The following is a 288,358-nucleotide window of genomic DNA, read 5'->3' as shown; positions in this document are numbered from 1 at the left end:
CTAGATGTGAGGGACGGTTGGCTGTGGGTAGTCCCTGGACGGGGGGCTACAGACTGTAGCAGCTGGGTGCTGGGGGCAGTTGCTGGGTGCTGTTGGGGGGCTTGTGCATAGAGGACAGTCCCTGGGTGGGGGACTGGATGCTGGAGGGGACATTCCCTGTGGGGAGTCCTGTTCTGCCCTGGTCAGGGTACCCTGTCTCTGCAGGACAGCACCATGTGCCAGCCCAGCGTTGGAGGATCTGGATGCTAGGGGGGACAGTCCCATGGGGTTGGGTGATGGGGGGCATTCCCTGGTTGGAGGGCAGTCTGGAGAGGGACTGAGGGGCAGTCCCTGGGTGCAAGGCCTGGGTGAAGGGGGACAGTCCTTGGCTTGGGGGCTGGGTAGATGAGGGCAGTCCTTAGCTTGGGGAGGCAGGACTCCCCATCTTTGTAGGCAGGGTCTACAGCCACATTCTCTCTGGGCTCTCAGCCCAGCTGTGCTGCCAGTTGCAGCGCAGAAGTGAAGGCGGCAATATACCATGCCCTGCCACTCTTACAGTAAATTAATTAATTTTCATAGTTAATGTTTTGACTTATTTTGCTACTTTAAAATGCTCTTCATAGACATTTGCCAGTGTTGAAATTAAGAGTACTATATTGATCTGAATTGTAATGCTATCATATAACAAATACTAACCCTTATTTTTTGTAGATGTACAGAAAGTATATTTATTGTGTGGATGCAGCTCACATAACACATAGAGAGCTGCATATGTGGCCCACAATGGTACAAAGGTTGAGAACCCTGCTCTAGGCATATATTTCTTGACAGTATAATAAGAAAAATACATCTATCGTCTCAATTTCCTTATTGCAATATAAGGCCAGATTCTGGCATGCTTACTTACGTTGTGTAGCACCTTACTCCATGAGTTGTCCCTTTGGCTTCAAGTATAATTCAACATAGTTAAGGACATCAGAAACTGGCTGAAAATGGATAATTATTTTAGTTGTTAGTCATATGACTGTACATGGCTAACATAAGATGGCTTAAATCAAGATTTGATTTTCTTTCTAAAAGATAAGCTCGAGCTCAACCTCCAGTTATGGGCTTAATGCAGGAACTACTGGGTGAAATTCTAGGCCTTGTGTTATGAAGGAAGTCAGACTAGATGATAATAATGATCCCTTCTGGACTTAAAACCTAGAAATCTCTTCAGATCTCATAAACCGATCAGGATTGGGCCTGATCAGTACTAGACAGGAGACCATTCAGGGCGCTCCATGGTGCTGTAGGAAGTGCTGTTGGTGATTCACTAAGGGACACTCTTCTTCCTGAGTCTGAAACCAAGCCAGTGCTCCAGCATGGTGACACAAAGGGCTTGTCTACACTTACCAAGGGATCAATGTGCGGCAATTGATGCATTGGCAGTCAATTTAGCTGGTCTAGTGAAGACCTGCTAAATCAACAGCCCATCGCTCTCCCATCGACTCCTGTATTCCACCTGAACGAGAAACATAAGGGGAGTCTATGGGAGAGCATCTCCCATCAACATCGCATCGTGTGGACCCCACAGTAAGTAGATCTAAGTTATTCACGTAGCTAAAGTTGCGTAACTTAGCTCGATCTCCCCGCGAGTGTAGACAAGGCCTGAGGCATTGTTCTCCTGGATGTTGCTATCTTTTGGCTCATCTTTGGATGAGATGTAAAACAGAAATCATTTTTAGTTCACTAAAGATACTTTTTCTAGGTGTCTGGGGCTTAACCCTGGTATTCTAACCAAATTCCTAATTGAATGACTACATTGTGCCTACCTGTATTTCACCTGAATTTCAGTTAGCTATCCTGTGCTTCTCTTTTCCTCTCCTAAACTGCTGTGTAGTATAATATTGCTGGATAATGTGATTCTCATATGTAGCTTTAAAGTGCTCTGGAATCCTTGGATAAAGGTTTCCCGCTGCTACCTAAGAACCCAACCTTTTGAGGCTGTGAAACGTTTTAGTGAAACATCTCACATATATTGCTGAGTCCAGCTCTATGTTTTAATTATTTTAGTGTCATTGCATAAATCACTGTCTCCTGTCCTTTCACTGTGTTTGTTGCTGTTCTCCGAACTCTAGTCAGTTTGTCTACATGTTTCAGGGAATCAGGGATAAAAGCCATGACTACTGAAGTTAACAGCACAATGACCAATGACTCCAATAGAGCCAGGGTTTCACCTGAGGTGCCTAGAAGGAAAGATGGTATTTCAGGTTCTAACTTGCCTATGTATTACATTGGAAGTATTGCCTGCCTGCTGAGATCCATGGTATATGTCCAACTCCATATGATTTATTCTGCTGCCAGATCATCACTAACGACCTGATCCCACATCCACTGAAATGAATGGAAAAACTCCACGGACCTAACTGGAGCTGGACTAGGCCCAGAATCCCTTACAGAATTACTGTTTTCTAGGTTTCTATCCCTTCCTGCTCCCCACCATATCCATTTCTGACTATTTCCCCCAGATGCATTATCCCCTAGCTGATTCTCATTTTGTTATATCCTGTCCCTATTTCTAAAAATAATACAATACTACAGTGAGATAGCCAGCCAAGTAATTAAGACACCAAGCCAGGAAATCAAATTAACTGGCCAGAGCCCTAAGGAACTCTGAATGTCAGGCCACTGAGAGACTGCACACAACAGATGGTAACTGTCTAAGTCCTTCAATTTCATTGTTTGGTGACATAATATTGAAATAAATGCCTGACACACACAGTGTTCAAATACACTGTTAATTCAACACTTTGTCCATCATCAGCCAATTATTTCAATACCCAGCAGTGCTGACTGACAGGCCACTTGATCAGTCTGAATAGTCTCTTCACATTCATATGTCTGAAATTTTTGTGCAGGATACCAAGATAGAAAGAAAAATGGGTGTCATCAATGAAATTAAACATTTCAGAAATAAAGAAAAATAGAATTTACAGGTTTAAACATTCAAGTCTTCTCCTAAAGACTCATCTCCTCCACAGTGCCCACAAGCATACTCTATTCTGCGCTTCCTAGTGTGTCTTGTCATCTCAGTTTTGGGGCTAAGATTGGACAAATTTTTTCTGTCAAAAGAGTTTTTTTTAATTTGGTATTTACTAGGGCAGGCAGAACATTTTCTAGACACATAGGAGGACAGAGGAATTGGAGAGGGAGTGTGGTTCGTTCCATTTAGGTAAGGCACAACACCAGATTGTGCAAAGGAGGGAACAACTTGCCTTACAAAAGATTTTTTTCTTTCTGATGGAAGATAGAAGAGATTCCTGGTGCATGCAGTACAAACTGGTGGCCATGCTGGAGAAATGTGGTCTGGAAATACAAATTACAAAAACTATGTCACATCTGAAAAATTGAAGACCCATTGGACAACCACCTTCAGAAATCATTGCCACAGATGTCACAAGGGGAAGGATTGACAGTAAGGGAACTGGAGTGAAAGTAGAAACTGAAGAAGCCAATTGATGATTTGTGACCAAGAGGGGAAAGAGGGCCAGGAGGCATTCAACCTGGCTAACCAAATTGAATTGTTATCTAATACTCAGTGAGTCAACAAAAAGGATCCTGTTTGGAAAAATGGAACAGAAAACATACTTGATTACCATTGTTGCAGTGGGAAGCAAGCAGCTACCAAGAGAGGTTCTTAGAATCATAGCATGTCAGGGTTGGAAGGGACCTCAGGAGATCTAGTCCAACCCCCTGCTCAAAGCAGGACCAATCTCCAATTTTTAGCCCAGATCCCTAAATGCCCCCCGAAGGATTAAACTCGCAACTCTGGATTTAAGTAGGCCAATGCTCAAACCACTGAGCTATCCCTCCCCCCCTTCAACCAGCCTAAGAAGGGAAGCAGTTATCTTTGGCAGATTTCTATTAGGAAGGGAGGACATAGAATTCAGCAAAGGGACACAAAGACAACAGGAAAATGTGCTGTTTGCCTGGAGTGAAAATACAAGAATGGGAATGATACATATTGGAACCAATGACATGATATCATATGGAACTACATATATTATAGAAGACTTCAGGTATCTTGAAAGAGAACTAAAAAAATAGGAAAGTCTAATCTTCTTGAAGATCCTTTAAGTCCCATGAGCGAGAGAAGGCAGAAAATACTGGAGGTATGTGGTAGCTGGTGTGAAGCTGAAAATTTTGGGGAACATTCGGCCACATTCTAGTTGGAGACATATGCTGGACATTTGGGAGACATATGCTGGAGCTCTTATGCCACCAGAAGAAAGATATCACTAAAGAGTTTAAAAATTATAAATGATAATTTTGTAATATAAAAGGTCATGCCACAACATAGGTAACTGTTTGGGCCCTCATTATGATGGATAAAGATGAATTAATCACTGGACTAGAAGCTGGTAGTTTTCTAGCGACCAGTGATTATAACTTAATTACATTCAATATGAGCAAACGGAGGACAGCCCAACCAGTAATACATGTACTAGTAATATGTATAGTTGGTGTTCCAAAAGGGATAATTTCTCAAAGGTAAGGAAAATTATGAGTGAACTTGACTGGTAAGAAAGATTTAGACATAAAAATGTGAATGAAAATTGGAAGTTCTTTAAGAAGAGTTTATTAGATGGCCAAAAAAACAAGGATTCCCCAATGAAGAAAGAGGACAACTTTGGTTAAAAGCTTACGCTGAAGTGAAGGAGTAATTAGAAATAAAAAGTAATATATAACAAATGGAAAAAGGGAACTAGATAGTAATTGATATAACTGAAAAATTATGATGTGTAGAAAACTGATAAGGGAAGCTAAAGAAAAAGTTCCACGACTGGCAGGGCTAAGGACAATAAGGAGGAGATTTTTAAGTATTTAAGAACAACAGAAATCATAGCAATGGTGTAGGGCCATTATTACGTAGAGGTTGTAAAATTGTTAATGTTGCAGGAAAGGCAGTATTCAATAAATACTTCAAAGAAGTAAGCTGATGTATTCCTATCTCATGAGGATGATGAAACATTTTCAAGTCCATTAGTAAATGACTACTATATTAGACAACATCTACCAGGGATAAACACTTTCAATCAGCAGGCCCAAATAACTTGTACCCTAGAAGATTTTCTGAGGAGATCTCTGGCCTGCTAATGTTAATTTTTAATAAAATTTGGAATACCAGGAAAATTCCAGAATACTGGAAGAGTGCTAATGTTGTGCATATATTCAAAGAGGGCAACAAGCAGGATGACCTGGGTAACTATAGAATGGTTAGCTTGATATCAGTCCTGGGCAAAATAATGGAAAAGCTGATACAGGACTCAGTTAATGAAGAATTAAAGTATAGAAATATAATTGATGCCCATCACCATAATTTTATGCAAAACAGGTCTTGTCAAATAAACCTGATTTTATTCTTTGATGAGGTTATAGGTTTGGTTAGTAAAGGTAACTGCATAAATGTAAAACAATTAGACTTTTGTTAGGCATTTTACTAAGCATCTGATGACATTCTAATTAAAAAAAACTAGCACTGTATAATATCAATAATGCATATATTAAGTGGATTAAGAACAAGCTAACTGGCATATCAAGAGTAGTCATCAATAGAGAATCATCATGAAATGGGGTGTTTCTGGTGGGGTGCCACAAAGATCAGTGCATAGCCCAATGCTATTCATTTTTATCTGGAAGTAACTATAAAATCACTACTGCTAAAATTTGTGGATGACTCTAAGATTGGCCTAATGGTAAATAATGAAAAAGACAGAAAAGCCATGATCTGGATCTCTTTGTAACATGGGCCCATTTAAACAAAATGTATTTTATACAGCCAAATGCAAAGTCATATATCTAGGATCAAGGAATGCAGGTCATACCTTCAGAATGGAGGACTGTATTTTGGGAAGGTTACAGTAGAAAAGCATCTTAACATGAGTTCCCACTGTGATGCTGTGGGAGAATGGACTAATGTGAATCTTAGATATAGAAAAAAAAAGGGAGTAATGAATTAGGATGAGGAGGTGATTTTGCCTCTGTACATCACAATGGTGAAATTGATATTGGAACACTGCACACAGTTCTGGTGTCCACATATTTAAAAGGATGTTGAAAAATTAGAGATGTTGCCAAAATGAAGGCTGGAGAAAATATTTCAGTGAGAGACTTAAAGAGGCCAATCTGTTTAGCGTACTGAAAAGAAGATTGACAGGTGACTTGATTGCACTGTATCAGTACCTTCACGGGGAGAAAATATCAGATAATAAAGGGCTCTTTAATTTAGTGGAGAAAGGCATAACAAGAATCAATGGCTGGAAGCTGAAGCCAGACAACTTCTAATTAGAAACAAGTCACATATTTTTAACAATAAGGGTATAAAACAATGACAAGGAAAGTGGTGGATTCTCCATCTCCTGATGTCTTCAGATCAAAGCTAGGTGCCTTTTTGGAAGATGATTTAGCCAAACACGAGTTATGGGGATCAATACAGGGCTAACTGGGTGAAACTGAATGGCTTGTGATATACAGGAAGTTTAGATGAGTTAATGTCTTTCTGGCCTTAAACTCTATGTATCTATGAAATGGCTATCATGATGAAAAATTATGCCATTTGTGACGCCAACAATAGAGGATCCAGGATCTGCTTTCATGAACTGATATATATTAACCCAAGAAATGGCCTTGATTTGTGTATTCTGTTCTTTTTTTTGTCAGATTCTTGCACTCTGCCCATCCCCATTGAATCTGAGCATTTCCAGAAGTACATTACATAAAGTTACTGGGATCTGTCACGTGTGGTTCTCTCACTCTTTCTTCCTTCCTTTCCATGGGGAGAAAGTTGTGTGTGATTCTTTTTTTTAAGTGTATCATTGTCTCATAGACTCATAGAGTCATAGAAATTAAGGTCAGAAGGGACCAATCTAGTCTGACCTCCTGCACAATGCAGGCCACAGAATTTCACCCACCCACTCCTGCAATAAACCTCTCACCTATGTCTGAGCTATTGAAGTCCTCAAATCATGGTTTAAAGACTTGAAGGTGCAGAGAATCGTCCAGCAAGTGACCCATGTCCCATGCTACAGAGGAAGGCGAAAACTCCCCAGGGCCTCTTCCAATCTGCCCTGGAGGAAAATTCCTTCCCAACCCCAAATATGGTGATCAGCTGAACCCTGAGCCTGTGGGCAAGATTCACCAGCCAGATACCCAGGAAATAATTCTTTGTAGTAACTCAGAGCCCACCCCATCTAACATCCCATCACAGGCCATTGGGCCTATTTACCATGAATAGTTAAAGATCAATTAATTGCCAAAATCATGTTATCCCATCATACCATCTTCTCCATAAATTTATTGAGCTTAATCTTGAAGCCAGATAGGTAAACCAATGTCCTTCAATAGCTTAAACAATTTTTGCTCTCTTCTATCGATTACCTAAGTACTCCGCATCTGTTTTCTATCATTTACTATAATAATGGATGTAATATTTTAAACTTCACATTAAAACCAACCAATAAAATAAAATAAAAATAAAATAAGCACATAACATTTTTAAACTTGGGATTTCAAATTCTTAAATTATTTCCTTCTTATTTTCAGCCTTAATACTTACATATATCCCCAGCAAGTTAATCGAAAGGTAAACTTCATAATTGGGTATAATTTGCCACCAATCCTTTGCTATGTGCTGCACTGCCATCTGCTGGAGAAGAGGTGGAAAGTGTTATATTGCCATTTAAAAGCTTTATTTTCAGTACTGTCTCCCTATTTAGAGGCCAAAACCTGATGCTTACACAGGTAAAATACCCCCCCCCCCACACACACACATCAGTGAGAGATTTGTACGAATAAGGAAAGAGTAAGCATGGTAGGATTTGGTTGTGTGCGTTTATACAGTGCTGCCTTTCTGAGGGGGTCTTTAATATACACTTCCTTTTCTAATATGAAGCTACAACGGTCCAGCTCCCCATACACTTCTGGCTTATCTAAATTTTCTCTTTATAGCAAACAAACCATTTACCCCAGGAATGCAATTCTGAAGAAAGGGATACCTATTTTATCAGTGATGGTGCAGGACTTATGTATCATTGCATTCAAGCCTGAACCCACACTTTCCAAGTTTTCAGATCCAAGCTTTTGCTTTGATCCATTACACAGATCAGGCTAAGGGTGAAGAGCAGATCCAGGGAGTTGGAATTGGTTCAAACAGAGTTTATTGAAAAGACAGATGTATTTGGGAACATGCTTCTTTTGAAACTAACTGAAGTAAATGGGGGCAGGATGTCACCTTCAATGTACTGACAAACTGACTCAACCCCATCCTTTGGGTGTCCCTAAACTGGGACCGTATCACTTGATAACTGTCCTATTCTATTCATTCCCACTGAAGCGCATGGCATGACCACTGATGGAGGACAGGATACTGGGCTAGATGGACCATTTATCTGACATAATGATAAAACTTTCATTCATGGGCATGTCTAATTCATCCCTTTTGCTGTGAACAATTAAATGGAAAAGTCTTTGCTTGTTGTTGTAATGTTGTAATCCCTACTGGTTGCTCATTAGTAAACCAAAGAACATGGCTATAAAAAGATCAATCTTTAAAGCTCAAATTGCTGTTTTACTGCTGTCCATCCACTTGACTGTAGTAGTGCTCTTGTATTTCCTGCACAGCCAAAAGATTAAGTACTTTGGAGGCCACCCTGACAGATTTCCAATAGCACCATGTTTGCTGTCTTTTTGATCATTTGGAACACTTTTAACAGTGATGGTGACTAATGATTGGACCAAACTGTGATGGATTTGGAGCTCCTCTGTAATAATTTCTGAATGCTGTGCATTGACCTGGTTATTCAGATGTCTACTGTAGGAATATTTTGGTTTAGTTTAATAGGAGGCTGTTAGGAAAAGTAAGCACAGAAAGAAAGAATGACAAGTTTAGCCACTTCTGCACAAACACTTTAGGGTTGTTAACAGACAGTTCTAGGACAGGAGAAGGTCTAGGATGACCAAAGATTTAAAAAAAAAATAACGATAACAAAATATATAAAAGGGACTCTCTCTCTCAAGTGGGGAGGTTAGTTGTTCAGGGAGCCAGGATGAGACACCAACTGTGGTGTTTGAAGATATTAGGCCTGCCTAGGTAACCATAATGGGATTGTAAGTCTTTACGTAAGATGGACATGCATGTAGACTTGTTTTAAAATGCTTTTTCTCTAATGTTTTGCAAAACAAACAACACTTTGGTTTAAGAAACATGTCTGATCACTTCGCTCAGCACTGGTCACAGAGTCCCAAAGGGAAGAACTTCAGGTGCCAGACCCAGTCAGACCTGCAGGGTAATAACATGGATATACAGCATACTGAAGCCCAGGGTCCAGGCTAAGAATGGGAGAATTGGGGAACTCTGGCAGGATAGGTAAAGGCATGAGGCCTGGCACCTGAGATCAGAAAGGGGACTGAGATGCACAGCTAGCTGTGTAACAATAACACAAACTACCAAGTGGTAGATTCACTATTTCTTGAAGTCTTCAAATCAAGATTGGATGCCTTTCTAGAAGATATGCTCTAGCCAAACATAAGTTATTGGGGTCAATACCAGAGCAACCAGATGAAATTCTATGACCTCTGTATTATACAGGAAGTCAGATCAGATGATCTAATAATCTTTTCTGGCCTTAAAATCTATAAATATCTTTCTATGACCATCTGTGCTGCCGCTGTTTTATTTGTCTTTTCACTTCCCACATGATTTTCCAATCTATACTTTGGAATCTGTCCATTCCATTATTTTAATGTCTAAAGATAATATCTACAAACAATGTACTATACCTTGCTGGTAATTTTCTGTATTTCTTCTGTTGTTATTTTATATATGAAACCAAAAAAACCCAAGAGTCTCTTCTGCCTGATCCTGCAATGGAGTTGTGAGCCTGGGCTGATGGCCTTATAGTTAGGCCCATACCAAAGTCATAGTCCATTTTGGTCAATTTCAGGGTCATAGGATTTTAAAATCGTAAATGTCATGATTTCAGATATTTAAATATGAAATTTCACAGTGTTGTAATTGTAGGGGTCCTGACCCAAAAAGGAGTTGTTGGAGGGTCACAAGGTTATTGTAGTGGGGTTGTGGTACTGCTACACTTACTTCTGCGCTGCTGCTGACAGCAGCGCTGCCTTCAGAGCTGCGCAGCCAGAGAACAGCAGCTGCTGGCTAGGAGCCCAGCTGTGAAGGCAGAGCTGGTATGGTATTGCCACCCTTACTTCTGTGCTGCTGCCTTCAGAGCTGGACCCTTAGTCAGCAGCTGCCACTCACCAGCCACCCACCTCTGAAGGCAGCAGTGGAGAAGTAAGGGTGGCATGGTATGATGTTGCCATCCTTAATTCGGTGCTACTGCTGGTGGGGCGCTGCCTTCAGAGTTGGACATCTGGTCAACAGCTGCCGCTCTCCAGCCACTCAGCTCCGAAGACAGCGCAGAAGTAAGGATGGCAATACCACAACCCCCCTAAAATAACCTTAGAACCCCCTTTTGGGTCAGGAACCCCAGTTTGAGAAATGCAGGTCTCCCTGTGAAATCTGTACAAAAAAGACCAGATTTCACAGTGGGAGACCCAGATTTCATGGTCCATGACGTGTTTTTCATGGCTGTGAATTTGGTAAGGTCCTACTTATAGTGGAAATGAGTCATGGATAAGTCACTGTCAGCATGACAGCTTCATGCAGGGACAGATGGGATATGACAGTGGAGTGCAAGAGAGAATATCTTTGTAATAAAATAGATATACACAGAGAAAGATTAGAATGTATTTAAATCATGTGAAAGATAAATAGCAGTTAGGCCACCATGGACATTAACAAATCATTATATATAAAAGAAAACTCATCTTTATTTTATATTTTTATAAAATAATAAAGGGGAAGGTATATATATATATCTATATAGATATAGATATATAAAGCTTTCTGCTTCCTTAGCCTGTAGGATTGATATTTTCAAGCTTTCCTCAGTAACAATGAAGGCAAGAAACCACTTTTTAAAAAAAATTAAAAGTGAAATTCTCAGGCAATATCATCTCCAATATTTATTCAAACTGGAATGTGGCCAGGACACTTGGGTTAACAAGACCTACTCTTGCAAAAAGTGCATGCGATCATTTGTGATTACATGTAATCAGAACCTTATTTTTACTTCTCAGCCAAATGATCCATGGAGAGAGTTACATTTGGAATTGTTCCCCAGTGCAACTCCCTCTCTAGCTATATCTGATGTGCCAGGCCATGGGGAACAAGATCTATTGCTATATCTTATGTATTTCCAGGTGATTAAATCAGCATTGGTTTGGATTCGTTATTGAGTCTGTTGGCTTCCTGCCACATTAATTATAACCGCAGTCCTGTGTTTGATGTGTCTGTATACCATGGCATGGGGTATCTTTAAAAAGTAGGATCTGTCTTAATTCTTCTTTTTAATGTATTGTAATTGGGAGTAGTAGGCATGGACAGTCTGTGGAATTCAAAACTTTTACAAAGCTCTGGAATTCTGGGGGTCATAGAACTAGTTCAAGCTCGCATACAATTTTACTAGTAATTTGACCCCTTTTCTCCCCACTTCTGCCAAGAATGATTTGTTTTAAAAATAAAACAAGTTTTCTTAGAAACATTAGAAACTTTTGCTCAGTATGGAGGATCGAATCACCCGCATTCTCTCTAAAAACTAGACAGGCACAAGTGAATACCACATAGGGTATGTTTGTATTACAATCTCTGGGTGTGACTGCGGCTTCTGTAGACTACCCAAGCTAGCTTTAATCTAGCTAATTTGGGCCCCAGGGCAATGAAACTGTGGCAGCACACCTGGAATTTTGGGTAAAAATTACCTTGGGTAGTTACTCAGGTGGCTGACATTTGTTTTCGCATGGCTTCACTGCTCTAGTACTTGAGTTAGCTAAATTGAACCTAGCTCAGGTATGTCCACACAAGCTGCAGTTACACACTATGACAGCAGTGTAGACATACCCATACAAAGTGATGGTCTACACTTGTTCACTATAAGTGTTTTCTTTCTCCTTCTCTACTTCTCTTTTTTTTCAAATTTTCCCTCTAGCTGTTTTGCATTTTGCTACTTTTTTCACTATCTATTTCCACTGGAATTATTCTTCTTCACAATAGAACATGAACTTGAAAACCTTACCATAGTATAAAATTGAGAATTCAATTTGCCCATTCCTAGTTCCTAATGATACAAGTCCTTGCAGAGATTCAGATACTGAACCCTCTGATGGCCGAGGGGAATCCTGTCAAACTCCAGCTAAGGCAGACACTTAGCCGTATGCCTTGTTATTCATCCATTCCTCACCATTATGCTTGGATGTACTGCCTCTGAAAGGCAACAGACCACACCAATAGAAATTGTCAGGATATTTTTAGTAAAAGTAACAGACAGGTCACAGACTTCTATGAATTTTTCTTTATTGCCCATGATCTATCTGTGACTTTTATTAAAAATATCCATGACAAAATCTTAGCCTTACTGATAATTACTCTCTGAGTATAGTTTTCTGATCAGTAGTGTGCATACCTTAGGCTATATTTCCCTAGTGTGCTTAAGAGAAAGTCATCTCAAAAACTTTACTAAAGTCAAGATACATCACACTTACTAAATAAAGAAAAGGAGTAGTGTGGCACCTTAGAGAAGGCATTTAGGCACTTGTGGCCTTTTCTTTTTTGCGGATACAGACTAACGCGGCTGCTACTCTGAAACCTATCACACTTACTGCTTCCCCCTCCCTGCCCCCCCATCTACCACAGGGTTTGTTGCCTTATCAAAAGAGGATATTAGGTTAGTTGGACATGATTTTTTCTTGACAAATCCATGTTGACTGTTTCTTATCATCTTATTATCTTCCAGGTGCTTACACATTGTTTGATTATTTGATCCATTATCTTTCTATGTACAGAAGTTAAGCTGACTGGTCTATAATAATTCTCTTCTAATCAAGCCTGCTCATTCAGTTTGGTCATCTTCTGTACATTGATCCTGGATATGACATCAGTGCACTGATGGACAGTTTCTCCATGTTTATGGACAAAGCCAAACATCCATGCTATAGATCACCTAAAACACTGTTGATCATGGAGTGCTACTATTGTGATGCCTGCCATCTTGGCCAACACACTGGGAATTGCACTGGGAACCTCCAACGCTAAAAGCATGAGCTCCTACAACTTGAGCTACAGAGCCAAGGTTGTCTATCTGTGGGTATGACAGACTCAGAGCCTCACTCACTACATATTCACCAGTAGGTTACAGTATCATATCTGCAGGACCAGGCTGTTGAGAGTAGAATCAGGTTGATTTCACTGATATCCCTCAGAGAGCTCCCAGAGGGCTGACATAGGCAGTTGCTATGGGCTAGGTCACAGAAAGAGAGAGGTGATGCTGATTTGTAGGGCAAAGGTTTTTGAAGAACTATCAGAAACATGTCCTGAACTTTCAACTGAAGGCAGTGCCCAACCTTGGTATCTGACTTAATTCAGGAGTCTCTCTTTCAAAGACCCATACTGCAAAGACCCATACTGCATTGAGCTCTTGGATGAGAAGAGGCCAGGGTCTGAAAAAATGTCCTTTGGGCTCCGTCTAGACCTGTAAGCCTCTTTAAAGCTATTGTTTTATCCGCTATCATTTATTTTTGTACTGATGCTTTATGATGATTCTAATTTCATTATGCTGGGTTGTGATAGTCTTGCTCGCAATGAGTAGTACTTTACTCCAAAAGTAGTCCCATTGACTTTAGTGGAACTATCTGTGTTGTAAGGCATTTATTCGCATGACTAAAGATATCACAAGCTGGCCCAATGTAATTTACCTTGTTGTACCCTACCAATATAATACCCTTGTTGTATTTGAATTTACAAGTACAATTCTTAAGGTTATTCCTGGAAATTAGAGGCCAAATTCACTATCTCTGGGAATCATCTAAAAGAAGCCATGGAAAGGACCCCTGCTCTACAAAGGGGTTGTCATGTTTAATGTGGTGCTTCTTCAATTGATGCAGGATGTGTCAGTCTATCCAGTGTTTTATGGGTACCTGTGTGGTCTCACAAGGTATTGAGGGATACCATGAATCAGTGGACAAATATGTCTAATAAATGATCCAATATTCACATATTCAATACTCCTTTGATTCTTTTACTTAGAAAGCTGGGCCCAGGTAAGAGTCAGCCAAATTCAACTACCAGGCTAGCACTATTGCCTGGAATTCTAGTGTAAGTACATTGGGAAAAATTAAGTGACTTTTCTTACAGGGTAAGAGAAAATTGGTTCTTTTAAGCTCTATTTAACCCACTGTCCCAAAGTGTTTCCACATGAACAGGCAGACTTTAAGTTCTAATGACCCACAGTTTGGGGCCTTAAATGCCCACAGGTCCTGCAGGAAGGGAGTGACTTATTTTCTACAGGAATTCTATGGTATTGAATGGAATTCATCCTGTTGGGCAGAAGGAATTTAAAGGATCCAGTACTTTGAATTAAGTTAGACCAGTGTATCTGTAAATAAATTAATTGGACCTGAATGTGATGATCTGCTTTTTTTATCAGATGGAGGACCGGGAGGGATTGAAAATCAATAATAGTAATTAGAAGGCAGGCAAAAATAGAGATGTGAGACCTACAGAGACTGAACGTTAGGATGCAGAGAGAGCCAAAATCAGGCTTGTATTGGCTTTTTGCTTTATAATTTTCAATTTGCAAAGCAAATCGTGTCTGTGTTTCTATCAGCTCTGTTTTCTCTCTCCATCACTCAGCCAAATAGAAAAACTGAAGAGCCGAGTTAATCTGCAGTAAATCAGAAATGATGCATTGCCATTCTTGTATATGATGCTGTGGGGACACATAGGTAGACAATCCATGAAAAATGCAGAGCTCAATCTGAATCCCATTATAATCATTGGGAGCCTTCCTACTTACTTGAGAGGAAGGGCGGTTCATTCGTTATGATGGCAGTTTGGAGACCTAGAACCTTGGAGACCTGGTTTAATTCCTCTGTGACCTTGGGCAAGTCACTTTGCCAGTTTGTGGCTCAGATCCCAACTATCAAATATGGATAATGGCACATCCCTACCTCATAGGTAAAGTGTTAGGATCAAAACAGTAAAGAACATGAAGTGCTCTGATAGTACAGTAATGGGAGCTGTACATTTACCATAGAGTTAAAGGGAGTTAGAGCAGCCCATTATTATATTACTCAGATAATAGACAGACACAAAAAGAACTGGTGAGGAAGAGAAGTGATTTTGAATGTTTAGCAGTTTGAAATGCTGCTGCTTTTTTACCAGGTGGTGGTTTTATTTGTTTTTAAAATGTTGTTAAAGAACTCAAGGCCAAGAGCTTTAAAAAAGGGGCTCGGTTTTTGCATGTCCTGCACAAATGGTCAGCACCTTCTGAAAATCAGGCCCCTTTTAATAGATTCATAGATTCCAGGGCCAGAAGGGACCACGGTGATCATGTAGCCTGACTTCATGTACACCACAGGCCATAGAACTTCCCCAAAATAATTCTTAGAGAAGATCTTGTAGAAAACCAATTCCCCACCCAAGTCTCGAATGTGAAAAGTGGAAAGAGAGTGCTGCCACTGAACCATCAGTGCTCATAAGGTATCTTAAATTTAAGATTGTCTCATGCTAGGTGCCTAAAACCAGAAGCATTCAAAATCACTAGTCACTTTTGAAAAACTTGGTGGAGACTGGTGCCTCCCCATATTGGAGGCAGGGGCAGCAGCTAAAGGGGAGGACACATGACCTCCCTATTTGCCTCCTCCCCGCCCTGCCTCCAGCCTGGGGCCCCCACACTCTCCCCATCACATGTTACCTACAGGAGGAGAGGGGCTCTGTCTCCCCACTATGCCAGCTCCCCTGGCACATTTGGCTGTTTTTCCTGGAAGCCAGACCCGGGCAGGGAGCGGGATGAGAGAATGCCTGGCTGCAGTGGTGGTGGCGGGCTGCCTCCTGCCTGGACTTGTCTTCTGGGATGGGGGCCGAGTGAGCCAGAGCCCTCCTCTCCCTCCGGCATGCTCTATGTGCAGCAGCAGCTGCCTCGGAGAGAGGCTGGCTGGGGAATGGGGCAGCGGCAGCCCACTCCCCACCCAAGCTCAGCTTCTGGCACAGGGGCCGACTCCAAGCATGCCCAAGGAGTGGGGGCACTCTGGCTCACTCGGCTGCTGTCCCCATAGACTGAGCTTGGGCGGATGGTAGCCTGCTGTGGCCGCAGCCAGGCGCTCTGCCAAGCAGCAGCTGTGCTGCACCAGGCAGCTTTCGGGCAGTGTCCTAGCATGGCTGGAAGAGGCTCTGGTCCCGCCCCTACCAGCCCCCACATGGGCCAGCTGCCTGGGGCAGGGGGTACTTGACCCTCCATGCTGCCCCCCGACGAGTAGGGTTGCCAACTGTCTAATCGCACAAACCCAAACACCCTTGCCCTGTCCCTTCCCTGAGGCCACACTCCCACTCCACCCCTTCTCTGAGGCCCCAACCCCAACTCACTCCATCCTCCCTGCCTCCGTTGCTCGCTCTCCCCCACCCTCACTCACTGTCACTGGCTAAGCCAGAGGGTTGGGGTCAGGAGGGTGTGTGGGCTCTGGGCTGGGTGGTGGGGTTGAGGAGTTTGGAGTATGGGAGGGGGCTCTGGGCTGAGCCTGGGGCAGGGAGTTGGGGTGCAGCTCTGGGAGGGAGTTTTGGTGTTGGAGGGGGTCAGGAGTGGGGCAGGGGTTGGGGCGCAGGAGAGGGTTCGGGGTAAGGGTTCAGAGTAAGGGTTCGGGATGGGCGGCACTTACCTCAGGCGGCTCCTGGAAATGACTGGCATGACTGGCTCTGTGGCTCTGCGTGCTGCCCCTGCCTGCAGGCACCACCCCCACAGGTCCCATTGTCCATGATTACTGGCAATGGGAGCTGCTGAGTCTGCACTCAGGGCAGGGGCAGCGCAAAGAGACCCCTGGCTGTCCCTGTGCCTAGGAGCCAGAGGGACATGTCGGTTACTTCCAGGAGCTGCGCGGAGCAAGGGCAGGTAGGGAGCCTGCCTTAGCCCTGATATGCAACTGACCAGACTTTTAGTGGCCTATTAAAATCTCCAGTACTGGTTTCAGTAGCCATAGGGAGATTGATTTCAATTCGGGGAGACTCCCAACCAATCCAGGAAGGTTGGCAACCCTACTGACAAGTCACTTCTGGATGGAGTTATTTAACATTTTCTAACACTAGCAGGCAAGGAATGGAGGTTAACAGAATAATACAAGAGCAACAAGCCTGTACAGATGAATTTTAACCAGGTCCTTGAAGGAGAAGTGGCTAAGGAATGGTTAAATTGTGTTCCCACTGTATTTGCTAAGATGCTCTGCGAACACATGATATGACCTATTTACACTGTGAACCTGAGTCTAGTAAAAGGAGAAACAATGAGGAGTCCTTGTGACACTTTAGAGGCTAACAATTGTATTTGGGCGTAAGCTTTTGTGGGCTAAAACCCACTTCATCAGATGTGGGGTTTTTTTAGCCCCCGAAACTTATGCCCAAATAAATGTGTTAGTCTGTAAAGTGCCACAAGGACTCCTCATTGTTTTTGCTGATACAGACTAACACGGCTACCTCTCTGAAACCTGTCACCGTACAAGGTAGTAAAAAGAGAAATGCTTAGGAACATGGGCATTGGTAATATTAATGCCGAATTATCACACTTTGTGTAAGAATGTTATATGCAGGAACAATGTTCAGGTACAGAATGGTGTCTGCTATTCATTTTTCTTACAGCCTTTTGTAATTTATTATGGTTGGCAATAGACCCAGGTAAAATGCAATGTTAATATGGGGAATCTTTTTACTTAGGTCAAATCCCCACAAATTTCAACTGGAATTTGCCCTAATAAGGAGTTCAAGATCAGGTCCATTCATTTCCATTGTATGTGGATATGCAAGCATCTCTCCAAGTACCACCATCATTCCATGAATTAACCTTCTTCCCCTCCACCCTCTTACACACACACACACACACTTCATAGACATATCTGCTTTATTGTTGATTCTCATTCATTTTACTCCCTTCTGCATTTTGCATTAACTACCCTTTCTCCTATGCCCAGAGCATGAATAAGGATGTACCATTACATGTGCATGTCAGAAAATCCATTGCGGGGTGAGTTTGCAGTGCACTTGGCTGTTGCCCTTTCATCTCGAATAACCTAATCCTTGGGGCAGCTTCAGGCACTTGTTCCTTTTTCACTATCTCTTTCATGTCCATTACATTAATCATGGTCATCTCTGTGGTGATTCATCCTCAAGCGCCAAAGGGGAGGAGCTGAGCACCAGAAGGTTCCAGTGGGGAGAAAGAAAGGGCACTGAAAGCAGAGAAACCTGTCATACACTGAGCATCCACTATAGAATTGCTCTGCCCCCAGGTGGAGCCAATATCTTGGTTGCTTCCATTAAAGCACAGTCTAGCTGCTTTCTTTTTCTCATGCCAACCCCACTTGCATTTAGCTGGAAGAGCAGCATAAGCTGGAATCACACAGGTCTCAGAAAGCTACCAAAGGGTCTCTGCTAACCTCCAGCATGGATCTCTCTGTGGACTGGGAATAGGATGGTGGGGAAACAGAGTTCACTGACGGAGGGGGTAAACTGTTAGAGGAAAGGGAGCAAAATAACAGAATAGGACAGAGAAAAAATAACAGAAAAAAATGGTGAAATGGTGGCAACTATTCTGGGGATAGGTAGGGTGCAGGAAGAGACTGGAAGATTGGAACCCTTTTCAATAGAATATCAGCTACAATCAATGAAGGGTTGGAGTAACCAATTTTTCCCAAGAATAGACATGTTAATTCCTGATCTGACCACCTGATGTCACTAGTGTACCACAGATGACTGATATTCAGGCGGGTGAATTCAGGAAAGGCTTTGCAGGTTGTACAGACTGCTGCTATAATGTTCTCTGGTTTCTGTGAAGTGCTGCATTGTCCATAGGAACCCTCTATATAGGGAACAATAGACTTGATTTTCAGATACTTTTGCACACACCATCATGAACCTACATATGACACTGCCAAGATGATTGCACACACTTGTTGGATAACTAAGAAAAGGAGTACTTGTGGCACCTTAGAGACTAACAAATTTATTTGAGCATAAGCTTTCGTGAGCTACAGCTCACTTCATCGGTTGCATCTGATGAAGTGAGCTGTAGCTCACGAAAGCTTGTGCTCAAATAAATTTGTTAGTCTCTAAGGTGCACAAGTACTCCTTTTCTTTTTTTGCGAATACAGACTAACACAGCTGCTACTCTGAAACTTGTTGGATAACTGTGAGCACAGATACCGAAAATGAGTAACTATGTGATCTTATTACTGTAACCCTTTGCCCACTTTCTTTCTCCATTTACACACACATTACCTGATTGATAACACTTGTTCAATACTGAAGAAAAAGATACTCACCAATATTCATTTGGGCTCTGACCAACTATTTGGTTTGACCTTATCTGTCCCCTTTATCAGTCATTGTTGCAAACAGGAATGTAAATGGGATTTTCTTCATGCTAATATTTGGAGAATAGCTGTTCTCTGTGGGTGAAATTCACACTCAGAATACATCCAGCACAAGATCTGTGCACCAAGTCTTGTTTTGAGATCATGCACAAGAGTAAATTTTACCCATCATGATTGGCAGAGACTCTGGGGCGTTTTTGCCTTCCTGTGCAGCATGGGGCACAGGTCACTTGCAGCTTTAAACTTCCGTAAATGATGGATTCTCTGTAATTCGAAGTCTTTTTGAGGACTTCAGTAACTCAGAAAGACGATATGGGTCTATTATTGGAGTGGGTGGTTGAAGTTCTGTGGCCTGCAATGTGCAGGAGGTCAACTAGATGATCATGATGGTCCCTTCTAGCCTTAAAGTCTATGAGTCTGTCTCCTCTGCCTGAAAGTAAATTTTGTGCATAAGAACTGCATGTGACCTCTCCATTTTATACAACACAAAGAAGAAAATATATTATTTCAACACATTTGAATGCTTTCATATAATGATGCAAATATTAAAGTTTGATTATGTAATTTATGCTAATTATGCTAATACATATATGCTGTTGGCACATACACACTATTTTGTTTTCTTAATATGACTGGCAAAATGCCAAGAACAGATCAATGGCAGAGTGCCAGCTGTGTGCCCTATATGATTGTATCTCAGTCTCTCTAATTAAATGAAGGGCTGCTCGATAAATCATCCAGTGACAACATTTGTTTTAAGTCAAATCCTCTGTTGGATGAGTCCATGAGAGTGATTTTTCATGTTTTCTTGCCTTAAGAATAGATCTTTGTCAGTTGGTGTTGCCCATAAATGAGCATTGGATTATAAACCAAATGGTTGCACATGGGAGAAATCTATACCATGATACATAATCAGATTCTATAACTGCTTGGAGATAGTTTCCCACCTAAACTGTTTTCTGTTCAGAACCCAATTTTCTGTCAAAATGGAATTTTTCAAGCAGTCTGCTTTCCATGGCAAATTTTAGATTTTTTGTCAAAAAACAAAATCCAGACACCTGAAAGCCAAACAGCTTTCAGCTGAAAGCCAAACATTTTGATCTGGAAATGTTACCATAGTGCTTCCTTGGAGCTGTAGTTCTGGTCCCATGTGTAAGGGACCAGGGCACAGGTGGTCTGGCATAGTGGTCACAGCTGGACTGAGGTCTGCCCACCAGGGCCAGCAGTGGCAGGCAGAAGTTGGATGAATCACAAAAGCCAGGTTCTATAAGCATGAGTCAGGGTCAGAGTCAGGCTGAGGTCAGGGATTGTACTAGTCTGAAACCAGAAAGCAAGACCCAGAGTCAGAGATAGGCTGGAGATCAGAGGCAGTACCAGTTTATGCAGTTACCCAGACAACTTCCTGGTACAATCCCTAAAGATTAAATAGGGTGCTTGGCTAGTCAAAGGGTTGCAGCATACCGTCACTCTGGGTCTCTTGGGGGGCACTTCCTGTGGCACCTCCTTTCCATAGTGCTCCCTGTCTATATCTCTGCTTGGCCTTCTGGTGGCACTGAGGGACTATCAATTCCCCCAGGCTCTGCAGACCTGGGTTCTAGTCCCTGGTTCTTTACACATCACACTCCCATTCTGTTCTGTGGGCAACACTTGCCAGCTCAACTACTACTTTCCTAATTCACTGTGACCATAGTACTCCTATGATGCAGCTCAGCAAGATCATGAAATATATACATTGGGTAGAATAGCCAGCTCCCAGAAGAGAATAGGAGCATGAGCCACTGAGCCTTCATCTCCTGGGAGGTTCTGGGGCTAACATTTCTGAATAGAAATTTTCAGCCAAAATTTTTGTTTTTTCACCAAAAAGTCAACATTTTTCATGGAATAAACAAATACCAGTGCCAATAGTTAGTTTGGAGTACGTACCCTTCACAGAAAGCACAGAATAATCTGAGGGGTAGAAGTTTTTAAGGGTTGTGAAAATATTTGTTTATTTCTCAATAAAGCGGGTGATGAGCCAAATCACGCTGTATGAATCATCTCACAGCAGTGACTAGTATGTAGCTGTGTCTAGCTCTAAAGAACCTCTATGCCCTTTTCCTGCACACAGGAGGAAGTTTACAAGGGATGGGTGCAGGGTCTGTATTATAGGTTTTCTGAGCACACATGAGACTCATGGGGGAGTTTCTGGCACATCATCTCTCCACAAGACGCCAATCCTCCTTATTTTTTAAAAACAAAAAATAAAAGCAGATGTCATTGGATAGTTAGCAAACCTTCCAACATTTCCTTATTAAGCTTAATCAAATACAAATCAACAGGAAAGATGTCCTAGATTGTTTTATAAGAAAAGAAAAGGAAAGAAAAGAAAAGAACAAAGATGAATAATGAAAACCCAATATACCTAAATTTAAGCTACATAAAAAAGCTAGAAGTGTAAAAGAATGAAGGCAGAGGACCAGCAGCAGAGTGGGGGATTCCTCGTTTATTGCACTGAGTGCAACATGTATTGATATCTGTCTTGGTGGGCAATTGGCATATGTGTGCATGCAGTGCAAACAATGCATGGCCTTCAGGGCATGTCTACACTACAGAATTAAGTCAACTTAAATTAGGTTGACCTACAGCCACGACAGTAATTAAATCAGCTCTTACTATCCACACTATGCTTCTTCTGTCAGCGGTGAACATCCTCACCAGAAACACTTGCACTGACTTAAGTGGGATAGTGTGGGGCACTGACAGCCCGGAGCCCTGCTGCTAAGGGTGACAGCCCAGAGATCCAGGCTGTCAGCCCCAGCAGCAGGGCTCTGTTTGTCAGCCGCCAGGGGTTGACAGCCAGAATAGTCAATGCAATGTCTACACTGACACAGTGTCGACCTAACTACATCAACTTAAGCACTAAGCCTCTCATGGAGGTGGAGTTATTAAGTCAGTGTTGTGGGCAACTTACATCGGCAGGAGCAACATTGTGGTGTAGATGCTTACATTGTTAGGTTGACGTAAGCTGCCTTACACTGACCTAACTCTATAATGTAGACCAGGCCTCAGAGACAGAGTATGGGCTCTTGTGGGCTGAGAGGCTGAACTGGAGTTGCTAAGGGAGACAGAGAGGTATATATGGTAGACTTTTAGGGACATAGTAGAGCACTCCTAGCTCCTGTCTGACAGGTCCTGTGCTATTGAGGAAGATGAAACTCTCGGGGCAGGAGATCTTCAAGTTGGAGTGGAGAGAAATGATCCTTTAGTTGGGACCCATCTTCCAGATGATGCCATGATATCCTCTCACACTCAGGATATCCCTCCAGGGGCGAGGAAAAGACAGGAGATAGTAGTGGGGGATTTGATTATTAAAAATATAGATAGCTGGGTTTGTGAGGACTGGAAGAACCTCCTGGTGAATTGCTTGCTGGGGCAAAGGTAGTAGATTTAATGAGACATCTAGATAGTCTTATATGTAGTATTGGGGAGGAACCAGTGGTCATGGTACATGTAGTGACATAGGGAAAACTAGGAGAGAGATTTTGGAGGCCAAATTTAGGCTGCTAGGTAAGAGATTAAAGTCCAGGAATCCATAGTAGCAGTCTCTGAAGTGCTTCCATTTCCATGTGCAGGCCCAGCAAGACAGTCAGAAATGGAGGGTCTCAATGCCTGGATGAGACAATTTGCAGGGAGGAGGGATTTAGGTATATTAGGAACTGGGGAAACTTTTAGAGAAGAAGGAGCTTACACAGGAGGAATGGGTTCCACCTTAACCAAAATGGAATCAGACTGCTGTCATAAAATCTAAAAAGTTGTAGAGGATTTTTTAAATTAATGGCTAGGGGAAAGCTGACAGATGTGGAGGTACACACAGTTTGGGCGGACACATCACTTAGATGGATTTATTAAAGGGGAACCCTATATCCTAGTACAGAGGACAGGAAAGAAGTTGGTAAGGTACAGGTAGGAGCTAGTGAGGAGCAGTCGAGTGTTTAAATGGCACTTGAAATGCCAGCAACTACATACTGACAACATATATAAGTGCTTATATACAAATGCTAGATGTCTAAATACTAAGATAGATGCATTAGAATGCCTGGCATTAAATGACGATATTGATGTAACAGGCATTGTGGAAACTTGATGGAATGAGCATAATCAATGGGTCACGGTAATACCAGGGCACAAAATATATAGGAATGACAGAGTAGGTTGCACTGGTGGGGAAATGGCACTATATGTTAAAGAAGCATAGAGAGACAAGCTTCTCTCTCACCAACAGAAGTTAGTCAAATAAAAAATATTACCTCACCCACCTTCTCTCTCTAACATCCTGGGGCCAACACAGCTACAAGTACACTTCATACAAAAAAAAAAAACAAAACAATACAAAAAACAGATAAGGTAAAAATCTTAAGTGAATCCAATTGGACCATAGAATCCCTATGGATAGAAATTCCATGCTTGGATAATAAGGATGTAGCCGTAGGAATATAGAATCATAGAATCATAGAATATCAGGGTTGGAAGGGACCCCAGAAGGTCATCTAGTCCAACCCCCTGCTCAAAGCAGGACCAAGTCCCAGTTAAATCATCCTAGCCAGGGCTTTGTCAAGCCTGACCTTAAAAACCTCTAAGGAAGGAGATTCTACCACCTCCCTAGGTAACGCATTCCAGTGTTTCACCACCCTCTTAGTGAAAAAGTTTTTCCTAATATCCAATCTAAACCTCCCCCATTGCAACTTGAGACCATTACTCCTCGTTCTGTCATCTGCTACCATTGAGAACAGTCTAGAGCCATCCTCTTTGAAACCCCCTTTCAGGTAGTTGAAAGCAGCTATCAAATCCCCCCTCATTCTTCTCTTCTGCAGACTAAACAATCCCAGCTCCCTCAGCCTCTCCTCATAAGTCATGTGCTCTAGACCCCTAATCATTTTTGTTGCCCTTCGCTGTACTCTTTCCAATTTATCCACATCCTTCTTGTAGTGTGGGGCCCAAAACTGGACACAGTACTCCAGATGAGGCCTCACCAGTGTCGAATAGAGGGGAACGATCACGTCCCTCGATCTGCTCGCTATGCCCCTACTTATACATCCCAAAATGCCATTGGCCTTCTTGGCAACAAGGGCACACTGCTGACTCATATCCAGCTTCTCGTCCACTGTCACCCCTAGGTCCTTTTCCGCAGAACTGCTGCCGAGCCATTCGGTCCCTAGTCTGTAGCGGTGCATTGGATTCTTCCATCCTAAGTGCAGGACCCTGCACTTATCCTTATTGAACCTCATTAGATTTCTTTTGGCCCAATCTTCCAATTTGTCTAGGTCCTTCTGTATCCTATCCCTCCCCTCCAGCGTATCTACCACTCCTCCCAGTTTAGTATCATCCGCAAATTTGCTGAGAGTGCAATCCACACCATCCTCCAGATCATTTATGAAGATATTGAACAAAACGGGCCCCAGGACCGACCCCTGGGGCACTCCACTTGACACCGGCTGCCAACTAGACATGGAGCCATTGATCACTACCCGTTGAGCCCGACAATCTAGCCAGCTTTCTACCCACCTTATAGTGCATTCATCCAGCCCATACTTCCTTAACTTGCTGACAAGAATGCTGTGGGAGACAGTGTCAAAAGCTTTGCTAAAGTCAAGAAACAATACATCCACTGCTTTCCCTTCATCCACAGAACCAGTAATCTCATCATAAAAGGCGATTAGATTAGTCAGGCATGACCTTCCCTTGGTGAATCCATGCTGACTGTTCCTGATCACTTTCCTCTCCTCTAAGTGCTTCAGGATTGATTCTTTGAGGACCTGCTCCATGATTTTTCCAGGGACTGAGGTGAGGCTGACCGGCCTGTAGTTCCCAGGATCCTCCTTCTTCCCTTTTTTAAAGATGGGCACTACATTAGCCTTTTTCCAGTCATCCGGGACTTCCCCCGTTCGCCACGAGTTTTCAAAGATAATGGCCAAGGGCTCTGCAATCACAGCCGCCAATTCCCTCAGCACTCTCGGATGCAATTCGTCCGGCCCCATGGACTTGTGCACGTCCAGCTTTTCTAAATAGTCCCTAACCACCTCTATCTCTACAGAGGGCTGGCCATCTCTTCCCCATTTTGTGATGCCCAGCACAGCAGTCTGGGAGCTGACCTTGTTAGTGAAAACAGAGGCAAAAAAAGCATTGAGTACATTAGCTTTTTCCACATCCTCTGTCACTAGCTTGCCTCCCTCATTCAGTAAGGGGCCCACACTTTCCTTGGCTTTCTTCTTGTTGCCAACATACCTGAAGAAACCCTTCTTGTTACTCTTGACATCTCTTGCTAGCTGCAGCTCCAGGTGCGATTTGGCCCTCCTGATATCTTTCCTACATGCCCGAGCAATATTTTTATACTCTTCCCTGGTCATATGTCCAACCTTCCACTTCTTGTAAGCTTCTTTTTTATGTTTAAGATCCGCTAGGATTTCACCATTAAGCCAAGCTGGTCGCCTGGCATATTTACTATTCTTTCGACTCATCGGGATGGTTTGTCCCTGTAACCTCAACAGGGATTCCTTGAAATACAGCCAGCTCTCCTGGACTCCCTTCCCTTTCATGTTAGTCCCCCAGGGGATCCTGGCCATCTGTTCCCTGAGGGAGTCAAAGTCTGCTTTCCTGAAGTCCAGGGTCCGTATCCTGCTGCTTACCTTTCTTCCCTGCGTCAGGATCCTGAACTCAACCAACTCATGGTCACTGCCTCCCAGATTCCCATCCACTTTTGCTTCCCCCACTAATTCTACCCGGTTTGTGAGCAGCAGGTCAAGAAAAGCGCTCCCCCTAGTTGGCTCCCCTAGCACTTGCATATAGTACCAACCACCTGAATAGGCTGTTGACAGTGATTGTGAAATGCTAAGGGAAGTGGTTAAAGAGGCTACAAAACCAGAAATGTAGCAATAATGGGTGATTTCAACTATCCTCATGATGACTGGGTAAATATCTCCTGAGGGCATGATGCAGAGATAAAATTTCTAGACACCATAAATGACTATTTCTTGGAGCAGTGCTGTGAGTCCAGGAACCCACAAGGGGAGAGGCAATTTTGGTTTAGTCCTATGGGGAGCACAGGATCTGATCCACAATGTAACTATAACTGACCTGCTCAGTAGTAGTGATCATAACATAATTAAATTTGGTATCTTTCTGGGGTGGGGGGAATCCACCCCACCCTGCCACCACAGTAACATTTATCTTTTAAAAGGGGAACTACACATGAACGAACATGCTACTTAAACAGAAATTTTTAAAAAAGGAATCACAGGGTAGAATGCCTGCAAGCAGCATGGAGACTATTTAAAAATACCATGGTAGAGGTTCACATACACTGTATACCCCAAATAAAAAAAGACAGGAGGGGGACCAAAAGAATGCCACATGGTTAAACATCAGAGTAATGGAGGTTGTTAGAGGCAAAAAGGCATCCTTTAAAATCTGAAAGTTAAATCCTAATGAGGAAAGTAGGAAGGAGCACAAACTGGCCAGTAAAATGTAAAGGTATAACTAGGCTGGTCAAAAAAGAATTTGAGAAGCAACTTGCTAATGATCCTAAAACTAACAGTATTTTTTCTTAAGTACATCAGAAGCAGGAAGCCTGCCAAATAGGCAGTAGGGCCACTAGATGATGAAAATGTTAAAGGAGCACTCAAGAAAATCAAGATCATTGCAGAGAAGCTAAATTAATTATTTGCACTGGTCTTCACTGCAAAAGATATGGGGGAGATACCCACATCAAAGTTATCCTTTTTGGGAAACAAATCTGAAGTACCATCCCAAATTGATGTGTCAGTAGAATAGGTTTTAGAACAAACTGATAAACTAAACAGTAATAAATCATCAGGACCAGATGGTATTCACCCAAGAGTTCTGAAGAAACTCATATATGAAATTGTAGAACTACTAACTGTACTGTGTAAGCTAAAATTGAAATCAACCTCTGTACCAGATGACTGGAAGGTAGCTGATGTAACCCTGATTTTTAAATAGGACTCCAGAGGAGATCCTGACAATTTCACATAGGTAAGTGTAACTTCAGTACCAGGGAAATTGGTAGAAACTACAGTAAAGAACAGAATTATCAGACACATAGATTAACACCATTTGCTGGGGAAGAGTCAACACAGCTTTTGTAAAGGGAAATCATGCCTCAAAAATTTATCTGAATTCTTTGAGGGAGTCAACAAGCATGTGAACAAGGGTAATCCATCTGATAGTGCACTTGGATTTTCAGATAGCTTGTGACAAGGGCCCTCAATAAAGGCTCTTAAGGAAACAGTAGCCATGGAATAGGAGGGAAGGTCTTCTCATGGATCAGTAGCTGGTTGAAAGATAGGAAACAAAGGGTAGGAGTAAATGGTCAATTTTCTGAATGTAGAGAGATAAACAGTGGGTTTCCCCAAGGATCTGTACTGGGACCAGCGCTGTTCAAAATATTCATTAATGATCTGGAAAAGGGGGTGAACAGTGAAGTGGCAAAGTTTGCAGACAATATCAATTATTTAAGATAGTTAAGTCCAAAGCAGACTGAAAAGAGTTACAGAGGGATCTCTCAACATTGGGTGACTGGGCAACAAAATGGCAATTGAAATTCAACATTGATAAGTACAGAGTAATGCATATTGGTAAAAAAATAATCCCAACTATACATATACAATCCCAACTATACATAAATAATCCCAACTATACATACATAGAACTGGATGGGTTCTATATATATGAGCTGTTACCTCCAAAGAAAGAAATCTTGGAGTCACCATGGATAGTTCTCTGAAAATGTCCACTCTTTTTAATGGTGGTAGCAGTTGAAAAGGCTAACAGTATTTTAAGAAATATTAGGAAAAGGAAAGAAAATAAGACAGACAATATCATATAGCCATTATATAAATCTATTGTGCACCCACACTTTGAATACTGTGTCAAGCTGCCTGTTCTCAAATAGGATATAGTGGAACTAGAAAAGGTTCTGAGAAAGGCAGTAAAGATAATCAAGTTTTTAAAACGGTTTCCACACAAGGACAGATTTCAAAGATTAGGGTTGTTCATCTTAGAAAAGAGATGTCTAAGGGAGGTCTATAAAATCATGATTGGTCTGGAAAAAGTGAACAAAGAAATTAATTTACCCTTTCACTCAGTACAAAAACTGGAGGTCACGGGATGAAATTAATAGGCAGAGATTTAATACAAACAAGAGGAAGTATTTTTTCACACAGTGTACAGCTAACCTGTGGAACTCATTGCCATCTTCTTAGAGAATGTGCTACGTGCCTCAGGTGTCACATGATTAGTATTCATCATCGAATTTGATCCGCTGGGTGGATCATTAGCTTCCCCAGCTTGGGCTGGGTACTGACAGGGAGTGCCAAGTGAATGCTGATCCATGCCTCCCACTCATTACCATGAGATGTTGTGATGGCCAAAATTATAACTGGGTTCAAAAGAGAACTGGATAAGTTCATGGAGAATAGGTTTGTCAATGGCTACTAGCCAAGATGCTCAGGGATGCAACCATATACTCAGGGTGAAACTAAACATCTGACTAGTAGGAGCCTGGAGTGGAAGACAAGGGTGGATGTCTCTATAAGTGCCTGGTTCTGTCCACTCCTTTTGAAGCTTTGGTACAGCCACCATCAGAAACAGGATACTGGGTAAAATGGACCATGGTCTGACCCAGTATGGCAGCTCTCATATTCTTAGAACAAGGTTGTTTTCTCATTTAGAAAGGAAGTTGCCAGTATTACTAACAACTAAACAGACATGAAAGGAGAGAACATAGTAAACAAAACTGGTGTTAAAAGTGAATTGAGCCAGAAAAGATATAAACTACGTATATAGTTATTTGCCACAACAGTTTTTAGTTCTGGTTTTGTCAAGTCTTTGTGATAATAATTTCACAGGAATATTACTTTGGTTCAGCCCAGTGTCAGGACAATTTTGGTATAATTGATTTGCAGCTAACATATGCCATCTACTGGCTTTTTAATATGCTTTTTATTTTTATTTCCTTGATATCAAGTGTTAGCTTAGCACTGAATTGCACTATCATTTAAAAAATACTTACAGGTAAAAAGAAAGCTCTCAACTAGCATAAATTGTTATAGCTCCATTGACTTCAGTGAAGCTGCATCAATGTACATCAGCTAAAGAATGAGCCCATAATATTTTGTGATATTAAATTAGTTACAGAACACACATTACCAATAAGAGGAAATTATATGCTGACACAAAGCAGATTGTTAAGGCTGGATTGCTTTTACTGAATGAAGAATCTTCTATATATAACCTGGAGAACTATAGGTCTAGGAGCTTTTGCTGGTCCAGGGGTCCCTCAATGGGGAGAACGATCATTTTAACCTCTCCTTTGATAACCTCTGGTGAACAAAGTAGCATTCTTATTAGGGACAAGTAAATATTATTGTGTGGTGGTATAATAATGGTGTGGTCTAGCGGATGGGGAACTGGACTAGGCATTGGAAGACATAGCTTTGTATTGGACCTGTTGTCTGAACTTGGACAAATCATTACACCTCTTTGGGTGTAATGATTCCCCTTCTGCCGTTTGGCTGTCTTATCTGTTTAGAATGTAAGTTCTTAGGGGAAGAGATCATCTTTGAGCTTTTATAGTACCTCGCACAGATGGATCTCATTTTCAGTTGGGGACTCTAGGTGCTCCTTAAATAAAAATGATACCCATTACCATATGACATTCGGGGTATCTCACACACATTGTTTTGTCTGAAGTGCTTATAAACCTAGCTCAAGTTTACAGACCAGTATTTCCTTGTAATTTAAACCTTAAGGAGTCAGATCCCCAGCAGCTGTAAATCAATTTAGCACCATTGGTTTCAGTGGGGCTAATATGACTTGCACAAGCTGGAGATCTGGCACAATATTATATCAAAGGTGAATTGATTTAAAAACTAACAATCATGAAAAAAAAGCTTTCCTCGCTAAAGAGAAACCAGTGAGCGCTGTGTATTTGGGTTGGGCCATTACTCACCAAAAGCTAGGCTACCACATAGATATAGCTTGAATGTGGTTTCTACATCCTATATATGTTCTTCAGTAGAAGTTTTGTCTTTGTCCCCCTCTCTTTCTCCCTGTAATTGTTTTACATAAGCTCACAGGACAGAGGACTGGAAGGGACCTTCTGGGTCTTTCAGTCCAGACCCCTGCTAGCACAGGCAACTCTGTCATATAATCCTATTCATAAATTGAACAAGCTTCACATTCTCTATTTTTCACCCATTTGTGGACTTGCCTAAGCAGACTACAACCCCTACCACATTGGAATTGGAGTCCAAATCTCACACACACAACATATTGACTGGGTTCCATGTTGAGTAAAATGAGTTTGCCCATTGCTACTCTGGTTATTGTGAGCAGAAGAGAAGGGGTTGTAAGTGAAATGACTTTGAGGTTTGTTCTTCCTGCCCAATCTAATGAATTATTTTAGACTCACCATGAAGAGTGAATGGGGTGAAAGATGAAGTTCATGAGCTGGTTCACTGCAACTCATGGTATGTTAACTGCAAAGAGAAACAGATTTAGTGGGGTTTCTTGGCCTCAGTTATCCTCGGATGTCTTGCATTCTTATGTAATTAAGTTAATTTGAAAACAGAATCTCAATGTAGTACTAGATGAGGAATTGCTCAGGCAATTTCTGAGTCCCGCTCTGCTGCCACTGGCCTGAATGGGAACAAGAGCAGAGTCAATTAGCAGCCATGTGCCAGAGCATACTCTACTGTAGCCCTGAAAAAAGGCTACTGGATCTTGAATAGAAAGCACCAATCAGAGGTTCAAGTCTTGCCAATAGGTTCAATTACTGAGCTTCCATCTGCTCATTAGCTTGCCTTTCTCTAACTATCATTTATTTCCTGGCTGGCGGTGTTATAAAACCCTTCCATAGCTCCACAACACAAAGGTCCAGTCATCTGGACTGACAGAGTGGTAACTGGTGCAAAAAAAAGCATTGAACCTACTGCTAAGTGCCTTATAAGATTAACTGTACTACTGAAAAAACAAGATGGTTTCTAGCACAAAATGTTCATCTTGGAATTAGAGTTGATCAACACAGCATTGCATTCCACCTTAAACTACTAGGACTCACCTGTGAGCCACATTACTTACCCATACAAGACAGTAACAGAGATCTTAATTGCTTGGGCTGCCTGTACCATGGGTCACTGAGAGGGAGGGAGGCTGACAGGGGAAGGGAAAGAAGGAGTACATTGCATAGGGTAACTGCTCTTCTTCTGTGCAGGAGGGTAGAAAGTTAGAGAATACATCCCACCACCAAGTGCTTCCCAGCACCGCTGAGCACCATGGAAAGGGGAGTAGTCTGTGCCAGTTATGGAGCTGGTGTAGAATACTTTCTCCAGGATGGACCAAGAGGGTGAAAGAGGGTACCAGAAAGCAGCCGGTGAATGAATCACAGTCTGCTTGTTGGGCAACAAAGGACAACGTTCATGCCCTTCGTGAATAGCAAAAATGAGTGAAAATCCTGTCATGTGCAACTTTTCAACATCCTGACAGATGGTTGACTATTTGTCTCATTATTTTTTTTAAGTAGTATTTCCCAAGAATGCAATGTTTCTAAGATGGGAGTTGTCTGAATAAGAATGATAGATGCAATTCTGTATTAAATATACTAATAGTTCATGGGTTAAAAGGATAGCATAATAAACATATTTCCCTAACTTGCACTTGCATGAGTGTTTACATTCTGGACTGCAGAAGAAACAAAGTCTGATTAATGGAGCTACTCTGGTAGTTTTCACATTATCTGACCAAATGCCTTTTTCTGAACATAAATGTCATAACATAACTCAAATGTATATTTTACAAAGTTGTCGGTAAGGTTACTTGCAGTCTGTGAGTCGTTTATAATGAACTGGATTAGAGCGTCTATTCCATTTGGTTTGCATAACTCTAAAATTGATAAATTTAGGGCGTCATTGCTTTTGCCTGCCTCTCTGTACTTTCAGAATGACTGAATTTTGTACAAAGATATGACCCTACATATAACAAAATCACAAAACAAAACAGGACCCAAAACAAATTGGATAAGTAGGAGATATTGATAAATAATTGATTTTTCATATATTCAGAATATATTTCATATATTCATATAATATATTATATTCATATATATAATCAAAAAAATGATTTCAAAAGCCCTGAAAAATTCATTGGCTCTCAGAATTTGGCTCAGAAAGCACAAGATGAAACTTAAAAGTCTGGCCACAGCTGTTGATTTGGTTCAAATGTACACACTATCATACCACAGTATGACTAATGGACTAAGATGTGATGAGGCAATGCATCTGGTGAAAAAAATGAAAAGAATGTAGTTCTCAATATCATATTTAAAGAGATGTTGATTTTTGGATGAGAAGATTTAAAGGACCTGGAGGAAAGGTTGAATGGTTCCTTGAAATATTTCTGTGATCTGGGTAGGAAAACAGGGATGAAGTGGGAGTCTTTGAAAGACAGTCCTCAGAGAATTAAAAAAAAAAAGTTCATTAGCTCATTACTCAGAACAGGGATCAAAGGTGGGATTATGCAGGTAGAAGGAGATGAACAATATTTTAAAAATACTTTAAAATATGTCCATTTCTGCTCTGATGCAGAGTCAAAATGTAAAACCTCTTGGAGAAGCTTTGAAGAATGAATGGAACTGCTTTAAAAGTAACAAGTAACTGTAGTTAGTGTTTCCTTAGGCTCATGATTGGGAAAACACATTCCAGCCATCACCCCTCAGGTCTTCTGTAACAGAGGGAGGAATACCAAGGATAACATTTGTACACTCAGTTTTTGTTTTTAGGGCAAAACATGTACTTATAGTCTTCCGTGATCAATTTAAGTACTGAAATGGAATGAGAAAAGGCAATAAAACCTGGTCATCATGTGCCAGATAAAAAAATCAATCTAAAATTAAATATGAAACACATAGTTAAAGAGTATGGACTTCGAGATAGCAGATGCTTTAAATGCCTTGAACAATGGGGAAGTGCCACTGTCTGCAGTGGTGCTCAGACCATTTCAGTGGAACTATTTTAAAACCTACCTGTCACATATTTGAGTCCAACTCAATTTATCTGATCAGGGCATATCAGTTTTCAGATCCTTTCTAATATTCACTTACCTAGACCAGAGAAAGATATCTTAAATCTTATTAATTTTATTTTATCTTATCTTTAATAATGGTGTATTTGTATTTTACAGGAAAGATACAGACTGGTGCCCAGGTCAATACACATGTACATAAAGAGATGGCTAACCAGGTAAAAAAATTGAATGTGTGGATACACACTTTCTTTTGATACAGCATTGTTATATATATTGGGTCGATTGGCAATTGGTGCCACCTTCTTGTATTGACTTAGAGAATTAGGCTTCTGATGTAGCATTCATTATGACACTGTTATCTATGGCTAGGTGCACAGCAGATGCTGTATGAATTGTATTTATTGCTAGGTTTGTGGCTTGTCATTATATACGGGTATACTGTTATGGGCTGGCAGGTCAACATCCTTCCTGAGTGCCATACAAATGTTATTTGTATGTTGTAGTGTATTCATTAAAGATGAATGGCCTCCATACCACTCTTGGGATTGTCAGATCTGAATTATGATTTGCTCCATATTTTATATTTCTTGTTTTTTCTTTAGCCAATCTCAAGGGAAGTGTTTTCTTTCATGAAGCGTACAGTAATGCGTTTCCTGGGCTGGTTGTTAATATCTCAAAGAAGCAATTCCCACAGTTATAAAGGTTTGGGGGTCTCTTCACAGGTACAGAATAGCACATTTGATATTAAAATGGCATGGCAGGCTTTCTGTAAATTTGTGGGTGCGTAACAAATACTTTGTATTTGTGATCAATGGCGGTACCTATGATCAACTTCTTTATATAGGGCCTGATCCAAGTACAATGAAAAATCAGTGCTTAGGTATCTCAAATTGGGCACCAAAACTAGTGGACACTAGTAGATTTGGCCCTTAATCTCTCTGATCCAGATTCTGAAAGGTATTTACAGGATCCGGGCCTCAGTTCCACAGCTCTAAAATGGAAGTGATAATACCATCTAATCTCACAGCAGTGTTGTGAAGATAGATTTATTAATATTCATGAGACATTCAATACTATAGTAAGAGGACTTGACAAATGCCCATGAGGAAATTAATAATTTTGTACTCAGAGAAGGATTTGAGTGGTGGGCATTAAATAGGGCCTGGGGCCATACATTGTATGAGGAAGATGAAAAATAATGGTAAATAACGAATCAGTTACTGAATGAGGCAGGGGTTCTGTAGCGAAACAGTATGTGATCATGTAATTAACAACTGTATCATAATACGTATGGACAAGGGAGCTGAATTACAGTTTCACCAGCACTCTGGAGTCTGACCTTTCCTAACTTTTGAATGCCTGACTTTTCATCCTTACAATTCTTTGTAATGTAATTTCTTTGGATGTTGTCTATATTATTAGGGAAAGGTTCAAAATGAAACAAATGATATAGTAACGAGTATGTAAAACCATTTCATACTAACTGCCTTTAAGTTTTCTGGATGTTTTACACATTTTAGGCCAAATCCCTCAGCTGTGTAAATTATCATAGCTCCAAGACTTCTATGAGCTACCAGCCTGCACCCACAGAGAATCTGGCCCAGAGTCTTCCCTGAAGCAAACTCCTTTTCCAGTTATATACATGACATGGTTCTAGTGATTAAAAAGGTGGCCCTCCTCTCTCTGGTCCCAATACAGAAAAGTATCCCTATACAGGAAAGCATGCTTAAAGTTAAATACATATTTACCAGAACAGGGGCTTCTCAGTCTGCCTGGAACCACCACCCAATTATGTTAGGGACCCCTCTGCTACTAGAGGTGCTGCCTTTTGGATTAGACACAAGCCTGCTCAGGGCCCCTAAAGAACTCCACATCACAGTCCAACAGTAATTTAAACACTCCCTTCTGAGGTCCAACTTATTTAGTCCTCACACATATTGGCTCTCTCGGTCCAGCCTCAGTTCAGAGGCTTTCTCCTTGAGTCAAGAGTCCCCAGCTCTCCTTCTCAGAGTTCAGTTCAGTTCAAACTCTTTCCCTGAACGAGCCAGAGTGGCTCCCTGCCACATTCACCTGCAGCTGCTTCCTCAGGCCAGCTGCAGTTTCCCAGGTTCTATCTTTCCTGGAACTTCTAGCTGTAACTAGATGGAGCCTTACTGACTCCCACTTGAGCCCCTCTATGCCTCATACCCACTGCAGGGGTAGAGGCGCAGGGCTAACTGACCCAAGGCTTCCTCGCCGATAAAGGGGAAGGCCACCTTGTTACATAATCTGACACTTTTATCAACAGTAGGGGGATCTGAAATCTGTTCTTGGTAAATCCCAAAACTGATTCAAAATATTCTGTCCACCTGAAGTTTCCTTGCAGTTTCAACTGAAGAAGGTATTCCTCACTTCTAGCCCGAAATTAATGAACGGCTTTGCCGTATGCTGTTAAACATACCTCAGCAGAGTAGCTATACTTTATGGGAGGAAGGAGGAAACTGAGTGTAATAAATAATAATATCTATCGCTTATATAATGCTTTTAATCAGTATATCTCAAGGTTTTTGCAAAGGAGGTAAGTATCATTATCCCTATTTTACAGATGGGGAAACTGAGGCATAAGGAGGTGAAGGACACATCCAAGATTACCCAGTGGCAGAGATGGGACTAGAACCCTAGGCTCCTAAATCCCAGTACCATGTGCTAGCCATGACACAACACTGCTGAAAGGTCAGCTTAAAATGCACCCAAAATTATTTGGGGTCATTTTCAATGAAAGATGAAAAGTGATATACAAATGCAAGATAATTATCAAAGATAAAATCATAATCATACAATATATATTCTCTTTCCAGCTCACAGGCAGCATTCAAAAAATAGATGAGAAGGATAAATATACTGGCTTATATACACGTCATGCATAACAGAACTATCTGAAATACCGGGCTAATGATTTTCCAAGATAAATAAATTATCACATTTCTTTTATCATTCTTACACAGCAATATCCTTCAAAGATTGTTTTTAAAATGACATTCCTATTCCTAGCTTGCCAATGCTTGCAACACATTGAAACCATCTGTTATATTGCCAGGGGTAAGTAGTCCTCAGACTTCTTATAATTCTACATTAAAAGTATTGCAGGCGCGTCAAAAAAAAACCATGAAAGTAGAAAATTGTATGAAGGTTTGTTCACATTCTGTAATGTACAAGACTTGGCCTCTTTGCATAAATATGAGTGCATCCAGGTAGATGTACCGCTTGAATAGTGGTTCAGACACTCAAGCCCACGAGTTTTCTTAAAAGTAATAAAATGTTACAAAAATGAATTCTGTTGTTATATTTTTGGTCTGAATGATTAATTTTGATCTTTTGAGGGAAGCATCCCAATTTGTGCATGATCAGTTCAGATTTAAAATGTAACCTTAAATGGTAAAATATATATAAAAAATATAAAAATGCTGGCCTCCCTTCTGGTTTCTTTGAGGAATTCTCCTAACCTCTCCTTCATTATGGGAGATGTCATTCTGCTCCTTTTCATGTCCCTCCCCTGCCTCCCTCTCGATTCACTCAGCCCCTCACTGCATTGTCTTCTTCATATACTTTCCCTTCCATCTCCAGCCCGTCAGATCCTTCCCTGTTGTCTCCTACCTGCTTCCCACATTCTTCTACTTCTTAGTACCTTGCTCTGTCATATCATTAGCCCCAGTCCTCCTCTTCTGTCCCTATATAACCTTGTTTTCATAACCACCCCCTCAGGCCCCACCTTTTTCACCCCCCAGTGTCCCTACCTGATCTGAAGTCTGTTTACCTGCCTCTCTACCATACCTCTAAGCATACCACTGGGTTCTTTGTCCCTAGTGAGGGTACCAACCCTGGATAACATGGGAGAGTTGGGCGATGGCCTGTCAAGCCATCTCCGAAAAACATCTCTAACATCGACGTGGAGAAGAAAAGGACATAAAGCTTTGCCTGCTACTCACAATGGAACCAAATGTCAATATTCATCTAAATCTTCTACTACATGATGGTTCTTCTATAAATCAGAGATGGGGAGGTGTCTGATATAAAGACAGTACATCTCTTCTGTAGCGATGTCAGTATATAAGGATGGGATCATGGAATGTTCAATCATTGAGACCTGTCCAAAAAATGACTCGCCTGGCTGAAGAGCTGGAAAGGCTGAATGCATGGGTGTAATTTGGGGGGACAGGAGGGGCTTCCTCTCCACTCCCCAAATGCAAACCTTAGGCAGGCATGGAACGTGCCTACCCATGTTCAGCCCCACTGGCCTGACTAGAGCTTCCCCGTAAAATATAGAAGTCAAACTATGCCTATGGTTGAATGTATATATATATTTGGCATGTAGGAGATATGATGGAATTTGAAGACTGAGAGCACAGCTCTGAATTGTAGTGCTCAGACCTTTTGATTGTTATGTGCCTGTGAGACACCTAATAGGCACTCTGGTGCTGCTCTGGTTTTGCCCCTGAGGGTGCAGTCTGCACTACTGATTTGGCAGTCTTATTCTCCACCCCTGATAGCTGCCATTTTCAGTTTGAAGGTGGGATGTGTGGTAGTTATTAGTACATATACACCACGTGATGCAAGACATGATCCTGAGATTCTTTTTATGACACTAGGTGACGTATCTAGTATGTCACCCCAACTTCATATTGTCATTTTAGGATAAATGAACACAAGATTTGTCCATGATAGAACTGGATTTGAATTGGTACCGGGATCACACAGCTTACTGGAAGAGAGATCAGATAATGGCATGCATCTATAAGAATTTACATACAGACATGGATTATTTTTAATGGTTTCTGCATGTGAAATGCCATAAGTATACATTTCAATATCAATAAGGTGACAAGGCAACCTTGGATCACAGTCAAGTTTGGAAATCCTTGATTAAACTCATCCAGGATGTTCGAGGATTTAAGAGGGTTGAGCTTGCTCTGGAATCTGATCATCAACTTCTAATAGCAACAATGGTGTTCTGTTTAATAAAGTTCTGGAGGTAAATATCTACTGCATCAAAATGCTTCAACATTGATAAGCTTCATGATGAAGTGATCACTAATAGTTATGTAGTACCAATTTGCAACAAAAATTCTATATTGAATGAGCAACTGTCTACCTTGGAGGAAGAGTTGACTGTATTTCTGGAATCTATTATAAAGACTACTGGAGAACAAATGAGACTAAGAAGAATAAAAAGCAACACTGGATTACAGATGATGCCATCAACTTGTTGGAGAGAAAAAAGAGATGGATGCGCTGGAAGGTCAGAGTCATGTCAGTGAAGAGACGAGGAAACGGGCAATAAAGAAAAAGAAATGTCTTGAAGGAGCAGTCAAGAAGACCTATTGGAATCATCATATTCAACGGTGGAACAGCATGATGCAATGTATTGAGGCCTTTGAAAGTCATGCCCAGAAATGTATATTTGAGACTCTGAAGGTCCTACTTGGATATACATTCTTGTGATTTCACCAGTTAAGGATAAAAATGAAGAATACTGCCAGGATGTTGATGCACAGCTTAAGCATTGGCAAGAGTATTTTTGTGAAGTAATGAACAGATCCCCACCAAAATATAAATTACAACTTAATGCAAAAGTGAAACTAGCAAAAAACAGGCCAGTGACATTAGAGGAAGTGATGCTTATGGTCAAACAGTTACATAACGATTAAATCATCTGGTTTTGACAATAGTTCATCAGAACTGCTAAGGAATGGAGGCCAGATTTAGTTCAATGGCTTCATAGAGTGATCATAAAAGTTTGGGAAACCGGTCACATTACAGAAGATTGGACAAGGGCTGTATTATCCCTTTTTTCATAAAAGGAGAGTGATTAGCTTGCTCTAATTATAGGGGAATAATGCTGCTGTCAGTCCCAGGGAAGGTGTTTACAATCATGGTAACTCATCTGCATCTATAATTTTCTCTCCTCTTTTATGGAGCGTTTCCACCATAATTAGCATGATGATGAATTAAAAAAAAAAGAGTTTAGCTCAGTCATCCTTAACCAGTGAGGGGAGAAGAGCAGAACTTTGTGAAATCTATTAGGAATTTAACTTACCAGGGAAATATTTAGATGCTGCAATGATGGGGAGTATGGAAAATCCCACAATAGTCAGGTTTGAAGCTGAACTTTATCTCTTTATCTTTATATATGGCTGCAGCTATTGGTGTTACTAGAGGTTAACATCAGTTTGTTTTCAGTGTGTTCCCCTGAACAGCATTAGTCTTTGTCTACATTTGGCCTTGATTATATTTTCTTAGCTCAGATTAATCCATCACATCATTTATCTTACTGTTGATAAAAAAAAGACTAAAATTTCCAAGTATTTGATACTTTGTGTCTTTGACTCTTTGGGTCAGTTCTTTAAACAAAATAAATAAAAATTCTATTGGTTCAGAACAGTGCAGACTTACTAATATAAAATGACATATTCTTAGTTAGAAATCAGTGGGTCAGATCCTCTGCTGGCGTAAATTACTGTAATCCATTCAAACAACACTGATTTATGTTAGGTGAAGATCTGGTACAGAATGTTGATTGTGTAATAAAGACAGGTAAATTTTTCAGTTTGTCACTTAGGTCTTATTGTTTTTGGATGAGCTGAGTGAGAGCCAGGGTTGTCTAGTAGATAGAGATTGTAACTGGGACCCAGGCATTCTCAAATCTTAATCTCACCTCTGTCACTGACTTAGTGTGCACTCTTGGCCTAGTCCCTTCACCTTTTTCTGTGTTGCAGTTCCCCAACTGATGTGTTTTCAGTTTAAATTGGTCAGTTTTGTACAGTGCTTTAAAGGTGTAAAGGGTTATTTTTGCTTTGCTGATTTGTGGTTTGATTGACAATTTTGCATAAATGTATTTTGTTGTGTTTGTCTATAAGCACGCACCTGAACACACACACACACACACACATACATATGGATGGGGTGGTAGAAAAAGGAGCGAGGGAAAGTAATGGCTTTGTGGAGCCATCTTCTGTTGCTGTGCTGTTACTCAGGATGAAGGTAGCTAGCCATGATTTGACCCTTTCGGAGTAGGTTACGTTGTGCTGTGAACCTGTCAGATCTCACGAGTTAACTAGTGTTGAGCTGGCTCAGTAGGTGGATGTGAGGCCTCCAAGAAAGTGTGAGGGGCTACCAGTGGGATTGGCAACCTTTGGCACGTGGCCCATCAGGGAAATCCGCTGGTGGGCCAGGATAGTTTGTTTACCTGCAGTGTCTGCAGGTTCGGCTGATTGCAGCTCCCACTGGCCGCAGTTCACCGTTCCAGGCCAGTGGGGGCTGCGAGAAGCGGCGCGGGCTGAGGGATGTGCTGGCCACCCTTCCCGCAGCCCCCATTGGCCTGGAACAGCGAACTGCAGCCAGTGGGAGCTGCGATCAGCCGAACCTGTGGACACTGCAGGTAAACAAATCGGCCCAGTCACGTGCTAAAGGTTACTGATCCCTGGACTACAGGAATCAAGCAGCTGGAACTCCTGCCTATGAATCAGTTATAAACCAACATCACAGCAATATGACAGTGGGAACTGGAGGTGGAGCCTTTCAAGGTAAGGGGCCGTGCAATTAGAGGTTTCAACGCCTGACTGTTTGTGATCACATGTTGCTTTACTTAAGAACAATCAAATTAATTTGAGTGTGTTAGTCAAATACCCATTTTGGTTCTCTCAGAGCTCCTTTTTTTCCACTGATGGATCTTACCCCTGCCCCTACCCCTTACACATGTACCCCTTCTTCACATTACTCCTTGTTCTACTTTTCTCACACACGGTCCCCTTCAACACTTCACCATGGCTCCTTCACATGTCTCCCCATTCTGCATTAGGAGGACTAACATTGCTGTAGGCCTGGGTCCCACCTCCATATGAGTGTCAAGCTTCAGTGGGAACCCCACCCCCATTGACTACATCTGAGTCAGTTGCGTGAGGTACAGCTGACAGCCAGCTACTTGAATCTGAAAGATACAGTTTAGAGAGGTGGGAAGCCACTGAGCAGTCAAGATTGTACAAGCACTATTTTCCTGCAGTGCTCCCTTCCTCTAGAAGATGAGTGTAAAGAATCAGCCCATTGCCTCTTCCCCTGTGGGTTGAGGGGCTGCTATTGCTGCCTAGGAAATGTGCCTCCCCATATGTTAGGGTGACCAGATGTCCTGATTTTATAGGGACAGTCCTAATATTCGGGGCTTTTTCTTATATAGGCACCTATTACCCTCCACCCCCATCACGATTTTTCACACTTTCTATCTGGTCACCCTACCATATGTGCACCACTCCTATCCCCGTTCCACTGCCTCCTTGTTTCCATTCCATTTGGAAATTGCTGCCTGCTCCCTTCCTCAGTCAGAATTTACTAGTGCCTCTTCCTACTTCTGCGGGTGCTTCCTTTCACTTGGCCTAGCTGCGAATAGTCTTGGAACACTGGCTGGGGCAGCAATCACTCAGGATTGCTATCTACTTGCTGTTAGTGGCTATGGTTTCACAGCAGCATCAGCTGCCCCTCAGTGGAAAGTTAAATGATTCCCACCTACATATAGGGTCAAACCTTGCTTGACTTGTTCATTCAGGTGGTCTCATTGATTTGATTTGTAAAACATGTAGGGATCCATTTGCATGAGCTGCATAAGAACATAAGAATGGCCATACTGGGTCAAACCAAAGGTCCATCTAGCCCAATATCCTGTCTTACGACAGTGGCCAATGCCAGGTGCCACAGAGGGAATGAACAGAACAGGTAATCATCAAGTGATCCATCCCCTGTCACTCATTCCCAGTTTCTGGCAAACAGAGGCTAAGGACACTATCCCCGCCCATCCTGACTAATAGCCATTAATAGACCTATCCTCCATGAATTTATCTAGTTCTTTTTTGAACCATGTTATAGTCTTGGCTTTCACAACATCCTCTGACAAGGAGTTCGACAGGTTGACCATGCGTTGTGTGAAAAAATACTTCCTTTTATTTGTTTTAAACCTACTGCCTATTAATTTCATTTGGTGATCCCTAGTGATTGTGTTATGAGAAAGAGTAAATAACACTTCCTTATTTACTTTCTCCACACCGCTCATGATTTTATAGACCTCAGTCATATCCCCTCTTAGTCATCTCTTTTCCAAGCTGAAAAGACCCAGTCTAATTAATCTCTCCTGATACAGAAGCCATTCCATATCCCTAATCATTTGTGTTGCCGTTTTCTGAACCTTTTCCAATTCCAATATATCTTTTTTAAGATAGGGCAATCACATCTGCATACAGTATTCAAGATGTAGGTGTACTATGGATTTATATAGATGCAATATGATATTTTCTGTCTTGAAGGTTTTCGCAATCTACCTGGGACTTAACTGTCTTGAGTAGTTTTGCATCATCTGCAAATTTTGCCACCTCACTGTTTACCCCTTTTTCCAGATAATTTATGAATATGTTGAATAGGACTGGTCCCAGTACAGACCCCTGGGGGACACCACTATTAACCTCTCTCCATTCTGAAAACTGACCGTTTATTCCTCCCCTATATTTCCTATCTTTTAACCAGTTATCAATATATGAGAGAACCTTCCCTCTTATCCCATGGCAGCTTACTTTGCTTAAGAGCCTTTGGTGAGGGACCTTGTCAAAGGCATTCTGAAAATCTAAGTACACTATATCCACTGGATCCCCCTTGTTCACATACTTGATCCCCTCAAAGAATTCTAGTAGATTGGTTTGCATGATTGCACTTTACAAAAGACATGTTGACTCTTCCCGAACAAATTATGTTCATCTATGTGTCTGACAATTTTGTAGATAATTCAGTTGTTGCTGTAGCTTTAAAATGTAGTTCCTTTAAATTTGTAATGACAAAAGAAACTGATTTATTTTTTCCTTTTTAAAAGAAAGGTGTTTTTGAACATTTGTGACTAAGCACAGTCACTGTAGTTAAGATTCTGTTTCACTATTTAACTTTTTGTGAGAAACCATATGTGCTGTGTGTTATTGCAGAATTAGAGAGCCGGTCAAATTCTGCTCTAAGACACAAGCATGCAACTCCCATAAGTTTCAAAGGGAAGCTGAGTTAGTATCCAAGACCTTGGCCCATGGAACTGTGGCTTTAACTGATATGTGCATTTGTTAATTTCTCTTTTTACAAAAAAACTTAAAAATAACCCCCAATTTTTCACTTTTATATTTACCAAACCAGAATGGTACAAATTCCCAATGTGTTGTTTCCTCCACATAATGCATTTACCAAAATCTCAGTTTAAAGAACTGAATCCCTAACAGAGGACTTTTTAAAATATAGTATCTGAATTTTATTACGGAACTCAAAAAGAATGTACGGATTTGCAACAGGCCCTAGACAAGAAAATCACACAGAAGTTGGATGTAACATTTAAATCAGCAACTCTTTAAGATCATTTACAATATTAATAATGTTTTAATATCATTTCCCCTTCAGGAATGAATACAAAATCTCCATAAACCACATATAAGAATATTAGCAAAATCTCTCTCATTATGAACTGTAGTGCTCAGCTTGAAGAAATTTATCCATGCTGAGATACTAAAGGAAAATTAAATACATCTTTTATTTACTTTCCAAATGTAAATATTTCATGGAAAGTATGTCTCTAAAGATTGACTAAATAAATATAACATAGTTTTACAGAGAATTTCTCATAAAAACTGTATATCAAACTCCTTTAAAGACTCCGGTAACATATTGTCATACTGAGAAGTGGATCCTGCTCCCATTGAAAGGGCCCCAGCTGATACACAAATCTATGATGGAGAGAGTATGGGGTGACACAAGGCACTGCAAACCCTTGTAGCATCATTGTAGTCAGCCAAGATTGCCCCCGAGATGGAACTCTTGCCGGGAGTAGGTGTGACCTAGGGAGGCCAGGGGATCTACTGAGTCAGCACATCCCCACAAGCAGCCCCCACTTATTCAGTCAATCATTTGAGGCAGATATTATAGATCTACATATGGCTCCTGCATATGTTTCCCAAATCTCCCCACACTATCCTTTGCCATTGTCCTAGCCCCACTGATCTCAGTGGGAGCTTCCCAATGAGCATGTCTGAGAGGTGTATATTGTGACAAAGTTCCTCCTCTGCCTTGGTTGGTCCTGCGCTTATTGGCGGATTTGCTCACCTCAGAGATTCACGGTAGCCCTCAGTTTGGCCACTTTTGCTAGTGGCTCAAACCTACTGTTCACTCAGCTAACCTCATCACTGGCCAGCATGGGGAAAAGGAAGGAGAACAATCCCCGCAGTATCTGCTGGTCCACCTAGTGGGTCAGGGGACAAGCCAGGAATTGGTGGGGCCCACAGTCCAGGTCAATTCCTCCTGTATCCAATAGTGAGTTGGGGGGATGGGGGGAACCCAGGCCCACCCTCTACTCCGGGTTCCAGCCCAAGGCCCTGTGGATGACAGCTGTCTACAGTGTTTCGTGTAACACCTGTGTGACAGCTACAACTCTCTGGGCTACTTCCCCATGGCCTCCTCCCAACACCTTCTGTATCCTCACCACAGGCCCTTCCTCCTGGTGCCAGATAGCTTTTGTATTCCTCAGTCCTCCAGCAGCACACCCTCTCACTCTCAGCTCCTTGTGCACGAAACCTCACTGACTGAAGTGAGGTCCTTTTAAAACCAGGTGCCCTGATTAGCCTGCCTGTCTTAATTGATTCTAGCAGCTTCATAATTGGCTCCAGGTGTCTTAATTAGCCTGTCTGCCCTAATTGGTTCCAGCAAGTTCCTGATTGTTCTGGAACTGCCCCTGTTACCTTATCCAGGGACAAGGAACCTGCTTAACCTGGGGCTAATATATCTGCCTTCTATCACTCTCCTGTAGCCAACTGGCCTGACCCTGTCACAATATATATACACACATACACCATTAGAGTTCTGATCAGTGCCCATCACTACATATCTATGGGGCCTTCCTGATCATTTTACTGTTTGGCATGGAAATTGGTGACATAGAGCCAGGTATGTTAGTATAATTTGTTTATTTACAAAATGTGTATGATTTCCTTGAACGGGACACAACAACAAACTGCACCCAGGCCACTCCCTTTGGCACCATTGCCTTCTCCCCAGAAACAGCTCTCTCGCCCCTGTCTCTTTCCTGGGTCTCATAGCCAAAGGGAATGCTCACCATACCATAGCTGATTACACCTATAAACCCCTAATCCATTGGTTTTCAACCTTTTTGCATTTGTGGACCTCCAAAAAAGTTAGAATGGAGGTGCGGACCTCACTGAAAATCTTAGGCATAACCTGCAGACCCACTGCCCTAATCCACATTTCTTCATCAGGAGCCACATGGCCTGGCCATTAACCATCCCCCCTCTTCCCCAATACACAAAAAAGCCTCAGACTTTTAACTACAAGACAAACTCAGTGTGGGTGTGGTTACTATATGGCATTGTAATTCTTCCCATATGTGAGTTTTCTCCTGTGTGCTTATGCATAAGGCCCTACCAAATTCATGGCATTGAAGAACATGTCGCAAACTGTGAAACCAGAACTCCCATGTGAAATCTAGCTATTGGAGGGGAGGTAGAGGGGCAGGGCTGGGGCCCTCCTACCATTCACCAGGCTCCAGCTGCTAGTCTGCTGGGCTGGGGAGTGATAGGCGTTCTTCTTCCCTTGAAAAGTAATGCACATTGGAAAGCATAATCCCAACTATACATATAAAATTATGGGGTCTAAATTAGCTGTTACCACTCAAGAAAGAGATCTTGGAGTCATTATGGATAGTTCTCTGAAAACATCCACTCAATGTGCAGCGGCAGTCAAAAAAGTGAACAGAATGCTGAGAATAATTAAGAAAGAGATAGATAATAGGACAGAAAATATCATGTTGCCTCTATATAAATCCATGGTACACCCACATCTTGAATACTTTGTACAGATGTGGTCACCTTATCTCAAAAAAGATATATTGGAATTGGAAAAGGTTCAGAAAAGGCCAACACATATGATTAGGGGTATGGAACGACTTCCGTATGAGGAGAGATTCATAAGACTGGGACTTTTCAGCTTGGAAAAGAGATGACTAAGAGGGGATATGATTGATGTCTATAAAGTCATGACTGGTGTAGAGAAAGTAGATAAGGAAGTGTTGTTTACTACTTCTCATAACACAAGAACTAGGGGCCACCAAATGAAATTAATAGATAGCAGGTTTAAAACAAATAAAAGGAAGTATTTCTTCACACAATGCACAGTCAACCTGTGGAACTCCTTGCCAGAGGATGTTGTGAAAGCCAAGACCATAACAGGGTTAAAAAAAGAACTAGATAAATTCATGGATGATAGGTCCATCAGTGACTATTAGCCAGGCTGGGCAGCAATGGTGTCCCTAGCCTCTGTTTGCCAGAAGCTGGGAATTAGCGACAGGGGATGGATCACTTGATGATTATTTGTTCTGATCATTCCCTCTGGGGCACCTGGCACTGGCCTCTGTTGGAAGACAGGATACAGGGCTAGATGGACTTTTGTTCTGACCCAGTAGGGCCATACTTATGTTCTTATGCTCAGCTGCTCTCGGGGAGGTGCGGGGCTAGGCGGGGCAGGTTGGGTGTGGGGGAGATCAGACTCATCTCTAGTTATATTTTCCAGCTGCCGGAAACTCTGTGGCTGCTGCCTTCAGAGCCAAGTTCTGAAGCCAAGTTCAAACAGCAGCTTTTAGACCCCCCCACAACTCTCGTATGGGTCAGGACTAGGGTGACCATATTTCCCTATGCTGAATACGGGACACTTGGTAAAATTACTTGTATTCAAGTGAGTTCAACGGCAATCCATCAGAACTATGCAGTACAAACATTCATATTAACATCAGGTTGAGTGAGCCCCCATTAAAAAGAAATACTCCGTAATTGGATTCTTTTTATTTACCTTCTTATCTTTAAGGCTTTAGGGTTCACACAGGGCGGGGGTGACACACCCTCCCTACCCCGCTCCCATGGGGAGAGGTGACATACACACTCCTGTACACTGCTCTCACACGGGGGCGGGGGGGGTGACTGATTGACCCGACCCTCCCTGCCTGGTGCTCTCTGCCCTCCATGCCTGACTGGGCCCCTAGGATGCACCCGCCTCTCCTGGTACCTCGCACCAAGTCTTCCCAAGGCAACAAGAGTGTGTGTCGCGGGGGAAGGCATGCAGGGTCTCATACCCTCCCCCCCACCCCCAGATTTCTGCCAGGGTTCACACCAGAACATGGCCAGCAGCAGCCTTTTGGCACTGTGTGGGAGGGAAGGGATGGGAGCTGCTTCCAGCTGCAGGGAAGGAGTGTGTGGGGGGATGACCTGGCCCGTGTCTTTGCAGAGCTTATCTCCCCCACCCACTTCTCTGTGGCTGGAAGCAGCTTGTCCCTTCCTGCCTGCAGTGTCAAAAGGCAGCTAACCCCTCCAGGCTGCTACTGGCCACTGACATAACCCAGCTGTCTCCTGTCTCCCTGGCTACAGTGTGGGCAGGAAGGGGTTAAGCACCTAGGGATGCACTGTGTACCAGGGCCCAGGGAACCTGACTGCAGGGGCTTCAGCGAACCGGGCCAGAGAGGTGGCTCAGCAGGGAAGGATGCCTAGGGGACGGAGCAGACCCGGACTCTCTGGGGGCAGTACCCAGAGTGGCATGCTGGGGGGTGAAGAGGGTACTAATCCCCTACCCCAGGGGCTGCTGTGGAGCCTGCAGATTTGGGGTATGAAGTCTGGAAATCCCTTCTCTCCCCTCCACCCCCGTGCACCACTCCAGAGCTTAGCAGAGGGCTGGAGAGGCTTCCCCTTGCAAGTGCTGTGCGGGGCTTTGGCACATGCAGGACTCAGCTCCTCCTGGAAAGTGCCCCAGGATGGAGGATCTTGGGCTTTCCCGGGGTACCAGCCCAGCCAGAGGCAGTGGGGGAAGAAAGGAGTCTGCTGGCCAGGCTGTTGGTCAGCTGAGCACTCCCGACCCGGGGCTGGTTCACTGCGCCGCGCTGGGAGCAGGATGTGCCCGCCGGGGGAGAAATGGAGGAGCAGCGGGGATGGGGAGGGCAAAGGGGCAAACGCAGGGAGAAGACAGTGACAGGGGGAGCACGTAATGGGCTTATGGGTAGCAGAGGCGACACGTAACCGACCGCTGCCTGGCACTTGCCTGCACTCACCAGCCACCACAGCACACAGCCATTTGCAGCGGGAAATGGGATGGGGGGCAAAGCCATGCTAGATGAGAACTGCCACACCGCGGGGGCTGCACTGATGGACCAGCAGGGGGAGCGGCTGGCCCCACCACCAGCTTTGCACACCCATCCTCATCGTCAGCCACTGGACCCCCCCACTCACTGCTCGTGGGAGCCGGCTGCTGAGCAGGGATCCAACCAACAGCAGGATCTGCTAATACTGATGGGGGGAGACAGAAAATATGGGACAATTTGCCCACTTTTAAGAAAAAGTCGGGATACCTGCAGGAGGTCTTAAATACAGGACTGTCCCTTTAAAAACAGGATATCTGGTCACCCAACTCAGGACCCCCAGAGTTACACCACTGTGAAATTTTCAGATGTAAATGTGAAATTGATCAATTTAAAAACCCTCTGCCCATGAAATGGATCATAGATTTGATAGAGTTCTACTTGTATATCAATGACTCTTTCCCTAAAGACAAGCCATTAGCACTTCTCACCATGATAGTCAGCAGGGCTGGAACAATTTGTATAGTAAGGAAATGCTGAGAGCCATTGAATCAAATTGTAAACCCTGAGTATGATGGCAACCACTTCAAGCCTGGGGATTCTGCCGCACCCCCAGTACCTCAAGTTCCATCACCTATGATGATAGTATCTAGTGTTCTGTGGAGTCCCAGCCACAACTGAGAGCTACTCCTGGAAACCCTGAGGGAGGCTGGCAATACAAACACTGACTACCCTCTCTGGGGATGATTCCTGCAGGAGTTTAGAAGCACCAGCTTGTTCAGGGAGGTGCAGTTCTTGCTTTCCTGTGTCAGCCAGGTTGAATCTATGGTGCGTGCTTGAAGAGTCCAAGCTCCTTGACATTTCAGAAGATTTCAAACCAGGAATCTGCAGCTATCACTATCACTGGACCTTATCACTCTATGTTTATTTGAGTTCTAATGAGAATGTTACTCCAGTCTGTAAGTACGTTTTAGCTTTGCAGCAATAGAGAACACCAGTTTCTTGAAGCTCCCATGGTTTTCTTTCAGAAAGTTATTTTTAAACATCTCTAAATAGTCAGCATTGGTGCAGGAGAAAGGAACACAGTTTCATTTAGCCTTGTGCAAAATGGTGTGGTAAATGGATCAAAATCATTTAGATGGGTTGGACCAACAGATGGCAGATAACTGCCATGACCATGATAGTTCTCCTGTACCTGTTCCTCAGTTATTCCTGGACACCTGGTCCAAAGTGCAGGTAGGTCATGCAGGAGAGCAAAGGGGTATTACTCTTCCTTTGGCCCATGTGTGTCCATATAGTCCAAGTCACAGTCTCACTCACAGTAATCATTATCAACAACTAGTCAAATGGCAAGGCTGTTACTTTTTATTCAGGTGAGACTGCCACTGAAGTCAAACACTGATTTCAAAATGTGGTTTGGCTGAATAAATAATGAGTACTGACCGCTGAATGTGATCCAATCATGATTTATCATGAGCATAATTATATTAATTATATGAAAAGTTGCCAAAAAGTAACCAGTAAAGTTAATTTAGTAGGGCGCTGACTTTAACACCCTTATACTCAGTAGTACTTTACAATGAATGGCATGACTTGTGGGTAATGCAGCAACTCACAGATAAGGAGTTATTGATTGTAAGGCTGGCAAAATCAGATTAGCGAAGAAATAACTGCACTACTGACCTGAGAAAGGGCAGCTCTTACATGTGCAAATGCTAAGATTTTCAAGAGTGGCCACTGATTTTGGAAATCTTAGTTTTAAGTCTTAGCCTATTTTTTCAGAAGTCCTGAAGACATACAATTCCAATTAAAGTCAATTGGAGCTGGACTACCACTGAAAGACAGGCCTACAGGTATCTCCAGTGAGCATCCAAAATCAGTGGCCTTTTTTTGAAAGTTTTGGCCCATGGCTTCTAGCATTTCAGTTAACAATGACTTCTGAAAGAATTGCTCAAACTTTTCCATAGCAAGAGACCAACATAACAATGAAGGTTTTACTTCCTTCATATCATTATTAACCAAATATATGTGTGCGGAATAAAATACCACAGTGTCTAAACTGCATGGAAATTCTTCAGGAAGCCTGTGGAAACTTTGGTCTCCCATTCCTCCAGGCCCTGGACAAATATAATTACAAGGTGAAATATGTGCCCCTGTAAAACAACAGTTGAAAGAATGAAAAACTATTTCCCTAATGCAGACATGTAGAAAAGAAAAACAAACAAAGGAATCCAGAGCACAAGGTAAATCCATGTTCATAGTTCAAAGCCCACCTGGAAGATTTCTCTGCATAACTGCCCACAAACCTAGAATGTCATGAGTCTCCAGTTTAACAATTACACTGTAACAGACTCATTGGCCCCTTAAAATATTTGCCTTACTGGAACACATCCCTCCCAATCACTCAGTAATGGTCCAACATAAAGCGTGCTAGAAGATAAATAAGCCAAAAGGCAACATAAGATACTACCTGCAATAAAAGTGAAAGCAGCCAAAAAAAGCAATTCAAAAACCAAGAGATATCCTGTGTATTATGGAAATTTAGAAAAAGTCTCTAGGAGTAGTTCTGGCTTTATGGTCATTTTAAAAATAACTCTGGGTTCAGATGAGCAGGCATAACAGACTGCTCAGAGTAATAGGAAACCACTTGCCCTCTGTGCTTTGATTTCTTGCTATGCATATTACCATATACAATGTACTCTGCAATGTCAAAATCAGGGAGCCACTGTTTTTTTAAGACACACACACTTTAGTACTTGTCTTCCAAAGGTGCAGAAGGCAGCACAAAAGAAGATATGTGTGCCACTGAAGTCATACTTATGAATATTGTCTAGTGCCTTTCTTAAGATCTGCAGAAAGTTCAACAGTATGGACCAGCCAAATTCTGAGTTTAATGATTTAAATTCAGAGTGACTCAATGGAGTCAAACTGGATTTAAATGATCTTAACTCTAACTAAGATTCATGGATTATAGAGCCATAATAGGGGTTACTACAATCAGTTCATCTGAGCTCCTGCATAACACCTGCATTAGAATTTCACCAAGGTATTCCTGTGTTAAGGCCATATCTTGTGGTTGAGCTAGAAAACATTTTAGAGAGAGATTCAATCTTGATTAAAAGACTTCAAATGATGGCGAATACACAACATCCTGAGGAAAGTTGTTCCAATAATTAATTGCTTCACTTTCCAATCTGAATTTGTCTAGCTTTAGCTTCCAGCCATGGTTACACCTATGTCTGCTAGATTAGAGAACCCTCTTCTTCCCGTTTACCCATATGGTTACTTACAGATTGTGCTCAAGTCACTCCTTAGAAGAGATGTATGAATAATGGATTTTTCATTTCTCTGGATGTTCCAAAAATAAAACATTTTCAATTGTTTTTGGCAAACTGAAAACTAAAAAAAAAAAATCCTAATGAAAAGTAATTTTGAATTAAAAAAAACTCAAACGAGGGATTTTTTTTGCTGAATTTGACCCAAATCTGCATTATTTCATAGAAAAATTTCAGCCACAAAATTTCACCCAGCTTTATTCTTAACTTTCTCTTGTATAAACTAAATAGATTGAACTTTTTAGCCTCAGTGTCTGGAAAACCTGCCTTATAGTGAATCATTTGTGTAGATCTTTGCTGAACTCCTTTCAATTTGTCCTTTTTAAAGTGTTGATATCAGAAGTGTACATGGTATTTCAGTAATCGTCTCACTAATGCCATATACTGTGGTGGTGACATCTGCTTGCTTCTGTTTCCTATTTCCTTACTTTATGCATCCAGCAATTGCATTTGATCTCTTAATCATCACATCACATACGGTATGTCCCCAGCTCAGGTACACAGATATACACTGGCTCTGCTTGAGCTAGCATGCTAAAAATAGCAGTGTAGCTGCGGGGCTAACTGCATGAGTGCAAACCTGCCTGAACTCCTTTAGTTTGTACTCAGGCTGCTAGCCCGAGTATGTGATATTGCTTTCACTTCCCTTCCTAACCAGGAAAGTTTAACCAAACAAACTTTGTTTCATGCAGATGGCACTTAGAGTCAAAGTCCTGAACACCGCTGGCCACTAAACATCTCCTGGCACTTTTCATATGACTAGTGTTACCCATGATGTCCTAACTGATATCTAACTTGGTGATTACTTTCTGCCTACTTATTTCTCCTCGATGTATCAACTGTCACTTGTAATATTGCTGTGCACTGATAAATAATTGCTGTTCTACACATCAGCTGTGTCTGCATTTCACTGGTAGGTTAAGGGATCACGATATCTCTTACCTTCACTACTTTGATTTATGCTATCAACTCAGTTTAGAATGGCTCTATCATTTACTTTGCCTGTTCAAGAACACTTATCATTTTCCGTATATGAATATATAGAATATTGCACCTTTTGAACACATCGTTTCTCTTTCTCAAGCGTCTGTCTCCCTTTTTGGGGTGAGTGGGTGCAGTTGCACTTGAGTCTCTGAATAATGAATATGAATAATGACAATGTAAAACTTAATTATTTATCATAGAATTTAAGGGCAAAAAACACTGCTGTGATCATCTAGTCTTGCCTCCTTCGTGTCACATGCTTTTTAGGTTATAGTGGAGCTGCTGGATATTTGAGATCCAAGAATGAATATGGAGAAACCTCTTTTTATGTAAGCAAACTCTTCTCTAATTTGGTATTTGGTCTCATTAATCCAGGGTTACCTGGGGAAATATATACAAGCCATAATTAAAGCCTGCTGGTAGGCTCCCAGATCCGAACCCCACAAGAAAATTCAAACTAAAGGCAAACATAAAGCAGTGGCCCATTGCAAGCAAGTGCTGGTTTACCCTGGAGAGAATTCTGGCTACTTTGTTGCATGTGACTAAAGATTGAAAATCTACTGTTTGTTCACACAGCGGTATACTAGCCTAATAAGCCAGTTTCTCACTAGAACAAACCCATTTAATGTTATTGTTACTATTTTTATTTTAATAGGCAAGAGGTACAGCATGGAAAAATTCTTGGGCAGACTGGAGACAAATTCATTAAAAATCTGCAGTAATATTAATTGTTTGTTCCTATAGGTTGTTCAAATGACCCCCTACTTAGCAAGATTTTTGTTGCAGTTTCAAAATATTTGCATGTAATCTCTTTATTTTGTTTTCTACTTGCTAATGAAGTTGAGGTTCTTGTCCACTCCTTGCTTGTGGGCTCCTTTTGTTTTAACATTTCAGTTCTGCAGCTTGTTGGAGTTGTAATACTAGCATTGGAATGATTAAACTTGTTGTAAACTAGTACTGGACAATGAAGGAAGTGCTTGAAGACATTAAAACTGAGCAATTATTACTGAACTACCATGTAAGATGCAGGTAAGCATAGCCTTACAGCAGACTTCATTACATGATGTTCCTAATGCCACTAAGTAAATCTCTAATCCCTAAAATTGGAGGCAGTATGGTATAATGAAGGCACTAGAATGGGAGTCAGGAGGCCTAGTTCAATTCCTGACTCTGCCACAGACCTACTGTGTGAACTGGGTCTAGTCACTTCACCTCTCCATGATTCTGTTTCCTCTCACAGCCCTCCTCTGTCTTATATATTTAGACTAAGCTCTTGGGGGCTTGAACCAGTGTTTGTACGATGCCTAACACAATGGTGCATCATTATGAGTTATGGTCTCCAGATTCTACTGAAATAATGCACCTTTTGGAAAAGACAATACCTCAGAACAGTCTGATACATGCATAGAACTGTAGGCACATGGATTTAGCGTTGACGTGCGCATAAGTGTTACATATGGTGTGGTCTTAGCCTTGATGTGCTTGTGTGTATCACATACACTGTGTATTGTACTTACAATTGCTACATATGCTCATAGAAAGAAGTGCGCATTTGGAATATTTCCCTTCAATATCTATTTGGAAACTCTCTGTACACCAAAATAACAAACACACATCTGGACTAGTTCAGAGTTGCAGAAATTATCATACTGCTCAAAATGCAATTTGTTATGAACTATAAGATTCGATTAAGTAATGTGACAGTTAACTGGAAGAAAAATTAAGCCTGAACAAAATAGAAGATTATGCTGTATAGGCATGCAGCAAATGAAGTGGAAAGAAGGATTATCACAACTGAGAACCCTCCCCAAACTATAATAAAAGTACAAATACTTTGTCCCTTGGACAGTGAATCTATTTCAGATAGAAAACAGCTGGGTGAATTCAAAGAACTCAAGTGGACAGAAGAACACTGAAGATAAGTTTACTTATGAAGCATAGAGAGTACACTTACAAAGTTTGTGGGCAATACCACCCTGGGAGGGGTTGCAAGTGCTCTGGAGAATAGGATTAAAATTCAAAATGATCTGGACAAACTGGAGAAATGACCTGAAGTAAATAGGATGAAATTCAATAAGGACAAATGCAAAGTACCCCAACTTAGGCACTGGATCAGACCCATGCTCTAGTTCAGTATCCTGTCACTAAGATTAGCCAGTACCAGACGTTTCAGAGGAAAGTACAAGATACCCCACTGTAGGTAGATGTGGAATAATTTGCCTCCCATGAATGTCTCCCCCATTCTTTAAAAGTTAAGAAACTGATTTTAAACTCTGAAGCATGGAGGTTTTTTATCCCTTTCAATACTCTCTTAGCATTAGTTAAAACAACTCTGGACATTCTTGTGATACATATATGTTCAATCCCTCTGATTTTTTCTAAGAAGATATATCCAAGGCAACTCCTCTTCAATGTTATCAGTAAGCCTGTGGTTTGCTACTGACAAGGGAAAGAACATTGCACAGGGAGGAAAAAATATCAGTCAGATGTATCAAGGCCTGTTCATCCTAATTTACAAGGAGTGGGAACATAAATGTAACAGCCAGTATCAGTATATTGCTTATCATCTTCATGGCATTCCACGAAGAATCAAGGGAAATATTTTTTAATAGACTAATTAAAAAATTCTAGCTCATGATAGATGACTTTTAGTGTGTGGACTTGATTCTCCACTGCCTGATACCTTGGGTGGTCATTGATATCTGTACAAAATCAGGGTGAGACTCTTCCAGTCCAATTTGGGGGTGTTTTACAGCCTTTCCACACTGGGGTCAATAACTTCATTTGATGCATGAAAGAGGCAAATATGGCTCAGTATGCCCTAAACCTTTTCTAAAAGGATTAAAAATCAGGGGTTTTACTGTTCCCCTCACAGGGCCTTATTCTGTGACCTTGTAGGGTATGGGGCTCCCTCGCATCCCCACCAGACTCTGCTTCATGTTGTTTATAAATATCCTCCCCCAAGTTTCTATCATATGAGGGGTTCTCTAAGAGAAACAAACAAAAGAAAAGTCCTTTCCTCTCTCTTTCCCCTATGAGAGAGGAGAACCCAAGAGAAAGAAAAGAAAGGCAAAGGTGGTCTGTCTCTTAGACAGTCTTTCTGGAGTCAGCCCTTTGGGCTTAACTTATCAGCAAGTCTATAGTCTTTAATTAGGGTTTATCTCCAGCCCCTCCTCTTGGGGCATCTGCTTTACAGCTGTCCCATGCACTTTTGGAGTGGTGCAGCCTATGACTGTCTCCCTCTTGGCTGATCTATCTCTAGGGTCAGCAGTCTCTGAGGTAGAGGTGTGTCAGTCCTCTTCCTGTTCACCATCCCTTCCTGTGGCAGGTTTTCCTTTTTTTAAGCTCCCCCCTCCAGGCAGACGAAGCCTCACAGGTGCCCCTTGTTAGTTCTGGACAGACCCAGAGAACTTGTTAGTCTCCTTACCACCAGAGTGAGGATATGGCTCTTCACACACCTATACTTATTTTGAATAACACCTTGCTCCCCATATAGTGCCACTGAACCCAATGGAATGACCCACAAGGTAAGACAATACTGTATGAGCAAGGGTGGCCAAATGGTGTCTATAAATATGACCAGAAGATTAAACCAAATAGTTATGAGAAAAATTAAGAGATATAAATGGGGAGAAAGGCAGAAAAATGTCAGCCCATCCTCCCATGTATAACAGGAAAGTTATTACAGCCTGAGGCTGTGACCTTCCAACACAGCCTCTCATTCCTGGCTCCCATCTTTCAGGACCTGGTGCATCAAAGCACTCAGGCACCTGCTTAATTTTCATCCTGTGCTTAGATCCCATTTTAGTCATTAGGACTGAAGCACATAATGTAAGCACCTGAATTGGGGCCACAAGGAAGAGGGGAGGTTTCTGGAGCAGCTGAATTCTGCATAGATGGCTCCATGTCTTCTGCCAATCCTGCAACATATACATGGTCTGGAGGCTGAAGTCCATGCATTTTTTGGCAGGGAGTGCAACCTCAGCCTTCTCCTCCCAACAGAAGAGAAACAGCAACTTGTGCCATGGAGCTGCTCTATATCAATATTGAGCAATTAACCCCTCAGAGGACACTCCTCTCACATGCAACTCAGCTAGTATTTTACCTGGAGCCTGAGTGAAAATATTGGAAATTAAAGGAACCCAATATATAGCTTGTGAGAACAAATGAAAATAGATTAGACTTCCAGTTGGATTGATTAGTTATTAAGTTAATAAAATATGAAGCCTCACTGTTTTCCGTAATCTTGAGAACGATGCAATAGCTTTGGTGACAATTAAATCATTTCAGATGATGCTCCTGGTCAACACTAATAGACACAAGACAGATTATTCTGATGCGGTATCCTAAATTTCTAAACATAAAGATAAGCCTCTTAGCATATGAACCCATAACAACTCCGGATATAAATCCACTGTAGAATGAATTCCCTACTTCTCTGAAAATCAGAAGCAGCACCCTACTGCACATAAACACAGGGAGGGAATTGTGCCTAACCGTATGTCCACAGAGCAATTAAACACCTGCTGCTGGCCTGTGTCAACTGACTCGGGCTCACAGAATGGTAAAATTATGGTGTAGACATTTGGCTTGGGCTGGAGACCTCACAGGGTCCCAGAGCTTGGGCTGCAGTCAGAGTGTCTACACCACCAGAGAAGGTGTCACAAATATGCTCATTCTTACGACTGCTTAACTGCTACGGTAAATTTCTGCCTAATCTGACAACAGTATAGGTAGCTCTACATGAACTATTACAAGCAAATAAAAGATGGAAATGGACTGAAGAATGTGAGTGTGCATTTAAGGAAGCAAAGAAACAGTTGAAATCTGTCGAAGTTCTTATGCATTTTGATGCTTCACTACCATTTCAATTGACTTATGATGCTTCACCACATGGAGTGGGTGGAGATATTTCCCACATTTTTCCTAATGGCATGGAGAAACCAATTACCTTTGCACCACTAACACTCACTACTCCTGAGAAGAACTATGTGCAGATAGAATGAGAAGCTTTTATCATTTTCTTCAGAATTCAAAAGTTCCATACCTATCTGTATGGTAGATATTTTACATTGCTAATAGACCATCACTCATTACTTTCAATTTTTGGACTGAAACATGGAATTTTGTCATTAGCTGCTGCTTGTATACAAAGATGGGCATTGCTACGTCCAGCTCATTCCTGTACTATTTAATTCCCTAAAGGAACTCAGCACACCAGTGCTGATGGGCTGTTGTGCCTGCCATGCCCAAGTTCTCATTGACCCAAAGAAACTTCAGATGAAGTGTTCTATCTCAATTGGATGAACGGATTACCCATCACTACCACAGACATCAGCAGAGAAACTGCTAAGGATGAAGTACTTTCTCTTGTGAAGGGGATGGTACTACAAGGTACAGTGTTGATCAAAATAATCCCCAGTTTACATCAATTGTGTCACATCAATGTGAATAATCTGTGAATCATAGTTGCATCTTATGGGGAATGTGAGTGATCATTCTGAAATCAATTCAATCTCAGGTTTTGGAAGCTCTTTGTGAAGGTCATTTTGGCATTATATGGATGAAAGCCATAGCCCAGAGTCAGGTCTGGTGGCTGGGGATCCACAAAGACATTGAGACGAAGGCAAAGTGCTGTACCATGTGTCAGCAAATTGAGCATGATCCTGGCCCAGCTCATCAACACCCTGGGTCATGGCCTCTGACCCCTTGGATTTGTGGATTTTGCTGGACTTTTAGAAGGTTATAGAAGGTTATACGTTTTTGGTTGTAGTTGACGCCCATTCAGAATGGCCAGAAGTTTTCAGAATGACTTCTATTACAGCTACTAAGACCATTGGACATCTTTGTACCTTGTTTAGCCAATCTGGTTTACCGTTACAGTTGGTGAGTGACAAAAGACCTCAATTCTGTTTTGAAGAACGTCAGAAGTTCCTAGCTTCAAATGAAGAAAAGGAGTACTTGTGGCACCTTAGAGACTAACAAATTTATTAGAGCATAAGCTTTCGTGAGCTACAGCTCACTTAATCGGATGGAGCTGTAGCTCACGAAAGCTTATGCTCTAATAAATTTGTTAGTCTCTAAGGTGCCACAAGTACTCCTTTTCTTTTTGCGAATACAGACTAACACGGCTGCTACTCTGAAACCTAGCTTCAAATGGAAGCACATAGGCTCAGCTCCTTATCATCCTGCTACAAATGGACAAGCAGAATGCTTTGTACAAATGCTTAAGCATGCCTTAAAAGCCAACAATGCTGTTTTGAGTCATCAGCAGAAACTGGATAATTTCTTGCTTGTCTACAGAAACACACCACATGCTACTACTCAGAAGTCACATATAACTCTTTTCTTGAAGCAATCTTTTGCATGCCTGTTGGACCTGCTACATCCTGATATTGCCTCACATGTAGTCAAATCCCAAAATATGCAAATTGATTAATGACATGAGACTCGTCATCATTCTTTTCGAGTTGGAGACATAGTATGGACTTGCAACTACAGTTGTGGAGTGGAATAGGTACCTGGAGAACTTGTAAAATGCACAGGACCTATTTCATTCCTGGTAAAACTATCTTGTGGTATTTTACGGAAAACATATGTGGACCAGTTGTAATCTCAACAAGTACTGAATCCAGGGATGTTACAGGAGGACTTTCTGTTCCTCTGATCTAACCTAGTGGAAGAATCTTTGGTACCTGATCCAGTTAATTCCTTACCAGTGATTGTTCCTCTTATTTAGGATACTGCTGCACCACCATCACCAAGTTATTCCCAAAGTGTGCAAAAAACAGTTGTGCACCTGAATTTATAAATAACTTAGTTAGTGAGCTGCTATTCCAGAGCAAAATAATCCTTTTCTAGTTAAGAGTCCGTGGCAGTCTACCTGCAACTTTTAGCTAGGCTATGTTTTATATTAGTGTTTCATGTTAGCCATGTAAATGATAACAGATATGTTTGGATGATTTTTTTAAAGTAGGGTGGAGGAATGTGATGTCCTGTCCCTTTAAATGTTTGGTGGGGCTCTGTGCAAAGCCTCACTTTCATGTTAGTTTTAGTTTAACATCCAGAACAATAAAGCCGCCACAGCTGTGTGTCCATCAGCTCCCTCTGCATCTGTCTGACTATCCAGCTAGCTCCTTCTCTGCTGGCTCCAGGGCTGAGAACCTACTACCCAGTTCTCAGCTAGTAATTTAATTAAAAGAGGACATGGAGGAAGGGTGGGAGAGGGCATATTTTTCATATACCCACAGAGCTAGGAAAATAAATCTTGCATCAAAATGTTTTGACTCTTAAGGTCTTATGCAATCAAAATCCATGGTTGATTTCTGAACATTGGCACAGTTCTTACAGCAAGTTACTGATGAATTCTGATCTCTTGACTCATACAGTGGAGCTATCTGTCTTTATAATAACAATAAATAATAATAATAATAAAAACCGGAAGCAAGGCAAGTCTGGAGTCTGTGCTGGCACAAGTACATCCAAGCACCATTTACAAGCACTCCATTCACCTCATTAAGCCAATAGCTGCCAAAGAAATTGACACAGTTGGAGGGAACACAGCCCTTTCTTCTTCCGTCCAAATTTAACAGACTAAAACCAAGGTAAAAAAGAAATTTCAGACATAACAAGATAAATTGTTAACATGTACACTCATCAGATTCCAAACCCACAGATCTCCCTCACACAGCTGTGAAGAATCTGTTATTGGCTCCCAAGGCAAAGAAGGGTAGTTAGTGTGGTAGGTCTGGCTTGAGAGTCTTCACACATGCCATAGTATGCTGGGTCCGACTTGCACTATATGCAATATTAGTTACTTCAAGTCAATTAGATATATTGATATATTGCACAAAGTTCAGAAGTCATGAAATCAAATGAAGAACATTTCTAATGTATAATATACTGAGATTCAATATTACTTTTACATACTATTTATTCTGCATTGATAATGTGCTGTAACACCCCTATCCTGGTTAGTTCCTTAAGCACCAATCTCCTTACGGGTTTTGATGGACAGACCTGAGTTCTTCTGGATCTTGTGTCCAGCTCAGCGGGGTGTAACTTCCTTATTTTCTTCCCATATGAATGCATTTGGCAGTGTCTCCATTCCTCTTTCTCTAATAGGGTAGAACACTACTCTCACGGTCACTGGGGCCCACACTGATAATACCCGTTAATTCCCCCACTCAAATGATCTGATAGAGCAAGAGTAAAATTTAGTGTCCCATTGGTAGTGTATTCTGTAGAGGCCCTTAGTAATCTGTGATAATAATATCTTCAGTAGCAACAAACCAACTTGGCTGACTGGGTTTAATACAGTGCAAAAGACTCATATGTGGGATAAGATGGTAAGTCCCTCCATGGGTTTACCAGACAGCAGGTAATAAAATCACCAAACCCTCAACCCCTTGCTTGAGAGCACAGTTCAGGGAATAGGGGGTCTCCCAAACAATTTCACCACAACTTTCACCACTAAATGGTGGTGCATACACAACTCCACTAATGATCCACAGGTTCAGAGATGGATCTGGACTCCTTAGCTGAGGGGCTGATGATCGCAACTGGCAAAGATCCTCTTCATGCAGGAGTGAAGCTGTTTCTGGTCCCAAAATTTCCCCTCACTATAAAGGGATGCAGGGATCAGGTGCAGATACAATAACTCTACTGAAATCCTAACTCCCAATCTCCTCCCTTAGTGCTCAGATACACTCACAGCAGGCAGCATCCCTGAACTAGCAGCAAGAGCAGAACTTGCCCTTTAGTAACTAATGTATCTAGGGAGCTGAAGCATTAACTCAGCCTGGCTGGGTGGCGGGTTTTCTCTGCAAAACTCTACAAATTGGGAGTCACCTTGGAAAGGGAAAGGACCACTGGTGCCGATTCCGTTGGGGCTCTGGGACTGGAGCAGCCATGGGGAAAAAATAGTGGGTGCCCACCACCCACAGGCAGCCCTGTGTATCAGCACCTCCCCCCCATGCCTCCCACCCAACAGTGGCCCTGCCAATCAGCCCTTCCCCTTCCTCCCAGCACCTTCCACCCGCCGCGATCAGCTGTTTGGCGGCATGCAGGAGGGGGTGGGGGAGGGGGAGGAGTGGGGTGGGAAGAGGTGGGGGCTTGGGGGAAGCAGGGGAATGAGGGCAGGCCAGGGCAGAGCGGGGGTGGGAAGAGGTGGGGCAGGATGGGGGCTTGGGGAAGAGATGGATGGTGCGGGGGTTGAGCACCCCCTTGGGAACAGAGGAAGTTGGTGCCTATGGAAAGAACCAAGGTGAGGGCCGTTGCTTTCAGGTACCCAGAGGCCAGTTCTCAGGGGGTTTCCTGCCTTCAGAACTGGGACTCACAAGTTCACCTACGCAAGTCCTTCCCTTTCACTGCCTGGCTCTGGGCTACCCCAAAATGGCTTCTCTCTCCTCACAGTGTTCCCAGGTGGTGGGCATCTCATGTCCTTTTGGTCAGGCTAGCTCTTCTTCTTCCCAGGCTTTTAGTTGATGATCATTTGATTCTACCTCTTCCTTTTTCTGAGACACTGCTCCTTCTCTGAGCAGGCGCATAGGTGGCCATCCATGCACATTTGCTGTCCTCCTTGAGCCAGCAGGGGCCTCTATTGCTTGAAACAGTGTCTCTCTTCTCTCCCGTCTAGCAGTCTCTGAGGGCTTGTCTACAACACAAAGCTTGTGTAAATGCTCTTTTTCGGTACTTTGTTGGCACTTTTGCCGACAAAACACTTCCAGCCCCGCAGGCGGCATTTGGCAAGCTTTGTTGGCAGGAGAGTGTCGGCAAAACTTTTGTCTTTCGTGGGGGGGCTTTTTTAAGTACCCAGGAAAGACAAAAGTTTTGTCGACAGCTTCACAGTGTAGACAAGCCCTGAGTCTGCCCTTGTCTCCCCCTCCCCCTTCCTCTCAGGGACAGTGCCTCTCCTTGAGGTACTAGTGCACAGAGGCCCAGGAACCAAGGTAAGCTCCTTGGGGGTTAGATGCTGTAGAAATCTATAAGGCACAGTCTGTCTCCAGATACTTATAGCCCCACATGGCATAGACAAAACACACACAGGACACAAGATGGTAAAAGCTCAATGTGATGCTAAATAGATCATTTATTGGCATATAGAGCATTACAAATCTGCATTTTGAGCCACATTGTTTTGTAATTACTCCTGGGGGAATTCTGCGTGAAAAAATTAAAATGCTGCACCAAAAAATTAAAAATTCTGCAAAATTCCTCATATTTTATTTGTCAAACACACAATATAATCACACCAATTTCAATTATTTTGGTAATTTATTTCAAAATACCTGTGAGCAAGTATGTCTGTAACAAAAAAACAACAAAAACGATTCAAGATTTTTTTTTGATAAATGTATTCCTTGCTAGGCATATTAATACAGGACTTTGAGTAATAATTTGTTTAAATGACAATACAAAAACTTATTTCCTGCATCCCTCAGAAGCAGCACAAAGGTTTGGAAGAGTCAGGGGTAATGGAGGACCTGAGGGAGAGGGAAGGATCCTGGCAGTGAACTTGGAGGGTTGTTGGGTGCGGGTGGGAGAATTATGGAACAGGTTTTTTGGGGAGATGAGGGATTGTTAGAGAGTTGGGGAGCCTCACTTATGCAGACCCTGGCTGACCCCTAGCCTCTCCTAATCAGTCAGGCACATCTGCCTCTGTCTCCAGGTGTCTCTGCATCCTCTGCCCCATCCCCACGTGTCCAGGCACCCCACTCAGCCATTCCCCTCACATCATCCTCATATGGCCCTGTTCCCCCTCCTCCCAAGCTTCCTCACCTGGCCCCACAGGCAGGGCACTGTGAGGAAAGCAGTGTTTCTTCTTCCCCCTCAATGGCTGGCTGCCCAGCCCATGAGCTGGATGCCCTTTGTTTTGGTGCCACAGTAGACCCTGGTAGGAGAAATGTAATTGCAAAGCCTCTCCAGCAGAAAGTATTTTTTGCAGGGGAAAAAATTCTGTGGGGGAGAATGAATTCTGTGCAGTGGTGCAGAATTCCCCCAGCAGTAGCTGATGTAAATGGGGTAATAATTCCATGGAATAAATGGAATTGTACCAATTTACACCATTGATATATTGGCCCCAACTTTTTGAGTGCTGTATTTTATATTTGATCCTTTGAACTAAAATAGCTAAAATAATTATAAGGTCACAAGGTAAGTGTAAACCTCCCTCCATCTTACATGCATCTTTACAATGCAGGTGCAATGCGCCTTGTAAAAATTACATGAGACAATTAACAAGCAACATTTATTCTAGCAAGTATGGGACAAAGAGCATAGAGCCCTCATGAAGGGTGCATCTTCAGAGCTGCAAATATGAATCTCGCAGACAGATAATAACCATTATGGTATAGGTTCAACATAGTGTTGCTAAAAGGAGCCTCCCTTGTGAAAATTTACCTCAAAATGCCTGATTTAGACAAGGAAGGCAAAGAACTAGTGAGTAAGGCTAATACCTCCCACCTTTAGTCATATCAGAATCCCTTTTTTCAGGATATTTGAGCAGATACATTTTAGTCATAGTTTGTCCTAATTTGTCTGTTGGAGGACAGTGTGTCAGAATCTTTTGGACCAGAACTGCAGTTTCAAGCAGATGCTGGAAGATGGTCAGATATGCAAGTCTCTTCGCTTTGTGATCCTGTATGTTTGTGCATCTGGTATCCGTATCGAGCATTCCAGAAAAAGAATGAGGCAATTTTTTCCCAAACCCCAGGCTATTTATTTTCCTTCAGATGAGATTTCTTGCTGAGGCCTCATTTTGCTTGATAAACTCTGTGAGTTCTGTATCTTCTCTCCAGATGGCTTAATAATCACCCTTTACTATATATCCTGGGAGGAAAGAACACTCATCATTTTGCATGTATTTATTAAATATTGAGTAAGAGATGATACTGGAGGGAAAGTGATTATCTGAACAAGCTATGACCCTAATCTGTTCAATTACAGAACACATAAAAATCCTCAAATTTCTGAGGCATTAGACCAGAGGGCTCTGAACAGACCTCATTATCCTCTAGTTTTATGGAAAATATTTATATGGTGTAGCTAACTTGTAGCTCTTCACAAGTGGATTATTTTGTGTGTACCTAAAGTGTTCCATCTACTGGGTTTAAGCATCTGGTGCCCTGGGTGTCACCTGCTATGTACATCGGCCAAACTGGATAGTCCCTACATAAAAGGACAAATGGACACAAATCAGATATTAGGAATGGCAATATAGAAAAACCTGTAGGAGAACACTTCAACCTCCCTGGACTCAGGATAGCAGGTTTAAAGGTAGCCATCCTGCAGCAAAAAAACTTCAGGACCAGACTTCAAAGAGAAACTGCTGAGCTTCAGTTCATTTGCAAATTTGACACCATCAGCTCAGGATTAAACAAAGACTGTGAATGGCTAGCTGACTACAAAAGCAGTTTCTCCTCCCTTGGTGTTCACACCTCAACTGCTAGAAGAGGGCCTCATCCTTCCTGATTGAACTAACTTCGTTATCCCTAGCCTGATTCTTGCTTGCATATTTAAACCTGCCTCTGGAAATTTTCACTACATGCATCTGATGAAGTGGTTATTCACCCATGAAAGTTTATGCTCCAATACATCTGTTAATCTATCAGGAGCCACAGGACTTTTTGCCGCTCTTACAGATCCAGACTAACATGGCTACCCCTCTGATATGGGAGGGTTGTTTTTTTTAAAATCAAAATTAACTAACCGGTTGGATTTTCTCAAGTACAATGTCAGTATGAGCAGCTGTCATAAATATAAAGGGAAGGGTAACAACCTACAACCTGTATACAGTACTATAAAATCCCTCCTGGCCAGAGGCACAAAATCCTTTTACCTGTAAAGGGTTAAGAAGCTCAGGTAACCTGGCTGGCACCTGACCAAAAGGACCAATAAGGGGACAAGATGCTTTCAAATCTGGGGGAGAGGGAGAAAGGCTTTGTCTGTCTGTTCTGTGTGCTTGCCGGAGAGAGATCAAGAAAGCAAGCAATCCAATTCTATTAGAATTAGTAAGTACTAGCAAGGAAATGCATTAGTTTACTTTTGATTTGGCTTGTGATTTTCTCTGTGCTGAAAGGAAGGTGAATTCCTGGTTTTCTTTTTATAACTTTAAAGTTTTTGCTCAGAGGGAAATCCTCTGTGTTTTAAATCTGATTGTCCTGTGAAATTAGCTTCCGTTCTAATTTTACGGAGGTGCTTCTTTTACCTTTTTTCTTTCTAATAAAATTCTGTTTCTTTTAAGAGCCTGACTGATTTCCAGGGGTTTGGGTCTGTGATCACTTTGTAACCAATTGGTTAGGATATTATTCTCAAGCCTCCCCAGGAAAGGGGGTGTATGGGCTTGGGGGGATATTTTGGGGGAATAGGAACTCCAAGTGGTCCTTTCCCTGATTCTTTGTTAAATCACTTGGTGGTGGCAACATACCGTTCAAGGACAAGGTGAAATTTGTGCCTTGGGAAAGTTTTTAACCTAAGCTGGTAAAATAAGCTTAGGGGGTCTTGCATGTGGGTCCCCCATCTGTACCCCAGAGTTCAGAGTGGGGAGGGAACCCTGACAGCAGCAGTAAGGAGAAGAGGGCCACAAGGAAGGGAGCAGAAAGGTCCTTGGGCAAACTTTGCAGCACATGCTCCAGGCTTATAACACAAATTAAGGGGGCTGCACTTTGGCCAGACCCTGAGATAGTGGGAAGAGGGATGACAACAGCCTTTGGAACCATCGCTCCGGAAGACTGAGGGCTGTATAAAATGATGCACAGGCCAGGGGGTTCCCAACAGCATGACAAGGAAGGAGTGCTGCTTTTTGTGGCAAATGGTAATGGAAAAATGGGACTGGTAAATTAAATAAGCATAGACATACAATACTGTTGTCTGGGACAAAGCAATAAGCTGGTGAGATGGCACAGAGGAAGCTAATCAAATGTGATGGACATAAGAAGGATGATTGGACTCTTCATAATTAGCACAGTGCACCTACATATGAGTAATGACTGTAGTGAATGGTTAGCAATAGTGTGATATAAAGTGGAGATCAATCCATGTACAGTAACTCCTCACTTAAAGTCGTCCCGGTTAACATTGTTTCGTTGTTACATTGTTGATCAATTAGGGAACATGCTCGTTTAAAGTTGCGCAATGCTCCCTTATAAGGTTGTTTGGCAGCTGCCTGCTTTGTCCACTGTTGCAGGAAGAGCAGCCCGTTGGAGCTAGCTGGTGGGGGCTTGGAACCAGGGTGGACTGGCAGCCCCCACCACATCAGCTCCCCACTCCCCTAAGTTCCCTGTGCGGCAGCTGCCCAGTAGGCTATCAATTGCTGGCAGTTCAGCTGTCCCTCCCCCCTACTGCCATGTGCTGCTCCTGCCCTCTGCCTTGGTGCTGCTCCTGGGAGCCTCCTGATTGCTGTGCAGGGGAGGGGGAAAAAGAGGGGGGCTAATGTCAGGGTAACCCTCCCCCCTACTCCTGCCCCCCGCTTACTGCTTCTCCATATAGAGCAGGGTGGGGACAGGACAGGGCTCTGGACGGAGAGAGATTGCTGGCCGCAGCTGCTATCTCAACTTCTTAATCTTAAACTTCTTGATCTTTTTAAAAGCAATGTACTTAGAATGGTGTCAGCATACTTAAAGGGTCAATGCGCATCTCTCTCTCTCTCCCACACACAGGGTGTGTGTCTGTGTCTCTGTCTCTGTCTGCCATGCTGTCTCCCCTCTCTCCATCCCTGCTGCCTTGTAGAGTGTGAGGCTCCATTAACAACAATGTGTTAACCCTTGAGGGCTCAGCTGAATGCTAGTTCATCTTTTAGCAGTAAGGCATTCCCTGGGAAATATCTCACCCTCTGACTTCACCACCTCGAACAAGCATCACAATCATCATTGTTGTGTACAGTATTAAATTGTTTGTTTAAAACTTATACTGTGTATGTGTGTATGTGTGTGTATATATATATATGCACATAATATAGTTTTTTGTCTGGTGAAAAAAATTTCCCTGACACCTAACCCCCCCATTTACATTAATTCTTATAGGGAAATTGGATTCCCTTAACATCGTTTCACTTAAAGTCATATTTTTCAGGAACAGAACTACAACGTTAAGTGAGGAGTTACTGTATTGGCAGATACATGAAAAAAGCCTGTGTTCTATATAGAACTGGAGAGTGCACAGTGGGTCCCTGAATAACCCTAGCCAGTGTCCAGGCACTCTGCCAACTAAAAACTCAAATGAAAACAAGGGTCTGGCTACAACCTTTGGAACTAGGACTATGCATACATACAGTTACATCTATTTGTGTAGATGGCAAGAGAAAATGGGATATAAACTTTGCTAAACCTGTCTTACAACTTTTTGCTCTCCATCAGGAAGGAGCCTGGGTATCATTGAATCTGTACTAAAATAGGATTACTATTTTTTGGTTTTTATTTTTTGCACAAGAAAGAAGACAGAAAAAATATTTCAAATGTTTTAAAATTTTTCCTACCCCTGCTTTATACCCTAACTGCTTCCTTCCATCCTCTGAGAAACTCAGCACACTAGAGATTTCTTCATGCACTACTACCATTTATAAAGGTTAGGTCATCCAATCAACGAATGGAGAATGACTTGGGTGACCAATCACAAAATGAATTCCAAATATCAAATACTTAAAGGAATAAATGCTACAAGAGGTTCAGAAATCTACCTAATTTCTTATAATAGCACCCATCCCAATAGTATGGGAGCACCTCTTAAGAGGCAACAATCAAAATCAGTGGTCTAATTTTCCTCCTTACTTTCAGGATATAATCAGGCATATATTTTCTTCTCTTCTGTCTCTCTTATCTTCTCTCTCCCTTTCCTTGTTCTTGACTTCAACTCTTTTTCAATGATGGGGCACTTGTTAAGCCTTTGGAGATGCCTCATGTGAGCACTCTAGAAGAAGAGGAACCCTCACCACACGAAGCATCCTGACTACAGATACATTCATGAAAACTATTCATTGAAACAATTACAACCAAACTAATTCATATTCATTGTCATGGACAAATTGAAAAAAAAAAGATAAATATTGGAAGTTTATCGGACTATTCACTGCAAGTCACTAAGCTTAATGAAAGCAATCAATAGGGTTTCCAAATGATGTCGATGTGAGGGATTGCAGGTCCCCAAGCAGTGCTCATACCATGGCCGCACTGGCAGTTCACTGAAACCAGTGAAGAAGGAGGCTAGCAGTGCTCTAGCTTGCCAAGGGCTCCACCCATAAAACTCCTGACTGGGGGAGGTGTTCGGCCCCATGGTTCGTTGGGACACACTACATAAGCCAAAAGTAAGCACAGCAAGTTGTCCAAGCAACGAAGTGGATCCCTGCTGGCCGCCACTTCGGATCCTGACTCATGAGCTCAGCCTCCCAGCCTGTTCCTGCTTTCCTTATCTCAGATCCAGCTCTGCTCCTGGTTCCTGCTTTCTTGCCTTGCTCCAGGCCCCTGCTTCTCCACCTGACGCTTGACCCTGGCTCATTCCCTGACTCAAACTCTGGCTTTGACCCTTGGCTTGACTACTGAGTCTGTCTCCAGCTCTCACACCTAGGATGGGTTCCTGGCTCCTGACGACTAGGCCTGACTGCCTATGCTCTGGTCCTTACAACTTGCTCCAACTCTTATGGGAGGACTCAGCTGAAGATGCACCCAGTGAAGTCCCCTGTACCTCAAGGGACATTGGCACTGCATGAGCAGGTGATCTAATTCCAAGGCAGACACTGAAGCATGGTAGGCACAGAACGTGCAGCTGGTTGTCAAGAATCAGGCATTGCAGGAGCAAGTCCATGCAGACAACGTGTGCTCCAGGTCCATTCAGCAACGTTGTCACCCAAGCCTGGATCTGCTATGCCTCTGCCCGGGTGCTTTGATGGAAGCTGCTCCAAATTCTGAAGCTTCATGAATCAGTACCTCCTCTTGAACTTGTGTTGACTGCAGATTTACTCTTCACTTCCAGGGCAAGGTAGGCCTGGTAGTCACGCCTACTGACTGAGGAGTCATTAGACAGGGCCACCTGCCAGTTGGAAGCCAGCAGTCCAGTGCTGTCCAACTGGGATGCCTTCCAGTGGGCGATATCAATAATTTTTGATGACTCCACCCATGCCTGCTCTGCTGAGGCTGCTTCTCAGAAATTCCAGCAGGGGCTGGGCACCTCCACTTCCTATTCAGCTCACTTTTGCCATTTCATATCAGACACAGAATGGAATGAGGCAGCCCAGTTGTCAATTTTGGTGGGGCTTGTAGGATGAGGTCAAGGATGAACTGACCCAAGTTGTGTCCCCAGTGCATCTGGACACCTTTGCAGATCTTGTTACGCAGAGTGACAATCATCTACATGAGTGATGGGAAGAAAGAAGAAAGGCATCACAACTATGACTCCCCGCTATTGGATTCTGCTCCACCAGTTGAACCGATACAGACAGACCGGGCCTGCCAGCAACTTTCCCCTGAAGATAGAGTTCTGGTGACACCTTAACCTGTGTTACTGCTGTGGTAAGTTTTCAGAGTAGCAGCCGTGTTAGTCTGTATTCGCAAAAAGAAAAGCAGTACTTGGGGCACCTTAGAAACAAACAAATTTATTAGAGCATAAGCTTTCGTGAGCTACAACTAACTTCATTGGATGCATTTGGGGGAAAAAACAGAGGAGAGATTTATATACACACACAGAGAACATGAAACAATGGGTTTATCATACACACTGTAAGGAGAGTGATCACTTAAGATAAGCCATCACCAGCAGCAGGGGGGGGAAGGAGGAAAATCTTTCATGGTGACAAGCAAGGTAGGCTAATTCCAGCAGTTAACAAGAATATCAGAGGAACAGTGTGGGGTGTGGTGGGGGGGAGAAATAACATGGGGAAATAATTTTACTTTGTGTAATGACTCATCCATTCCCAGTCTCTATTCAAGCCTAAGTTAATTGTATCCAGTTTGCAAATTAATTCCAATTCAGCAGTCTCTCGTTGGAATCTGTTTTTGAAGCTTTTTTGTTGAAGGATAGCCACTCTTAGGTCTGTAATCAAGTGACCAGAGAGATTGAAGTGTTCTCCAACTGGTTTTTGAATGTTATAATTCTTGACGTCTGATTTGTGTCCATTCATTCTTTTACGTAGAGACTGTCCAGTTTGGCCAATGTACATGGCAGAGGGGCATTGCTGGCACATGATGGCATATATCACATTGGTAGATGCGCAGGTGAACGAGCCTCTGATAGTGTGGCTGATGTGATTAGGCCCTATGATGGTATCCCCTGAATAGATATGTGGACAGAGTTGGCAACGGGCTTTGTTGCAAGGATAGGTTCCTGGGTTAGTGGTTCTGTTGTGTGGTGTCTGGTTGCTGGTGAGTATTTGCTTCAGATTGGGGGGCTGTCTGTAAGCAAGGACTGGCCTGTCTCCCAAGATCTGTGAGAGTGATGGGTCGTCCTTCAGGATAGGTTGTAGATCCTTGATGATGCGTTGGAGAGGTTTTAGTTGGGGGCTGAAGGTGATGGCTAGTGGCGTTCTGTTATTTTCTTTGTTGGGCCTGTCCTGTAGTAGGTAGGTAGTAGGTGACTTCTGGGTACTCTTCTGGCTCTGTCAATCTGTTTCTTCACTTCAGCAGGTGGGTATTGTAGTTGTAGGAATGCATGATAGAGATCTTGTAGGTGTTTGTCTCTTTCTGAGGGGTTGGAGCAAATGCGGTTGTATCGTAGAGCTTGGCTGTAGACAATGGATCGCGTGGTGTGATCTGAGTGAAAGCTGGAGGCATGTAGGTAGGAATAGCGGTCAGTAGGTTTCCGGTATAGGGTGGTGTTTATGTGACCATCGCTTATTAGCACCATAGTGTCCAGGAAGTGGATCTCTTGTGTGGACTGGTCCAGGCTGAGGTTGATGGTGGGATGGAAATTGTTGAAATCATGGTGGAATTCCTCAAGGGCTTCTTTTCCATGGGTCCAGATGATGAAGATGTCATCAATGTAGCGCAAGTAGAGTAGGGGCATTAGGGGACGAGAGCTGAGGAAGCGTTGTTCTAAGTCAGCCATAAAAATATTGGCATACTGTGGGGCCATGCGGGTACCCATCGCAGTGCTGCTGATAATGTGATATATGCCATCATGTGCCAGCAATGCCCCTCTGCCATGTACATTGGCCAAACTGGACAGCCTCTACATAAAAGAATGAATGGACACAAATCAGATGTCAAGAATCATTACATTGAAAAACCAGTTTGAGAACACTTCAATCTCTCTGGTCACTCTATTACAGACCTAAGAGTGGCTATCCTTCAACAAAAAAGCTTCAAAAATAGACTCCAACGAGAGACTGCTGAATTGGAATTAATTTGCAAACTGGATACAATTAACTTAGGCTTGAATAGAGACTGGGAATGGATGAGTCATTACACAAAGTAAAACTATTTCCCCATGTTATTTCTCCCCCCACCCCACTCCCCACTGTTCCTCTGATATTCTTGTTAACTGCTGGAATTAGCCTACCTTGCTTTTCACCATGAAAGGTTTTCCTCCTTCCCCCCCTGCTGCTGGTGATGGCTTATCTTAAGTGATCACTCTCCTTACAGTGTGTATGATAAACCCATTGTTTCATGTTCTCTGTGTGTGTATATAAATCTCTCCTCTGTTTTTTCCACCAAATGCATCCGATGAAGTGAGCTGTATCTCACGAAAGCTTATGCTCTAATAAATTTGTTAGTCTCTAAGGTGCCACAAGTACTGCTTTTCTTTTTGCTGTGGTAAGGTGACCCATGCTATCTCCAGTTTTCCTGCAAGGAACCCAGCCCAAAGGAATCTGTGATACGATCTGTGTCAGGCTTGGTGAAGGGGGTTAGACTGGGCATCCTGACAGTGTCTCTCTGAACCCCAAACTGAGGTCCTGACTGGAATGTGTGCTGCTTCCCATTGACCAGCACTGGACCTATGAGTGCCAGTTGAGTTACAAATCTCAAGGCATTCCCCAGTGGGTCTTCATTGACTAGGGCATAGCAGATGACTTTATAAACACAGAAGCAGGCCAGGAACTACAGATTCCACTTCACCTTGAGTGGCTGTTGGAATGTGTGCTAGCTACTTATGCTACATTATCTATTCAGTCTTGTGTTTAGCTGTGACACTTTTAGTACCTTTCCCAGACCTGAAGAAGAGCTCTGTGTAGCACAAAAGCTTGTCTCTCTCCCCAACAGAAATTTGTCCAATAAAAGATATTACCTCGCCCACCTTGTCTCTCTAAATTGAGGCACTCTGACTTGAAAATGTCGGCCATCATTATTGCTAAACACTCAATTTTGATGCAACTAGGCCATTTATCCATCTACACAAAATTGGGGTGAGGTTTTCTCTCGTCAAACAACAAATGCTGGGCAATGTTGGCATTCCCTCCATGACAACTGCTCCCTTATTCAATTCAGCTCTCTCAAATGCATGCGGACTGCTGCATGCCTTCTCCATTCAGCCCCACCAGCCTGTTTCTGAAGCTACACAAAGGAAGTGCTGGCCTGAGTCATTCATCCAGAAAGCACTCAAACCTTTCAAGCCTAGTGTAAACAGAATTTCTGTAAAAGATTGAGGAGCCTAAAAGATATGCACATGTCTGAAAGTCCAAGATTCAGAAAGCAGGCTGTCATTACTGGTCAGTGCAGTAATACAGAAACTAAACACAATTAAATCATTCTGACAATCTGAATTTCATTACCATGCTGGGGAAGTATAAATATTCATTGATAATTTTTATTGCCTTTTATCCTCACAATATGCCCCTTTTATTTCTCCTGGAATTATAGCAGTAGCTAAGCTCTGATAGTTCTAATAGATCTTATGACAGAAAATCCTTTTAGCTTTTCAAACTGGAGAACTAAGCTGGGGGAGATGTTTGGTAATGTTTTCATTCATGGAGCTGGTTGTACTCTACTTGTGTGAGAATAGTATTTAGCATTTTGCTACTGTAGTAGTGCCTCTAAACAAATGTGACATTAACATCAAGATTTTGAATTGAATCCACAAAGCCAAACTGGAGATTATTCCTCCCCCACCACTCCCAATTCTTCCTGCTCTGCCTCTGAGCTTTGCAACACATATGGTGTATAAAGATCACCCACTGTTCTGCAGTGTGCTGTTCCAGAGTTCCCTCATTACCATGTTTGTTTTTCCACTGGAAACAATAGCTTCTGATTACAGAGAGGCCTGCATAGCTGTGGCATGCAAAATGAATCCTATGCCACATTGTAATGGCTAGGAAGATCTGTCATTGAACTGACAAGCTGGAAACAGCTTGTATAACTTCTGGGGCAGGGTAGCCCTAATCAAAAGCAACATCAAAAGAAGATCACTTTGGAGTAGCAGGGAATTTTGTGCAGACTTTACTCAGGCTGTGCCAACTTTGACATACTCATGTCAGAAGTGTAGGAGAAGGCAGTCTATATTCTGATATTCCCTCTAGTAGCATGTACCCTGCTTTTGCTTGAGGGTGCCATCAATCATACAATTGGGTTTTCAGTGCTTTTTACACCCACCACAATTGCCTATCCATGACACTTTCTTTACTGCCATCTGAATTTCTTTGAACTGCTAGCCCCAGCTTTTCTTCATCACTGGATATGAGATGCTTGAAACTTGTAAAGCAGCCAAAGGGAAATAAATAATGTGGTGAGCTCTTGCACTCATAAAAGAGACTGATTGATAGCACTGTTGGGCAAAAGGTCTGCAAGATATACTGATGTGTCACTCTCCTGATCTCCTTCACCCCCAGCCCTGGGCCTATAAAGGAATGGAGACTGACATTCATGAGATATTGTGTCATATTTGTTTGGTGTTTTTTTTTCCTGTAGACAAGTGTATGCTGCTGCTTTGGGATGCTGAAAAAATATCTCCCTTGTTATCTAAGTTAGCTTTGAACTACCTTCTACTCCATAAAGAAAAGGAGTACTTGTGGCACCTTAGAGACTAACAAATTTATTAGAGCATAAGCTTTTGTGAGCTACAGCTCACTTCATCGGATGCATTTGGTGGAAAAAACAGAGGAGAGATTTATATACACACACACAGAGAACATGAAACAATGGGTTTATCATACACACTGTAAGGAGAGTGATCACTTAAGATAAGCCATCACCAACAGCAGGGGGGGGAAAGGAGGAAAACCTTCCATGGTGACAAGCAGGTAGGCTAATTCCAGCAGTTAACAAGAATATCAGAAAAAAGAAAAGGAGTACTTGTGGCACCTTAGAGACTAACAAATTTATTAGAGCATAAGCTTTCGTGAGCTACAGCTCACTTCATCGGATGCATCCGATGAAGTGAGCTGTAGCTCACGAAAGCTTATGCTCTAATAAATTTGTTAGTCTCTAAGGTGCCACAAGTACTCCTTTTCTTTTTGCGAATACAGACTAACACGGCTGCTACTCTGAAACCTGTGATTATGCAAAGAATATCAGAGGAACAGTGGGGGGGGGTGGGGTGGGGGGGAGAAATACCATGGGGAAATAGTTTTACTTTGTGTAATGACTCATCCATTCCCAGTCTCTATTCAAGCCTAAGTTAATTGTATCCAGTTTGCAAATTAATTCCAATTCAGCAGTCTCTCGTTGGAGTCTGTTTTTGAAGCTTTTTTGTTGAAGTATAGCCACTCTTAGGTCTGTGATCGAGTGACCAGAGAGATTGAAGTGTTCTCCAACTGGTTTTTGAATGTTATAATTCTTGACGTCTGATTTGTGTCCATTCATTCTTTTACGTAGAGACTGTCCAGTTTGGCCAATGTACATGGCAGAGGGGCATTGCTGGCACATGATGGCATATATCACATTGGTAGATGCGCAGGTGAACGAGCCTCTGATAGTGTGGCTGATGTGATTAGGCCCTATGATGGTATCCCCTGAATAGATATGTGGACAGAGTTGGCAACGGGCTTTGTTGCAAGGATAGGTTCCTGGGTTAGTGGTTCTGTTGTGTGGTGTGTGGTTGCTGGTGAGTATTTGCTTCAGATTGAGGGGCTGTCTGTAAGCAAGGACAGGTCTATCTCCCAAGATCTGAGAGAGCGATGGCTCGTCCTTCAGGATAGGTTGTAGATCCTTGATGATGCGTTGGAGAGGTTTTAGTTGGGGGCTGAAGGTGATGGCTAGTGGCGTTCTGTTGTTTTCTTTGTTGGGCCTGTCCTGTAGTAGGTGACTTCTGGGTACTCTTCTGGCTCTGTCAATCTGTTTCTTCACTTCAGCAGGTGGGTATTGTAGTTGTAGGAATGCATGATAGAGATCTTGTAGGTGTTTGTCTCTGTCTGAGGGGTTGGAGCAAATGCGGTTATATCGTAGCGCTTGGCTGTAGACAATGGATCGAGTGGTATGATCTGGATGAAAGCTAGAGGCATGTAGGTAGGAATAGCGGTCAGTAGGTTTCCGATATAGGGTGGTGTTTATGTGACCATCGCTTATTAGCACCGTAGTGTCCAGGAAGTGGATCTCTTGTGTGGACTGGTCCAGGCTGAGGTTGATGGTGGGATGGAAATTGTTGAAATCATGGTGGAATTCCTCAAGGGCTTCTTTTCCATGGGTCCAGATGATGAAGATGTCATCAATGTAGCGCAAGTAGAGTAGGGGCATTAGGGGACGAGAGCTGAGGAAGCGTTGTTCTAAGTCAGCCATAAAAATGTTGGCATACTGTGGGGCCATGCGGGTACCCATCGCAGTGCCGCTGATTTGAAGGTATACATTGTCACCAAATGTGAAATAGTTATGGGTCAGGACAAAGTCACAAAGTTCTGCCACCAGGTTAGCCGTGACAGTATCGGGGATACTGTTCCTGACGGCTTGTAGTCCATCTTTGTGTGGAATGTTGGTGTAGAGGGCTTCTACATCCATAGTGGCTAGGATGGTGTTTTTAGGAAGATCACCAATGGACTGTAGTTTCCTCAGGAAATCGATGGTGTCTCGAAGATAGCTGGGAGTGCTGGTAACGAAGGGCCTGAGGAGGGAGTCTACATAGCCAGACAATCCTGCTGTCAGGGTGCCAATGGCTGAGATGATGGGGCGTCCAGGATTTCCAGGTTTATGGATCTTGGGTAGCAGATAGAATACCCCAGGTCGGGGCTCCAGGGGTGTGTCTGTGCGGATTTGTTCTTGTGCTTTTTCAGGGAGTTTCTTGAGCAAATGCTGTAGTTTCTTTTGGTAACTCTCAGTGGGATCAGAGGGTAATGGCTTGTAGAAAATGGTGTTGGAGAGCTGCCTAGTAGCCTCTTGTTCATACTCCGACCTATTCATGATGACGACAGCACTCCCAGCTATCTTCGAGACACCACCGATTTCCTGAGGAAACTACAGTCCATTGGTGATCTTCCTAAAAACACCATCCTAGCCACTATGGATGTAGAAGCCCTCTACACCAACATTCCACACAAAGATGGACTACAAGCCGTCAGGAACAGTATCCCCGATACTGTCACGGCTAACCTGGTGGCAGAACTTTGTGACTTTGTCCTGACCCATAACTATTTCACATTTGGTGACAATGTATACCTTCAAATCAGCGGCACTGCGATGGGTACCCGCATGGCCCCACAGTATGCCAACATTTTTATGGCTGACTTAGAACAACGCTTCCTCAGCTCTCGTCCCCTAATGCCCCTACTCTACTTGCGCTACATTGATGACATCTTCATCATCTGGACCCATGGAAAAGAAGCCCTTGAGGAATTCCACCATGATTTCAACAATTTCCATCCCACCATCAACCTCAGCCTGGACCAGTCCACACAAGAGATCCACTTCCTGGACACTACGGTGCTAATAAGCGATGGTCACATAAACACCACCCTATATCGGAAACCTACTGACCGCTATTCCTACCTACATGCCTCTAGCTTTCATCCAGATCATACCACTCGATCCATTGTCTACAGCCAAGCGCTACGATATAACCGCATTTGCTCCAACCCCTCAGACAGAGACAAACACCTACAAGATCTCTATCATGCATTCCTACAACTACAATACCCACCTGCTGAAGTGAAGAAACAGATTGACAGAGCCAGAAGAGTACCCAGAAGTCACCTACTACAGGACAGGCCCAACAAAGAAAACAACAGAACGCCACTAGCCATCATCTTCAGCCCCCAACTAAAACCTCTCCAACGCATCATCAAGGATCTACAACCTATCCTGAAGGATGAGCCATCGCTCTCTCAGATCTTGGGAGATAGACCAGTCCTTGCTTACAGACAGCCCCCCAATCTGAAGCAAATACTCACCAGCAACCACACACCACACAACAGAACCACTAACCCAGGAACCTATCCTTGCAACAAAGCCCGTTGCCAACTCTGTCCACATATCTATTCAGGGGATACCATCATAGGGCCTAATCACATCAGCCACACTATCAGAGGCTCGTTCACCTGCGCATCTACCAATGTGATATATGCCATCATGTGCCAGCAATGCCCCTCTGCCATGTACATTGGCCAAACTGGACAGTCTCTATGTAAAAGAATGAATGGACACAAATCAGACGTCAAGAATTATAACATTCAAAAACCAGTTGGAGAACACTTCAATCTCTCTGGTCACTCGATCACAGACCTAAGAGTGGCTATACTTCAACAAAAAAGCTTCAAAAACAGACTCCAACGAGAGACTGCTGAATTGGAATTAATTTGCAAACTGGATACAATTAACTTAGGCTTGAATAGAGACTGGGAATGTATGAGTCATTACACAAAGTAAAACTATTTCCCCATGGTATTTCTCCCTCCCACCCCACCCCCCACTGTTCCTCTGATATTCTTGTTAACTGCTGGAATTAGCCTACCTGCTTGTCACCATGGAAGGTTTTCCTCCTTTCCCCCCCCTGCTGTTGGTGATGGCTTATCTTAAGTGATCACTCTCCTTACAGTGTGTATGATAAACCCATTGTTTCATGTTCTCTGTGTGTGTGTATATAAATCTCTCCTCTGTTTTTTCCACCAAATGCATCCGATGAAGTGAGCTGTAGCTCACGAAAGCTTATGCTCTAATAAATTTGTTAGTCTCTAAGGTGCCACAAGTACTCCTTTTCTTTTTGCGAATACAGACTAACACGGCTGCTACTCTGAAACCTTCTACTCCATATCTGACAAGCTTATTTACAGACCCACTGCAATACCTACCACTCCTTCACCGTATATTTCTTAAGTGCCTGAAAAACTCGTATCCTCCTGGGAAGGAGTGCATAGTTAAGAAGATGACAACTTTTATAGCTTAAATACAATAGTCCATATTAGAGTGACAAGGCAATATGTTTTATTGGACCAACTTTTGTTAGTAAGAGAGACAAGCTTTCGAGCTTGTCTCTCTAGTATCCTGGGACTGACACAGCTACAATTACACTGCGTACATGGTCCATATTGACAGTGATGACTGTTTGGTGACCTATTCGACATGAGTTGGTGTTCTCAGTCCATTCCCTAGAAGTTCTCATTGTCTTCACAAAACTACTCTCTGGTAGAGTGCAAGGCCTGGGACATGGTTGGAGTCAGGCACCAGGAACTAGAGATCAGAGACTGAATTGGAAGTCCAGCCAAGACTCAGGAACTGGGAGCAGGGAAGAATCTGGGATAAAGAGGGCACGAACCAGGAGCAGGCTGGGTGCAGGAGCCAGAGTCCAAAACAGCAGCCAGCCAGAAACCCACCTAGTTACTTGGACAACTGTCCCTCCTTCTGTTTCTGGGCCTCCTTCTATGCTTAAGTAGTGCATCCAAGCCAATCAGTGGGGCCAGACATCTCCCTCAATCAGGAGCTTCTCTGCTAGCCCCCTTCTCCACTGGTCCTGGTGATCAGCCAGGTGGTGGCCATGGTCTGATTGCTGCCTGGGGACATGCTAGGGTTGCCAGTTTTGACTGGACATATTCCTGGAGGTTTCATCACATGACATAATTTTTAATTAAAGATTCCTGTAGACTCCAGTACAGGACAATCTGGAGGGCTGGCAACCCTAGGACCTACAGCCCTGGGTTCAAGACCTGTGATCCCTCACATCAACCCCCCCCCCAGGGACCTCTAGGGCAAAAGTGGTCTGGGTTTTCAGAGGTGGTCCTTGTGGGTGGTGTTCACTAGTTCAGGGGCATGGACAACCTCCACTGGGTCCCAGAAGCAGCTGGGCAGTGGGCTTCAGCTCTCAGAAAAGGGCGCCCAACAGAAGGCCTGTGTGCTAGATCTCACAATTCCAGGCTCTAGTGGCTTAAAACATCTTGGGGCTGCAGGGACACCCAGGCTGGGATTCCCTGCCTAGTAGTCCTAATCAGTGGCGGAAGTGATAGGAAGAGAGTGAGAAAAATGAGGCTGAACACACATCTTGTACTTTACAATATAAATGATTTGCAATAGACTAAAGCCCGATTTAAGTATCCTTCATGCTAGAAGGTTAGGCAAAGCATCTGGATAACAGAGAGTGTATTCAAAGGAAGGAAAACAGCTGCTGGGAGCAGAAATTACTGAGGATCCATTAGCAACATCTGGAAATGGGTCCAGAAGATGCTGGAAATAAAGACTCTTACAGCTTAAGTGAAAGCAAAAGCCATACAGGAAGCAAGTTTTGTTGTACACTGTCTGGATAATCAGCAGTACAGAGCCTGTCTTTAGGAGTCAACATTCACCAAGAGTTACACAGTGCTAAAGGAGCCACCACACACTCCCTCCCCCCCATATTTAGAATAGGAATTTACAGTTGTACAGTAACTGTTGGAAAATTTTTCACTTTTTTATGGCTACTGCTCTAAGTATTGCTGCAGTTTAATATAGCAGAACCATCAAAGTTACAGATCTATTTTACCATCTGTCTGCCAGTGCAAGAGAATTGCCTACAGAACATTTCTGAGTGTTCTGTGCAAATTTACACATCCCAAGCCACCATTCCCCTTGGAAGTCCATGTCAGGCTTAATATGTTGTCATCTACCCCACAACAGGATGGCACTAATAGATTGTAATCTACCTCACAGCAGGGTGGCACTGCAAGTGCTGTGCTGCATTAGTGCATTCTAAAAGTCTGGTCGCATGCTCTGTATACCATGAGCTTGGAGGGCATGGCTGTATCCACTTGGCTCTTTGTCTCCATTAATATTCACCCATTTTAGTAGTTAAAAGGATTAGTTGACTAGGTCTCCCAGAGATAGAGAGTGCAAATAAAGGGTTCACAATGATTTGAAAACCATGGTCAGACTAACAGTTCCCAGTAAATTAGAAGAGTATAAAGAAATAACTGTGCTCTATTGGGCTCCTTAAAGGACAAGTGCCAGTAACACTCCCTCAGCCCATCCCACTGGCAGGAAGCACATGCTAGTCCACTTGTGGGCTGCAGAGAGCTCAGAACCAAACAGAGCTGTCCTAATACTCCCAGCTTTTTTCTTGTATGCAGATGACATTGATAGCATGTTGATTAGCAAAAGTGCTGATTAAGTGTCGCTGGGCTGTTGATCAACACTCAAGCTTTAAGCTTTAAGTCTTAGAGTGCGGGCCCAATGGTATGGAAACCGTGAGATTGCACGTGAGGTTACCAGAAGCAGCTATACCAAGATGCTTCAAGTATGAACCAGTGGAATTCGGTTTACTAGGAGGATCATGAGCTTCCCTGGACTGTGCCAGATACTGACACATGGTGCAACCAGAATGCTGATTCATTGCCACCAAGTGCTTGGAAAAAACAGATGAATGCATTACACCAGGGATCTGTTCTAGCGCCAACCTTGTTCAACCTAAATATCAGTGACCTGCCATCAACCCAGTCACAGAAGTTCATCTATGCAAACAATATTTGCAGCAGGTTACAGGCTCTGATTTTTTCTGAGCTGGAGAAGACCCTGAATGACCACGCTGCAAAGCTGGCTGACTATTGCAAGATGTGGCACTTTCAGCCTAGCACCAGCAAGACAGTCCCTAGCATATTCCATCTCCACCATGCCAACACTAAGAGGAAATTAAACATCATAATGAACAGCCTGAGACTGAAGCATGAAGCATACTCAGTTTACTTAGGTGTGACCCTTGACCGAACACTGACATACAAAAGCCACCTGAGAAAGATAGTAGTGAAGATCAAGACACGCAACAACCTTCCCAGCAAACTGGCAGGTTCTTTATGGTGTGCAGATGCTCCAACCCTAAGGGGTTCAGCCTTGCCATCTCGTACTCAAAAGCAGCATACTGTGTGCCATTATGGAGCCAGTTGGAGCCAGATGTACAACTCAACTCAACAATGTGTATCATCAGTGGTGCTAGAACACTTTTAATAGTGGGGGTGCTGAAAGCCAGCCCCCTTACCCTTGCCTGCCCCCCAGCTGGGGCTGGGAGCAGGGCTGTGTCTCCAGGAGCGGGGGGACCCAGACGGGGGTGAGGAGGCTGAGGCTGGGGCCACAGCTGGGGGCAGGAGCGGGGCCAGTAGCCAGGACCTGAAGTGTGGGGCCAGCAGCTGGGATCCTGGGCACAGGGCAGCAGCCGGGACCCTGGGTGCGGGACCAGGAGCAGAGCCCTGGGAGCAGGGCCGGCAGCTGGGATCCCCTGTGGGGAGGGCCAGAACTGGAGCCCCAGACTCAGGGCCAGGAGCCCGCGGGTGGGACCAGGAGAGAAGCCCGGGCACAGGGCCATCAGCTGGGACATCTTGTGTGGAGCCAGGAGCAGAACCCACATGAAACTCGCGGGTGCTGCAGCACCCCTCATTCCCATACCTATGTGTATTATCACAAGAATTCACCAACCAACTCATCTTCCATGGCTTCCAGTTCTGAGCCATATTGCTCCCCCTTACATCAGGAGGGAGACTGCAGCCACAGCAAGAGCAACCTGCTTGTGTAACCCTTCTGCGAGCCAGGAGGGAGCCAGCAGCAACCAGGGATGGCTTCAATATCTAGGGGTTCCTTTTCAACAGTACAACACAGAAACGGCTGGAACTCCCACCCAGTAATCTGGGAAAATTACACACCTGGGTGCCTCTGAGTGGTAATACTTCCCCATTCCAAGCACAGAGTCTGAGTGTAGAAAAGAATTTTTTAATGAAAGGAGGAAAGTCACCTGACATTAATTAGGGAAAATGTAGCATGCAGGATTCATAATCATAAAGCTGTGAGCAGGACACCCTCCCCAGAGTGTGTGTCTTCTGCCTCACGTTCTTGAGTCCCACAACCAAAAGTTCCTTTTCTATGGCTCCCTCTGCTCCCTCATAATATGCCACTCACAGTGGTTGTCCTTGGTCAATGAGGACTCAGGGTTCTGAGGTGCATCTGTGTGAGTTCACTTCCCACCCAGGGAAAAAGGCACCTGGCTTACTCCACCATCTCAGCACTTGCTCTGGCTGGCCACCCTGCTAGTCGCTATTCCTCATCGCCCAGCTGCTCCCACCAGCTGATACCTCGCCTCGCCCACTGGATTGCTGCTGCCTCCAGTCACCTTCTGCTGCCACCTACCTCTCTGCTGAGACTTCTGCAGGTCAGTGATTTTCAGCTCTTAGCAGGCTGGGCAGAAACACTGCCCCACCAGAAGATATTTCAGCTCTTATTTGAGCTCTTTAACATTACAAAAGGCTCCTAATGGAGCCTATTTAGCTCTATCATTGAACAGTGGGGAGGAACAGGTTACACCAGACTGAGGAGCGGACCCTTAGGGAGAGTCCAAACCTCCTGGCTAGGGCATCCCTTCACCTCCACCTCTACCTCCACCCCCACTTACACTTGCTTTCACTGGATTCTGGCATTCAAGCCCCCGGCTTAACAAGGTCCTTTCAGATGAGGGTGACCCCCTTATTCAGAACAGGTTAAGCACAGTTCTGCTCCCCTTTACTCATACAATAAAGACAACAACATTTCACTACACCTTCATTCAGTATTAAAGTGATTTGTAACTCAACACCAGCCAAAGTTAATCAATTTGTGCAACTCCTATCTATTTGCTGGATATCTAGGCAGAGTAGGATATCTAGGCATGTAAATACAGTTTGTTCTTGAAGTCTCTCCCCATCACAACTACCTGTAAGGGGAGAACTGATTCAGATCCTGCTTCCACATGAGAAGGTATGTGCCAACTCAAGCTTGCCCTTGTTCAATGACCTTTCTAGCCCACCAACTACATGTCTTTCATCGCGACACCCACTGTGGTCATGGCTGCCATGCCAGAATGTGACAGCAGAGTGGGAAGACTGATGCTTAATATCAGCCACCAGTTTCTTATCACAAATCCTACTGCTCGCCGACCCATCTTCAAATTGCCATGTCATCAGTGGGCTCTTCTTAACTGATTCAGGACTGAGCAAGGCCTCTGTGCAGCCAACCAGCACCATTGGGGTCTTTGAGACAATCCAAGCTGCAGCTGCAGTGCAGATCAAACAATGATACACATTGTTGAAGAGTGCCCGCTAACTAAATTCAGCAGTGGGCTCTGGGAGTTCCACTTGGCCACAGAGAATGCTATTGCTTGGCTCGGTGGATACGCTAATGCTAAATAAATAAATAAATCCTCACAGCTGGGCAGGATACTCCTAGAGAAGGACAGCAAATTTCTTACTGACCTCAGGCTCTGTGTTGATGTGTCACAGCTTGTAGCTGTCAAATACTTCAAGGGCTTGCACACATTTAAAAAATGTGCTTTTGCAGAATTTGCTAAATATACATTTTATTGGACCCCATAAGTATGTCTGTATCCATGTAAGTCTATTACAGAATTCAGGATATCAAACTAAAATGTTATGCTCATATATTGGCAGCCAAATACAATCAAACTCATTGCAGCCATCACCTCCCCCAGCTGGGATTTTTCCTAAAGTTTTCCGACATCTTTGTAAGCCATTTTTGTGCTATCATTGGAAATAGAAAAGATTGGAACTTTTCATTTTTTTTAAATGTTGTAAAAACAATTTTTGAAGTTCCACCCCCATAACTCACAAACACTTTGTCTGGCTAACCTCAAACTATTATTGTTCTCTTTTCAAGTTTGGTCTCAGTCCAGAAAATTCTGCTCAAAAGGAAACTTTCTGAGAAAATTAGTTTGAGATCAAAGTTAGTCTTTTGAATAAATTTATGTAGCTGGGTTAGACAGAAATGGAAACTGCTTTTTCAATCTTCATTATGGAGACACTGCCGTGACTCCAGATAAAAATAGCATTTGAGATTATATTATCTGGGATTAAAGTTACCTAATTTTCAGGGCATAAATTGACCACCTACTGTGGGGAGGAAGAAATTCAAGCCCTAACCAATAATGTGTTATACACCTAGCTGCATTGTACTTACACTTTCTTCTGAAAGATGTAGCATTGACAATTGTCAGAAGGAGAATACAGAGTCAAAGTCATACAATTCTTTCATTATGACAGTTTGTATGCTAATACTGAGAAATATTCAGGGCCTAATTCATCATTGGTGAAAACCCTATGATTTCAATGAGTTTATGCCAATGATGAATTTAGTCCATTCACTCTGTTTCATTCCCGCTCTCTGTAAATCACATGCAAGAGGGTTGCTGCATTTATTGTCATTGGCTCACTCATAAGGAAGCTTACAAAACTCATTTAGAAGTTTGCAATTTATGATATTTCCTTTCTCTCATGATCTACCTCACTCCCACCTGTTCTATATTACGCATATGTGGGAACTTCAGTACAGACTGGAATCTGGGCAGAATTCACAAGCTGGATGGCCAGTCTAGAAGCAAAACGGGATCCCTTCCATCCATTTGTTACTTGTGTAGGAGAAATTTCCCTATTAAAGTAAGTTAAGACATTACAAAAAGAACTAGGGAGATGCTGTTTGTCAAAAGCATCACAAAAGTAACTGACACACTGAACTAATTAGCACAGTCTGTACTTATGAGACAGGCAGAATATTCCTGCAGTCTCAGCTTTCAGAATTGACTATTGTTTTCACATATCAAAGGAATCAGGTTAGATACCCAGATGGTATAAATCAATATAGATCTGTTAAAGCCCCTGGAGCTGGAACTAGGCTGATTTCCACCAGCTGAGAATCCACCCTGCTGCATAATTGTGCAAATACCAAAAATGACATACCTGTCTAACTCAACTTGTGTCTTGAGATTTTGAAGAACTGCCTCAGACATAGTTCCAAAATACTTAGGAATTCCGATGGGGTCAGCGTTTTGGATGTGCAAGGTGCCACAATCATGAATCTGTCATGGAGTAGACTAGATGGTGAATAAAAAGGTCTCAGAGAAGACAGCTCTTGAGCTCTATGCTATCTGTATTTACCTAAACAGGGGATATTCCATTTGCTCCTTTCCTTACAAAAAAAGAAAAAGAAAAAAGAAAAGTTAATTTCATTTCAAGTGGAAGAGGTAAACTCTAGGAAGGATGGAAAACCAGTCAACTTAGAAGCAAGGAAAAGGCTTTTGTAGGCAGGTACACTTTAACAATGATCATGGCTAATGGCATAGTAATTAATAGTTGTTCTTAATTTTGATATTTGTTTTCAATCTACCAATCGCTATGTAATGATATAGTGAAGGCAGCAGGAGGAGCTGAAGAACAGTGTTGCATCAGTAATTAGTCAACCTCAGATTGTATATATTACTACATTTTGGGTCCAATATGAGTTTATTGATTGTGGATGAACATAAGTTATTATATTAAATGGTATTATTATTTTCCATCATCTAAGTATTTATTTTAGTATTTTCATCGCTGGCTAGAAACTATTTCTAGACGTTGGGAATGGGCGACAGAGGATGGATCGTTTGATGATTACCTGTTCTGTTATTCTCTCTGGGGCACCTGGCATTGGTAGCTGTTGAAAGACAGGATACTGGGCTAGATGGACCTTTGGTGTGACCCAGTATGGTCCTTTTAATGCTAATAGCAAGTTGAGGCCACTGAATAAGTAGGCACTTTTATCCAGTCACGTTTCTAAATGTTCATGTAGCTTTGTGAAAGGCTGTGGAGAGTCAAAATTACAGTCATGATAAGTAACCCAGGTTACTTATTCACTAGTCAGTTACTATCATGGGAAAACAACTGCTCCACATTATACCTTGGGGGTTGCATGTAGTGCAATTTAGGACAGAATTTGGCCCATTGTTTTCAATATATTCAACATATGAATGTAAACCAGATCGTTGCACAAAATTCAGTGACAGATGTGTAAGATGCTTCTTGAACAGGTGTCTGATAATAAAAAGTATATATAACGTAAACAATTGGAATGATTGAAATTGCCACATTTGGTGGGGAATTTTTTTCCTTTTTTTGGTGGGGAGGGAAAGTTGTACTGTATTTTTCTATTTGGATTTTGAAGATCCACCTATTTTTATCCCCATTTATTTTTCACCCTATCCATGTCTAAAGGTCTCGGGACCTTATTTTGAAGAGGAGGATTTGGATTACCCTAAATGTATGGAATATGAAATATCTCAAGATAAGAATAAGATTTTCTGTTCGGTCGGTAGTTTGATATAGGGCTTGAGGTAACCCCGTCAGAGTGATGACTGTTGGTGCAGTGTGAGAGAACAGACCTAGAAATAGAGTGCAAGTTTCCTGTCATAGTGGAGTCAAAGTACATGGATAGCCCATTCTGGGTCATTTTAGAAGTATAATGTGTATGGGTCAAGCACAACAGCACACATTAAAAAAACAAGAACAGAGTCATTGAAGCAAGCAGATTCATAGTTTCTGCTGTTGTATATAATATGGCAAGATGGCCAATGTTAATATGGTGGGTCATGCACTTTTTGTTGGCAGGGGGGCTAAGATGCCACTCCTTGCCCCTGCTTTTGGGCCGCCAAGGTCCCCGTTAGCGACCCGGAAAGGTGGTAGAGGAGGGAAGCGAGGGAGAGATCTGGGTTTGCTCCTCACTCTGAGCTCCAGCCCCTCTCAACCCCTGTGGGTTCTTACCCTCTTCTCCCTTCGGGGGTAACCTTTGGTCCTTAGATGCTGGGGGAGGGAGTCTCCCTCCCAAGCTAGGGCAGGGTCTCCCTTACTTTGGTTCTCTGGTCTTTCAAATCTCACAACACATCTCCAAGCTCAAGTCCTCTCTCCTTCTTCCTTCTCCTCTGACTGCCTCAAGCAGGGGGCTTTATTAGGTTCCTGACAGGGCCTTAATTGACTACAGGTGCTTCAAGCAACCCTCCCTAGTCTACAGGGAACCATGCCTTAATTGGTCTAGGGCTTATATATTTCTCCTCTACCACTGCTCCCTGGCTCCTGGTCAACCTCCTCTGGCCCTAGCTAAAATGCCCATCTATAAAACCAGAGTGAGGAGGTTGGCCGATGGAGTCTCCTGTGATTGTGGGGCCTATTTCCGATTCTCGGTCCGTTCACGTATCTGGGCAGAGTTCCTCTGGGTGGCATCCTCTGACTCCCTTGACGCCTTTGAGGAGCAGTGGGCGCTGTCCGGGGTTCTCTGCTCGGTGTCCCCATCCGGTTCCCTTTGTTTTACCCTTTGACCACACTCCTGTCCCTGTTATTTCATTAGTTGTCCCACGGAATTTTTTGGGTATCTAGGTCCTGTGGATCCCTCTTTTAGGCTGGGGGGGATCCTTTAGCAGTGGACGGGCTTCGCCCGCCCACTTCCCGGATCCCAATAAGACCACTGCTCCCTGGCCCTTCTGTATCACAATAATCCTGTGACACAGTATTAGAAACTCACGTCTGTGAGTTCTATGGAAAAATGCCACAAGACTTCACGTACATAGTGTAGTTGTAGTCATGTTGCTCATGTTGCTCCCAGGATATTAGAGAGTCAAGATGGGTGAGGACAAAAAACCAGTCGGAGAACATTTCTATCTCTTTGGTCACTCAATTACAGACCTAAAAGTGGCAATTCTTCAACAAAAAAACTTCAAGAACAGACTCCAAGGAGAAACTGCTGAATTGGAATTAATTTGCAAACTGGATACAATTAACTTAGGCTCAAATAGAGACTGGGAGTGGATGGGTCATTACACAAGTAAAGTAAAACTATTGGTGGCTAAGCACATGGAGAAGTGCTGTTTTTGTTCCCATGCAGGGATTTGAGGGGTCCTATTCCTACCCATCCCCAAATTTTGTGGTTGTAACAATGGTGAACAACAGGACCTAAAAGGGCAGCTTCAAGTCCAGACCCAACAACCTTCTGGGCAGGAAAATCTACACATCCTTGTCCCTACAGCTGCAACTTGCCAATCAACAAGCCTTGCTGTCCAAATACGATTTCCTTAATTGGATAGTTATGTCCAGATTTGTGGGCCAGCTGCCTCAGGCCTCTTGTGAGGAGTTCTGGGTATTTGTCATAGAAAGCTGTTTACTAGCCAAGACATCCCTGCAGTACACCGTGGATGTTGCGGAGATTTCGGCCAGAGCAATGGCCTGTGCAGTCACTATGAGGAGGGCTTCCTGGCTGCAAAACTCTGGAATTGTGCCTGATGTCCAGCAAGCCATAAAGGACTTGCCTTTTGATGGCCAGACCTCATTCTTGGACAAGACCGATGACACATCACACTCTTTTAAGAACTCTAGGGCCTCCTTGTGGTCCTTGGAGGTCTACATGCCATTGACACAAAGGCATCATTATGGTACTCCGAAGCAGTAGTATCTCCCAGAGCACTCTTTTGTGCAACCCTTCCCCCTGAAACAGCAGGACTACCCCAGAAAAATGGACACATCCCACAAGAGTAAGCAGTCATGCTCGAGGTTTGGCCAGTCCACGCACCCTCCCCCGGTACCCTCTAAACACCCTTTTTGACTCCTTTGTCCACAGCACTATTCCAGTCATTGCTCCATCCTCTTCTTCTCCATGCCCCTTTGGGGACAAGCTGGCCGGCTCTTACTGTTTGAGGCTCAATGACATCTGACAACTGGGTCTTAGACACTGTCAGATTGGGTTACGCCATCCAGTTCCTCTCCATACCTCCTCCGCATCCTCCTTCTCAGTCCCTCTTCAAGGACCCCTGTCACAAGACACTGCTCATCCAGTAGATCAACTCTCTGCTGGCATTGGGAGCTGTGAAGGAAGTTCTGCCGGAACACTGGGGTCACAGCTTCTACTTCCAGTACTTGCTGATAAACAACCTTTTGTTTGGGTGAGACCCATCCTTGACCTTCGCAACCCAAACAAATGTATACATGAGGTTCTGAATGATCACTTAATGATTACCCTGCCCACTTTGTCTCAGAATGACTATTTGCTACTCTAGATCTTCAGGATGCCTGCTTTCATGTGCTGATTTTACTGAGCAAAGGACATTTCTTCATTTCATTGTATGAGAACACCACTTTCAGTATACAGTTCTCCAATTCAGCCTTTCATCCCCTCCCCCCAAGTTTTCATAAAATGTGTGGCCTTGGTTATGGCATAGCTCAGGAGGAAGGGAATCCACATCTTCCCATAACTTGATGACTGGCTACTAAGGGGAAGCATCACTACATATCAATGTGCTGGAGCTTTGGGTCATCAACAATGCATGTTGTGCCTTCTGGAACCATATCAGACACTCAGTGGTTCACATACTCACTGACAATATCACTGCAATGTACTAAGTGAACAAACAAAGGGGAGCACACTCCAGTTACTCTGCCTGGCGGTGATCAGCCTGTGGTAATTTTGCATCGAAGAGGACATCACTGTTCATTTGCCTGGGGTGCAGAATTGTCTAGCCGATCATCTCCCCCAGTAATGAGTAGGTCCTGAAGGTGAGTGTCCTCTGGGTTGTTTTCAGAATATGGAGCATTCTCACGATCAACCTATTTGCGAAGAGGGAAAACAGGAAGTGTAGTCTATTCTGCTCTCAGCCCGCGCTCCCTTTCTGACGCCTTCCACTGCAGCTGACAGTTATCTCTTCTGCATGCTTTCCCTGCTGTCCTGGTCATTCCCAAGTCATCCTCAAGCTCAAGTTGGATCAAGCCAAGCTCATCCTCATTACTCCTGCGTAGCTGAGACACTGCTGGTTCTTGGACCTTCTTGCACTGTCGCTTCAGCCTTCTATACCACTCCCTCCCCATCCAAACCTGCTCACTCAGAATCATGGCCGCACCCTCCATCCCACGCTCAGCTCCCTGTACCTTATGGTGTGGCTGTTGCATGGTTGAATGAAGAGGAAGAGCAGGACTCAATGGCTCTCCAAAAATTCCTAATTGATAGTAGGAAGTCCTTTAGTAGGATGGCCTACTTAGAGAAGTGAAAGTGGTTTTCCGTGTGGTCCTTGGCCCATGGGATCCAACCAATGTGGTTTTCTATGCAGGACATCTTGGGGTACCTACCACATGTTCAGAAATTGGGCCAGGCACTCAATTCACTGAGAGTGCATCAGGCAGCAATATTAGCATTTCACCCCCCTGTTCAGGGAAAATCAATTTCTTCCAATGCCATGGTGACAAGATTTCTAAAAGAACTTATATGTTTATATCTTTCTGTCTGAGAGTGGGTCCCCTGGTCGGTCCTACACATTGTTTTGAAGGCTCTAATGGGCCATCCATTTGAGCCCTTGATATCCTTTTGTCTTAGAAAACTGTGCCCCTTTTGTCTCAGAAAACGATGTTCCTGATAGTCATTACTTCATCAAGCAGGGTGTGTGAGTTGCAGGCTCTGAGGGTGGGGCCTTTTTACACATAGTTCTCCAAAATAACTTTATGACCACACCCAAAGTTTTTATCCAAGTGAATTCTCAGTTTAATTTGAACCAGGCAATGTATTTACCTGTGTTTTTTCCTAAGCCACATTCGTCCCTGGAGGAACAGCAGCTCTGTACTTTGGATGTCAGGCAGCATCCAGCCTTTTACCTGGATAGAACTGAACTGTTTCATGCTTCGCCTTGCCTGTTTGTATCATATGCAGACTACATGAAAGGGCAAACAATCTCTTCACAGACCATCTCTAGATGTATCACATCTTATATCAAGACTGAATATAAGAGCTTTGGCTACACCGCCTCAGTGGATATGGGCTCATTTGATGAGAGTGCAAGCAATATCAGAAAGGTTTCTCAATGATGTTTCCATATTGGACATTTACAGCGTGGCCACATGGTCATTCACACACACATTTACAGATCTTGATGCTATTACTGCATCATCTAGAGTGGAAACAAGCTTTGTAAGGGTGATCCTGTGATTCCTCTTTCACTAGACTCCAAGCACCCCCCCGTCCTGGATGGGGTACTGCTTGTGAGTCTGCATCTACTCGAAGAAAAAAAAATAGTTATTTACTGTAACTGTGGTTCTTCAAGAGGTGATACAGACAGGTATTCCACATTCCACAGACAGGTATTCCACCCACCATCCCCTCTCCATCAGAGTCTCCTCTCAGGTGCTTTTGATGCAAAGGACCTGAGGGTGATTGAGGCAGCGCTGCTTCACATAGCCAGGGGAGGGGTCACAGCCAGGAGGCGTGAGTGTCACCCCTCTAGGGGTACTGCTAAATAAAATCTCTGGCTCCAGCGTGCTGGGCACACACACAGATAAGTGGAGTATATATTTGCATCACATCTCGAAGAGCTACAGTCACAGTGAGTAATCTTTTCTTCCTATCCTTCATCTATAGTAGGCACAAACTCCTTTACCGTACAGACAGAAGTACAGCTCATTTACCCTACATATGGAAGTGTGGCATTCACTGATGACACATTCAAAACAGAGTGAGGTGATATCAAAGAAACAAAACCTTCACAAGAGATCTTAGGGTGTTGTTTGTCAGTGCTCATAGTAAACAGCAGGTTGCATGGCTGCTATTAGCAGGTCATGCTTCTGTACTAGATTTAGACTGGCCTCAAAACGGTGACTGGGCAACAAAATGGTAGATAAAATTCAGTGTTGATAAACACAAAGTGATGCACATTGGAAAACATAATCCCAACTATACATATAAAATGATGGGGTCTAATTAGCTGTTACCACTCAAGAAAGAAATCTTGGCGTCATTGTGGATAGTTCTCTGCAAACATCCACCCAGTGTGCAGTGGCAGTCAAAAAAGCAAACAGAATGTTGGGAATCATTGGGAAGGGATAGTTATTAAGACATAAAATAAATTGCCTCTATATAAATCCATGGTACGGCCACATCTTCAATACTGCGTGCAGATGTGGTCGCCCCATCTCAAAAAAGATAGAATGGAATTGAAAAAGGTACAGAAAAGGGCAACAAAAAAGATTAGGAGTATGGAACAGCTTCCATATGAGGAGAGATTAATAAAACTGGGACTTTTCAGCTTGGAAAAGAGACGTCTAAGGGGGAATATGATGGAGGTCTATAAAATCATGACTGCTATGAAGAAAGTAAATAAGGAAGTGTTATTTACTTCTTCTCATAACACAAGAACTGGGGGTCACAAAATGAAATTAATAGCAGAAGGTTTAAAACAAAAAGGAAGTATTTCTTCACAGAATACACAGTCAACCTGTGGAACTCTTTGCTAGAGGATGTTGTGAAGGTCAAGCAGGGTTCAAAAAAGAACAAGCAAGTTCATGGAGGATAGATCCAATCAGTGGCTATTAGCTAAGATGGGCAGGGATGCAAAAACATGGTTTGAAGTGTCTCTTGCCTCTGTTTGCCAGAAGCTGGGAATGGGCAGCAGGATATGAATCACTTGATGATTACCTGTTATGTTCATACCCTCTGAAGAACCTGGCATTGGCCACTGTTGGTAGACAGGATACTGGACAAATGGACCATTGGTCTGACCTAATGTGGCCGTTCTTATGCCATGTACAATGCTTCCATCATGGAGAGAGAGATACAAGAGATGTGTTTTCTTTAAGACACTTTATTGCACTGCCAGATGTTACCAGCTCCGGTAAAGTATGTCACACACATTGCCACCTAGTGGCTGATCATTATAGTATAGTTTTAGCCTTCTATCACACCATTCCAGTCACCAGTGATTGGCTTTAAAAGAGTGGATATAACCATAACAGTAAGTAGGTAAAATCATAAGTAACTCACTGAAAGCAAGGACAGTAATTGGTGCCTTTAAAAACAAATCCTGCCAGAATAGGTACCCTAGTCAAATGATGGTTGCTTCTCCAGATCTTAGAAGAAATTCCCCCCACCCCCACCCTGCTTATTAAGTATTGGAAATGCTAAAAGAGTCAATAACACTTCACCAGAAAAAAGAGCTAAGCAGAGAGGATACCCTCCCAATAGCTGTTTGGCCAGTTTAAAGTGAGTCTACAGCTCAGCCCAGTTATGAGTAGACTGATATCTACATCATAAGTTTTCAGTTGGAACATAATGTCTTGTTGAAATCAAGACTTCTTGTGGAAACATCACTTTTGCCAATTTTATTTTGAAAAAGATTGGAACATTTTAAAACAAATTTTTGTTTCAAATGTGTAGTTCCACTACAGGCTGTCAGCCAAGTTTGAACCCAGGACAGCACCACAGTACAGCGTGTTGTTTCAGACAGAGAACCAAATCTATTAGCCAGGAGCAAAATCAGCTGGCTATTCTGTGTCTCAGATTCATGGGAGATGAAGGGGAAGGCACATACACAGGCACTGAACAGTGGGCTACATTACCTCAAAAAAAACCCTAATTATGCACATTTATTTTACAGACCATCAATACTAATGCAAAATTCCCACTACAGTAAGCTAAGCTCTGGAGACATCTTCTTCTTCTTTGTCCCAAACCTGAAAGTTTCATCATTAGTAACTCAAGATAAATTGGGCTCTGAATCTTCATCTTTGCAATCCTCTTCAGTCTTCATGAATAAATTCCTAAAGCTTAATCCCAGCTCTGAAGAGAGATAGACTGTACCTTTCAAAATACTGCCTGATGAGTCTTGCTTACTTGAATACTTGTTTGCTGTTTCTGTTATATCAATCACTTTGATAAACATATGAAACTGTGCTCTCTAGGGCAAATTCTACTTTTAGCGACATTGGAATAAATGTGGAATAACTCCGGACCAGGATAGTTTGGCCATGTAGTCCAGTTCAGGCCTTCAGGCTAGGGTTTTATCAATGTCACTAATGTCAATGAAATTGAATGTTGCCATCTCTTGATTTTATTGTGATCCTTGTGTTTTTCTTAAAGTTCCAGACCCCGGAGTCATGAATTTTAGTTTTTGTTTAACGTTGGCCTCAGTGGGGTGACGTGGATAGATCATCATGCATGCTACATGGCCAAGTTGCAAAGTTTGGATCTGTATCTAAACTTCCGCAGAGCTCAGTGTTCTTTAAATCCTTGTGGTTGGATTGATTAATGAGTACATCTTCAACTGACACTGTAAGAAAGGCTGTCTTCAGCTTGGTTGAAATCAGGATGTACTACATATTTTGGGAGAAGATTTGAGATTTCCAGCCTTTATTCCAGACACATGTGGATAAGAATCTGAATGGAACCTTTTGAAACTGACAGCTCACCCCCACCACAAATCATTTCATATTTAGGATGAGAAAGTTTGCCAATTTCACATAGACTTAATTTATAAGGTAGACCCACATTTCACAATATTCAGCCCAAACCACATGATAAACAAAAGGGAAATGTTTTAATAATTTTTTTCTAAATGTACTGTCAATCTGGTTCCGCTTTTTGTGTGGCCTTGTCACAACAATCAAGAGTATGAAACCATTTACAATGGTATAGGGAAGTCGGTGATTGAGATATCTAATTATATGTCTGCTGATTAAAGTAGAAGTAGTCACTGATATCCTGATATCTAGTGGAGGATATCTGAGTGAGGTTGAAAAATATTTCTCTATGGGGAGGGGGAAGGGAGAGAAGATAATTAACCGCATTCCATTAAATAAAGCAGCATTAAAAATTATAATACTTCCTTAAAGGAAATGTGAAAAATAATTGGCAGAATGATTCACCAGACTGAGTGATTTTAGCAAAGTTAGAATAAAATTACTTGTCTCTTTAAATTAGTATTGGAAATGTCTTAAGAACTTTTTTTCCAGTTTAACTCACCTGCAATTAGCTCCCAATTGCACTTCCTATTTAACATTATTTAAGTGTTTATGTATCCCAGTGATTTAAGACTACAACATATATGTCAATTATTGCAGTATACAGTGTTGTTGGCATTGTAGACTAAGCTGTTATACAGATGTAAAGCGAAGGACCTGGTGTTGTGAATCTTCACTCTCATACAAACTATTGCTTACTCATTAGTGTAACCTTTTGGGATTACTCACATGCATGAAGGGTTAGTAGGATTGGATCCAAAGATTTAGCTGACAGACAATTTGATTACCCTTTCATCTGTAATAAACTGTATAAAGAAAGGCTTTGTCTGTTGGAAAATGTAACTAGTTTTTTCCCCCATATGACACTGATTAAATATAAGGAGTCAGAGACAATAAGATAGATAGGCGACATACAAGAATTTAAAAACAGTTTTCTAGAGTTGAACAGAATATAAATCATAGGTATCAACTACAGTTCTATTTCAGAATCTGATTTGATACAAGATATGTCTGGCTCCTGGATTGCAGAAACCACAAAAAACAATTCTGTGTCCAGACTGAATCAGGCCCTCTTCGGTTTCATTTGTATCCCAATTCTTTATTGTCACAAAAATTACCAGAGTATCTGCTGATTCCAAACAGAATTAGTCACACAGAAAAGAAGTTTCTTCTTTTCAAGGCTTTGTTAACTGGGTCCAGTGGCTGGATAAATAAACTGTCATATAGAGCCAAAGGCCTAAAGGCACAATACCCTGAGCAACATCCAAGTGTTTCTTAAAATCACAAACATACACAAATGCACTCCAAGCTGCAGTTTACCTTAGCTACTGTTACATTCAAAACCTTGTTGTTTTCAGTATCTTACAAGCTACAATGACAATCTCTAAAGCTAAAAAAGTATCCACTTCTTATGCAATTTAAACTCCCGGTGTCTTCAGTATGAGTCTTGCCTGCACAGACACTTAGAATTAGACACAGATTTTTTTCTAAAATACATGGTAAATATGAATCTGAGCATAAAGTTATATATTTACACATGCTTATACTCTCCAGTTCTAAGGTACAACACGCCAAAGGGAATACATTTATGCCAAAGTGATATGACTCCATTGAAGACATGGAGTCTGAGCATTCTACCTGCTCTCATCTGTGGGTCTGGAGAGGAGTGCAGAGTAGGTCTGAAACAGGTCATCAGACACTACACTGGTGAGGGCCATGGCAGTGTTTAGAATGGGATTCAGACCCTCAGCCTTGCAAATGGGGGGACACCTCACAGATTGGGCTGCTCATCAGGATCAGTAGCTGTACTGATCAGATCTGAGACCCAGCGGAAGGAAGCCTCAGAGGATCTAATGGGAGTTAATACCATCTTAGTAGCATCATTATGATCAACATGCCAGCATCTCTAGTAATTTTAGAGAAGAATATGACCCACACACTAAGATCTCAGCATTCCTGATGTTTACTGGGGCCCACCAAAAAGAAGGAGAAACACAAAGGTAATTACACCTGTAGAAAGATGAAAATAAAATGGTCCTGATTCTGCTCTTACTTATGCTAGAGTAAATCAGGAATGATCCCTTAGCTGATACCAGTATAAGTAAGAAGAAAAAAGTAAGGTTCAAATGTCTTCACATACTGTGTTGAGCTAGATGAACATATTGGCTGTGGATTCTGAGAAACTGAGTCTCTAAACAGAAAGTTTCAACGAGCTCAAAGCCAGGTAGTATATGTGATGTTCTCCTGGTGTTATCTGGACCAGTGATCTGCTAGGTGATTCCAATCCTTGACTCTGGGAGCCAGCCTTACCCCGCTCTGCTGTGAGAACCCCCACTCTCGGGCTGTTCATGCACAGCCTCTGGCATGTAAGCTGCTCCCAGCTACGTGAGTGAGCACTTTTGGCCAGCCGCTGCCTGGACTGTGCAACCAAATGACACTAGCCAATATCTCCAGTCCCAGACACAACCTTAGGAACCTCAGCCTTGCAGTGTCCAGCTATGCCCACTGGACGCTGCAATCTTGTATGAGTTCATCAATTTATCAAAGAAATTGATATGTACCAGGCTTGTTATCCCAACGGGAGTCTCTGACATGCTTCAAACCAAATGCACTGCTTCAGGTAGAACAAACAAACAAATTTATTAACTAGAAAAGATAGATTTTAAGCGATTATAATGCAAAGCACAAAAAGTCAGATTTGGGCAAATGAAATAAAAGCAATATGCATTTTAAGATGATCTTATCACTGTCAGTGCCCTTATAAACTTAAATGCTTCTCACCACAGGATGGCTGGTTGTCTTTCAGCCAGGCTCTCCCCTTTGATTAGCGCTTCAGATACTTGGTAGTGATGTCTGTAGATGGAGGTGGAAGAGAGAGAGCATGGCAAACATCTCTCCCTTTTATCATGTTCTTTCTTCCCTCTTGGCTTTGCACCCCTCCCCCTTCAGAGACAGGTGAGCATTACCTCATTGTAGTCCCCAATTGACCAAGAGAAGGGGGATGACTCACTCGAGAGTCCAACAGATCATTTGTTGCTGCCTAGGCCAGGTTTCAGAGTAGCAGCCGTGTTAGTCTGTATTCACAAAAAGAAAAGGAGTACTTGTGGCATGGCCCCACAGTATGCCAATATTTTCATGGCTGACTTAGAACAACGCTTCCTCAGCTCTCGTCCCCTAATGCCCCTACTCTACTTGCGCTACATTGATGAAATCTTCATCATCTGGACCCATGGAAAAAAACTCTTGAGGAATTCCACCATGATTTCAACAATTTCCATCCCACCATCAACCTCAGCCTGGACCAGTCAACACAAGAGATCCACTTCCTGGACACTACGGTGCTAATAAGCGATGGTCACATAAACACCACCCTATATCGGAAACCTACTGACCGCTATTCCTACCTACATGCCTCTAGCTTTCATCCAGATCATACCACTCGATCCATTGTCTACAGCCAAGCTCTATGATATAACCACATTTGCTCCAACCCCTCAGACAGAGACAAACACCTACAAGATCTCTATCATGCATTCCTACAACTACAATACCCACCTGCTGAAGTGAAGAAACAGATTGACAGAGCCAGAAGAGTACCCAGAAGTCACCTACTACAGGACAGGCCCAACAAAGAAAATAACAGAACGCCACTAGCCATCACCTTCAGCCCCCAACTAAAACCTCTCCAACGCATCATCAAGGATCTACAACCTATCCTGAAGGACAACCCATCACTCTCACAGATCTTGGGAGACAGGCCAGTCGTTGCTTACAGACAGCCCCCCCAATCTGAAGCAAATACTCACAAGCAACCACACACCACACAACAGAACCACTAACCCAGGAACCTATCCTTGCAACAAAGCCCGTTGCCAAATCTGTCCACATATCTATTCAGGGGATACCATCATAGGGCCTAATCACATCAGCCACACTATCAGAGGCTCGTTCACCTGCGCATCTACCAATGTGATATATGCCATCATGTGCCAGCAATGCCCCTCTGCCATGTACATTGGCCAAACTGGACAGTCTCTACGTAAAAGAATGAATGGACACAAATCAAACGTCAAGAATTATAACATTCAAAAACCAGTTGGAGAACATATCAATCTCTCTGGTCACTCGATTACAGACCTAAGAGTGGCTATCCTTCAACAAAAAAGCTTCAAAAACAGACTCCAACGAGAGACTGCTGAATTGGAATTAATTTGCAAACTGGATAAAATTAACTTAGGCTTGAATAGAGACTGGGAATGGATGAGTCATTACACAAAGTAAAACTATTTCCCCATGTTATTTCTCCCCCCCACCCCACCCCACCCCCCACTGTTGATATTCTTGTTAACTGCTGGAATTAGCCTACCTTGCTTGTCACCATGAAAGGTTTTCCTCCTTTCCCTCCCCCCCCCCCGCTGCTGGTGATGGCTTATCTTAAGTGATCACTCTCCTTACAGTGTGTATGATAAACCCATTGTTTCATGTTCTCTGTGTGTGTGTGTATATAAATCTCTCCTCTGTTTTTTCCACCAAATGCATCCGATGAAGTGAGCTGTAGCTCACAAAAGCTTATGCTCTAATAAATTTGTTAGTCTCTAAGGTGCCACAAGTACTCCTTTTCTTTTTGCCTAGACCAGTGTCCTTTGTTCCTGTGAGGTTGGGCTGGGTTTGTCCATACATACCCTGATGAGGTGTGAACAGCCCCCTGCTCCTGGAGAGTTTTGTCTGTGCTTGTTTTAAGCCATGAAACATTTTCAGCCTCATAACTATATATATGAAATTACAACCTATAACATTACTGTAACAACAATGCTCAGTGCATCATGAGCCTTCCAAAGACACCCGACATGACAAACTTTGTATTGGATACTACACAATCATATTATAAGGATGAACCGGGGGTACAAGGTGTTCCCCTGAAGTACAGAGTGTCACAGTATAGTACTAGAAGTTCATGTAATATTCATGAATAGTTTATTCAACACTTATCACAAGTATTTTTTTCATCATTATTCAACCAGCTCTATATATGGTCAAATATTCATAACATATATTTTTGTGGATTTTTTTTCTGTCACCCTGTCCATAAGTTATTGTGTGATCAGCTCCATTGGTGAAATCCTCACTCTTTTGACTTCACTGGCAAAGATCCCACTTTAATAAAGCCAGGATTTCACCATAGGTGTTTGTACTATTGAAGAAATATTAGGTCAAATTCAACTTTTGTTAGAATCCATTGACTTCAATGGTGTTATGCCAGGATTAAATGGGCCCACCATGTAAACACCTCAGTGCCAGAGGCAGCATTATAAAAAATAAATAAAACTCAGCAGGATACTGGAACAAACATTCACTCAGGGACTGGTCCTGATGCCATTATAGCTGATGGCAGAACTCCCATTAACTTCAATGGGTGGGTGGGGGGGGGAAGAACAGGCTTTTATTGTGCATTAGCAAAGAATGTCATGACCTCTTTTCATCTGACCTTTAGGAGAATAACCAATAACATTGTTGGACAAAAGGTGTCTCTCTCTCTCTATCTACACACACTGTGAGTGGGGAGGGAGAGAGCTTATTTTTCTGTCCCCCGCTCCTGGTCTCCTCAAGTCCCTTGGGTGCTGAACACTGTAAACGATGAAAAAATAAGTAGTCATTTTTCTGTGGTTGAAAGAAATACAGTGTATCTATGGTTTGAGTTTGAATGCAAGTTAGTTAGCTTGAATATACACTTATTCCCCTCCTTCTTCCCCAAGTTACTGCTTACGAGACTCATCTGTGGTGCTGTAAAATCCAGGTTAGAATTATAAACTGTAGGACTTGTCGGTAACTTTTTCTTGGTTTTAGCACATATACTCTCTCTCTCTCAAACTTTACATTCCCATACTATATTGTTATTTTTATAGGCTTTATAGGGTCATATGACTGCATTTGTTTTATAGGGAACAGCCCAAAATTAAACAGTTAAGTTAAAGAAAGAATCTAAAGAAGGATACACAAATGCTAAAAGGATTCAAATCTAAGTAAAGACTGAAAAGACCTACTGCAGAGGTTCTCAAACTTCTGTACTGGTGACCCCTTTCACATAGCAAGCCTCTGAGTGCAACTCCCCTTATAAATTAAAAACACTTTAAAATATATTTAACTCCATTATAAATGCTGGAGGCAAAGCACGGTTTGGGGTGGAGGCTGACAGCGTGCAACCCCCCATGTGACCCCTGAGGGGTCCCAACCCCCAGTTTGAGAACCACTGACCTACTGGATCAAAAACATCTCCTTGAAAGGGAGGTGTGTAATATATAACAGTCCTTCCAAGACAGAGGACATAGATGCTACTTAACTGATTCTAATTTTGATCTTAACCCAGAGCCTGAAAAGAACAATTAAAAGGCTTGAACTAGGACAGGATATCAAGAGAATGTGATATATGCAGGTTGAGGAAAAAAAGCTAAGAGGATATGATAAGGTAAATATGTAGGAAGCATTAAATATGCTCAGGATATTGTAAAAATGAATAAGTATAGAATATTTAAGAAAATTTGTCATCAAGATATCCAGAACTAAATATCCAGAATGTTAAGGGAGCTTCTAGAGATAAAAGCACTATGGATTAAATTCAGATTTGAAGTGGTAGCACAGGAGTGTATCTTACTTTTTTATTACCATAGTCAGCCAGTGCACCAGTTTTCTCATTAACTAGCCAATTTAGCCCTCTGAACCAAAATATCCCCCTTCAGTAGTAAACAATCCTCCCCTACCTATCTGGACCTGGGAGCATCTTCCTTCCTTTTCTCAGAGACTCACTACTCTTCATGCTTAGTTCCCAAATGACTTTGCCAGCTCCACCTATAATTTCCTCTCAGGCTTTTATTGCAGGCTTCTTCTTTAAGCTTTTTCCCATTGGAAAGATCAGCACTTTTGTCCTTTCATAGTCTCTTCCTTACCTAAACAATTTCTGCCTCCAACATATCCTACCTTTTCCCTATTCTCTGCTCAACTGAAGAAAGCAGGCCTTTTTATCCCCATCATGCTTCCACAGCAGTCTAGAATTCCCATGATTACTGGGCTACATGACCTAGAATCCCAGGCTCAGCCTGTGACAGGAAGCAAATTCAAAATACCTGCACCTGCTTAAATCATGTCTGAATCTGGCCCTAGGAATTCAAAAGCTGGCTAGGACAAAACAGTGTTATTGGTCAATGTTGCAGCCGTGCAGGAAGGAAGTATTCAATGTCTTACTAGCAGAGCTATGCAAAACTCAGTCATGTCATTTCATAAGAATTCATCAAAACAGTTTTGTTTTATTAATCATGATTATCAATCATGAGGTAATATCTTTTATTGGACCAACTTCTGTGGGTGAGAGAGAGATAGGTTTTCAACTTTTCATAACTTTTTCAGGTCTGGGAAATGTTCTCAGAGTGTCCCAGCTAAATACAAAGTGGAACAGATTGTTTAGCATGAGTAATTAACACATATTTCAAGGGACCTTCATGGTGAAGTGACCAGTGAAGCACCTCTCCAGTCATAGGAGGAAAAGCAGGGGTGGGGGAAGCAAAAGTGTGGTGGTGGAGGAGTTAGTAGATTATAGATTGTTGTAAAACCCACCAAATCTCCCAGCACTCTCCTTTCCCCTCTTTATGGCTAGAAAGGTGTTAACTGGCCATTTCACCTTGAAGGTCCCTTGAAATATGTGTTAACTACTTATGCTAAACAATTTGTTCCACTTTGCATTTAGCTGTGATGTTCTGAGTACATTTCTCAGAACTGAAGAAGAGCTCTGTGTAAGCTCAAAAGCTTGTCTCTCTCATGAACAGAAGTTGGTCCAATAAAAAGTATCACCTTACCCACCTTGTCTCTCTAACATCCTGGGGATCAACCCAGTACAACATTGCATACAATATATTAATAATCATGTTTACTATGGTAGTGCCTAGAGACCAACTAATAATGGAGCTCCATTAAATAATGGAGCCTTAAATAAATACACGATTCTTAATTCTTCCTGTAAAACTGGATGACAGAATGAACCATGATTGACAAAGGAACCAGTAAGAGAAATATTGTTTTATATTTTTTATATATTTTATATTATATTTATATAATTTGTTACTATACAAAACAGAGTACTAGACAGTCCTTGTTTCAATGAGCTTACACTCAAAACAGAGAAGATAGACTCAGGGAAGGGGAAAAGAGTACAACATACGTACTGAGTAGGGTGACCATATGTCCTGTTTTGGCTGGGACAGTCCCTTTTTTAAGCCCTGTCCTGACTTTTTGGCAAAAGATGGCATTTGTCCCATTTGCTCTTGCCAATGTGCTCAGTTGGCAAAAGCAAATGGGACAAATGCCCACTTTGTCAAAAAAGTGGGATGTGTGGAGGGGGTCGAATGGAGATGCCTGCCTGCACAGGGGGAGGCAGAGCTCGGGTGGAGGCAGGCAGGGCTTGGGCAAGCAGCGACACCAGCCCCAAGGGGGGAGGGGTGGCAGGGCTCGGGCCACCCCAAACAAGGTCCCATTTTCCCTTTCGGAAATATGGCCATCCTAGTACTCAGTGAACAATGTGATGGCAGCAAATGTCACGGTGGATCCATTAGATATAAATAAAATGTGGTAGGATTTAGTTAAATGGAAAGAAAAGTGAAGGGACACCGAAGGGAAGAGGGTGAGGGTGAGAGGGCAGGAGAGAAGAGGAGGGTAAGAGGGCAGATGAGGAGTCAGGCTGAGGTAAAGAGATTGCTACAGAGGGGGCAAGATGGAGTTGCTGCAAACAGCCAATTGGCAGAATGCCAAAGAAAATAAGTCAAAAATGAAGGAAATTCTCTGATATCATCAGTGTCCATTGCTGTTTATTTTCTGTGGGACTAACTCACCCAATATTTATTTTGAATTTGGTTCTAATTCATCTGAAAAATGTGAGGAAAAACCCAGCCACAATTGCCAGTTTTCAGTTAATTTTGCAAATCTCCATCTGAAACAAAAAAAATCAACTCACTTTTCCATCTCCAGGTGTTGCATTATGCAACTGTGACACAACATCACCATGTATATGACAGCATCGTGTGGAGCCTTAAATAAATACACGATTCTTAATTCTTCCTGTAAAACTGGATGACAGAATGAACCATGATTGACAAAGGAACCAGTAAGAGAAATATTGTTTTATTATGCACGTTTTTCCATGTACGCTGAATTTAATTTTATATAGAAGAATATACTTATAACCACAATGAGCTATTTTACTTTTTTGCTATTGCTAATTTTGGTCAACCATCAGATTTTAGAAGCAAGAGAATTGTTTCTAATTAAGAAGTCAGTCATTCGCTAAAGCAGAAAGTAAAAACTGGCAGATTTCAGAACTCTAATGTTTATGAACCACAGTTTCTTTTCTACGATACCTGGCTCAAATGACTCCCTTTAAGCATTAAGCATAGTCCATAAATTACATTTCAAATGTTAAACTTATAAAAAGGGCTTCATCCATAAAAATGTCATGATAGATTTTCTATGAGTACTTCACATTAATGCGGAGAATTCTCCAAATTTGAATAAAAGCTGAATTGTTCACATTTATCAAAGCTTTCTTCTTTGTGGACAGATGGCCAGCTTGCCATTAGACCCCCGAGGGAAGGAGGGGAGAGAAGTGGTCACTCAAGAGTGCCAGACTACAATGCATGTTGTTCATAAAGGACTGATCTAAATTCCCTGCTGTCTGTTCAGCATCTATTTTAAGACTCTCACCTAACTCCCACTGAAACCAATGGACTTCAACGGAAATTGGAACAAGCCATATGTAAAGATGCGATGTGTGAGGAAAGGTTGAAAAGGGGAGCTTCTATGACATGCATTTACACTTTTTATGAATGGGGATTTAGAGTGAAATTGTGTAGCAGGAAGAAAGAGCTTTAAATTTTGCCTAGTTCTCTCTTTGTTACTTTGGACTACAAAGCTTAACCCACTGGATGCCTCTGAAAGATGTACCTGTCACAGGGTGATTGGGCCCTTTAAGAGGATACAGGCCATTACCTGAGGTGAGTGGCCATGGGTGGGCTGGTAAGGAATATCAGCCTAGGAAAGAGTTAGTGTACATCCAGTGAGAGGATTGGCCTCACCTGATACACCTGGAGGGGACATGGTAGCTGAGGAAGGAAGTTAAAACAGGAAGTACAGGGCAGTCAAATGAGAGAAGGCTCTGGGGAGGTGGCTGGTGAGAATCAGGGGTAAGGGGTTTTGGAGAAGTTACAGGGGAGAATTATTTCCTGTGGTGCACACTGGGAAGAGATAAGACTTGAGCAAATGCCCTGAGAACAGGGTGAAGGATTGAGAGGAATAGGAAGAGAGACTGGAATTCCAAGCCCTATAGGGATGGGGTGTGAGTGGTTTGATTGCATTATTTATCACTGTTTGGCCAGAAAGTCTGGCCTGAAGATAGACTCCAGGAGGGGATAGAAGATATTTGAGTTAAGTATTTGGGGCTTTGAGTACAATAGTGAGCCCAGAAGGGTAGGACTCTAGAGGAACCTGGATGGGGGAGCCTACCACAGAAGATGATAGGCCACAGGCTAGGGCACTTCAGCTACCTGGCCTGTTACAGTACCCCATTGGGACAAATCCTCAGCTGCTATAAATTGGCCTAGCTCTAGTGGTTGCAATGGAGATCTACTAAAACTTGATTTAGGATTGGTCCCATTATTCTGAGTAGTATGGAAAGTGGGGGGTGTGCAGAATGGATACAAGTAATCATGTGGAAACTACTTTAGAGTTTATTTTCACTCAAGTTACCTAATAGCAGAGAAGGACTATTACTGAAAGTCTTTCCTTGGAATATTGGTTCAACATTTTAAATCCATTTGTTTTGTTTTGACTGTTTCCATTCTCTGCTTCCCATGACATTAACTGGCATGACTTCTGTTATGGACTATGTTGAATTATGTTTTTGTAATAAACTGGAGCAAGGAGGGGCATTATTTAGGCACGAGAGATGTTGCTGAGTCCTTGGGATGCCTGAAAGGGGAAACTGAGGTGGGTGCATCTATTCTGCCCCAGAAGGGTGCTGAAGGCAGGTTCACTCTGACAGCCATCCTTTGCATTTTTAAGTGAGTGGCAGGATGACTGAAAGCTGTTTGTTGCTCATAGGTACAATAAAGCTCCACTCCTTGAAGGGTCATTGCATATTTTGTGTACCTGGTTACCCCCTTAGCAAGCTCTATCTCCTGTGCTTTACCCTTATGGTAGAAAGTTCCCCAGTGCCAGAGGAGCAGAGATATCAATCACAGTCTTCATCCTAGAGCATTAGTCATTCTTTTAGATACCCTGGGCCCAGCCCATTGAGTGCCTTGAAGATAAGGACTGAGACCTCGATTTTAAGATTCTGAAGGAGACAAGTATAGGGAGCAGAAGGTAGGTTTGATATGCCTGAATAGGAACTGTTTCTAAGGAGACATGTGGTAGCATTCTATACTGGTTGGAATTTCCTAAGCACTAAAGGCTTCGTGCCCATGTATATCACATTGCTGTAATTCAGCTGAGAGGTGATGAAGACATAAATAACTGAGGCCAGGTCATTGTTTGCCAGGATGGGACAGAATCTCCTAGCGTTCCCCCTCCCCCAAGATGGCAGAAAGCATTACATGTGGATGCTGCTCTATAAGACCTTACCACCTATGAGGGATCCAGGAGCACTCCTGAGCTATGGATTGAAGTGTGGCACTGTAGTGTGGCCTCTGCCTCAGTGGGTCTGCAATGCCCCTCAGTCAGTGTCCCCCTCCCCGGGCTACACAACTCCACTCACTACAGAGCAGCCTTGCCAGCCCTTCTGGCAGGGCTCTATTTATTTTCCAGGAAACAACAAACCAAAAATGAGAACAATGTAAGTCAATTACCCTGCTGGCCTTAGTCTCTGCCCTCAGGCTCTTTCTTCAAAGGCTATTGCCGGGCCTCCTATCTTCAGCAGTGGCTGCAACACTCTGAGCCCTACCCCTTGTTGCTTCCTATAGGGAATCAGCTGATCCCTGCTCAGATGTGTTTCCCTGTAAGTGGAGTTGGCTGGGCTCCAGGGCTGGCTCTTAACAGGGTAGCCACCCTGTTTCACCCTCTTAGAAACTTGCCTGTCTTGTCTCAGGACAAGATCAGCATCTGTACCCAATTCCTCAAAACACTTGTTTTTGTGTGGTCTGGACCTGAACACTCTCCAGCTCCCTTTACAGCTTGCTGACCATGATGAGCAGATGCTCTTTCTCATTTAGAGTCACCTGCTGCTCCTTGGCTGATTGCTCCTACATAACAGGGGGTAGGGCTGGAGATACCCATGCTTCCCTTGTTTCCTCAACACCCACCTCCTCCTCACAGGGCCCTATTTGGGTTCTGACTGTGTCCTTAGTCCTTATGGGCACAGTCTGAGTCCCCCGCATCTGCTCTCCATGATTACTCTCCATTTGGGTTGTACCTAATTCAAACTTTAGCAAATCTCCTGCCTCATGCGTGCTGCACACCTCCCACATGGGTGGGCTGGCTTTCATGTCCAAACTCTCCTCCGTATCCATGGGTTGGGCCAGAAACCCTTCCTATTTCTTTTCGTATACATGGGTCTCTATCTTCAGCTAATACATTAAAAGACTATTCCCCATTTGATGATCTGTCCTGGGGGCTATGTCCTGTCCTCTCTCACTTGTCCCTGTGTCACTAACTTTCCCATGGTTCCAATCTCCAAAAAGGCAAGTTCTTCACATGTCCTCCCATCCCTAATGGGAAGTGTACATTGGAGGGACTCCTCATCATAGAATATCAGGGTTGAGAGGGACCTCAGAAGGTCATCTAGTCCAACCCCTTGCTCAAAGCAGGACCAATCCCTAACTAAATCACCCTCAGAGGTGTTAGTCTCTTAGGAGGGGACCCTAGCCTCCCTACTTAATGACCCCAAAAAGTCACTCCATAAGAGGACAGTTCCTCTGAATATGGTCCCCCCTCCTCACAACTAAACTCTCTACTGAGGTTTCTCTGGTAAAAATTCCCCTATAGAATGACAGTCAGTGAGAATGAGTGGACTGTTTGTTCTTCCCCATTACTGGCCTCTCCTTCCAAACTGGGCACTCCTGGTCTGGTATGCCACTTCAGATGTTTGGCTCCTTCAGTCCCCAGATAGGCTTTTTTCCCCACGCTGGATGAGAGGTGGAAATGCTTTACTCAAGTTTGAGATCCCGTGGGCAGGACTTGCAAGAACTGCTCTAACATAAATTAGGTCCATGACTTTTCCCCAAAAATTTGTCTCTGAACTTAGCCACCTACAAGCAAGGCCCTGCAACCTCCAGGCTACCATATGGGGCCATACTCCCTGTGAAAACAGCTTGATGAGGAATTTACGCCAATATGCTTCTGATGGCAGTTCCAATCCATCCAAGATGTCGGCTTTCAGCTCACAATATGAGTTTGACTTTGTATCACTCAAGCTCTAAACATGACTTGAGCTTCTCTAGTCAAAATCAGCACCATGCTGGCTGCAAGTGCACTTTTACTAGTCTACAGCACTGACCATCGACTTCAAAGAGTGGAGAAAGAAAGAGCACAACATCATCCTTAGGCCCAGTTTTGCCAGTACAGGACCAGGCCTGCCCTGTCCCTTCCTGTAAAAGTCAATGGGACTCACTTACCCAGTTACTGCAGGAACTGCTCCTGTTGTTGGCATTAAGAGTCCTGCCACTTCTTAGGCCTTTGGTTTGTAAAGAGGAAAATCATGCTGTTACAAGCCTTAAACTGTAAAAGACTACACGATAGCTGCAAACTCTTCAAAATACTTTCCTTTGCCCACTAGCATTGTCTCTGTTTTGCTCAGCTCCCATTTCAACCAACTATTCTTCATCAATTAGCCAATCTTGTTCAAGCACTGGGCCATCTTAGTAGTAGCATGGTATTGTTTGGTAATGTAATTCGCTGTCTGATTTAGCAAATTTTCAGAAATAATACCCTATGAAGGTCACAACAAATGCACAACAGTTAGCAAATGAAAAGCACAAGAGTCTCACATTGATGTTCATTTGCTTGTTTTGCATATAATCAGTTCAATCATGGCCATATTGAAGTCAAAGGGAGGCCAGGATTTCAACCATTATATAAACTTCAACACACATGTAACAGCAGGAATCAAAGACACTGTGGGTGCAATATGGACCACTTAAAGTTGTTCATTTTTCAATTTCCTGAACTTCATGCACTTACGGGCTCCAACCTACAAGAAGAATCAGGCCTTAAATCTGTAACCTTAAAACTAGGTCAACCCATATTCTAAAGATGTCTTTATATTTGACTTTTATTTCAGGTTGCATAGTGGTAAAAGCTTATATCCCCTCCTGCTTGTTTGACTCCTTTTAAAAACTTCTTTTCCTGGGCTTAATCCTCTTACACTTCCTAATGTTTATGATGGCTGACATAATCAGTCTTTTAAGATACTGCTGCAATTTAGGCTCCCGAGAAGTATATGACTTATTTTAAAACGTGTGCAGGTTGGTATGTTTGTGTTTAACACACCTGTGAATTAGAATGATGCTATTAAAACAGCTAGGGAAGGAAATGACATATAGATGTTCAAGTGCTTCCCCCCAAAAGGCAGAATATGGTCCCCTAGACACAGTATGTATCAAATACTTACCTCATTCTATCTTGGCCAGACTTTCTCATATGAAATAGTATTCCTATATTTTCTAAATACTATTTCAGTTTAGTTTCAACTTCCCATCATCTCATTTTAGTTCATAAAATCTGTCCAGATGTTGTCACATGTATGAGCTGTAGCTCACGAAAGCTTATGCTCAAATAAATTTGTTAGTCTCTAAGGTGCCACAAGTACTCCTTCTCTTTTTGAGAATGGTGAAAGGTTTTGTTACTGGAATTAGTACATTAATATGCCTCAGAGTTACTTTAATGTTTTGTTAACAGAATCCCTTGAAATTCAACACTATTTTTTTTTTCATTGAGCACAATGGCTTCACTTGCCAGAAAGGGATTTTCCAGGACCATTTTCAGGCTAACTGTAATGGAATATGCATTGTAATTTTATTTGTCTTCCCTGAGTCTATTATGTGTTCATACTTTGTTTAGGGAACATATTTCATGAATAGGTACAACAGAACTTCTAAGGCCCCAACTCAGCAGAGAACTTACGTGTGTGCTGAACTTTATGTATGTGTTTAAATTCCATTGATTTCATTTGAATCTAAAACATGTGCTTAAAGTTAAGCACACATATAAATGCTTTGCTGAGTTGGGGCCTAAAACACTGGAGCAGGATTACACTCAGATGTTTTACTTTCTCAAGTCCAATAGAGAAGGTGATCATTTGAACTGAATCTTTTGGTAGGTTGGTTTTTAAATAATCTCTCAGATATGTCTGGTGACAAATCTCATTAAAATGACAGACAAGAAAAAAAACTTTCATCCAGGATCTCATTCTTGCGGACCTCATTAATCTGCAATATCTTTTTGTGCTAATATACATTCAGTACAGCTGCTGCAAAGGTTATTTCCCTAGCCTGTCACTTTTACCATGTCACACCTCTCTTTGCATCTCTTCACTGGTTTCCCTCATCTCTCTTTTATCAAACATAAGCTACTAGTTTTCACTTTCAAGGCCCATCACTACCCATCATGTCTCATTCAGTAGTGAAAGGTCAGCTCCTGTCTTTGATCACTCCTCAGTGCTGGCCTCCTTCACCCAGTTGTTAAATTTTCAAAATAAACAACTTCATGCTTCCCCGCCCCCATTCTGCTTCTTGTGCTTAGGAGAAGCTCCTTCTCAACATCCAAAAACCCATTGTCCCCCTTCAGAAACCAGACTCCTTCTTTGCTGTAATGTCTATAAAAAACTTGACAAAGATTCAGTTGCTGGTGTGCTGAGACCTCAGCCTATCTTGCTGGCCAATATTGTCTATTTCCATGTCGTCCCCATTAGTCTGTCTGTATCTATCTGTTATCTTATCTTTTATACTTAGAATGTAAGCTCTTTGGAGCAGGACCCATCTTTTTGTTCAGAGTTTGAACAGCATGATGGCATCCTGGCCCATGATTGGCACTCCTGGGCTTTAAAAAAATACTTCTAATAATAAAGCTAAGGAATGAAGAGTAAAAGCATAGCTATACATTACACACTGGGGACCTTACTTTCCAAGTTATACATTATTTGTTGGTGGTTCTGAAATTAAATTGAGTACTGTAACATTTTGCATTATTGGAGCAGATTTCAACCAACTTCAAAAGTGCTTTACATTAATTCAGAGCCTGATCTTGTTTAAATCAATGGGAGTTTTACATTTGACTTGAACAGATCAAGAATCAGCCACTCAGAAAGCCCCACCACCTTCTTATTTAGCTACTTATTCTCCCAATACATGGGCACTACTATGGGGGCTTGAGGGACAACAGAATTATGACTCCCATGAGGCACCATGGTGGCTCAGGCAGATGCAAATTAATGTTGAACTGACCCAAAGAAAAACATTTTGACATGTCTGAACTGAAATTTCTCAGAATACTTCATTTCACAAGGATTTTGTATTTTTGACTTCTCACCCTGTTGAAATATCGGTATTTCCCATGGGATGGAAATTCAATTTTTTGATCAGTTCTAATGTTATTCACAGTAAAGTAAGAACTTTACACAACAGGCTCCTCTATTTGACTTCACTCATCCACTGTAAACTGCAGAAAATCTGGAAAGAAATGAGAACTGAGGATTCTATTAAAGCATATTGAAGTGGTGAGCTACAGGCAATATTTTCATTACACATATTTTGACATCTTAAGAGTATCAAAGCACATGGAATTGTGACTGAGTGTAAGAAGATACAGATACATAGTCATTGACCTGCTTATCCTCTCTCAGGTTTTATACAGCGGCTTTGACTTCATTAGAATTACTCCTGATTTATGCTAGTGTACAATGGGGGTAAGCCTGCGCCCTGTGCTTATATAGTTAGAGAAACTCAAATGTGAGGAAAATGTTTCCTCTGTACTCATTACTAACTTCACTAAACAATTAGATAAACAATTTAATTGGCCCATGAAAAGTTATTGTGCCAAATTCAGAGACTAAATTCAGTCTTGCAACTTTAATTTACAAGTCACTCCAATGCCTCCATAACTTCCTGATGATAACTAACTCCACAGCTGCATTCATGCTGGGTCTTTGATTTCCTCTTAAGTTGGCAGGGTAAACTGAAGTATGGAGCAATTCTCTTTGCTATCAGTTGTCACTTTTAGTTTGTTGTAGATATTTTGACAAAAAAAGTTAATCTTAAGAACAAAATGTTTGTTTTCAGGTCCATTTACTTTGGATTTCGATATTCATAATTTTCCTATGTGAACTTAAAGCAAAAAAACTCGGGCTGTCGATTAATTGCAGTTAACTCACATGATTAACTCATAAAATTAATGATGATTAATCATACTGTTAAACAATAGAATACCAATTGAAATGTATTAAATATTTTTGGATGTTTTCCTACATTTTCAAATATGTTGATTTCTCTTACAACACAGAGTACAGAGTGTACAGTGCTCACTTTATATTGTTCTTGTTGTTGTTACAAATATTTGCAATGTAAAAATGATAAACAAAAGAGATGGCATTTTTCATTCACCTCATACAAGTACTGTAGTGCAAGCTCTTTATCGTGAAAGTTGAGTGTACATATGTAGATTTGTTTTGTTACATAATTGCACTAAAAAACAAAACAATGTAAAACTTTAGAGCCTACAAGTCCACTGAGTCCTACTTCTTGTTCAGCCAGTTGCTATGATAAACAAGTTTGTTTACATTCACAGGAGATACTGCTGCCTGATTCTTATTTACAATGTCACCTGAAAGTGAGAACAGGCGTTCGCATGGTACTTTTGCAGTCAGTTTTGCCAGGTATTTAGGCACCAGATATGCTAAACATTCGTATGCTCCTTCATGCTTCAGCCACCATTCCAGAGGATGTTTCCATGCTGATCATGCTCATTAAAAAAGTAACACATTAATTAAATTTGTGACTGAATTCCTTGGGGGAGAACTGTATGTCTCTTGTTCTGTTTTACCTGCATTCTGCCATATAATTCATGTTATAGCAGTCTCGGATGATGACCCAACACATGTTGTACACTTTAAGAACACTTTCTCTGCAGATTTGACAAAATACAAAGAAAGTACCGTTGTGAGATTTCTAAAAAGAGCTACAGCACTCGATCCAAGGTTTAAGAATCTGAAGTGCCTTCCAAAATCTGAGAGGGACAAGGTGTGGAGCATGCTTTCAGAAGTCTTAAAAGAGCAATACTCAGATGCAGAAACTACAGAAGCCGAACCACCAAAAACAAAAGTCAACCATCTGCTGGTGGCATCTGACTCAGATACTGAAAATGAACTTGCATCAGTCTGCTCTACTTTGGATCTTTATCGAACAGAGTCCAGCATCATCATGGAAGCATGTTCTCTGGAATGGTGGTTGAATCATGAAGGGACATATGAATCTTTAGCACATCTGGCACATAAATATCCTGCGACACCAGCTACAATAGTGCCATGAGAACTCCTGTTCTCACTTTCAGGTGACATCTTAAACAAAAAGCGTTATCTCCTGCAAATTGTAACCAAACTTGTTTGTTTGAGCGATTTGGCTGAACAAGAAGTAGGACTGAGTGGACTTGTAGGCTCTAAAGTTTTACATTGTTTTATTTTTAAATGCAGTTATTTTTTGGACATAATTCTACATTTGCAAGTTCAACTTTCATGATAGAGATTGCACTACAGTACGTGTATTAGATGAATTGAAAAATACTGTTTCTTTTGTTTGTTTATTACAAATACCGTGCAAGTATTTGTAATAAAAAATAAATATAAAGTGAGCACTGTATGCTCTGTATTCTGTGTTGTAATTGAAATCAAGATATTTGAAAATGTAGTAAACATCACAAATATTTAAATAAATGGTATTCTATTATTGTTTAACAGCGTGATTAATGGTGCAATTCATCTTTTTAATTGTGGGATTAATCACAATTCATTTTTTAATCACTTGACAGCCCTAAAAAAAGCCAAAAGAAAAGGAGTACTTGTGGCACCTTAAAGACTAACAAATTTATTAGAGCATAAGCTTTCGTGAGCTACAGCTCACTTCATCGGATGCATTTGGTGGAAAATTTGGTTTTTTTTTCCACCAAATGCATCCGATGAAGTGAGCTGTAGCTCACGAAAGCTTATGCTCTAATAAATTTGTTAGTCTTTAAGGTGCCACAAGTACTCCTTTTCTTTTTGCGAATACAGACTAACACGGCTGCTACTCTGAAACCTAAAAAAAGCCATTTATGCCATTAAGGAATACAGCTAAACCTATGACAAAAGGCCGATTTACAAAAGGATATAGGTGCCTGCTACTTTAGAGGCCTAAATCCCAGAATCAGGCCCCACTGAGTCACACAAGACCCCAGCTCAGTGTCTCCAAACCCTATAGGTGCCTAAACTCACTTGGCACTTTAATTTTGCTGCAAAAGTTCCTTAGGTGCCTATGTTCATGTGACACTGGTAGGTTTCTCAAGCTAAACAACTGCTGGGCTGGATCAGCAAGTGAGAGGGGAAAAAACAATCTACAGGTCTATATGAATTGGTGATGGTAATTCAGTAGATGGCGCTGTTCCCTACAAATCCATACTGAACTGATATTCAAGCAGGTGTTGCTGGCGCTGTGCTATGGAATGGGATTTTTTTTTTTTTGGTGGGGGGAGTGTTTTTTGGATGAGATGTAAAAATCAAGGACTTGGCCACTTGTGACCATTAAAGCTCTTGCACATTTAGTCAGAGTAGGGGTGTTAACCTCAGTACCCTGGCCAAACGCCACACTTAGTGATTACAGTCTGGCTAACTCTGCAGTACCAGTCAATCAACACAATAAGGTACCTGTATTGCAGCTGTGGTTTTAACTGTGTAGCTTCACTTCCTGTCCTAAACTGCTGTGCAGTGTTTTATCTCAGTGAGGGTTGTATTTCAACGGTGGGTCTTGGAACCAAATCTAAATCAAAGGCTGTTCAAAATGTAGGGTTACAGGTTCCCAAACTCTGCTTTCGTTTTTGTAAATTAAAACAAAAACAAAAAAAATGATTCAGAGAGACAAAAAATCTGCACCCTGGGCTCACTGACAGCCGCTGAGGCCTCTCACAAAAGAAACGTAGTGGTTAGAATGTGACAAACCATTTCCACCATACCTGACATGATAAGAGAGCAGTAGTCATAACTTTTCAGTACATTTGCAGAACTTTCACATACCTCTAAAATGATTAAACTCACCAAGAAACAATAGTAACTGGCAACACCTAATGAAAATATGTGTTACCAGACATGTTATCTTATACTAGTAGTTACATGGGGGCGAACCCCACAGGGTTAGCTTCCAAGGAACTGGTGAATACTGGAGTTTGGTTCACAAGGTGTTCAAAGGAAACTGCTGTAGATTCCCTTGACTTTTCAGATAACACAGTCTCCACCACAGCAGGGTTATACTGTGAGGTATCCTGCTCAGGGTTTTTGTTTTGTTTTGTTTTGTTTTGTTTTTTTTAAAGTGTTGGAAATAAGTTGTATAAAAGCTTCCTATTGAACTCCACAGTCATCATTCAGATTACGACAAATTTAAGATGAATATTATCTCTGTGTTTAAAATCTTGTATTCATGACCCACAAACACCCCAAAGATATATTTATGTTAAATAAATTGCTGAAGTGGTTCATGGCTGAAGTTGTTCCTGTAGAATACACTATGATGCTGTCAGATGGGAAATGAGAAACCTACAGAAGATCTTTACATTCATTTGGAGAATAAAATGAGCAATTATTTAAGCTCAATACCAATGTGGACACAAAAACAAATGGATATAAACTGGCCACCAGGAAGTTTAGACTTGAAATTAGACGAAGGTTTCTAACCATCTGAGGAGTGAAGTTTTGGAATAGCCTTCCAAGGGAAGCAATGGGAGCAAAAGATCTATCTGGCTTTAAGATTAAACTCGATAAGTTTATGGAGGAGATGGTGTGATGGGACAACATGATTTTGGTAATTAATTGATCTTTAAATATTAATGGTAAATAGGCATAATGGCCTGTGATGGGATATTAGATGGGTGGGATCTGAGTTACCCAGGAAAGAATTTTCTGTCCCCGCAGCCACAGCAAAGCACCGGGCCTTCATCACCAGACAGCCCAGCACGGCCCCCGAGTCCATTCTGCAGGACACTACTTACGGGAGATCTCACGCTCCAGCAGCAACTGCCCAGACAGCAGCCACTCCTAGAAGGACCAGTGGTGTCCCAGCAACCCCCGAGCCAGACCGCTAGCAACGCTAGCATCCCGCCAGAGATCCCTCTCCAGCACCCAACTGATGGGAATCCTGACCCACAAGATAGATGGCAGGCCAACCATGCAGGCTTTGAGCTTGCACCAGATGAGGTCGAGGCCCATGAGGGCCAGCAGCCGGTGGTGAGGGCTGCCACTCTGTGGCAGACTGCCTGGATCAAGGAGCTACAAATGACAGCTTCCTTTGACGACTTCGACCTCCTCGTAGACAGGCTCACCCAAGAACTGTCTGCTGAAACCGGTCCCAGGAGAAGTTGGAACCAGGAGAATGCCCCGCCTGCCCACAGAACACCTGCTCCAAACCTCAACACCACCACCAGGAAAGCCAGAAGTAGAGACGCCAGCTGCCGCTACGATCCAGCAGCGGCTTCAAGGATCCAAAAACTGTACTGGGCAAACCGCTCCAAAGCCATGAGGGAGATCCTAGATGGGCCCTTGCCCTACTGCATGATCCCATCTGAGAATCTCTACAGATTCTTCAAGGACGTATTCGACCGCATAGCCCAGAATGATGCGCAGCGCCCAGAGTGCCTCTGCCCCCTGCCCCGTGTCGACGAAGCAGGTGTCTTGGAAACTGACTTTACGCCCAAGGAAGTGATGGCCAGACTCTCAAAAACAAAAAACACAGCTCCGGAGAAAGACGGCATCCCCTACAGCCTCCTGAAAAAGCGAGATCCTGGCTGCCTGATCCTCGCCATGCTCTTCAACCAGTGCAAGCGATTCTGCCGGACTCCCAGCTCCTGGAAGAAGGCCATGACAGTACTGGTGTACAAGAAGGGTGAGCGGGACGACCCCAGCAACTGAAGGCCCATCTCCCTCTGCTCCACGCTGTACAAGCTCTATGCCAGCTGCCTGGCATCGAGGATCACGGAGTGGTCAGTGAGCGGGGGAGCCATCAGCTCCACCCAGAAAGGCTTCATGTCCTGTGAGGGCTGCTATGAACACAAGTTTGTCCTCCAAAACACCATCGAAATGCCCAGAAGGGCGCAGAGGCAGTGCATGGTAACATGGTTCAACCTGGCTAATGCCTTTGGGTCCATGCCCCACCACCACATCTTTGCCACGCTCCAGGAGTTTGGGATGCCAGAGAACTTCCTCCGTGTGATACGAGAAGTGTACGAGGGATGCAGCACAACCATTCACTCGGTCAAAGGGGAGACTGCCGAGATCCTGATCCGGAGCAGAGTTAAGCAGGGCTGACCCCTCAGCCCCATCATCTTTAACCTCACCGTGAAGCTGTTGCTGCGAGCGATCTCCAATGACACAGATGGCTTCAAGCTCTACGGTGAGAGGGGAGCGTCCTGGCTTACGCGGATGACCTGGTCCTGACTGCAGATGACCCAGAAAACCTCCAACGTATGCTAGATGCCACCAGTTGAGCTGCCGATTGGATAGGACTCCGCTTCAATGCAAAGAAGTGCGCATCTCTCCACATTGACGGCAGCAAAAGGGACTCGGTGCAGACGACAGGGTTCCAGATCCAGGGCGAGCCCGTCATCCCCCTGGCAGAGGGGCAGGCATACCGACACCTCGGCACGTCAACAGGTTTCCGTGTCTGGCAGACACCCGAGGACATCATCCAGGAGAACTTGCAGGATGCCGCCAAGATTGACACCTCCCTGCTAGCACCATGCAGAAGATAAATGCCCTGAACACCTTCCTAATCCCCTGCATCTCATTTGTCCTAAGGGGATCCGCCGTGGCAAAGGTACCCCTCAACAAGGCAGACAAGATCGTCCGGCAGCTGGTGAAGAAGTGGCTGTTCCTTCCCCAGAGAGCCAGCAACGAGCTGGTCTATATCGCCCACAGGCATGGCGATGTCAATGTCCCCCACATGGGTGACCTGTGTGACATTGTGGTGATCACCCAAGCCTTCCGCCTGCTGACGTGTCCTGACGCCATGGTAAGGAACATCGCAGCAAACATCCTCCATGAAGAAACAAAGAAGCGGATCGGCAGAGCCCCCTCCAACCAAGACACCGCCAGATTCCTGAGCAGTTCTCTGGATGGCGAATTTGGACGGGACAGTGGCGACATTGCTTCACTGTGGTCCCACGCTCACAATGCCACGCCTCGCCTGGGGAAGCACATCGGCTGCCACTGGGAGTGGTGCGAGGAGTGCCAAGAGCTGGGAGTCGTGGTACCGCAGATCGGGTCCGACTACAACACCATCATCACCTCGAGTGCAAGGGGCGTGCTGGAGAGGACCCTGAAGGCGGCCATCCACTCGCTGTACCTGGAGAGGAATGCTGGTAGAGGAAACCCTGAAGCGTAAACCAGACCAGGGTAAAGTCTTCGAACTGACCAGCAAGTGGGATGCCAGCAACCACTTCCTCACCGGGGGAAGCTTCACCCGTTTCGCCGACTGGCGGTTCATCCACCACACCCGGCTCAACTGCGTCCCGCTCAACGGAGCTATCTGCCATGGGAACTGAGACAAGCATTGCAGGAAGTACAGCTACTCCAACGAGACCCTGCCCCACGTCCTGTGCAGCTGCAAGCCCACTCCAGAGCCTGGCAGCTGCGCCACAATGCTATCCAGAACCGCCTGGTGAAAGCCATCACACTGCGCCTGGGGAGGTTGCCGTGAACTCCACCATCCCCAGGACGGACAGCCAGTTGCAACCTGACGTGGTAGTCACCGACGAGGATCAGAAAAAGATCATCCTCATCAACATCACGGTCTCCTTTGGGAACAGGACCCTGGCCTTCCGCGAATCCCGAGGTCATAAGCTGGAAAAATAGCCCCCCTGGCCGAAACCCTGAGAGTGAAGGGCCACGAGGTGCAGATGGATGCCCTGATTGTCGGAGCCCTGGGTGCTTGGGACCTCTGCAATAAGCGTGTGCTGCGGACCTGCGGGATTGGTCGATGATATGCACGGCTCATGCGGCACCTCATGGTCTTGGACACAATCCGATGGTCCAGGGACATCTACATCAAACACATCACCGGCCACCGACAATACCAGGAGGTGTGAGCCAGTACGACATTGTGCATCAACTATGGGAAAGGGACTGAGAGACTTTTTCCATTGGACCACATGAACTGGAACCATAAACTCACTGAACATTAAAACCCACCAAATGAGGGTAGATCCATCCTCATCATCGTATCCACTCATTATACTCCACAATGAACATAGCCATTATATGGACAACATACCCCCATATCTCAATATTTATACTTTGACCCGTTAAATTTTTACCCCCAATCGGGGAGATTGCAGATTATGGATTCCTTACGCCACCCGCTCCTAAACTGAATTTCGCACCTCTTGATAATCTGTACCTTATTCCCTGATAGCCAGAAACTTCTATGCCTAAACTCTGTAGCGTTTTCTTTTTACTTCAACATTATCTTAATAAAATTATTAAATCTGGCTGGTGAATCTTGCCCATATGCTCAGGGTTTAGCTGATCGCCATATTTGGGGTCGGGAAGGAATTTTCCTCCAGGGCAGATTGGAAGAGGCCCTGAAGGTTTTTCGCCTTCCTCTGTAGCATGGGGCACGGGTCACTTGAGGGAGGATTCTCTGCTCCTTGAAGTCTTTAAACCACGATTTGAGGGCTTCAATAGCTCAGACATAGGTGAGGTTTTTCGCAAGAGTGGGTGGGTGAGATTCTGTGGCCTGCGTTGTGTAGGAAGTCAGACTAGATGATCATAATGGTCCCTTCCGACCTTAGTATCTATGAATCTATCTATGAATTGGATCAAACAAGTAATGTTGTTAGTTAAAACTTCCTTCAGAACATTACAAGCAACTCTGGAAAGATTTCTCAGAAGGAACTTTCTCTAATCAAACCATTAACACTGTTTTTACTCACTAGAATACCTTACTGTCATCTGTCATTCCAAAGGGGATTAAGGACCTTCATTTGATGTGATTTCATTCTGAAGTGCTTTTAAGAAACTAAAGTCACATGATAAAATAGGAACAACATTGCAATGTTTGATCCTTTAATTGCAATTATTTATTTTTCCCCTTTTGTAATCCAAGCATTCAGGCACTTTACAGCTTACACACAGTTTGTGTAACTAACTTGTGTCAGCTATCACATGGAAAGTGAATGAGGCTTTGTGGTAACTGTGACTGTTTTGTATTTTTATGACATGGGAAAAAAAAATCTACCTGGGTGTTACAGATTGTTAATATTTGCCATTTGAATTCCTCTTAATAGATGACACCCAATAACGACTTTGCTTTCCACACTGCCTGCAATCTGATAGCTGTAGAAAATTTTAAATCTGAGAGTTGCAACGAAAACCTTTACCCAAAAATTAAAGAGAGAGGATAATAAAACATCTAGGGTTTCTAAAAGCCAGTGAATACCCCTGTCCTTTAAAAAAAAAAAAGTCCTAAACTTCTAGCTATCCCGTTTACAAGTAAGACTAACCGAATGATCTCAACTTTTCCCTAAATGAATAATGAAAACAGAAATGGAATTTCCATATTATTGGTAATTAAAACAGATGTCTGTGGCCATTTGAACTAGAACTCCAGCTCTGAGCAAACCATGACATTTTTTTAAACATACATGTTATCTTTAAATACAGTACTAGTTTGTTTTTCCATAACAAAAAAAACCCCACACAAAATCCATAGGTAAAATTTTTTCAAAATTGATCAGTGCCAGCCCAATTCTGCTACTGTTGAAGCAATGGGAATTTTACCATGAGTTCAGTATTTGCCAAACAAACCTGAAAAGCAAGCAAGCAAACAGCCCCCACACAAGAGCAACAAACACACACAAAGTAACCAGTTCAATTGATTTTTCCTTTCCTTATTAGTCTTCCTAGACCCCCAGGCAGCACCTGTATAGTCATTATAAAGAAAATCCAGGAAGGATGTGTCCCTGCATGAAGAGAAATCTCCTCAAGTTGCCAACACATCACTATTAGTGAAATTCATAGGCTAACCAAAGTCTTCAAGTCTAACTAGTCTTATCACAGAATTTGAGTGGAAAAAAAAATACTTATGTATCTAATGTCTCTCCCGGCCAGTCCAGGATTGTTCCCTATACCATGTTTTCTAGTGGCTTGTCCAGTCTTGTTGCAAAGTCCCAAGAGATGAGCCTTCACAACTTCCCTTGGAAGACTTTTCCCACAGACTGATAGGAATTTCTTGTTGTTCAGCATACCTCTTAACCTACCAAGGCCCAAGTTTGGAACACAACCTGTGTTTAAAAACCCAAAATGTGAGTCTCACATTATTAATTCCTTTTTAAAATAGCATTACCAGAAATTTTAACTAATGTATTTTTTGGAACGGCAATGTAAACATGCAAATAAGATGCACTGCAATATTATACCATACTGCTGTTAAAAACTGACTGAAACCACAAGTGGCTTAAAGCCTGGCTGATATTCAAAACAAGCACCACTTTTGACTGTGAGATCATGTAGCTAGAACCACTGAGAGAACATATTTTAAAGACTATGAAGTGGCTCAACCTAGCTGCGATTCATGGAGTACACTTGCCCTATAACATAAATGAGGTTTGCTCTTATATGTTTGGAAAACCTTCCAAGAATTTGCATGTAATGTTTCCTGGAGCTAAGAACTCCTTTTTTTCTAACATCAGAAGGGTAGCCGTGTTAGTCTGGATCTGTAAAGCGGCAAAGAGTCCTGTGGCACCTTATAGACTAACAGACGTATTGGAGCATAAGCTTTTGTGGGTGAATACCCACTTCGTCAGATGCATGTAGTGGAAATTTCCAGAGGCAGGTATACACACCACACCATAGTAACTCTAACTCAGGAACTAATCCATGCAACAAACCTCGATGCCAATTTTGCCCACATATCTACACCAGTGACACCATCACAGGACCTAACCAGATCAGCCACACCATCACCGGTTCATTCACCTGCACGTCCACCAATGTAATATATGCCATCATGTGCCAGCAATGCTCCTCTGCTATGTACATCGGCCAAACTGGACAGTCCCTATGTAAAAGGATAAATGGACACAAATCAGATATTAGGAATGGCAAACCTGTAGGAGAACACTTCAACCTCGCTGGACACTCAATAGCAGATTTAAAGGTAGCCATCCTGCAGCAAAAACACTTCAGGACCAGACTTCAAAGAGAAACCGCTGAGCTCCAGTTCATTTGCAAATTTGACACCATCAGCTCAGGATTAACAAAGACTGTGAATGGCTAGCCAACTTCAAAAGCAGTTTCTCCTCCCTTGGTGTTCACACAACAACTGCTAGAAGAGGGCCTCATCCTCCCTGATTGAACTAACCTCGTTATCCCTAGCCTGATTCTTGCTTGCATATTTATACCTGCCTCTGGAAATTTCCACTACAAGCATCTGACGAAGTGGGTATTCACCCACGAAAGCTTATGCTCCAATATATCTGTTAGTCTATAAGGTGCCACAGGACTCTGCCGCTTTTACTTTTTTCTAGCCTGCTTTACCTCACCCCTGCCCCTTGATCCACATCTTCTACAGAACAGGTTTGGACTTTTAAGCAGGGAAAACAATATAAATCTTCATTTCCAGGAACTGTTTAGATGACTTTCAAGAGAGCTGTCATGCTGATTCAATGCCAAGGTACACACACAGTTTTGCATTTTGGGATCTCTTAATACTCTTGGACATTGATCTAAAAATCAGAAGGCAACCAAAAAGCAGACAGCTTGCCCCAAAGGGGACTTTTGGTCTCTTTGAAGGCACAGATCCTGTTATGCCCCAGGCTAAGGAGCTTTCCTAATGTGTCTGTAATTTAGACCCAGACCTTTAAAAATAACACATGCACTCTACTCTATGTGCTTTACAAAACTAGCCTAAGCACATCTCTGCATTTTACTAGGAAGTTTCAGCTATGAGGTACTTTATGAATGGAGTTCAATGTTGGGAACCAGTTCACAGTAGCTTTAGTTGAAAGAACTGGAATAGAAGGTTTCCCTATATTTTTACAGTAACTGTCAGTTAAATGCCAAAACACTCAGAGAAATCTTAAATCTTTGAAATAAGGTACACACATATAAATCTTATGGACCTGGGCAAGTTTAATTCTAAGTCAAGATTTTTTTGTGTGCCAAACATATCTCTAAAACCCTTTTTTTGCAGATATTTAGCTTTTTCTCCCATAGGAAGCAACATTGTGTATCCCTAAACTTAAATATTCCTGTTGGACGGTCTCCAAAAAGTACCCATGATTAGTAGTCCTGATAAATCTAATGTTACAACTTTTAGAAGTGCTACCAGTAAGAAGCATTACATCCAAGAACATCAAAATTCTGAAGCAATTGTATCAGTAAAAGCAAAATTACAAACGTCCTCATTATCTACAGTATTGTGAACCCTAAGTGTATATATACACCCAGGAATAATAATTATAACAACATTTGCCACTTATATATCAGTCTTATGCCTTTAAAAGTGTTCTACAAACATTAACTAATCCTCAGAACAACCCTGTAAGGTAGGAAGTAAGTAGAAATATTCACTATGGTGAAACAGATGTTAAATGATTTACCCAATGCCTCATGGGAAACCAGTGACAGAGCTGGATTTGGAACTCTTGGACCTAATTTTGTACTCTGTGAACACTTCAGGTTCCTACTGAATTGCACCAGGAATTAAAGTCAAGTGCTATCCAATGGCTGTCTCCCATCCCCTTGCTGAATGCATGTTGTCTCTTTCAGAGTGCTCATTTCTTATAGAGCAGCCAGAAAAGAATCATAGCATTATTGGAAGAAGTTGTACAAATTCTCATTAATCAGAAAAGGCTGATGGGATTGGAGTGGAAACAGCTGTATGTCTAATGTGTAGAATCTCTGGCATTCAAAAGAAAATAACTGAGATACAAGCACTGTTATTGCCCCAAGCTGGGTTTTCCAACCAGCACACGGATTCAACATTTTAGCATTATTTCACATTATCTGACCAGGATAGTGTGCGGGATAATTGGACAAACTGGAAAATACTTTTTTAAAGGCATGGTTTCTCAGGGCTAGATTGTACCCTCCCACAAGAACACCCACAGCAAGAAGGGGATTACAGGACATCCAAGAAACAGAATTCTCACAGTTTAACTGTGAGGTGTGAACACAGCGGGAGGGATTTAGGAGCCCAAGCAGAAGATGGGAGATGTAACCTCTCTGTCCTGTGGATCACTAAGGAACTTCCAATCTGACTCTGTCTTCATACCCCTCTATAAATCTATTGTAGCCTCTCTTCCTCTTGCTGGAGTGAATCATTCTGCCTTTGACAGACCCCTGCAACTGTGTAGTAGCAAACCCACTGAAGCAAATTACCCCTGATTGGATTTCTGAATAGAACCTGCAGACTTGGCAAATCCTGCTCCACCCTCTATTGTGTCAAGCCCTGATTGCAAATCTCTTCAGTGCCCCACTGGGGGAATTTTCCACTGAGGGAATTTTCACATGGTCATGGAGTTGATGAGGGATGATGACTCCTCTACTCTATGCTATTCCCTGCCTCTCACCGATGTGCAGGTTGAAGCCTCAGTTATTTGGAGAATAGTTCTGGGGTCACACACACATTCTACAATATCTGTATTTGTGAGACTCCTAGGATATAACACTATCTCTTTGTCAAATAATATGGGCTGTGAAAGGGGAACGCTCACTACTAATGTCACCTAGTGGTCAAGCTGGGATGCAATAGGTCATCTTCCTCTGGACGTCCCCACTATCAATCCCACCCTCTGGTGGTCAGTACCTTTTTTTGCAACTCAGCCTTCTGGGCTTAGTCACTCATTCCCCATCTTTTGGGGTACACAAATGTCCGATAATGGTTCAGTCTTCAGATAGCTGCAAGGGCTACCTCCTTAGGTCCGGGACTCGGGTCTGGACCCTTGTGCATTAAGTTCTTTGCCCAAATCAGTTCCCCGCCAAGGGATAAGCTCCTATTGTTGTTTCATCTTTAAGGATTGTTAGGGGAGCCCAGGCCAACCCTCTCAACTGGGCTCCTATCCGGTGCCAATGGTGGGCAGCTAAGTCCTTTTCCTTCGAGTGCTATGCAACTGCCTCCCTGGATCACTTTCTATCAGAGTCCCCTTTTTCCCACAGGGAAAATTAAAGAACTGAACACAAAATAAAGTTCCTGATCTTCATAAACAACCACTAGGATCAATTTTGCAGGCTTGGTCAGGTCAGTATTGCCAGGCCTCGGGCAACGAGAGCTGTAAACACAGGTCTGCTCCCTTCCACTGCAGACCGTCCTCTAAGCTGCTCTGCTTCCGTTTAAAGCTCCCCCTCCAGCTGTGCAAGGGCTTTGCATGTGCAGCAAGGTGGGCTGCTTGGGCCCAGAGCTGTCCCTGAACCCTTTCTTCTCCAGTGTGGGTTTGTTTCCCACAATGTGGCACTCAGAATTGAACACATACTCCAGCTGAAGACTCACCAGCAGTGAGCAGACGAGAACAGTTACCTCCCGTGTCTTACATACAGCACTATGGTTATACATCCCAGTATATCAGTCTTTTTAACAACTGCATGACACTGATGAATCATATTCAACTTTTGATCCACTCTAATCTCCATATCCTTTTCACTAGTATTATCACCTAGCCAAGTTTTTCCCCATTGTATAGGTATGCCTCTGATTTTCCTTCCTAAGTGTAGTACTTTGCATTTATCTTTATTGAATTTCATCTTGTTGACTTCAGACCAGTTCTCCAATTTTTCAAGATCATTTTGAATTCTAATCCTGTCCTCCAAAATTCTTGTAATCCCTCCCACCTTGGTGTCATCTGCAAATTTTATTAGCAAATTCTCCACTCAATTATCCAAGTCATTAATGAAAATATTGAATAATACTGGATCCAGACAAACTCCAGAGGGACCCTATTACATATGTCCACCAAGTTTGACAATGAACAATTCATAAATACACTATGAGTACATTTTTTCAACCACTTGTGCACTCACCTTACAGTAATTTCATCTAGACTACATTTCTGTAGTGTACTTATGAGAATGTCATGTGCGACTGTGTCAATAGTCTTACTAAAATCAAGATATATCATGTATACTAATTCCCCCCATCCACTAGGGAAGTAATCCTGTCAATGAAGGAAATTAGGATGATTTGGCATGATTCGTTCTTGACAAATTCATGCTATCTATTCCTTATAACCTTATAATCCTCAAGGTATTTACAAATTGATTCTTTAATAATTTGTTCCAATATCTTTCCACTTACTGAAGTTAGACTGACTGGTCTGTAATTCCCCAGGTCCTCTTTGTTTCCCTGTTTTCAAGATAAGTACTGTATTTTCCTTTCTCCAGTCCTCTGGGATCTTACTCATCCTCTGTGAGTTCTACCTAATGATTTCAAGATTTCTTCAGCTAGTATCGTAGGATGAATTTCATCAGGTCCTGCTGACTTGACTACTTCTAACTTATCTAAATATTCTTTAAGCTGTTCTTTTCCCTATTTCGCTTGTGTTCTTCTCCCCTTGTTTCAGTATTAATTGTGTTGATTATCAGGTCACCATTAACCTGTTTTTTTAATGAAAACTGAAGCAAAATAGACATTAAACACCTCCACCTTCTTGATGTCATCAGTTATTAGCTTTCCTTCCCCACTAAGTAGAAGACTCACACTTTTCTTCATCTTTCCTTGCTCCTAATGTATTTAAAGAACCTCTTCTTATTGTCTTTTATGTCTTTGCTAGGTATAATTCATTTTACGAATTAGCCTTCCTAATTGTGTCCCTATATGTTTGTACAATTCTTTTGTTCCTCATCCTTAGCAATTGTCCATATTTACACGTTTTATAGGATTCTTTTTTTGATTTTCATTAAATAGGTCCTCATGGAGTCATATTGGCCTCTTACTATTCTTTATATCTTTCCTTTGTATTGGATAGTTTTGCAGTTCTGTATTTAACATTGTCTTCTTAAGAAATTGACAGCTCTCCCGAACTCCTTTATTCCTTAGATTTTCTTCCCAGGGGACCCTTACCTATCAGTTGTCTGAATTTGTTACAGTCTTCTTTTTAGAAGTCCACTGTCCTTATTCTACTGCTCTCCTTCTCTACTCCTTCCTTTCCTTAGAATCATGAAATTAATTATTTCATCATCACTTTCACTCAAATTGCCTTCCACCTTCAGATTCACACCCAATTCCTCCCTCTCGGTCAGAACCAAGTAAAAAAGAGGAAACAAGGAAACTGTGTAAATACAGAAAATTTAAGCATATGGGTTTTACAAATAACAGATCTTTGGGGATGTTACCTTAGCACAGACAAGTTCCCAGTAGAGCAGGCAGTGCTATAGGGTCAAAGGAAACTTTTGGCAAGAATCATCCATGCAGAGGACAGGAACTCCATGAGGCTCGTCTAATAAAATTCCTTTGGATTTATTCCCTTAGGGATGGCGGGGTTTGCCCCTCCGTGGAACAAAAGGATTCAGCTCCCTAAATTTACAGATTATTGGGAACCTGCCAGAGGCCAGTGCAGTCTCTTCAGAAGCCCTATGCCTCTAGGCTGGCTTCTGGCCCCATGCATGCTTCCAAAGGGTTCTCCTCTAGATGATGCCTCTAGAACTTCCCAAAGGGGTTGTTTGACAATGGAGAGAGAAGGTTCCTATGACGTTACAGTCTCACTCATTATTAGCTAGGTGGAGGTACAGCACCCTGGGCTGCACAGTGAGTATGGCTAGTCCTTGAGCTGGTCCTTCCCCATGCCCAGATCTGGAGCTTTGCAGAGGATCAAGTAAAGCATGCTGCACAGATAGCTGTCTTCCTGGGGGTGAGGGATGTTGCCAGAGTTTCATCTCCTCTCCTCCCTTTCTTCTGGTCCTAAAAAAGGAATGATGCAAACACAGGGTCTGATTCTGCTTTTACTGAAGCAAAACTCCCATTGACTTCAACATGAGAAGTCTCACACCCATAGTTTGTAAAGGGCAAAGGACTAATGATGAAAGCTGTTTTGCATCCTCTATTGCTGAATTCATCATGTTTTACTGAAGGGTTTTTTTTAGAACAGATAGATGAACACCTGCCAGGGATGCTATAGGTATACTTGATCCTGCCTCAGCACAGGGAGCTGGGAGAAATGATCTCTTGAGGTGCCTTCAAGCCACACATTTCTATGACTGTATGAAAAACATTAAACTTTATTTTTCTATATTTTATGCTGGTAAGTCACCTCATGACAAGACTGTCCCAGACTTTTTAAAACCAGATGCCCTATATAGGGAGGCTGGACTGCAGTGTAAATGCTGGCTCCCAGAAGTTAGAACAATCATAGTTAGGTCAACTTTGCTATGATAGGTTTCAGAGTAGCAGCCATGTTAGTCTGTATTCGCAAAAAGAAAAGGAGTACTTGTGGCACCTTAGAGACTAACAAATTTATTAGAGCATAAGCTTTTCGAGCATAGGCATCCGATGAAGTGAGCTGTAGCTCACGAAAGCTTATGCTCTAATAAATTTGTTAGTCTCTAAGGTGCCACAAGTACTCCTTTTCTTTTTGCTATGATGTGTTCATTATCATCTCCAAGTAAGGTTATTGACATATTGATGCGAGCTGGTAAGCCCATGATTAGAGTATTTTACATTTTAAACATCCCCATGAAAATCTGCACTCCAGGGCAATCCACGTGTAATTAAATGTGCCAGATGAAGAAGTGCAGTGTCAGCAGATTCACTGCTGATGAATCCCAGCATATAAAGTTTTATGAGCTAAGCAGGACTTATGTAAGATGTAATACAGTGTATTAAGATGGTTTGGAGATTTGTCTCCATGAAAGCTTCTGGAACTTTTCCCACCTATTGACACTAATTCTAAAATCATTTCCCTCACCTACCCGTTCATGTCTTGGCTAATTCTATCACAGTATGCCTAACTATATCCTGAGCCCAAGTCGATGTATATTTTATTGATGGGGTTTTGCTATTTAATTGTCATTTCATATATTTTAGATGTAGTTAGGCATACTGAGATAGAATTAGTCAGGACATGTGAACTGAACGCTCCTGCAAATGCAATGTGATCTTTGATGACAAATTATCAGGACCACCGCTTTACATTTAATCCACAATACAGCTGGCTGAGGTCCTCTGCTGGTATAAATCAGCAGAATTTCATGTACTTCAGTGGAGCTATGTTGACTTACACCTTTTGCCTATCTGGCCTAGTGTCTCTAGGGACACAATTCTCCCAACATCATCAAAAAACAGTGATTTAATACTGACTCCATAGAAGTGGCTCTGACTCAAACACTAACAACTTTTTTGGCTCTACTTAGGTTCACCTCTAAACGGGAATCCAGCCCAAATTTACCATGCTCACTGCACAAGCAGGCAGGGCAGTTCTTTGAGGGATTCATTGGTCAATTTGCTCTCGTCTGTTTGCCAAAGAAGGGATGAGTGTTGCAACACCTAAATACCTTTGTGAATCTGGGCCTCAGGGACTGGTCCTGTACTCACTGAAATTAATGGCAAAGCCTCTCTTGACTTCCAGTGGTGCAGGATCTCAGTTTTAAGCCCTCTGTGCCTTAGTCTGGCAGGTATGTTTGTGAAATCCCATGAGTTGACACAATAGAAAAATTGTGAACATTTTTAGAAAAAAAAACTTTCATCAATTTTCTTCCTTCCATTTTAGGAAAATATTGTTGTACAGGCCTCTACTACTCACAGTTCCCATTCCCTCCCACTCTGCAGCCACAGAGTGGTACCAAATAAAGTGTCATTGTGCATGCCCATATGACTTGGGGCTTGCCTACTTGAGAGACTGTCTCTTTCCCCAGCTGATCCTGACATAGCAGTGATTAAACTGGAACTTCATTGGTTTAAAATAAATGAGGGGAGGGGCTGCTAGCAGAGCAATACATGGTGGGAGGGACTCACATCTTTGGAACTCATTTTCCCTTTTTTCTGAAACAGCCCAAATCTGTTTGACTTTTAGGGCAGGATGTGACCCCAATGTATTTTCAAAGCCTATGTGGGGGAACAGGATGGCATGGTGCAGCCTGGCGTTGTGGAAAGGGTGAACTTAGCGTTTGCTTCTACACTGATTCTAACTATGTGGGTCAGGACAGTCTGCTGGTTTGGATGATGTTTATATGGCCTGTATTTTTTATACTTGCTGCATTGAATAGATGCTTTTAAAATCTGATATATAAAATTAAAGAAAGCAATACAATAAAAATAAATGTCTCTTACAAACAAGCATCACAATCTACAGTGTGTTTGTTATACTTACATGATTTGGCATAAAAAGACCTTTAAGCAATAAGATAATTAGCAGTGATGTGCCAATGAAGGCAGACCACTGAACATACTGAGTAGTCTAAAGCAATGCTGTGGGTGTTTACCTGTGGTTAGTAAACATTGTTACTTGGGGACCAATTGACTGTATGGACTATATAAATATCATTTTTCTTAAAAGGAGTTATTAATTTTGTAGCAAGAGTGGTAATTTTATACCAACTTTGGCTCTGAATTTTAAAACCTATATTTTTATCCAGATCTTATGGATCACTGGGGGCTGTTCATGAGCTAATTTGTATGTTTCCAGCTAGAAAACTAATTATGCTATCCCTTTGGTATGTGTATATGCTTGCATATAGTACTAACTATATATTTACCCATTATGTAATTTAGTTTTACATCAACTACACATGGTACAATCACCACTTCCATTGGATCCCAGTAGATGGAGGAAGCAAGGTTGAGGTATTTAGTGGTTGGTTAACCCAGCTTTCAAAACTGTTGGCTGCTACTCAGCCTTGCTCTGAATAAAATGAAAATTAAGCAGCACCATTTGCTACACACTCAGAGTTTTCTTTCTTAGTAGCTTGAGACTCAACTCAGGGGAGCTGAGTTGTATCAATCAAGGTCTTTTAATGTGCTACCACAAATAAACTTTTTAATGAGCACTTTGGAATGTGTAGGATTCTGAGATAATAAAGACTGTAACCCTGTCATACATCTCACACCTTCTCACTGTGTCTGCTTGGTTATGTGATGCTGAATGAGTGTTCTCCGTGGAAGTCTTTGCTGAGATCTGAAATTACTGTTTTTCTGAACTCTGACCTTGTTGGTGTATTGGATTTGAATGACACGAACAGTAGCTAAACACTGCAGAGGTGATGGACTCAATTAATTGAAAGTAATCTTAATGCTCCAGTTTGATGGGGGTGAAGTAATTCTATCACAGGAGCCTGTCCTGGAAATCACAGGGGACTGATTCTCCACACCCTTACTCATCAGTGCAGTTTTGTGGAAATAAAGAACTAAAATTGTTCTCTCCACAGATTATCCCCCTCCACTCTCCCATTTTCAGTTTGCCTAGCCCAGAGAGCTAGTAAATGTACATGAGAGTTCTTATCACATTTTCCCCCTCTACACCGAGCACCCACTCTTCTGTCTATAATGCTAGCCTTGGAGCCCCAACTGTCCACTTCCCCCAGAAATGTTTCAACACATTTCTCCAGGCCACCCAACACACAGAATGTCCTTTTTGAGCTAATCTGAAATCCATTACCATCTGCGGGTTCAAATTCTTCCCCAAAACTAAAATAAATGAGACAAAGACATTTATTTCATTTACAGTAGCTTTTGTGAAACTGAGTCCCAAAGCAACTAGCAAAGAAAAGTCTGAGTGTGTAGCAAAGGGTGCTGTTAATTTTGATTTTATCAGTGCCAGGCTGAGTAGCAGACCATGGTATTGAAAGCTAGGTTAACCAACCACCAAGTAACCTATGTCTGAGCTATTGAAGTCCTCAAATCATAGTTTAAAGACTTCAAGGAGCAGAGAATCCTCCAGCAAGTGACCCATGCCCCATGCTACAGAGGAAGGTGAAAAACCTTCAGGACCTCTTCCAATCTGCCCTGGAGGAAAATTCCTTCCCGACCCCAAATATGGCGATCAACTGAATCCTGAGCATATGGGCAAGATTCACCAGCCAGATACCCAGGAAAGAATTCTCTGTAGTAACTCAGATCCCACCCCATCTAACATCCCATCACAGGCCACTGGGCCTATTTACCATGAATATTTAAAGATCAATTAATTGCCAAAATCATATTATCCCATCATATCATCTCCTCCATAAACTTACTGAGTTTTAATTTAAAGCCAGATAGATCTTTTGCCCCCATTGCTTCCCTTGGAAGGCTATTCCAAAACTTCACTCCTCTGATGGTTAGAAACCTTCATCTAATTTCAAGTCTAAATTTTCCGATGGCCAGTTTATATCCATTTGTTCTTGTGTCCACATTGGTACTGAGCTTAAATAATTCCTCTCCCTCTCCAGTATTTATCCCTCTGATATGTTTATAGAGAGAAACCAGAGCTCCCCTCAACCTTCTTTTGGTTAGGCTAAACAAGCCAAGCTCCTTGAGTCTCCTTTCATAAGACAGGTTTTCAATTCCTTGGATCATCCTAATAGCCCTTCTCTGTACCAGTTCCAGTTTGAATTCATCCTTCTTAAACATGGGAGACCAGAACTGAGTTGTTGTGGTATGTCTGAAATTAGATTGCAAACTCTTCTGGGAAGGGACTATCTTTTATTTGGACTGTGAGGCACCTAGCACACTTTTCGGCACTGTAATAAATAATCATTATAATTCTGGGAGAGGATGTAGATAACAATATCTTTGTTGGCCATGTAAACAAAAATGCAAACTATTTTTACTAACATTACGGGCTATAATCTCTCTTGGCTCAGAAATGGTGAAAGGCGTCAGGAAGCCAGAATTCTTGGGGCCAGCTCCAGCCCAATTTGAAGCTGTTTGTAAGCAGCTTTAAATTCTGGTGTAGGGTCCATAAAGGATCAGGCAGGGGTTCTCAAACTTCATTGCACCAGGACCCCCTTCTAATAACAAAAATTACTACATAACCCTAGGAGAGGGATCAAAGTCTGAGCCTGCCCGAGCCCCACTGCCCTGGGAGGGGAGGAGGGGGCAAAGCCAAAGCCCGAGTCCAAAGGCTTCAGACCCAGATGGTGGGGCTCAGGCTTCGGTTTTAGCCCTGGGCAGTGGGGCTTGGGATTTTGCCTGAGCCACAGCAAGTCTAACACCAGCCCTGGAGACCCCATTAAAAGGGATTGTGATCCACTTTGGGGTCCTGACCCACAGTGTGAGAACCGGTGGATTAGAGAATTTCCATAGCAGACCTGTGCTCCCCCATCCTGCTTCCTTGCCTATTCCTAACCCTGGCTCATCCCCTGTGCCAGGTGTGGGATAGAGGCACAGGATACATTGTAATACAGATGTGCCAGCGGTAAATTCCCCGACACCAGAGCAGTACTGCACTGGGCAAATGCATCTGGATTCTGACTCCTTTGTAACCCCATTGGTGTAAAAGGGCTGAAAACTGGCTAGAAAATCTGACCATTTATTGTTTTCCAGCTAAATTTTCCAGATTTCCTGACTATACTGTTGGTCAGGAACTTAGCAGAGAGAAAAGACCCAAGCACCTGTTTTTCTTTCACAGATGGACTATTTGATTTACTACTGATGGGAAGAGCCATAATCAGAAAGAAAGCTAAAGCTCACAATAAATTCATTAAAAAGGAGTACTTGTGGCACCTTAGAGACTAACAAATTTATTAGAGCATAAGCTTTCGTGAGCTACAGTCTCTAAGGTGCCACAAGTACTCCTTTTCTTTTTGCGAATACAGACTAACACGGCTGCTACTCTGAAACCTGAAATAAATTCATTTTCATACTTAAATATTGTAGCAATTTCTTGGCCATTCCAAAATATTTTCCCTCAATAAGTCATTATTGATTTGTCCACATAAAAGGCAAACTCTCTGCAGACATTCATGATCAAGAATGAAAATTATACACCAGGGTTTACGTGCCCTGTGCATTCTCTGTAGTTAGGGATATGTTTTGATTATATTCTTTGTACTTGGATCTTAGTGGGGGGACGGTGGAATTTTTCACTGGAGTGCTTTTAAAGAAAATATGCCTTGAACTATTATGGATAAAAGGTGATTGTTGTATTACTTTATGTTATGTATAACAGTAAATTGAGTAGATGATTGATTTAATTGCCGTGGCTGGACTTGTTTTAAAAACATATTTTCTTTTTGTTCTCTGTCTCCTGGCTGTAAAACAGTTGGATTCTGAACATTAGGGAAAAAAGGGCCTGAATATAGCGATCAGGAAAATCAGAGCCTAGCTAAAACAAGATGAGGCACCACTTAATTTTCCAAACACTTTGCTGTGCCAATATGCTTTGGTTCAAACTAGCCACGCCCTTATTTCACTCCCAGATTTTTCCTGAACAGAAATTGCTGAGATGGCAGAATGTGCCAAACTTTGTTGGTTTTGTTATGTGGACAAATTAAAGAAAAGATAAAAGTTTTAGGTGCTACTCCTTTCCTTCCCAACTCCCATTGACTTCAATGGGAGTGGAGAATACTCAGTGCTTGGGCAGGCTCAGGCCCTGCCTCACCAAGCTCAGTAGAACTGTGACGCAGATCAAAACCCAGGTATCCAGAAGAACAACACCTGGACCAAAAATGTTCAAATGTGGGTGCCCCAAATTAAGCACCGTATTTAGGCATTCAAAGCAACAGGGCTGGATTTTCAGAGGTGCCTTGAAAACATTTTAAACAGCTCCCACTGTTATAAGACAATCTCTAGATACTCACATTTTAAAATGTTGGCCTCACAGCAGAAATCCATTAAGGTCTGTTTTTAAACACTTACTAAATGGGGGTGATCTAAAACCCCATTAAAAGCAACAGAAAGATTCCCATTGACTTCAGTGGGCTTTGGATCAGGCCCATGAATAAGAGGAAAAACTGTAATTCCTTTCATATGGGTTATCATCACTGGGAAACAAAGGAGATTACCTTTATACACAGCAAGCCTGTATGGCTTGGTCTCCAGCCCTCAGGCAAGCAATATTACAGTCTGGCATCAAAATGAAGTGCAGGGGAAAAAATGAAATGAAATTAAAAATGTCATAGGAAAACATTTATAGAAAGAGTTTAATCTTAGACTTGCTTTCGTTAAACTGAGTAGGCTTTTTATCTGCAGGAGTGTGTGTTGGCAATGGACTTCCTTAAGAGAGGTTTATTTGGCTCCATTAAAAAGGCCCTGAGAGATGCCAAGAAATAATGAACCTGTCCCTAACCCCAGAGTCGGATTAACTCTCCTGTGGGCCCGGGGCTCTTAGATCTTGTGGGGCCCCTGGGGGTTTCGAGTGTGGGAGTGGGCTCAGGGCTGGGGCAGGGGATTGGGGTGAAGGAGGGTGTGCAGCTACAGCTGGGGGAGGAGCAGGGATGGGCCACGGGGTGGGGTGTGGCAGGAGGTTTGCGGTGCAGGCTCTAGGTGGGAGTTTGGGTGCGGGAGGGGGTTCAGGGCTTGGACATTTGGTTGGGGTGCAAGTGGGGATGCGGGGTCTGGGAGGGAGTTTGGGGGCCGGAGGGGGCTTCGGGCTGGGGTAGGGGGTTGGGGTGCAGAGTGAAGGCTCTGGCTGGGAGGCGCTTACCTTAGGTGGCTCCTGGACGGTGGATCCCTGCTTGCCTTGGCTGTGTGCTGCTCTGCTTTCCAACATGATCGGCATGTCCAGCCCTTAGGCAGAGAGGCCAGGCTACTCTACACGGTGCACGATGCCCGTACCCCGGCAGCTCCCATTGGCTGCGATTCCCAGAGCTGCGGAGCCGGAGCTGGGGTGGGGGCAGTGCCAGAGATTTCCTGAATGCCCCTGGCCTAGGGGCCACAGGGCCATGCCAGCGAGCTGCCACTCACAGCTCCAGCCGCATGGCAGGGGGGCGCACCATGGCTTGGGGACTGGTGTCCAGCCCACGGCATGGAGACTTGCCACAGGCCAGATGAAAAGAAGCAGTGGGCCGCATTCGGCCTGTGGGCCTGTGGGGCCCCCCTTAGCCAGAGGCCCTGGGCTGCAGCCCCTAAAGCCCCTGTGTTAATCTGGCCCTGCCTAACCCATGGTATCACTGAACAGCATTGTTAAGAAAGAGTAGGGCTCAGAACAACCCATTGGTTTACTTCTATGGGGAAAAGAGAGAGCCTTTTCTTTGACCCAACAGTCATTGAAAGACTCCCATCTACTTCTATTTTGATCAGACTCTTGAGCAGTATTTTAAATAGGTTAAGGACTCCCTCACACACACACACACACACACACAAACACACACACACACACACACACACACACACAGAATAGCAGCATCACCAGGATTTGAAGTAGCCTCCCAGAAACTCCTGACTGTCACTGGTTGGACACTCTCTTTAAATATATTGATAATCCAATTCCTTCCTTTGAGCAGACGGTGAATTATTTTTCTAATAATAGGCAGCAATCATATAGTGGATATGAAGATGAATTAGGCACTCAGACACTACCCTGATGAGTATGATAGAAGTACAGAGATATTCTGTATTTGTGATCTGTGTGACCATGTTGGGCTGACCAATTAGAGGCTGAGAATGAGTACTGATTATTTACAAAAAGAAAAGGAGCAGGCATAGATTGTAGACATATATAAAGAATATATTGCTATGATACATTCCATACCAGAAATATGGCCTAGTTAAAAGAAATTCCTATTTGATCCAAATTCCTACAGGCTAAAATTAATTTAAAATTCAGTGGGTAAAATTCTCTCTATTTTTTATTAGTGTTTAAGACTTGGTATTTTATTATCCCAATAGCGTGTTATTGTAATTAAATATGGAAAATACTAATCGGTTGATATGCTCTGTCATTAGTAGTTGGCCATTTCTCCCTGCTGATTTGGACCATTTTTGGAGGTATTCAAAAAGTATTTGAACATCATTAATGATTACTTCTTGTAATATATCGGTAATTTATACACTACTGTAAGCCTCAGAAGTCAGGAACAAGTATTTTCTTACTGTATGTATCTGGGAAATATCCGGTATGCCCACAGCACTGGGCTGGGCTCTGTCCTAGAGGAAGAATATGTGAATCTTGAGGACACAAGAAAAAGTTGGAAAACAGTATTAAAAAGTGGGTGAAAAGTTTTTTTCCCTCACTTTCCCGCATTTTCTTCCTCCTTATCTCTCTCTTCTTCCCCCCAGTGGAAAGAGGTATAAAAAAGGAATGGAAGGGACCCAAAATCCAAAACCGAATAAGCTTCAGTTTCCAGAAGCTAAAACAAAATAATATTTTAAATTGAAATGAAATACATTTTTTTGTTTTGACTTGAAATAATAGTTCATCCAGAACACCGACTCCCCGCCTTTTTAAATCAATATATTACAAATGGTGATTTTTCCTGTAGAATTTACCCTGGAAAAAATTTGGTTCTCTGACCTGCTCTAATATGTAGGCACTTATGCCATGCTCATAGTAATATCTGAGCATCTGACTCTGGGCCTCCTGGGAAAAGCCCAGGAGGTGAGAGTGTGGAGCTCTCTGGAGGCAAAATGAAAGCTAGAGCTGGGTGAGAAACGGTTTTCCTGTCCAGTGAGAGTTTGAGATTTCAATTTTTTTCCCATTGTCAATTCGGACAAAAAGTAAAAAAAAAATCTCACTTTTCATGGATTGATAATCTGAAAATAAATTTAAAAAGATCAAAATGTTTGTTTTGATTGACCCTGTAAATTTTAAAAAGCTTTTTCAGAATAAATTAACTAAACTTTTGAAACAAAACGTTGTTTTGAACTGGAAACAAAAATTAATTTGGAGAGTGTGACATCTGACCATTTCAAAATGTTGTTTTTCAAATACAAAAACTGAATTGGGAGATCAATTGAAACTAACCCTTTCCTGTGAAAAGCTTCAGTTTGGATGAATTAGCATTCCCAACCCCCACCCCTAGCGCCCCACATACCCAAATGAATCAGACAGTTCCCAACCAGCTCTAAAGAGGGCTTAAAGAACACACACACACACATACACATCACCCCCAGGATAACTGAGAGGTGGACAATAGAGTTCCCCCGATTAACCACCATACTCTTTCACGAGCACATGTACGGGGGGGCTCGAACTAAATCTCTTTATGCCCTCCCCCAGGCCCCACTCTGTCCCTCGACAGGTGGTTCTGGGCCTTGGATTATGTTCACACCCTCTTAACTATGCTGGCTTTAAGAAGAAACTTCCTGAAGATGGAAACAGAGGCCAGCAGGGGCCTCAGGATCTAGCCATTTTACCTGGAGGTGAGCAGGATCCTGCATTCAGAGGTACCTCAGTGGGTGTTCACAAAGCAGATGTACATAGGGTTGAGTACCAAAAGGAAATTAAAGGCTTATGGAAATATTTGCATCTGGCTGTTAGAGCCCACATGAGTTATTTGACTGACTAATGCAATTGCCAGATTATAAGGCAACGGTAGTGCTGTGGTCAGGACTGAGGTGTGCTGACAGCCTTATGTGTGGAAACTTAAGCTTTGAGAACTTGCCCATACTATAGCTACCATTAGCTAGTGCTAACCACCATCCTCATAGGAATGAACAACACCATTTATCAAATGTAATGAATCCCAACCTAAAACACTAACGGTCTGATCAGGCCTGAATCTCAATGAAGTTATTGGGAGCGTTGGGTGCTCAGCACCTTGCAGACACAGACCCTGAATACCTTGGAGAGAGCTGTCCATTTTCATTAGCTACATTTTATATTTTCTTGCTTAATCTCTGTTGACTGTCCTGAATATGGCTTTAAAGTATATTGATTTAATGCATTTAAATAAATGAACTAAAGGATTCAGTGGCCATCACACAAGGGCTACCCTGTAACATGCATGCAGTTCTAAGTCTGGCACATGCAGTAGTTTGTGACTTTGTGTTTATTTACAAAGGATAACATTGTGATTGCCTTACTTATGCTCCTAGAACCACTGTTGAACTACTCATTTGAAGGCAATCACAGTTTGGTCTCCGATTCCATTTCTGCTTCCTCCTGAATGGACAGAGAATGATTTCAATTTTTTTTTCTAAGTTTTAAAACTGTTTTATGGAATTTGTAGTAATCGTTCACGGTCTAAAATGTGAGGCCTCAGATAGGATGAGTGACCAAAGAATGCAGTGGGATAATATTTATCAACATTATTGTTATTACAGTAGCACCCAAAGTAGGAAGACACAGTCCCTACTCCAAAGATGTATAACTCAGACTTAAGATTCCTAAATTACAAAGACACTTCAGGGTGGTTAAACTTATACCAGGTTTGCCATAGCAAGGAGTTCTTTGTGATTCAATGTTTCGGAGGCTTTGATTTTGTTAGGCAAGGCTTAGAGCATTTTAGACCAAGGAAGCCGAAAATAGGCAGGCATAGGGAATATTAGGAAATGTCATATATTTTCTTTTTCATTAGGGCAGTACAATTCTGGCTGTGTATGTAACCCCAAATTTAGAATACGTGGCTTCCTTCCTGACAGAGATACATAAACCACAGAAAGCCAGATTTGCTAGTTATTATTATTTATTTATTTATTATTTATTACTTTCAATTTAATTCTCTCAAAGTAATTGCGTCAGCATTTACCTGTGTGGCTCCAGCGGTGAAGGGCGCAGTCTGATCTTTATCTTGTTTAACTAATTGCCTCTATGCCAGGGTTTCGCAATGCAAACTGCAAAGTCTGTGTTGAGTGCTTTAGTGCCATATATGATAAATGGGAATAGCAATCTCTGCTGTTCTGTGTATTTAAGCATGTTGTCCTATATTTTACATATCAGCCAAGTGTTTAAAACTGAATTTACTAGTCTCAATTTTCTTATCACCATTCATAATTAATACAAATTTCTCTTAACATCACTGTTGCTACTTTATTTTAATGGAATTGTTTCCTCCTTCTGCTCTGTAAAAGCCTCCCTCCTAATTTCTAGAGCCAAAGATCTTTAAAGACAGATCTCCAAACATTTATGGTATGAATCAGGCCCCAAGTGCCTTTTGGGAACTATCAGTCTTCATTAACAAAATTTTACATTTGCACATATATATTTGTAGAGTGTTCAAGCACTTTCAGATTCTGGAGATGTTGTTATGGACAAAACTTAGCTCATACCAATGTTCTCAAAAAGTGAATGAAAGAAGCTGTGAGTACTATCAGAGCAAATACATGCAGTGCTTTGTAAAGGAATGTTCAGATACACTTTTCCCCAGAATTGACCCAGCTTTAACAGCGATTCATTACAATGTACAGAACTGTAATAGTATGGAATTAAAGACATAGGCAGCAAAATATCTCCAATCCTGTTGAATGCCCAGCTGAAATCCTGGTCCCATTGGCGTCAATGGCTAAACATCCACAGATTTCAATGGGACCAGAATTTCTCCCTCTGTTTGCTGCTACTCAGTATAATGTCACGTACCTGGGCATAGCCCAGTGATTATTTTCACATTCTTCTCTGTACATATCGTCCATTGTTAAATCAGAATTGACTGATAACTGAAAGAAAATGACAAACTAAAACCAGCTTAAATTTTGTACCAAAAGGTCCTGATCCAAAGCCCACTGAAGTCAATTGAAAGACTTCCCTTGACTTCAACAGATTTTGGATCAGGCCTCAGATCAGGCCTCATTTTTCTAAAGTAATAGCAGAAATAACTTGTAATAACACGGCAATTTTATTTTATTTCCAATAATACAATCAAATTCTCTAGGTGATTGAAATATTCTGTTTCATCATAACTAAGACTAACGGCTTGATTTTGTGATTACTAGCTACTGAATACCTACTATGTTGAGAAATCCTATTAACTTCAATGGAGAAGCAACACTGGGCCTAGTGTTGCACTGGCCCCTTTCTCTGTCAGCAGAGGGAGCATTTCATCCAGTAACTGAATGCTCTGGCAATCATGCAGAGAAAAACATCTTTATTCAGACCAATAACATGCAGTCAGAGAGCTATAAAACAAAATGTATTTGCTGAGAAATGACACCCATGGATGGTCTATAAGAAAGCCATGTTGGAAAACAGAAGGTACTAATGGTTGATTATATCAGAAACTAGTCAGTGATTTTTTTTCCCTTTGAGAACATTTCTAGACAAAAAAGAATACAATATAGTGAAAAGTAGAGGGTTTCATTTTTTCACAGGAGCATGGTGATGGAAATGAAGCAGAAGTGGCCATGTAATTGACTACGGTTTTCAAAAATAGGTGCTTAAAAGAAGACTCATAAGTTTACATTTAGTCCACTTCAATAAGTGGCCTAATTTTCAAGCCTGCTGAGCTCCCAGCAGCTCCCACTGACTTCAGTAACACCCGTGTTGAAAATATGACTTACTATGTACACTGCTTTCTCATTTGTTGAAATGTGGGTTCAGATACATCTGGTGACAAATGAAATAGCATATGGAACAAGCTGAACACCTCTGGTCTAATACCCAGGAGGTTGACACCTCATAAGGACAAGTAATATATAGAATGTCAACAGAAGAGCAAGTACTATTGGCTCAGAGTGGGAAGATGATATAATAGAGGTTTATAGGCAGTGGGTTTCTAAGAAGGCAGATTGTCTTATTTCTTTCTGCACCCAGAGTTCCTTCTCTTCAGCCAGACCTGTTATGAAAGGCCAGAACTGGATACATAGTAAATGTATCAGAGTGCTCAATACTGATGTTATTAAAATAGGCTTTCTAGATTGTATGGGTGAAATTCACAGGTCCTTTATCTAATTTACATTCACACCTTACTCAGGAAAACTCATGCACTTCGATAGAAATTTGAGCGAGAATCACACAATTCGGCCTCCTGTTAAATTAACCATTGAACATTTCTAAATAATCATATGCCACAAATCAAAACTTGTCCCACAATGTTTGCATTCATACTCCAAGACTAGGCCCTGCAATCCATAGCCAGGCAAAGGTCCCATTGAAATCAATGGGAGTTTTGCCTGCACAAAGAGGGCAGGTGCAGCGTTAAGCGATCACAAACATGAAAACAATTTCAATACTAGCCTAGTTCACAATTCAGGCCAATCAAATTCACACAAAAATTTAAAGAAAACTTCTGACTGTAATGCCAATTGTAGTATAATGCCAAGAGATACATTTTTCCTTTGATTACATGGAGAGAAAAGTTTGTATGTGTGTGTGTGGGAGGGAGAGTGTATTGACATATGTTTATTGGGAATTCACAGCTATGCACTTGCCCAGAAACAGGCCGGGTACAAATGTTCAGGTCAAAGTTCATTCTCCTGATTACTGCTGTGAACATTCCACTGCAAGAGAAATGATTCTTGACAGTTTGGGTGGAAATTTCATTGAGTGCTGAAGCACTGGCATGCTATCGGTCACATTTCTCTTATGAGCAGATATTGTTTGCTCAGCATGGGAAAATTATGGGCCAGGTTGTAGACAGACCCTCACAGATGTACAAGGACAGGGAGAGGCAGCAAGGAATCTCTCAACCCATTTCCTATTTCCCTTCCTCTTTTCCTTTTCTCACAGTTTTCCCTATTCATTTTTACTCCATTTTTCACTGAATATTTTCTCTCTACTTCTTTTCTTCCAGCTGAATGTTTGAGCTGCTTTCAAATACATTTCAGTGTTTGAAAGTTCACATAGGAGTCAATTCAAAATTAGATAAAATGTGCTTGGTCCAATAACTTTAGGCTGGTAAACTGATAAAGCAGAAGCACTGTATTCAGACAAGCATATTACAATGTCTTAAGAACTGCACAATTGCTAGGGAGAGGAGTCCTCCTGAATCGTACCCTCTTCTATACCATGAATGTGGTCGCTTACTAAATTGGCTTCCTTAATTATCTTTGGTGCATTGTTTTGCACCAAGCCCACGTTCTGGATAAAATGTAGCACATCTACAACAGTTAAAAGTACTGGCCTGCAAAAGGACTGCAAAATGTGTACAAAGAATTACCTAGAAGGTCAGTGGGCAAAATTTAAAAAAAATCCCAAGAAAAATCTTAGGCAAAATTGATGTGCATGAGATGACTTGCTATTGTGCAAGTATGTCTATGATCCCTATGGATAACTTTTCCATCCACGTTTGCCTATCTTTACTCATACTTATCTTTATCTTACTGTGGAGAGGATCCACTTGCCTTGAATAGTTGTGGAAATATGTACAGACCCAGAACTTTATGGCAGGCATAAAGTACATACCAGGCCAGTTTTATTAAAAAGATTGCAGCATGCCACGGCACACCATGATGTGTTTACACATACATTGAGCCAAAGCAAAGACAGCAAGACAACAAAGGCAACAGGAAAGCTACCTGCACAGAAAAAGCCTCTGATTCCCAGCCAACTTGAGGAATGGTCCAAATTCTGCCCTCTGTTATATCTACTGTTACCAGCTTTGCCCGTTACTTTGGGGTACACTCATTTATTAGGGTTACTCTTCCAGAAGGGAGGGGGTGTTCTATATTTATATAAATGTACTTTTTGTGTCACTTGTGTTCTTATACACACACACACACACACATTAACAGAGCGCGTCTGAGAGGCCCGGGTCAATCAGCACTCCCAAGCTGACCCCTTAGATGTCCCTGGGTTCAGTAGGCTGGATCGAGCAGCAATTCCAAACTGTCACCGTCATAGGTCCTTAGGCGCAGCAGGCTGGGTTGAACGGCATCTCCAAGCTGTCACCCTCAAATGCCATCAGTACCGCACTGGAATAGAGCACACCTGAGCAGGCTGGGTTGAGCAGCACTTCCAAGCTGCCACCCTCATATGTTCCTGGTTCAGCACGTCTCTATCCCCTTTCACGTTACAATTGTTCTGCTAGTAACCCACTTGATGAGCAAACCCCAAAGGATTCTTGGCTCTGCAGGGATCTTTTAGCTTAGGTATGAAGAGTGTTGCTGCAGAGCAAAAGAGGAAACCAAAAAAATACCCATGAGAAAGATAGAGAAGGAGAGAAAGAAGCAATCAGCTTAATCATGAAAGTTACTTATTGCCAGGTAATAACCATAGGGGAGCCAAACAAACAAAACAGATATAATATTAAATCTAACTTAAACTTGATTATAAAAGTCAGGTTTACAAAACTATAACAGATCACACAAATCAGGATCAGAAGGCTATACTGAGAGAAAGAGAGAGAGAGTAAGAGAGAGAGAACTGGGTTCTTACCACTCCATGACGCTTGAATCAATCAGGGGTCCCAGGAGGTAGTGGTAGGTGAGCAGGCACTGCCCCCAGCATGATCAGTCAGGAGAAGATGAAGTCTCAGTGGAACTGACACAGCTTTTGGATCCAGGCATCAGAGCACTTACTTGAGCATGGGTAGGGCTTTTGTAGAGAAACAACAATGGTTCATGGGAGAACACTAGATTTGTTTATGTGTAAACAAGGGAGAATACCAAAGTTGTTTTGTTCAGGCTAGACATGGGAGCTGATCATTCCTGGCTTTGGGCAGCGTTCCTTGGAGGGAGCTCACAATGCAATTAGGGAGCTTCACTATTTTGGATACCAATAAAGGATTTATTACTAGAATTGCTCTGATAACTACTGAGCTGGGTGTGTGCAGGCATGGGTTCATTAACATCTGGAGCAGAGATCCCCCATCATGCAGTGCTTCCCTACTTTTCTGTCCCAGAGTTTTGTGCAGTCCTTGCCTTGGAATCTCTGTTCTCCATTCTGTATTTTTGCTAATGGAGATGCCTCCTTGTCCCATTTTTGATGCAAATGAGGCTAGGGGTGTTTCCCAAGGGTTTAGATGTGTCTCCCACTGCCTTTTCATTGCTTTTTTGTAAGTCTTTCTTCTGATAAAGATTTGGTTCAAGCAGAGGCTGCTGGGGAGGGGGATCTTTGGTGAGGCAGACAGGCTGGGTACTGTGCCCAGGTTCCCCAAGAACACAGAGCTGCTAGGAACGCTACTAGAGTTAATAGGATTGCATTTGTGTAAGTGAGAGCAGAACTTGGCTTGTAAACTTCAAATGGCTCACAACAGCAATCAGAAAAAGAAGAAGAAATTAAAAATGAAACGCTATATGTGGAATGAATCTGAAATCTCCCATCTCGGTAAGAGCACTCACCAATCCATTGTATTTATCCAGATCAAATGCAGAACATGAGATATATTGAGACAGTGCAAAGATGGGGTGGGAATGTGAAAATGTTCAAATAAAAGCATTACTTTGGCAATGTTGTGGAGGCTAACATGGGTTATGAAAAGAGAGCCTCTGAGGCTGACATAGAAACCTTCAGAAACCAAGCAGGCTGACGGGAATGAATGTATTATGACAACCCTAAAACTGAGGGAAAGAAAATATAAAATGAGTGCTCAGCTTTTCATATGACATAGTTGAATACTTTTTTGGAAAACACTCAATTCATAGAGCACATTGGCTATTGGAACACAAATCCATCTTTTGAAAGAACTGACAAGAAAAAAAAATCAAAAGTGGAGAGTAAAATAATCTTAATTTGCATTTCTGTAGTCTTTGACTAAGTGTAACAAAGCACTTCATGGATGTTTAATAGTTTAACCCTGTGGTCCCCAAACTGTGGGGGGGGGGCACAGGGGAAACTTTGGGATGGGTGCACAGCAGGGCCCAGCCCCCATGGAGAGCAGAGAGGGAGTGCCACCCAGCTCCCAGTCCAGCTCTGTCCCCATCCACAGCTCTATAACGCCCCCAGCGGCAGCTCCTCTCCATCCCCAGGCCAGCTCTGCCCTTATTCCCTCTCCACCTCCAGGCCAGCTCCACCTCCAGCCCCAGCTCCAGCTCCAGCTCCACCCCCATCCCCAGTTCTGGTCCCCAGATCTGTCTTCATCCCATGGTCCTCCGCTGAGCCAACTGTGTAGTAATAGGGAGGAGGTGCACAGATAGACTCCATTACTGGTAAGGGAGGTGCAACAGGAAAAGTTTGGGTACCACTGGTTTGGGTACAAATGGGGAAACTGACACAGCGAGATTAAGAGGCTTTCCTAGGCCACGAAAGACATCTGTGGCAGAACCACAGGCAGAAAAGATTTCTGACAGCCAGTCTTGCACTTTAATCATAAGACCAATCCTTCCTTGGTTGCTGAATAATGTAAATGAGAAAAAACAATGCACTCTTCTTTTTGGTTCTGTTCCTGCAAGATGCTGAAAGCCTCCTGTGAGGTGCAGAGCGCCCTCAACTCTCATTGAAGTCAATGGGAGTTGACAGTGCTCAACTCATTATAAAATTAAGCTGCCTCTGGCCACAAATTTGACCCATATGATATTGACTATGGAACCTATTGTTCTTCTGAGTTGCAAGAAGAAATTGAGAGTGCTAATAGGAATTATTGCTTCATCCAGGAGAAAACCTGCAATTTTATGGATGACAAAAGGCATATATCTCTCCCTGCTGATACACATGATATATGGTAGGAAAGCTCTGTTGAAATAATTATGTATTGTTAAGTATTTTAAAGGATCCTGGACTGCTGTTAATGGGGCCTATTCCTCTTTTTATTAATGAAAATATGTATTTTGAGTCCTCTGGAAAGGGTGAATCTACAGTACCCTAATGAGTTATGTATTATTCTATACTGAGCTTTGTAATTGTACACAACATTTAATAATACACATAAAAGATTATATGCTGCCTTAAAAAGCTCTCAATTTAACTCATATAAATTAAATTGTCCCAGAGTAATATAGCATGGAGACATTGTTGATGAAGAGGTTAATTTAGGAAGACCTTGAAGACAAAATGGGTTAACCAACATGTTGACATTCCTCACAAAAGGAAATCAAAAGTTCATTGGTTCTGTTTCAGTTTTCTACTCTTTGAGTTTAGTCCATACAAAGCATGCTAATGAATGGAAGTGTCTTTGATAATTGGTAATTAATAGTACTTGTTAGGGGGCTTATTCCTTCACCCGCTTACTTCCTGGTGCTTCTCGCATGAACAGTGAGCAAAAATACCCAAAGTCCAAATGTACAAACAATTCGATGTTTATTGGGTGAACTTCCAGCAAGAATGATTCCAGTTTCCTTCCTTAGTGTCCCCCTTCCCAGCTCTGACACCACAGAGCCTTATCTGTGTCCCTGTTCCCATTCCCCCTCTTAGCAAAACATGATTCCAATTTCCCCACCCCCATTCCCGGGTCCCCTTGCCGCCCCCCTTACTTCCTGATTGACTGCAGACTATATAGCAAAACTTGAGTTCTGCTTAGCTATACCTTAACCTATCATTTTACTGAAATTTAACTAACCAATCCTAACATATTGTTACATGATTATTTAACCAATTATATCCCACCACCTTAATTGGTTTACACCCAGCAAAATTAATTTTACAGCGGACAGAAACAATCACAGAACCATGCAAATAAACAATAGCAAACTGGGAACTATAATGACAAAACAAGACAGAAGTGAGGATTTCTCAACTACATCTATAAAGACATAAGGGTTTCCCAGCTGTGTCTATTGATAGGTGAGTTCTTACTGAACAGAAAACTATCAAACTAACTTCCTTTTACATCATCTAGGCTCTTCCTTTTCCTCTGGAGGTGATAGATCAGATCACCTTTCTAACAGCCCCAGATTGCCTTATTTCAAATGTGACTAGTTTGTAATGTGAGGATGTGACCATACGCTTCCCAGTTTATGGCTGCCTCTGTTGCTTAGACAGAGATCTTAGCCTAAGAACAGGGCCACAGACTGTCACAGTAAGAGAAGGCCCTTACACTGGCAGACAGTGATTTTGATTCTTTCTTTATACCTCTATAACTAGCTAAGTGATAAGAATACACCTACATTTTTAGAGTATAGGCCTTTACAGACAGGCCTGAATATCTATATCCTAACAGTACTCATAATTTCAGACACTATTTTATCAGAACTTTTTTATACTCTGTGGATGGCTCTAAGAGCAACTCCTAAATGAGTTAATGTAATTCTTTTGGGTCTGATGACCCACTCTTAGTGTCAATGAATCGAGAAAAGAAATGAGTTTCTATAGTGGATGGCCTGTTTATTTTCTGTTTTGTTTTTTTTTGGCTTGCTTGCTATAACTTATAAGGAGTAGTTACACCTAAATAAATAATCCAGAAAGTGAGAGGGAGAGCCATACTACGGTAGGAGTTTACAGAAGAGATGTTCAACTTCCATAAAAAGCTGCACTACAGCTAACTATAGTATTTCTTTAAGAGCTGTGTGTATATTCAGTTAAACAGTTAGTAAGATCATTCACATAATTGTATTTCTTGACTTCTAATAATAGAATTTCCAACCTGTACACAGGTTAGAACATGACAAATATTCATACATTTTACACTAGTTGACATTTTCCTCTCTTTACCTAGTCACACATTGTCTGTGAAAAAAAATTATGATTTTGTTGAATGTATTCATTTTACAGTTACTCAGTGGGGAATCTCTACAAAATTCTTGGTTGGCAGCTCATTCACAAATCCTCCATTGTGAATATTTATATTCAGAATTTAAGCTTTTTTCACTGGAATCATTGACATGGGATGTTTTATGCACTAATTGGAATGAGGCTATTATTGTGGACACTCACAAGTCTGAATTTACTTTGAGACTATTGATTAATATGGAAACTTAATTTCTTGTTTTTTTCCAGCAAATAATTTGCTGGAATATTTTTAGAAGAGCACTTAAGAGGTGCAAGAGTAGTTAAAGGAGATCATTTAAAAATTAAAACAAATATTCATAGGTTGGGGGGGTTCTGCATTATTTTCGCAGCTCTATTACAGTTTCATGAACAGACCTAATGCAGAGAGGGGAAAGTATTGCAGTTCATGCCAATTAATGGAGAAAAGAAAATTCTCTGAAGAGGACGCCTGGCTAATCCTGAATCTCACTACAATTCTAGGAGGCCTCCAGCACACAAAGAACCTGTCTACAGTAAGAAACATTTTCTATTCAGTTTTCAAACTGGTTCAGCTAAACCAATTTTAAAACCAGTTACAGCTGTAGCACACAAATATAGACAGAGAAAAGATGTGTTCATTGTATAGTATCCTGAGAACCAAATGAGATTTTTTGCCTGGAATTTCAACCCTGCCAGAGAATATGCTTTTGTTTGTTCTGAAAATTAAGGCTGAGCAGCTAGTAATTGGGGATATGGCTGCCTTCTGTGTGTTTTGATTCCTCACCAGAAAAAGTCTATATCTCTCCTGACCTGGACAAAACTTTTCAACTTGAGAAAATACAGAAAGCTTTTAGAGGAGGAAGATACAGAATAATTAATACCTGGCTGAATACAATGGAGATCTCTTTATTGCTTTTTTAAAATGTCTTATTCATGTTTAGAACACTACTGATATAATCATTGGCATTTTTCTTAACCACTTCCAAAGGCTAGAGGCTTGATTTAACAGATGTCTCTCCAGTTCATATGCTTTCCTATGTTGTTTGTGTTCCTTTGCTTTTTCCAGCCCTTCCCAGCACTATGTCCATAAGAACTAACTGAATTCCTCACTTCTCAAAGTGCATTATTGCCCAAACATACAGTATTTGGGGCAGTTGAGTAATCTGAATGCATAAATGAAAGGTCCCTTTTTGACCCTGTCGTTCTGGGAATGTTTTATTAGTTTATTAGTTTCCAAACCACATTAAACCTTTCTAACTGAATGTCCCATACTCAAAAAACCCAGGTTTTGTTACAACAGAAAATATATCTTTCTCCAATTTGCTATATAATTAACTACCTACATTCAAGTGAGTACTCTGAAAGTCTTAGGGCCAAATTCAGAGGCAGTACATAATACAGTATAAAATTAGACTCCAATACATTAATGTAGATCCCCCTAGACTCTCTTGAACTAAGTTGGACTCCATTAGAGGTATTTACATCTGTTCTCCCAATGGTAAGAGAATTTAAACTGAAGTAATTTCTTATCAAGGAGGCATAAGGCTAAATAAATTAAAGTAAAGTGAGACTACTCAGGAAGTGCAAGGTTTGCAGGACTGGGCCCTAGATTAAAACTATGGTAAGATTACCTTCTGTATTGACAAAATCCTTCATCTAGATTATGAAGTTGAATATCCATCCTTAACTAATCCCACTGCTGCTTGGTCTCTGAACAATGACTGATTAAACAGGGCTATCCATCACACTAGCAGGAGTTGGAAGGAAAATGTATGAAATTTATGTTGGCTTTGAATCTTCCACTAACAATTAATAGTGGACTGCAGGATCCTACAAACCCAAGAACATTTCTGAAAAAAACCTTTTATATATTAATGGATCCAAGGTGCAATGTTGAGAGTTAGAGATGGATATTTTTTTCTGTATGCCCTATGTTTTATCACCATAATCTTAAGGTAGTTTATTTCCGTGTGATGTATATATGCTGCAATTACTTAAATTTAATGAAGGTGTTTGGTGACACCAATTTCAGCCTTAATTCTGAATTTCCAGATTAGTCTGTTTTTAAATCAGATTTTAAATATTATTTTAATACTTGTGTGCAATTTTTGTTATTAATTGAAAAAAAACCCAGAAACATTTTCTGAAACTGTCTGAGAAATCACTCACTAAAATGCTCCATTATTTTGTTCTTAATGCACCAAACCATAGCCAGCAGATACTATTATAGTTGCTTACATGCATATCAACACCTACTGTTGATATGGTCTAGCAAGAATAAGAATGCCTCTATAGATAAGTTTGAATTGTCTTTGCTTGTAAGACAAAGGACATTCTGTTGTCAGTGTAAAATTAATTGTCAGTGTAGGATAATTGAATCCAGAATCTGGACCCATTTCATGGTTATTCACACATTAATTAGGCATTAAGAACAATATGAAATATATCACATTTGCCGTCCAGCCACTTGAAATACAAGATGCTCCTTTTGGCTTAAAAATATAAACTGTGCTCATTATTGTAGTTAATTCATGCCAATCACCATAAACGTAATATTATCCTCAAACACTTCCAAATGTGCAGGACTTTTTTTATGTTCAATCAGAATGAAGCGGTAAAAAGGAAACCATGGTGATTTTTGATTATTACAAAGACTGGGGTTTTTTTACATCATCATTTGCAGTTTTCCTTGCTCTTCACATGGACATTTTCTTTAAATTATATTTTCCCCACTAATGTAACATTTATGGGGGAAAAGAAGTTAGCCACATATCTATTAAAAACACATTGAAAGTCATTTGGGCATAAGAGGATCGGGTCAATTAAATAAGAACCAACCCAAACTTCAGTAAAATATAAACTAAACCACACACAGCTACTATATAGCTCTGAGGAAAGAGGTACAGAGAAGTGACTTGTCCAAGGCCAAAAAACAGGATTGTCTTCACTAGAGATGGGCAAAAAATAGGTTTTTTGGTTCGCTGGCACTTTAGGAAACCAACTAATTTTTTTTTAACCAAACTCAACCAACATTTTTTGAAATATTTCCAGCAAATTGAAAATGTGAAAAAATTTCATGTTGAAACATTTTGACAGTACAGAATCAAAAGCATTTAGTTAAAATGTTTCAGGCATTTTGACAAAAGCAAATAAAGTATTCACAAAATTGATTTAGGAGGAGGAGGTAGTGGTGATGACAATTTCCTAAAAGCTTAGCCCCAGTGATTAGGGCACTCCCCTGGGATAAGGGAGAGCAAGGTTCAATTCTTCCCGCTGCCTAATGTGAAGAAGGGATTTGAATTTGGATCTCTCCCATGGCAGGAGAATTTCCTTGCCCGATGACTATTCATTGTCATCATGAATGACTATAATTGTCACCATGAATGAATAGTCAGTGGGTGAGGGAAAAAAGTAAGGATGATGGGACAGCCTGGTAGTTGAGTCTCTGTCATCCAAAGTGAGCTCAAGCTTACATCTCAGCAGACTAAAGCTTACAAGAAGTTGCATAACCACCACCTCCTCCTCCTGCATCCATTTTGTGAATTCTTTGCTTGCTTTTGTCAAAATGCTGTAAGTCAAAATAAAATGAAATGTTTCATTTTGACATTACCTTTTATAACCCATACTATCAACAGTCTCCCTGAACCCTGCTGCCACCAGCTGGGTCCAACAGATCCATCTTATTCAGGAAGAGCTCATGAACCACGTAGAAGAGGCAAAAAAGATTTACCAGGGGCATGAGAACCATCATTGACAAGAAGCACCAGTATTCACGGTAGGCCAGAAGATGTGGCTCTCTGTCAAACATCTCTAGACCAGTCAACCCTCTCAGAAATTGGACCACCAATTCCTGGGACCCTTCCTGATATGCTAGCAGAATAAAGTGGCCATTTTGTGACCCATTTCCTTGCTTTTATCAAAATGCCTGAAAATCTAAATGGAATTTTTTAGATAAAAATGAAATGTTTCATAGTGACATTACCAAAATGTTGACTTTTTTGGTTTGGTCAATACTATTTGGCAAACTTGACACAAGTTAGTGAATGGTTTATCAACTTGAATCAACAATTCATTCAAAAAAAATAATCACCCAGTTCTTCTCTTCACTGCAGTGTTACTTTGAGTTATTTACACTTGCGGTAACTCTTCTTGAGTTAGCCTACCTCAGTTGAAAGTGGTGATGCTGCAAAATACAGAACAGAGCAGAAAAGAGTTATTACATTAGCAGCCCAGATTGGCTGAATCTCCACTGCATATCTTGAGCGGCATCAGCATTCAAGCTCCAACCCACACATCTGACAGGCCAGATAGTTTACTGCACCACTTAACTCAAGATAGAGACTTTGTGTGTGGATGGGTGCCAGGTTAGGGGAAACACTGGAGTCATATTTTGAGCTAACAGTGTGGCGAAGATAATCCCAATGAGTGGGAGGCAAAGCTGGGAACAGAACAAATGTCTCCTGACTCCCAGTTCAGTAGACTGTATGATACTTCCTTAATCACATGGATGTCATCGTGTATACCACAGAAGTGATATATACAGTGATTTATGTAAGATATAGCTAATATATATCTTTTATAAAATATATGTCTAAATATATTGAGATTCTTAATCAGTTCCATTTTATCAAGTTCTTGATCTGATGAAAATCTTCACTGTCATTCCTATATGTTAAATGGAAAAACACCTTGTCAAGATATTGGTGGGGGTAAGATGGAATTTCCTTCTTATTTTGTCTCTACTTTTGCATAAAATTAAATGAACAATTTAACATTTCCTAATGGCATGTGTGGATCTCTTTTTCATAATCTAAATATTGTTGGGAGATTGACCTATTTCAAAAATCTGTTCAAACAAAAGAAAGGATTATCCTTTTAAAGATTCTTATTGTCTAAACCAATAGATAACAACTCAGGCTTACCAGAAACTTAGAAGGCAGGTGTGATTTTACCATCCTAGGTAACCATTTTTCATTGTCGTATGAACACCACAACTTGAAAACTGCAAAGAATGAGCCACAAACAATGAACATTACTCACATCTAAACCATCAAATCTAGAGTCAGCCTATTTCCTTTTTCCATAGCCCTGTCTAGCCAAACACCTGGGAAGCTGTCTTTATAGCCAAAAACATCACAAAATGGTTTGGCCCACTACTCCAACCTGTCAAAAAGTGTATTTTCAAACATCAAATATTAGTCACAGGGCAACCACAGTTTTTTATTCTAATGTTAAATAAAAAGATCACATGGGACAAAATATTTCTTCCAGGAATTAATAAATGAACTCACCTTGACCTGACATGCACTAGATCATAAAGTTCCTCTATCATAAACATGAGGGAAAAAGAGGCATTTTATTGAACAGGATGATCAGTGGAGTAAATCTATTTCTCTTTCAAAAGCTCACAAAGAATTCCTAACAAGTTAAAACAACAAAATAGATTCAATTGAAGGGATATATAAAACAATGATACTCATGTTATACAAAATCAGAAACTTTCCCAAACATTATGGGTCTCATTCTCAATACATATACATTGATTTTACACAGTTATAAATGCACTAACTTCAGTTATGCCTTACTGAGGGGCAGATCCTGCACCATTAGAAACAACGAAAGCTTTGACATTGACTTCAGTGGATGCAAGATCAGACACTATTGTGTGATTGGAATGAGGCTCAGTGACAATGTTCAAGTAACTTGTCCTTTAATGGGGACTGGAAACTGTGTGCACTTATGTATCCAACTATTCAGTAGAAATCTGCTTGCTAATGCAGGTGACCCATACCCCATAACATGTTCAGTGCCTACACTCTAGAACTGGGCTGAAGACATCATGGTTTTGATTTGGAAAAAACAAGTCCGATGAAGTGAGTTGTAGCTCACGAAAGCTTATGCTCAAATAATGTGTTAGTCTCTAAGGTGCCACAAGGACTCCTTTTCTTTTTGCGAATACAGACTAACATGGCTGCTAGTCTGAAACCTGACATCTCAGTTTGTTGTACTAATGTATGTAAAAATTTGAATGTTTAATGGGGTTTTGGAATCATAGGTGCATACTTGTCTACAAGTCAAAAATAAGCTTACTGATCTGTAGTGCATATAGAGTAATATGACAAGCAGTGATGCACAGATATCCGGTAACTGAAATTACACCCTAGTTTAGAGTCTGTTCCTGCAATCCTTACATATGTGATCGGTCCTTACACATGAAGTCCCATTAAAGTTAATGGGACTGCTAATGTGAGTCAGGAATACTCACATCAGTAAGGGTTGGCAGGATTGGGCCCTTAGATTGCAAGCTCTTCACTGATGGGTACACCTATTTGTTACAATATAGATATTCAGGCCTGCCTGGAAAGCCTATACTTTAAGAACTAAGATGTATTTTTTATCACATAGCTAGTTATAGAGGTATAAAACAAAGAATCAAAATCACAGTCAGTCTGTGTATGGGCCTTCTCTCACTAGGATAGTCTGAGGCCTTGTTCTTAGGCTAAGGCCTTTGGCTAAGCAGCAGGGACAGCCATAAACTGGGAAGTGTATGGTCACACCCTCACATTCCAAACCAGTCACTCTGAAATAAGGTAGTATTGGGCTGGTAGGCCTGTCCTGATAATGCCTATATTTAATATCACCACCAGATAAAGAAACAGATCTTAAGATAGCATCCTGTCTGGCAAGAAATCACGTATCAATGGTTGTGGTTATGAAACCCGCATTTCTGTATTATTTTATCTTTATGGTCCCCACTTTTCTGTTGTTAATCTGTCTGGTTCTCTAATTGTTTCTGTCAGCTGTATAATTAATTTTACTAGGTGTAAGTTAATTAGGCTAGTGGGATATAATTGGTTAGAGAATTATGTTACAATATGTTAGGATTGGTTAGTTAAATTTCAGTAAAATGATTGGTTAAGAGATAGCTGAGAATATTACTATATAAACTGGGGTCAAACAGGAAGTGGAAGGAAAATTGGAATCATGTTTGCTAAGAGGGGGTGGAACAGGAACAGGGAATGGGAACAGAGACATAGGCAAGGCTCTGTGGTGTCAGAGCTGGGAAGGGGGGCACAGGGTAAACACTCTGCAGCGTCAGAGCTGGGAAGGGGGACGTGGGGTAAATGCTGTGTAGCATCAGAGCTGGGAAGGGGGACAGGGGGTAAACGCTCTGTGGCATCGGAGCTGGGAAGGGAACACTGGGGAACAGACCTATCGGCGTATAGAGATAAGCCTGACTGGTGTGAAGGTCTTCAGAATATGCTTGCTTGGAAACTAACTCCAAAAAACATTGCATTGTCTGCACTTCGGACTTCTGGTCTTTTGCTGCTTGCTGTCTGTGTAACAAGAACCAGGGAAGTGGAAGGGTTGCGGGAAAGCCCTCTAAGACTATTATGTCTCTGTTTAAGCATCATGCACAATTACAATATATTATGCTAAGGTTGCAAAGTCAAGCACTCCTTGGGGACATGACACTCTTTGTATTCTGTATCGTACAGCACCTAGCACAATGAGGTCCACAGCTACGGCTCCTAGGTGCGTTATGTAATGCAATATTTAATAAGCACTCAAAATTAGGCAATTGCAGAATTCAGCCTCCTTGTACAGATATATTATGATACTGTCTTTAATTACAAAATGATGTTCCCCTCCCTGCCACACAGAGGATTCCTGCCTTGTTCAGGGCAGGCCTTAATTTTATAAAGCTTTGGAATACAGGAGAAATTCCAGAAGACTGGAAGAATGAAATGTTGTGCCAATTCAAGAAGGCCAAATGGGATGACCCTGCTAACTATTGGCCGGTAGCCTGATGTCAGTCCTAGGAAAAATAATGGAAGAGCTGATCCAGGATTCAGCTAATGAAGACTGAAAATATGGGAATATAATTAATGCCAGTTGACATCGTTTTGTGGAAAATGGGTGTTTTCCTACAAACGTGATTCCATTCTTTGATATTACAAATTGGGATGATAAAGGAGGTAACTCCACAGATGTAATATACCTACTCTTCTGTAAGGCATTTGACATAGAACCACACAACATTCTGATTAAAAGGTAGCACTATACAATATCAATAGAGCACACATTAAATGAATAAAACTTGCTAAATGATAGATCTCAAAAGTAGCCTGTCAATGGGAATCAAAGGGGGTGTACCTAGTGCGGATCTGCAGGGATCAGTACTCAACCTGACACAATTCAACATTTTCATCAATGATCTGGAGGTAAATATAAAATCACTTCTGATATAATGCTATAGATGACTAAGATTGTCAGAGTGGTAGATAATGATGACAGGCTGTCAGATACAGTGATCTAGATCACTTGGTTAAGCGGGCCTATTCCAACAAAGTACATTTTAATATTTCCAAGTGCACAGTTATACATCTAGGAATAAGGAGCGAAGGCCAGACCTACACAATGGGGGCTATATCCTGAAAACAGCGAGTCTGAAGAGGATTTAGGGGTCATAGAGGACAAGGAACACAACGTGAGCTTCCACTGTGACGAGGTGGCAAAACGGCTAATGTGATCCTTGGATATATAAAAAGGAAAGTAGTGAGTAGGAGTAGGAGGTGAGTTTACCTCTGTATAGGGCACTGGTGAGATTGATACTAGAATACTGTGTCCAGTTCTGGTGTCCCACATTTTAAAAAGATGTTGAAAAAGGTGGAGAGGATGCCAAAGAGCCACAAAAATTATCTGAGGGCTGGCAAAAATGCCTTATAGTGATACACTTCATGGAGAGAAAATACCAAGTACTGCTGCTCTTAATCTAGCAGAGAAATGCATAACAAGAACCAATGGCTGGGAGCAGATGCCAGACAAATTCACATTTGAAGTTAGGGACATGGTTTTTTAACAGTGAGGGAGATCAATCACTGGATCAAGTCCCTATGAAAGTGGTGAATTCTCCATCTCTTGAGATCTTCAAATCCAGACTGGATGCCTTCCTGGATGATGTTTTATTCAAAACACACGATTTTGGGCTCAATTACAGGGGGAACTGGGGAAATTGTCTGGCTCTGCTATGCAGGAGATCAGATTAGATAATCTAATGGTCCTTTCCGGCCTTAAACTCTATGAACCTATGAATCTAATGAGAAGCTATTCAATAGTTTGTTTTCTCCTCATTGTTCAGTCCTGTGGCTCCATGTCTTATTCATTGCACACTATTCAAACCTCGCTCGAAGATAGAATTAATTTCTCATGGGCATTCTATGGTGCTCACTGTTATAGTATCCGAATATTTCAATATTAATGAATTATTTTCACAACACCCCTGTTTCACAGATGGGGAACTGAGGCACAGAGAGATTAAGGTCAGAAGTTTTGAATAATTTTGGGTGCCCATTTAAGACCTATAGGTGATTTTTTTGAGAGTCCTTAGCATTATATATCACTTCATATCAAAATTCAAAGCACAGCTCACATTAGCTTCAGTTGCACACTGTGAGTGGCTCAGAAATTCTGCAAATTGGACCACTCAGTTTTCAAGTCAGGCACCCAGAAATGAGTAACCTATGATTAGTGTCCCACTTGTGAAAGTTTGATTTAAGTGACTTGCCCAGCATCACACAGGAACCTCTATGGCAGAGACAGGGATAGAATCCGGGGCCCCAGGATAGCCGCCAACTGCTTTAACCATGAGACCTTCCAGCCTCTACAACACTTAATTCAAGAATCCAGCTGGCAACAATCTCCTCCATGGCGCAACCTGGTTAAGCCCAGAACAAGCCCACCCTGTGCAATGAATGAGGCAGAGTCTCTTGGGAAAGTACTATATGATCATGTAATTAAAAATCATATCATAATGTATATGCTTTAAGGAGACAAATATAATGTTGCTCAGGAAACCTTAATTCTGGCATTTCTTAACTTTTGGAGTGATTTCTAAGCAACCTCAATAATGTTCTCTTCATGTAGTTTTGTGTGTGTGTCTGTGTGTGAGTATAATACATATATATACATATGCACACACATATATAAATAATCATACATGCATATGCAATAAATATGTAGGCTGAGAGTTTCAAAGCCTCCTGAGGGAATTGGATGCCCAATTCCCAGTAAAATCACTAAGAATCCCTAAAATCTCCTATGCTGAGCACAATGCCTGCCTGAACTTTGCCCATGCCTACTTTCTAGCCAGTTTTGAGAGAGACATTTTTGTGACCAAAAAAATCACTACATTTCCCTGAGACAAGAAACTTTTGTTTGGTCAAGGGAACTGTGTAAACATATATATGTTATTAGTATGTGGATGATTTGTCATGTGCCCTATTCACTTTCATCTGTATTTAGCCTTTGACCTGTCTTTTGACCTTTCACCTATTAGTCAGTATCTAAATTTATTTCAGTGTTAGCCCTTCACGTACTTGACCTGTGACCTCATAAATTCTGCAAGGTCACACACATGTCATGGAACAACAGAATAGTTGGAAGATACTTTTACTGAACAAAACCCATATAGAGCAGTCGTGTGCCGCATTTGTCACTATTGAAGGAAAAATGATAAAGGCTGGATTACCCAACACATCTCTTGGCAAACAATTTTAGTGGTTCATAGTGATTAGTATAATGGGTTCCTAAATAAGTAAATAAAACCAGGAGCCAGGATCAATACATCTGTGTAAAACCTGTTAGATGGGGTCAGGGCAAGAAAAATCTTAGGCCAGATCCTCAATTGGTATAGAGTGTTCTAGCTGTACTGGGTTCATTGGGTGTGAACACAACTGTTTTACACCAGCTCAGGATCTGGCCCATGCGAATTTATAGCAATATTTCCAGTGCTGCAGTAGAAAACACCTATTCTAATGAGATTACCAATCTGATTTCCTGCTCTCTTTCAGAGATTGAGGAGGATATGGGATGCTGGTCTCTGGATGTCTTTAGAATAGGCAAGGAGCAATAGTCTAACAGTCCCTTAACTCCGAATGTTCCATATCACCAGGATCCTACTTGACAGAAAACTCGACTTCCATTATTTAAGTGGCCACTTCCAATCCAACCCAAACCAGGAAATAACAGAAATCTATTCAGTGGTCTGTGTGAAATGCATTGTAGGCTGTGGCTTATGCTCCAGTGACAGAAAAAATAGGACAACGTAGTGCAATGATTAATAGTGGAGGTTTTGAAACATCATTTTTAACGTTATATGGTAGCATCAGCAGAGAGCACAGATTTGCATGGACTAGGCTACTTCCCTCCCTAGAACCTCTCATGTAGAGATGGTCTCTCCAGTACAGAGTTGAATCACATTTTCAGGTAGTGTGGGAAAGCTTCCTCTGCATATACACCACCTATCTGTAGGGTAAATTCAGCTGTGTGGAGAGAGCCATAGCAAGGTCTATGCACTACTTAAAGCCTTACATCTTCCATCTGCCAAGGAGTTAAACATTTACCCTAGAAAAAGAGGGTTCCAGATTCAAAAGGTATCAGTCTGGAAACTGGCAATCCCCCTTTCCCCGCTCACAAAAATTCTCCTTGTTGAAATGTTCCTTATTTCAACAATAGTTTTATTTTCATTCATTTTCTCTAGGTACCAATTTTGTCCAAGAAGAGACAAAATGAAACATAGTGTTTGCCATAATAGGGTGTTTTGTTCAATAGACGGCAAAGGCTATCATGAGCATTTACTATTAGTTAATCATAGTTCCTGACATTAAATTAAAAGAAAATTCTGTGCACAGCTGGACACTCTCAAGTGGAGCAAAAGCTTCACTATTCCTCACGAGCACTAGGTAGCCATATTTTTGTCCACTTCTGCATAAATCACAGCCTACAAATAATTTCACTTGTATACTTTTATCTTCCTGGTATCTGTCCCATAAGCTTTCATGAGTGTTACACTTTACTGCTTAACAAAGCATATTTAAACAAAAAAAATTAGTAATGTTTCTGTATTTTAGTAACTTGAAGGTCCAAATTCACTAAGGAGCAGTGAGTTTGCACACTCAGAAGTTTTACATGGCATAAATCCATCAGTTGTATGCTTTCTTAACCCCTAAAACCATGTTTACATTAGACAAATGCCATGCCACCTAGTTCAGATACTACTCATTGCTGAGTACCCAGAGCAGTGACTTATCAGAAAGTGGAGCTAGGCAGGTAAGTGATAGATCTATGCAATACATTAGTCTTTATATAGCATTTTGAAAATGTAAAGTGTTATATAACTACTAAATATTATGAGCCAGATCCTCAGCTGCATTTAACTTGGTTTGATCTACTCTCATTTAAAGCCAACCTAACCAGCCAGCTGGGGATTCCCTTGTCATCCCTTCCTGTATGGAATATAGTTAATGTAGATGCTGTTCCTCACTACCCCCAGTGTGATGGGAATAGCTGAGTTTTCTTTTGCTTTGTAATGGCCTGCTGCAGGGGACCTTTGCAGCTGTTGCAATCGAGAGTAGCCCTGAGACTGCTATAACTTGTTTTTCTGGATCAGATCTCATGACCCAAGACTTAGGGAATCACAACATTGGGTTTCAACCATCTGTGCACTGCTCCATCACCCTCGAGTTGCACTGGTCCCAGAGAGCCAATCCTGAGAGAGTCAAGTAAGTTATTAAGAAAGGGCTCATTAGAGCAAATTTATAGAAAGGAGCCCATGGAAAGCAGGCCCTGCATGTGAAAGGGGAATAAAAAATTTTGCCTAGCCAACTAAGAATGAACTGGGAAGCTGAAGGACAAAGTATTGCCTTAAAATTTCTCTCTCTCTCCCTGGTACTCAAAGGTACCTATTACGATGGTATCTGAGCACTTCACAATCTTTAATAGTTTTTTTCCTCACCACACCCCTATGAGACAGGAAATGACTACAATCCCCATTTTACAGATGAAGACTAGCAGGACACAGGTAGAGACTAGAGGTGTGCAAATAACTGATTTTTTGATTCTCTGGCAGTTCAAAAGAATGGGAGAGAGGAAGGGGGATGGGAAATCAGTTCAGGAAGGTGTGAAACCCAGGGCTTTGGAATTTTCAGCCAATAAAAAGTCAGAAAATGTGTTTCGTATTGTGTATGCATAATAAAAGCAGAGGAAATGCAGAAACATATTAATGGAAACTGAGGAGGAGCCCCTGCTTTATACCCAATAGCGTACTGGTAAAGGCACTCACCTGGGATGTGAGAGACCAGCTCCAAATTCCTGCTTTGGAGCAGGAACTGGAATGCAGATCTTTTACCTCCCAAACAAGTGCCCTGACTACCTGCCCATTGGCTAGTCTGGGGATGGTGCTCTCAGTCTCTCCTGTTGGAGCTGTTCCACATTTCAATAGTTAGTGAATCCTTGGATGGAACCTAGGTTGCCCACTCTCAGTGGAATGTTCTAACCACCAGGCTATGGAGCCATTCACTTGCTCTGCCCCACTGACCACGTGAATCCAGGTCTCCAACTTGGTAAGTGAGAGCAGTGGGCTATTGGGTATAAGGGATCACCATCACTTCCTCTTCATCCTCAGGGGGGTTTGTGAATGTTGCCTAATGTTAAAGCCCTTGTGAATTTCTCCCCCACAAAGAACCCAACATTTTTCATTTTGATAATGTCAGAAATGTCCAAACAAACTATTTTTTTTAAAAATTGCCAAAATCAACACAAATTGGTAAAATTACCAACTGGAGTCTACCTTTTTTGGGTGAAAAAAGTTTCAACTGAAAAATTTTGTCTGGCTTTGTCTGCAATGCCCAGGTACTGCCCCCTGAACATTACTTCTCTATCCTCACCTACTCAGACAATGAACCTATACAGCACCCAGAGCTCGTGCTAGGCATAAGCAGACTAAACAATTGCTTAGGGCTGGAGCAGCTCAAAGACCCCCCTATTAATTATTAGTATGTGTTATGGATGCATTGGGAGGGGATATTTCTGCCAGTGGGCCAGCACTGGCACGGACTCCACCTATCTTTCATCACTCATCTCATTCCACCCAACTGTTACCACTTTTCCACTGTTAACTTGGCTACATGAAATTTGAAAAAAGTCAAAATAATATTACCAGGTGATTATAAAATCCCAATTGCTACTTAAGGGATTTATCTCCAATATCTGTAAACATTAACATATACTATAGTGTTGCTCTCTACCAAGAAAAAAATGCACAGTGAAAACTGGGTTGCCATATAATACAATTAAATATAGTCAAAATACAAACCTAAGGGCTTGTTTACAAGGGGACAAGAAGGAAGGTTAAATTAACTAAAGGTGTAAATTTCAAGTGTGATTGTTGAACTGCATTATATAGACCCCCTATAGACACTCATTCAGAATTAAAGTGGCCTTAATTTGGTTTATCTTAATTCACATTCAACAAAACCAGATTAAGCCATGTTAGCTCTGAAAGAGAGTCTACACAGGAGTTTAATGTAATTTAACTGAAACACTTGACATTCACATATTTAGTTAATTTGGATTAACTTTCCTGAGTGTCCCTGTGTAGACAAGCTATAAAATATTATATAAGCAACACAGTTTATTATACAAAACATATCAGTCATAAAAAACACAGCTTAATGTAAAATGTACAGACCTCAGACATAGCTTATTGTAGCTTGGGGCTATATTCACTTGGAAATCTGTTCTGTACTGTGAAACTGTTGAAGCTCTCAGTGGGACTCCACTGACATATACTTTCAATCTTAATTCTTTTATAATATTTTTGCTTCCCAAATACACACACATAAATAGCACACAAGTTGTGTATGTTTTCTCAAAAGCAATTATTTTTCCTTCCATATATATTTTCCTTCCACTGCATGGTTATTTTACTAGAAATATATTTTCAAGCATTTTAGAAATGAATTGAGATTTTTTATTTAAGATGACAGAGACATCTGTACTAATGTCTCTGGACTAATGATTATCTAACATTTTGTGTGCCTCTTAAACGGATAATTTTTTTTAAAGGACAGCACTTAAGAACTCATTGCCTGAGGTCTTTTACAGGGAGTGACACTGATTTTATGTGGCATTTTAAAGAATGTAGCACCTGTAGTATTTTTAAAAGGAGTGATACTGATTTTATTGGACTTTTTAAGACATCACTGTCCATGTATTTTATAAATATCTGATATTGGTTTAATTTGGTCTTAAAGTGTCACTTAGCTAAAGACAAACACAGGGTTTGTGGGGAATTTTAGGGATTATTGGCTATGTTGTTTTATACAGGAATCATTTTGGCTTTACAGTAAACATTTATTCAAGAGACACATACAATGCCTGATAAGTGGAAATAATTATGGCCCTGACCCTGCACCACTGAAGCTTTGCCATTGGTTTTAATAGTCACCATATCAATCACAATAGCCACAGAAAGCAAAATTCACAATTGATATAGATGGGTGAAAATCCATTTAAGTCAGTTGCATGTGAATTTGACCTAGAGCATGCAGCAGGAGAAAGTGAAGCAGATATGATTACATAGCAAAAATAAAGCTTCCAAAATGGCAGATTCATTGTGGAAACAGAAAAAGTTCCATGGAGAATTTTCCCTTCCCCCTTAACCCCCCACCTTGTTATCATCAATATTTTAGGATGGCTTAGTAGTCTGCCCCTAGAGAACCTGGACTTGGAGTTTCCTAAAAATAACATTCTGATATGAAACCAGTCTTTGCTTGGAATAATAACATATTTGGGGGTAAAATAAAGACAAGAAAAATTTAAGCTGAATATCAGAAAAAAATTCTTGAGATTGGACCAAACCCTGACATTCTCCTTCCTGAGTTTTTATTTAGACTTTCCTAAGGCAAAACTCTCTGACTCATCAGGTGAATCCTGATTGACTGACAGGAGGCAAGAACCCAAAGCTGCTTTCATAATTCATATTGCAGCTCTCAGGAATAGACAGGCCTGGTGAGAAGCAGCTCAAAAGCTCTGCAATTACATTTTACTCTTTTCTTGTTCTGTCAGCACTACAGGAAAGGAGAAAATAAAACCCTCAGTCAGAAACTCATCTTTTCCACTCTAGGTTTATAATGAGGGTACCAACAATTGTCCTGAGCTCATAAGAATATACTTAGTCTATTCAGGACTAGAAACTAAATCTGTATGCTTCAATCTAGGGACTTGGACAATCCTGAGATTCTTATAGTTTGTGTTAATAGTTTATAGGAGTTGTAGTTTATAGTCTTATACTCCTGGTGCCTAACCACTTCTACCACTGGCTAATCAAGTGAACGTATGTAATCTGGTACGGTTTCTTGGATGATTTTTTAGACACGTAATATGTTTTTATTTCAATGGACTGTGGAAATATAAAATAAGAGAAGAATGTAAAATGATCGCTATAATGCCACTTTGTTATACTATCCTTTGAACACAGTGAAAGGTCATCCGGTAACACTCCGGAAAAGAGGCTCATAATTTGCAGAAAGAAAGGGAATTGTATATGATTGATATATCACATCTAGGATGTGATCTGAAGTACGAGATATTTAATGTATTCCATGACATACAGAACAAAGTTTGTTTTCAGTTTGATCTAAAGTAATGAAATTATGCTCAAGTATGTTTCCTTTCACAGCTGTGATCGATTACTGTAACACGTAATGAAATTAAGACATAGTGGATCAAATCTTGTTATTGGAAAGATAGCTCATGTACAGTGCAAAAACACAGAGCAGTATATCTGAAACATGTTTAAAATGCTGGGTTTTGTCCCAGCTAAAAATGATAGGTTGTGATTAATAGTTTAAAAGCCAGCAGTGAGGCCAACTTTCTGACCTATCTTATTTCAGTGTCTGAAATGGCAAGTAGTGTTAATGTGTTAAATATGAACTCCAATTCTACCTCAGAAAAAAATCTGTCCCTTTGTTTAGCAAAATGAGTATGTGTAATGCATGTTTAGTATGCAAAAGTAGGTGTAATGCTCCCTGAACAGACTCTAATAGATTCTATCAAATTTAGGGTGGGGTTCCTCTATTCTAGAAGACAGGCTACAGCATCCAACAATAATTATTTTCCTGGCTCCAGTGAGCTATTTTTCCCCTCAAGAATCTCACACACTCTCTGTTTTTACAGTCATATGGTTAAAATAGATCAGTTTTGATATTAAACAACCATGATGTTACTTAATGGTAATATAAGGAGAACTAAATCCTTATTCAAGCAAATGTCTTATTGAAGTACCTTGAATAAGGATCTCAGCACCTGGCTCAGAATAAAGACATGATTTATTTTAGTTGCTGATCAGCAAGGAAATATGCATTAAAACGCTAATAGGTTTCCCTTCTCCCGCTGGCTGGGGTGTATGTGGTTTGGGAGAGGCTGCAGGGAATGGAAAGTGAAAATAAGAGTGGTTATAGGGGTGCTGCCTATAGCCAACTCTAGGGGAGAAAGGAATTGCTGTGTGAGGACTTTTGCTCCATTAAATAATTGTTGGTATTTAGGACAAGATGGTCTCAATCATTCACTCAATTAGCCCTGATACCATTTGTTTGGTTCCAAGTTTTTAAATGTTTTGCTGCAGCTTTCCTCTTTGCATTTTAAACAGTTCCTTGAAAAAGCAAGTTTAAGTGCAGTTGTTTTCCACTTTAGATTTAAAGTGTATTCTAAAGTGTCTTGATTTTAAAAACCATTACTAAACTTTAAACGCCAGGTTTTCATGCCCCTTTCCTGGTGCAGGAGGGCATGTCCCTTTCCTGGCCCCTTTCCTGGTGCAGGAGGGCACCAAGCCTGATCGTAATGGCTTTAAGGGCTTTTCCTTGCAATCCTAACTCACATGAGTTGTCCTATTGAGTGAGGACTAAAAACACAAATAAAGGTGACAGGACTGATGTCAACATTTGGATGACTCAGTCTGTGTTAATCCCTAAATCACCTGGAAGGGATCTTGAGATGCATCATCTTGTTTTACGGAGAGGGAAAAGGACAATCAGCTCACACACAGCACGTTTGCAAGATTCCATTAATACAGTGGAAGTTGAAGTTTTTCACTTCAAGACTCTGTATACAGGCCAGGATATAAAACCAGAGGTGTGGTTATTCTGAAAATCCATCCCTAAGGCATTCTGAGGCATAAATGTACAGCCAAAATGCTAGGATCTTATCATTATCTCACCCCTTTGGTCTGCTTATTGCTATCATAACGTGTCTATAAAGAAAGTGAAATATATTTTATGCAGGGATGAGTCAGTGTTCCATTTAGAATGTTGAAACAAATAAATCATCTAATATGTATCTATCTCAGGCAGGGATTTGTGTATCCTTTTTGACAACACCAGCAAAACAGAGTACTCCCTCCACGCGAACACTTGGCACCCTAGAGAAATCATCATTCCAAGTATTTACTGCTTTTTTAAAAGTGGAGTTTAGGATAGTTTGCTCAACATGTCACACCATTAACTTCACTCATCTTAAGACACTGTATGCCTCCCCAGATGGTTCATTTTTCATTTGTGGTGATAATATGTGGAGCTCTTACATTGCTCTAAAACCTTAAATAACCTCTAAGGAGCATGTATGGCTACTATTTAAAAAAAACATTCTAAATAGTAGTCCTTGTCCTCATATTACTTTATACTGACTGCTCATATATGATGATTGCAAGTATTACAGGGCACTAGGTATCAGACAGAAGTGTTGTGACCTGTCACGGCCAAATACGAGTTATTAGGTGTGATGCAGGCATCACTGGGTAAAGCCCTATGGCCTGTGTAATGCAGGAGGTCAATCTAGAGGATCATAATAATCTCTATTGGACTTAAATCTCGATGAATGAATCAATCATAAACACTATCCCAAAGAAGCTCTAAAGGAGGAAGGAAGCTTTCCATGTCACACCAAGTGGCATTGGACAGGGTATAATTGTTATGGGGTCCCATTTTATGGAAGGCTATAGGATATTATTCATTTTTAATCAGAACTCCTCACTGAAGTCACAATCCTGCCACAATTAATGATGAATTTAACACATTTCTCAACTTCTAAAAAATAAATCATTCAACAATGGTTTTTAATTACTCACACAGCAGATAGAGGTAGGGTTTGCCCCATGCTTAGCTGAGATCTGGTCTGGGCCCTATAGTGCTCAATGGGCTAATACAGTGGACAATCTTCCCGATCTGCTCCTGTTACATTGGATGGGGTGGCACGTTGTTCATCAGAAAGCCTTGTGGGGTAGCAAATGGCCTTTTTGGCAGCCAACCCCTCAAAAAGAGAAGATGGGCAAATGTCACCTCTTGAAGATGTTCAGGTCTCCCAGCTTCTTAAATACCTTTCAATAGGAACCAAGGATGGGGTCTCATAAGTGTGATTTTTCTCTTTTCCTGCCCCCCACAAGAGCTAGATGGGAGATGCTCTCTCTGAAGTAGGAATCCATGAACTCCTATCTTGGGATTGCTGCTTACCGCAGAAGACAGAAGCAGGTAAAAATTGGTAAAATGTGAATCTCAAACCGAGTCCATATATCACAGATTCCAAGTTCTGTGCCCTAAGTATACAAAACATACAGCCTATCTGGAAGACTAACAAGCTTTAATTGGAAGATAAAGTGAAAATGTGGAAACTGAAGGTCTCCAAATTATGGCTGGTCCAAAGAATGGGAACAGTTTTAACAAAAATGCAAGCTTTGTATGGAACAATGTTGGAATTCGAAATTTATTTACCAGCTCTGTTCAAAGGATTAGGCGTATTGTTTCTATGCCCCTGAGACCCACTGAAATTGATGAGCATTTTGCTATTGACTTTAATGGGACCACCTCTAAGTGTAATACTTTGCAAGGCAGCTTATGCTGATGAACTTGCCTGGTCTCCAGTGACTTTTTCAACAGTGTTAGCCAGCTACAGAAGTTTTTACAGTTAGGCTCTGATCCTGCAAACACTTATACACATAGTAAACTTCACTACCATAAGTAGTCACAGTGATTTAAGCACAGTGGTAAAGTAAAACACGTGTGTAAGTGTTTTCAAGATCACAGCCTTAGTGGTTAATACCAATCCTAAACCTGTACATTTTCAAATGTAGCGTTTTGTTTAAAAAACCAACATACCCCTGATTCTGTAAGAGGTCATAATATCCAAGCTCTTCACAATCTTTAAGGTATTTACCCTCAAAACACTCCTCTGAGGTACAAAAGTGCTATTATCCCCCTTTTACTGATGAGGAACTGAAGCCCAAATAAACTAAGTGGCTTGCCCATTGTCACACAGAAATTCCATGGCAGAAGTGGGAATTGATTTTAGGTTTCCCAAAAACTAGGCTTGGGCCCTAACCAGTGGATAATTCTTCCTCTTTTAGCAATTTTCAATCTATGTACTGTGGGTGCCTCAGGATTTGTACCCATGACCTCTAACATCCAAGGTAAGAGCCATAACCTACACCCGCTGGTTTCTACAGTAATTTTTCTCTGACACACAACCCTCTCCTTAGGAGATTTCCCCAGGAGGTTGCTCCCTCCTGTCTTTCTCCAAAGTCCTTACTGACTTGAGTTTGAGATACTTGACATCAAAAATGATAGTAACAGATGCTTCCGGTTAATTGCAGTGGAAGGACATTCTGAAGCCTTCCCTGACAAGATGTTATGGGATCCTACCCCAGAGCAAGCCCCACATGCACAGAGAACAGGAGTACTTGTGGCACCTTAGAGACTAACAAATTTATTGGAGCATAAGCTTTCGTGGGCTACAGCCCACTTCATCGATGCATAGAATGGAACATACAGTGTATATATATATATATATATATATATATATATATATATATATATATATATATATACACACACACATAGAGAAGGTGGATGTGGCCATACTAACTGTAGGAGGCTAATTAATTAAGATGAGCTATTATCAGCAGGAGAAAAAACTTTTGTAGTGATAATCAAGATGGTCCATTTAGATAGTTGACAAGAAGGTGTGAGGATACAGGCACTGAAGCAACTCACCAGCCAGGACCCCCTTGGGACTGGATGTGGGGTGATTATGCCTTCCCTTTCTTTGCCACCTTCTATTTACCACCTATGTGTGGGTCTTCTTTGACCTAGACCTGTGGCCAGATCACTTAAAATTTCAATTCCCTTCATGGAACTCAAAGTCCCAAAAGAAACACTCCTTTCAAAAATAGTCGCTCTTGGGTTCAACTCAGAGTTCTCTGGTCCTCTAGTAGAACACTAGTCCCCAGAACTGCATCTCTGGAGCCTGGGTGACACAGGTAGTTATTGCCTCTTTCCTTGAACCAGCTCTCCTCCTGGAATCAGATGTACTTCAAATAGTCACTGTTTCTTCTCAAAGCAGGATCCCCAGCCCTCTTCCTGGGACTGTGTAATTCAGACACTTATTACCCTATAATCATTTCGTGTACATGATATGAACAGTCAGTATAAAGTCATATGAGGAGAAGGACTACTTCGGCAGAAAAAAACACTCTCCTCCTGGAGCAGGGTCCCCTTTATCCTGCTGTAGGGCCTTAGCCAGCTTCTCAATCAGCTGGCCCCACTTAGTCCTCAGGCTTAGCGGGTTTTGTAGCCTATGCCTGCTGGTGTCTGTTGTGTTATGTGTGAATGACATACATACTAGTCCTCATCTCCCAGCTCATTCCTGATTGGTTGGATGAGAAAGGACCCTTGCCCCACCCTCTCTGTGAGACTCCTGGCCCGAGGCTCTTAAAGATACAGTGATGGGATTTCCTCCCAAGTCCCACTCCTTCTTGGGACTTCTCCATCTCCTTCTATATCCACCTTAGATCCTTATACTGGACCTTTCAAACCAGTAAAGGGCCATGCCCAGTGGTGAGCTGGAGCCGGTTCGCACTGGTTCGCTAGAAGCGGTTGTTAAATTTAGAAGCCCTTTTAGAACCGGTTGTTCCGCAACCCTGGAGCACCCAAGGGGAAAATTTGGTGGGTGCAGAGCACCCACCGGCAGCTCCCTGCCCCACCCCCAGCCCCAGCTCACCTCACTTCCGCTCCGCCTCCTCCCCTGAACGCGCCGCCCTGCTCTGCTTCTCCGTCCCGTCCCCCCCGGCTTCCCGCGAATCAGCCGTTCACACGGGAAGCTGGGGCAGGCTGAGAAGCAAGCGGCGGCTTCCTGCTCAGGCTGAGGGAGGCGAAGGTGAGCTGGGGCGGGGGGGGGGCGTGAGGAGGGCCGCCCGCCACAGCAGGTAACCGGGGAGGCACACAGGGGAACCGCTCCCCGCCCCAGCTCACCTCCGCCACCCTCGGCCTGAGCGGGAAGCCGCCGCTTGCTTCTCAGTCCTCCCCGGCTTCCCGCCGAACAGCTGATTCGTGGGAAGCCGGGTGGGCAGGTGGAGAAGCAGAGCGGGGCGGCACATTCAGGGGAGGAGGCGGAAGCGGAGCGAAGGTGAGCTGGGGCCAGGCGCAGGGCGGGGAACTGCTGGTGGGTGCTCTGCACCCACCAATTTTCCCCTTGGGTGCTCCAGCCCCAGGGCACCCAGGGAGTCGGCGCCTAAGGCCCCACTTTTGATGTGATCAGTGAGGGGAGCAGCCGCTCCCCGCCCCTAGGAGCCAGAGGGATCTGCCGGATGCTTTCTGGGAGCTATCCCAGGTAAGAACCACCGGGACTCCCCACCTCGCCCCCCGGCAGGTGCCTCTGGCTCTTAGGGGTGAGGTGGGCACCCACTACGGTGGCCCACGAGACCCTCCTGCCTGTTCTGGGGGCAATCAGGGGACAGGGAAGGGGGTGGATGGGTCAGGGGTCCTGGGGGAAGGCGTCAAGGAACGCAGGGGGGTTGGAGTGGGGCAGGAAGTCCCGGGTGGCAGGGGTGGGCAATGACCCCCTCGTGGGGTGAGGAGGGAACCCGTTGTTAAGATTTTGGCAGCTCATCACTGGCCCATGCCATATGTCAGGGTGGCTGACCTCTAAAGCAGTACTATCTTCACAGGGCAAAACCACTCTGTCACATAAGGACAGAGGCAGGACTAGCAAGAAATGTGGTCCATACTTACACCCAAACCCTTGGCAATGGTTTTCTTTCATTCACAGTCTGGTTTTGTTGTCTCCCAACCAAGTGACAAATTCTTCCCCTCGTGTTAACTGTCTCTAACTGCCCTTTCTACTAGCTCCACCTCCCTGCCTGATTGCTACACTCTGCTAGAACCCTGTCCCCTAAAGCCCCAGTAAGATCACTGCCCAGTCTGCAATCTTCCCTATGTCAAAGGTTGCTTCAGGTATAAGGAGGGAGAAGCCTTAATCTCCCTAGTTGCCAGCAAAACCTTAGGCCAAATTGAGATGTTTTGGAAACTCTTTCCAAATGTTTTTCTCATAAGAAAGACCACAGCACAGAGTAAAAAAAAATTCTAAACTGAGAAATTACAGCAAAATAAATCAATAAAAATGGAACTTTACAGGATGGTTCTCCAAGCTATGCTGGCTCAGCCTCAGTGGTGATTGAGCACAGACTCCAGCCAACAGCTTACTGATAGAGGGACACACTGTTTTCTCTGTACGGTGATTCTGGTTTCCCCACTGCTTCCTGTACTTCATCTTTCTGTGTTGTCTCCTCCAATACATGTATTAGCTTCTAGGCCCTACTTCTTTCTTGCTTGCTGTTTCTGGCTGTAGGTTACCTCTTCTCTGTAGAGCTGTCTTTTTCAGGCATTCATTTATTTCTTTACTTCAAGAGTCACAGGTCGATTATCATTGCCTAAGGTCCATAGGTAGTGCCTATGAGAAATATGGATGGCCAGCTTCATCCTTTGAGGTCAAAAAAGATTATGGACCAGATCTTCCCCAGTGTTAGTCAGTGTAATTCTGTTGACTTAATTAGAGCTATGCAGATTCACACCAGCTGAGGATCTGGCTCTAATTTGAAAAAATTTCTATTTTGAAAAATAAAACAAAACAAGCAAACGACAAAAATATACACTTAAGCCCTGTCAGAGGGCACTGATCCTGGGGCTCATGCACATCCTCATGAAGCTGTTCCAAGGCTGGCTCTTCAAAGGAATTGGGCACAGCCTCACTTGAGTCTAATTTAGCCAGTCAGATATCAGACCTAGAGGCTAAAGGCAAACCAACCAGTTGCCTTAATAGTTAGCTCAGGGAGTCTGTAGAGGGAGACAGTAGTATAGAGAATCTCCCTAGTTGCTAGGCAGAAGGTTGGGTGCGTGGGGCCTGCAAGGGGACAGGAGCCTGCTGGGGAGAAGTCTTAGTTGGGGAGGCTATAACAGACTGTTAGATGCAGCTCTAGAGGGGGAGCTGTAGGAAAACCAAGTGAAGAATGATATTTTCAGTCCAGGGAGGGCTAAAGGACTATTAATAGGCAGCAGGTTTAAAACAAACAAAAGGAAGTATTTTTTTCACACAATGCACAGTTAACCTGTGGATATCCTTGCCAGAGGATGTTATGAAGGCCAAGACTATCACAGGGTTCAAAAAAGAACTAGATAAGTTCATGGAGGATTGGTCCGTCAATGACTATTAGCCAGGATGGGCAGGGATGGTGTCCCTAGTCTCTGTTTGCCAGAACCTGTGAATGGCGACAGGGAATGGACCACTTGATGATTTCCTGTTCTATTCATTCCTTCTGGGACACCTGGCATTGGCCACTGTTGGAAGACAGAATCTTTGGTCCGACCCAGTATGGCCATTCTTATGTTCTTATATTAGATACACACCCTTAAAGGAGGAAAACAGAGTACCCTGCACCAAGAGCTGTAACTCAGTTAGAGGCTCCTGAAATACTTTTAATAGACCAACCTCAGGAAAGTGAGAGTTAACTTGAAAGTACCTGTTGTGTTTTTTTTTATTAGAAGGAGGGGGAAATTGGGGCAGCAGATGGGCCTGATGCTGGATTGGATGAGCCCCTTCTACAAGCCCATAGATGACTTATTTGTAGTTTCACCTGTTTATGAAATATATATTCGGAGTATAAATAGAAGAGTCATATTTTCCTTGATTAATTTTAGTTTGCAAACAGTAGCAGGAAGTTTGACCACAGACAAGAATCAATTCAAGCTAGTAGTTCTTACTGTTAACATTACAGGAGCTTTAACAAATGAATGCAAATAAATGTGTTCCATATTGTATTAGTGAAAGAAATTTAAGGTAGGATTCACAAAGGTACTTAGGTGCCCAACAGTTTTAGGCACCACTCCGATCTACAAAACTGCCTCTGAACCTGACACCTATCTCCCATCTAAGCCCCAGAGTGACTTAGGAACAAGGGGAACACAGATCCTCGCCTGACCTAACTTGTGTGCAGGGCCCTGATCCAGAAGACATGCCCAGGCCACCTAACTCCACAACACAGCTCAGGAGTAGCTTCCTTATAACCTTTAGCCTTGTGGTTAGGGCACTCATCCAGGATGTGGGAGATCCCCCGTCAAGCCCGCCCCACTCCAAGGAGAAGGTATTTGAACAGAGATCTACCACCTCACAGGGGAGTGCCCTAACCACTAGGCTCTAGAGTCATTCTAATGTTTATCTGCCTCAATTAATATTTAATTATTTAATTAGGGTAGTACAGCTTCTATAGGAGAGATTGAAGGACACCCACATCAAAATGTCCCAGAGCCTTGTGGTTATGGATTTCATATGAGAGGTGGCATATCCCAGTTCAAATTCCTTCCCTCCCATCAGACAGAGGGGGAAGTTGAACCAGGCATCTGCCACATTCTGGGTAAGTACACTAATCACTAGGCTAAAGATATAAGGGAGGGCCCCTTCTCCTCCTTCTGTGTGGAGTTAGACAGCCTGTGACCACAGGTATCAGAGTAGGCCCCATACATGATTTAGGCAATGCCTGTCTTCCCCCCAGTTCATGAATCACAAGCAAAGATAGGCACCTCCTGGTAGCTTGGATGTAGGTGCCAAACTCTGAGAAGGGCATGGCTTAGTACACACTCCTCTTGTCAGCATCTCCCACTGAAATAGCTTAGGAGGCTCCCCACCTAGTAGGCTGGCTTTGTGGTTTGCATTCTAAGATGCTTCTCTGTCCCCATGCATTGTACCAGGAGCCTGGGCACCTAATGCAGGCTTTGAGATTTCAATGTTCTTCTTATGATTTTCTAGGCACCTAAGTTAGGCATTGTGACACTCAGAATCACAATGCCTATGTCCCTTTTGTGGATCTGAGCCTTAATTTTTTTCTCATCACCCTTCTCCTTATGGGATAGAACCAGGCAAGGAAACCTATTCTGGTGCATATTTTTTTTCCACACATTATTTCCCTCCCAGTCTAGGCCAGTGGTAGGAAACCTCCAGCCTGTGGGTCACACGCGGCTGTCAGGGTAATCCACTGGCGGGCCACCAGTTTGTTTACATTTGCTGGCAGCTGCTTCCCACAGCTCCCATTGGCCAGGAATGGTGAACCATGGCCACTGGGGAGCAGCGGGCGCCGTGCCAATGTAAACAAACTGTCTGGCGGCCCGCCAGCAGATTACCCTGATGGGCGCCTGTGGGCTGTAGATTGCCCGCCACTGGTCTAGGCAGTTTAGCAAGGAATCAGTTTAACCTGGGTCAACCCACTGTTTGGAGGTACACAAAAAGCAGTATCTGCTGGAATCTATGTAATCGTTTTGGGTATCCTGGCATCAATGTATTGGACGTGCGTAATTTTGTATATTTGTGAGAAGTAACGTTTTAAATTAATCAGGTTTTCCAGCTTGTATGTAAAACTTAGCAAGTCTTTCAACAAACCTGGCTTGGGTTTTTGGGCTCACTTTTTCCACCATATGAAGTCAATAGCAAAACATTAATTGACTCCAAAGGAAAGAAAATATTGGGCTCTCTGTTTTCCATGGAACAAGTTAACTTTGTATAGATTTTTTGTCTGTTTTGGGGGGGTATTTGCAAAGAGTTGTAAATCAAAAAGCACTAAATTACTTCTCTTACAACTTGAATATGTGTCAATGATTGAGGAATCCAGTTTGGAACAAAAGAATCCAGACGTGTGGAAAAATCTGTCACTTCGAAGTAATACATAGCTGTCCAATGAATGCTGAAAACAGTATACACATTTGTAGCTCAAAAAGCCTCTTCACTTCATGTATAATTATACTCAGACAATTTGATACATCATCATCATGAAGTATGAATAGGGGCTAAGCCTTGTGGAATATGCCGGTCAAGAAGTTGTGAAAATGCAGATTTTAAAAGTCTATGTGTGCTCATTTGTACTTTAATTCAATATCCAGTGAATTTATGTTGCCCAAAGTATCTCTAGAAAGTGTCACCTAGTTACATACTTTTTCTGTAATATCTTTTAGATTCCATTCCTGATAGAAAATGAAGAGAGGGACATTGTGCTCATATCTTAGCAAAAGGATTTTGCCATTTTTCAATTTCACTTTTATACATTTACAATGCTTACTCCAGTTAGGTTATAAATATCATGACTGGACCAATTTCTCTGCTCACTTTATACTGGTACAATCTATTTGACTTCAGGTGAGGAGAATAATATTTTAATTACCTTAAATTTTATCTTAAAAGCAGAAATGTTACCATATATTTATCTTTACTTTTGACCCTCCATTTGTGATTTCATCTCATTTTATTACTTTTGACAAGATTATTTTAATGGCAAGAATAATACAAGTATGATGAACATGCTCAGACTTGTACGTGTAGTCCCAAACAGAGGCATGTTAAGAGTGTGAATGGCCCTCAACAGTTCACTCATTTATCAAAACTCCTACCAAACCTCTAAAAGTTCTCCCCATCAAGCCACGTAAACCTTGCTCTATGCTCCCTTCTCTCTTACCCAGCTGCCACAAAGACCTCCATCTCAGTTCATTCCCTGATCGCACCTCAAGGGATATGTGGAATGCTGGTTAATAATGGAATGCATATTCATAGCACAGTATTTAGAAGCTGGACTATGATGAACCAATTACTTTCAGACAGGCTATCAGATAGTAAGTGTGTGTGGTCATGGACCTGCCACAAGTCTGGATTGGATTCAAACCAGTGAGTGAAAGACTGTGTAGCTGATTAACAACCCTCTATAGATATGAAGGATGAATTATGATTAATATAGTGAGAAGGGGACAAGGAGCTTCCTGCCACTTCTGCACTCCACAGAAAGAGCACTCATGTTCTCATCCTAATACAGACCAATGGGGCCTATCATGTGGCTATGAGAGCATGAATCACCTGAAAGGGCCCCATGGGCATCAGCATGAAGCAGACAGGTTACACTGGGAAGAGCGGGCTGCATCATTTAGTAGGACACTGTAGAGTCACTGTGCTCCTCCAGTGAGAGGCAGCTCCTGAACAATCCCTGTGTTGGGTGTGCGGGAAAAATGACACAATTTAGTCATGCACAGCAGATCATTTGGAAGCTCCATGTATTTCTCTACCCCACAGAAAAGGGAGTAACATTATACAGAAAACCTCATTGCAAATCGTTTTCAGTGAGGGTGTATAGAAAGCTGTCATTTGTATGTTTTGCATGCATCAAATATCAGATTTGTAGAGTCAGTGCTGGAAACTAAAACAGTTGTGGTCAGTTTTTGGGGGGGGGGGAAATTGCTGTTCTCTGTCTGAATTTTCCATCATATCATTTAGATTCAGAAATTGTTATTCAGTGCCAGAGCTGGCATTATATGTAGCTTAATAATAATGTTATATAACTATCTATTACTATTAAAATACCAAAGAATAGATATTGGATGAAAACAGTAAAGAGAATCTACCAAAACCAATGTGCTAGTAATACACGAGCCTTCAAACCTCAGTTTGTACTTCAGAAATATTCCAAATTCCTCTTTATACATTTAGCAAATAGTAAAATTTGAGTGCAAGTTCTATCATGCTTCAAAGGACATAGCTTTGTGTTGGTATAGTTCTATACTGCTCTAGAAAGGGCTCCAGTGAGGTTTTGCAGGCAGAGTTTACTCCCAAATAATATTATTTAAGTAGCACAGCTGAATGAAAATTGGAATTTCTCTCTTCTTGGAAATGTATTTCAGCGCTGGTTTTCATCTTGAATCAGGACAAAAATCAATTTTTCATGGAACAAAAAAAGTTTCTGTTTTTAAAGTGTTGAAATTGTTCATGTGGTTGTTGAACCAAATCCAAATATTTCATTGTGAGTAGTTCAACATTAAATTGTACCTGCCTATTGTGTTGCAGTGCTCAGGGGACTTGTTGTTTGGGTGCCTCCTGACCTTATTCTTCCTAATGGTCAGGGTTCTCTGGATGATCTATATCTCCTATTATGGTGCCACAAGTAATATGAATTCCCATGAGGTATGACATATTTGGTCAGAGGAAAGACTGTAATGCATCGTGGAAGATGTTGTCCAGCCAAGTAGCACTGTATGGACTATGGAGACATGAAGAACTCAAGCTACACTTCCACTGGGACATGTCAGCACCATAGGCAGAGGCAGTTTAATTTTCAGTTCATTCACCAGGTAAAAATATTTTGATGTGGGTCATACCATTCTCGAAATTTCAATTTCAATGTTTCATTCCCAATGGAAAATTTTCATGTTGCAGAAACTGATTTTCTATCAAAAAAATCATTTTGAGGAAATTCCTGACCAGCTCTAATGAGTAGTAGCTAGAGCTGGTTAAAAAATGGGAAATATTTTTGTGAAAGTTTTGCCTTTGGTAAAATTTGACAAAAATTTTAATCACAATTTGAAAAATATCCCACCAGTCTATAGTTGGTTGAAAAATAGGATCAATTACTGGTGAAACTTTCTGCAAAAAAAGTATTCTTTTTTATCCAAATTTAAAATTACAATGAAAAATTTAATTGAAAAAAATCAAAGTTCAGAAAATTTAGACCAGTTGTATTAGTAGTTTTTGTTATAACACTTATGTACAAATTTAAATGATATTCAACTTCTGACTCAATACTGATAGCACTGAGAAATAGTGTCTAACTAATAAATGAGTAAATGTAAATAACTATTAAAAATCACAATTTACAAGTAGTAAAATAGTAGAGATTATAGCTAAATGATAATTCTATGAACAATGCAAAGTCACTGCACCACAATAAGAACTCTGTCTCTTAACAGATGTTTGTGTTGTTTTTAATATAAGGATATGTAATCTTTTGCAGAGAATAGCACTCCTAAAGCATTGAGAAAGGATACCTGTTTTCACTGTGGCATGCACTGGATTTGATTAAAAAAGACATGAGTGAAGTGTGCAGAAGAAGAACATAAAATTAAAGAGGTCTCAAATCAATTTAATGCTGCTACTTCACAGAGGCAATAAACTCAAAAACCAAAATTCTTCAGCTATCGTGTATACTGCATTCAAAGGAATAAACTTTAGTAAAGTGTGAAAATTATTCTTAACCATATATGAGTCATAAACCGTTCCAGAGTAAGCTCTGTAGTAAGGAACTAGAACAAGCTGCCAGGGGATATTTTGGCAGATTCATCACTGCAGAATTAGAATGCCAGACAAGATAAATTTATTAAGTATGGTATAAGACTAATTCAGTCAATCCTTCCACAAAGCACTTGGATGGATTTTGGACCCCTAGAGCAGGGATCGGCAACCTTTGGCATCAGGGAAATCTGCTGGCGGGCCAGGCCAGTTTGTTTACCTGAAGTGTCCGCAGGTTCGGCTGATCACAGATCCCACTGACCGCGGTTTGCTGTCCCAGGCCAATGGGGGCTGCGGGAGGCGGTGCAAGCCTGGAACAGCAATTTATGCATTTAATGGCAATTTCATTAACATTTGTATTGTCTAGAATACTTTACTCTGTTTCCTCTCAAAATGTTTTCAGGGCCTCATGCAAGAGTAGGCATGGTAGATGGTGGTTAACAGTGTACACCCCGTCTATAAAAGGGTAGTTGCAGTAAACATATATGATGGGGTGATCTACCCATAGCATTTATTAAGATTCTCTTCTTTCCCTAAATGTTATGAATAAAATAGTTTGCCTTTGTCGTACAAGGTTTGATTGGCTGACCCCAATTTCATGGACTACTACTAAAAGGCCAAATGCTGCCCTTGGGTGTGCTCATACATCTTTAGTGCAGAAGGGCCAAATTCTGTTCTCATTTCTACACTTATGACCCCTCCCCCCCGGAGGTTGTATACTGTAACCAATGTTCTCATTGCAGCCCAACACAGAGTCCATTAAATGATCCTAAAATCCATTGTACTTAAAAAGAATGTCCAAATGAAGCCAAATGCCAGGGCCTTAAACTTGTAAACCATTTGTAACACCAGCAGCTAACTAGGGTGTTTGATGCTTACAAATGATTGTTAAAAATCATTAAGCATTTAATACCTAAACATAATAAATACTCTAATGTGCCCCTGAAGTCTAACCCAAAGTGGCTCATTAAATTTAAATCTAGTCATTTAAAATACTATGCTCTGTCTTAATAAACAGGAGGGGATTAATGTTAAGAGAATGCTGCAAACCTTCAAACCTTGAAGCAGCTAGAAATATCAGTCCATTAACATCTTTCAAGCCTTTTAAACATCAGACCATGTGTGGTCCTGCAGATGATGCTTTGATAGTTCAAGGAACATTTACAAAGTAAAATTCCATAATGATTTAAAGATGTGGACTATCCTTTCTACCCAGACAACATCTATCTCTCCATGTAACTGAGACAGGCTTAGTGTATCACATCTAAATCCTATTAATCAACTTTTTTTTTAGATAGTTTTCATCAGCAAAAGGAAACACACACCAGTTTTACATGTTGTCATCAGCCTGTACAAATACTAACACTATTCTGAATGTAGCTATCATTCATTGCTGTCTAAGGTATGAATATTTCTACTTATAATTTAAAAAAAATGAAGATGTTTAAATACCAAATTTCATGCAATGATGAATCAGTAGCTTATTTTATCAGAAAATGGGATATATATTTTGCTTTAGGGTATTGCTCAATTAATTTATTTCTTTTTATTGCTCAATTATTATACCCCTGCTTTGCATTTTAATGTTTGTGACAATCAGTGTGCATATACTAGAGTGAATTCTTGAAAACTTTAAAATGGAAGGTAGAACTCAATTTATAGCAGTATATTCTCAAAATCTTTCTTGTTCAACTATTTGTTTATCAAAAAAACCCACCCCCCTTTGAGTTACATAGTCCAGGATAACACACCATGTCTGTGAAACAAGAGAATTCATAACAAAGGCAATGCTGTAAACTGGATATCATGGACACTACCAATGTTTGACTCTGGTTCCTTAAATAATGGAACATAATAGACACTGTTGGGCCAAATTGTGAATCCCTTACCTCACGCTAATTAGCACTTACTCGCATGAATTAGTTTTACTGACCCCCGAGGGACTGCTCATATATGTAGCTGCTCAACAACATGAATAAGGAGTTCACAGTCTGGATCTTTGTTTATTCTGTTTTGGGGTGAGAGAAGAATTGCCCCATATGTCAAGGTCATAATTAAAGATGGACCTGAAGCAATCTCCCCAAATCCAAATATTCTCCAATGTTCCCCTAACCTTTTTGGGATATTTGGATCTGCTTCTGTTCTAGACCACTGACCTCTGTCTCTATACTTGTATTATTGTGGTTATGATTATGACTATTAAATGCCTAAATCAAAAACCTAGATTCAGCATCTCCTCCAACCCTGGACTTCCTTTAGCATACAGAGTCCAACATTGTGGCCCAGGCCCATGTCTAATTATAGTTTTTAAAAGACATTGATAATGTTTTCATAGCTGGAGATGTAATAGAATTCAAAATACACATGTTACATTAAGTGAATTCTTGTGATTTCTAAGGTAATTTAATACACAGAGAAATCATTGGGATTAGCACTCTTATGGCTAGCTCCAGAAATTATCTATCAGGGTCAAGGGCTGTCATTTTTTGGCTCTCTCTAGTCTTCAGTCTCTCCTCTCAATCTGTTTCTAATGATTTCTTTCTTTTTGTGTTACAGTTTAAATCGCTTCCAGTGTTTAAAAGATCAGCTCTTTGCAGTACTGTAGTTACTAGAATTCTAACTGGATTTTGAAGGTTCACAGGAACATGATCTTACAAACAAATCCACAACCTGAGCTGGAAAAAGGATCATGTCCTTTCCTCTCATATGCAAGCCAAGCCATGGTGTTTGGTCACCTCAAGAACAGGCAACATCAATGTGCTCTCCCAAGGATACTTAGATTGTTCCTACTACAGATGCATCACAATCTTTAATCTTTTTTATTCTCACAACACCCCTATGAGGCAGGGCAATGCTATTATCCCCTTGTTACAAATGGGGAATTCAGGCACAGAGAGACTAACTGACTTGCCCAAAGTCACCCAAGAAGTCTGTGACAGATCAGGAAATTGAATTCTGGTTTCCTGAATCCCAAGACAGCACCTTAAACACTGGACTTTCTCACTACCTTGAAGTCCATTCAGATATATTCATGTAGAAGGCACAATCTTTCCTGGGGAATGCTTGGTGCAAACAGAGGCTGTGTACTTTTCTAAATCTATTAGAACAAAAAAGATGGAGCACTAACAGTGCTCTGTAAGAGAGTGTGGAGAGGGCAGGGCTATGGCCAGGGCCTTATTTAGGGGTAGGTGACCCAGTCGACCATCTAGGGTGTCAGACTTGGGAGGCACCAGGCTCAGTGATATTTTTGTTGTTTGCTAAAAAAGGAAAAATAGAATGTTTGAAGTAAAATGATTCAGGTATTCCGTATGTGGATTCATTTTTCATTAACCTCCTAGAATGTTCAGGACCTTTGTAGAATCTCGTGGAACTTTCCAGACTCTCTGAGAACTACATTTTACTCGAACCTCCTAGAATGTTGTCAGTCATGCCTTCATGGGTTATAAGAGGGAGGGCATCACCAGTCAGTCAGTGAGATATAAGAATGAACTGAAGTGAAGTCAGAGCACAGCTGCAATATTGTGAACCTTGTTTTATTGTATAATTGTGAAAGTGTACTTGTATTTTAAGACTTGAAGAGTGTAAGTAGTGACTGATAAAGGATATATTTAATGAGACATCAGATATATCTATCAAACCCCTATTTAAGCAACAATATAAAAGAAATATTATTACTTCTTTTCCATGCTTAACACATAATGTTTGATGACTTTCTAAGACTGCAGAACATGGAATTTTGCTCTCCCTAATACCATCTGTTTTCACCCTTAGGAAATAAAAGATGCTCCCAAAGAAGCCTTCAGGAGCTCAGTATAGGAAGCAAAAAGCTCAATTGCCATGTAATTTGCAGCAAGGGGCAAATTTGGTAAGAAAATATCTGAAACGGAGCATAGATTGGGCTTTAGGCAGTAGCAATTGTCCAGTGCAGAAGAAATTGAGGAGTGAAGTAAAAATGATGGAAGTCCTATTACTAAGAAATTAGTAGATTTACCTGAAGAAAAGGAATGGAAATGTGAGGAAAGTGACAGAGAATCGTCCAATTTTCCTGGCAGTGTAAAGGTGGGTGAAGATAAAGAAGAATGTGGCTCACATGAAAAGGAGAGTAATGATGAAGAAGAATGTGCCTCGCATGATGACAGAAACAACAGAGAGAAAAACTGTACACCATAAATCAATACATCAGATTCTACTTTATGGCTGGCAATCCTAAACTCTGCCAATATTGATTGTGCAATTTTGAACAGGCTGGGCAAAATTGAAGATATGATGTTTCCAGTAAATGAGCTGAAGCAACACTTCTCAGTGAGAAACTGAATTGGTGTTTGCGAGGTTACTCAAAATTAACTGTTAAAGTGTTCTGGTTTTGTTGCAAAATATTTGACAAGAATGTCAAGTTGTTGCTTGTGCTTTCTGGGTACAATTACTGGCATAATTTAGCTGAGTTCTGAAGCAATATGCAAAGTTGCCCAGTCATTTTACAGCCTACTCCTAATGCATGGAGGTTGAGTCCAGGCTTAAGCAGAATGAATGCATAAGTGCAGAAATCCAGTGTATTATTGATGTAGAAACCCTGCACAGGGGAAAGTGCTCAGGTGTCTGATCTCAATTACCCTCTTCCTTGCAAAAAATAATTTGGCTTTCCAGAGCTCATGAAATAACTTGTTCACTGAACATAACAGAAATTTCCTCACTTTCATACAGCGCCCGGGGAAATACAACAATATCATGTGTGAGCATCTATGTAGAGTAGTTCATAAAGAAGTTATGGATTATTACTGCAGCAAAACAATTCAAAATTAACTATTGACCTTACCAAGCAAGAAAGGTGCTTCATAACAGATTGATGTGGATTGGCAAAAAGAAGTACTATGCTGTAATAATGGACTGCTCTCTCAACATTAGTCACAGTGAAAATATGTCATTTTCAGGAAGATTTGTTGTTGGCAAGGATGGCTGTTTCTAAGTAAAGGAACCCTTTATTGGTTTCCAGTCTGTGAACTACTTTACTGGAAAAGGCCTAACAGAACTGTTTATGAACGTTTTGAACAGAAATAAAATAAAGCTTCAGGACAGCAGCGGTCAAGGCTACAACAATGGCATGAACATGAAGAGAAGAAACAGTGTTGTCCAGGCAAGGATCCTTGCGCTGAATCCAAGAGCTTTCTTCATGCCTTGTGGCTGCCATTCCCTCAACCTGGTTGTGTCAGATGGAATGTCATCTTCTTTAGTTTCAATATCTCTCTTCAGAGTACTGCAAAGGATATATATCATGTTTTCAGCATCAACTATCAGGTGGAAGAGCTTCATGGACAATGTTGCAAATCTGACTGTGAAGCTGCTAAGTGACATTTGCTGGGAGAGCTGCATTGACAGCATAAGGCCAGTGAGGTAACAAGTGACTGACATTTACAACGCTCTGAAGGAACTGGCACAGTCGAATAAAGCCGAGACCGAAATCCAACACGAGGCACAAAGCCTGGCAAACCAGATCACTGACTTCAAATTTCTGGTCTCAATTGTGGTTTGGCTGGATGTCCTGTTCCAAGTAAATATTGCAAGCAAAGCATTACAAACTTAGTCAATGGACATTGCGACTGCTACTACTTTGATGAGAAGCTGCCTTAATTTTGTTGTGGCCTATAGAGACAATGGATTTGAAGATGCCATTGCTGTTGTCAAAGAAATGGCAGAAAATTTAGGAGTTGAGCCTGTCTTCAAGGAAACTCATATTTATTGAAGAAGAGACAGTTTGGTTATGAGGGCAGACATGAGGTGATGGTAAGCTTGGAAGAAAAATTCAAAAGGGAGTTTTTTCACTCACTCATTAACACTGCTCTAGTGTCCATCGATGAAAGGTTTGGACAAATGAAAAGACTTGTGGGGTTTTCTCTGACCTTAGGAAGCTGACAACAGACAGGAAAGCATGCTTGAACAATTGTACCGAGCTGCACTGGATGCTGACACATGGGGAATGTTCAGACATCAACAATAAAGATCTCTGTGTTGAATTGGACAACATCTATCACATTTTCCCACATGGGAAGGACTCTCCACTCCAAGTTTTCCAGTTCATTCATAATGCAGAGCTGCAGAACACTTTTCCTTATGTATGGATAGCTTTGAGGATTCTGCTCATGCTCCAGTCAGAGTTGTGAGTGGTGAGAGCAGCTTTTCTAAGCTGAGGCTCATTAAAACATATCTTCGATTGACAATGGCCAACGAGAGACTGATATCACTTGCTATTTTATTGCTTGAAAATGCCATTGGCCAGTCTTTGGTTCTCTCTGACGCTGTTCAGTTCACAAAGGCCAATGTGAGAAAAGCGACCTTTTGAACTAAAGGACTAGGTTTAACATTATAAGGCTGTCACCTACTGTAACACTATTTAATACTGGTCCACCCAATGCTAGTGCACAGTTGAATTTCTTGATGTTAGTACATTTCAGTTATTCTTAAAATTAAAAAGTTTCTATAAGCTTAGAGGAAAAGATTTGTATTTGCTTATATATGGCATGAATAACTACAGATTTACAGATTTTAGCATGAGAATTTATCATCTTATATGACAGGGATAAATCATGCATGCAAATGATGCATCAAATTCATGAAATGGGCTACAAATGCAATAAAAATAAGGTATTCCAAAGTTGAACAAATGAAAGGGTGCGGCACCAAAGACACACCTCATCTGGGGTGCCATTTGGTCTAGGATCAACCCTGGCCATGGCACCACCTCCCTACTTGTGCCCTTTTAGGTTGATTTGCTCCAAGAGGATGAGCAGTCCCTGATACAGGATGCTATTGTGAGTAATTGTAATATCTGCTTATATAATAAAGGGTTTATTGGGACACCGTAAGTAACAACTCCAGTACTCCAGGCAGGACTAAAACCTTCCTCCAACTCCCCTCACATTTCATCCTCCTGACCAAATATAACAACATCACATCAAAACAAGACAATAACTTAGCACTAAGATAAAGATACAGCACCACATATTGGCAAGGATGCTGTCAACACTAGTTATTACATAGCCCTTGCATAGGCCATGCAGCGAAGATGGCTCCTTGCCAGGCTCCCTGGGCCCCTTTCCTTCATGCTAATTCAAGGGCTACTAACAATGTAGCCTTAAGCAGTCACACTTTTTAGTTTCAAGTCTGAAACTAGCCTCTAGGCTGTAAAAGCAATGAGGATATATGTCTTTGCGATATTACGCATTAAGGTATCTCAGTGGTTATCTGTAAATTTCATTTGTGATGTTTCAGGGCTTGCCACTACTGCTAAGTACAGTTTAATATGTTTCAGTGTGTTATGCATCTGGGAAGGACACATGTTTATCATTCACAACATTTCTTAACAGAGACACCAGATTAGCTAGGCAAACACATAAAAAGTGTCTCTTTCAATAAACATAAAATTTACTCCTGTTCCATTAAAATTCAAAAATGTATAGCGTTTCCTAGAAGGGCATTACAATTTCTTTGAACCTTTATAGGTAGAGTATAAATAAGGGAAAGGAAAATATCCATTATTAATTCTCCTTGAAATAGAGTTATTGCTACAAAGAAAGTAGACAGCGTTTCAGTTGATTGTTATGATCTGCAGAATGCCCAATTTACATTCATACTTCTCATGTAAAACTGTTACCTGTCCAGAAGTTTTCAATCAAATTGTTTCACTTCGTGGACCCAATTCATCTCCAACTCTTTAATCTTATATTGGCTCTTGACTCTGCTGCAAAGAAAATAACCGTTTTGTGAGGCACACTCTGGGTCACAAAGAGACATTTATTAAGCACCACAGATGGCTTCTTGTGATTTATGATAGACATAGCTTCTCGGACTCTTGTTTAAATACTGAATTAAATACATCTGTGAGATGTATCAGTGCTCCCTTTCCTTTTCACCATCTTTTTGTCTTTATGTGCCTCCTCTTCTGTACCTTCTATGAGCTCTATTTCTCATCTCTTCTTAATTATTGCTATTTATATAGAGCTGTAGCTGTTCATATTGTAACACTGCCATCTGATGATGCCTACCATAACAGGCATATGAATGCTTTGAACCAACTGACAGCTCTGGAGTGTTAACTTGAGCCATTCAGCGAATCTGAATTTCTCCCCATCTATTGCAATCTTGGCTGGGACAAAGTGTACGTTCTCCCCCTCCATCCACTATTTTTAGAAGAGAATGTTCATCCACTTTTTGTCTTAACTCCCCCCACACATACCAGCTCTGGTTGTAGTCCCGAAGAGCCTATCCTCAACTCCTCTCCTGTGGGACTAACTCCCTCTGCCCACCGCCTGATGTGGTAGAGCACCTTGCAGGAAGTTACACTGGGATAAGGAATATATAAGGGCTGAGGGCTAGATTGTGCAAACTATGCATTGCCCATAGTAAGAAGCAGTGTACACCCCAAAGGGTGTAATGGGAGACACGCTAGCTCAGGGAATCCTGGAACATTTCAGTGTACAAGAGATACTACAGCCTTCAATGGAGCTTGTTACCCCCTTCCAATTCCTATGCCTCCGTGGCCCTTTATGCTACCATGTGCCCCCAGAGGAGTAAAGAAGAAGCAGTGGAGTTCTGGAATTCTGCCAGGCCCATATATTGGACACACAAATGGTGCAGAAGGCTTTTTATCTCTCTGTCCCCACTGTGTATAAGAATTGGTAGGTTCTAGCCCTGTAATTAGAGACAGTTGTCAAATTGTATTGTTTTATTGTTCTTGTTAATTGGAAAGAAATGAATAGCTACAATATAATGTTTTAAATAAATAAATAAAGGCTGAAATCTTGACTCTATTGAAGTTAATGGCAGTGTTCCCATTGGCTTAATCTGAGCTAGGATTTCACTCCAAATGAATATCTCAAACACAATATACATGTACTAAAAATAACTTTCAGCCCTAAGGAGACACTTTAGAAAAAAGTGTTTGGTTGGTATTTCAGTATAACACTCACTTTTCAAGTTTTTCAAATTTTTTGCTAATTCCTAAGTAGTCATGAATCTTTTCATTGATTTCTCCATATAGTGGAGTAATAAATAGGTTGCAGTTATCTAAGGGATAAGAATGATTTCCAATAAGTGTTGAACAGTTGGATAGCTCTGCTAAAAAACAAACTCAGTCTAAATCTATCCCAGATGTATTCAATCTGACACCAAATGTACAGATACTTAGAAAACACTTCTTGCAAAGGTCTGCAGGGTTCAACACTGGTACCTCATGGGAGCTCACTGTGTTACTGTAACTTTGTTTGACATGGGCTTTACAGTGAAGTCATTAATCAACACAAAATGGGTATGGTGAAAGGTGACTTGGAATAGCTCAGTGGGCAAAGGTATCCCTAAAAAGTGCCTATCATTTTGCTGCAGAAACATGTCTTTTATTCTTTAGGACGGGGTTCTCAAACTGGAGGGTCAAGACCCCTCAGGGGGTTGCGAGGTTATTACATGGGGGTCACGAGCTATCAGCTTCCACCCCAAACCCTGCTTTGCCTCCAGCATTTATAATGGTGTTAAATGTATAAAAAAGTGTTTTAAAGTATAAGGAGGGGTTGCACTCAGAGGCTTGCTGTGTGAAAGGGGACACCCTTTCAAAAGTACAAAAGTCTGAGAACCCCTGCTTTAGGATCTATTTAGAAACATGTGTAAGGCATTGGCATCTTTATTAATGATGATAACTATAAATTCAAGTGGAGAATCTAATTGTCATCTCATGAGTGGTCTGTACAGGATGGCTCACCTACAGTAAATAACTGGAAAGAAGATGAAAGGATTCAGGAAAAAAGACACTGAAAATAATCCACATCATTCTACTTTGATATGCGAACCCAGAAATCCATTGGTTTCATTTGGTTTGGTTTTACTGAAAGTAATAAATATATAAGTGTGATTTTAAAAATGTGTTGTTATAAACAAAGGCAGTCTATACTGACAGAGATTCACCCCTCCACCACTGTGAAGATCCACATGAGCTCCCGTCAACTTCTGTTTCTTGTAAGTGTTATGATGGTCAGACATTTACCCAGTGTACCTATGAAAAGGAAGTTCATTCTGTCATTCTCACTGTGTAACACAAGCTTGTGGCTAATACGGTTATCACCTTCTCTTATGTGAGCATGCATGAAGCCCTAAATTTTGCATATGTTACTGACACCTTGCTGGATGATGCTACAGGATAATTGTTAGGCCAGTTGTCTCCTGTGTGGTACTCAGCTAAGCGGAAATCCCAAGAGGTAATGGTGTTGTGCTGGCCTTAAATGTAGACAGTGCTCCACACCGTATATATATATATTGATTTATATAATTGTGTCCACTTTATATCTGAGTCCAAGGATGTAATGAAGATGGCTTTGGTATCGCCGCACTTCAGGTCCCATGGCTGAACAGCCAGAATGTTGTCTGATTTTATGTTAGAGGCACAGAGGCTGATTGTCTGCAGGGACTTTCATGTTCATGTGGACAATAACTCCTTCAGAAACTGGCTGTCACGACAATCATAGAACTGTTTGAGATAGTTTCTGGCTCAGTACACAAAACTGACCACCTTCTCGAGTTTGTTAATAGGCTGAATTTGGGGATTGAGGGAGTGTTAAAGTTTGTCAATCAATGGTTTGAGGTCAGGGCTCACATTTGCTCCTTTTGAGGTAGAATAACTATATACAAGGCTGCCTGTGAAGTATAACAATTGCTGGGTTCAAACGGCTTTGAGGAAGAATAATGTGCAGCTGATGAATTGTTAATTCAGTAGCCTGTTGGACATCACATTTTTTTGTTTCCCTGACTGTGATGACCATCATCCTCTTCCCAATGCATCACCATGGTACAGAGGTGACGTGAGAGGTGCAGAGGTGAAAGTAAGCCGGTAAGGCATACCGGTAGGAGCCGGTGGGCCGTACCAGGACCAGCTTTCAGAGAGGGCAATTTAAAGCCCTGGGGTAGCGGCGGCAGGGCTGCAGTGGGGATTTAAAGGGCCCTGGAGCTCCAGCTGCTGCTATCCTCCCTCCCCCCCCCACGGGGCCCTTTAAATACCGGCCTGAGCCCTGCTGTCCGAGCCCTGGGATAGCGGCGGTGTGGCTCTGGCGGGGATTTAAAGGGCCCCGGAGCTCAAGCCGCTGCTACAGCCCCGGGGCCCTTTAAATCTCGGCCTTAGCCCTGCTGCCCGAGCCCTGGGGTAGCGGCAGTGGCAGGTCTCTGGCGGAGATTTAAAGGGCCCCAGAGCTCCAGCCCCCGCTACCCTCCTGGGGCCCTTTAAATCCCTGCCTGAGCCCTGCTGCCGAAGCCCTGGGGTAGCGGCAGCAGGGCTCCGGAGGGGATTTAAAGGGCCGGGGCGGTAGCGGCGGCTGGAGCCCCGGTGCCCTTTAAATCCCCGATGGAGCCCAGCCACCGCTACCCCAAAGCTCGGGCAGCAGGGCTCAGGCGGGGATTTAAAGGGCTCGGGGCTCCGGCAGCTGCTACCACAGTGAAGCTCCAGGCCCTTTAAAGCTCTGCCAGAGCCCAGAGCCCTGGGGTAGCGGTGCCAGCTGGGAGCCCCCAGGGCTCCTCAGTGATTTAAAGGGCTTGGGGCTCTGCTGCAGTAGTGGCAGCTGGAGCCCTGCGCCCTTTAAATCGCCCCCGAGCTCCGAGGCTCCCAGCCGCCGCTGCAGCTGGTAGCTCCTTGGGGGTGATTTAAAGGGCCCCAGGCTCCCAGCCACCACTACTGCAGCTGGAACCCTGGCCCTTTAAATCAAGATTTAAAGGGCCCGGGGATTTAAGGCCCTGCCTCTTCTGGTTGAGGCCACGCCCCCTGCTCAGGACTCCGGTGTACCGGTAAGTCCTCTAACTTATTTTCACCCCTGGAGAGGTGACACTATTATCAAGGCTAGAGTGTTAGCAGCAGAAATTGCATGCTGATTTGGAACCAGCTGTGACACAAAGAAATTTAAAAATCTTGGATTAGACCAGGGGTGGGCAAACTATGGCCTGTGGGCTGTGTCCTGCCAGTCAGACATTTTAATCAGGCCCTTGAGCTCCCTCTGGGGAGCAGGGTCTGGAGCTGGCCCTGCTGCAGCACTCCAGCCGGGGAGCAGGATCGGGGGCTTGTTCTGCTCCATGGATGCCATGGCTCTGTGCGGGTCCCAGAAGCAGCAGCATGTCCCTGCTGTCTCCTACACATAATCGCGACCAATGGGAGCTACAGGGGCAGTGCCTGCGGAAAGGGTAGCATGCAGAGCTGCCTGGCTGCACCTCCACATAGGAGCCAGAGGCAGGACATGCCGCTGTTTCCAAGAGCTGCTTGAGGTAAGCACCACACAGAGTCTGCACCCCTGACACCCTCCTGTGCCCCAACCCTCTGCCCCAGCCCTGATCCCTCTCTTGCCCGCTGAATCCCTCAGTCCCAACCTGGAGCACCCTCCTGCACCCCCCAATCCCTCATCCTCAGCCCCACCCCAGAGCCTGCACCACAGCTGGAGCCCTCACACCCCCCCCCCCGCAAACACACCCCACCCCCTGCCCCAGCGTGGGGCACCCTCCCTTACCCTGAATTCCTCATTTCTAGCCCCCAACCCAAAGCCCGCACCCCCAGCCAGAGCCCTCAACCTCTCCCACCCCCCAACCCTAATTTCATGAGCATTCATGGCCTGCCATACAATTGCCATACCCAGATGTGGCCCTCGGGCCAAAAAGTTTGTCCACCCCTGGATTAGGCCCACATCCTCAAAGGTATTTAGGTATCTACTTCCCACTGATTTCAATAATAATTAGGTGCCTAAATAGCTCTCAGGATCTGGGCCCTAAACTCTTTGTTCAGACCAAGTTCTATTGGGTACTGGGAGCAAAGGTCGTTGTAGATTTGCATTATGGCCCAAGAACCAAGGAGGCAAGATTTTTCCAATCTGAATCTCATGTTGTTTTCTGCCCATATTTCTAACCTTTCTGTCTCCCTTTGTAATAACCTGGCTGGAATTCAAAGCACCTCTCTATTCAGAATAATTTTAATATTCCATTAACATGCCATTAGTCCATTTTCAGATTATTAAAGTTGTTTTAAAAGATGGGGTAACTCACTATATACCTCTTCCAAATTTACCAAATAGGTGTATTATTCTTTTCTTTTTGTTTTGGTCCTTCAGATAGTTTTCAGTCCCTTTGACAGTGTTCATATCCAGGACACTTTGAATTTAATTTTTAGAGTAAGATTTCATGAGAAACTGCATCAAATGTACTAAATCCCATTTAAGTTCTTCTAGAGATCAAATAAAGTTTATTTGTCAAGTATGCATATTTGAAAAATGTGTTTTGGGGGTTTTGGTGGATTTAAGAGAGTGACTGTCTCTATAAATCCTGTTAGGAGAATAAGCCCTACTAAATCTTCCCTACTGCTTCTGTTTCCAGCACCACAACATTATTTCTCTGCATTTCACTAGGCATATAATATCCCAAACCAAGCCATTCCAAACAAAACAATAATTACTTAGCTATATGTGTATTCCATCATCAACAAAGAGGCTTTGGTTGTTTTTATTTGTTTCCTTTTATTTTATGAATGAATCCATGAGAGTGAGGGTTTATGGGATAGCCTGGGTAAAGAAGTGTTTGTTTGTTTGTTTTTAATTTCTCTGGGAATGCAGTGAGGTGAGCAGTCATTCTTATTTCTTCTGGCAAATTTCTATGAAAGATTCTTTGTATTCTATAAGAAACACTACTCAGTGTCCTGGAAGATGTTACGATTTAATAGTGCTGACAGAACCATATTATTAAAACCTTTCACTCAGTTCTTATCCTGGTTTTCTGATCAAAGGAAACTTATCTGCATTTTTAGGGATATGATATTTGCAAGCATAACCATTAAGTTTGTTCTGGATGTCACCAACTCTCCCTGCCTGTCCTCACAAATGTGCTTAATTTTCATTCTTCAGCTAATGCACATTACTTTTTGTCATTATTCTTTTAGAATTTAAGAGTGTATTATTTTCTTTAGCATATTTTTAAAATGTCTGACTCCCCCTCTTTATAGGAAATGTGGTGTCATGATCCATGTGCCTCAAACCCAAGTTTGCAGGAGCAGCCATGCTCTAACTCTCCGCTTGGGAGCCTGTTAACAGTGTGGCTTATCCAGGACCCATGAAGCCCAGCCCGTTTGAGGCTCCACCCCTGAGTCTTATTGACAGAGTCCCAGAGCAACTGATTGGCCTGATGACCTTACTTAGGCCAGCAGCAGAAACAGGAAATCTGAGCAACTGGGATCCACCCTTCTCTGGACTGTGTGCTTCCCCGTCCTGCTTCCCTGGCTTAACTTCCTGGCACCCCTACAGGAAACAAAGAGTAGAAATTAATGTTTTTTACCTTTAGCTCTTCAAAATGTGAAGAGTTACAAAGGAATCTCACAAAACTGGTTGACTGGGCAACAAAATGGCAGATGAACTGCAATGTTAATAAATGCAAAGCAATGCACACTAGAAAACAATCTCAACTATACATACAAAATGATGGGGTGTAAACTGGCTGATACTAATCAAGAAAGAGATCTTGGAGTCATCATGGATAGTTTTCTGAAAGCATCCACTCAATGTGCAGCAGCAGTCAAAAAAGCTAACAGAATGTTAGGAATCATTAGGAAAGGGATAGATAATAAAACAAAAAATATAATATCACAATATAAATCCATGATGGCTGGAAGATGGCAGCCTTCATGCAACCCACTCTCTTAAGCGAGAAATCATAACTAGTGTCATCAACCCGGTGACTGAACAAGGTTCTGGAACTAGGATCCTCCAATTCAACATTGAGCACTTTCCTTCATGAAGTGCTAGTAGACCAAAAACAAGGTGACACAGAAGGCCAATACTAAAAACATCTCCCCCTTAAGACCAAGTTCAGGCCCATGATTCTGTTTTGACTATAGTAACCTGAAATGCTGGTACCAGAAGTTGGATATGAGTCAGCAGTGTGCCCTTGTTGCCAAGAAGGCCAACGGCATATTGGGCTGTATTAGTAGGACCATTGCCAGCAGATTGAGGGAAGTGACTATTCCCCTCTATTCAGCACTGGTGAGGCCACACCTGGAATATTGTGTCCAGTTTTGATCCCCCCACTACAAAAGGGATGTGGACAAATTGGAGAGAGTCCAGCGGAGGGCAACAAAAATGATTAGGGAGCTGGGGCACATGACTTATGAGGAGAGGCTGAGGGACCTGGGGTTATTTAGTCTGCAGAAGAGAAGAGTGAGGCGGGATTTGGTAGCAGCCTTCAACTGTCTGAAGGGGAGTTCCAAAGGGGTTGGAGCTAGGCTGTTCTCAGTAGTGGCAGATAACAGAACAAGAAGCAATTGTTTCAAGTTGCAATGGGGCAGGTCTAGGTTAGATATTAGGAAACACTGTTTCACTAGGAAGGTGGTGAAGCACTGGAATGGGTTACCTAGGGAGGTGGTAGAATCTCCATCCTTAGAGATTTTTAAGGCCCAGCTTGACAAAGCCCTGGATGGAATGATTTAGTTGGTGTTGGTCCTTCTTTGAGAAAGGGATTGGACTAGATGACCTTGTGAGTTCTCTTCCAACCCTAATATTCTATGATTCTAGGATACCTTGAGAAGGCAGAGGAGGACTACAGAAAACATAAGGACAAACATAGGTAGCAAGGCCCCATTGACTTTGTGGGACAAAAGGTATAACTTTCCACAGAAGACACCTACACAGACAGACCCTTTTGGAAACTACACCACCAGTTCCTTGGCCTGTACCAGATTCAGTAACAAATCAATCCTGTCTTCTTTGAGCGTCAGCTCCCTCAATCCATTAAAGTCCACTCCATATTCCATGCCTCACTCCTAAAACACTACACTCAGAACACATTTCCCCATACAGCCCAATCACCACCTCCCACTAGTGCAAGTACAAGGTTAGGAGGAATATAATGTCCGCAAAGTCCTCATTTTGAAGGTCAAGTGGGCTAAACTGTGGTACCTGATTGACTGGGAAGGTTAGAGGCTCGAAACCAGGTCCACATGAGCAGTCATGCTCTAACCTTTCATTTGGCAGCCTGCTAACAACTGCTTACCCAGGATCCATGAAGCCCGGCCCCAGTTTGAGGCTCTGCCCCTGAGATCCTATTGACTGAGTCCTAGAGCAGCCAATTGTCCCACTGACTCTACTTAAACCAGCAACAGGAACAGGAAGCTCTCTGAACACCTGAGATCCACCCTGCTCTGGACTGTGTGCTTTCTGCTCCTCCTCCCCCAGCTTGACTTCCTGGCATCCCGACCTGGCTTGACTCCAGGGGTCTGACTTGTGGTTCTGATCTCCAATTTTGTCTCCTGCTTCTGATCTCCTGGTATCCTGATCCAGCTTGCTCTCGAGCCCTGTCTTATGACTGTGGACTCTGGCTCTGACCACTTGATCTGGCCATCCATGACCTGGCAGAGACCTGGGGTCAGAGAAAGAGCTAAAGTGTTTGCACTTTGAACACTCACTTATGAAGAGTCTGTTCCTTGAAAGGAATCATTCCATCTTCAGTCAATAAAACTCTTTATTTCCTTAAAAGATTTCTTTTTCCAGCTCTCAAAGTTCCTTTCCAGATTTCTGAAGAGAGTTTACCATGTACCGCGAGATATGGAAGGTTTGTTTGAGAGATGGTCTGCCAGTGAGACTGAGACAACATGAGCACCATCCTATTGATCAGAGTTTGACTTTGTGGGGAAATTGAATGGCTTTAGAAGCAGAGTAATCAGACTAGAATAGTCACTTTTTGCATCTCCACACAGGAAGTTATACCAGCATAGCTACATCATTACACTGCTATAATTCTGCCAGTCAATTTGCACAGGTAGTCAATCCACAATTCAGAAAAGCCCCTACAATAACTATGCTGCTAAGACTGCTTCAGATCCTACCCTCTTAATGACTTCAGTGGGGCTTGTCCATGACTGAGGATTGTTGGAAAAGGCTCACTGACTGCATGTATGTGTACATATAATAGTTACCCTCTGGCAGCTTAAGGGAAGAATATGAGCAACCAAGATGAGGAGCTATATTGTATCTTGCAGGCACAGTCTCATATGAAGGATGGTGCAGAGGTACGCTGCCCCAATAGGAGTTCCAGACCCCACTGTGCCTCAAACAAGCACAATGCCTCCTAGAACGCTCGAGGTAGGGCTCAGTGCACCCCTCTGTCTGAACAGCAATGATGGCCTCAGGAGAGAAGGATCAGTGCAGCCTTGTTATATCCCACAGACGTTAGAGAGGCTAGCATTGGCTTGCATACTTCTTGTGATCAGGAAAATGCAAGGCCCACATTATGCCCTGGCCCTATACAGGTGCACATGGGTGGGGAATCTAGTGGCATGAACCGTCCTTCTCCTTTTGGCACACCTCCACAGGGCCCAGCACAGTAATGTCTTATGAATATCACTAGTTGGCATATTGCAAGAACTGGAGGAGATTGTCAAAGGCACAAATGGGAGTTAAGCACACAGCTGTCAATAATTTTCAATGGGATGTGGGCACAGATTTTGTGCCTTTGAAAATCTCCCCTGTAACTTTTAATGAGCTGAAGAAAAGCCTTGAAGGACTTTTTGTGCCATTACTTTTTAAAGGTAGAACACTTCCTCTCTTTGTTCCTAATTAAATAAACACACCCTGACAAAAAGATTCAAAAAGTGTCAGCTATGGTAGAAAAATGACATATGAGCCCAGTCTGCGGTTTTGGAGTGAAGTTGTGATACGTGCTTTTAAATGACCTTATCCCTTTGAAAGGTTAAGTGACATATTGATTAATCCTTCTTTTATTATCTACCACATGCCCATCTCTTTCTGCCTGAAAGCAGGGTCTCTAATCTGCATCATAAGCCATATTTCTCTTTTGTAGGCATTCATTTTTAGAATTTTTAAAAATCTTAGAATTTAGACAGAAACCCGGGAATTACTGCATTCTCGGCATTGCAATCTATGTCTTAATTTGTAGATAATTCAGTTCAGGCACTTGATTTGTTAAATTAACCAAAATAAAAAGGGATATTTCTGTCTTTGAAGTGGTTAGGTCTAAATATTCTACAACCATGGAAATTCTATTGCTGACCATGGGAGTTTAATAAATATATCAACAAGAAGATCAACCTGTCTATTTAGGGTACAGCATTTCGCCACTGTGCAATGTCAAGGGAAGCAAAACCTGCACAGAAAGTTTTGCAGCTATGCAGATGGAAAAGGTGGCTACATAGGAGCTTTTCTGCCCACTATATAACTGCTTCTGTTCCCTTTGCAAAAGCTCTATGTCCCATGGAACACGTAGTGAAAGGAAGCAAAAGCAGGGAAACAGAAGAGGTTGGAACTGCCGCTCTGCACAGCAGAATTTCACTGCTCCATAGACTAAACTCCATGCTAAACCCTTCTAAATTAGTAAGGGCTGCTTACACTAGCATGAATTAATCCTTTGACACATGGGCTTGATCCAGTGCTTTCCACTGACACACTGACTTTGATCAGCATTGGAACAGACCCTTAGTGAGCTCCATCTGAGTGGGTCCCAGAGTGCAGGCATTGGACATAAACATCTAGCACAGGGTTTGGCAACCTTTGGCACACAGCCTGTAAGAGAAATCCTCTACCGGACCGGGCCGGTTTGTTTACCTGCAGCATCCGCAGGTTTGGCCGATCGCAGCTCCCACTGGTGGTGGTTCGCTGTTCAAGGCCAATGAGAACCGGGGGATGCGGCGGCCAGAACATCTCTCTGCCCGTGCTGCTTCTCGCAGCCCCCATTGGCCTGGAACAGTGAACCATGGCCAATGGGAGCTGTGATCGGCCAAACCTGCGGACGCAGCAGGTAAACAAACAGTCCCATCCCGACCGTGGATTTCCCTGATGGGCCGTGTGCCAAAGGTTGCTGATCCCTGCTCTAGCATCTGAGTCAAGAGTGTAATGGTTAGCAGTGCTTGCTGGGATTCAGGCAACCTGGCTTCAGTTCCTTGTTCTGCCACGGGATTCCTGTGTGATTCCCTGGGAAAGTCAATCTCTCTCTCTTTCTCAGTTTGCTATCTGTAAAATGGGGATAATAGCACTTCCTTACCTCATAGGGGTGTTCTGAGGATAAATACATTAAAGACTGTCTGATGCTCAGATACTATGGTAATGAGGGTGATATAAATACCTTTTAAGCTAAGATAAATAGTTAGAGTCAGCAATGCTACCGTTGGTAAGGGGGCCTCTGACAAAAATTCTGGAGGTAAAATCTATCTGCCTGCAAGTCCAGGAATGAGTGGGGATCAGGACAGGATTTCTCAGGTTTTCCTGATCTCTACGCTTTTCCCCCAATTCCTGCATCACTTACCCACCAATGTTGTGGAATGGGGAAGATTTCAGTCCATTGTCCGCGCTTCAAAAGCCATGTTATTTTTTTTATTTTTTGTTCTTTTCCGCATATTTTGATGTGATAGGGGAACATATGGCACTCAGTCCTTAAGGGGATGTTTTGCTGTGCTGTGCGCAATGGAATAAATACACAACACTTCTTGTTTCTAGCAGTTGCATGATTATTCCATCACACAGACACTAGTGGAAATTTAGCTTCCATTTCTTTAATAGCTTCAGGAAGCCTAAAGAGCTTTTCATCTTATGGAAGTAAAATATTTGCTGATGAGCAGAAACGTAACATTAAATTCTGATTATTAGAACAAATGATTCCTAGCATTCAGAGTAGCTGTGCCATGTGGTTAATGGTCATCCACTGCTGCCTATTTCTTGGTATTGTTCTTTTCACACTTCTTTATATGCCAAAAATGAAACAGTAATCTTCACAGCTGTTGCTGGAATTCTTCTGTACAATTTCATTATAGTTGGGGAAAATTTTAAAAGAGCAAAATAAAAGCTGCAAAGCTTTCAGCAGAACCCTCAGCTCTCTTAGCATGAGCTGGGCAGTTAGATAACGTAAGACATGAGTGAAGTCCACTTTATCTTTTAATCAAAATGTGCTGTAAATATTCCAGATATTAGCCAGACACAGACAGGTATTGAAGTCTCTACCTACTTTAGGGGTAATAATTAACATTTATCTTGGAAAGAACTCTATATCCTCTAGAAATGCATCCATTGAAACTAAGGACCTGAACTTTGGGAGGTGAAGGTAAGCGCATAGTAGAAATACCGACAGCAGAGTCTAACAGGGAGAATATTGTCTTGCATGAATATTGGACCTGTTTCTCTCTTTATTTCCACTGGTATAAGAGCCTGACCCAAAGCCAACTGAAGTCAGTTGAAGTCTTTCCATTGTCTTCAATGAGCTTTGGATCAGAAACTATATAAGGAACAATTGTGCTAAAGTCAATGCATTGGACCAGAGTTTAAAACTAATGGAAGTCAGAGAGGAATGGGGACCATCAATCCTTACAATTCCCTTCCTGTGACCAATGCACAACTGGAGCTAATTCCCACAGTCCATTTGACTTGCAAATTCTTTGCATTATTTTATGATAATTGCCTTTTTCTCTATTTTTTTCCTCTTGGCAAAGTGATAATAGCTTTGAACTTCTATTAAAAGAATATGTTGTTTTCACAGTAGGAACTGGTTGTATATTTATATAATTGGAAATCATATAGTATAAGAAGAGAGTTCTGTTGCTTAAAATTCACTACAGATTTCTTAATGTATAGTGGGAAACCAAGATAGCATATACTTCCAAGGGATAAGATATTGACACATATGTTTGGAAGTAAAGTTAAGAGTTAAAAGAAAGTAAATTTAAAAAGTTTAATAAAAAAGAAAGGAATATTTATGGGGTTTATAATTAAACCTTTAAAACAGATGATGAGGGCTCCATTCCAAAATTAACCGACAAAGAGAAAAGAAAAATCCAATTCTCAGATCCTCCTCCCCCACCTCCCCGAATGTTTATGGCCCCATTGTTCTCTATAATGGATTAGTATTAAAGATGCAAAGTCTGGATCCAGTTCTGAATTTTCTGAAGTTCCAGGGGGGATATAGAGATCCAGTCTGAGCCTCTAACCAATTGAAATGTTACTAAGTATATGTCCCCATTTTAACAACAGACTTTAAAATATTCATCTAAGATTCAACTGAATGTAAGTGGCCTGTTTTCTGAATTCTCATGTTAGATGGTTTGATCAGATTTTAAACTTTGCTTTAAAAAATGTTTTAAGGGAAGAATTTAGGGATGATGCAAACATTGAAATGCCATTGCATAGGATCTTGTTGATACCAGATGTGGAAAAAGTTCAGTATACAACTTTCCAAACCCCTGCTTTCTTTCAAATACTTCTCAAACTGGCATTATCGACTGAAAGAGAGAACTGAACACCAGTCCAATGAAGTGCTGGCCTGGAGATAGGGACCAAGATCTAGATCTTGCTGTGAAAAATAATTATCCAGGGCCAGTGGACCTGCTGTTCACACGTGTGTTTAACCATTAAAAAGTTATTACACTCATATTGGCTATTGCTAAATAACACAATGTTCTCAGTGTGCTATGATATTACACTCCAGTCTCCCACTGCTTAGATTATAGATATCCTAAGGAAAAAAAACACGGATATAGCAAGAAGTATGACTTCTTGGTGTGTGTGAGGGGGGAGAGAGTGGGGAGTAAACATTCTCATCTTTCAAGTCCCTGTATTAAAAGATGTGATAATTTGTTCAGGATTTTATATATCAGTTTTATGGGTTTATACAATATGGCTAAATAGTCTGAAATATATTTACCCTTCCATAGTAAACATCTCCCTTTAGTTATTCCCTGAATTTCTTTGTGTTTTCTTCAACCAACAGATACTCAAGCCACCAAGAAAAGAAAGTCACAGAAGAGGATAAAGCTCTTAGCAAAAGCAAAGAGTTCTATGTAAAGCCCAAATTCTGCAATTACTTATGTATGTGCTTAACTTTATGCCTGAGAGTAATCCTACTGAGTTATATGAGACTAGAAACTAATTAATGAGAAAGTAACTGGGGGACTAAAATGACTCAGGTACATCAAAAGGAATGACATTTGAAAGATCTGTTCATAACATTCAGTGTGCCCAAAGCAGAAAATAAGTTTTTCTCTCTAGAAGTTCAGCAGTTTAACTAACTAAAATGCCTTCTCAAATATCCACCGGTCAAAAGCTATATAGAAGAAATCTAAAACTACTTTGGACGTCAGTGTTAAAAAGGGAGAGTACTTATATTGTAGAGTTCCATCAAAAGAGACTTTGTGTCATAAGTTTATTTGCCACAGGAACAGTTCAGAGGCCAAGGCTATATATCCAACTCATGTCACCTGGCACCTGGTTCCTTTGTTTGATCAGTCCTTATGTTAGCTATATCCATTTCCCCAACACATTGCTAAAGAATGAGTTGTGGCAAAGCCGAATTCTTTCCTATCAGTTGATTTCCCAATGTGTTAGATACTATGGACCCTACTCATGGGGACAAACTCATGTGCAGGAATTATAAGCAGTTCCACAGCATGGGTATGTAGGTGACCTGTAACAGCACACAGGTCATCACACATATGTTTGCCAAATACCCTAACCATCTGTCTCAATGGATATATTATGCAGAGGAGACAGCTGGCCAGGCTTCTGAGAAGGAAGCCGTAGCACATAACTGCTAGCTTCTGACCCCTTCTATACATTCTACTAACCTGAAAAACACACCTTGACACTCAACTTGTCATTTAAGTGAACTATTAGATAGACAGGATTGTGCTTCAATGCCAGGGCAGAAAGTGGATGGACTTCTCATCTCCGAAGTACGGAAGCTTCTAATTGTGTGCTGCAAGCTTCACAGCATAGCAGAAGATAAAATAACCTGTGCAGGAGAACACTTCTGATGAGGTAGAGAGCTGTGCTTCTCTTCTTGATGTGTAACATGCTTGGCCTGAGGGACATGGACGCCGATCAGCTGGCCTCCAAGCTGGATGAGACCCTCCCCGTCATCCGGTCAGTGAGCGAGCAATTCAAAGACCTGGCGCAGACCACCTTCATCTGCGTCTGCATCGCTGAGTTCCTGTCACTCTACAGGACCGAGCGCCTCATCCAGGAGCTGGCCAAGTGCAAGATCGACACCTACAACATCGTCATCAACCAACTGGTGTTCCCCGACCGGAGAAGGCCTGCAAGATGTGCGAGGCCTGGCACAAGATCCAGTCCAAATATCTCGACCAGATGGAGGACTTGTACGAAAACTTCACATCGTCAAGCTGCCGCTGCTGCTCCACAAGGTGCATGGAGCTGACAAAGTACAATGTGAATGGCAACACAAACACCAGATACCTTGATTCAGAGTGGCAACAAGATTTAGTGAACTAATGAAAAGGCTGGAAGCCATAATTTCCTGAAGTCTGATCCCAATTCTGATACTGACTCACTGTGAGACTCTGGAAAGTTTACTTCACTTCTCTGAGCTTCATTTTTCACAGTTATAAAATGGGGAAATTTATACTTATTTACCTACCTTGCAGAAATGTCATGAGGATTAATTGTTTAGCACCTTGAAATGTAAGGGGCTAGATAAATGGGTGATAATTATTGTTGTAGAAAATCAGTTTTTCTAACAAGTGTAATGTGTCCTGGATATATAGAATGAGACGTTATTTGCTTTCATTTCATTGCAGAGACAACAGCAGCTTTAATGAATCCAGGGAGAGTTCTGTAAATCAGTAAGGCAATTTGGAATTGCATTCAGATAGGGTTGTTGCTATCAGGCGCTATTAACCATCTCAGCATATTTAAACCATCCACAAGCATATTTATTGTCTTTTTTAACAGGCTCATTGTTCTGATATCCTTTACCTTTATTACTAGTTAGAGACTCAAAAACTTCAATATTTTTGCCTATCCTTTTCTTTCTGTGTATGGTATTTTTGCTGTGTTTATCTTTTGCAAATAGAAAAGTGTTTGAACATAAAAAGAAAATAGACTACACAGCAAAAATGAAGAGCAAAGGAAAGAAAAAAACAATAAGGTGAGATGCTTAAAGTTTTTGCTGATGTTGCAACACTTGAAAGGAGCTCAACATTTCAAAACGTTCTTTAATATTCAATCACATACTGTAATTTAAAGTATATTATTAACATATAGCCCTTCCACTGCAGTACTGACGTGCATCATGAAAAGATGCACATCTGCGTGTATAATTTAAGGCCTGATCCAAAGCCCACTGAAATCAATGGGAGCCCATCTATTGAATTCAGTTGATGTTGGATCATGCCTTCGTTGGCTGGTTTCATTTTCAAAATACACTTGACAAACATAAAAAAGATATCAAATCAACCTCTTCTGTGATACAAAGGGCCATAATTACATTTTAGCGGATGGAAATAGTCTACTGTGTATTTCCCAAAGGAGATGAAGTGTATTATCCCCAATAGGCTGCAGGTGTTACCCATTCTGAAGAACACTGGTAAAAATCCCTTTGCTGGTTTCATAATACCAAAATCCAGATGCATATAACATTCTAAAAGAGAGTTTAGCAGCCTTCTTTCTTCCTTTGAAGGTTTTTTTTTCTCCTTCAAGAATCTCTTTTGTGAGATTATATTTCCTAATTTGGTTAACAGTACATGAAAGCTGTTTCCTAACAATGACCACAGCAATAAGAAAGAATAGCAACACTGATGTAATAAACATTCCCTAAAAAGTATTTAAACATTAAAATGTACAGCATAGTATCATGTTTTTTAATATCATGATTCTGTTATCACAGTTATCTGACAACAGCTGCTGAACCACATGTTGGAGCCCTGATGTACATTGGTGAGCGTTTACTCATGACATTGGTTTCAATGTAGCTCCCAGTGTGAGCTGATATTCATCATTGTAAATGATGGTTCCATAATCTGGCCCCAAATGCATTACATTATCAGTGTCATTTTACTAACAAAGGAAGATGTTACATATTTTAGTGCATCTTAGAAAAAAAAGTTGGAAAAACATTGTGGCCCCAGTTTTGTTGTTAATAATTTTCTCCTCTACTTACAATTCTTGAAAACAATCAATCAATCAATCAATACATATAGCAACTCACAATTCTATGGTAACTTTCACTCCAAAGAATACCAAAGTGTTCTACAGACTAGACCAAATCCTTCAATCCTCAAAAGGAGTTTTCCCTGAGTAAAGACTGCAACATCTTAGCCCTATACATTTGTCAGTGAGCCACTGCTGGAATGGAGTAATCTCATGAATTAAAAGCATTATCTCATGAGGAAATGTCAAAGCTGTGCGTGGACTAGCCTACCCAAGATATCTTGAATCCAGATAGGACGGGTAACACTAGCAGTGAAGACAACACAAAATGGGCTTCAGCACACATATTATATGCCTGGCACAGATCCTGGTTAGTGCTTGGCTCACTAGCCAAGTCTGACACCCACACTGCACTGTCATCACTGCTATAAACTACCAGTGCTCACTAGATTCAAGCTACCTCAAGCAGGCCAACCCGTGAACAGCTTTGGCTGTGGAAACATTCCCTACACGCACACAGGAACATTGCATAACTGTTAGGTACAATAAATGCAGGAAAATACTGTGTCCAGCTGAAACTGCAGGAGGAATTTTAGCGAAGCAGAATGTAATTATTGAAACTGAAATATGAGCAGAGGTGGCAAAATGTGCAAAAATGACAATCTGTAATGACAGTGAGATGTGAGAAGAATCAGACCCTTTTTGTTTGTTTGCCTCTGTATAATTTGGGCATTAAAGGAACATAGGAATTACTAGGTTGGATTAGACCCCCAAATTCATCTAGTCCAGTATCCTGGCTCTGACAGTGGCCAGTACTAGATGCTATAGAGAAGGTGTAAGAACCCTACGGGAAGTAGATGAGAGATAATATGTCCCTTAAACTAGGTCTGATCCCTATCTCAAATAGTTAGACATTGATTTGGGCTCTGAACTCTGAGGTTTAATATCTCTTCTAAAATTTGTTAAAATTAATTAAAACTGCTCTAGATATTCTTGATATTCATATAAATATTCAATTCCTTTTTAAATTGTATTATGTTCTTGGCCTAAATGAGTTCTAGAGTTCTTCTCTATACCATTCATTTATATACTTTTCTCATAGCCTCTCTTATGTGTCTCCTTTCTAAAGTGAAAAAAACCCAAAACACCACTCTTTTCAATCTCTTTTCATATGAGAAGTTTTCCAGGCCCTTAACCATTCTCCTTCCCCTTCTCTGAACCCCTGTTAATTCATCATATCCTTTTTATTATGGGGTAACTAGTAATACACATACTATTCCAAATAAGGCCTCATTGTTGTTTATATAAAGGCAGTAGATTAGTCTCTGCATTCTCTATGCATCCTAATATCTTGTTTGCTTTTTTGACCCTAGCTGCACATTGACCAGAGATTTTCATTGAGCTGTCTATAATAATACCATAATTATTTGTTCATTTTAGTCTGAAATACACTATGACATTCTCACATAAGTACATTTTACACAATGCAGATAATCATATTTAGGAATTCCAGATACCTGATTTTATTTCATGACTTCTTGGCTTAATACATGAACTTTGTTATCACCTGGACTTCTATCTTGCAAAATCTCTGATATCATGCTAGGTCAATACTTGAATGAAAGAACTCCAAGGAAAACCCAGAGTGCTGCAGGAAGTGGTGCTGATAGGCATTCTCCTATGTTAATCATTATTGACTCAATGCCCCAAAATTGGGCCCCAAAGAGACAATGCATGGCTGGATGTGTACCCTACCAGCTAAGACATAAACCAGCTGATAGAACTGAATAAATAATTGACAATGATTAACTTGTATAGTGAATTTAGCCTCTTGTTCTCCTTGAAGAATAGCTACAAGGAGATTACATTTTTGTCACTGGTATTTTAAATATATTTTATGATTTTAAAGTATTATTCTAGTCTATGGTAGAGATGTTTGCAAGTTTTCTGTGAAAACTTTTTTCAATGGAAAATTGCTTATCAATTAAACAGATATGTTTGTGAAAATATGAATTTATTACATTTTCTTGTTTTCATTAAAAAATACCAAAACATGAAACATTTTTTTCAGTTTTTGAATTTAAGGGGAAAAAATAATGGTAGAGTGCTACTCTACGCCCTGATCATGTGTATTTTAAATTTGAATTGTGATGCCCATCCAGCAGAAGGCAGAAGTACTTTCTTGTAGAGGGCAGTGGTACTTTGCCCCTCCCAATAAAATAGCTATAACTTAAAAGGAAAACCTTTTAATTATGTCTCTTTGACAGTGTTGTCTTACTGAACAAAATGCTTATTTTGTGAACTACTTCCCATTAAATAGGCATGTGATATTACCAGCTTTGAAAAGCATTTGTCTTTGTCTAAAACAGTGGATCTCAATCTTTCCAGACTACTGTACCCCTTTCAAGAGTCTGATTTGTCTTGTGTACCTCAAGGTTTCACCTAGGATTACCAACTTTCTAATTGCACAGAACCGAACATCCTTGCCATGCCCCCTGTCCAGCCCTTCCCCTGAGGCCCTGCCCCTGTCCTGCCCCCACTCACTCCAGCCCCCATCCCTCCGTCCCTCCATCGCTCACTCTCCCCCACTCTCGCTCATTTTCACTGGGCTGGGGCAGGGGGTTGGGGTGTGGAAGGGAAGGAGGGCTCCAGCTGAGATGCAGCGTCCAGGATGGGGTCAGAAATGAGGGGTTCAGAGTGCGGGAGGGGGCTGGGGCAGGGGTGCAGGATGGGGTGAGGGCTCGGGCTGGCGGTACGGGGCTTACGGTTGGGGCTGGGGATGGGGTGGAGGAAGGGGCTCCAGGCTGGGACAAAGGGGTTTGGACTGCAGGGGCAGGCTCAGGACTAGGGCAGGGCATTGGAATCTGAGAGGGGGTGTGGGGTGTGGGCTCCAGGAAGGAGTTTGGGTGTGGGAGGGAACTGAAGGCTGGAGTAGGGTTTGCGGTGTGGGAGGGGTGCAGGGTGCAGGCTCCAGGAGGGGGATCAGGGCTGGGATAGGGGGTTGGGGTTAAGGAGGGGTTGCAGTCTCTGGGAAGGAGTTTGGGTGTAGGAGGGGTGCAAACCTGGGGCAGAGGGTTGGGGAGTGGGTGGGGTGCAGGATGTGGGAGGAGGGGGCTCGGGGTGTGGGGTCTGGGAGGGAGTTAGGGTGTGGGAGGGGGCTTAGGGCTGGGGCCGGGGGTTGGGGTGCAGGTGGGGGTTCAGGATCCAGCTGGGCAGCACTTACCTCAGGCAGCTCCTGGTTGGTGGTGCAGCAGGGCTGCCCTGTTCCTGGAAGCAGCCAGCATGTCTGCTGAGGGGCCAGGTGGCTATGTACAGTGCGCACTGCCCATGCCTGCAGGCGCCGCCCTCGCAGCTCCCATTGGCCACGGTTCCCAGCCAATGGGAGCTGCGGAGCTGGCGCTGGGAGCGGGGGCAGCATGTGGGAGCTTCCCTTATCACCTCTGCACCTAGGGGCTGGACATGCTGGCCGGTCCCAGGGAGTTGCGCAGAGCCAGGGCAAGCAGGGAGCCTGCCTTAGTGCCACTAAACCGCTGACCGGACTTTTAATGGCCCGTTCAGTGGTGCTGACCAGAGCCACCATGGTCCCTTTTCGACCAGGCATTCTGGTCGAAAACCGGATGCCTAACAACCCTAGTTTCACCTCACTTAAAAATGACTTGCTTACAAAATCAGACATAAAAATACAAAAGTGTCATAGCACACTATTACTGAAAAATTGCTTACTTTCTCATTTTTACCATATAATTATACATCTATTGAAATATAAATATTGTACTTACATTTCAGTTTACAATATATAGAGCAGTATAAACATGTCATTGTCTGTATGAAATTTTAGTTTGTACTGACTTTGCTAGTGCTTTTTAGGTAGCTTGGTTTAAACCTGGCAAATATCAAAATTAATTGATGTACCCACTGGAAGACTTCTGTGTACCCCCAAGGGGGACATGTAAAGCTGGATGAGAACCACACAGGAAGTATTAAAGAAATAATGTTGCTTAAAACCCACAAGAGATAAAGTTGTACAAGAAACCAAACATTTTTTAAATTATGAATGGCAACATTTCTTAGAAAAATGTCTCATTTAATTCTAGGAATTACATTCACAGACATAATTTAGGCTCATCTTAGAAAGATATGAGTATTATAAGTTACAAGCTCTTTAGAAACTGCAGAAATGGAAACCCTAACTATATACTGGGGTGACTTAAACCATAAAAATATAGAGACACGCAAAAAAGACTGATTAAATCACCCAGTCCACCTCCCTACTGATCCAGTATTATTTTCAGAGGCAGTTTTTCCTAGTATTTTGTCCTGGCAAGTGATAAATGACCCAGACATTTGGGTTTCTACCACTTGTCTAGGGAGACTTTTCCAAAACCTAATACACATCACTGTCGGGAAGTTTTATCAGACTTTCAGCTAAGGTTTTCCTGTTTCTGGTTTCATCGCTTTCGTCTAAGTTATAAGATTGTGTATCACACTGAACACTTCCTCTCTGTGTGTTTCTTTGAATGTTTGTAGGCAATTATTGTATCCAACATCTAGCTGCCATTTAGCGAAATTATACATATTTTCCTCCCTTCACTTTGTTCATATCTTTCCATCATTTTTCTAGCTGCAGTCATACCAGAGCTGTATAGAGAAGGGTTATTATCTCAGGGAGCGTCATGTTCCTGGCGATACAAAATCACATTGGCCTCCTTGGCAGCTATATCACACTGTATGTTATGTCTAATGTGCTGACCACTGCCACCATTATGTCTTTCTCTATTACTGTTTTTCAAATTCCCCCTCCCACTGATTATTGCAAAATGCATGTAACACCTCAAAAATGTATTATTTGCATTTTTTTCCAAGCTGAATCTCAGTTCTTATTTTTCTCCCTCTGTATTGACAGGCATTTGTAACTCCTTCCAATTTAAAGTCATCTACCTATTTAATTAGTGTGTTAACTCTTCCAGATCATCAATGAAGATAGGAAATAAAAATGTGGAATTTAGCTAGAATATAGGATCTGGCATCCCTCCTTTTACAAAAAGTGCTGTGGAATCTTCAGTGAACAGGGGTTGGCTCATCCCTTCCATTTATACTTAGAGAGAGGATTCTCCTCCGGTGATGCTTTTCCCTGATCCACCAGCAGGGTGCATGTACTGCCTTGGCAGAACACCACAGTACTCCCCTTTCTGGGCTCTCACAGAAGACTTTTAGGTGGACCCAGTGCAGAAGGGGCTCCACATAGTTTTAGGGGCAGAGATGAGGATCAATACTCTCTCTGACACTGTCCTTCGCAGACAAACCAGATTTCTTTGGATAAATTTAGTCAACAATTAATACAGCTCCCAGCTGTTTTAATTTTCTGCTTGGTCCCTTCTGTAGATACTACTCTATAACCACACGGAGACCCATGCTGCCACACATGAATGGGGCCAGTGGAACCATACAGAGCAAGAGCCATCTATGCATATGACTTCTGCCTTCATGGATCTGGGAGTTTCCTTTCTTCCAAGACCCCAGAAACTATAAGATTGAGAACCTGCAAATTCCAAAGCCCTTCCACCAAATTCCTTGTCCTTTAGAGGATGCTGAAGAGACCATTCTGGGAGGCCAGCCTCATGACTTCTTTTTTATTTTTGGATTCCTGTTGCATTGAAGAGGGTCCATACCCCCAAGTCAGCAGTTACAATATCACAATATCTCCTAACACCGTACTTGGCACTTGGTTCAGAGAGACCTTGGACACCTATGAAACCACCAGCATCACCATCTGCAGTATCTAGATGTTTTTGGGGGACATCCATTCAACAGTCAATAGGTCTGATATGGCTTACTGTGGTCTTTAGGAACTCAAAGGCTCACAGCACTGCAGGTATGACTGCAATCTTAGGCAAGGAAAACATTATTTTGTTGGTAGCTGATGTATATTCCATTATGATAAGTGATGTGAACTGACAGAAAATTATTTTAAACATTCTGATTTGTCCATATGAGAAAAAAATTATGATAAAAGGCAAACTTCTTTCTCATGAAATATTACAATTATTATAATGCTACAAATGAATTTCTGATAATCTATCATCCTCCATGTTCAGTATTTTTACCATCTCAGACAATAACAATAACACTCTTCCTTCAGTTTCATATAGTACCTTTTATCCAAGCATCTGAAAGCATCTTACAAATGCAATAAGCTTCACAGGCCTCATGTGAGATAGACAATTACTTCTATACTCATTTTACAGACAGGTAAACAGAGAAATTGTATGAAGCAGTTAGTCAGGGACAGAGCTCACAGAAGGACCCAGAAGTCTTTAGTCCAGGGCCCTGATCTAACTGGACCAGATTGTCTATTGTAGAATGCCATTATAGTATGGGCCTGATTCAGCACCCATTGAAGTCAACATTTCAAAGTCTGGATCTGCATTCTGTGACTTGACTTCATCTCCTATATTGATTATAACCAAAACTGTTGACAGGTTTCAGAATAGCAGCCGTGTTAGTCTGTATTCGCAAAAAGAAAAGGAGTGCTTGTGGCACCTTAGAGACTAACAAATTTATTTGAGCATAAGCTTTTGTGAGCTACAGCTCACTTCATCGGATGCATTTGGTGGAAAATACAGAGGGGAGATTGATATACACACACCAAAACTGTGAATCTCATTTTCCATTCACCATGCTCAAAATTGTATGCATACATTTCCATGCTGAATATTTATCCCATCATATTTTTAAGATGTGCTCATCCAATTTAGTTTTAAAATACCATCTCAATAAATGTCCATTTTAGAATAAAAAGGTATTAATGCAACATTTTTCAAAAAATGGCAATAGTGTATTTTAAGTGTCATAACAAAGGTCTGAGATCACTGAACTCATACACATGTTTCATAATGGTAGTACTTTGTAATGACACAGCACCTGTTTATGCCCTTGATCCTGCAGGCTGTTGAGCCCCCTCAACTCACTTTGAATTCAGTGTGTGGGAGGGGATTCAGGGTGCACAGCACATTTCAGGATTAAGTCACTAGTGCTTTACAATGATAAGAATTATTATCCACCTTTTTAAAAACAAAGATTTACAAAGATGTAAATGAGAGACGGAAATTAGAGTCCACATTCAGCAATCCAACCCTATTCATCATAGCAGTTAAACATGTGCTTAACTTTAAGCGTGTGTTTAAGTCCCATTGAAGTTAAGTGCTTTGCTGAATAGGGAGTCAGAAAGTCACAGAGTTTAAAGCCAGAAGGGACCACCAGATCATTTAGTCTGACCTCCCATATATCATAGGCCACCATCACCTCCTAGAACCCACACATTAAACCCAACAATTGAAATTACACTAGGGTATAACAGCCCGCAGGAGGCCAAACTATTATGTGCCATACAGGCAGAGAATAGAAGGGACTGAGGTGTACCAATACCCCAAACCTCTCCAATTGATTAAGTGAGATATACCCAGATGATACTGGCAAGTGACTTGTTCCCGATGCAGCAGGAGAAGGCAAAAAAACCAAAACAAAACCCAAAGTCACCGCCAATCTGACTTGGGGGAAAATTTCCTTCTAAACCCTCATATGGCGATCAGTTAGATTCTGCGCATCTAAGCAAGAACCAGCCAGCCCAGTACCTGAGAGAGTGAATTCGTTGCACCACCTCCGAGCACCAGACCACCCCATCCAGTGCCCCATCTCCAGGTGTGGACATCCTTGATTCTTCAGGGGAAGAAAAAAATAAAAAACTTGTGATGCATTGTGTGTGTCTGTGTGGCAGGTGGAATCCTTTGGTTCCCATTTGTTCTTGTGCCAAAACTTTAACTTAAATAGATCTTCTCCTACCGGGTGCTTACCTCCTGATGTATTTACAGAAAATAACTATATCTCCTCTCAGCCTTCATTTTGCTAGGCTAAACAAGCCAAGCTCTATTAGAGTCCTCTCATAAAGTGAGGCCCTCTATTTCCTTGAGCATTCCAGTAGCTCTTCTCACTACTACACTTCCGCTTAAACACATGCATAAATGCTTTGCTGGATTGGGGCCAAAGTGGCTTGCTCAAGATCACACTACACGGCACTGGCATAAATATGAAGAGAACCCAAGTCTCTTGACTCACAGATCTATGATACTTGGGATTATTTCAATAGACTATATCAGCTCTTTTGGCTATCGATGAAGAGTCAAGGTCAATCTTTTCAGCATTTTATAATCCCCTTTTTTTCCTTTCCTCTACCCTTGTAAATGTGTTCACTGCATTTAAGAAATGAAGCAAAGTATATCACTTTAAGCAAGAGTTACCAGGTTTCAGCTAAAATTATTCACTAAATAGTAATAATTCACTAAATTAATCACTCTATCAAGCCAGGACTTTTTTAAAGAATGCATCCATGTAGTGAAATTTAACAGAGCACTTCATAATGAAATGAAAAGGTGATGTACATATCCATAGTTTCAAACTCACTATGTTTTTTTTAATATAATATATATGCTTGCAACAGGTCAGTGACTATCTGACTGACGCAATTAAACATGTTGCCGGTGAGCAAATATCTTGATATTTGCTTCACGATTCATTAGAAGACAGCGCGTAGAGAAGTAGTTCCATATTTGAAATGTAACCTTTTCCATTCAAGGTCATCAAAAAGTCATCAGTCATTTGTATCACAGTTTCAACTGTCCCCACAATTACATCTTTCATGAAGCAATCTCATTTGGGATAAGGGTTCCAATTCCATAAATATAAGGGCTGGGGTTTGTAAATGATTACAAAAATTTTATTAATTTCAACAGTATATGCTGCAAGCTTAGTAAACACTGGTCTAGTGGGTAAACACTGGTCTAGGGAAATAAACTTTATCTTCCATATCCTGCCAATATAACACCACCAGAACTTCTAAACAGGTACAAGGAATAATACACTACTGTGATATTACTACAAACTGCTAGTTACATTAATACAACATCAAAATCATAAGCAGTGACATTAGGAAATTGAAAATCTGATTAATCATCAATAAGGGATTGATGGTTAAAATAAAAGCCTCCCTTTATTGACCACAGGCCAGTAATTTTGATTAAAGTGATCAAACTAAATAAAATTATAACATTTAAAACAGGCGATTGCTCAGGGTAAAATTTACCCCACAGGGGCCAGGAAAAAGCCTGTCTTACATTTGAGTCCACAGGGGAGGACTTTCACCATAAAGACAGGCAAATGTGCTGCAGGAGAAAGCATTGATACTTACATACTTTCTAACTAGCATATGCTGAATTTGAACATTGTCTGCAGAGGTCCACAGTGTATGACTTGTGTTCACCCAACTCAGTTCAGTCTCTTGATTTGTTCCACCAAGCAGGACCAGATGTAGAAAATCACTATGTGATCAAAGATTAAAACAATAACTTTGTTTCCATAGAAGTATTAAAAAAAATCTACAATACAGATTATAAAACCCAACTATAATTTGGATCAAAAAATGAGGGCATGAAGAGAGCTCCATAAAACACAGTCTTGGATAACCTCAATAAAATACTCTGAAAACTGTCAATAAAATAAGATTGTTTTCCACATGAACAAATTACCTTCTTGTCAGAAACTGACCAGATAGAAGAATATGCTGCAACTGAAAATACTGTCGGTATAACTTCTACTTTCTGTTTTTTCACCCTTGCAACATGTTTGTCCTCATTTTTAATAATAATTAATATGGTATTAATCACATTAAAAGTACATATCTGTCCGGAAGGTTCCCAAATCACTTTGTCAAAGGGAAAACTAATTTTCAAATATGGGTCCTTAAATAGGCCATCAACATTTCATATTTGCCATTCATACACCGAGGGACAGATTGAAACTTCCAAAAGTAGAATTTTGATGTCATATTAACATGTACAATTGTGTATTAGGTCTAAATTAGGGCTGACGATTAATCACAGTTAATTCACGCAATTAACTAAAAAAATTAATCATGATTAATCTCAATTTTAATCACACTATTAAACAATAGAATACCAATTGAAATTTATTAAATATTGTCGATGTTTTTCTACATTTCATATATATTGTATTCTGTGTTGTAAATGAAATCAAAGTGTATAATATTTTTATTACCAATATTTGGACTGTAAAAATGATAAAATAAAGTATTTTTCAATTCACCTCATACAAGTACTGCAGTGCAATTTCTTTGTCGTAAAAGTGCAACTTACAAATGTATATTTTCTTTTTGTTATATAAAACTGCACTCAAAACAAAATAATGTAAAACTTCAGAGCCTACATATCCACTCAGTCCTACTTCTTGTTCAGCCAATTGCTAAGACAAACAAGTTTGTTTACGTTTACAGGAGATAATGCTGCCTTCATTTTATTTACAAAGTCACCAGAAAGTGAGAACTGGCATTTGCATGGCACTGTTGTAGCCAGCATTGCAAGGTATTTACGTGCCAAATATGCTATTCGTATGCTCCTTCATGCTTCAGCCATCATTTCAGAGCACATGCTTCCACGCTGATGACGCTCGTTAAAAAAAGAATGCATTCATTAAATTTGTGACTGAACTCCTTGTGGAAGAATTGTATGTCCCCTGCTCTGTTTTACCTGCATTCTGCCATATTATAACATGTTATAGCAGTCTTGGATGATGATCCAGCACATGTTGTTCATTTTAAGAACACTTTCACAGCAGATTTGACAAAACGCAAAGAAGGTACCAATGTGAGCTTTCTAAAAATAGCTACAGCACTCGGACCAAGGTTTAAGACTCTGAAGTGCCATCCAAAATCTGAGAGGGATGAGGTGTGGAGCATGCTTTCAGAAATCTTAGAAGAGCAACACTCTGATGAGGAAACTACAGAACCCAAACCACCAAAAAAGAAAATCAACCTTCTTCGTGTGGCATCTGACTCAGATAATTAAAATAAACATGCGTCGGTTCACACTGCTTTGGATTGTTATCCAGCAGACCCAGTCATGAGCATGGACACACGTCCCCTGGAATGGAGGTTGCAGAATGAAGGGACATATTAATTTTTAGTGCATCTGGCAAGTAAATATCTTGCGACATCGGCTACAACAGTGCCCTGAGAACCCCTGTTCTCACTTTCAGGTGACATTGTAAACAGAAAGCGGGCACCATTATCACCTGCAAATGTAAACTAACTTGTTAGTGTGAGCAATTGGCTTAACAAGAAGTAGGACTGAGTGGACTTGCAGGCTCTAAAATTTTTCATTGTTTTATTTTTGAATGCAGTTTTTTTTTACACAATTCTACATTTGTAATTTCAACTTTCATGATAAAGAGATTGCACATCAGTACTTGTACTAGTATGAAAAATGTATGAAAAATATTATTTCTTTTGTTTTTTACAGTGCAAATACTTGTAAACAAAAATAAATACAAAAGTGAGCACTGTAGACTTTGTATTCTGTGTTGTAATTGAAATCAATATATTTGAAAATATAGAAAACATCCAAAAGCATTTAAATAAATGATATTCTATTATTGTTTAACAGTGAGATTAATTGCACGATTAATCACAATTAATTTTGAATCGCTTGACAGCCCTAGTATAAATATATAACTTTAATTCACCATAGTATGGAAGGTGATATCTAGTCCACATTATATGGTTATATGGCCATTAACATCTTGAGAGATGAAAGGAGATGCGACAAAGTCGATCCATCAGTCATGCTTAGCAATGGTATAGGAAAAGAGCCCAATGCAGGAGCGGCAAACCTTCCCACAGTGGCTACAGGTCCACTCGCCAAATGGAAGTTGAAGCATACTTTGCTTCCTAGCTTGCCTGCAGGCCTCAGCCTGGGATCTCTGATGTGTCTCTGCAGTGACTGCATCAATCTTACCACTGCTTCTCCAAACTGAATGATTGTGAGCAGGATTTTCCCAGTTGTCAATGGGAATGCTGAATATCTTGAAGCCTTGCTTGACCTTATTGCTGTATTGGAGCTTTGGACTTTCACAACATAGCAGGCAGTTCTTAAGTTGGCCATAGAGCACAGAGGTGTTCTTGAGGTGTACACTCCGTGTGTCCCAGCCAGCAAAGCCTGCAAACATCCAGTGTAGTTTGCATAGACGTAGGCTGGTTCTCTCAAAGATCTTGTTATTGGTGATTCATTGGTCCCAAGAAACTGCAAGGATTTTTCTAAGACAGTGGAGGTGGAAACTAGTCCACATTAGAAACATTACATAAACATATTTTAGAAGGGAAGTGAAGAATGATCTCTCCTAATGAGTCTACGGGTATGTGAGTAGTATGGAAAATTACCCACACTGAATTGCCCAAACAGATTCAAATTGCCTCAACCAAAATTTGGCCAGAATCCAGGGTTAACATGTCATCTACTGAAGAACATTACTATGGGATTTCCAATGAGTACAAGAGGGAATGACTGCAATCTTATGACTTATCCACAACAAATCATGCCTCAGCACCATGGTGGGACACTGATTCAGGAGTGACTCAGAGGGAAGAACCAGCTGACTTTACCACATACACCATTTCCTCCAACATGTAGGCCTTGTATCCAAATAATAACCAACCTAGTACCTGTTTAGTTTGTGAGAGTTTATGAGCACTCTTCACTGGCTGGTAGGAATCCCAGTTTCTTCTCATCCTTATGAGGTATTATATGCACTCCATCCAATGCAGTGGCACTAAGACCAAGCCCCATCATTCTTTACAAAAGAAATATACAAATAGAAGAGATCCTGCTCTCAGAAGGACAAAATCAGTTTTATATACTTCCTCACAGCACTCTGACCAAAGCTGGTCACTTGAATAGTATCAGGAACTGCTGGCTCAATAGCAAGTGGGCACTTCAATTTCTTTTATTATGCAGGACAATTTCCCCAAAACTACAATTATCAGGAACCTCAGAACATGCAATATTGTTGCATTTCAAGAGGTAATGAGACAGTTCCTTTAAAGGAAAGATGATACCTTTTTGTATGTGGAAACAGTTCCTTTAAAGGAAAGATGATACCTTTTTGTATGTGGAAACAGGTCTACAAATGTTGCAATCCCGGTTTAATAGTTTCTTCTCTTCAGAAAAACATACTTTCTATAATTGTAGTTGGATGTAATTATGACATAGCACCATAAATGATTATACTGTATCCTACAGAATCCTACGACTTCTTTTCACCTCCTCACTCCAACATGAACCGTCAACTCCTTCTCCCCCTCTCTCATCTACTCTCTATCTCTGATCAATTTTAATATCAAATATTATATGTCATAAAAAGCAAGTGAGATATGTAGCCTTTTTGTAGAAGAATAAGGGTATTTTTTTCGAGGGGGAGGGTGTTGCTAAAATATAATTCCTACTTTTTTTCTTCTGAAAAATTCTACCTGTTGCTTCTAGATTATACATATGGCTGAAATCTAGGATGAGATTATTTTCAAAGTCACTAAACTCCTTATTTTGTTTTTAAATGGCAGTGTCCATCCATTGAAGGCAAGTTACTTTCAAGGTCCCTAAAAATTTAACAACTGCATTTGGCCCAAAGGCAACTGAAGTAGTATTTGTGTGGATAGTTAACAAGCCGCAAGGGGCTCGGTACATGAGCAAAAGCATAACTCTCACAACAAGTCCATGTTTTCATACAGCGTGCTTGCTGTTGTAAGGTCATAGGCTGTGAAGCTGTGGTTACTGAAAGAAATTAGTCATGAAAACAGCATAGCCCAGTGGGATTTATAATGCATGAATCAATTCAATTTTGTTTGTTTAAAGGGAGCAGGCTTGAAAAAATCTCCTAGTGGCACAGGCCCATGTTAGGGAGGGTTTCTGAAAAATACATCATATTGACTAATAATAATTTTAATCATAGGAGGAACTGCGGTAATCTCAGACAATAAATGTTTGACATTGAATGCATCCTTATTAATAAGAATAGTATTTATAAATTAAGTGAAAAATATTCATCTCAGATCTATCCAGCAGATTGCAACTGTGATATTATGCCCTCTTTACAAATACACATGTGTAAGAGAAATCCATAGAAGTCATATGCTTGGAGAAAGAGTAGAATATCAGAACTGAAATATACATGACAGGTTGGAGAGAATTTTTTCTTCAGACAAGAACATAAGGGTACTTGTGATCACCAAACTTTAGCTTTTTTGTGTATATGTGTAATGCCATGAATAGCTCAAACTCATAAGCTTTTAATTTATAGCTAGTGGCAATAAAAGATCTTTTTAGGTGGGTTTAAAATACTTAAACATAATGTCATATTATATGTTTGCATTTTGTAAACACTTGCTCCAGGCACTCTGCTCCTCTCCTTTTAAATAATTAGTATGTATTATCTGTATTTCAGTAGTGACTGGGTCTAAATCATGCATCAGGCATGGGCTAGGCATGGTATAAACACGAAAAAAAGACAGTCCCTGCATCAGCAGGCTTACAATCTTCCTGCCTCTCACACTCATGCATACCTATCCCCCAAATTATACAAATATAGATACCCTTTTCCCATTCCAGGTGATATTAAACATAATAATGCAATTATCTTGTTTTGAATGGTATCCATCCATTTTAATAGCCTAAATGTTACTCTGATCACACTTACAGTGGCAAAACATTATTATATTGGGGGCTTGCTAAAAAGGGTGAGCCTTATGGGTACTTTCAAGTTCATGATGTGAATTGACTCACTACAGCTAATGACTTTAAACTAGGGCTGTCAATTAATCACAGGTAACTCATATGATTAACTAAAAAAAATTAATCACGATTTTAAAAATTAATCGCACTGTTAAACAATAGAATACATTTTTGGATGTTTTTCTACATTTTTAAATATATTGATTTCTATTACAACACAGAATACAAAGTGAACAGTGCTCACTTTATATTATTATTTTTGATTACAAATATTTGCACTGTAAAAATGATAAACAACAGAAATAGTATTTTTTCAATTAATCTCATACAAGTACTATAGTGCAATCTTTTTATTGTGCCAGTATAATTTACAACTGCAGATTTTTTTGTTACATAACTGCACTAAAAAACGAAACAATGTAAAACTTTACAGCCTACAAGTCCACTCAGTCCTATTTCTTCTTCAGCTAATCTCTATGGCAAACAAGTTTCTATACATTTACGGGAGATAATGCTGCCTGATACTTATTTACAATTTCACCTGAAAGTGAGAGCAGGCATTCTTATAGCACTTTTGTAGCCGGCTTTGTAAGATATTTACGTGCCTGATATGCTAAACATTCATATTCCCCTTCAGGCTGCAGCCACCATTCCAGGGAACATGCTTTCATGCTGAGTTTGCTCATTAAAAAAAATGTGTTAATTAAATTTGTGATTGAACGTCTTGCGGGAGAATTGTATGTCTCCTGTTCTGTTTTACCTGCATTTCATGTTATAGCAGTCTCGGATGACGACCCAGCACATGTTTGTTTTAAGAACACTTTCACAGAAGATTTGACAAAATGCAAAGAAGGTACCAATGTGAGCTTTCTAAAAATAGCTACAGCACTTAAACCAAGGTTTAAGACTCTGAAGTGCCATCCAAAATCTGAGAGGGATGAGGTGTGGAGCATGCTTTCAGAAATCTTAGAAGAGCAACACTCTGATGAGGAAACTACAGAACCCAAACCACCAAAAAAGAAAATCAACCTTCTGCTGGTGGCTTCTGACTCAGATAATGAAAGTGAACATGCGTCGGTCCGCTCTGCTTTGGATGGGTATTGAGCAGAACCCGTCATCGGCATGGACTGGTCCTCTGGAATGGTCCTCTGGTCCAGCATGGTCCTCTGGAATGGTGGTTGAAGCATGAAGGGTGATATGAATCTTTAGCGCATCTGGCATATAAATATCTTGCGAGGCTGGCTACAACAGTGCCATGCAAACCCCTGTTCTCACTTTCAGATGACATTGTAAACAAGAAGCGGGCAGCATTATATCCTGCAAATTGTAACCAAACTTGTTTGTCTGAGCGATTGGCTGAACAAGAAATAGGACTGAGTGTATTTATAGGCTCTAAAGTTTTACATTGTTTTATTTTTGAATGCAGTTACTTTTTGTACATAATTCTACATTTGTAATTTCAACTTTCATGATAAAGAAACATTTTAAACATTTTAAGTAAAGCATTTTAGGCTTATTCATCAGGACTCATAATTTAGGGGAATATTTTACTACAGTTTCAATTAAAACCTCCTTGTTTTTACAATATACTAATTTACTAAAACTCTAAAATATACTGAATATGTCTCACCTACTTTAATTTATGCAGGGATCTTTACCATTCACATAATATAACATTCTGGACCTATTTTAATGAAAGGCTACTGTACATTGATATCCTTGAGTGGTTAAACAGGAGACAAGAAATGTGAAATAAAGCCCCTTTTCAGATGTAATGGAACAAACAGAGTTCAAGTTCAGAGGCACTGAAGGAAAAAGTCAGCAGCAGTAACCTTAGATAAGTGAGAATGGCACTAACACATTCTCCAAATTCATTAAAAAACATTTTGTAGAGGAAAGTAGAGATTTCAATAAAGCTTTGGTAGACTTTTATGACTGTATTTCAGTTCCCAATACTATAGTTAAGGGTGTCAGTATTTCCATTATAAACCCCAAATTTCAGAGAGGTTGAACTTAATAATAAAAAATGTATTCTTGGGCTAAACCTTGTCATATGATACCTTCTCCCGGAAACCCATCTTATTCTTTATTCAAATAAATAAAAAAAGAACACTTTGAGGCAATTTTTGAGTAATAAAATCTTCAAAAATAATCTTTGATTTTGGGTGCCTATATTTCTGGTTGCCAAACTTGAGGCATCTTAAAGTGGCCAAATTTTCGGAAAGCAACAAACACCCGCCCTTTGACAACCAACACTCTTTAAGATGCCTGAAGTTGAGAATCCAAAAATCTATCACTTTTGAAAAGTTTGTTTGCAGTTTGTATTAAAGATGGTCTATGTGCATTTACAGAGAAACAAACTAACAAATAAATAAATATGCACACATTTCAGGATTATACTAGAAGAAGATACTGTACTAAATGATTAAGAACTCATAGATGGTGTGACTAAGAATGGCTAGACCAACGGGTGTGAGCACTTTCGGGACAATAATGCAATGAGGATGGGAAAGACTGTAAAAGGATTGCAAGATAGGTTAAGTAGTCGGAAATGTCATCGTATTTATGAAACATGTTTCTGGAAAGATTAAGTAATGAACCATTTTAATGTTTACTCCCTTGAAAAAAAATAATGATTTTGGTACTGGCCCTAATTTCATTGAAGTCAATGGTAGTTTTGGGAAGCAGGTTCGGTCCACGTAAGTAAGTATAATATAGAAAAGACACCCACAAAAACAGTTTCTGTTTTACATGAGTGAAAAAGATTCATAGATTTCAAGGACAGAAGGGACCACTGTGATCATCTATCTAATCTGACCGCTTGCATAACACAGGCCATAGAACTTTCCCCACTTAATTCTTGTTTGAAACACTGGAGAGAAAATATCAAAATGTATACTAAAATAAAATTCCAAAAGAAAAGATGCAGTAGTTAACATTTATATGATCTTTGGAATAGAAGACTAAATATTAATTTTTTTGTATCTTATATAATGCTCGTTGGTAAGTATGAGAAATCCACGTATTCATGGAATTGTGACATCACAATTTCATTCCTTTTCTACCCTTGATCAACCAGTCTCAGCAATGGTTAGATTTCAGGTGTTCTTGCTGATGCTTTTAGACCTGCCAGCAGGCTCGAATATCATTAGAAGAAAGTTTTGTTGACTTTACTTACGGTAAAGGGTATTGCAAAAATTGCTTTGTTATATTCTCTCAGAATTATCTCAGTAGCCAGTTTGGAGCAATTACTCATGTGTTCTAAATATTCCCGTTTTAAGTTTTGCAAGATTATTTCATCACTCCTAGTTAGGGTACATACAAGGTTGTTGGGGAAGTAACAAGACAATTTGGACTCTAGTGCTATTTGATCATTAGCTTTCATGTCCCAAAGTCATGACATTTTATTTGAAAAATTAACTCAAATTGGCTTGAATATGAGGCACTGTCACCTGAATAAAATTGGAATACTGTAAGCAAAGCATAAAACAACAAGAAGGAAGAGATGTCTAGTAGCATGTTGCAGGGACCAGTGGTAGACCTAATTTTATTACTAAAATGGTCTAAAATGGGAAGTTCTGTGACCAACAATGAGGAACGAGATATATTTATAAAGGTACCTAGAAAAAGTAGAATTATGGTCAAGAAAGAAAATGAGATCCAACCTCATGGATGATGCAAGATAATACATCTGGGAAAAATAATCTGAAAGACAGATGCTTAGGCCCCAATTCTGTAAGCGACGTAAGCATATGAGTATTCCTATTCAAATCAATGGAACTATTCATGTGTTTTGAGTTAGCACAAGCTTAAATCCTTTGCTGAACTGGGGCCTTAATGGTTAAAGGATACTTGGAAAACATGTATGCTGAAGATGGCCTAGGAGGGATAGTGAAAAACTTATAGTGTGACCTTGCAGTGATGAAGCTAATCAGGGATTTGGGGATACAAGTGCATTGCCATAAAGCTAGTCGTAAGGTTCCCTGATTTGAGGGAACTAAAAATATAAAGGAATAACTCAATTTTTATTTTTTAAACAAGTAAGTTTCTAGCCTTTGTTCTTCCACAGGAATGCAAATTGCTGCAAGTGCAAACTGATGTAAAGCAATCCCTAGGGCAACCAGCTCAATTTCTTCGGGAGGAAGCTAGGATGAGATAGGGATAAAGATATTTCCCACCCACACATTTTCAATGTAAAATGAGCTGGTTAATTGTGAACAATAATCATGCTAACCCTCCTTAAAATCCTTAGGTCAGCTCTATGAGGTGATAATGGAGGAGAGAATTAGGTTATCTTTAGAGTGGGATGGACAGTTGACATGAAATGTGTTGCAGGCCCACCCAAAATTGCTCATAAAATTGCACAGACACTGTCACGGTGCACGGAGGTAAGAGTCCTTCCATATATGGCACTGATGATACTACACATAGAATACTGTTTTTGTGGGTTTCTCTCTACCAGAAAACTGTTAACAATTGGCCTCCCTCAGAGAGTGACGGGGAGGGACCACAACCCAGCCCCTGATGGGCCAAACCAGAAGAGCCACATCCGCCTTGCCGGAAGCGGAAGGACAGGGCAGGAAGGGGAAGTACAAAAAGTGGGCCCTGCAGCTCAGTTGGAGTGGAGCCACCAAAGGAGACAGATGCCAGAGCCTATCTACCCATTGCTTTCCTGCCCTGCCTGGGCCTGGAGATCATAGACGGCTGTACTGTAGACTGCCATCACTAGGTAATGCTAATCCCCACTCCCTTTGAGCTCACCTTTATAGGTACACAGCAGTAAGGAGGCATGGCCTCCATCAGAGACTGACAGGGAGGGATGGCCACACAGCCTACACAATTTAAAAGCAGTTTGTAGGAGAACAAGAAAAGATGTTAATAGCTAACAGGATAGATTTATGAGGAAAGGCTGAAAGAAGGAAACATTTGCCTTTCAAGGGGACCTTAGTTTCCTAAGTGTCTAAGTCACTTCTGAAAAATGAGACATTAGAAAATTTTACCCCGTCTTTATTTTTAAAAAATCCCCTCAAACTACTAATTTAAAAAGCATAAAATTGCAAATCCATACAGATGTTACACATGACAGTCAGATATTGAAATAAATTACAGCACTGATCTTGAGCATGTGCACTCAGAACCAGACAGAAAAGGCATATGATATATTGCAAGTTGCCTTTTTAATTGCTTCTCCCCATGATCCATGATTTAGAGTAGAGTAAAGTAAACTCATTCTACAACATCCATTTCAAAGTGCTCTTCCTGTAGTTCAATTTGTTTGGTACCTGTGTTTATTATTCTTTGGCTCAATGCAAATTACTTCACATTTGTCAACATTACATTTCATTTTGCCACATGTTATCACCCCATTTGCAAAGCAAATCCTGAGTCTTTTGAACTTTGCTTGTTAAAATCTTAGTGATTATCTCCGCCGCACACCAGCACCCTAAATCTAAATTATTTGTCAAGATTAAAAATAGCAGAGAACCAAGAAAAATAATGTACTCAACAGGATAGCACTTCATTATTTTCCCCAGTTAGTAATAATTTTTAACAATATTCTGTGTGACTTCTTTATTGCCAACCTCTTTATTCACTCTTCTCTGTAAACATAGATGTTCGTGACTTGTTGTCAACTTGTGGACCAATATAAAATTATGTGAAAGTTCAGATAAATTATACAGCATAGTACATCTGCTGTGATCCATCTTCTATAGCTTCCTTTATGAAAAGTCACAAATGGGTAAAGGCCAGATCACAAAGGGACCTTATGGAGGAAAAGGTGGGACACAACAGTATCTCCCGTGTATGTCTTGTCACAGCTATCACCCCTGCACTCAGGATATACTTAAATGTGCAAGTATCATGGAACCAGAAACTAGATAGTAGAGTCACAGTAAATCAGTGTTCCTTTCAAACAGAACTGAGCAAATAGGGGAAAACATCTGAGAATGTTGTGTCCTATTCTGACAATCTGCAAACAGAAAACAATGGAACTTTGTTAAATATGTTATTCATTGTGAATTATTCCTTCATCTCTAATATCGATTCTGCTTAAAGATAAACAAGCCAGTAAAATATATCTTTACCAAAAAAAATACACAAGGTTTCATTTGCATAAAGGATAACAGTGTATCTTAGACATGAGCAAAAATTGTACCTTAGACTTCCAAGACTGTGTGCCAAAAACAGCCTGTATTTTATCCAAATGTAAAAATGAAACCTACGTACAGCCCTCTTTTTATCTACTCAAGGCTGTCAACCATCTTTAAAGGGTTACCACCAGGTTATGGTATATACTGCAGACTACATTAATATTTTTAAAAGAAATTCATACAGCTTGAACACATTCTATATTAGAATCCTGGTGTTCTACATCAAAGGGTAGTATGAAGCCTTGATGCCATAGAGCACCTAAGCCACATAACTGAAGTTAACACACTTTGTCCACATGTTGCATTCCGCTGATACTTTGGCTGTGTTTCTGTTACTGCAATGCCTTCCAGATGCCATCTTTGCGATTACAGATCCAAGTTTAGACTACCTAAACTGAAAAAAAAAAGTTGTAAAATCAATTCTTCAGGGTCTGAGCTAATCACGTGGGATCAAAATTTAAGACCCTGTCCTGCATGTATGCTCAATTTCATACTGAGATATAAAATGCAAAAAGCAAAACACTCACTTTATTGACTTTTTATGATGCGTAGATGTGTGTTTGCACTCTTTTATGAAGGAAAAGGCCTCCTCACAGAAAAGCAGAAATGTTACAATTCTGGTTTATTTAACCAGTAGATAACAGTAAAAAAGTCATGTTTCTTTATAATGGAAATAAAATAAAGAAGAGAGGAATTGTGTTTCCCTACACACCAAAATAAAAATAAAGCATAAAGTTCAGACAGTAGCTCACCTCATGCATTATGAATTGCTTCTTATATCCTCTGCCATTTATTGGCAGTATAGATTGATAATACAGTGGCATATCACAGTGGTATTGTCAGATGAGTAGAAAAATGAATCTTCTCTTGACTCTTGAACAGGGATAAATTATCCTAGATTTGTGTTATTCTCATTCTGAATCAGAGCATAAATAATTAATATGTTATATTTCTAGGATTATTCAGAGATTCTGTGGCCACAAGGAACCACTGTGATCATCTAGTCTGACCTTGTGTATAACATAGGCCATAGAACTTCCCTAAAACTAGTTCCTAGAACATATCTTTTATTTGATTTTAAAATTGTCAGTGGTGGAGAATCCACCACATTTGGTAAATTGTCCCAACGATTAATTGCTCTGGATGTTAAAAATTAATACCTTTTTCCCAGTCTGAATTCGTCTAGCTTCAACTTGTAGCCATTGGATCATGTATACCTTTGTACTAGACTGAAGAACCTATTATCAAATATTTGTTCCTCATGTAGGTACTTATAGTCACCCTTTAACCTTCTTCTGATTGAGCTAAACAGATTGTGCTCCTTAAGGCTATCACTGTAAGGCATGTTTTCTAATATTTTAATCATTCTTCTCTGAACCCTCTCCAATTTATAAACATCCTTCTTGAAGAATTCCAGCAGCAGTCTGCCCAGTTTCAAATACAGAGGTAAAATAACCTCTCTACTCCTACTTGGGATTTCCCTGTGCATTCATCCCGGGATTGCATTAGTAAACCCTTTTGGCTACAGTATTGCAACTGGGAGCTCATGTTCAGCTAACTATCAACTGTAACCCCCAAATATTTTTCAGAGTCACAGCTTCCCAGGACACAATTCCCCATCCTGTAATGGCCTACATTTTTAGTTCCTAGATGCATATTAAAACACATATTGTTTGCTTGTGCCCAGTTTACCATGCAACCCAAATTACACAAATTAATCAGTGATCTGTCCTCTTTATTTACCACTCCCTCAATTTTTGTATCATCTGCAAACTTTATCAGTGATGATTTTATGTTTTCTTCCAGATCATTAATAAAAATGTTAAATAATGTAGGACCAAGAACATATTCCTATGCAAATCCACTAGAAACACACCAATTAAATAATGAAATTCCGCATTTACAATTACATTTTGAAACCTATCCATTTGCCATCTTTTAATCTAGTTAATGAGTGCCATGTTAATTTTATATCATCCTAGTCTTTTAATCAAAATATCAGGTGGTACCAAGTCAAATGCCCAACAGAAATCTAAAAAAGAAAAGGAGTACTTGTGGCACCTTAGAGACTAACAAATTTATTAGAGCATAAGCTTTCGTGAGCTACAGCTCACTTCATCAGATGCATTTGGTGGAAAAAACAGAGGAGAGATTTATATACACACACACAGAGAACATGAAACAACAATTTCCATCCCACCATCAACCTCAGCCTGGACCAGTCCACACAAGAGATCCACTTCCTGGACACTACGGTGCTAATAAGCGATGGTCACATAAACACCACCCTATATCGGAAACCTACTGACCGCTATTCCTACCTACATGCCTCTAGCTTTCATCCAGATCATACCACTTGATCCATTGTCTACAGCCAAGCGCTACGATATAACCGCATTTGCTCCAACCCCTCAGACAGAGACAAACACCTACAAGATCTCTATCATGCATTCCTACAACTACAATACCCACCTGCTGAAGTGAAGAAACAGATTGACAGAGCCAGAAGAGTACCCAGAAGTCACCTACTACAGGACAGGCCCAACAAAGAAAACAACAGAACGCCACTAGCCATCACCTTCAGCCCCCAACTAAAACCTCTCCAACGCATCATCAAGGATCTACAACCTATCCTGAAGGACGAGCCATCGCTCTCTCAGATCTTGGGAGACAGACCAGTCCTTGCTTACAGACAGCCCCCCAATCTGAAGCAAATACTCACCAGCAACCACACACCACACAACAGAACCACTAACCCAGGAACCTATCCTTGCAACAAAGCCCGTTGTCAACTCTGTCCACATATCTATTCAGGGGATACCATCATAGGGCCTAATCACATCAGCCACACTATCAGAGGCTCGTTCACCTGCGCATCTACCAATGTGATATATGCCATCATGTGCCAGCAATGCCCCTCTGCCATGTACATTGGCCAAACTGGACAGTCTCTACGTAAAAGAATGAATGGACACAAATCAGACGTCAAGAATTATAGCATTCAAAAACCAGTTGGAGAACACTTCAATCTCTCTGGTCACTCGATCACAGACCTAAGAGTGGCTATACTTCAACAAAAAAGCTTCAAAAACAGACTCCAACGAGAGACTGCTGAATTGGAATTAATTTGCAAACTGGATACAATTAACTTAGGCTTGAATAGAGACTGGGAATGGATGAGTCATTACACAAAGTAAAACTATTTCCCCATGGTATTTCTCCCTCCCACCCCACCCCCCACTGTTCCTCTGATTATCTTGTTAACTGCTGGAATTAGCCTACCTGCTTGTCACCATGAAAGGTTTTCCTCCTTCCCCCCTCTGCTGTTGGTGATGGCTTATCTTAAGTGATCACTCTCCTTACAGTGTGTATGATAAACCCATTGTTTCATGTTCTCTGTGTGTGTGTATATAAATCTCTCCTCTGTTTTTTCCACCAAATGCATCCGATGAAGTGAGCTGTAGCTCACGAAAGCTTATGCTCTAATAAATTTGTTAGTCTCTAAGGTGCCACAAGTACTCCTTTTCTTTTTGCGAATACAGACTAACACGGCTGCTACTCTGTAACAGAAATCTAAGTATATCATATCAACACTATTAACTTTATCAAACAAACTTGTAATCACATCAAAAATATCAAGTTAGTTTGACAGAATCTATTTTCCATAAACCCATTGGCATTAATTATATTACCCTCACTTAATTCTTTACTAACAGAGTCCTGTATCAGTTGCTCCAGTATCTTGCCTGGGATTAAAGCCTATAATTATCGTAGACATTCTGTTTACCCTTTCAAAATATTGGTGCAATATTAGCTTTGTTCCAGTCTTCTGGAACTTCCCCAGTGTTCAAGACTTATAGAAAATCAGCATTAATGGTCCAGGGAGATCCTCAGCCAGCTCTTTAGAAACTCTTGGATGCAAATTATCTGGACCCACTGATTTAAAAATGACTAACTTTAGTAGCTGCTGTTTAAAATCCTCCTGAGATACTAGTGGAATGGAAAGAATATTATCATATGATATGACTACATCATCTACTTTTTCCCCAAATACAGAACAGAAATATTTATTGAACATTTCTGCCTTTTCTGCATTGTTATTGATAATCCTGTCATTTTCATCTAGTAATGTACCAATACCATTGCTAGGATTCTTTTTGAAACTATTTACCCCTAGGAATTTCATCATAAAATATAAGCTTATGTTGGTTGAGGCTGGTTATGTTGGTTGCCTGTTTTGGACAAAATAGCAGCCTGCATTTTTCTGAACAGGAGTTAAATTTAAAGCATTCTTTGTATACCATTCCTGCAAATTAAGTCATAATGGAGTAGGGGCACCAAAAGTAAGAAAGACTAAATAATTTGAAAATTTTGCTAAAATAGTTCAAAGCTTTGTAATAAAGGGAGGTGCTGTACAAATAAAGAAAAACTACTTTATGTATTATTATTTTATAGATAAATACTGTATTAAGGTGTGGGAATCATTCTGAGAACATCTGTGGTAGCTCTTCCATTTCATTCATACGCGTCAGGATAAGATCATATATTACCTATATGTGACCATAACATTAAATCAATCCATCAAACAGATGTGTTTAGGGTTATGTTGCCTGCTTTCTGTTCTAACAGTAACCTACTAAAGACCACACGGACTCAGCTCTATTGGAGTAAAAGCTTGTGTCACTCACAGGATCAACAAACAAAGTCTGTACTGAAATCCTAATATTCAAGCTCTTGTATATAAAGCATCAGAGCAGAGCAATATGGCACCAGCCCCTTAGAATTGTACAGAGGTGCCAGTTAAAAGTTTAGTTGTGGGGGAGATTAGACTCCTCGTAGGATGCTGTGCTGCTATTCATGACAATCTATATTAATTTGTGTAAGCCTATGCATTCCAGATGTTGGATGGAAATATGGAGACCTGTCTTTTTTTTTCATTCAGACAGTCTGGTCACTAAGCAAGGTTACCAAAAATCTAGTGGAATACAGCCATATCTCGACTCTGTCTCATGAAATAAACCCCTCCCTTATATCATATTGGCTAAGGTGTCTCTTTAGGATGCATTACATTTTAAATTACAGTGATGCTGAAACAACTGAAAACATCCACGAGCAAACAACCCATTACAAACATCAGCTCAGTCTGAATTGAATTAAGACTCAAATGGAACCATTGGTGACTATAATAAACCTATGGCAGTGCTGAGAACTGCACCATTCCAGGAGCTCCAAATGACATAACTCCTCCAGCCAGAGAGCAATCCTCATTCCTAACCCCTGGTATTCTCTGACCCCAGCATCAGTGACACCCAATAATACCTACTAATTGCACAGAATATTTTATTCCTAAAATCTGAAAATGCTGTATTAAGGAGGGTAAGCATTATTTGATTATTTTTACTGATGGGGTAACTGAGGCACAGAGAGATTAAGTGGCTTGCCCATTTTTGAAAATCTTGACCCAAGTCTTCTAACTTTAATTTTGGTGCCAAACTAAAATTCTACCCTGCTCCTCACTTAGAAAATTGTGCTTTAGCTCTTCCTCTTGATTTCCCACTTCATCTAAGTGGTTCACCTAGACAGAACCATCTTTCAGTGAGGTGGAAGATATGTGAAAAGACAAAGAATCATAGAAATATAGGGCTGGAAGACATTCAAGAGATCATCAAGTCTAGCCCTCTACACTGAGGCAGGACCAAGCAAACCTAGACCATCCCCAACATCTGTTAATCTAACCTGTTCTTAAAAACTTCCAATGACAGGGATTCCACAACCTCCTACAGGAAGCCTATCCCAGTCCTAACTATAAGGATAGTTAAGTAAGTTTTTCCTAATATCTATTTCTCCTTTGATGCAGATTAAGGAAATTACTTCTTGTCCTACCTTCAGTGGACATGAAGAACTATTTATAATAGCCCTGAACATATTTGAAGATTGTTATCAGATCTCTCCCACTATTCTTTTCCCAAGACTAAACATGCCCAGCTTTATTAACCTTTCCTCACAGGTCAGCTTTTCTAAACCTCTATTCATTTTTATTGCTTTCCTCTAGACTATCTCTAATTTATCCATATCTTTCTTGAAGTGTGGAGCCCAAAACTCGACACAATTCTCCCATGGAGGCCTCACCATATCTTACATACACTGATGTTAATACACTACAGAATGATATTAGCTTTTTTTGCAACTGCATTTGTATTGTTGTTTAATTCAATCTGTGATCCACTATAACCCCCAGATCATTTTCTGCAATACTACTGCCTAGCCAGTTATTCCTAATTTTCAGTTTGTTCATTTGATTTTTTTAGTACTTTGCACTTGTCTTTATTGAATTTAATCTTCTTGATTTTAGATCATTACTCCAAATTATTTAGGTTTATTTGAATTCTAATCTTGTCCTCCAAAATGTTTGCAATCTTCCCAGCTTGGAGTCATCCAAAAATTTTATAAGCATACTTTCCACTCCATTATCCAAGGCATTAACAAAAATATTGAATAGTACCAGACCGAAGACAAACCCCAATGGGATCCCACTAGGTATGTCCTCACAGTCTGACAGTGACCCATTGATAATGGCTGTAGACGTTTCAGAGCAGTAGTCGTTTTTATCTGTATCAGCAAAAAAAATTAGGAGTACTTGTGGCATCTTAGAGACTAACAAATTTAATTGGGCATAAGCTTTTGTGGGCTAAAACCCACTTCACTGAATGCATGCAGTGGAAAATACAGTAGGAAGATATATATACACAAAGAACATGAGAAAATGGGTGTTGCCCTACCAACTGTAACGAGACCAATCAATTAAATTCTATGATTCTATGAAGGTGGGCTATTATCGGCAGGAGAAAGTTGTAGAAGTGTTTCATGGGGTTTCATTTGGTCTTATATAACTTATGCAAGTTCACTCAGCAGTCTAAATAGTTTAGGCACAAGAGAAAAGGAATGTCTCTTGAGCACCATCTTAGACAAGTGTAAAGTTGTAAGAATATAGAAGTTATACAAAATATAGAGTAATCTACTAAATTCTACTCTTGATTATATCAGTGTAAATCCAGAATAATTCTGCTTAATTAATGGAGTTACTCCAGAATGTCAATGGCATCCCTGTGAACAAAATCTGGCCCATAGTCAACTAGTCTGAAAAAGGAAATAAAACTAAAGCAAACACAGCAGCATTGCAGATTTCCATATTTACAATTGCTTCATGCCTGGTTCAGTTAAGGAGGTAGGCTTGGCTACCTAGAACATTTTTAGGCAGTAGTAGCATTTGTGAATTCCAAGCCTCTCGCACCATCAAATTATCTCTCTTAGTTAGAGCTAGTCAAAAAACAGTAACAACTTTTCTCAAGACTTTTTACAGACACTTTTTCATCAAAATACAGTTTCTGATGAAAATTAGATAACCATCTAGTAAAAACACATGCCAGTTTCTCCCCTCCCACACACACACACACACACACACACATTTTTAATTAAAATCAATTAAAATGATCTAACCACTATTCTTATCTCTCTGTATACACCCACATTCACCTGCTCATATGGTGTACACATGTGACTTGATGTTCATTCGTTTGTTTAATGTGTGGGAGAACTCTGTGGTGAAAGCTGGTCTTGCATCTCTTTCCCTTTTCATACTTTTCATCCCTTTTCATATACGGTGCGCAGTGACATGTAAAAACCTGCCTGCCTTCACATGACCTATTTACTATCACCATCCTTATACTCATATGACTGAAAGGACTGACACTGCCTTGCTATTGGCTAGCATAGGTGGCATCCTGTCTAGTCTGATGGCTTTTGTGAATCACATTCTTAGGGCCTATCTCTTCCCATGCATTGCATCGGGACTTTAAGTGCTTTGTGGATTCCACTGTGTGGCTAGGTGCTGCAATGTTAGGCACTGCAATGCCTAAGTCCCTTTGCGCATCTGGGCCCCTGTTCCTGATAACACTCTCGAATAGTGTGTGCATGATATGGACCAATGCCTTAAAAGTCTTAATAGAGCTCAGAAGTTGGCTGACTGCTCTCTTGCCTTTCACGAGCTCTCTGCTCTTACAGAGCAGCTCATCTGTTGGGTTTCATCATCAACTATTGTAACCATTTTTGAAGTACTAAACGTTGGTGCAGAAATGCAGGTAGTTTAAGGTGAACAAAAGGCTATTTTTGTACAGAGAGATAGATGTGATACTTACAGTGGTCTCCACACATGGTATGCCGTCATTTAGCTAGCAATCTCCAGCATATAAGCTCCCGCATTAATGCCATGTTCATGATTAGCTGTGCACATCTTGAGAAACAATTCCAGGGCAGAGCCCTTTTACAGCTGAGTCTGCTGCCCAGAGGGAGTCAATACTATCTCAATCGTGTATCAGCACAGCAGGTGTTTACTGAAAAGGGTGAGGAGCCGCCTGACTAGTCTACACACATCTACATGCAGCTACTGACTAGTTTGATGCATCAGCAACAAAAAGCTTTTCAGCAAGATAAAACTGGAGAACTGAAACCTTGAAAGAAATCAAGACTCTCAGTTTAAAAGAAAAGGAGTACTTGTGGCACCTTAGAGACTAACAAATTTATTAGAGCATAAGCTTTCGTGAGCTACAGCTCACTTAAAAGAGAGAGATTAAAAAACCAGTGTAAGCTTTATACGCAAAGGAGAAAACACTGAGCCCATGGTACAAGAAAACTTCAGCGCTTGGATGTATTATTTGGTTCTACTTAGAAGTTATCCCTACCTAACTTCCGGAGAACAATTTTTTTTAAGAGCTCCCTGGAAAGAGATTGAACATCTAACTGTGGCTTTATCCAACAGCCCTGCCACCTTAAGCCACTCTCCACTTGCAGAAGAGTTAATTTCTTGTGCATTGGTGCTCACACGCGCCCCTGTACAGCCTGTTGTAATACCAACCTAATGCTAATTGTTCTATACACTTACATTTCCTGTCATGAACTTAATTCACACTTTTAAAAATATAGTGCTATGCAATAATTCCAGAATTGACTTTTCCCATCTTGAATGGCAATAATAGATATCACTATGTTAACACTTCAGACAATGCCCTGAATTCTCTTGCATTTGGAAATTATCTTCTCTATTCACCATTATCGTTTATTAAAGAAACTTATGCCTCCAATTTCCATTTCTTTAACTACATTAAATCAGGCCAATATTTCCAAACATGGGTATCTATAGTTGGGTGTCTATATCCAGATTTAGGCACCTAAATCAGTGCCCTGGTTTTTGTAGATGCTGAGAACCCACAATTCCCATGGAAGTCAGTGGGAGCTGCGGGTGCTTTTTATCTCTGAAAATCAGGCCAATGAATTCAGTACCTAAATATGGATTTAGGTGCTTAAATGGTGACACCCATGATTGAAAATTTTGACCTAAGAACATTAAAACATCACAATCAAGCACAGTTAAATAACAAACATGGAAGCAAGGACAACAGTTATATGTGAGAGGAAACAGGGATAAGAAGCAGGCTTTGAACCTGGGATTCTCCCACACTGCAACCCAACTAAAGGCATTGACAAAGCTACATATGCACAGCATATGAGCAGGTGAAGATGTGATTGTGAAGCGTGTGTTGACAGGTCCGTGTCTGTAATATAATCATTCCAAGACGTATTTCTGTGCTAGCTATATAATATACTCGGGTTTTTATTTTGGAAATATGTTTTATGCTTTCAGTGCATAAAAATCTGTGCTTTTGTGTAAGTTCTGCTTTAAGTTCTGGGACCATTAGAACTGAGCTTAACTCCCACCCTCATGCTTTGGGTCCCTGACCTAAATAACTCTTTATGACTTAGTTTTATTATAGGTCCATAAAATTTTTCATAAATGTAAATACAAACTCTTCAAACTCCAACCCTACTGTCTCAAACGTTGTAGCCAGTAGAGCCTCACTAGCTTACTAGCTTATCAGTTCACCCAATAACTAATATACATCCAAAGTTTCTCCCCACTTCTCAGCAAAATGTTAATAGCAGAAACTTTGTTGCTTGTTTATACATTACATCTTTCCCTATCTAAAAAAATAATGAACTTCATGAAAAAAATCAAGGGACTGATTCATTCCTGCTGAGGAGCTGGCCCTGGGCATGGTATTTGTAGCACACTGAATATAGTAATGCATAAATATCCATTTTTTTCCTGATGATAATGATGAAACCAAGAACTATTAGATGTATTCATTAAATATTTCTTGGCTTAAATAGAAGCTTTTGGTTCTGAAAACTGAAATTTCTTCTTATGAATGACAAAATAAAAGTGTATGGCTCTCTCTGCTTCTATCATAAAGAAACTTTCAAGAGCGTCCCTATAAACTTATTAACTAAGCTAAATCATTATGTTTGCAGCTGAAAAGAATGAATTACTGGGGCAGACATCTGTGATGGGTGTTTAAGCTAAGAAAAAAATGTACCCAACCTACATTTTACTGGGTGATTCATCCTTATTTTATTTATTATTATTAACTTTAAGACATAAAATCCTGGGCAGGCATACAGACATGAACTTTTATTCATACTTACAGCAGAATGATAGTTTCTAGGACCCTCTGCAGGAACACAGGGTTGGGTTGTTGAGCCATTTTAAGCCAGTGATACAACTCTGTTAAAATTGCAGGATAAGATATAATGGCAGGTGTATCTTATTAGCTCCAGCTGGAATATAGAATGGGGTAATAATAATGCCTAGCTCTTATATTGCACTTTTCATTAAAGGATGTCAAAGCACTTTACGCAGAAGGTCAGTCTCATTATCCCCATTTTACAGATGGGAAAACTGAGACACTAAGCAGGAAAGTGGCTTACCCAAGGTCAGCTAGTAGGCTAGTGGCTGAGCAGGGAATAGATACCAGGCCTCCTGAGTTCCAGCACAATTCTGTCTCTAAGATAAAACTATGAGTGAGGGCAATAGCAGTAGCGATTTAGGAATAGGCAAGTTTTCACTGAAATTTATGGACCTGATCCAAAGACCACTGACATCAGTGGGAGTCTTTCCATTAACTTAAATGGCATTTGGATCAGATCCTGTGCTGTCATTTTTAGACAGTAAGTTTGGAGCACATGCAGTGAGTCTGTATTTTGTTAGAAGCAGTGTGGGAACTCCATCTGCTCATGAAATCTATATGTACATAATAGGTCACTCTGAAAACCACATATATGCAATAAAGATAAGGACTCCCCATTTCTATGAGGAAGCTGTTTTAATACATGGCAGGTGGACGAGATAGTAGCTGTCTGTCTGCTACTTAGGAGTTGGATAATCCAGTTGCCAACTTTCACACACTAAATAAGCACCCTGACTTTCCCAATAAGCCAAAAATCAAGCTAATACCATTTCAAAACAAGGCCAAAACAAGCCAATCCTGAAAAACCCCAACACTCTATGTGACTAGATCCCCCCGGCATGCAGTCTTGGACTGTGGTGGACCCACTGTGTACCCCTGACTCTCTCCCCCTCTTGGCCCTGCTTGTCCCCCTTGCCCCTGCTTGCCAGGGGACAATAAAAAAAAAGAAACAACAAGCAACAAGCTAAAAGCCAAACAAGCAACAAGCCAAAAACTAGCTAACAAGCAACTCACAAGCCAATTAAGCTAAAAACAAGCCCAATTTCTGCATTTTGTTTGCGGGTTTGGCATGTCTGGTTGAATTTGGCAAAATACATAAAGAATGGTGGGGTTTTTTGCACTACAATACAAACTCAGAGTTTCGAACTCCAAGTTATGAACAAACCAGTCAATCACACACCTCATTTGGAACCAGAAGTACACAATCAGGCAGCAGCAGAGACAAAACAAAAACCAAAACAAATACAGTACAATCCTTTGTTAAACATAAACTGCTAAAAAAATGAAGGGAAAGCAGCATTTTTCTTCCACATAGTAAAGTTTCAAAGCTGTATTGTGTCAATGTTCAGTTGTAAACTTTTAAAAGAAGAACCATAATGTTTTGTTCAGTTATGAACATTTTAGAATTATGAACAACCTCCATTCCCGAGGGGTTCATAACTCTGAGGTTCTCCTGTATGTCTGGCTCCTGCAGTATCTCCTTATAGATTGTTCAGTTTAAACAAAGACAGACTCTGTGTGTGTGTGTGTGTGTGTGTGTGTGTGTGTGAACAAATATCTAGCTTTAAACTGGAGAATGTTAAATATTAAATTCTCTGTAGAGTAAGCCTCCAAACTGCATTAAATGGGATTGCCATTTGTATTACTGCTTGAAAAGAAAAGGAGTACTTGTGGCACCTTAGAGACTAACAAATTTATTTGAGCATAAGCTTTCATGAGCTACAGATGCATCCGATGAAGTGAGCTGTAGCTCACGAAAGCTTATGCTCAAATAAATTTGTTAGTCTCTAAGGTGCCACAAGTACTCCTTTTCTTTTTGCGAATACAGACTAACACGGCTGCTACTCTGAAACCTGCTTGAAAAGAGGTGCTCTTAGAAAGCAAACTTCCTGCTGACAGTCAAATTGCCCACAGTCAACTATGGTATTGTGATTCCTCATAATGGATACTGTAGTATGAAACCACTGAAACAAAAGCCAAAAGCTCTGAAAGCAATTAGCCTAAAAGAGTTACTTAAAAAATTAGAAGAGTGATAACATTCTCAGCAAAATGCTAACTAGAAAACAGCAAACTGTGAGTGCTTTCCTGCCATCAGCTTGCATTCAGTTAGGGCTCTGGATTTGTGACAAGTCACATTTTTTAAAAAGTATTGCCAATTGCTCTTAAAAATACCAATATTACACACAAACTGTCATCTGTCAAAATGTATGGGCCACTGGCAACATTTATTTTTTTTACCTAAAGTTTGGGATGAATTATGCATACAGTGCTGAAACATTCTCTCTTAAGTTAGAAATGCAATTTTATTCTTAGTACTACTTATGATTATAAGATATTGGTTACTACAGTACAGGGAATACAGTGTAACCTGACAGATATTTGGACAGAATGGGCAGATTGACAGACATGCTGGGTTTTTTAGAATTAGTTAATAACATAACAAGAAAAACAGTATCACACTTGTGTTGTTTTGGTTGATTTTTTCCTCTTTTGAAGGGTCTGATCCTGCACTATGAGAGTTGATGGCAGCCTTGCCACTGATGTCACTTGGTGCAGGATCTGACTAATACTGTAAAAAAGTTTCTTCTTGACAATATAGTGCCTTTGAGTAACAATGAGATCGTTGTTTAAAGACCAAAATAAGAAATGGTTTAATTTAGCTCTTCTAATATAACTGGAATGGAGGGAATCTTGCTTGATGGTTAGCTCAGGGGAAAATGAATCTGAAACTCTGGGTTCTATGCCTGGCTCTGATTTGCTTTGTATGATTTTTGGATGCATCTCTTGACTACTCCATTTCTTGGTTTACTCATTTGTATAACAGGTATAATATTAATGTTATATCTCAGCTTTATTGAGAGCCTTAATTAAGTAATAATAATAGCTAGCTCTTGTATAGTGCTTTTCAACAATAGATCTCAAAGGAGTATCATTATCCCCATTTCACAGATGAGGAAACAGTGGGGAAGTGTCTCGTCCAAAATCACCCAGCTGGCCAGTGGTAGAACCAGGAATAGATCCCAAGACACCTAAGCCCCAGTACAGTGCTCTGGCTACTGGCCACTATCTTTTTGAAGTACTTTGATATTCTTAAATAAAAAGCATTATGGGAATATTAGTAGGAGCACCAGAACATCTGTTATAAAAATATTTTCAGAGTGACGCAGCCTCTGAAGTTCAGGGTTTTATTAAAATCTATGTTGTGAGGTATGACAGTTTGCAAGGCTGAGTTGTGCTCCTCAGATCTGATATTTTTGGGCCTATCCAAAAGCCACACATTAACAATTAGAGGTTTCAGAGTAGCAGCCGTGTTAGTCTGTATTCGCAAAAAGAAAAGGAGTACTTGTGGCACCTTAGAGACTAACAAATTTATTAGAGCATAAGCTTTCGTGAGCTACAGCTCACGATGAAGTGAGCTGTAGCTCACGAAAGCTTATGCTCTAATAAATTTGTTAGTCTCTAAGGTGCCACAAGTACTCCTTTTCTATTAACAATTAGGTAACGCACAATGGAGGAGTCGAAACCATATGCTTCAGAGCAACGAATCAGCAAACAGTTGATCTCCAACTGCAAACAAGATACTATAAAGATAGGATTTCTCTCTCAAGCAATGATACGCTGCAGTACCTTAAGTGTACTACAAATCATTGCTCTGGCTGGTGGAGTAAGGTTCCTTGAGATAAACAGTTCGGCCTAAAATGAGATTTGTTTCTGTCTTACAAAACTGTCTTGTTTACTGCTGGAACAGTTTGTAACTGGGAAAGGACACTGCTGAGGCCAGATCACTAATCTAGAGAGACAGCAACCCTACAGATCCAGAGCTGTGGCATCATATAATGGAACAGTTTGGAAGCATTCTCTGAATCTTTCAAACAATTTCTACATCTGGGCACACTTTGCATTAGCCAGTGAAAATTGAGGGGGTGGGAGGGGGTCCAATACACTCTGATCTTGCTGGTGTATGTTTCTTTTTGTTAATTGGTTGCTTTGAAATTGCACCCCTTGAGTTCAACAGAAAGAGAAAAGTGCCATCTTAACAAAAAGGGGTATTAAAACAATTAAGGGGGACTGGATGGCAGTAGGATTTCATAATGGAACAAGAGAACCCTTCAGATCTAGGCCCTGGTCTGACTCAGGCCCAGGTGAGTTGTAAATGATTGCCCTCTATACTGACTTATGGCTGATTGGAGATCTGCGTACATTGAGGCAATGTTCACAGCCTATTTTTCTCATTTTCACATGTTCATAGAGCAAAAACCACTATCACAACATAGAGAAGCAACTTGAAATCAAATGATTTTCCCACTCTCATCTCACAACTGTAACGATATATGCATTTCTGTGACATGGGTGTGGTGGCGCATCTGGCACTGCATGGTGCTGGGGCTGTGAAGGAGTATATGAAATAGAGGATGAAATGTGCTTTTCCCATTGACATAACTGTACTAATCAGGAAAATGCTAAACATAAAATTCTGGCCTCCAATGCAGTAACTTATAAACTTAGTTATTATTTAGTTTAAAAGTGGGGTGTGTAAGAGCTGGTTGTCAGCGGGCGGGATCAAATCTGGGACCTCTGGAGCTTAGTGCATGAGCGTCTACTGCATAGCTAAAAGCCAACTGGCTGTTAGCTAAGGCTATAGAGCAGACTTATTTTATTTCTCTCTTTTTAAGTGGTCTTGGTGTCACTACATGGGACAGAACACCACACCCACGGGTGTGTGGGTTACAAGTGCAGATTAACAAAGTGTGAATTAGCATCAAATAATGATATACTTTGTTAATCTGTACCCCTTAACTGGCACCTGGAAAACCCAGTGGTCCCTCCAAACTCCACAGCAAAGATTCAGTGACGGAAGGCCCAATTCCCTGATGTGCTGAGGGCCTTCTGAGAGCCAGAGGTTGATGGGAGGATTAAGTGCCAAGTGCTACAGTAATAACTCATGTTACAATACTAGCATTCTGTCATTTGTACAAAATATCTGGTGGATCATTTACTCTGCAGTGTTGCTATGAATTATTACAATTAAATTTATTTGTCAAAAAGATTTTAAAAAAGTGTTGTGTGTGATGCTGCACCATTCTAGTTTTTTGGAATTGTGTTAGTTCACTTCAGACTAGATGTTGTCACAAGGACACAGCCTCATAGCAAGGGGTGGCACTTAGCCAGGCTACTCCAAGGGCATCCCAAGGATACTATAACAGCAGCAGGTTATTATCCCATGTTACTCTGGCTGATCTGAGCTGGACAATGAATAGGGGTTGGCATGGAGCCAACGCTCTGCTTATTCCCTGCCCTCTCTGCCCTCCTGTTCCAGGAAGTGATCCAGCTGTTACTGCTTACTCCTTCATGCCCAGACCTTGGGTAATTCCAGACATCCCATGTAAGGGAGTAAGAACTCCCCTCTTACACCCTATCTCTTCAGTTCACCAGATAGCTGAATGTATCTGATATTCATTAGAAAGATTCTGTGTCTTCAGCAACATTTGAATAAAATCAAAGCTATTGTGCATGACATAGTGAATACTCGGGACAGTATTGCACTCTTTATAGACTGTCATAGGAAACATATCCCTATTGCACTGTCTGTTGAAAATACACTAATCTACTTAAATGACAAACTAATTTAAAAAATGACACATTTGTCTCTGAAGGAAAGAATTCTTACTGGCAAGTTTACAAGGAAAGAATCATAATTCACAGACCACAAGAAATGCATGAGGCCTTTATAATTAAAAGTGATAAAGACAGCAAATATTGAAGCAATTTAATACATTTTCAGCAAAAAGGACACAGGAAACAGTGCAAGATTAATCAATTCTCAATTCAGTCTGAAGACTATAACCAGAATTTCATCATATGTTTTACAGTAATTCTTCTACCTTTTAGTAACTGAAAATAAATAGCTGCCCTTTCTTGCTTTGCTTAAATATTATACCAGAATTTTAAAGTTTCTGAAGAAGCATATTTGGTAGGAGGAAAAGAATAATGATTTACCAGAAAGTTGAAGAACAAATGGTCATGTTAACATTGCATCAAATTAACTCTAACATCAAAGGCTCTGAAGGTTAATGTTCAATAATCCATTGACTACCACAGTTCTTACTGTCTGGCAGCAATTGATGGAATTAATGGGAGGGATACATCTGGATTAGTTTAATCATTTTTCAATCATAATAGGCAATGAAGGAGATGACTAAGTAAAGCCACGTTAGTTGCTTATGAACATCTGGAGTTTTAACATTTCTTAGTGTAAATAAGATCTGATCCAAAAAAATGCACATATCTAAAATAACAAAAATAAATCCCAATATCTAAAGAGAACAACTCAGGCACATAAAGAGGTGATGTCTGTAAAAACAGCCACATTCAGAAAGAGTTCACTGTTTAAATGATCAAGTAAAACAAGAAATGTGGCTAAGTTCAGGACTCCCAGATATTATGAGAAAAATCTAGACAGCCACAATACTTGCATTAGTTTTCCAGTTAGACATTCCTATTGGAGGTACCATACCTTTTAAATCTGCAACAGGATAAATGGTTGAGGCCACATGTTCCAAACTGGTTGCTTAAATTGTGCCTACAAACTGTGCACATTCACCTATTTTGGGTGTGCAGATATGGCATTTCTTTTGGCTTTGATGGCCAGAATATAGTGTTATGAATAAGATGTGCATACAGAGTGTTGTATTTCTGGATCCAGCAGAGAAGGAGATAGACACAGATACAGAGGGAGTTGACAAACACAGCTGTATGCTGTGCTCACTTTAATGTTCTTGCTGAAAATCTGAAACTAACATGAAAGTGAGGCTCAAACATTTAAAGGGGCAAGACATCACATAGCACTCTGGTGCAACTTCCCTGATTTCAAAATGTTCTTTTGGAGCCAACTATTTGACATTTGAGTTTATTCGCCTTGCCTTTCCTATAAAGTTTTGACATTTTAAAAGACATCTTTGTCTATTTTTCTAAGCCATTTGTTTTTAAACTTTGTTCTGTCTAGCCTCAGTTTGAACTGTCTGTTGGGTTATCATGTATTGGCACAATTATTCTACAAACATCAAAAATCCCCTTCTCTATTCTCAGTAACTGCCTTGTATTTAGTACTCCTTTCCATACTATAGATCAGCAAACTTAATATATTTGCAGTTGGTTTCTTTCTCTATCTCATTTATGCAGATTAGAAACATGAACAGTCTCAGAATTGTGACATATGGTGGACCCCACTCAATATTTATTTGCAGTTTTAATATGTTTTTTTTTGACACATAATCTGGTTTCCATTTCAAAATTTCTTTTTCCATTCCCACATTCTCTTTTGAACAGTTCAATTGCTGTCTCTTATTTTTGTAAGAAAGTATCTTTCCAAACAAAGAAACTCCAGGACATGAATGAAACTTTGTGTCAAGATATATGCCAAGTCTTCAAACTGCATAGGAATCTGGGTAAAAAGGAGGGGGCTGCAGCAGGACCCTAACTTAGCTTTTCACTCTCCTTGTCTTCATTTTTGTGTTCAAATCTTTGGGGGTTTTTGTTTTATTTTTTTGTTTGTTTGTTTTTCTGCTGCTGAAATCCCTCTAAAGTATTACATTTATCTGGAAAAGCAGAAGAGAAGCCTCACTCACTATCATATCCATGCAAGCTTTCTAAAAAGGCAAAATGTTACTATAGCTAGTGATGGGGAATTTCAAAATGATTTGAATGACCCCTTTGGTCTGGATAAGACTGAAAAGAATGCTTATCTGAAGTGTAAATAAAACTTCAGAGGCAGCCTCATGAGAAACCTCCTCATGGTCTTCTGCCTACTACTTCTCCAAAGGCTTTTTGCTCCCTTTGGTGTGACTGATCCGCCAAATTCTCTGCTGCCTTAATATAGCTTACTCAGGGTTCAGCAGATCTGATCACCTCTCTATTGGGCATAAAGCACTACTTCATTCACTGGCGTATGCAGCAGTTTGTCTAATGCTCAAAAAGCCAATACTTAATGCAAACAATCTGGCCAACTACTGCCTAGTGTCAAATGGACCGTTCTTGAGCACGGTTACTGAGAAGTTAGCAAAGAACAATCTCAAGTCATATCTACCTCTTCAAACTGCCTTACCCTTCAGAATCAGGTGTCAGATGAAGATAACGTATTTAAACCACACTGGCATGCTAATGAACATTTTTTCTAAGTTATGGACAACGAACAATCAATGTGTTCATGCTGTTAGACCTACATCCAACTCTGTGAAATAGAGGTGCTACTAAACTGCCTGAGTGATACAGGATGGGCTTGTACTACATTGGGTTTGTGCCTTCCTCTAGAACAGATCTCAGAGTATCATGGTGTAGAGTTACATTTTGGCCTTGAAACAACTAGTTTGCAGATTTCCATAGAAATTTATTCTAGAGCTAATTTAAAAATTTGGAAAATTTCTATAAAAATGTTATGAAAATTTCAGGTAGCACTTTTGACCATGTCTAATTTGTACAACTTGCTGAGAGATATGTAGAGCACTTTTATAAACAAGCATGAAGAATAGCAGGTAAATTGTGTTACTTCCTGATTTTTTTCCTTAACATATGTTTAAGGAGAATGTGTATTGCACTCCTTTTCACATCTTGGGTGGGATTTTCTTAAATGCTTAGTGTTGGCCTAAATCTGACTCTATAGGACTTCAGTGGGAGCAGTGTTATGCCAATGTTGACCAGTTCTGAAGATCACACCCGGTACAGTATTTTTGTACAATATGTAGAAATGCATTTTGTATGAGAATGCTTTACAGTGAGAATGGTTGTGTGAAAATACTTAGTATGAAAATGCATAGAAAGACTTTATTAAAATTTGCTTTAACCTTGTGGCCAGCTATCTGACAATCTGAGAAAGAAGAAGGAGTACTTGTGGCACCTTAGAGACTAAGAAATTTATCTGAGCATAAGCTTTTGTGAGCTACAGCTCACTTCATCCAAAGAAGTGAGCTGTAGCTCACGAAAGCTTATGCTCAAATAAATTTGTTAGTCTCTAAGGTGCCACAAGTACTCCTTTTCTTTTTTGCGAATACAGACTAACACTGCTGCTACTCTGAAACCTCAACAAATACAGGCTATGGAAAAATAACTCTCAATGGCACATCATGTTTGACTTGACATCCAGAAACTCCATATTTTTGAATAAGCTGATGACTTGAAAAATGTATATTGAGTAAAGATTCGTGTATCATTCAACAAGGCTTGGGCATAAGCACCATTTAAGTGGCTGCCAGACAGCAATGAATCTCAGCCACGTTAATGTCCTTCATCTCTACCTTGCCTTTGTTCACATCATATCAGGAATCAAACTCAGATGCAATGAACTATTTTCTCCATATCCTCTATGCCAAAAATACTTCTTAATCTAAATAATATATCAGATTCTACAGTTCCTATTAATAGGCTGCAAGTGTGCCATGTAATGAAAAACATTTGAATTTTTCCTAATGTAATACAGATTTTAAACCACATTCACAGTGCATTTTGGATAAACATGTGCTTCATCATGATGAGCAAATATTTTTAAGAGGTTCGGGGCACTTGACTTCAATGGGGTCACATGGGATACAAGTCAGCACAATATTTGGCCCACAGAGTTTTTATTAGGCATTACTTTCTATGAATTGCAACTCTTCCTTATATATTTCCTCCATTTGTTGACCAAGTGCAATCAAAAATTTAGCTGCATAATGCCACTTCTCTGCTTGCAAGGAGTTATCTGAAGGCAAATAACAAAACACTCAGCTACTTTTTTTAAAAAACACTCACTAATGTTACTTTCTTTTGTGTAAATTAGAGTTCAAAGCACACTTTAGATACAGGTATGATAAAGACAATCAAGCCTTAAATGTATCTATTATTCAGCCTTCTGGTACCATAAGCACCTGTCAAGTATGCTTGGTCTTGCCTGAGCATGGGGGCGAATGGACTAGATGACCTTTCAAGGTCTCTTTCAGCCCCATTATTCTATAACACAATCACCATCACATTTTCACAGTTTCTGTTATAAATCCTCATCTTTCTTACTCATGTACGACTTACATACACAACTAGGGTGGGTATTTCCCTTATTTGAAATAGGCTTAGTCATACTGCTAGCAATTAAAAGTTGTGACTTGTTATGTGGCAGTGATATCCTTGTCTAAGGCATTTCCCATTTAAGTCACTGGAGCTATGCCGATTTGAATCAGCTGAGGATCTGGCCCATAGGTAATTAGTGTAACCATTTTGGGTCCCAGTCCTACAAACACTTACATGCATGCCTAACATTAAACATCTGAGTTTTCCCATTTGACTTCTGCGGGACTACTCACATGCTTGCAGTTAAGCACATGTGTAAGTGTTTGAGGTATTGAAGGCCTTAGAGCATAAGACAGGCAACATGTCAGTCACTTTAGTATAGGAGGCAATGAATTATGATCAGATTCTTCCATTTTACCCTTCCTGGAAACATGTCAGAATTCTTTGCAGTTAATATACATCCCATGACACAAGACCCTCTACACTGTGTTGTCCATTTCGCTTAGAAGGACTGTGGCTTTTAATTTGTAGGACAATGTAGCGGCAGAACAGACACTGCCCATAAAGAAATTACTCAATAAATGGTGACCCTGCTGGAATGTTGCTATGGAAGTCTACCTAGATCTAAACAAGTTGATGTTTGACAGGATTCATTGCCTGTGGACCTGTAGTCAGAGCAGTGAGGCTTATGTCTGCCTAATGATATTAATATTTTTCTTTCTGCCATATAGGTGATTGCTGAAAAATGAAAATGGGTAGAGTTCCAAATTGGTAACAGAATGTATGTGTGTAAAGATTAATAATACTTACATTTTAGAGAAAAATAAATGAGTCACTTTGCCTTTACCTACCAAAACTTGATGATTTTCCCTTTTAACAGTAAAGAGCATGCATTAAAATGCCACTGATTCTGTTGTATTGTTCTTTCCCATGTATGAGACAGCTGCAGCGGCACAGGAGCTAGCAAACAGAGCTCTAAACAGGGGAGTTTGAGTGGGAGTTCTGTTGGAGGAGAAGGTAGTTGTACTTGGTTTTGTATTTTTAGTGTGTGTGTGTGTGTGTAGGGGTTTTGTGCTGGGAGAGCAGCTGAGCCCTGCCTAGGGGGTGGGGCTTCTGACTAGGGGCCCTATAAAGGTAGCCAGCCAATCAGACAGTGGCACAGGAGATAGCAAACAAAGCTCTAAATAGGGGAGTTTGAATTGTGGTGCTTGTTTGGGGTTTGCTTTTGCTGGGGGGTGTGTGGTCTTTTTGGTGTGGCTTGTGTTTCCCAGATTAACAGGATTTAGGTGGGAAGGAGATGACAGATACAGAGGCAGCTGTGGGAGTGACTCCTGCAGTGAAAGACACATTGAGGATGACTGGATGTGGAAGCTGTGGTGTGTACATGATCCTGGAGGGGGGAACCGGTAAGAGTTTTGTCTGCATGAAATGCCGTCTGATGGAGGAAAAGATCCGAGGTTTGGAGATGCAGGTGGAAAGTCTCGTTGAGTTTAGGAAGGGGTTTGAGCAGATGATGGAGCAAAGATATGAGGTATCTGAAGGGAAAAGCTCAGACTCACAGATGGAAGCAGGGCTGGGGAATTTTGAGGGGAGACTGGATGAGGAAAGTGGTCAGTGGAAACATGTGACTCAAAGAACCAGGCAGAGAAAAAGACGGGCTAGTGAAGGAGAAATAGAGCTTAGGAACAGGTTTGCAGGGTTGGAAAATGAAGATGGGGCTCAGCAGGTAGTTGCTGAAGGTGGAAGGGTAAGGAAGAAGAGAAGAGAGGCTAGCCCTATAGAAAAAGGGGAAGAGTCAAGGGAGACTACACCAAATATGAGCCCCAGGAGGATACAGGATGGGTTGAAGAAGATTGTAAGGAAAAATAGGAATGGAAAGAACTTGCAGCCAGAGAGAACAGGGGAGACACTGGAGAATAGCACTGTCACCAGGAAGAGGCAGGTCTATGTGATCGGGGACTCTTTATTGAGAAGAATAGACAGGCCTGTAACTAGAGCTGATCCTGAGAATAGAAGGGTGTGCTGTCTTCCGGGTGCTAAGATACGGGATGTAGACCTGAGGTTGAAAAGGATCCTAAAGGGAGCGGGAAAGAATCCCCTAATTATCCTTCATGTGGGAACAAATGATACGGCTAGATTCTCGCTGGAAAGTATTAAGGGAGACTATGCTAGGCTGGGGAAGACGCTTAAGGAAATTGAGGCTCAGGTGATCTTTAGCGGGATCCTTCCTGTTCCTAGAGAAGGGCAACAAAGGTCTGACAAGATTATGACTGTCAACAGATGGCTTAGGCAGTGGTGCTATAAGGAGGGCTTTGGGATGTATGACCACTGGGAGGCATTCATGGACAGAGGTCAGTTCTCTCGGGATGGACTTCATCTCAGTAGGGAAGGAAATAGACTTCTAGGATCGAGGCTGGCACAACTGATAAAGAGAGCTTTAAACTAGGAATTGGGGGGAGATGGATGGGAGATGTCCAGAAAATCTCCACGCCAGATTTTAGCATTGAGAGGGAAGAAGATGAAGTAAGAATGGATACAGCCGTGGGTAGGAGAATGTATATAAGGAGTGAGGGCGGTGTGGATACTACTCTAATAGGTTATACTGGATGTAGAATGACTGTGCCTAATAGGGTACAAAATGTGAGCGAGGCCAAACAGCAAAAATTAAGATGTTTATACAGCAATGCGAGGAGTCTAGGTAACAAAATGGAGGAACTAGAGCTACTGGTGCAGGAAGTGAAACCAGATATTATAGGGATAACAGAAACATGGTGGAATAGTAGTCATGACTGGACTACAGGTATTGAAGGGTATGTGCTCTTTAGGAAAGACAGAAACAAAGGTAAAGGGGGTGGAGTAGCATTGTATATCAATGATGAGGTAGAATGTAAAGAAATAAGAAGCGATGCAATGGATAAGACAGTCTGTCTGGGCAAAAATTACATTGGGGAAGAAAACTAGTAAAGCCTCTCCTACGATAGTGCTTGGGATGTGCTATAGACCTCCGGGATCTAATTTGGATATGGATAGAGCCCTTTTTAATGTCTTTAATCAAGTAAATACTAATGGAAACTGCGTGATCATGGGAGACTTTAACTTCCCAGATATAGACTGGAGGACCAGTGCTAGTAATAATAATAGGGCTCAGATTTTCCTAGATGCGATAGCTGATGGATTCCTTCATCAAGTAGTTGCTGAACCGACTAGAGGGGATGCCATTTTAGATTTAATTTTGGTGAGTAGCGAGGACCTCATAGAAGAAATGGTTGTAGGGGACAATCTTGGCTCAAGTGATCATGAGCTAATTCAGTTCAAACTAAATGGAAGGATTAACAAAAATAAATCTGCAACTAGGGTTTTTGATTTCAAAAGGGCTGACTTTCAAAAATTAAGGAAATTAGTTAGGGAAGTGGATTGGACTGAAGAACTTATGGATCTAAAGGTAGAGGAGGCCTGGGATTACTTTAAATCAAAACTGCAGAAGCTATCGGAAGCCTGTATCCCAAGAAAGGGGAAAAAATTCATCGGCAGGAGTTGTAGACCAAGCTGGATGAGCAAGCATCTCAGAGGTGATTAAGAAGAAGCAGAAAGCATACCGGGAGTGGAAGATGGGAGGGATCAGCAAGGAAAGCTACCTAATTGAGGTCAGAACATGTAGGGATCAAGTGAGACAGGCTAAAAGTCAAGTAGAGTTGGACCTTGCAAAGGGAATTAAAACCAATAGTAAAAGGTTCTATAGCCATATAAATAAGAAGAAAACTAAAAAGGAAGAAGTGGGGCCGCTTAACACTGAGGATGGAGTGGAGGTTAAAGATAATCTAGGCATGGCCCAATATCTAAACAAATACTTTGCCTTAGTCTTTAATAAGGCTAAAGAGGATCTTGGGGATAATGGTAGCATGACAAATGGGAAGGAGGATATAGAGGTAGATATTACTATATCAGAGGTAGAAGCGAAACTGAAACAGCTTAATGGGACTAAATCAGGGGGCCCAGATAACCTTCATCCAAGAATATTAAAGGAATTGGCACCTGAAATTGCAAGCCCATTAGCAAGAATTTTTAATGTATCTGTAAACTCAGGAATAGTACCGAATGACTGGAGAATTGCTAATATAGTTCCTATTTTTAAGAAAGGAAAAAAAAGTGATCCGGGTAACTACAGGCCAGTTAGTTTGACATCTGTAGTATGCAAGGTCCTGGAAAAAATTTTGAAGGAGAAATTAGTTAAGGACATTGAAGTCAATGGTAAATGGGACAAAATACAACATGGTTTTACAAAAGGTAGATCGTGCCAAACCAACCTAATCTCCTTTTTTGAAAAAGTAACAGATTTTTTTAGATAAAGGAAATGCAGTGGATCTAATTTACCTAGATTTCAGTAAGGCATTTGATACCGTGCCACATGGGGAATTATTAGTTAAATTGGAGAAGATGGGGATCAATATGAACATCAAAAGGTGGATAAGGAATTGGTTAAAGGGGAGACTGCAACGGATCCTACTGAAAGGCGAACTGTCAGGTTGGAGGGAGGTTACCAGTGGAGTTCCTCAGGGATCGGTTTTGGGACCGATCTTATTTAATCTTTTTATTACTGACCTTGGCACAAAAAGTGGGAGTGTGCTTATAAAGTTTGCAGATGATACAAAGCTGGGAGGTATTGCCAATTCGGAGAAGGATCGGGATATTATACAGGAGGATCTGGATTACCTTGTAAACTGGACTAATAGTAATAGGATGAAATTTAATAGTGAGAAGTGTAAGGTTATGCATTTAGGGATTAATAACAAGAATTTTTGCTATAAGTTGGGGACGCATCAATTAGAAGTAACGGAAGAGGAGAAGGACCTTGGAGTATTGGTTGATCATAGGATGACTATGAGCTGCCAATGTGATATGGCTGTGAAAAAAGCTAATGCGGTTTTGGGATGCATCAGGAGAGGCATTTCCAGTAAGGATAAGGAGGTTTTAGTACCGTTATACAAGGCACTGGTGAGACCTCACCTAGAATACTGTGTGCAGTTCTGGTCTCCCATGTTTAAAAAGGATGAATTCAAATTGGAGCAGGTACAGAGAAGGGCTACTAGGATGATCCGAGGAATGGAAAACTTGTCTTATGAAAGGAGACTTAAAGAGCTTGGCTTGTTTAGCCTAACTAAAAGAAGGTTGAGGGGAGATATGATTGCTCTCTATAAATATATCAGAGGGATAAATACAGGAGAGGAAGAGGAATTATTTAACCTCAGCACCAATGTGGACACAAGAACAAATGGGTATAAACTGGCCACCAGGAAGTTTAGACTTGAAATCAGACTAAGGTTTTTAACCATCAGAGGAGTGAAGTTTTGGAATAGCCTTCCAAGGGAAGCAGCGGGGGCAAAAGATCTATCTGGCTTTAAGATTCTACTTGATAAGTTTATGGAGGAGATGGTATGATGGGATAATGGGATTTTGGTAAATAATTGATCTTTAAATATTCAGGGTAAATAGGCCCAATCCCCAGAGATGGGATATTAGATGGATGGGATCTGAGTTACTATAGAAAATTCTTTCCTGGGTATCTGGCTGGTGAATCTTGCCCATATGCTCAGGGTTTAGCTGATTGCCATATTTGGGGTCGGGAAGGAATTTTCCTCCAGGGCAGATTGGAGAGGCCCTGGAGGTTTTTCGCCTTCCTCTGTAGCATGGGGCATGGTTGACTTGAGGGAGGCTTCTCTGCTCCTTGAAGTCTTTGAACCATGATTTAAGGACTTCAATAGCTCAGACATGGGTGAGGTTTTTCATAGGAGTGGGTGGGTGAGATTCTGTGGCCTGCGCTGTGCAGGAGGTCGGACTAGATGATCAGAATGGTCCCTTCTGACCTTAGTATCTATGAATCTATGAGCAATAGTTATAAAGGAAACACTTGATGCAGAACTGAGTGTCTGGCAGGGATGGAGGAAGAGGCAATGCAATGCTTTCTTCCCGAGTGAAAGACACACGTGCAATTGTTTAACAGACATGTGGCATTAAACACAGACATATGCAGGGATTGGTGTGGAGCTGGAGAACCTTGGGAAGCTCCATGGCTCCGAGTTCTTTGGTGGGACCAGGCTCCATGTCCCCTGCCATTTGGCCCATTTTGTAGCCCTGAGGCATATGAAGGGAGCAGTCCTTGTACTCTTCTGAGTTCAGAGGCAGCAGTTGCCCTTGTCCCCTGCATGGTGTGTTCAAACTCAGGGGAAGACTCTTACAATCTCCTTACCCAGAACACCACCACAAAAGCCAGAGACAATCTGGCCATTAATCTTTAAATATAAGCTTTGCTTCTGGTTTTCTATAAAACCTGCTGTGCAGACAGAGCCCATCAGCATCCACTCCGGCACTGGAATGTCAGGACATACCTGGCGCATTCAGCAGCACAGCAGGTGTGTTCTACATAAAAGCAACTGCCACAATAACCAGCAGTGGAGCAGATAATGAGACCTTAAAACGTTATTTATTTTTACAAAACTCTATTTTTCCTTTAATTTAACCTCTAGTAACAGACTTGAATCTATGTACTATAGTGCATTAAAGCATACGCAGCAAAATAGCTCTACATGGCATGTGTGCACCATGCCTCATAATGTTTAAACTTTCTCAGCCATGACTTCCAGCATGATATTTGACACATTTAAATAACATGGCGGGTGGTATGCAATAGCTGTGTCATTCTTTCAAAGCTGGAACATTCTTGACTGAGCTTCAGTTAAAAAAAAAAAAACAACAACAACCAAAAAACAAAACAAACAAAAACTCCTTGTCAAATATTCTGTAAGGATGGAGTTTTTTTTCATTTGGCCTCTCAATTTCATAGCCCTGATTAGGATTTAAAGAAATAGAGAACAGTGGGCCAGAATCTGAACTCAGTTACCCTAGAGAATATCAGAAATCATTGAAGTCGACTGGCTTTAAGTCCAGTTCATTGTATTAACACTCATGTAACTGAGGTTTATTTTGCTGTAACTGCAATCAGGATCTGCCCCTCTATGTATAAATGTTTGGCACATATTTATGCAGCATTTATTTTTTTAATAGAATACACGTGTGTAGAACATCTAGTACAGCAGAGCCTTGATCTCTTAGTCAGGCCTGTAGGTACTACTGCAATACAAATAAACAACATTTTAGCACTTGTGAAAACAGTCCTGCTGACTGAAGTTCTGGGTTAGCTATATATAAGGTACAATATTGACAGTTCCTAAGAAATCACAGTCGACTAAGGGGCATTCGACTCCATTTGAGATGGGATTGATTTTAATAAATATAGAAAGAATAATATTTCTCAAGAACAATATGCAATGCAAATCATTGTATTGTGATTGGTCGAGGACCATTATTAGCCATTCTGCACAAAGATTTCATAGCTGTTTTTCTAAATAATTGTACAGTCCTTCCACTCATATTTCCTGTCCTCAGAACTCCCCATCCATATGTCTCCAGCAAAAAATGGCTGCCTCAATTTCTGGTCCTATCTAACTGCAGATACTAAATACAATTTGATTAGATACAGTTATCTAATCAAAAGGAATGATCTAAGTGAAGAAAGAGGGTGGGTGAGAAAAACCAGCCAAGTCTTCCTCAAGATCTTTTTATAAATGCTTCTTGAAGTGATACATCTGCAGAGTACTTGAGTTATGGTGGAACAGAGTATTACAGTGTGTAACGAACCCTTATAAAGAGAAGCAAATCAGTTTGCATAAGCTACAGATGTTTTTAGATTCCACTGTGATCTACGCATTGGTAATGGGCATTCATACTACATTTAACCATGAGGAGAACTGAATGGGATATTAACATTACTGACGCTCTCTAGATATAACTACAGTTCCTTATGGTGTGAGGGTAGCACGTATAAATTAGCCACTGCAATTGGTTATGGTCAAAATTTTCCATAATTGACAGGCGTCAACTTTGCCTAGATGAAAATGTAGCTTGCTGACACTTGAAAGACATATTTCTCCAGCTAGGAGTGGTTCTTTGCCATAAGCTGTGCATAGTATGCATTGACTAGTGCTGACCCACAAAATTTTGATTAGTTCTTAATTCACCCGTAAGGTTCAGAACTGCCTCCTGCCCCCCACACAATTTTTAATTAGTCAACACCTTGTAGCAAAGAATGATTGTTGGCTAGAAAACATATCTGATACATCAATAAGCTATTTTTCTATGCATTAGTGTTATACCAAGGATAATATAATTTCAATTTTAAAATTCATACAAAAATATTGAGATGAATCTTCAAACACAATTTTGTTTTATAGATGCATAGATTTTGAAGGCAGATGGGACATTAGATCATCTAGTCTAACCTCCGGTATAGCACAGGCCAGAGAACCTCACCCAGTGAACAAATAGCCTAAAGCAGTGGTTCTTAACCTGGGGTGCGAGAGAAAGTAAATCATAGAAAACACAAATTAAGCACAGGCACATAAGTACAACTACTTTGTTTAAGCAAAGCTATGTATTTATTAACATTATACATTTTTTAACGATTACTGTAATATACAAACAAATATATATCTAGGTTTAAAGAACTTACCTACTTCAATGATTTTTGATAAGGGGTGTAAGAACATATTTTGATATTTGATAAGGGGTGTGAGAACATGTTCTGAGAACCAAAGGGGTGTGGGCTGCAGTAAAGGTTAAGAACCACTGGCCTAAAGTAATATTTTCAAAAGCTTTTCAGAGAAAACATCTATCTTAAGAACAATAAAATAGACTATATGCATGTCTAGCTTACCAATTATCTAACTATCTTCCACACAGAGACACTTTATTGGATTTAGATGACTGGGTACTCTATAGTCAGACAAACCCGAAAACCAGTACCTTAAAAGGTACCCAGAAATAACTGAAAGCCAGTGCAAATCACAGAGTTAATGGGTTTCCTGCAAGCAGCTCTACTCGAATGGGCAATCACATTCTGCCCCATCTGACGTTTGGGAATGGCTTACAGTGCAGTCTTGGGGAATGCATTATAGCAATCCAGTCTCAAGTTAGCAATGGCCTGACTCACAGTAGCTAGATCCACATTAAAAAAAAGTTTAAGTTCCTAATCAAGCATAGATGCTAGAAGGAACTCTTGGCCACTGTTGCATTCTGGACCTCCACTAGCAGGACAAGATCTTAAAAAGCATCCAAATAGCAGACCTGAGTAACAAAAATCCCATCCTGCAGAGTGGTACTGCAATAGGGGTGCTGCTAACACATACAAACACTTCTATATACAGCTCCAACTGTCTTCTTACTATCCATTGTCACAATTGATATTAAAGGCCCCTAGTATTGCTTCCCCCACACTTCCTGTAGGTGGTTTCCCACATGGCCTTGAATATTAATAAATTGAAAAATGCACTAAAATTACCACCGGTGTGGAGCATATTCATTTCCAAAGCCATTCAGCAAATACTATCTCTAAGGTAAGAAGCAACTGTTTGGGCTTATCTTTATTTGTACAGCAAAACAGCATTATACAATCATTATTTTGCATGTTTTCTTTATAGTTTTCACATGGTAGGAAAACAGGGTTTGTTTGTCTTCAATTGATTCTCCCTTGAAATCAACATGGGTATAGAAAAATACTGTTTCACACAATTCACTGTCAATTTGCAAAGTGTGTTAAAATTCACGAAGGTCAGAAAACCTCCTATGCCACTAAGTCACTTGCCTTACTAGGATTTATTCTGTAGGGAACAATTGTGCAATGGTAAAGGAATGAGCAAAGTGACTTGTTGCATCTTCAGTTTCTAATCTGCTGATTCTATAATGTACTGCACCATTTCTTGTTTAATCAATTTTCCTTGTTTCTTGCTTGAAAGGGTGAATGAGAAGGATTTGTCTTTTAGAATCAGTGCATCTAAAGCAGGTTTCAGAGTAGCAGCCGTGTTAGTCTGTATTCGCAAAAAGAAAAGGAGTACTTGTGGCACCTTAGAGACTAACAAATTTATTAGAGCATAAGCTTTCGTGAGCTACATGCATCCGATGAAGTGAGCTGTAGCTCACGAAAGCTTATGCTCTAATAAATTTGTTAGTCTCTAAGGTGCCACAAGTACTCCTTTTCTTTTTGCATCTAAAGCAGTGATTGATGATTTACATCTTTATTGTCCTGTACTTTTGTTAAGGAACTGAAGATTGAGATAAATCATTTGGCATTTTATTAATTTAGAAGTGTTTACTGAGCACAGTGGGGAAGTCCATGTGATTTCATTGCTGGCCTGCTTTTTCATTAGGCAGGCTAATGTACCTGAAAGAGTTAGAAAGGAGGGCCAGAATGATATTATGCAGTCCTGCTGCACGAAAAAAACCCAACCTTGAATTTTTAAGATTGGATTTAGTGCAGGACTGTTTTTAACGTTCATAAGTAAATGTAAAGTGAAACTGTACTTGCCAAATCAATTGTGACTGACTGACCTCCTTAGCCCCTCTTAGTCTCAGGCCTTCGTTTGACTAACTAGATCCTACCAAATTCATGGAACCCTCTAAGCAAAAAATAATAATGTTCTACGTCAACTTTCTGTGTGATCTAATGATTACATGGATAGATCCTAGCCAGAGGACAGCCATGGAGATAGTATGAGTGACTGAGGGTAGTAACATGAGCAGAGGGCAAAAGGGAAATGTAAGTGAACATAAACATATTGAATTGCAGCAAATGGAGTAGAGAAAGAAATAGAGCCAAGGTTTAAGAGGGAGGAGAATTCCCCAAAGAGGCTGTCCTGAAAATCTACCATCATCACTGCTTGGGAGGAGCAGAGCATCTGGGAAAGTGTTCTTGCACTGAAGCATTTGAAAATGACTTATTTTATGTAGATTCAAATTACTGCTTCACCTCCTGCCAGTTATCTGCCCAGTCAAGGAAGAGGTAAAAAATGTAGTGTTCATTCTGACCAGTGGTGAATTCTATCATTTCAGTATCATTGCCTTTTCTTCTCAAGTAATTCAGTACATAGCTTGCGAACAGCATAGGCAAAGAACTGACAACTCTCACAGCGGACAATATGCCTTTAATTTCCCCTCTTTATATTTGTTATCTATTGCCAGCTCACATGCAATACTACTTAAAGTGGTCTTCTGGAACAATTAGGCAGTTTCAATGCTTGCCTTTGCTAGGGGGTAGAAACTTGAAGGCTTGACATTTGTAGGTGGAGGTGACGTCTAAGTACTGGGGAGTCGGGAGAACACCAGTCTGAATGGCTTCTGAGCAGATTCTATCTTAGCTATGCACTGCAGATATCTGGAAGGTTAATTAAGTGCTTGAGGGATGGCAGCATCCTCTGCACTTAACTGATGATCCACTGGAATTCAGATCCCTCCACCCTCCCAAAGTGGGACTCTCCAGATCCACATCTATTTTCCATATTTTTTATGGCAGGTCACCAAAATAACTTTTCTCTAAATGGCTGGTGAGCGGGATGTATGTCAGGGCTGCAGGGATGTGCTGTGGGGCTGCCAGGATAAGTGGGCGGGGGGTTATGGAGGGTTGTTGGGTATTTGTGGGGAGGGAGGGGCAGTTGGGAGCCTGTGCAGGGGAAGGGGTCAATAGGTATGGGGTGGGGATGCTTTGCTGAGTGGCCCTTGTGCAGGAGCTCAGCATACTGCTCATGATGAGAAGGGCTGGCAGCAGCTGCCTCAGGGCTTTAGGAAGGTGTGTGTGTGTGGGGGGGGGAAATTTCCATACTGCTCAGGGCCCCAAAATACTTTAGTCTGGGCCTGCCTCCCACCCACAGCACCCCCTTTAGGGCCTCCCAACATTGCAGACTCAATGCTCAAGGGAGCATAGGCTGCTACACAATTGCCCATCTGGAAACAATGGCTCCTCCCCTCCTATACACCAGCCTGGAGATCAATCTAGCCACATGGAAGAGGAACAGAGAGGGTCCTGCCCTTCTTTCAGGGCGACACAAGTTACACTCCCTCCATCGTTAGCTCTTTGAGGCATAATGCCTCCCAGTGTGCCCTGAGGGTGGTGCTTCATCACAACTCCTCCCCTTCTCTTAAAGCAGGGGTGGGCAAACTTTTTGGCCCGAGGACCACATCAGGGTATGGAAATTGTATGGCAGGCCATGAATGCTCATGGAATTGGGGGTTGGAGTGCAGGAGGGTGTAAGGGCTTCAGATGGGGGTGCGGGGCTGGGGTGGGTCTAGGGATGAGGAGTTGGGGGTGCAGGAGGGTGCTCTGGGCTGGGACCATGGGGTTTGGAGGGAAGGATGGGGATCAGGGCTGGCGCAGGGGACTGGGGCATGGGAGGAGAGTCAGGGGGGCAGGCTCTGGGTTGAACTTATTTCAAGCAGCTCCCAGAAACAGTGGCATGTCCCCTCTCCAGCTCCTACGCAGAGGCAGAGCCAGGAGGCTCTGCGCACTGCCCTGTGTGCAGGCACCGTCCCTGCAGTTCCCATTGGCTGTGGTTCTCAGCCAATGGGAACTGCAGGGGCGGCACTTGGGGTGGGGCAGCACGCAGAGCCCCCTGGCTGCCCCTTCACGTAGGAGCTGGAGGCGAGACGTGCTGCTGCTTCTGGGAGCCGAATGGAGTGGGGCAAGACTCCGACCTCTCTCCCCAGCTGGAATGCTGGAGCAGGGCAAGCCCCAGATACCACTTCCCGGCAGGAGCTTGAGGGCCGGATTAAAACTCTGGAGGGCCGGATGTGGCCCCCGGGCCATAGTATGCCCACCTCTGTCTTAAAGACACAATATCCTGGCAAGACTGCAGGATCCTTGTGAACTAGTGTCAGTTTTTCCTTTCAGAGATGCGTTTTCAAAGTTGAAGATTCCATCTTGGATTGTCAAATTGAGATTTAAAAAGGCAGTTTTCTAAATGGAGTGTCTCATGCCGGCTGCCTGCCTGGCTTTTGGGAGAAGACATTGGTATGTGGATGCCCAAATAGCCCTTTCAGTCACCTGAGTCTTGATTTGCACTTTCAAATGCTGAATTTGGTCCCCATAACTTATGCACTTGAAAACAGGGCCCTGCAAGGAATAATTTACACTTTTAAGACTATTAGTACTTCTAGCCAATAAGGAGGCAGTTTACAACATGAGGTCTTAGAATTAAAATATGTAAGTATGCAATTAAAAACAAAACTTACATTGTTACAATTTACCAAGGGTCATTATGGATTTTCCATCACTAACCATTTTAAAACCAGGAATGGATGTTTTTCTAACAGATATGGCCTAGGAATTATTTGAGGGAAGTTGTTGGGCCTGTATTATACAGGAGGTCAGACTAGATGATCACAATGATCCCTTCTAGCCTTGGAATATATGAATTTCAGAGACATGGAGACAGATTCTGTGTTCTGCTCTGGCAGCACAAAACAGCTGGAACACTGGAGAATTCAGTACTCTAAGGATTTTCTCTGCCTGGGGGCAATTATTGCAGGAAATAGAGCCACCATAGTAATTAACACCGATGCCATCTCTTCCTAGTCCCCAGTTTAGGATGTGTCTGGAGGAATGGGTCATAGTCAGTGCATTTCTATGCCTCCCTGATCCCCAAGTGCTGCAATAACCTTTAGGGCCTTTTGGCAGACAGCCAAAAATACTGGATTTCTGGGGGGCATTGGCTGCATCCCAATTAACCCCAGGATTAGTGGGGCATAAAGATGGCTTATCACCTTTGCTTTACCGTTCCTGCACAGCTTGGAAACAGTCAAGGATCTAGCTCATCGTGTGGATTCACTATATTAGTTGTCTCAGTGATCAAAGAACAGGTTATGCTTTATTAATCCGTAAACTAGTTTAGCTATATGTGGCAGACAATCTACTGATAACATTCTTCACTTTAAGAAAAGGAGTACTTGTGGCACCTTAGAGACTAACAAATTTATTTGAGCATAAGCTTTCGTGAGCTATAGCTCACTTCATCGGATTCCACCAAATGCATCCGATGAAGTGAGCTGTAGCTCACGAAAGCTTATGCTCAAATAAATTTGTTAGTCTCTAAGGTGCCACAAGTACTCCTTTTCTTTTTGCGAATACAGACTAACACGGCTGCTACTCTGAAACCATTCTTCACTTTAGAGCACTCTTTTCAAGGTAATAGAAGAGAATGGCTGGAGCTGATCCCAAATGTGAGACGTGGTTAGAACATTTTGTTCTCACCTCATAGATGCTGGAGGTTCATCATCTTGACTTTTTGACCGTGTAAAGTTACAGTTGCATGTGGTATGCCTCTACTGGTTGAGGGCATGACATGCCATAGGTGGCATACCAGAGCCGTAAAGACAGAGGGCTGCATGCAAAAAAATGTTGGAATCCCTATTGCAAAAATATTATAAAAATGCATATTGGTCAGCATATTGACTTGTTGAAGGAGCATATTTTTTCTGACCATAAACCTAACAAATATATTAGAAGGCAATATTATACATATGGAGCCCACAGGTGAATGTGTAACAGGTCCCCTTCTGTGCCTAATCAGCAAAGGATATGGATCTAGAGAGCTTAGGTCTAGACTGTAGCAGCTTGTGCTTTTAGCTGTGGAGGTCCCTGGTTCAATCCCCAGTGTACCAGCCAAGGTGGCAGCCATTACACATGAATACAGATAAGTAATAGTACATATAAAGGGAAATCTATACTACTGGCTATCTCTAATAGATAACTTTGTTTAAAACAATCACATTTAAATATTCCCCGGCTTACAGTAAGATGTTCTTTGACCTCAGTTAAAGATGAATCACCACAAGATAAGCAATTTTTGATGGTCCTTTGGATGGTGATTTGAGAGATTTCACTGAAGGCATACAAATATATAATCTCTGGGCGCTGTTTTGAACGTGTCCTTTGCATAGGGACAGGGAATTGGACTCCAGGAGCTCCACTAAGCAGGAGTTTGTCCAAAGGGAATGGAGGCTCCAGGAGACAGAGATTGTAATTCTGCTTTGTTTCCCGGCAGGCACATTGACACCTGAATAAAAAACACATGCTATAGCTATAAGGACATTTGGATCTAAGTGGATCTAGTCCAGGGTATATATACACACAGCAAACATGCTAGAGTACCTCAAAGGTTTGCAAAATCTGAAGGAAAGCCATAGGGTTAATGTGCATTCTTACCCTCTCCTGAACCATTTCCTCCTGGGAAAGAAAGGGAGGGGCTATACATATTAGATCAAGCATTTGGAGCATTCTGTTTCATCTGATTCCGCTTCTCATATAACTCACAGTTCCTATCCTGAATTATGTTATGTCCAGTAAATAATAAGATCTAGATTTCTGTGTTGGAACATGGAACACTGTAGACACAATTGCAGTCGGTTCTAATCTAAAAATGACTCTAAAATTTGCTTTGTGGGGTTCTGTGTTTCAGGGGCTTCAGATAATTTTTTCAGTTTATAAATGTAAAGGGGTATTTCCTAATTGCCATTCCTGTGAACTCAGCCTGAGATCTGAAAGTCACTCTAGCTTCTGACTCCTGTACAGTCTCCAATAAAAATGTGAGGGGTACCCACTTTCCATTTAATGTCTGCTTATTTATACCTTCTGTGAGGAGGTAACTAAGGTCAAAATACAATCCTGCAATTGAAACTTATTTAACAATTCCACTGATTATGTGGGTGCTAGAACAACATCTGACCCACTGTCCCATAGCTCTTTCAGCTCTGCAGTTTTAACAAGAGCAGAAGCTTATTTTTGTCACTAAAAGAATCAGGAATGACCTATTATGCTATAGGTCTGTTGTGTCTGAAGGCATCATTTTCTAATTGTCTCTTTTCAGAGCAGGACTACACTACAGTGACAGTCTATGGAAGAAATTCATATTTACAAATACATCCACACAAGGAGATTAAAAAAAAGTCAAAGGACTGCATCTGCTAGTCATTCGTGAGCTTTGTTACAGGATGCATAGAGACATCAAAAATTGCACCTCTGTAGTGACACCTGTTTAGTGACGTACCCTGATCAAACATTTTCTATTAAACACCCCACAAGCTTTTAATTCCCCAAAATTCCTGTATGATAGACATAAACAAAGCCTAAATTCACTGTCAATGCCCAGAACACAGAGTTGCAATCCATTTTAGACACAAACCACAGGGAACAGTTCTTTTATGGGATGATGAGAAAGCAGTCAGAACTTGAAGTAACAGAGTATTTTGACAGACAAGAAACTAGAAGCTATTCCATGCATAGTAGGCAATATGAAAGGAGGAATAAAGCCAGGACTGGGAAATTGAGATGAGAGAGAAGATGGAAAATTGGGAATGGCAAAAGGAGATTGAAAGGAAATGAGGTCATGCAGGTTTTGCACACTGAGAGAGATGAGCTACACCTAACAGGAAGCCAATGAAGAGATTCAAGGAAGCGGATGTTGTAATGGGAGTGAGGAGGAAGAAGGTCAAATTACAATAATTGAGATGAGAGGTAACTGTGGCATTTGAGTGCAATAGTTGTCTTATTAGCAAAAATATTTGAATCTAATGTGTCTACAAGTCTATAACACTTGTCATACTGAAACTATTACAAGGGAACCTGTCCCCCAGCAGGCAATCCCCCGCTTAAGTGACCCATCTGCAATATACTCATGCAGTTTGACCTTCATTTAAAGAAAATCCATAGTAAGCAACTGATATTTGCAGGTCAGTTGAATAGTGGTTTCTCTATACATGAGTTTCACTATGCCTTACTGAGAAAAAAAATGATGCTTTACAAAAAAATAAATAAACCAACAGCAAAAAAAATATAGCCTGTAGCTTGATTCACCCATGTTATTCCAGTTTTAAGCTACTTGAAATCAATTCAATAGAGCAAATCAAGCCCACAGTATGCATATAACAGGTTTCAGAGTAGCAGCTGTGTTAGTCTGTATTCGCAAAAAAGAAAAGGAGTACTTGTGGCACCTTAGAGACTAACAAATTTGAGCATAAGCTTTCGTGAGCTACAGCATCCGATGAACTGAGCTGTAGCTCACGAAAGCTTATGCTCAAATAAATTTGCTAGTCTCTAAGGTGCCACAAGTACTCCTTTTCTTTTTTTCAGTATGCATATAGGCCTTGATCCAGCAAAGCACCTAAGCACATGGTTGATTTTAAGCACAAAAATAATCCCATTGAATTTAAAAGGTCAACTCAAATGCTTGAAGATAAATGTGTTTAAATGCTTTGCTGGATTTGGGCCATATCCATGTATTCCTTTTCTTTTTCACTACTAAATTTTCTGTATGTTCCAGATTATTATCTATATTTCCAGCAGTGATTAACTTGAACCCAGAGAAATGGAATTTATCATGCTTTTTATCTGCTTCAGGAATTAAACAATAAGCAATAATGCATTTTTGTTCCAGGGGTTTGTCATTCTGATATCAACATTAAACTGTCTGAAGTAATAGTTACACAAATGAAAATGAATTTAAGATTATAAATGTCAGTTATCAAGTTCCAAGATTTGTATTGGAAGTCTCTAAACATAAGCAATAAACAATGTTCCTTTATGTATTGGACATTAAATACACTAGGAAATGTTTCCATTTTCTTAATGTACACTGATTGAATCAAAAGTGGAAATACTGCAAAAATATATTCACAAACTTTTGATCAAATACAAATCCACAAATTTGCTCAGGTAGCATTTGTGACCTTTTTTTTCATTCATTTTCTGCAAACAGTACAATGGCACCATGATTCAGGCTTCTTTAAAACCCTTCTTTAAAGGGTTTAATTCCATTGTCTTCAGTTCTGCTACACATCATTTGCACTGGTATCAGTGACAGCAGAATCAGATGCTATGTGATTTATATGGCCAATCAGACAACAAAAAGTCATAGTGTCAAACATAGGTCAAATAGAATACAAAACAGTTCACCAGCAGGCTGAAATATACCAACATAAAGATGGTTGATCAGAAGTCAATTGGATTTGGGTGTGTAACTCCCATTTTGCCTTTGAAAATCTCCTCAAAGTGTTAAGTTAATTAGCTACCTAATAAAAATCCACATAATTTGTTAACAGAAAAAAAAAACAAAAGGGTCATTCATGTCTAATTGCTAGTATCAGACATACATTGGCTATAAGTGAATGACTTCTGTGAACATTTAGGTGGAATTTTACCAGACTATCTCAATGATGACAAACCTCCTGATAGGTGCTGTGGTGATGTATGTGGTTTTCTATGATAGTAGAATTCCTGCTACTACTGACATACTCCTTGTATGTATCCTCCAACTCAGATTCTATTTAAACTGCCACAATAATATAGTCTAACATTTGATAGTAACTGCAAAAAAGGCAATTCAGATGAAAGAGATATATTTCAGGTGGAGAGGACAAAAGGGGCAATATAATGTCTGAATTCACTCTTCTTTTGATCCCACAAAAGGTACCATAAATTCTTCTGATCTCAAAAAGCCTAACCCCCTTTTAGCTCTACAGAGATTGCAGAAGTTTAGGATCAGATCCATATACATATCAGCGAAAGTTCATTCAGAAGCCATGTGTTGTAGGTTTTGTCAAAAGATTTCCCTCACATTTTTCCTAATGAGAAAAGGAGTACTTGTGGCACCTTAGAGACTAACAAATTTATTTTAGCATAAGCTTTTGTAAGCTACAGCTCACTTCATCGGATGCATTCAGTGGAAAATACAGTGGGGAGATTTATATTCACACACAGAGAACATGAAACAATGGGTTTTATGATACACACTGTAAGGAGAGTGATCACTTAAGATGAGCTATTAGCAGCAGGAAGTGGGCGGGGAGGGAAGGAGGAAAACCTTTTATGGTGATAATCAAGATGTGCCATATCCAGCAGTTGACAAGAACATCTGAGGAACAGTGCGGGGGTAGAGGGGGGAAATAGTTTTACTTTGTGTAATGACCCATCCACTCCCAGTCTCTATTCAAGCCTAAGTTAATTGTATCCAGTTTGCAAATTAATTCCAATTCAGCAGTCTCTCGTTGGAGTCTGTTTTTGAAGTTTTTTTGTTGAAGAATTGCAACTTTTAGGTGTCAGAGTAGCAGCCGTGTTAGTCTGTATTCGCAAAAAGAAAAGGAGTACCTGTGGCACCTTAGAGACTAACAAATTTATTAGAGCATAAGCTTTCGTGAGCTACAGCTCACTTCATCGGATGCATTTGGTGGAAAAAACAGAGGAGAGATTTATATACACACACACAGAGAACATGAAACAATGGGTTTATCATACACACTGTAAGGAGAGTGATCACTTAAGATAAGCCATCACCAGCAGCGGGGGGGGGGGGAAGGAGGAAAACCTTTCATGGTGACAAGCAAGGTAGGCTAATTCCAGCAGTTAACAAGAATATCAGAGGAACAGTGTGGGGTAGGGTGGGGGGGAGAAATACCATGGGGAAATAGTTTTACTTTGTGTAATGACTCATCCATTCCCAGTCTCTATTCAAGCCTAAGTTAATTGTGTCCAGTTTGCAAATTAATTCCAATTCAGCAGTCTCTCGTTGGAGTCTGTTTTTGAAGCTTTTTTGTTGAAGTATAGCCACTCTTAGGTCTGTGATCGAGTGACCAGAGAGATTGAAGTGTTCTCCAACTGGTTTTTGAATGTTATAATTCTTGACGTCTGATTTGTGTCCATTCATTCTTTTACGTAGAGACTGTCCAGTTTGGCCAATGTACATGGCAGAGGGGCATTGCTGGCACATGATGGCATATATCACATTGGTAGATGCGCAGGTGAACGAGCCTCTGATAGTGTGGCTGATGTGATTAGGCCCTATGATGGTATCCCCTGAATAGATATGTGGACAGAGTTGGCAACGGGCTTTGTTGCAAGGATAGGTTCCTGGGTTAGTGGTTCTGTTGTGTGGTGTGTGGTTGCTGGTGAGTATTTGCTTCAGGTTGGGGGGCTGTCTGTAAGCAACGACTGGCCTGTCTCCCAAGATCTGTGAGAGTGATGGCTCGTCCTTCAGGATAGGTTGTAGATTCTTGATGATGCGTTGGAGAGGTTTTAGTTGGGGGCTGAAGGTGATGGCTAGTGGCGTTCTGTTGTTTTCTTTGTTGGGCCTGTCCTGTAGTAGGTGACTTCTGGGTACTCTTCTGGCTCTGTCAATCTGTTTCTTTTAGGTGTGTAATCGAATGACCAGAGAGATTGATGTGTTCTCCAACTGGTTTCCCAATGGTAAATTGGATTTTTAACAAAACGAAAACTTGTGGAAAGTTTTTGCTTTCTTTGAAAATTTTCACATTTTGTTCAAAAGTGTTCAGTCAAAAACTGAACATTTTGGGATCATTTTTCAGCATTCTTTTGTCAAAAGTAGGCTGACCATATTTTCTTATGCTAATAGGAGACACCTAGTAAAATGACTCGTATTCAAGTGAGTTCAATGGCTGTCAATCATACAAACATTCAAATTAGCATCAAGTTGACTGACCCCTCTTAAAAAGAAATACTGCGTAGTTGGATTCTTTTAATTTACCTTCTTATCTTGAAGGCTTCAGGGTTCACACAGGGAGGGGTGACACACACATGCTCCTGTACACCTCTCTCACACAGGGGGGTGACTGACTGACCCGACCTTCCCTACCCTGTGCTCTCCACCCTCCATGCCTGCCTCAGCCCCAGGACGTACCCGCCTCTCCTGGTGCCTGGCACTGCGTCTTGCTGAGGCAACAAGTTGAAGGGGGGCAGGGGATGTAGGGTCACATGCCCCCCGCCCGGCTTTCTGCCAGGTTCACACCGGAATGTGGCCAGCAGCAGCCTTTTGGCACTGTACGGGAGGGAAGAAACCGGAGCTGCTTCCAGATACAGGGAAGGGAAGGGATGACCTGGTCTGTGTTTTTGCAGAGCTCATCTCTTTCCCACCCCCCGCCATCCCATGTGGCTGGAAGCAGCTTGTCTATTCCTCCCTGCACAGCATCAAAAGGCATCTAACACTTCTATGTTGCTGCTGGCCACAGACATAATCCAGCCACCTCCTCTCCCCCGGCTACAGTGTGGGCAGGAAGGGGTTAAGCCCTAAGGATGCATTGTGCACCAGGGCCCAAGGAACCTGACTGCTGGGGGCTCCAGCAAACCCAGCCAGAGAGGTGGCTCAGCAGAGGAGGGTGCCTAGGGGACAGAGCAGCCCCACGCTCCCTGGAGGCAGGACCCGAGGTGGGAGGTGAAGAGGGTGCTAAGCCCCTTCCCCAGGGGCTGCTGTGCAGTCTGCAGGTTTAGGGCATGAACAGGCTAGAAATTGCTTCCTCCCCCTGCCACCCGAGGGCTTAGCTGAGGGGCAGAGAGGCTTCACCACGCCAGTGCTGTGCGGGGCTTCGGCACATGCAGGGTTAGGCCCCTCCTGGTTAGAGCCCTGGGCTGGAGGGTCTTGCCTTTCCCGGGGTGCCAGCCCAGCCAGAGGCAGTGGGGAAAGGAAGGAGCCTGCCGGCCAGGCTGTCGGTCAGCTGAGCACTCCCGCCCCGGGGCTGGTTCTCTGCGCCGCGCTGGGAACAGGACGTGCCCGTTGGGGGGGGGGAATGGAGGAGCAGCGGGGATGGGGAGGGTGAAGGGGCAAAAGCAGGGAGAAGACAGTGAGGGGGAAGCATATAAAAAGCCAATGGGTGGGCAGCAGAGGTGACACGTAGCCGGCCGCCGCCTAGCTCCTGCCCCCACTTACCAACCACCGCAGCTCACAACGCACAGCCAGTGCCAACCAGAAACAGGATGGGGGCGGGCTCCTGCTGGATGAGAGCCGGCATGCACTGGGGGCAGCGCTGACTGATCAACAGCGGGAGCGGCTGGCTCCACGCGCTGCATCTTTGCCCCACCACCAGCCTTGCACACCCACCCCCATCATCAGCCATGGGACCCTCTCCCATTCACTGATGGTGGGTGGATGGATGACTGGTGAGCGGGGATCCAGCCAGCAGCAAGACCTGCCAGTACTGATTAGGGGAAAACAGAAAATATGGGACAATTTGCCCGTTTTTCAGAAAAAGTCAGGACACATGCAGGCGGTCTTAAATACAGGACTGTCCCGAGAAAACAGGACATCTGGTCACCCTCGTCAAAATACAACATGCCAGAACTGCTGAAAAAGCTTCAGCTGAAAACTGTAAACAAAAATTCTGTTTAGGAGGCTTTCAGCTTTCTGATTAAATCTAAGGTTTTCCCGAGGAAATAAAAACCCCTTTCTTGAACAGCTCTAATGTGGGGTCTTGTGAGGTAAGGCTGAAGGGTAGAAGACAGGACAATCTGGAGGAACAGTATTGTTGGAGAGTAATGGACTGAGGAGGCAAAGAAGAAAGACGTGGGTCAGAGGAACAGAATTATCTCAGGGATGGATTTACGTTCCCTGACACTGCTCAAATTCTTTATTTTCTATCAGTGATACAAGGAAATGAACTGAGCTAAATCCTCAATTGGGGTAAATCAGCATATTGCTTTAAATGGAGCTTCACCAAATTACAGCAGTTAAGGATCTGGTCCTTTAAGCTTGAAAACCAGCTATATTTATCTTTAGTGGGGAAAAAAGATTCAGGTTATAAAATGTATTGAAATTCAAGCTTTGGAACCAAGTACTTTTCCTTCTGACTGCAATGCAAAATGTTTCTGCTTATCCTAATTTCCCCTCCTTCTTTTTCAGGTGAACGGAAGCCTTCCTGGCACAGGAAAACTTTCCTTTAATTAATTTGTTTAATTTCCTTTAATATCCATCTCTATTCAGGGCTCTACAGCATTCTGAAGTAAATGTACTTGAATGTAAATTATATAAAATAACCCTTTGTGTCCTATTATTAGTTTTCTTCACCAAAAAAGGAAGGATCTAGAATTGTAGGAGGCAGCCTTAATAAATGCTGGGGAAATTAATTAGTCTTTAAAAAAGCAGCTCACATGCCCTTCCAAATCACCAGGTTTGTCCATAAGTCCAAAGCTTCCTAAACACTTTGGGGCCTTATCCACAGCCTAGGGATGTCATGTCTTTGGATATAATTAACTGTAACATAACAGTATAATCCCAGAGGATCCTTAGAATATTTCATGTTGCACCAAGCAGTATCCTTTTTACATATCTGACTTGTTTCATAAGCAAAATGGGGGCGACAAAAAGGGCCATATGGTGAAGATGAGCATAATGGAACCAAACACATGTGGAAAAAATTATTTTGTAGGCATGGGGGAATATTATTTCACTAAAGAGAGCATATTTTGAGATGTATGAAGTAGTAACTTGTCCTGTTCACTTATCCAGACAGGACTATAAATAAAAGCTGCACCTGTTTATACTGCACAGCACCACCTCACAGTGTTCAGCGATTCACTAGCTCTCCGCATCTGGAACAAAATACACTACACCAGTGGACAGTATAGCTTTTCCTCTTTAACTAATAATTGCTTCAATTGATGTTATAAAAATGTGATGCACATAAAAAATGTTATCATCTCATGTGGAATGTGCTCTTCAGTCTAATTATTGGTTAAGCCTTGTCACTCTCTCTCAAAGAAATTACAGTGAAGTAAATTCCTATTCAATGATGATTTTTAAAATAATTTTAAAAGGGAGGCATTTTCAGATGTTTTTATTTTTTTTGTCTGAATCCCTATTACTTTATTTGGCTTAAAAACCATTTTCTTTTCAGGCTGGGTGTGTCGGTGTATGACATGGAGTATTTTTGTCTTTGATTAGTCAATCTCTGAACCTCTCTTACATTTTCCACCAGCAGATGCATTTATAATGGTGATAGAGGGACCTCAATTGAATTAGAGGTTTGGTTTGGATTAGCCATGAAAAATTCAGATGCTTATCCAACTTCCCGCTTCTTCCAGGACCACCTTTTATAACTCTTCTCCCAAAACAGATTATTGTCCCTCCCTTTGACCTCATCCTTCCCCTGAGCCTGAACTTTGCCTTCAGTGAGCCTCTCCCATCTCTTGGAGCCAACTGTGTCCTCCAAAAAGACCCTGAACTCCTGCCTTTCACGTCATTTTTTATCTTGGGTGCAGCAGATATACTATTTCTCTACTTGGTTTGGCCAGATGCTCTGTTCAACTCTCACATTCTGAGTTTCCCTGAGTCAAAGGCATGTTTTAACATGTGCCAGATTGAAGTTTTACAGCCAGATTAACTCAGCATGGGGTTTATTGGAGTTTGGGACAGGGAGTTAGAGGTTGGGGTGAATGAGGTGACACTTGTATATCAGCCAGACCTATGGTTTCAGTTTACTTTGGGAAAGTTATTGAGGTTCATCCTGGATTGCCCAGCTATACTGCAAAGTTCTTTGGGACTGGATAAACATTCTGCCCAAAGCCATTTAAAGCCAAAAAATTAATAGGAAGTCTCTTAAAAATCTTAACTGAGCTAGGGCCAAATTCTGCCACTGTTGTTCACACTGAGTAGAACTTACTTCACAAATAGTCCCTCTGACATAAGGGGGCTCTGGGAACAGTAAGATACTACCCAGTATACGTATAAGTAAGGATGGCAGAATCTCGCACATAAAGTAAAAATTTTTCTACATAAGTGTAACAAACATGAAGTTCTCTTGTCAGACTAAAATATAGTCTTTTAAAATATTGTATTTCTAATACGCTTTCCACAAAATTAGGACCATGTGCTGTTGCCTTCCTCATGTTAAGCAGTGCCTCACTCTGCAAGTAGAGCTAGTTGGAAATTTTCTGATGGAACATTTTTCAAAAAAATGTCAATTAATTGAAAACAAAATATTCTGTGGAAATGTTTCAATTTACATGAAATTTTGTTTTGGGGAAAAAGTTGAAACAAAGCATTTTAATAAGGTTGAAGGGTTCAATTTTGACATTTCTGGAATGGGACATTTCAATCTTTTGCTTCTAAATGACTTTTCATTTTATAATGTCTCTTATTTTGTGGTATAGACCTGTCAGAAAAGGAATGAAATGTTTCCACTAACCTATCTAAACTTTTTTTGGAATTTCACCTCCTGGGAGAATTTTGAAATTTTAGGCTTTTTGTTTCATCTCAAATCAGAAAAATTGTGAAATCATGGAATTTCATGTGAAATGGAAAATCCAGTTCCTGCCCAGTTCTATCTGCTAGAAATTCCATTTCTACTCACTTAGCAACAATTCAAGAAGACATCCTGGCTCAAGAATTCTACTTTCTCTGTGACTGTGTCTCTTGGGACAGATTTCCAGAGCTGAGGATAGTGGATTAAGGACACAACTTCCATTAATGATAATGGGAGTTGGGGAGCTAAATATTTATTAACCACTGAGTGTCTTAATTATGTAGCCCAATCTATAAATTATGTATTAACCATATAGATTACTTAAGAATCCCCAGTTATCATTCTGAGGGTTGACAGGTTCTTGTGCCAAGATCAGGCTCAGTATTAATTCAAATTATTATATAGTTGGGAACCCCAATGTGCACAGCTGCAACACTAACATTTTAGGAACTCTTCTATATTTACAAATAGTTTATGAATACATCGAGCACAGTCACAAATACTCCAATTTAGTAAGGTAGATAAATGTACTAAAGAATGTACATCTGCACATTCATATACTCACACCATGCCTGGTAGAACAACCTGAAATGTTATCCATGATCTTTTTCATCATCTTTTCCCTCATCACCAGTGTCCATCATTTTGGCACCTTCCAAGGATTATATCTCCTTCTACTGTCCCTAGAATGGGATGCCACTTTTGTAATATGTTTCACTGACGTCTCTATGTTTAATGCATATTCAGTAGGGGTATTTCCCTCTTTCCTTATTTGTATTTCCTCACCTTACTAATGTTGGAGTGTCCTTCTCCTATAGGTTAGTATGTCAATGATCTCAACTGATTATCATATATGTCAATTGGTTACCATGGCTATCTTGTGGTTAGGTTTCTACGGATGTAGCTCCTGTTTTTTATGTCAGTTTGTTGCCAGGACACTCTTGTGGTTGGGTCATGTTCCTGTGGTCAGAAATATACCTTAAAATACTCTCTTTTCAGCTCCCCAAGACTTGGAGCTTTCTGTTGGGCTGTTTATCTGTTCAAAGTTCATAGGTCTCAAACCTTATTCTAATTTTCTGAAGCTAATGTCTTATACAATACAGGCCTGTACGTTTCTTGCATTACTGCTGAATATAATGCAAAGCAGTGATTATAATCAAGGTAAGTTAGCCCACTGGGCTACCAGTATGAGTTGTATTTGGATTTTAAAAGGCAAAATAGATGATTTTTTATTCAGAATAAATTTACTACTAAAACATATGATGTTTTATGATGCAGGATATTTTCTATATATGAGGGTTGATCTCAACAAATGTTCATAATGGGCAATTGATTAGCACAGAAACTTAAAAGTTGTAGAGTTATGTTTAATAGGCTACATATGGTAGGCTAATTACATTCCAAATGTTTATTTAAAACATACTGAATATGGAGTTTTAACAACTCTGTTGAAGAACTGTATCTGTTTACGCTCAACCTTTTTTTTTTAAGTCATCCATTGGAATTTCATATACCATTATTGCCAATCTGTATATTAGACACTCAGGGTGTGACTGAGTCAACCCTCTTACTCTTTGCAGATGAAGAGCACTACTCATTGTCATTTGACAAGGATATGCAAAAGTGGAAGAGACAATTCCAGAGGGACAAGGATTCTTAACTTAAGCTGGGAGAATTTGCAGCAATGTGTCAAATGATCTTTGCACTAAGCTAGCTATGCTATTTGAAATAGGCAAATATCTCTCATTAATGTCAACAGAAGTTTTTCATCTACATTGAAAAGATAATATGCTAATAATGGGCCAGCGTCAAAGAGTTTGGAAGTTTGGTTTGAGTAAGAATCCAAAAATGCAGATGCTTATCTGAAAATCATATGAGTTTCTGTATTCATCAAATTATATTGATGAAACAAACAAAGAGCACAAAAATTGCTACTTTTTACCAGCGGAAATCATTCCCTAAAAGAGAACAGACCAGGTATGTTCAGTACTTGCATTGGAAGCACAATTCTTGCTCTTCTACTTCAAAGGGGCACCAGAAAGTATCTGACCAATAGTGTTTTACATCACTTCTCCCATAATTTCCTTCAACTGCCCCTCTTTTTTCTGAAGTTTCCTCACTCTGATATTCGGCCTCAGGATAAGATGATACCATATACAGTGTTTCTATGTGGGAGATCATATATTCCCTACTTTTGAGCACCTTCCTATCCCACAACAAAAAGCTGTCTGCTTACCTCATCCTAAAAATAAATATTTTCTCTGGTGAAGTTTTTCTAGTGGTAGGGGGACATGGGCTTCATATAGGAGAAGTAGCAGTGGGAATCATTGACCTTTTTTGACAATATTTTATTATACAGAGCTGGGCTTCTTCAAAAACAATAAAATACAGAAATTCCAAAATAAGTTTCCAACTCAAAACTGGGTTAATTCCATTGTCAAATATGCAAATTGGCCATTGTTGATTGCAAGACAGGCATATTGATGGATGAATGGAGTGACAACAGAGAAAACAAAGGAACAGGAATAAAGGGGAGAAAAAAAAGAACAAACACTCTCACTTTTTTTTCTCCCTTCCTCAATTTTGACCTAGTGGTGCAAAAGATTATATCAAGGTGACATGAGACATCTCCAAGCTCACCTGCTCTGCCTAATACATTTCTGCAAAGAAATCATAGTGCCAGGCTCCCTAGGGACCTCCTGTTCTGTAATGTGGCAGAAATACCAGACACTCACTACCATACATTCACATTGTGCAAAAGAGTCTCAGGTAATGAAAGTAGCATGGATCAACATGAGATCTATAGTTAATAAGCAGCCAATCATTCACAATCCCATTGTCAATGAAGCTCAGATGTAGCCAGTCTGACGAATCGTTCACCAGACCTTCAAGTTATTTGGCGCATTACAGGCCAGAGTAAATGAAGTGCAATGTTATATAGGTTAGATTAATCTACAGTATGCCATTTATTTTAACTGGTACTTTATGATTGTAAGAGTGTAAACAGTCAAAATGAGAAGATATTTCAAATGAAGAAAAGTAAACACCTGACTCATGTTCCTGATCATTCTCTGATGCAAACAAAGGAGATTAAATGCACTGGCAAAGGAGTGAGAAAATAAGAATTAAACATTTTATACAAAAAGAGCCTGGGCCAAAGTGTGTCGTTGGATTCTCACAGGTTATTATTCTCATTGTTTTGTTTTCGGTTACTAATAAACCCAGTCTGATCTACTATGGAAAGAAAAATTCGGTCACCTCTTGTATGGTATCTTCAACAAAATCTCCTTGTTTGCAAAATAATGTTAACTCTTACTTTGCTTCAGAACCATTTATAAATTTGTCCAAAAGAAACATTCAGGCAAAAATGTCCAGGGCCTGGAAAATAATTATCTCCTCCTGAATCAATGAGCATGTTCAACATCAGGAGAGAAAACCTATTAAACACCTGAAGAAACTGGAGAATTCATTGAAGTTAGTTTTTTGACAAGAGGAGTTCTGTTATGTGTTCTCAGTTTCCATTAATATTAAAGGAGGATCTATTGGCTCCTTTTTTACAAGGACGTAGCTAAGGGAGATTCTGCCTAGATAGGAATTGATATTTACTCTGGGTTGGCATCAAGCAGTGAGACCTATAAAGAGATTTATGGTACTCCTGAAAATTTTACATCAGCAGGTTTGATATATCTATTCATTCTCAGCTTGTTTGGTGGAAATTTTGGGGGTTCAGCTTCTAACCTGATCATATTTCAAGGGCTAGGCAAGCAGGCAGCACATTTGTAACCCCATGAATTTAGCTTAGCTAGGGAAAGAACTCCATTTTCAGGTTGGCTTAGTGTACGAAGAAGGTTTGATTAAAGAGAAATACATTTAAGTGGGAGGAAGGGGGAATTGATTTTCTGTGATTCCACAGATTTGATCTGTCTCACAGTATCTACTTACAGCTATGAATTTATCATCAGTTATCTACTCTATTTTGTGTCATATGCTATTATAACACTTTTCATATATGGGCTGAGTAAAACTCAGAGATTTGTATGTGTTGCCTCAAAGGAGATTGTTTCAAGAGAAATCTATGCTAAAAGACTTAATAAAGTCAGGGTCAAGGTATTTTTCTCCAGAATAATTAGAATTTAGAGGAAATATGTCTCCAAATGTGGTGAGAAAACATAACTGGAGAAGTATATTGTGCTATTTATTTAATTACTCACTGTGTGAAGGAGGCTTTGAGGAGAAAGGAGTTAAAGAATAAACCCCATAAGACAAATGCTGCCCTCAGATTCTTGCAGGTGTCTCACGCTGAAATCACTCTCATACATTTAAAGGCTGAATTTGGCACGGTAGTACGAATATACAACCAAAAGGAACAATTGGACTACAAGGAATACAACACCCCAGCTGTCATCCAAAGGTTAGCTCAAATAAATGGAGAGAAGTTCAGACCTAGATGTACTATATCATTATAATTTGGCATTGAGCATGCAACCAACATAATTAATTTTTGAATGAGGAACTGATGTACAGTAGTGATATTATAATCTGTGCCAAAGAATTCAGATTCCTATTGACTCAGTATTTAAATATTAACTTTTTTTTAACTTATTGACCGAGAGGCTCAGACTATTTTCTAGGTTCCAAACTCTGTTTTTAAATATTTGCTATTGCATTGCATATACAGATCTGACAACAGAATTTGGTTCTACAGATAATGGAAGAACTTTATGAAATAAGATTGCTATTCGGCCTCTTTTTGTTTCATTTGGTTTGACCAGTGCAGGCATTCTATACTAAAGCAATATGTGTAACTTCGTTGGATGCAGGACTGTAGGTCAAAATCTGGGAAAGTTTACTTCCTTTACATTTCCTGGGGAAAAGATCATCCAGGTGTACATTACTGCAATCATTATTATTAAAGCAGATGTGCTTCTTTCATGTAATCAAAAAGTGAATCTACCTTGAGGCAGAAGTTGCAAAGAGAGAGAGAAATAGATTACCATCCATTGATACATTATGCAGTCAAATTTTTAAATGTTTGTTCTCTGGTGCACATGCACAACCCTTGATTTGCATGTCATAGTCCTTGGGTAGGCTGCCTTTTTTCCAGTCCCCCAAGTGAATCCTTTCAAATGACAGAACTATGACTCCATTTCATTTTGTGGTGAGACCTTGTGATCCAACCATTCTCTGACCAGATCTCTGAAATACACCCCCTGGTTGCCCACCATAATACTTAGCAGGGTCACTAGACTTGGCCCTGCATGAGTTTCCCTTCAGGAGCCTGTGGATAGTAACAATATGCAGTGACACAGAAGCAGCTGCTCTAAAACAAAGTATGATTTATTTGCCAAAGGGTGCACAGAACTTAGGTCTCTTCGCTTTAAATCCACTTCTCTATGTGCATATAGTTTTACCTGCACTTGGCATCCCCTTCAAGTCCCTGTGTGCAAGGTAGACATAAGTTAGCCCTGGCACCCCCTAGGGGCCAAGTTACAACCAGGTTGCTGCAGACTGCTTCTCTGTGTCTCCTTGTATGTAGGTCAATTCTCACTGACATTCCCTGGATAGTTTCTCTAAGCTTGGTTAACCCCGCTCCCTTTTGTAGGCCTGGGTTCCTGTAATGATTTAATGTCCTTCTTTGATCCTTGGTTTAGCTTTGGAAAGAGTAAACAATTATAGCTTGGATGGAGCCCCGGGAGGGATTTCCCCCCCAATCAACAGCTCTCTCATTGTTCCCCTCAAGGGCTCTTATCTGTATCATTGTCTCACCTTTCCTTCATGGTACCTCTAACAACCCAATTTGATCTAACTCCATAGCAAATAACCCATCATAAACACACAGAGGCATGCACAATATTCATAAAAAATAGTGGATATTTCCCAATTCTCCAGAACATGTATATTAGGTATGTATACAAGTTTTCCAGGCATTATGTTTCTGCACTAGTGTAAATAGACAGACCCTGGCTGATGGCAGGCGGGATCAAACCTGAGACCTCTGAAGCTATATGTATGAGCCTCTACAGCATGAGCTAAAAGCCGTATGGCCCTTAGCTAATGATGTAGAGTAGACTCATTAAAGTCTCTCTAAGTGGTCTTGTTGCCACTAGGTGGGACAGAGCACCACAACCAGGAGGTGAGTGGGTTATAGTAGATTTTGGAGTGCATGATGATCTTTGGATATGAATGTAGGCTAGAATTCTGAAGTAACCCTCTTTATAAAATTCAGGAGGATTCCGATTAATAGTTTGGGTTGAGTTTTGTTTTGGACCCTACTCTAAAATGCCAGATCATCCTTCAATTGAATTAAATGGCAGAACACCCATTGGCTTCCATGGGACGATAATATATTCAAAACTGGCAATAAAATGGTAAATCACATGCCTGTTTGATATATCTGATGTTTGACTGATTTGTGCTTATTCTACCATTATCAAACTCTACATAAAAGTTTATTGCCCAGCCTACAATCCATAGGACAGTTATCCAAACAAATCAAATCCCTATTGTCTCCTGCAACAATATATACCCATACAATCTCAGTTTATCATATTAGTAGCAAGACTGATCCAGAAATTGTTGGTGATACTAGATCCATACAAGTGTGGTTTTAAAAGAAAAGAAAATCTAGCTTTTTTTGTTTTTCCTATCCTAGAAATTGGAAATGGTGGAAAAAGGAATGGAAAGGGAACAGCTGTCAAAACTAGAGTGGATCTGAGAAGGTGAAAGATTTGGCAGATTTGCAAGCTCAGCATCTTTATTCACTTCTACCCTTTCACGTGAGACGCTTTAGCTGTGTAAAGAAACAAGTTTAACAATGGGAACCTATCCGTTGACGTCAGTAGGCATTGGACCCTTCTGAATTTGGAAATTTGGGTACCTTCTAATCATGACATATAGGTGAATTAAAGCCTCTAAAGAGCTGAATAAAATGGCTTCAGCAAATATAAATATTTGTTACAGAAGTCGGGTACTCCTAGCAAAGGAAAAATGTTTTTCTTACTTTATATTTTAGCCACTAAAAGGACTGTCCTCTTAATCTACATCCCATTAATGTGGCTTTAAATGTACTAAGTAAAAAACTGCATGTTTGGAATAGCCCTTTACTATTTAAACAAATGACATTTTTGAAGCAGTATATACTGCGCATCTCCAAATCCACTTCATCTTCCAAGGACACAAACACTGGACATAAATTAATTTGTCCACTGTAAGAATGGGATGAAAGAAGATCACAGAGACAATACAGATAGGTTAGTATTTGTACCATCCCAAACCATAGGACAGATTGAGGCCTTGAAGATGAAAAGACTGGATGAAATTATGCATTCAGGATTAAGCTTGCCAAGGAACATTACCTAAACTTTATTATTTTTTTCAGATGGAGTCCTCAGGTCTTGTATATAATACAGATTTCATATCCGTCTCTACACATTTCTTACATTTGATCCAGGTTAGAATTATATGCTGAATGTTCCTAGGCAAAATTCTGACATTGTAAATTTGTGTGTATGTCCACAAGTGTGTCCAAAAAGCTCAAGTTTATTATGTTTCTCTCAGGTGTATCTGATCCAGACATCAGTGTTAGTTTAAGGGAAACCTTCAGAGTAGTATATACTAACAAAAAGGTAAAGAAAAGTAAATATACAGTACTGTAGGGAACAATCATTTGTTGTCATGTACTAGATGACCTAAAGTCTTTGCCATCTTTAATTTCTACAATATTATTTTCCCTGGGTTCCATGAACACGTTACAAACAGCATTTACATTAGCAAGTCAGAGGCTAAACATTTTGAAGAAAAAATGTCTAATGATATCAGCTGGTTTATAGACCACCTGTCCATTTTATGAATGACAGTTAATAAAAACCAAGCTTCAAAGAATGTGTAATCACTTTTATTGGCTTTTCTTTTACATTGAGTCTAGTGTGAAAATTGATAGTGAAAAGTGCCTTGAAAGGAGCTGACATGACATGGAAAAAATATTTCAGTGGCAATGAGGAGATGATCAGTCCTCTGAATGCTTTTCAATACCTACTTCTTTTGATTTCATAGAACAAAATGTAGCCAAGGAGCAAATAAATCAAAACAGCATACTGCTAATAATTACAGGCTAGATTCTGCCACACTAATTCACATGGAGTGATACCTACTTCTTGAATAGTCCAACTGAAATCAACAGCAGTAAATTGGATTAATCCAGGAATAAGGTATTACTCCACATGAACGGGGGTGATGGAAGCTGACCATAAATGGAATGTCTGGTCTATTGCTCACATGATTCATTGTCACATAGTTTATACTGACATCAGTGGGATTACACATGGGAGTAACTACACACCAATGTGCCTGTGGTTTACGATCTGGGCCTGTGCAGATTGAACAGAACAAATATAGGCAATATATAACACTAATGCCTAAACAAGGAATCATGCATAACAGTATTATCCAGAATACATGCAGTACATTATGAGAGAGAAAAAAAAAAGCACACAATCTGACTGCCACTGAATCAGCACCCATTGAGTTACATTTTACTACATCAGCAGCTGCTCTTTTTACATGATTTTGTATAGTTTTTTTGCACAAAGTCTGCCTACTCTTTTGATCCAGCTGCTTTCATCATAGTGAGGTAGAGCTCTCTCTGCTGCCCCCTTGGCCTTAAATCCATCGCAATCACACAATGCCCTCTGATTTACTGCCAAAAATGCTGGCACGCCCATTTGCTGACTTTGGGCAGTTTAAGAGGAAGATAATTCACCTCATAGTTCCCTTACAACTTAATGGGACTAAATCAGAGGGCCCAGATAATCTTCATCCAAGAATATTAAAGGAATTAGCACATAAAATTACAAGCCCATTAGCAAGAATTTTTAATGAATCTGTAAACTCAGGGGTTGTACCGTACGATTGGAGAATTGCTAACATAGTTCCTATTTTTAAGAAAGGAAAAAAAGTGATCTGGGTAACTACAGGCCTGTAGCATGCAAGGTCTTGGAAAACATTTTGAAGAGAAAGTAGTTAAGGATATTGAGGTCAATGGTAAATGGGACAAAATACAACATGGTTTTACAAAAGGTAGATCACGCCAAACCAACCTGATCTCCTTCTTTGAGAAAGTAACTGATTTTTTAGACAAAGAAAACCCAGTGGATCTAATTTACCTAGATTTCAGTAAGGCGTTTGGGAATTATTAGTTAAATTGGAAAAGATGGGGATCAATATGAAAATTGAAAGGTGGATAAGGAATTGTTTAACAGGGAGAGTACAGCGGGTTATACTGAAAGGTGAACTGTCAGGCTGGAGGGAGGTTACCAGTGAAGTTCCTCAGGGATCAGTTTTGGGACCAATCTTATTTAATCTTTTTATTACTGACCTCGGCACAAAAAGTGGGAGTGTGCTAATAAAGTTTGCAGATGTTACAAAGCTGGGAGGTATTGCCAATTTAGAAAGAGACCGGGATATCATACAGGAAGATCTGGATGACATTGTAAACTGGAGTAATAGTAATAGGATGAAATTTAATAGTGAGAAGTGTAAGGTTATACATTTAGGGATTAATAACAAGAATTTTAGTTATAAGCTGGGGATGCATCAATTAGAAGTAACAGAGGAGGAGAAGGACCTTGGAACATTGGTTGATCATAGGATGACTATAAGCCGCCAATGTGATAGGGCCGTGAAAAAAGCTAATGCGGTCTTGGGATGCATCAGGCGAGGTATTTCCAGTAGAAATAAGGAAGTTTTAGTACCATCATACAAGGCACTGGTGAGACCTCACCTGGAATTCTGTGTGCACTTCTGATCTCCCATGTTTAAGAAGGATAAATTCAAACTGGAACAGGTACAGAGAAGGGCTACTAGGATGATCCGAGGAATGGAAAACCTGTCTTATGAAAGGAGACTCAAGGAGCTTGGCTTGTTTAGCCTAACCAAAAGAAGGTTGAGGGGAGATATGATTGCTCTCTATAAATATATCAGAGGGATAAATACCAGAGAGGGAGAGAAATTATTTAAGCTCAGTACCAATGTGGACACAAGAACAAATGGATATAAACTGGTCATCGGGATTTTAGACTTGAAATTAGATGAAGGTTTCTAACCATCAGAGGAGTGAAGTTTTGGAATAGCCTTCCAAGGGAAGCAGTAGGGGCAAAAGACCTATCTGGCTTTAAGATTAAACTCGATAAGTTTATGGAGGAGATGGTATGATGGGATAACATGATTTTGGCAATTAATTGATCTTTAAATATTCATGGTAAATAGGCCCAATGGCCTGTGATGGGATGTTAGATGGGGTGGGATCTGAGTTACTACAGGGAATTCTTTCCTGGGTATCTGGCTGGTGAATCTTGCCCATATGCTCAGGGTTCAGCTGATCGCCATATTTGGGGTCGGGAAGGAATTTTCCTCCAGGGCAGATTGGAAGAGGCCCTGGAGGTTTTTCGCCTTCCTCTGTAGCCTGGGGCACGGGTCACTTGCTGGAGGATTCTCTGCTCCTTGAACCACGATTTGAGGACTTCAGTAGCTCAGACATAGGTGAGAGGTTTATTGCAGGAGTGAGTGGGTGAGATTCTGTGGCCTGCATTGTGCAGGAGGTCAGACTAGATTATCATAATGGGCCCTTCTGACCTTAATATCTATGAATCTATGAATCATAGTTACAAACAGGGAGTTGGACCACCTTTCAGGCCACAGACATCTATGTGTATGAACAGCATCTGGATCAAATTCAGAGAAAGAAAGTTGGAAAGGGTTCAGCCGTGCAGCAATCAGCAGTAGCCAGGAGGGAGGCATGCTGGTCATACGCAGTTTTCAAAAAACACATAGAATTTAATATGCTAAGGAAGTGGAGGGAGGTTGTTGACCAGTTCCTCCAAACTTAATTTCTGAGGAGTTCCTAGCCAGATTCTCCATTGATGTAAATCACTGTAGTTCCATTGACTTCATGGGAGCCACATTGATTTACACCAGTGGAGGATCTGGCCCTCCATTTTAAAAATCCTCGGTAATCAATCATTTTTATAAAAAATACCTAGAGGCTGTCACTTCATTTCAAGTGTAAGTGACTTTTAGCATCTTTGAAGGCCTAGATGTGAAAAATAGCCAATGTCCAGAAATTATAAATAAATAAATAAAACCAGTTAAATAGACTTAAAAAAGCTTTGCAATACCACAAAAGAAAAAGAAAAAAGTCACTTTTGCATAGATCTTACTAGGGCCAATGTAATCTGTAAGTCAAGCTGAGCTCTTTCTTGGCAAAAGTTTCACCTGTATAATGATTACAGACTCCTATACATCTTCTGTACCATCAACTTAATTTACCCAGTACAGAGACTCACCTCAAGGCCTATGCACTAAGTCCCACTTAAGTCCTTAAAATAAGGTTGAAATGGGATTTAAAGTAGCACATAGTTCTTGTGGTCTCTGCCCAGAGTAAATTTCACCCTTGCATACAGAAAATTCATGTATGCTGTGTAATAAAAGGTGTCAGTCACATGATATACATCATCTACACCTAAGCTAAGTACCTTCCGTTTTGGTTACATATGTTACTGATAGAGAATATAGACTATTTTTTCTTAGTAATTTGTAACATGCTAAAGTGTTCAAGATATAGCTTGTAAAAGAGCCATTTCCTAAATATTATTTTTTCATATGGAGGTCTCAGCCATTATAAATAATAAAATTCAGACAACAGTTCAGGAGCCTGGAGAGGCTGAAAAAGTTGATCTTTGCTCATAGCTTTTAAAAGCTGCAATTTTTTTTTTAAAACACGCCTTATATTTTATTGATTTTCAGAGTTTTGGTTAATGAAGTAACATCTGTATGGTCTGGAAAGGTTACTTTTTAAAATTATTTTTCCACACATGCAGGTAATAAAATTGATATGTCAGTACCTGCTACAGAATTTGAGTTTCTATCTTTGCAGACAGTATGTGTTGCCATTGACTTCAAAAGGTGCAGGATCAGACCATATGTACTGAAATCACTAGAGCAGGGTTCCCAGACTTGTTCCGCCGCTTGTGTAGGGAAAGCCCCTGGTGGGCACGGGCCAAGGGACGTACTGGCCACCGCTTCCAGCAGCTCCCATTGGCCTGGAGCAGCGAACTGTGGCCACTGGGAGCCGCAATCGGCCGAACCTGCAGACACGGCAGGTAAACAAACCAGCCCGGTGCGCCAGGGACTTTCCCTACACAGGCAGTGGAACAAGTTTGGGAACCACTGCACTAGAGCTAAGTTGATTTAGGCAGGCCTGAATTAGGAACGCATATAGCTATGCTAGCAAACCCTCCTTTTATAGACACAGCTTTTCCCAGGGAAAAAAATGGTTTTGCTGTTATAGTGCTTTGGTTTATTGAGCATAATAAATTTATCAGCAAAAGCACTTTTATGCCAGTATAACTGCACTACACTATGGCTTTTGAAGATACAGAAATGTAGTCAAAAAAAAAGAATCAACCAAACAAAAAACCCACAGCCCTACCTGATGTCACTATTTCTAGTGTGTACCTGGTTTTCCACAAACTGAGAATTTGGTCCTTTCTCTCCGTCCATCATAAAAACATGCCTAAAATAATTACTCATGTCTCAAAAATACTACTTTTAAAAAGTGTGGCAGTTTAGGCTGTGTTTCATGATGTTGAATGAAAGTTTGTCAGAGTAGCTGAGAGTTTCCTTGGGTTTTTTGGGGAGGGCAGGAGGCTTCTTCATATAAAACCAGAACAACTACAGAGAGGTATATTGTTATGTTAGAGCTAACCTCCTTAACTTCTCCTAGTTCATGTTGTGACAAACTAGAACCAAACTTCTTTTTGAGGTTCAGAAAACATTAGTTAAAATTAAACATTATTAATCACATTCACACAACTCAGCCCTAGCCAGGATTGGAAATTAAAATGGAGATGGTATACTGTAAAAGAGGTTATTCATAGATTCATAGATTCATAGATACTAAGGTCAGAAGGGACCATTCTGATCATCTAGTCTGACCTCCTGCACAGCACAGGCCACAGAATCTCACCCACCCACTCCTATGAAAAACCTCACCCATGTCTGAGCTATTGAAGTCCTTAAATCATGGTTCAAAGACTTCAAGGAGCAGAGAAGCCTCCCTCAAGTCAACCATGCCCCAATGCTACAGAGGAAGGCGAAAAACCTCCAGGGCCTCTCCAATCTGCCCTGGAGGAAAATTCCTTCCCGACCCCAAATATGGCAATCAGCTAAACCCTGAGCATATGGGCAAGATTCACCAGCCAGATACTACAGAAAATTCTTTCCTGGGTAACACAGATCCCATCCATCTAATATCCCATCTCAGGGGATTTGGCCTATTTACCCTGAATATTTAAAGATCAATTACTTACCAAAATCCCATTATCCCATCATACCATCTCCTCCATAAACTTATCAAGTAGAATCTTAAAACCAGATAGATCTTTTGCCCCCACTGCTTCCCTTGGAAGGCTATTCCAAAACTTCACTCCTCTGATGGTTAAAAACCTTCGTCTGATTTCAAGTTTAAGTCTTATTCTTGCAGCTTTCCTGGAAACGCAGGTAATTTCCCTTCAAAGCCTGGTAATCATGGGGCTTCCAGCCCACATCTATGAAGCTCATGTGGTATTCATACATATTGAAATGTTTGGATACCTATCTGATCCAAGGTTTCAGAGTAGCAGCCGTGTTAGTCTGTATTCACAAAAAGAAAAGGAGTACTTGTGGCACTTTAGAGACTAACAAATTTATTTGAGCATAAGCTTTCGTGAGCTACAGCTCACTTCATCGGATGCATTTGGTGGAAAATACAGAGGGGAGATTTATATACACACACAGAGAACATGAAACAATGGGTTTTATGATACACACTGTAAGGAGAGTGATCACTTAAGATGAGCCATCACCAGCAGCAGGCGGGGAGGGAGAAAACCTTTCATGGTGACAAGCAAGGTAGGCTATTTCCAGTAGTTAACAAGAACATCTGAGGAACAGTGGGGGGTGGGGTGGGTGGGAGAAATAACATGGGGAAATAGTTTTACTTTGTGTAATGACTCATCTATTCCCAGTCTCTATTCAAGCCTAAGTTAATTGTATCCAGTTTGCAAATTAATTCCAATTCAGCAGTCTCTCCTTGGAGTCTGTTTTTGAAGTTTTTTTGTTGAAGGATAGCCACCCTCAGGTCTGTAATTGAGTGACCAGAGAGATTAAAGTGTTCTCCAATTGGTTTTTGAATGTTATAATTCTTGACGTCTGATTTGTGTCCATTTATTCTTTTACGTAGAGACTGTCCAGTTTGACCAATGTACATGGCAGAGGGGCATTGCTGGCACATGATGGCATATATCACATTGGTAGATACGCAGGTGAATGAGCCTCTGATACTGACTGCTATTCCTACCTACATGCCTCTAGCTTTCATCCAGATCATACCACACGATCCATTGTCTATAGCCAAGCTAAACGATATAACCGCATTTGCTCCAACCCCTCAGACAGAGACAAACACCTACAAGATCTCTATCATGCATTCTTACAACTACAATACCCACCTGCTGAAGAGAAGAAACAGATTGACAGAGCCAGAAGAGTACCCAGAAGTCACCTACTACAGGACAGGCCCAACAGAGAAAATAACAGATCGCCACTAGCCATCACCTTCAGCCCCCAACTAAAACCTCTCCAACATATCATCAAAGGATCTACAACCCATCCTGAAGGATGACCCATCACTCTCACAGATCTTGGGAGACAGGCCAGTCCTTGCTTACAGACAGCCCCCCAATCTGAAGCAAATACTCACCAGCAACCACACACCACACAACAGAACCACTAACCCAGGAACCTATCCTTGCAACAAAGCCCGTTGCCAACTCTGCCCACATATCTATTCAGGGGACACCATCATAGGGCCTAATCACATCAGCCACACTATCAGAAGCTCATTCACCTGCGCATCTACCAATGTGATATATGCGATCATGTGCCAGCAATGCCCCTCTGCCATGTACATTGGTCAAACTGGACAGTCTCTATGTAAAAGAATAAATGGACACAAATCAGACGTCAAGAATTATAACATTCAAAAACCAATTGGAGAACACTTCAATCTCTCTGGTCACTCGATTACAGACCTGAGGGTGGCTATCCTTCAACAAAAAAACTTCAAAAACAGACTCCAACAAGAGACTGCGGAATTGGAATTAATTTGCAAACTGGATACAATTAACTTAGGCTTGAATAGAGACTGGGAATGGATGAGTCATTACACAAAGTAAAACTATTTCCCCATGTTATTTCTCCCACCCACCCCACCCCCCACTGTTCCTCAGATGTTCTTGTTAACTGCTGGAAATAGCCTACCTTGCTTGTCACCATGAAAGGTTTTCCTCCCTCCCCCCCTGCTGCTGGTGATGGCTCATCTTAAGTGATCACGCTCCTTACAGTGTGTATGATAAAACCCATTGTTTCATGTTCTCTGTGTGTGTATATAAACCTCCCCTCTGTATTTTCCACCAAATGCATCCGATGAAGTGAGCTGTAGCTCACGAAAGCTTATGCTCAAATAAATTTCTTAGTCTCTAAGGTGCCACAAGTACTCCTTTTCTTTTATCTGATCCAAATATCCATTCATTTTGAAGTTCCCCCAGCAGTAGTACCAGTCACATGTAACAAGTAAAATTTCTGATTTAAAAGAAAAACCTGTTTATTTTTCCTCTCTCTCACTTTCTCTCCTCCCCACCTCCTACCCCTCCACCCTCGCTCAAAAAAACCCCAAAGTCATGTGAATTTAGTGTTCATAGAAGCTGCAGAACTAAGAGCCCCAAAAGAATGAATTTTCATTCATTATCCACAAAAGACATACAACTGGAGAAGCACTACAGGCTTCCCCAAACTGCTTCACCCATACCACTTAACCGGGATCACCAGGATGGAGGAAAAAGAAGTGCACTTTCCTTACTCCCTCTGCTGTGGCCCACCAACAAAGGCTCATTTTCTGAGTACAGATACCAGTTCTTAAGACCTGGATTTAAACCATTCACTCACCCCATATAAGTAAATGAACAGTCAATAGTTTGTAACAAGCTTTTTTTAATACTAACTTCTTTCTAGGGTACTCATATGGTCCCCATTACCTTAGTGTCTGAATGCCTCACAGTCTATGTCTGCACAACACTGCTGTGAGGTAGGGAAGCGCTATTATTCCCATTTTACAGATGGAGAAGTGAGACACAGAAGATTAAGTTACTGCCCAAGGTCACACAAATGCTGTGACTAAGAAAAGACATAAACTGAGGTCTTCTATTGCCTAGGTTAGCTCCCTAACCACCAAACCATCCTTCCTGTTGAGGGCAAGCTTTGAAGTGACAAATGGTTTTCAGCCATTCCCTTGAATTATCTATTCCCCTTATTTGCTGCCCCAAAATTGTTTCATTCAAAGTTACTCTTTCTATGATTTTCAGTTCATGTTCCTTCTTTACCCACCCTAACATACTGTTGACATACATATTCTAGATGGTTCATGCAACTCTGTAACTGGAAAAAACCTACCCAATATCGAGTAAGTAGTAAAGAACATTTTTGCTGTACAGTAATAACACTTATAATGTGCCTTCCTTCTGCAGATCTAAGTTTTTAATGAAAAGCAACTAAATCTGACAGCTCCTATAGATGGGTAAGAACACACTCCACACATTACAGGTTTCAGAGTATCTGCCATGTTAGTCTGTATTTGCAAAAAGAAAAGGAGTACTTGTGGCACCTTAGAGACTAACAAATTTATTTGAGCATAAGCTTTCGTGAGCTACAGCTCATTTCATCAGATGCATTAAATGGAAAATACAGTGGGGAGATTTATATACACACACAGAGAACATGAAACAATGGGTTTTATCATACACACTGTAAGGAGAGTGATCACTTAAGATGAGCTATTACCAGCGGGGGGGGGGGAAGGGAGAAGAAAACCTTTAGTGGTGATAATCAAGGTGGGCCATTTCCAGCAGTTGACAAGAACATCTGAGGAACAGTGGGAGGGTGGAGGCGGGGGGGGGAATAACATGGGGAAATAGTTTTACTTTGTGTAATGACCCATTCACTCCCAGTCTCTATTCAAGCCTAAGTTAATTGTATCCAGTTTCCAAATTAATTCCAATTCAGCAGTCTCTCCTTGGAGTCTGTTTTTGAAGTTTTTTTGTTGAAGAATAGCCACTCTTAGGTCTGTAATCGAATGACCGGAGAGATTGAAGTGTTCTCTGATTGGTTTTTGAATGTTATAATTCTTGACGTCTGATTTGTGTCCATTTATTCTTTTACATAGAGACTGTCCAGTTTGACCAATGTACATGGCAGACGGGCATTGCTGGCACAAGATGGCGTGTATCACATTGGTAGATGCGCAGGTGAACGAGCCTCTGATAGTGTGGCTGATGTGATTAAGCCCTATGATAGTGTCCCCTGAATAGATATGTGGACAGAGTTGGCAATGGGTTTTGTTGCAAGGATAGGTTCCTGGGTTAGTGGTTCTGTTGTGTGGTGTGTGGTTGCTGGTGAGTATTTGCTTCAGGTTGGGGGGCTTTCTGTAAGCAAGGACTGGCTTGTCTCCCAAGATCTGTGAGAGTGATGGGTCGTGCTTCAGGATATGTTGTAGATCATTGATGATGCGTTGGAGAGGTTTTAGTTGGGGCCTGAAGGTGATGGCTAATGGTGTTCTGTTATTTTCTCTGTTGTGCCTGTCCTGTAGTAGGTGACTTCTGGGTATTCTTCTGGCTCTGTCAATCTGTTTCTTCACTTCAGCAGGTGGGTATTGCAGTTGTAAAAATGCTTGATAGAGATCCTGCAGGTGTATGTCTCTGTCTGAGGGGTTGGAGCAAATGTGGTTGTATCATAGAGCTTGCCTGTAGACAATGGATCGTGTGGTATCTGGATGAAAGCCGGAAGCATGTAGGTAGGAATAGCAGTCAGTAGGTTTCCAGTATAGGGT

This window comes from Dermochelys coriacea, chromosome 1 (assembly GCF_009764565.3).
Source record: "Dermochelys coriacea isolate rDerCor1 chromosome 1, rDerCor1.pri.v4, whole genome shotgun sequence".
In the NCBI taxonomy this organism is placed as follows: domain Eukaryota; kingdom Metazoa; phylum Chordata; order Testudines; family Dermochelyidae; genus Dermochelys; species Dermochelys coriacea.
The sequence above is the reverse complement of the archived record's forward strand: the minus strand, read 5'-3'. Positions refer to the sequence as shown.